This window comes from Chiloscyllium punctatum, chromosome 9 (genome assembly GCF_047496795.1).
Source record: "Chiloscyllium punctatum isolate Juve2018m chromosome 9, sChiPun1.3, whole genome shotgun sequence".
In the NCBI taxonomy this organism is placed as follows: Eukaryota; Metazoa; Chordata; class Chondrichthyes; order Orectolobiformes; family Hemiscylliidae; genus Chiloscyllium; species Chiloscyllium punctatum.
The window spans coordinates 108533845-108814939 of record NC_092747.1 but is presented as its reverse complement, the minus strand read 5'-3'; the positions used below and the strand labels follow the sequence as shown (position 1 = coordinate 108814939).

The 281095-nt window shown below is 40.5% G+C and overlaps 2 protein-coding genes across 8 annotated transcripts; both read right to left on the bottom strand.

Moving 5' to 3' along the window:
• Window positions 1–78243: 78243 nt before the first annotated feature.
• On the bottom strand, window positions 78244–90165 carry LOC140481580 (ras-related protein Rap-2a). Its single transcript, XM_072578012.1, has 2 exons — window positions 89488–90165; window positions 78244–87868 (listed from the first exon to the last, which is right to left on the bottom strand). The coding sequence occupies exons 1-2, from the start codon at window positions 89620–89622 to the stop codon at window positions 87452–87454; spliced, it is 552 nt and encodes a 183-aa protein (XP_072434113.1). The 5' UTR covers window positions 89623–90165; the 3' UTR covers window positions 78244–87451.
• A 14389-nt stretch (window positions 90166–104554) lies between these two features.
• Window positions 104555–233478, bottom strand: mbnl2 (muscleblind-like splicing regulator 2). Of its 7 annotated transcripts, XM_072578009.1 has the most exons (10): window positions 233168–233478; window positions 191467–192317; window positions 151387–151551; window positions 150848–151051; window positions 144006–144269; window positions 136599–136652; window positions 135799–135949; window positions 133182–133220; window positions 131994–132088; window positions 104555–106141 (listed from the first exon to the last, which is right to left on the bottom strand). In XM_072578009.1, exons 2-10 carry the CDS (start codon window positions 191638–191640, stop codon window positions 106127–106129), a joined length of 1161 nt encoding a protein of 386 aa, XP_072434110.1. In that variant the 5' UTR covers window positions 191641–192317; window positions 233168–233478; the 3' UTR covers window positions 104555–106126. The 7 variants fall into 7 exon arrangements, with proteins under 7 accessions (XP_072434110.1, XP_072434105.1, XP_072434112.1 ...); XM_072578004.1 differs by lacking the exon at window positions 131994–132088; XM_072578011.1 differs by lacking the exon at window positions 136599–136652.
• Window positions 233479–281095: the final 47617 nt, after the last annotated feature.

Here is a 281095-nt window from a genome sequence, read left to right as displayed (position 1 = left end):
TCATATACCCATCCAAATGCCTCTTAAATGTTGCAATTGTACCAGCCTCTGAAGATTTTCATTTAACATAGCACCTTTCATGACCAAATGTTCTCTCAAAGAGTTTTACAATCAATAGAATACTTCTGAGATATCGTCACCCTTACAAAGTAGGAAATGTAATAGTCATTTTGTACACTGGAATATCCCACAAGCAGAAATGCAAGACTGACTAATTGGTTTGTCTTTGTGATATTGATGTCGAGTTTGCATTGCATATAGACAGGGTGGTTAAAAAGGCATTTGGCATGTTTGTCTTCATTACTCAGTCGTTTGAGTATAGGAGTTGGAAAGTCATGTTGTGGTTGTAGAGGATATTGGTGAGGCCTCTTCTGGAATACTGTATCCAGCTTTGGTCACTCTGTTATGAAGGATATTATTACACTGGGGAGGTTCAGAAGAGATTTACCAGGATGTTGCCAGGTATGGAAGGTTTGAGTGGTAAAGAAAGGCTTGATAGGCTGGGACCTTTTTCACTGGAGTGTAGGAAGTTGAGAGGCGACTTGGTAAAAGTTTATAAAATAATGAGAGGTATTTGGATGGCACGGTGGCTCAGTGGTTAGCACTGCAGTCTCACAGTGCCAGGGACCTGGCTGCAATTCCTGCCTCAGGTAACTATCTGTGTGGAGTTTGCACATTCTCCCTTTGTATTCACGTTTTTTTCCCACAATCCAAAAGATGTGCAGGTCAGGTGAATTGGCTGTGCTAAATTGCCAAGTCAGGCATTAATGTAAGGTAGGGGAATGGGTCTGGGTGGGTTACTCTTCAGAGGGTTGATGTGGACATGTTGGGCAGAAGGGCCTGTTTCCATAGTGTGGTGAGTCTAATCTAGATAGAGTTAATGGCAGTTATCTTTTCCCTAGGATGGGGGATTTCAAGATCAGGAGGCACGTTTTTAAGGTGAGAGGAGAGAGATTTAAAAAAGACATGAGGGGCAAATGTTTTACACAGAGGGTGGTTCGAGTGTGGAATGAACTTCCTGACGAAGTGGTGGATGTGGGCACAATTACAATGTTTAAAAGGCATTTGGATAAGTACATGAATAGGAAAGGTTTGGAGGGATATGGGACAGGAGCAGGCCGGTGAGACTAGTTTCGTATGGGATTATGTTCAGCATGGACTGGTGAGGCCAAAGGGTCTGTTTCCGTGCTGTATGATTCTATGAATATTGACCATCGCACTGGGGAGAGCACACCCAGTCTTCTACAACAAGTGTTCATAGAATCTTTTACATTGTCTTGAAAAGGCAGACAGCTTCTTTGCCAAAACAGCACCTTTAACAGTGGAGCAGTCCTTGTGTCACTTGGAAAGTCTGCTTGACTTTAGTTCTGGATAGGCATTTCATCTTATGACTTCTGATTCAAAGATTTAAGCAATGGTACTTTTTATTCCTGATGAAGGGCTTTTGCCCGAAACGTCGATTTCGCTGCTCGTTGGATGCTGCCTGAACTGCTGTGCTCTTCCAGCACCACTAATCCAGTATTTGGTTTTCAGCATCTGCAGTCATTGTTTTTACCTAATCAGAGAGGATTGTTTCACTTTCACTCTGGAGCCGCACATGTTTTCTTTTCAAGTATTTTTCCAACCTGTTGAAGATGGGTTAAACTTTAAACTCAGTGATTGGATAGCATTCTGAGGTGAGGAGCAGTTAATGGCTGGCGTGTGTTACTTGATTGGCTGTTGTGTGTAAATCACCACAAGTTATCTGTAATTTGGCAACTTATTAAGAAATCTTACAGACAATCATGTACTGAAACAATAATTCAAGCTTTATTGCATGTGGCAACTAAATATAAGATTCTTCAAGTAAGCAAGTATAAGCCTGTGATCTAACCTAGCTATTACCCGATCAATGGTGAAATCTGGCCAGGACTTCAACCAGTGCTCGTCTGTCGCTGAGAGGTGGGGGTTTTGATCCTTGTGCTTTGTTGTTTTTCAAAGTTCTGCTGTTGAGTTGTTCTAGTGTTTGATTCTTATATAGATTTTCATCCTTCGGTCTCTGAAGTGATATACGGATGATATTTTAGAAAGGCTTTTCATCCAAATTACTGCAAGCCTGCAGCTTGCCTTCTTATCAAAAGTAATTTCGTTGTTTCTTGTTGCATTTGGCCTTACCGGCCTTTCCTGTGATTGACTCCTTAAATTCGTCTGTAAGGCAATCAGTTGTCCTTGTGCCATACGTATCTAGTCTATCAGGCAGGTGTTAAAGCAGTTTTGTTCACTCCCTCGTTTCCCAGATGTGGCTAATTGCTTTCAATTCCTGCATAAGTGTCCTTGTCTTTTTTAGTTTTTATATGTAACGGTTTATCTTTTTTTGATCCATTCAGTCCATGAACAGTTATTAAAGTTCTGAAATTTACAGTATCACATGATCAATTAATTGTAGGTTATCTGTCTCCGTAATGGTATTGATTGGATGGGATGTGGGATTATAGAGAAAAAAACAGAATCAAAGAAGATGAGAAAAAGGAAGAAAATCAAACTAAAATAGCACCATGCTGTGTGAATGTTGTTTGGATGGCAAATTCAGACCTCAACTGAATAGAAAATGACACGTGACATAATCACAGAGTCAGTGAAATAACCGAGATGAATTGTTAGTCATTACATTTCCTGACAAGAGTTTGATTTTGTACATTCAGCACCAGCTGAGCATTCAAATGAAATATTTTGATTTAATTTCAAAGGAAACAATACACATTAAAAAAAAGTCTGAGGCAGTAGGATAATGGTGTGAAATGTTCAAACTTGCAAAATTGTTTTGACTGATGTAATCTTAAATCCATCCAAACACACTACAGACTTTATCCTAATTCATACCAAGTCCTGTTCACCAATCACCTCTGTCCTGTACTGACCAAACTACCTTCTTTTCAAATCCCTCCATTGAATGTTGCTCCCTCTATCTGTAATCTCTTCCAGTCCCACACCCACTGAGATGTCAGTGCTCTTCTAAGCCTCTTGCACAATCACAATTGTCATTGCTCAACCATTGGTGACTGTGCCTTTAGTCATTAAGGCCCTAATCTTTGTCATTGCCTTTTTCGAGGGATGGACAATAAATGCTGCCTTGCACCTCCTAAAGAATGAATAAAAAAAGTTTTCCTTGAGCCTCTCAAAATCTCTGCCTTTGTTTGCTCCATTCAGTCACGACTCAAAACCTACCTTTTTGATTAACTATTCTAATATCTCCTTATGTGGCTCAGAGGCATTTTTTGATAGTGTTCCTAGAATGTCTTATTACATTAAAAGAAGCTATACAAATAAATGGAGATTTTGTGGTGTAGTGTGATTATCTCTGTCTCTGACCCAGAAGCTCTTGGTTCAAGTCCCACTCTAAGGCTTGAAGGTCAAGGGGAAGGTGTATTAATAAAGCAACCAAAAAGTTATTTCCACTTGCAAATCCTTCCAACACAGGCCAATGGCCAATGATAAGAGTGAGAAAGATTTCTGGTCAGCCATGCTCTGGATAGATGTTGGAGTATCTACTGTGATTAACAAAGGGTCCAGGCCCCTTACAATATGCGTAGAAAAGTGTTGCTATAATACTCCAGACTACTTGGGGGGGATAGAAGAAGGTAAATATATGTTGTTGCTTTTTCACGCAAAAAATGTACAACCGTTGGAACTGCTGGTGAAGTCCAACATGCAACAAGCTGCAATGTTTTCACAGCAGGTCAGAGGTTGGGAATCCTGCAGCAAGTAACTCCCCTCTTTGATTCCCCAAAACCTGTTTATCATTCACCAGGCATAAGTCAGGAATCTGATGGAATACTTGCCACTTGCCTGGGTGAGTGCAACTCCAAGAACACTCAAGAAGCTTGACACTATCCAGGACAAAGCAGCCCGCATGATTGATGCAACATGCACAAGAGTCCACTCCCTCCAATGCCCTTGTTCCATTGACGCAATGTCCCATTGACATCTGCAAGATGTACTGCAGAAATTCTCTAAGGTTTCTTAGACAGCACCTTCTAAACCCACACCCACTACCATATAGAAGGGCAAAGGAAACAGATATATGGAAATACCACCAGTTCCCCACCAAACCATTCATCATTCAGACTTGGAAACAATCTCTGTTCTTTCATTGTCACTGGGTCAAGATCCTCTAGGCAAAAAGGTCACCTTCTCAATGGCAACTAAATATGTGCAATTAGTGCTGGTCCAGCCAGTGATGCTTCATTCCATGAATGAACAAAATGATGATGGAGACACAGGGAATGCTAGTTTTAATTTTTTAAACAATTTGGTATGAGTATCTTTTCAAAACTCTTCAAAGTTGTTCACGCACCTGCAGATATCATTATATGCAAAAGAATTGGTGGAGTTACAGAAATTTTAAGATGCAGAAAGCAAGGTGTTTAGTTTTTATTTTTAACATCTTACATGAGACTCCACAAAAGCCAGACAGATCTGTCTTCTGCTGGAAGAGAAGGAAGAAGAGAAAATCTTAATGGTGTGAGATTTAAAATTCTGTACAATAGTAGGAGAAAGACTTTTGATTGATTCTAATACACAAAGGAATGAAAGCAACCCTTGTAAATGAATCCTCATTCATATGAGGTTTTGCAGGGTTGTTACACTGTGTCTAAGAATTTCACTGAGTGATTTTCATACTGCGTTCAGCAGTTCAGTCCAGGGACAGAGTGAGTTCCAGTGCATGTTTGATTTACAGTGTATCTCAACCTGGGATTAAAGTATTGAGGCTACACCCATATTTCAAAACTCTGCTTCATTTATGATCAGCAGCAGCTTTAAATGGGTGTCTGTTGGGACTATTCATTATCACTGAGTACATTTATTTTATCTTTGAGTGGGATTTGGGGGTCACTGACAAGTTAGTATTTGTTGCACATTCCTAATTCTCTTGAACTGCTTGACTGAATGAACCAGGCCATTTCAGAGAGTAGTTAAGAGTTAATTACATTTCTGTGGGTCTAGAGTCACCTATAGGTTACATCAGAGGCAGATTTCCTTCCCTCCCGGAACATTAGTAAACTGGATGCATTTTTACAATAATTAGCAAAGGTTGCTGATGGGCTAGCTGTTAATTCTAGAATTTTTGTTATTGAATTCAAATGTCATCATCTGTCACAGTGTGATTCAAACCCATGCCCCTCGAACATTCTCCCAAGCTGGGGCTTATCAATTGAATAACATTACCACTACTCAGAAAGAGCCAGATTTGTGGGATTCAGTGCAATAACATCTGTCAGATCTGGGTTGACCCATCCCTTGCCCTCTTCATCACCATACTACAAGATACTGGGATGTGGCGGCACAGCTGCCTCACAACGCCAGGGACTCAGGTTCGATTCCAACCTTGGGCGACCGTTTGTATGGAGTTTGCACATTCTCCCTGTGTCTGCGTGGGTTTCCTCTGGGTGCTTCAGTTCCCTCCCACAGTCGGAAGATGAGCAGATCAGTTGGATTGGCCATGGTGAATTATCCCATGGTATCCAGGCAAGTGTAGGCTGGGTGGATTAGTCATGATAAATGTGGAATTACGGGGATAGAGTGGGATGCCCTTCAGAGGGTTGGTGCAGACTTGATGAGCCAAATGGCCTCTTTCCTGTATGGATTCTATGATAATGATTTGGAGGGATGCCCGATAACGATTCAGGCATCATGGTGGCTCAGTGGTTAGTACTGCAGCCTCACAGCTCCAGGGTCCCAGGTTCGATTCCAGCCTCGAGCGATTGTCTGAGTGGAGTTTGCACGTTCTCCCTGTGCCTGAGTGGATTTCCTCTGGGTGCTCTGGTTTCCTCCTGCAGTCCAAAGATGTACAGGTCAGGTGGATTGGCCTGCTAGGTTGTCCCACAGTGTTAGCTGCATTAATCAGAGGGAAATGGGTCTGGGTGAGATAGTCTTCGGAGAGTGGGTGTACACTTGTTGGGCCAAATGACCTGTTTCCACACTGTAGGGAATCTAGTTTAACGTATCTAGCTTCCTTTCAAATGTATCTAAAATTCACCCTAACTATTCTTTAAAGTAATGACTTTCACAATCTCTCAATCAAGGGGCCAGTGTGTGTGCAGAAAACTGGCAGCAGTCTGCAGTAAGGGTGAAACAAAAACTGGTCAATGATCCTCCCTGTCCATTGAACCTGGTCATCAGTTGCAAGAAGCTCTATTTCTGTACATGGGACCAGTCTGGCCAATTCTTCCCTCTTGCGCTTTAGCGATTACCCATGGTATCGTTATTTAATCTGAAAGCTAATGATGGATTAGGTTCACAATGAGATGATGTACAGACTGCTGGATGAAGAGGAGAAAATAAAACTACTTAACGTTGCCTCATCTTGATGGCAATCTTTGTGTGCAGCTGGATCACTGTGTGAAGACACGCAGTATACGAAGACCGAGTGTCACGGCTGAGGGTCCACCTGTCCCTGGGTTTTGCGAAGGATTGTGCTGGTCAGATTGCTGCAAAAGGTTCCCATTAGTTGCACCATGCTGTCCCAGGCATCAGAATGTGAAATCTTGAGGGCCTGTGGGAAAGGAGACGGGAGATCTTGTCAGTGGGTTCCCCAAGCATAATGCTGAAATTATTTGGCCGAATGTATCATCACCAAAATTTACAAACAAGGATCAAGACATAGTTTGGCTGGCGAGGAGCATTTTTTTTCCTGTCAGATCCTTTCTACATGACCAGAGAATCCACCCCCCCCACCCCCATTCTCTGCTCTTGAGGTGGCTGTGGTGGGGAAGGGACTGTTGTCCTCCTCCTTGTGAAATGTACCTTTATAAAAAAGGACTGGACGGAGTTGCAGTGTCTTTTTTTTTGTGAATATACCCACCTCCCACCAATGCTCATGTTCCACCGCTCTCAGTATTGCCTGCAACATTTTCCCTAACTCACTCTCATCCACCTCAACACTCAACTCTATTAACAATACATGTCCTCTGTGCTGCCTAATTGTTTGCTTGGGAGATTTACCCACCCACAACAAGAGTAACAGCTCTGTCACCCACTCTCATCTCTTTTAATATCTACGTCTTTCTAATTACAGAAGGAAACAGCCCACTGTAGGGCAGAGAGACTCGATAGACTAGAATGCACAAAGAACTACTAGGCTCAGGTACAAGCTGAAGAAGTGGGTCTGGGTGACTACTAATATAACACCCAGTGCAGTTCAGCTTTTATCTCCTTTCTGACCTTATGTGAGAGAAGCTGTGAAATCATTCTTAGTGTGAATGGACACACCAAATTAGCAGTTGGTTTTAGGGGTGATGTTATGAGTCTAATGCAACTTTCCCAGATGGGGAATAGTTTTGAAAGATTCCTCTTGAACTTATTTGCGCTGTCTTGTATGTTCAACTTATCACATTGCAGATAGGTGCAAGTCAATGTAAGTTCCACAGCTCAATAAGGAAGATACCTGACTATAACTGACATAAATGACTTCAGCTATTACACTTTGCTTGCCAATGTTATATAAACTTGTGAGCTCACTGCTTGGTGTGTGAACTGCTGATCATTATGAAGACTGCTGCCTCCCTTCTCTTTAAGCATAGGCAACGACATGGCCCGCTTAATCTAGTGTGGCAGAGGAAACTTGTGGTCTCATGTGCAGAGTCTCTTGTAGGTGACATGATATGGTTTAGCAGAAAGCGAGGACTGCAGATGCTGGAGAGCAGAGTCGAGAATATGAGGTGTTCTTCCTCCAGGCATTGGGTGGTAACGATTTGGCAATGGAGGAGGCCCAGGACCTGCATGTCCTTGATGGACTGGGAGGGGGAGTTGAAGTGTTCAACCATGGGGCAGTGGTGTTGGTGGGTGCAGGTGTCCCAGAGATGTTCTCTGAAACCATCCGCAAGAAGGCATCCTGTCTCCCCGATTTAGAGGAGACCACACTGAGTGCAACAGACGCAGTAGATGACATTGGTACTTTATTCAATGTATGATTTATTCAATGTTACCAACTCATTATAGGTTGTACAGCTATGACAGACAGCATTACAGGAACTTTATGGAGGGCTAGATGTTAGGTCTCATGCCTGTAGGATCCTAAGCTGTTCAGCCACAAACCGTAGTGGGTTATGTTATGACCTTCTTCAGTATTAACTCTTTTGGATCCACATACATCTTACCTGCTCCCCCAGCACTTTTTCCTCATTCTTAACATTATGTATTTGTGCATATAATTATATCTTCCACTACCTCAACTCCCCTCTGACTACAAATTTAGGCTTAACGGAACATGTTCTCTTTGGATTTGGAAGACCAATAGTTTTCTGAAAGATTAATACAGTCTTAGGTCTGCAAGTCCCTTTAAACGGGAGGACCTTTAATTTCTCAGATTTGCTTCATGTCAGACGTCTTCGCTGCTGAAATGGGCAATTTAAATATCTGGAGAACTGTTAATGTCAGCTGGAAATATGAAACAAAAACAGAAATTGCTGGAAAATCTCAGCAGGTCTGGCAGCATCTGTGGAGAGAACACAGAGTTAATGTTTCGGGACCAGTGACATCTCTTCAGAATTGTTCATCTCGTGGATTTCCTTTGCAAAGGGCAGCCACCCTTTGGGCCACATCTTCTTTGGAGGATCCTGAACCATTGGACATTTGTCATCCTGTCTCAGTGATGGCTTCCATGCAGTTGGATGTACTGTATCCTCATTTTCTGTCAGCTGATTAATATCCTCGATCTTTCTGTAACTGAAGTATGTCAACACAGCATGGCAATGTTATAGTTCAACTTGTTGCTTCGTTTGGGCCCTCACTTTCACCCTCAGTGATTGCGGTATTGGTGAAACCAATATGTTCACATCCTCTCTGTTGAGGTATTTGAGGATTGCCATGGTCGTGACATAATCTCTGTCACAGTTATTAAGGATTCTTCCTGGGAAGTTAAGGAAGTCAAATAATCTGCTTGGACTTGTCCGTCCTGAGTCACATCAGCAACTAATGGCAGACTTGAAACTATCGTAGCTATTTCTCCATCAAGTTATATTACATTCTGAATTAACAAAACAGTGTCAACTGTCTGGTCCTGTCTTTTTATAAGGATGCCTCTTGGGATGTGGAGCTGAAAGACAGATGGCTGGCAAAACATAAGTTTCTATCAATTTATGTCATTTAAAAAAGTGAAGATGCTTCCTTCTGTGTCCAACACAAAAAAACCCAGAAAAGCTCTAGAGAAGCTCAGCAGTTTCTATGAAAAGAAAGTTTCTGAAGAAGGATTTGAATTGTTAACTTTGCTTTCTGTCCACAGATGCTGCCAGACCTACTGAGTTTCTCCAACAATTTCTGTTTTTGTTTCAGAGCTTCAGCATCTGCAATTCTTTGTTTTATTCCAATATAAAATGTTTTGTGTGGCCATTGATTATGAACATTCTTGCGGGAAAGAGATCTGCCATCCTTACCAGGGCTGACCTACATGTGACTGAGGACTTATATAACAATGTGGTTGACTCTTAATAACCACCGAGGTAATTAGGAATGGGCAAACATTCCTGGCCTAACTAGCATTGTCCACATCTTGTGAAAGAATACGAACACTATCAGCAGTTTAAAGTTACCCTTTTGAATTCCAAGTCCTCTTAGAAAATCACAGCTTTGGATTCATGAATGTTCCCCATGCATCAGAAACTGTTGTGGTCAGCCATGTGTGTTTTAAGTTTTTGATTCAGAGCTGAAAGCTGCTTTACTGCAGCAGACTGCTTGGAAATGGCCCCTCCTATGGTAGAAGGGGCATTGTGCATCACTGGCTGGACAGGTTCGGCAGTGATGTGGTGTTTTCCTGCCACCACGGAGAGATTGATCAATGGCAACATTTGTACCATCTGCCTTCCAGCTCAACGTTGTCACAGGCATCTCCCTAATTAATGGAAGAACACATATCAAAGGAATAAAATGTTGCTGTCAAGCCCTCGATCGAACCTTTCCCTGTTTATTAGAGCCTCCCTTTGAATCAAAGGCTTTAATGGCCTCTTCATGTTTAATGGTTTCATCACCAACCCCTTGTCTTAAAGTAAATATTATCAGGCACAGCTGCTGATTATATACAAGAACAAGGGCTAACCTGACCTCCCAGGTTTGAGAGAATTGGAGGTGGTCTGATATCAATGGATACAACAAAGTCTGTTTCTCTAGTGGCCGGTTTAGGTGAAACCTATAACAAAGGGATTGGATGGAGGGAAGATGTTCTTTATAGCTCTATGTACCTCTGCTTGGCTGTTGTGGGACTCTGATTATTTCTTCAGCGTATTCTGTAAGGCCACCAACTTTTCACCTTCCCACCTTTCTCAGCATTGGCTGGGATCCTCAGTAAAGCACAAGTAGATCACTGCCACCATGTATAAACATTACCAGATTCCGGATGCTTTTGACTCCTAAGAACTGGAAACCATACTAATGGCAGTCAATGAGTATTTTTTTTCTCCAACTGCACTATTAACAGTGATGTGTCTGAGCAGGATTTTACTAGATGCTTCTTCCCTCATGTCCCAGTTCGGAATGAAATGACATAATCTGATATTGCTGATAATACACGCTAGCTATTAGCAGAATGACTATTAACCCCCGGTGTTAGTGCAAAGAACTGTTGAGTTCAAGTGTTGCAGCCTTACACATTCCAAGGTCCAGGGCTACATGTGGAGCAATGTGCACAGCCACTACTGGGGCTCTCCTGCCCGAGCACACAAAGAGCCCTCAGGCATACACCATGGAACATATGCCATGACATCTGTATGTTTTATATATATATATATGACATCTCACCTCAGAGTGCCACATACTGTGCTGAAAGAAATTGAATCAGATTGGACTTTATGTAGTGTCAAATTTTTTTCAAAAGTCATGAATAAAGCATATATTTTGAAAAACATATGTGGAAAGAATGTAATGCCCTCCCTCAGATGGGTACAGAGGGACATTTAATACAAGGATAGTGGTATTTGGGGACTCCACCATCTTCCTGTTTCAGCCCTAATTATGTCTGCGTCAGAAAGACTTCTCTTCAGATAATGTAAGGACTCATCTCATTGCCATTAGTATTCACTGGTTTTAGGTAGTGATTCTGCTTCTATACCACCCAAATCTGACTTGCATACAGTGTAGGGAATCTATGGTTTCTTGATATCCTATTAAACTGCAGACATGACAGAGCAGTACAACGAGACTTCTGCTTAACACTGCCTTTAATCCAGCAAAACATCCTAAGGCACTTCACAGAAGCAGTAACAAAAAAAGAAGTTTTCAGACAAGTGATCAAAAGCTGCATCGAAGAGATAGAGTTTTAAAGGTGAAGAGAGAGACTAATGTAGAGCTGTAGGAACAAGTTTTTCATTTATTGACAATTGATTACACACATGCCATCCATGAAAATTGAAAAGCTCTCATTACCGAAGAGCACATGTAGGCATGGAATGGAAAAATAAAGGAAACAGCCCCATACCTTTTCAGTGATATCCATAGAATCCATCTTCTCACATAAAACCCAATTTCACAAGTGGTGCCAGATGCTGTTGGGGATGCTCGGACAGTGGTAATGTTACTGGGCTCATAACTCCGAGACTGGGATTAACATTCTGGACATGAGTTCAAATCCCTACACAGAAGCTAGTGGATTTTCAAGTAATTAATTAACAAATTTGGAATAAAATATTAATCTCATAATTAATAATGATAACAAAATGATTTGATTGTTGGTTAAAAAATATATCCATCTGGTTCACTGATACCTTCAGTGGAGGAAATATGATGTTCTTACTGGGTTTAACCAATAGCTGACCCCAATGTGGTTGAGTCTTAAGAGCCCTCTGAAATGGCCCAGCAAACCATTCTATTCAAGAACAGTTAGGGTTGGATATTTTAATGCTGGCCTTGTCAGAGACACTCACATCCCAAGAGTGAATAAACATAAAGCTACATAAACTTCCGAAAAGGTAGGAAAATCTCTCACATATCAAAGTGGACAGCAGGAATCCATACTATTTAACTCTGATATGTAGCATTTCACAAAAGACATTCTTACCTTCTCTGCAAGACAGGATTCATACTGTTTCAGAATTTTCAAACCAACAATGGTTCTTTAGCTTATAATTTTCAATACCTTTCATTATGAGACACTTATCCTTTTGCAAACATAAGTACTAACTAACTTTGATTGGAATCTATTCTATGTGACATAGTGTGTGAAAGAAAGCCTAATTTCCAGTATAATTTAAACTGGGTCAATTGTAGATGGATGCTTCCTGGTGTTTGGGGCAGATTCTATCTTTTCCAATGGTGCCACTAGCTGTTTAGACTACAGGAGATGTGAGTCACTAGACGAGGAAGTTGAAAATTGATTGTTAGTTCCCAGTGGAAAGAAATTATTTTTGTACATTGTTCCAAGAGGAGGCCTCAATGAAATACAGGCAGGAGGCTGGAAGAACACAGCAAGCCAGGCAGCATCAGGAGGTGGAGAAGTCAACGTTTCAGGTGTAACACTTCTTCAGGACTGGGGGTGGATATAGGGGGAGCTGCAGATAAAGGGGCTGTCGGGAGCAGTGTGGTGAAATGGAGATAGGTGAAGACAGGTAGAGGGTACAATCTGGTTGGTCAATGGGAAGAATGAAGCTGGTTGGTAGCAGGGAGGAGTGGAAGGGAGTGGCCATGGGCACCCAGATGGACCCTAGCTATGCCTGCCTCTTTGTTAGCTAGATCAAACAGTCCCTCTTCAGTACCACACAGGCACTGTGCCCCAACTCTTCTGCCATGACTTCGATGACTGCATCTGTGCAGCGTCCTGCACCCAGGCCGAACTGGAGCAGTTCATCGACTTCAGCCACAACTTCCATCCTGCCCTCAAATTCACTTGGTTCATCTCGGACACCTCCCACCCCTTTCTTGACCTCACCATTTCCATCTCTGGCGACAGTCTCCAGATGCACATTTACTACAAACCCACAGACTCCCATAACTAGCTGGATTACACTTTGTCCCACCCAGTATCCTCTAAGAATGCCATCCCATTCTCCCAATTCCTCCCCCTCTGCTGCATCTGTTCAGACAAGGAGACATTCCATTCGTGGACATTTCAGATGTCCACCTATCTCAAACAACATACTTTTCCTCCTTCCGTCATCCAGACATCCTTCCGCCACACCACCTCCATTCTCTGTTTCACTGCTCTAAACAACCCAACGCAATAAAGACAGAGTTCCTCCTTGTCCTCACCTACCATCATCCTTAACCACTTTCACCAACTCCAACTTGACCCCACCACCAAGAACATCTTCCCTCCCCACCCCTCTTTGCCTTCCACAAGGACTTTTCCCTTTGACAGTTCTTGGTTTGCGCCACTCTCCCTGCCAATCCCCCTGAACCCCCAGGTACCTTCCCATGCAACCGTAAAAGATGCAAAACCTGCCAGCACACCACCCCCGCTTAGCTCCATCCAGGGCCCCAAACAATCCTTCCCAGTGAGACAGAGGTTCACCTGCCTCTCTTCCAATCTAGTCTACTGCATATGGTGCTCCCAATGTGGTCTTCTCTACACTGGGGAGACGGAACGTAAAGTTAGGAAACGGTTCACCAAGCATCTCAGCCGGGCCCGCAGGGACTGACCAGACCTCCCAGTCACTGCCCATTTTAATTCCCCTTCCTGACGTGACCTTCCATGGCCTCCTCCATTCTCACGATGAACCAAACTGCAAATTGGAGGAACAACATCTCATCTTCTGTCTGCGCAGCCTACAGCCCGGAGGACCCAACATTAAGTTGTCCAATTTTAAATAAACTCCTTCCCTATCCCCGGTGCCCTTCCCAGCCCCTCCCCTTCCCTTCCACTGCTCCCCACCACCAACTAGAGTCATCCCTCCCATTGCCCAACCAGGCCGTACCCTCTACCTGTCTTCACCTCTTCGCCACTTCACCACCGTGCCCTTGCCTCCCCCTTTTTCTGCAACTCCCCTACACCCAGTCCTGAAGAAGGGTTACACCCAAAACATTGACTTCTGCACCTCCTGATGCTGCCTGGCTTGCTGTGTTCTTCCAGCCCCCTGTCTGTCTACTTTGGATTCCAGCATCTGCAGTTTTTTTGTCTCTAATGAAATACAGCACAGACTAATGTGTTGCCTGGGTTCATACACTTTCAAATTCCATCCCAAAATGTTTCCAGTTCTCTCTTTCTCCTTAAGGCATACCTTAAAAATCTCCAACGTTGACTAAGCTTTTAGAGACCTGTTCAAATATGTCTCTGGTTTGATGCTGTTCTTTTTTCCAGATGACTAGTGCTGCCACCTTGTGGTATTTGAAACCTCTATCGGTATGAGATACCAGATAAGGAATGTTGATGTTGTTCACTGTCATCAATCTTCCTTTGTCTATCCAGTGATTAGTGATGGAGGATACAACTCCATAAAATATCTACCAAAGCAGCACTGTTCTTACATAACAAGAAGATTTATTAAATATTATTAAAGATTTGGTCAGGAGCAGTTACTAGGACCTTAGGGAGTGGATTCAGATACTCTTCTCTGAAGGCTAGAGTAAAACTCTTTGTCTCAATCCATTCACTATGTGCGACAGCGAAACCTATTGAGCTTCCAGTTGAAGGAGTTGACCCCGTCTGAGTGTTGCAGACTGGCACATTCCAAGGTCCAGGACTACGTGTTGAGGGATGCGCTGAAACTTGGGGCAGCTACCGCCAAGGCGCGGTGGGGAAAGACCACCGTGTAACGTCTGCCTGCCTAAGCACAGGGGTCCGATGCAGTAAGGGGGCTCCGCTGACCCCCTTGCTAAATATGTGGATAGTAATCGTACAGACTTGTATATGTGAATGATTACTCTGTCTCTGTATGCCAAGAAATGGAATGTTTACGTATGTATGGCATGACCAATTGTATAGATCATCAAAATATTTTACGAATAAAGTATATTTTTGAAATATAAAAAAAAGGCTAGAGCCAATGTAACATGAACATTTTTCTCTCCTGAACCATTACCATAGACAACATCTCCCCCACCACCAAGCTTTATTCTCCATTGTCTAAACGTCATACAATCATCTACACAACTATTTTGCCAATACCCAATCTCCCCTCAAGACTCTGACTTCACACGCCTTTCTTAGAATGCACTCTCTTCAGGTCTGGAAGAATGGCAGATCTCATGTTTGAGAGCTTTGGCATTGGGTGCCGATTAGTATATCATTTTTCTGCTCAAGAATATTTTATCTCTTGTACATATTTCTCAGAGGACGTAGTTCTTGATAGGTATTGTTAGTGGCCCATTACCTTAACTGGAGGATCATTAATCTCCTGAATTTCCATGGCAGAAGAACTTTTCTCTGGTAGCTCAGACAATTGCCCATAACATCCCCTGGAAAACCTTTAATCTCATGAATGCCCATTATGGAAGCTCATTACTCTGTTGAAACAAGTAATGTCTGCTTTGTAGTATCCTGGATTTCTAGATCAACCAATTTCTTCCAAATAGAAAGAGAAGTCTATTTTGTTGGAAAATCCTGGATGCTTTATCCATGTCTGAAATCTATGCGTCTTATCTCTCTCATGTTGTTGATATGTCTGAATGTCTTTAATTGCCCTCTATAGTTGTTTGAATGGGACTCATTCACACACACAGTCCTATTACTGAAAATCATCTGCTCACTCAGCACTCTCTCCGTCACTGGCATTGACTGCTCTGTCTTATTAATTTGCTCAGCAGCTTATCATCTTGTCTAAACAACTTCAGTTAATAATTTTTAATAAGCCAAAGTGGGTAGCACTGCTCGTTCTTGTTCCCAGTATTTGTTTCTTCTGTCAAACCATGCTGCATTTTAATCTTCTGGTCTGTCAGGTACATATGGTTTTTCAAACCTACAATCACAGACTTCACAATGAGGTTTGGCATCTTCAATGTTTTCTGTAATCTCTGTCAACCCCACAACTGACTGTACCCTACAGTCAAGTGTAAATACAAGTTGTTGTCAGTGTTTTGAATGGTAGACCAGGTTTGTCTATACATCTTGGCATTTAAAAGAGTTTATGAGGAGATGTTGATGCAGCAGTAATATTGCTGCACTTGTAATCCAGACGATCAGGCTAATTGTATGACATCATCAGGGATAGCATAAAAGCCAAAGAGAAAGGATATAATGTGACCAAGGGTAGTGGGAAACCAGAGGATTGGGAAACTTGCAAAGATCAACAGAGGGCAACAAAAAAAGAAATAACGAGGGAGAAGATTAAATATGAGGGTAAGCTAGCTAGCAATGTAAAGGAAGACTGTAAGTGTTTCTTTAGACATATAAAGAGCAAAAGAGAGGCAAAAGTGGACATTGGGCTGCTGCAAAATGATGCTGAAGAGATAATAGTGGGGAATGAGGAAATGACTGAGGAATTGAATGATTACTTTGCGTCAGTCTTCAAGGAGGAATAATATCCCAAAACTTCAAGAGGGCAATATCCCAAAAATTCAAGAGAACAATGGAGCAGAGCTGACTATGGTCGCCATCACCAAGGAGAAGATGCTACAAAAACTGAATAGGGTACAGGTGGATAGATCACCTGGACCAGATGGACTACACCCCAGAGTTCTAAGGGAGATAGTTGAAGAGATAGTGGAGACGTTAGTGGTGATCTTTCAGGAATTACTAGAATCAGAGAGGGTCCCTGTGGACTGGAAAATTGCCAAGGTGACACCCATGTTTAAAAAGGGAGTAAAGCAAAAGATGGAAAATTACAGAGCGATTAGCCTAACCTTGGTTGTGGGCAAGATCCTGGAATCTATTGTGAAGGATGAGATTTCTAACACTTGGAAGTGTATGGTAAAATAGGGCAAGGTCAGCATGGTTTCAGCAAGGAAGGTCATGACTGACAAATCTTTTAGAATTGTTTGAGGAGCACAATCTGGGAAAGTGTGAGGTCATGCTTTTAGGTAGAAAGAATAGAGGCATGGACTATTTTCTACATTGGGAGATAATTCAGAAGTCTGAAGTGCAAAGAGACTTAGGAATTCTAGTCTAGGATTTTCTCAAGATAAACTTGCAGGTTGAGTCAGTAGTTAAGAAAGCAAGTGCAATGATGGCATTTATTTTGAAAGGACTTGAATATAAAATCAGGGATGTACTTCTGAGTCTCTATAAGTCTCTGGGTCAGACCACATTTGGAGAATTGCGTGCAGTCTTGGGCCCCATATCTCAGGAAGATGGGCTGACCCTGAACCGTGTTCAGAGAAGGTTTACGAGAATGGTCCCAGGAATGAAAAGCTTAACATAGGAGGAAAGTTTGAGGACTCTGGGTCCATACTCGATGGAGTTTAAAAGGATGAGGGGGGATCTAGTTGAAACATACAGAATACTGAATGGCCTGGACAGAGTAGTTGTCGGGAAGATGTTTTCACTGGTAGGAGAGACTAGGACCCAAGGGTGCAGCCTTTGAGTAAAGGGAAGACCTTTTAGAACAGAGAAAAGGAGAAACCTCTTTAGCTGGAGAGTGGTGAATCTATGGAATTCACTGTCACAGAAGGCTGTGGAGGCCAGGTCATTGAGTACATCAGACTTGACAGGCTAAATGGCCTAATTTCTGCTCCTTTGTCTTATAGTCTTATGATCTTAAGTTCAAATCCCTACACAGTAGCTAGTGGGATTTAAATTTAAATATAAACAATCATTGACAAAATCATTAACTTTTGTAAAAGTCCATCTGGTTCACTAACTTCCATTTAGGGAAGGTTACATTGCCTACAAGTGACTTTGGACTCACAGCAATGTGCTTGGCTCTTGACTGCCCTGTGAAATGGCTTAACAAGCCACTCAGGTCAAGGGCATTTAGGACAGGCAATAAATCCTGGCCTTACTAATGATGCCTTCAACCGACAAACAAAGAATGAGAAGTGATATTATTGAAATGTATAAGGTTCAGGGATGGCTGGACAGGAAAGGTAGTTGTAAATAAATCCCTTAGCGAAACAGTCAAAGTTGTGCAGAGGGCTTCGGTAATTTAACCACTTGTATTTTTGATGACTTGTGGCTTGAAATAGAGGAAAGCCTCACCAAGGAATTGGATATAGTACTCGGGACTAAAGGAATCAAAGAATATGGTGAGAGGTGGGGGAGGGGGGTATTGGGGGGAAGAATGCAGAACAGGCTAATGAGTTGGATGATCAGCCTTGATCATGATGAATGGCTGAACATGCTTGAAGGGCCAGATAGCCTACTCCTGCTCCCATGTTCTATATCTACATTTCTATAATTCCAAATGGCAATGTATAACTCATCAATCTTATGAACTGTAACATAAATAGTGTATGATTCTGATTTAGAAGGATTAATTTCTCCCTGACACTGATTTGGTTATTAACTTGCTGTTACAGTGCTATGTGTCTCTCCTAGTTTCTTATTGGGAACCTTACTCTAATATTCTCTCCGGTTTCACAAACCACTATTGAGTTAGTTTAAAGCCTCCCCAATAGCTAAAACAATACATACCTTAAGGACCTCGGTCCCAGCTCTGCCCATGTGCAACATGTCCAGCAGGTACGTATGCCATCTCCCTCAGTGCCAGTCGTAGTCCCCCATAAATTTGAAGTTCTTCTTCGTGCACCATCTATCTGTTTTATCTTCTGTTCACTGGTGTGGCACTGGGAGCAATCCAGAGATTACTACTTTGGAAGTTCTGTTTCCAAATTTTAAAACATTCTAGCTCCCTAAATTCTGACTGCAAGACCACACCCCTTTTCCTACCTATATTGCTGGTACTAACATAGACCACTGCCTCAGGCCAACCCCTCCACCTGAAGAAAAAGATCCTGCATCCTTCAAACTGCACTTTTCTAGCCTAATTTTACATTTGCACAATAAACTATGAACTGAAATTTAGAGATTAATTAATTTACAATTCTCTTGTGCTGTCAGAGGTGATCTTTGACCTCAACGCCACTGTCCTGCCCAACCCTCATGTTCCTGAATTCCCTTCATATCTGAGCCAAATTTTGTCTTTTCCTAGTGCAATGCCCTCAACATAGAATGTTAGAAACAGGCCCCTTGAGCCTACTCCAGCTTTCTATAAGGTGGCAGATCTTTGACTCTCGATCAATCTTTACTCTTGTGTTAACTCTATGTAATTGTTACTATTTCCCAATTAATACTTTTACACTTCTATCCATTATTTTCCTCAGTCCATTGTCAGTTACTGATTTAGCTTGAAATGAAGACAGCTATGACATGAGTTTGTCTTGGCAATAAAGCAACTTTTCTCATTTCCTATGGCCTCTGCCACAGTGAAGGACATTGCTGGCAAGAAGCCTGGGAAATTATGACTTTGGGGCCATTTGACAACAGTAGCCTATTCCTGAATAGAATTTAGGCAAGATCACTGTTGTGCAGAAACTTCTCTGAGTTAATTAAATGGAAATGTCTTTACCAGGGTATAGAATCATATAACACTGAAGGAGTGCATTTGGCCCATTTGCTGGCTCGTTGGAAGATCTATCCTATTTAGGCCACTGTCCCCACTATGTTGCTATATCCTTACTTTTTGTTTCCCTTTTAACTTTTTATCCAATTCAATTTTGAAAGTAACTAATTAATTTGTTTCTGCCATTCTTTCAGTCAGTGCATTCTAGATTACGTTGTAAATGCGTAAGAAAGGTTTCACTGCATTTTTTTTTTCAGGCTGTTTCATGTTATTCACTCCAGCCAAGCCCCTTGCGATTTTGGAACACTTCTATAAATCTCCCTTTAAACTTTCCAGTGAACAATCCCAATTTCTCTAGATAAAACAAATTGATGTGCAATGCATTTCCAAGACTTCAAGTGTCCCAAAATGCTTTTCAGTCAATTAAATATGTTTGAAGAATAGCTACAGTTGTCATGCAGAAAATACAGCAGGCACAATGCACAACAAGCTCTCACAAACTGTAATGTGATAATGGCTGGTTCATCTGTTGCTTGAAGCATTAATATTGATCAGAACCCAGGTCAGGACTCCCCCTGTACTTCTTCAAAATAGTTTGCATAGGATATTTTTAATGGATAGGGAGCAAATGTTGTTTTAATGTCTCATTTTGTCAGGCCTTTGGTATTGCAATAGGAGTGAAGACATTTAGAGATTACAAGGAAGGAGAAGTGGGTTAGGAAAGAGTTAAAATTCACACATAGGGCTGGATTTTATAGTGTGGAAGCACCCACAACTCTTCCTGCCCAAGTTAAGGGCTGGTGAAGACTCTGCCCATGATCATGATAACCGCCACGCAAACAATTTAATGCTGAGCGTAACATTAATTGCTTTAAAGCAAGAGTCCTGCCCCAATCTTGGGAGGAGGTCCCATCTTCTGGAAATGCCTGGCAGCTCTGTAGTCCTTGCTGGGTGTGGCTGTTCCAGCTAGAACCACAGGCAGTCCCATCACCCTGAGAAAGACAAGGTAAGTCCAGGGTCCTGGTCCTCAGCGAGGGCCCAGGAGCTCTACGTAGGAGGTTCCCCTCCTCCTTACCCGTCACTAGCCTGTGCAGCTAACAAGGTTAATCAGGTGGTGAATAATTAACTCTTAGGTATCTCAATAAACCTAAAGGCACACTATCTGCCCAAAACCTCCAATGGCTCTGTAATACCTCAGACAGCTTGAGGGCAATTAGACAGTGAGATAGCCAACCGCTAGACTTTATATGTCCCCTCCTCTGCCTTTGGTAACATTAGGTCAGTCCACATTCTTTGAAACAGTACTACCTATTCGGGAAGCTCTCTTAAGGGTGCTACCTCATAAATGAATGCAACTACTGGAGAGAAGTAAAATTTAAATGTGCCTGGTACATCAAGGGAGGCCACTGCCTCTAGCCATAAACCACATAATCTTGTCTGTGTACTGACTGCATCCCTTAATTATGCTCTCTAAAAGCAATCATTCCAGTGACAGGAAACAGTCAATTTCAGCATTCCAATCTTTGGGATCTGAGCAGTAAGCTTCAGGTCAACCTCAAGATCAAACAGATCAGCAAGTAAAAGTTCAATTGAAGTTCAGCAAGCAGTCTCACAATCCTACAGTTCGCAACTGTACACAGTCCTGATAGAGTTTGTTACCATTAATGACTATGTACAGGAAGTGATCCCAAAGCTTCTGTTTGTGAGCTGAAGCTGAATTTCCAGAGACTTCAATCTCAGAAAAAACAAGTTTTTCGTTTTGACTAAAAATTGGTGATGCGACTAAAACAAATAAATTAACTTAAAAAAAAAATGTTAATAGTAACTTGCAGCCTGGGCACAAGACTGATACATGAGTCAGGGGCATGGGCATCAACCTGGGCTATGTGTGGCACAGAGCCATTTGCACCATACTAGTAGGCCATTCAGCCCATTTGGTCCATGTTGTCTCCCTGCAGTTTCCCTCCCCTACACAAACCAACATAGTTTATTTCCTTCAAGTGTTCATCCAATTCCTTTTTGAAGTCAGAAACAAAAACAGGAATGGCTGGAGAAATTCAGCAGGTTAGGCAACATGTGTGGAGGGAAAGCAGAATTAACATTTCAAGTTTCTACTGAAGGAACTATTCTGAAGAAAGACATTTCCTCATGTATCTGATCTAAACCTGTCATATAATTTTGAAAACCACTATCACATCTTCCCTTTGATGCAAGACATGAGGAGCCAATATTTTACACATACGGTGTTTTGTGTTGTTATGATATGGGATAAACGCTCCTGCTAAATTTAAAACAGCAACACAGAAAAAATTTATTAGGTGTTGTAATCTGTGAAAATTCGAGACGCCAAGAACTATTTAAGGTAAAAATTAACAACTTTATTTCTTATGGTATAAGAGAATAATTAACTAACAACTACTTACAACTCCTTCCTCGAACCTATCTTTTACCTTCAAGTTTTCAAAAACCAGCCAGATGTCAAATCTTCTCTTCCTCGGTCTTCTTAGGGATTTCTGCTTCACAGGTTACTGATTGATAAAGGTACCTTTAGGAGAACTATTCTCTGGGCAGTCTGCATATGCCGATGGCGTGGCAGTTCTCCTCCCAACTGTTCAATTTTCCCCGGTCATATACCCCCAAAGCATTGGATTATGCCAGTGGTTTTTAAGATTGTCAATATACTAAATTAAAACTTGATTGGAAGTTGGTATTTTTTGGGGTATTATTTAACCTAATTGGCCTAATTCTGTTTTGTCTTTTCCAAGGAACCAGCTACCTTAGATACTTAACCAGATGTTACATTATATCTTGTTCAGAACACTTGGTGCTGTCAGGTAGTTCTGCTAACTTTTAACTCTCTTAAAGGTACAGTACATTCACATCTTCATAACAGTGTGTGGAATGAACCTCCAGAGGAAGCAACAGATGTGGGTGCAATTACAATGTTTAAAATATATTTCCATAAGTACATGAATAGGAAAGGTTTGGAGAGATGTGGGTCAGGAGCAGGCAGGTGGGACTAGTTTAGTTTGGAATTATGGTCTGGTTGGACCAAAGGGTCTGTTTCCCTGCCATATGACTATGATTTTATAACTAAGAACAAACACAGCCCTTCCATCCAACTTAATCTTGATGTATTACAGCTGTGATCCCTCTAGAACTTCCGATAATGGCAAAATTCCAGTTACTGGCCCTTGGCTGAATGTAATAGTGACAGGGTGAAGTGAAGATTTCGAAATTCATTTGATTGATTGTGCAAAGTCTGTATTCTACACATTCCCTGGTAGACACCTTGAGATGTCCATGAAAGCCCATTGGTTGAGGTACTGCACCACTACAGGATTACTGTATTGGAGACTCTGTGCATCACTTACACAGTCAGTGTCACATAACTGTATGGAATGTATGAGTAAGAACTGGGATTACAGTACTGGTGACACAGATCAAGAATATTAGCCAGAGGTGCAATCATGGAACTTTATGATTGACCATGCAATTAATTGCTCTAAACTACTTTAAGCCTTCATCTTCTTCTTAATTGCATGGTTTGAATATTAATCATTCCATATTAGATATACACATGACATAAATGCACTTACACCAATTATATAGGGAGGCCATTTTAGTTTGATACCATGGGACTGAATGACCTGTATCAACCTTTATCTTTCACAAAAGCTCACTGAGCCTGATGACAGAAATGAGAACTCACGTTTTCACACTTCTCTAAATCTGTCTCTGGATCTGTTGTGTTGAACGATGCAAATATTGGGAACCAGTTCATAGACGTCTTCCAGACATTTTTACGACTTTTATATAAAGCATGATGTTAATTGCTCCTTCAGTGAGACAGCACAGACATGGCAGGCCAAATTGTCTCCTGCTGTGGTCCTTGTAATCATTCTGTGATTCTAGGTTCTTGATGTCTGAGACTGATGAGGACTGGACATCATGCTACTGCAAACTGATGAAGATTCATTAACTATTGCCCCCTGTACAGAGTCATGATTCAGTGGGACCTCATTAGAACTTTCATCACTCAGGTCCTATGCCCATGAGATCTGACACTATTTGATATTACTGATGATTCATCTAGCTGTTAGTATATAGCTATTAAACCCAGACTCTAGGTTTTAGCTGTTTTTTTTTCCCTGGGTGAAAACTGTTAAGGAATTCACTGTTTTCATTCAGTTTATTCTGCAATAATCATTCACTACCATGTGATGGGTCTGTTTCCAGATCTGAAGGAGAGTTAAATTCAATGCAAAACATTCAATGTCCTAATGAATCAAACAAAGAACTGGATGCTGGAAATCTGAAACAAAAATGGAAAGTGCTGGAGAGACACAGCAAGCTGTATTCCTTGAGAAAGAAACCGAGTTAATGTTTCAAGTCAAGTTACTTTTTATCAGAACTGAAAGCAGCTGGGAAAGGGTGGCATTTATGTTGATGACAGGGTTTGAGATTCGGGAAGGAGTGAATGGGTACATGGAGACAGTGCTGAGACAGAGAGAGAAAAAAGGAGAGGCAAACAAAGAGGTTACTGATAAGAAGCCGAGAGGGCGATAAATGGTGATAAGGTTTTAAAGAGAAGTAGGAATGGTTGAAAATGGGTTGGCTTTGCTGGAAGCAGCCCACCCTAAACAGGGTAACAAAACATGTTCGCATTCTGAATTTGTTAAAATCAATGTTGAGTCCTGAAGGCTGTAAGGTACAGAGGCGAGAAACGAGGTGCTTATGTTGAGTTTTAATGGAGCACAGCAGCAGGTCTGAAACAGAAATGTTGGTATGGCAACATGGTGGTGTGTCGAACTGGCAGGCTACTGGGAGCTTGGAGTGGGTTTATGGGCTGGATATAGCTGATTCACAAAGCGGCCACTCAGTCTGCATTTCTTCTCCCAATGTCGAGCAGACCACATTGTCAACAGCGAATAGAGGAGACTAGATTGAGTGAAGTGCAGGCAAATCACTGCTTCACCTGGAAGGTTTGTTTGGGCCCTTGGTCACCGAGGGGTGAGAAAGTAAACGAGCAAGTGTTCCACCTTCTGTAATTGAATGAGAAGGTGCTGTGGGGTTTGGAGAGGTGCTGGGAGTAGAGGAGGAGTGGACCAGGATTTTCCAGAGGGTACAGTCCCTGTGAAATGCTGACAAGGGAAGGGATGGGAATATGTGACTCATTGGCATCCTGCTGGAGGAAATGGCGGATACAGAGGCTGGCGGGATGGTAAGTGAGGGCAAGTTGTAGGAAGGAATAGAAGGGGTGAGGGCAGAAGTGTGGGAAATGGGTTGGCACAGTTAAAGGGCCTGTCAACTGCTGTGACAAGGAATCCTGGGTTGTGGAAAACAGTGAACATTTCCAAAATGTGTTTTTCTCCCTCCACAGATTTACCAGACTTACTGAGTCTTTCCAGCATTTTCTGTTTTTTATTTCAGATTTCCAAAATTTTCAGCATTTTGTTTTTATCGTGTTTGATAAATCCATACAGTTAACAAACAGATGAGGTGTTTATCATCATGATTACAGTGATCAAGATGTTTAATAGTGTCAAAGCTCAGAAATGGACAGAGGTGAGAAACCAGTCTAAATACAACAAGGTCTTTGTCAATGAGATTCTGTAGCCCAATATTTTCTTGCATTTTCTAGGTTGTGTCACCATAGTTTTATAAGACCATAGAGCTGCTCTGCAAATACAGAGAGAGGATTGGTGCTGGTTTAGCCTGAGGGTCACTGTACCTCAGGTGAGGGGAGAGGTTGAGAAGAAGAGTCCTTCATGGTAACTTCAGCCAGTGAGGGAATTGGACCCACCCTGTTGGCATCACTCTGCATTGTAAACCAACTGTCTAGCCAACTGAACTAACTGACCTTTACCCACTGGATATTAAAGATTGCTCTGTAAAGACAAACGCACTTGGTGAAGAACTGCTACTCTTCTACAGTTACATGTATTGCACAATACACATGTTAGGATCCCACATTAGAAGATCAATTGACCAGTGACTGTTTCTTAAAACTGGATAAAGTACTTCCTAAGTGAATAAAGGCCCAAGATTCTGAGGTTTTGAACAGCAACAGTAAACTTTACGAGGCAAAATTAGAACAATAATTCAACAAGTTACAAAGTACAATTTATACTTTAAGCTCCAGAATTAAACCAATGTGAATATTGGTCACAGATAAACTGTTGTTAAATACCCTACACAGCAAATTCAGGAAAGGTAGATCTCACAATGATTTCTCAGCAACTCAGTAACATGTCAATAATGCTCCTTTTGCTGATCTCTAATCGGAGAAAGTGAGGACTGCAGATGCTGGAGATCAGAGTCGAGAGTGTGTTGCCGGAAAAGCACAGCTGGTCAGGCAGCATTCGAGGAGCAGGAGAGTCGACGTTTCGGGCAGAAGCCCTTCATCAGGAATGTCAGGAATGATCTCTTTTAGGGCTCATCTGCTCAGGCCTGTGGACTTTTTAATCGCCTCTCTCAGTTTTGTTGAAGTAAGAATTGCTTCTATCACAGCTTCCAGGACACTCCTGAGCTCAAACTTGAACAAATAGCTGCATTTCCTGGCGCCTATGACTTCCCTTAAGTCCTAACTACACAGAGCCATCCAACTGCTCTTAGTAATTCTCTCTGAGCTTCAACTGCAAAGAACCAATAGTTTTCTCGATGGAACAATTTGACAGCAGCATCTTCCAGTTCCCTCTCTTTCACTCACTGTCACTCTTTCGGGTTGGATGAGATTGATTGTTCATTTCCCCTTGTAATGGTCTGAATGACCTATTGAAAGCCTCACCCTCATTCCAAGGCAAAATTGAAAGCAACTAATATTGGGACACCAAGTTCCCCGAATGATTTAATTTTCACAGTTTGCTGGTTTTTCTAACAAAAAATGGATATAAACGAAAGGATTTCATCGGAAATTATGACCTTTTGTTCAACAAATACGTCAGGGGTTATTTCTAATTGAAGAGTAGTCTGAAGCGGTGTTAACACCAAACTAAAACTCAAGGAATGAGGGAAGTTAAGGTTGGAGAAGCTGAAAATATTCAGTAGGTCAGGCAGTACCTGTGGAGATGCCACCCCAGATACTACCACCAAGGTACCACCCTAGATTTGGATAAGAATTATATGATGGGCCAAGGGGAGTGGAAATACTTCAACAGTATATCTCCTGCCAACACACTGCAACTTAAAATTGGTGCCCTACACTTCGTTGTTTTGCACTAGTTGTTGCTTCCTGTATCCTGGCTACTCCAGTTACTGCTCCTCCCATTCCCTACACACACCCCATGAGTTGTTCCCCTCACTGTCTCTGTCACTGCCCTCCTTGCCAGATGATTCACCGTTCCCTTCACTCACTGCACACTTCTCCACTTGCATGCACATAGTCTCTTCCTCATTTACTGCTTCCCTCCCACTTCCCTTGCTACTGCTCATTGTTGCCCCCTACTGTCCCATTCGCCAGCCCCCTCAGTAAGTGGGGTGATGGGTATACCCCCTTCTGTTGTGATGGCAGCAAACACAGCCTTAAATGAAGAGGTCTTTCAAAGAATCAGCACAGTCATGATGGGCTGAAAGGTCTCCTCTTGTACTGTACGATTCTGAGAATCTATAACTGAGTAGTATTAAAGCCAATTGCTCTATGTAGTTTGCTGAAAACACACAGCAAGTTGGTTGATATCGGCAAAGAAAACCAGAGGTTCTGATGATTAGAATGATGTATTTACTTTGTTTAGAAGGATCATCTTTCGCTTGAAATGTCAGAAAGCTTTCTCTCTATAAATACTGGCCTTTTTTCATCATAAACCAGCAATTGTTTCTGTATTTTTTTTTAGATTAGATTAGTTTACTTACAGTGTGGAAACAGGCCCTTCGGCCCAACAAGTCCACACCGCCCCGCCGAAGCGCAACCCACCCATACCCCTACATCTACCCCTTACCTATACTACGGGCAATTTAGGATGGCCAATTCACCTGACCTGCACATCTTTGTGACTGTGGGAGGAAACCAGAGCACCCGGAGGAAACCCACGCAGACACGGGGAGAACGTGCAAACTCCACACAGTCAGTCGCCTGAGGCGGGAATTGAACCCGGGTCTCTATTCCAAGGGTTCCAGCTTTGCAGTTATTATTTCTTTTCTTTTAGTTTTTGTTAATTTAAACTGTTTGGAAATGTACTGCCAAACAGCTGGTTCTCTCTAGCTATCCAGACAGGAAAAAAATAAGAATTTTCGACATGTTATTCTGATCGCAGTCAGATTATGAAACCTAGCGAGCAATCTTATTTAAGCATCCAAGGCAAAGATAAGAACTGCAGTGTTTTGGTATCTGTGGTTAATGTGGCTTATTTCAAAATTACCTGACAACATTGCCTGTGTCTGATATAAAGCGATACAACTAGCCAAAAGAATCGCAAGAGCAGAATTGAAAAAACTCCTCAATCTTTGTGCTAAAGATCACATAATCTGCTTTTATCTTTCTAACAGATTTGATTGCTGCTATTCCAGTTGGATTCATCATTTGCACAAGGACCAGTAGGTCTGGTAACAATTATAGAATTTACTTCATGTAAGCAGAACTACCATTTCTCTCACTATATGTGACTGTGTGTATGGCTGGACCTCACGTAAGCAACTATTCCTGCCCAGTGACTTGTGCCAGATTCAAACTGAAGACATCAACTTTCTTGTCAGGGAAAGACATTTATTAATAGGTATGATGGAAACATTGAGGCAGTAATAACAAGCAGCTTTGGAATTCTACTGTTTAAACATCAACCCAAGGAATAAAGGGGAATCATTGACGAGCTTAGATTCCATGGTTTGATGGTTACACAAAGGATGCCATCATATTAGTGGCGATTAGAGCCAAGAGCAAATCAGATTGCCCTCCAAAAGACCCTGTGGTTAGGAAATAACAATGTGGCCTCTGGTGCTGCAGTTACTGTATTTTGTTGTACTGAGGTGAAAATAGGGTCAACACAGGACTCCTGCACGTTTCATCACGAGTACCCACACTCCCACCACTGGTCACCAACCATATCCATCAACATAACGCCCCAACTTCGTCTCCAATTGGACAGTGACCAACTTAACAGAGTGGATAGTTATGGAAAAGTTGTTGTTGTTGATCCTTCAATATAATGTCTGCGTGATTCAAATCTGAGTGCTTTTCAGGAAGCTTTGGTACACATTGACTAATGATTGTATATAGTGTTTATACAGTTGAACAGCAAAGCACGGTAAGGTACATGGCAATTTAAAACAGTTTCAACTATTCCAACGTCCTTCCTTATCCAATGACCGAAAAAGCAATTTATACAATCTGCTCTCTGCCCCAAGACCAAGATGTTCAGACTTCCAACCTGCATGGGTCACCACTGAGGTAAGGAGCTTCTGATGTCCATGAAAGCAGTCTACCTTTTGAAGGGCACATGTTCTAATCTTGTACTGTTTTGTTACCTTTGGCTGCACATACTCATAAACAGTCTCCTACAAAACTGAAAGTACTGCTGAGGTATTGAGGCATTTCCTAATCTCTTCATCCTCTGACTCTATCCCATAAACTCTGTTTACTGTACTGTGATGCATTGACCATTTTTTTTATCTATACAAGACTTTGCCAGACCTCATGAGTTCTGACTGCCACAACAGTGCTTCAGTTCTAGCAGTTACTATGGCATGTTGTTGTCTTAGTAACTGCGTACCTTATCTTGGTGCCTGATTCTCACAGCTCAGTTTGTTTTGTTCCCACAGAGAAGAAAGCTTTCTCTGGAACAAAATCATTCCCCTCCTCCCCCACTTGCTTTCAGATTCACTCTCTGGTTAAAGTGCTAGAGCAAAGCATGCAGGGATAATTGGACAATTTAACCATTTTCAAACATTAAAACACCCTGTTGCCTGATATTTTTAAAAGGCTCCATGACTTCTCGCCCAGGCTTTGCTGGCGGCAGGATAGAATTTACTTCATGTAAGCAGAACTGCCATTGCTCTCACTATATGTGACTGTGTGTATGGCTGGACCTCACATAAGCAAATGTCCCTGCCCAGTGACATGTGCCAGGTTCAAACTGAAGACATCAACTTTCTTGTCAAGGGAAAGACATTTATTAATAGGCATGGGGGAAACATTGAGGCAGTAATAACAAGCAGCTTTGGAAGCCTGGAGATTATTTCTCAATTTCTGCAGTTTTCAGGACAATCCTGGAAGGTTTACAGTTGTCAATCAAAATTGCCTTCCTGCCTGGCCAAAGAAGACCTATTTCTGTCTATTTAGGTTGAACACCTGATGAGTGTGTCATGTTGTGAGAGGGAATTTGATAGAATGGAGGCAGAAATAATAGCCTCAGCTCATGCTGAATGCATGATGAGCGTGCATGGGCAAGCAGCAGACTGAAGCCTTCAGCGCAGAGTTACATAAAACAGTAAAGACATTGTAGCTCGGAAAAGAAGTGAGTCGAGAGTGTGGTTCTGGAAAAACGCAGCAGGTCCGGCAGCATCCGAGGAGCAGGAGAATCGACGTTTCACGCAAATGCTCTTTATCAGGAAGCGTTTGTCCGAAACATCAATTCTCCTGCTCCTCGGATTCTGCCAGACCTGCTGTGCTTTTCCAGCACCACACTCTCAACTCTAATCTCCAGCAGCTGCCGTCCTCCCTTTCACCTAGGCAAATAAATGACCCACTCAATGTGCTTTTGAAGGTAAGAGATGCAGAGTAAAATTCAGTTTATACTCAGAAAACAAAGTGCAACATCAGGGACCAACATCCCTTATTATGTCTGTGTAACTATCATATCTTCCTTGCTGATTCCCTATTCAGTAAAGTTTGTTAATTATCCACAGATGATGTTTTGGACTCATGACTTGAGGATAAATTTAATTTGAATTTATCTGAGAGATTATTTTCTTGTGAGATAATATATGGAGAGTGTTCAAAGGCAAGGTTCCAGATGTGAAAAGTCAGTGTTTTAACCTGCTCTCGCACACAGCCCCTTGACTATTTCACAAGGCTCAAAGCTTTCCAGTCTTTGATATTTTCTTACTGATATTTATTATCCCAAGGCATTACCATGCAATGTGGCGTGGTATTTTGGTGTTGCGATATGGATTTTACTTCCAATAGTGAATAGGATTTTCACTGGCAATATCATCATACTAATTCACCTCCTAACTCCCCCAGAGCCTGTCCACAGGGTACAAGTCAGCAGTGTGATGGAACACTCCCCAGTAGCCAAATGAGTTGCATCTCCAACAGCACTCAAGAAACTTGACACCATCCAGGTCAAAGCAGCTCGCTTAATTGACACCACATCCACAACTAGTCACTTCCCCCATCACAAATGCACAGCAGCAGCAGTGTGTACCAGCCACAAGATGCACTGCAAAAATTCACCAAGGCTCCTTAGGCAACACCTTCCAAAACCAAGACATCGACCATCTATAAAGATCAGGCAGCAGATGAATGGTAATGCCACCATCTGCAAGTTCCCCTGCAAACCACTAACCATGTTGACTTGGAAATAAGTCGTCTTTCCTTCATTGTTGCTGGGTCAATATCTTGAAATTCTCTCCCGAACAGTGTGTATCTACAGAATGTAGATTGCAGTGGTTCAAGAAGGCAGCTCACCACCTACTTTTCAAGGGCATTTAGAGATGGGCAATAAATGCTGGCCCAGCCAGTGATACCCATATCACCTGAATTAGTAAAAAAAAAGAAGACTGTGTAAAAATGAAGACTGACAACATGAAACAAACAATACCCTGTTTCTACAATTACCAGTCATCATAATTTTAATTGTTTCCCACTGAAGTCAGCTAAAACACACAAACAGAAATAGGGCTTGGGAAGACCATTAGGTCTCCGGAACCTACTCCATCATCCAATAAGATCATGGTTGAACTTCAATCTCAACCCTACCCATTCCTACATCCCTGAATTCTCTTAGTACACCAAAATCTATCAATCTCAATTTTGAACGTATAGAACGACTGCATCCATTACTCTCTGGGGAAGAGCATTCCAAGGATTCACAACCCATTAAGTGAAGAATTTTTTTGTCATCTCAATCATAAATGACTGACTTCCTCATCCAGAAAACTATTTGACGTATCCAATGTGATGGAAACTGGAGGATTTTATGATCCATATCAAGCCCTTCCAGCTGTTTCTTTGTTTTCACACTGAGCTACGTTAGATCTTTGCTTGTCAATGTACTATCTTTTCCCTCCTGCATTCAACTTTCCACTTTTATTTCTCTGCTGTTCTTCAGTTAGTTCAACATTTGTCAGCCTCGTGGTTTGATGAACATTTATATACCCGGCCATGCTGGAAGATGGTGAGTGAGCTGCAGACAATTAGGATCGCAATGCAACAGCACAGATATAATTGAGACGGATATAGATGAGATATACAATTGAGACAAAACAAATGCTGAACTGAAAGATCATAGAAACTAAAGAACAGCTCCTCAAACATGTGGTCCTGAATGACATGCGACCTAACTCCACTTACCCATATTTGCCCCATATTCCTAAATACCTTTCATGATAAATAAAATCTTTCCGTTGCAGTTTGAAAATGTACAATTGATTTAGTAAAGATTGTTGTTTAAGGATGTGAGTTGGAAATCCGTACCCCTCTCTAAGTGAATGTGTGTTTATTAATTTTAGTCTTGAGGGATCTGATTTTAGATTCTGCCCTCTAGTACAAACAGTGGAAATAGTTTAACCCAATCCACTGAAAGAGAGGAACTTTCCCCTCTTTGTGTAAGTCATTGAGTCATATAACACAGAAACAGACCCTTCAGTCCAACTCGTCCATGCCAATATTCTCAGTTAATCTAGTTCCATTTGCCAGCATTTGGCCCATATCCCTCTTAACCCTTCCCATTCATATATCCATCCAAATGCCTTTTAAAAGTCACCTCCACCACCTCCTCTGGCAGGTCATTCCATTCGCACACCACCCTCTGCATGAAAAGGTTGCCCCTTATGTCCCTTTTAAATCTTTCTCCTCTCACCTTAAACTTATGCCCTCTAGTTTTGGAATCCCCTACCCTAGGAAAAACACCTTGCCTATTCACCCTATCTGTGACCCTCATGATTTTGTAAACCTCTTTAAGGTCCTCCCTCAGCCTCCAACACTCCAGGGAAAATAGCCCCAGCCTATTCAGTCTCCCCATGGCTCTAACCCTCCAATCTCTGCAATATTCTGATAAATCTTTTTTGAACCCATTCAAGTGTAACAATTTATTTCCTATAGCAGAGAGACCAGGACTGAATGCAGTATTCCAAAAGTGGCATAACCAATGTCCTGCACAGCTGCAACATGACCTCCCAACTCCTAACTCAATAAAGCAAGCATACTAAACACCATCTTCACTACCCTGTCTACCTGCGACAGCATTTTCAAGGAACTATAAACCTACACTTCAAGCTGTTTGGCAACCTTCCCTGGCACCCAACCATTAGGTGTGTATGTCCTGCCCTGATTTGCCTTACCAAACAGGAGAGCTGGGATATTCAGCAAAGAATGGAAAGAATCAGAATCTCAAAGTCAAGAAAAGATTTTGCGATTTTCTTTTTAAGTTTTTAACGGTGACATCAGAATCTCACTACTGAGCGGGAACTATCTTATTTCCTTGTCTACATATGTCAATATCTACATTATTCCAATTCTCCCCTCATTCCTTGAGGACGAGATGGTGCAAGTTCCCGACGTGAAAGTCAGAGCGAGTGTGTGACGGCTGTAGCTTGCCCAGCTGCTTAGCCCGACCATCATCCAAATGTGTGTGCAGTGGGGCAGGGATGTTGTACTGTCTCTTCACCCACACGAGTAAGCATCAGCCACGGAATACTGTCACACATCTCCTTCTGGAATGTGCCTTTGCAAAGGAAGCCTGGAGAAAGATGCAGAGGGTGCCGTTGAGGTTTGTCCCAAACAGCTCCGTGACGCAGGACTCCATGCTTTACGGTCTGTTCCCCAAGACGCACAACAAGAAAAACATCAACCACGCTTGGAGGACCAGCAACTCACTGAAAGACACTCTTTGGTCTGACCAAAACGTGTTGGTCTTCCAGGACAAGGAGTTTCTATATCATTGAGTACAGTTTTCATAGAATCCCTACAGTACGGAAATAGGCCCTTCAGCCCAACAAGTCCACACCAACCCTCCGAAGAGTAACCCACTCAGACCCATTCCCCTCCGCTGTTATCTTATATTTATACCCGACTGACATACCTAATCTACACATCCCTTACACTAAGGGCAATTTAGTATGGCCAATTCACTTAACCTGCACATCTTTGGACTGTGGGAGGAAACCCACAGACACAGGCAGAATGTGCAAACTCCACACAGACAACTGCCTGAGGCTGGAATTGAACTCAGGTTCCCAGTGCTGTGAGACAGTAGTGCTAACCACTGAGCCACCATGCTGCCCTAGTTTTGTTCTCCTTTTCTGAGGAAGAATCCTTCTACTCTTGAGGGAATGCCGTGAAGGTTTACCAGGCTGATTCTGGGGATGGCGGGACTGACGTAAGAGGAGAGATTGACTAGGTTAGGATTGTTTTTGCTGGACTTCAGTCAAATGAGGGGGGTTCTCATAGAGACTTATAAAATTCTAACAGGACTAGACATGGTAGATAAAGGGAGGATATCCCCAGTGATGGGTGCGTCCAGAACCAAGGGTCACAGTCTGAGGTTTTGGGATGGACCATTTAGGACGGAGATGAGGAGACGTTTCTTCACCCAAAGTGTGGTAAGCCTATGGAATTCATTACCACAGGAAGCAGCTGATGCCAAAATATTGAATATATTCAAGAGGCGGCTAGATGTAACACTCGGGGCTAATGGGATCAAAAGTTATTGGGAGAAAACAGGATTAGGCTATTGAGTTGGATGATCAGCCATGATCATGGTGAATGGCGGAGCAGGATCGAAGGGCCAAATGGCCTCCTCCTGCTCTGATCTTTATATTTCTATGTTTCTATTCTTGACCTTGACCGAGTGTTGCATACTAGCACATTCCAAGGCCCAGAAGTACATTTTTCTGCAGAAATTAAATGGGGATCCGTTCAGTTATCAGACTCTCCCAGTACCTCAATTATATATAAATCTAATCTTGCATAAGTAATAGATGTCTTTGGTTTGTTTGTTGAATAGAATCAAATTCCAAAGTTTGTTCGTTTTCTGCATATGCTACTGTTCAGAACCGAACTGCTTTAGTGTCTATGTGTGTATTTTTCTTATGAATAAAGTATACTTTTGAAATAAAAACAGCCACACTACATCATCATGCCTATTCTTGGACCAACTCTCACACTACTTCACCCCTTTCATACTTGACTTTGGAGCTCAGGGGCACCTAGGACTTGCATACATCTGCTGGGTCATTGTGCACAGGGACACACACCCATTTCATGAATCTGCACAGGCTGAATATTGTGCCTCTTAGCTTTCTTTCTTATCTCTGATTTATGTTGTGCTTACTTGTTGGTTGCCAGCCTCAGTGTCTCGCACTGCCGTTTAGCATAGACAGAGAGGCAGGCAGCTTGTTAAGCTGAGGAGCCCTGAGCAGTTAAGGGCTGGACATGTTCCTGTATAGCACTGTGTTACATCAACATCACATCAGCAACAAGTGCGAGCAGCTTATGTTAATATGTACTGCTCGCAACTCACTATGTCTAAATGTATAAGGGGACCGGTTCTCAGTGGGGTCAATGCCTACTACAGTCAGTCCAAGGGGACTAACACACTCCATCGATTTCAGTCAAGGAGTTTGGTTACAGACAGGAGCAACGTTCAACCAGAGCCCGAGGGTCATGTCTTTGCAATCTAATAATCGGGTCATGACCAGTCCTGCAGGTCAAGTGCAAGCAGTCAGGGGATTACAGGTAGGTCAGTCTGAGAGCCGTGGAGACATCAGTCTGGGATGGGCCAACATTTCCTGCAATGAGACAAAGGGTGAGATTGAGTTTGATGGAAATGGTTGGAGGAGTAGTTAATGGTAATGCAGGAGCAGGTGAGGTGGTGAGGTGGAAATACATGGACAGGAATGGTTCATTTTTGGCGGGAAAAGGGCAGGTGAGAGCTGGTGAGTGGACACGATCCATGCAATAGTAAGATTTGTAGTCCATGAGCCTTGGTGATAGGTGTGTGTGCAGTGGAAGAGTTTGAGTGGACATGGCACTGAGGGAAAATGTGCAGTAGCAGAGATAATGGCATTTGTGGAGCTCAGAAATTCACTGACCTTCTTCCTGGAAGGCTGTTCCTTTTAACCTGGTGCACTGACTCAAGCCATTCTCTGGGTGCAGGCTGGTTAGGGCAGTCAGCAGGATAAAGGATAGCCTTCCTCTCCACTGTCCCACCACCTGCACCTTCACAAAGCAGAATGCAAGCTTTCCTTTCTGAGCCTTGTCCTCTGTGATTGTGGCCAAGCACCATAGTCTGAGGGCATATCCTGGCTTGTGGCAACTGTAGTGGTGTGCAGCTGGGCTTTAAGTATGGCACCAGTGGCATGAATGCTGGAAAGCAGCGTGCACTTCATCTTCTCCAGCTGTACATGCGAGAGATGCAATAGAACCTGGATGCATGAAGTGAGAAGCAGCGGATTGCATGAGAAAAGTCACTGCCCCATTGCAGAACAAGTGGCATCAATCTCACTCAACAAAACACTTGAACGGAAAATGGAAAGGTTCAGTGCTATGTGTCGTTCTTAATACTGTACCTTAACCTTCCAAATTCTAGAGAATACAACATTAGTTTGTTTAACCTCTCTTCATACCATAATCCTTGGCGGTTCAGGTATCATCCTGACAAACCTACACAGCACTCCCCCAAGACAAAGGGATGGTGTTTAGATAGCTCGCTTTGATGGGGGCTTCTGGATCATACATTGACTGCAGCATTTTGGCATTTCAGTGAAAGCCTTATGTCATAATAAAAGTAATGGTAATGAAAGTGTTAACGGGAATGCTTCCTATTTTCACAATGCCCATCATGGAATTTTCTGCTTAGGGTCTGGACTGACCTTGCACAACACGACAATAGAAGGAAGTGAGGCAGCATATCCAGGCTCGTCAAATGTTGTTTTTGAATGAGAGACACAAAGGTAGTCAAATCTCAATCTGAAGACTCAAAAGCTTTCTTGGTTCAATTATCAACCAAAAATCTGCTTCCTGTTTTCCAATAAAACACTTGTTTGACAACAAAAAAAAGCATCCCTAGATTCAGGAAACTTTGACCACTGGATTTTCAAGGTCATCCTCTGACACATTCACAGAGAAATGCCTCCAAGTTGTATTAACCCTTAACCATGCAGAATAAGTAGAAACCTTCATCACCCAACTGGTTCTGGATAGAAACTCCAAACTATTGCCAATTCAGATAGCCTGAATAAGAAAAGAAAATACACTTAATAATGATGAATCTAATGTTACAGCTCAAAACTCTTTCACTGCCACAGTTTTGTGGAAAACCTCAAGACATGAATATGTGAACATATCAAACCCATATCTCGCCAGCACTATCTGTAGAAACAGAGCAGCCTCTAAACTGAAGATACTATAGGTGATAAAGAAGTGTGTTACATCATTGGTTAATGTATTATTATTAAATAATGATATGATGTGGAGATGCCAGTGTTGGACTGGGGTGTACAAAGTTAAAAATCACACAACACCAGGTTATAGTCTAACAGGTTTAATTGGAAGCACACTAGCTTTCGGAGCAACGCTTCCAATTAAACCTGTTGGACTATAACCTGGTTTTGTGTGATTTTTAACTAAATAATGATATTTCATCTTTCTGTGATGTTTGTCACCATACCCAGGGATAAAGTAGGAAATCTAGTTTTGAATTTGCTTGCAACCTGTTGTGGCTGACCCATCATGTACTTTCTCTCTCAAATTGCATGTTTCAGAAAAAAATGTATTTTTTTGAAGCCAAAATATTTTCTTATTTTCTTATCCTGCTTGTAAATATCACTAGCAGGACCAGCATTTGTGGTCCATCCCCCACTAGCTGGTATCATGTTGAAGCACTGCTGTCTGTGGGCTGTAGATGCACTCTCAGTAGCAGTTTGATATAACACTGAATGGCTTGAGAGTCATAAGTAGGTCAGATCACGTAGAAGTTTTAGATTTCCTCCTCTGAAAGGCATTAGAGACCTAGATGAGTTCTTACACCAATTTGATAATTTCAGAAACTTTGTTAATATCGTCCTCTTAATAAAAATAACTGGAAGCAAGCACTTAATTTGACAGAATTCTCTCCACAGCCTCATAGTAAGGTTGCCAACTGTCCAGGATTGGTTGGAGTCTCTAGGAATTAAGCACATACCTCCAGGACCTTGCTGTGAGCAACATTTGGGAGAGAAATCAAAAAGTGCATTAAACACATCTATTTATTGGTTATTTAGAGTTGGGTGAAAAGGCAGATGACAAGCAGTTAAGTGTCACCCAATTGGGTAATGAAGAGCTGCTTCATCTTATGATTGGCTGAGGAATGGCGGGATCCCATGACATGGACGTGATAGATGACCAATGGCAAGAGTATTGGGCGTGGGCCAATCAGTAGCAGACAGTGAAACTGCCAGGAATACATTTGAATGGAATTGGCAAAGTTAGCTTATTGGCTAATGTGCCTCAGGGAAAATTCCACCCCACCAGCAATGTGCAGCACAGCAATCAAATATTGCAGGTGCTGCATCCAATACACAAATAGACATAAGAAATTACCTGAGTGGATGTTTGTAAATCTAGAAATCTTCTCCTCCAAAAGCAACTCCAGAGAAATTAACTGTGAATGAATCTAGCCAATTGCCCAAAGAGGGAATTGAACAGATTAATTCATCTTAGTGTGTGTGTGTCTGTGCTTGTGTCTGTGTATAAAATACACACACATCATTTGGCAACCCAATACCAACGAATTTGATTTGCTGCATGTCCATTATCTTACACGGGTGGAAGAATGCTAAGACATGAGGCCATTCAGCCCATCAAGTTTGTTCTGTCATTTATTTTCCTTTTGGCCGATTGATATTGTACTGCCTTGGTTCTCAAACCCTTAAGCCATTGCTCAGCAAAAAATCTATCAACCTCAGTTTGGAAATTTTGAAAAATTGGCCACGAACCTCAACAGCCCTTTGGAGGATAATGTGCAAGATTTTCACTCCCGTTCATGTGAGGAACTGCTTCCTGACATCGACCCTGATCATTTTAAGATTCTGCTCTCTTGTTCTAGACTCACCACCAGAGGAAATAGGTTCTCTCCATCCACCTTATCAAATCATTTAAATCATCTTAAGTACCACAAATCACCCCATAATTTTCTGTACCGAAGGGAACATAAAGTTAATAGCCCACTCTTTGAGCTTGAGAAGCTGAATATATAGTCATGTTTTGTCATATTTTATTTAGTTTTTCATGTTTTACGTATTTATAAAATATTTTCGGGTGTTTTTCTTCATGTTGGACTAACGGCCACCACGAATTGACAGGTAGAGACCTTCTTGTGATTGTTGAAGAATAACAGGGCTGCTCACTCGCTCGCTCTGACTTTGATTTGATTGTCTGCTTTGATGATCACAGCATCCCTGTCTTGCCTTCCCTTCTGGTACTTTGACCCCTCAGCAGCACCTTTAAGACTCACGCCACTTCTGTTTAGCTGAGCTGCTTAACATTGACACAAAGCCAAGCAGCTCAGTATGGTTCTCAACAGTCATCAGTCAAAGAGATGGATATGTTGCTGTATGGCACTGTGCTATGTGAACCTCACATCTACAGGAAGTGCCATCAACCTAAATGGCGACACACTGCATCTGTTTCAATGGAATGACTATGTCTCAAAGTCAAAGGGGAGAATTGCTCAGTTAAGTCGAGAGAGGCTACAATTGGTCAGGGAGTTATTATTCTTAGAAAGGAGAAAATAAACTATGAAGGAAAACTAGCAAGTGCTATGATAACAAGTAGGAAGAGCTTCTTTATACATATACCTGGAAAGGAAGAAAGAAGCAGCAGTAAAGAGGACCTTAAAAGAATGAGGCTGGGGAAATAATAAATGCAGGCCAGGAAATGGCAGAGGAGTTGAACAAATACTTTGCATCATCTTCATGGTAGAGGATACTAAAAGCATTGCAAAAGTGCAATATGATCCAGGGACTATTGAGGATGAAAAATAAACACAATGCCAATCACTAAAAAAGTACAAGGGTAACGAATGGAGTTAAAGGCCAATAAGTCTCCTTGACTTGATGGGTTATATGATAGGATTTTAAAGGAGCTGAAAATGTGTTGCTGGAAAAGCGCAGCAGGTCAGGCAGCATCCAAGGAGCAGGAGAATCGATGCTTCGGGCATAAGCCCTTCTTCAGGAATGAGGAAAGTGTGTCCAGCAGGCTAAGATAAAAGGTAGGGAGGAGGGACTTGGGGGAGGGGCGTTGGAAATGCGATAGGTGGAAGGAGGTCAAGGTGAGGGTGATAGGCTGGAGTGGGGTGGGGGTGGAGAGGTCAGGAAGAAGATTGCAGGTTAGGAAGGCGGTGCTGAGTTCGAGGGATTTGACTGAGACAAGGTGGGGGGAGGGGAAATGAGGAAACTGCAGAAATCTGAGTTCATCCCTTGTGGGGGTTCCTAGGCGGAAGATGAGGCACTCTTCCTCCAACCGTCGTGTTGCTATGGTCTGGCGATGGAGGAGTCCAAGGACCTGCATGTCCTTGGTGGAGTGGGAGGGGGAGTTGAAGTGTTGAGCTACGGGGTTGTTGGGTTGGTTGGTCCGGGTGTCCCAGAGATGTTCTCTGAAACGTTCCACAAGTAGGCCGCCTACTTGCGGAACGTTTCAGAGAACTCCTCTATTTTGGGGAGACAGGCCGCCTACTTGCGGAACGTTTCAGAGAACACCTCTGGGACACCATCCCCCAACCAACCCAACCACCCCGTAGCTCAACACTTCAACTCCCCCTCCCACTCCACCAAGGACATGCAGGTCTTTGGACTCCTCCATCGCCAGACCATAGCAACATGACGGTTGGAGGAAGTGCGCCTCATCTTCCGCCTAGGAACCCTCCAACCACAAGGGATGAACTCAGATTTCTCCAGTTTCCTCATTTCCCCTCCCCCCACCTTGTCTCAGTCAAATCCCTCGAACTCAGCACCGCCTTCCTAACCTGCAATCTTCTTCCTGACCTCTCCACCCCCACCCCACTCCAGCCTATCACCCTCACCTTGACCTCCTTCCACCTATCGCATTTCCAACGCCCCTCCCCCAAGTCCCTCCTCCCTACCTTTTATCTTAGCCTGTTGGACACACTTTCCTCATTCCTGAAGAAGGGCTTATTGCCGAAACGTCGATTCTCCTGCTCCTTGGATGCTGCCTGACCTGCTGCGCTTTTCCAGCAACACATTTTCAGCTCTGATCTCCAGCATCTGCAATCCTCACTTTCTCCTCGAGGATTTTAAAGGAAGTAACTACAGAGATAGTGGATGCACAGGTAGTAATGTTCCAAGAATCTTTGGAAGATAGAATATAACATGAAAAATGTGAGGTTACACACTTTGGACCGAAGAATAGAAGAACTGGTTAGTTAAATGGAAAAATACCGCAGAAAGTTGCAACACAGAGGGATTTCAGGGTCCTAGTGCATGAATCACAAAAAGCTACCAATCAAGTTCAGTAGGTAATAGGGAAGGCAAATGGAATGTTGGCCTTTATTTCAAAGTGAATGGAATATAAAAAGAGGAGCTTCAAGGTGCAATTGCGTCAATCAGGCACTTGCAGAGGACAGACTTGTAATCATACCATTGTACACACGAAATGCTGCAGGTGCAACTGTGTCGGTTACAAATGCTGGTGACAAGCAACGTCAACCATATCATGCATCATTTGCAGATCGATCATAAACATCTCTGTGAAGCAGAAGTAATCACACCTTTAAAAGTGGGCGGCACGGTGGCACAGTGGCTAGCACTGCTGCCTCACAGCGCTGGAGACCCGGGTTCAATTCCCGACTCAGGCGACTGACTGTGTGGAGTTTGCACGTTCTCCCCGTGTCTGCGTGGGTTTCCTCCGGGTGCTCTGGTTTCCTCCCACAGTCCAAAGATGTGCAGGCCAGGTGAATTGGCCATGCTAAATTGCCCGTAGTGTTAGGAAAGGGGTAGATGTAGATGTAGGGGTATGGGTGGGTTACGCTTCGGCGGGGTGGTGTGGACTTGTTGGGCCGAAGGGCCTGTTTCCACACTGTAAGTAATCTAATCTAATCTAATCTAAACCTGCAAACCACAAGCCACCAGGTAAATGTATGCTCTCAAAGGCTGCACAGGGATGCAGAGCTAATTGTCTATCACTTTCAAGTTTAAATAATCTGTGACATCCTCTGAATGGCACCTTTTTTGGGTGATAGGGAACCTGTACCACAAGGTGTCAGTACTCATGCACTTATAATCACCAGCATGACTGGTGTTGTGTTCATTGGTATAAGGTCTAATGCTGAAGTAGCATACAGAAGTATCCCTCCTTGTCTGACTGCTCCATGTTCCACTGAATGAAGGAGTACACTAAACTACCATTTGTGTGTGATGCAAATGCCAATTGCTAACATTGTTAAAGATCTGTTCTGTTTCTTATTTACTCCACAGAGGGTCATTGCAAGTCTGACTGATGGATCCACTCACAGCAGAATCTATCATTGTTGTTGCTATGAATGTACAGAGAAAAGGAGGAAGGACAGATATGCCAACAAACCTAGAGCCAGCAGCAACCTCCAGACGATCCTGCACATCCTCCACACAGAAGCTGGAAGTCCCCTCTGGATGTTCAGGAGGTAGAGGTGGGATACAGTCTATTGTTTTTGATGCTGTTTCTTTCAGCCTTGTGAGGTGCATAATTGACTCAGTTTGAGGATGTCCTGGGACACTGTGACTGAACTATGCCAACTGTTGGAGTGTGACCTATGATGTGAAGGAATGGGTGACTATTCTGTCATGGTGGCTGTCAAAGTGACAGCTGCATTGAACTTCCAAACCATTTCCTTCCAAACAACCAGGCGCAACCTGTTGTGAGCTCTCTATTATCCACCTACAAACATATCAAGACTGTTACCGATGCCATTTTTGAATCATACCACTTTGTTTCACCTCTCCATGATAAAGTCAGTGCTGCAGCTTGGGCAATGGGTTTTGCCAACTTAGCTGGTATCCCCCAGGTGCAAGGGCAGGATAGACTATACACACACACATTGGATTGAGAGGCTTATATCACAACGCATCTGGGTTCATCAATTAGAAAAGGGTTCAATCCATCAATGTACAAGTCATCTGTGATCATCAGTACCATATCCCCCAAGTACCACATGTTGTAAATCTGCACCAATTCCCTGGTAGCTGCCATGATGCCCATATCCATCATCCTGTTGTGTTTGAGAGGTCAGATAGTTTGCAAGGACGGTTGCTGTGGAACAAGGTCTACTGTTTGCAACCATGGCTGATGGCTCTGTATACACAGCCCCCTGGCTGTGACAAAGTGTAGTCACAATGCAGCACATTCTTTGATCGAGGTCATTGGGGAACAGACAATAGGCTGCCATGAAAATGAGGTTCCGATGCTTGGATCAGTCTGATGGGACCATACGCCACACTCCATACACAGTGTGCTGCATAACCCCCAAGCATGCTGTGCTCTGCACAACTGGAGCCTGGAAAGAGGGGTTGTGATGGAGGCTGATGAGCTAATGGGGGGGGGGGCAGGAACAGAGGAGGAAGATGAGGACAGTGAGTACAAGGGATGTCACTTTCTGCATGATAGAATGCAGCACCATCAGGAACTACAAACCAGATAGGAGTTAATTGACATTCGGTTCCAGTAGATGAGCGCTGATTGCAGTGATTATTTGTTGACTGTAAAATTGCTAGTGTTCGAAACACAAGGAGTCCATCTTTGTTCCAAGAGGCAAATGCAGTTTCTGTTTGTTTTCATTCACTTTTGGTGTTGGTGAATAAGAGTGGATGCTTTGAAGATTTTCCTGTTTGTGATTGTCCCACAGTGAATAATGATAGAATGCTTGGCTACAGTGTGAACTGGGGAAATTTTGACAGGATTTAGCAGTGATTTAGGCAGAGTTGTAAGATGACATGTGGATAAAGACGATTGAGCTGTGTAGTTTGATGCTTAAACAGCACTAAGGATAGCCATGTTGCAGTTGTACGTGCAATGAAGACAGTGCCCTGAGAATTGGTTTGTGTTTGCTGTCCCACTGGGTTTAGGTGAAGGAGGGCCCTGCATGAACCTTGAACAATATTACACGTAGCTGAATTTTGGTAAGATTCAGCCTGAAGAACTTTGGATTCATATCATACTTTCCACAATCACCGGGCAATTTCAAATGCAATCACTGCTGGAAACATGTCAGCCAATTTGTGCACAGTAAGTTCCCACTAATATTGATGTTGATTGTGGAAATGGTATATGATTGACATGAATAATATTGAGATTACTGCCTTCTATTCTGCTCAGCAAAAACAGTTATTATGCAGCACCAGCCATAATAGTGTCCAATCACTTCAGCTTTTTGAAAATCCTTCAGTGCTACCTCTGTGTAATTAAGCATGCTCCTCCACCACTTTCCGAGCACATAACATATTCGTAAAGATCAACAAATTTCTTTCAACAAATCTAAGACTGAAAATTCACCTGGGGCTTCTGCCAATGTTCATAAACATCAGCTGATGCCAGCTGTGCCTCAGTTACTTGCACTTTTACTCCTAAATCTAGACATTGTCAGTTCAAGTTCCACTAGAGACTTGAAACCAAAATCTAGGCTGGCACTCCCAGTGCAATACAAGTGTTGGGGAGGGGGAGCAAGGAATCACAGCTGCATATTTTAAAGTGAAAGCCTACCCAACCTCTTGAATGGACTTATGAGATCCCACAGCGATGTTGTTTTAAGAAAACCCGAATTGTTCTCCCTGTCGTTCTGGCTAATATTTCTGCCTCAAACAATGCCACTAAAAAGCAGAGACAGGTAATTGTCAGATTGCTGTTTGTTGAACCTTGTATTGTGTCAATTAGTTATTCCATTATTACCTTATCAGAGATTGCAGTTCAGGAGCATATCATTAATGACAACATACTTTGGAACATCATTAAGTTGAGTCAGGGATTACTTCAATACAAGAACTCCTGCAATTTATTGGCGCACCAGGAATACAGAATTGCTTGCTATCTTATAACTAATTGTCATCATTTGTTACCCTAGCTGCAAAGTAGATCAGAAATAAACTAGCAGCTTGTATAGTTAGTAATCAACCTGGTGTGAATTAGTTCAGAATAACTGAAATCACAGTCTATATTCCTTAGGGTAATTTGGTAACATGATTTTTTTTGTTTTAAGAAGAGCTATATGTTGATTGTTACTGTTTTCTGTACCCTGGTGTCACCTCTGAAAAATGCTAAAAGGTTAATCTCACCTAAACTAAGCAGTGAACAGATTTCATTTTCCATTCTGCACTTCTGTTGCTGCATTTGGTGAATGGAAAGCCTGCTTACTGCCAAGAGAATATTATGTTCTTTTTCAGCATTTCAAATGCAGCTAAGTATGTTGCCAGAAAGCTAGAGCACACCTTCTAAATGATCAGGTTCCATCTTCTAGCATCAGCACTTCAGGAATGCCAACAATTTAGTAACGGACTTTATTGGCCACAAAGCCTGAGGGATGTCCTGAAGTGGTGGAAGATCATATAAAAACTCAAGTTCATACTTTTATTTTCAATAAGTACTTTCAGCTTTGTAAAAACACCTAAGTGTTTATGAGAATCTATTACAATGATTCTCAAATATTTTTGGCTGAAAGATGCCCTTTTTTAAATGAATTATTACTCATGGAACCTCCACACTTCAGAACCACACCATTTTTCATTTTTTGATTTAATGTGATTTATTACTGTCACGTGTACTGAGGTACAGTGAAAAGTGATGTTGTATATGCCTTACAGGCAGATGGTACTATACAAGTGCCTCAGGGTAACAAGAGCAGAGTGCAGGATACGGTGTTACAGCTGCTGAGAAGGAACAGAGAGTGAGAGACCAACGTTAACATTTAAGAGGTATGCTCAAAAGTCTGATAACAGCGGGGAAGAAGTTGTTCTTGAATCTGTTCGTACATGTATTCAAACTTTTATATCTTCTACCCGATGGAAGACGGTGGCTGAGAGTCCAACTGGAGTGGGAGGGGCCTTTGATTATGTTGATTGCTTTCCCGATGCAGTGGGAAGTATAGATGAAGTCAATGGATGGGAGGCTGGTTTGCATGATGGACTGGGCTGTGTTCATAACCCTCTGTAGATTTTTGCGGTCTTAGGAAGAGCAGTTGCCACACTATGCTGTGATGTATCCGGGTAGGATGCTTTCTATGGTGCATTTGTAAGAGTCTTTATGGACATGCCAAATTTTCTGAGCCTCCCTTCTTGAGTGTAGTGAGGCAATGGACTAGTGGTATAATTGCTAGACTAGTAATCAAGAAACTCAGCTAATGTCTGAGGGACCTAGGTTCGAATCCAATTGTGGAATTTGAATTCAACGGAGAATCTGAAATTAAGAGTCTAATTATGACTGTGAATCAATTGTTGGCAAAACTTATTTGCTTCACTCGTGTCTTTTAGGGAAGGAAACTGCCATTCTTACCTGGTCTGGCCTACATACGACTGCAGTCCCACAGCAATGTGGTTGACTCTTAACTGCCCTCTGGGCAATTAGGGATGGGCAATAAATGCTAACCTAGCCAGAGATGCCCACATCCAATGAAAAAGGATCAATGTGGGTGGATCGTTACCTCCAATAAATTGATGTTCTTGACCAACGCCACCTCAGCATCATTGACGCATGTAAGGGCAGCCTTCCACTCTGCTTCTTGAAGTCAATCTCCAGCTCCCTTGTTATGTTAATGGGGAGGTTGTTGTCTTTACACCATGCTGCTAAGCACTCTATCTCCTTCTGTACTCCTTCTTGTCCTCATTTGAGATCCGACCTAAATCAGTGATGTCATGGGTGGCATGGTGGCTCAGTGGTTAGCATTTCTGCCTCACAGCATGAGGGACCTGCGTTTGATTCCAGCCTCGGGTGACTGTTTGTGTGGAGTTTGCACATTCTCTGTGTGGGTTTTCTCCGGGTGCTCTGGTTTTGTCCCACAATCCAAAGAATTGGCCATGCTAAATTGTCCATAGTGTTAGGTGAATTAGTCAGGGGTAAATATAGGGTAGGGGAATGGGTCTGGGTGGGTTACTCTTCGGAGGGTCGGTGTGGGCGTGTTGGGCCAAATGGCCTGTTTCCACACTGTAGGGAATCTAATCTGAAAGCTTGTAAATGGAGTTGGTGTAGATTGTGGCCACACAGTTGTATGTATATGAGGGGTATAATAGGCGGCTGAGCATGCAGCCTTGCAAAGTACCAGTGTTGAAAATTATCATGGAGGAGGGGTTTTAGTCTATCCTTACTGTTTGCGATCTGCTGGTCAGGAAATCGAGAATCTAGTTACAGTTGGGGGAGCAGAGACCTAGGTCCAGGAGTTTGGCGATGAGTTTGTTTAAAATTATGGTGTGGAAGGAGGAATTGTAGTGAATTAGTGGGAGCCTGACCTAGGTATCTTTGCTGTCCAGATGTTCCAGGGGTGAGAGTAGGGCCAGGGAGATGGGTATCTTCCGTGGACCTGTTGCATCAGTAGGCAAATTTCAAGTGATCAAGGCAATCTGAACACATTCATCCAGAAAATTCAAAACGTCCAACTCTGCTCACTTGCTCTTTAAAGGAGTTCAGTGAATTCTCATCTGATGTTCAACACAAAGAAAGCAGATATCAGAAGCCAGCTGGTTATTTATATTATAAGTCTTTTTGTTATAGAGTCTGTGGAGTCTTACAGCACAGAACAGGCCCTTCGGTCCAACTTGTCCACGCCGAATAGACATTTGAATCTGACATAGACACATTTGCCAGCACTTGGCCCATATTCCTCTAAATCCTTCCTATTCATATACCCAACCAGATGCCTTTAAAATGTTGTAATTGTACCAGCTTCCACCACTTTCCTTGGCAGCTTGTCCCATGGATGCACCACCCTCCGTGCGAAGAAAGTTGCCCCTCAAGTCCCTTTTAAATCTTTCCCCTCTCACCTTAAACCTATGGTCTCTAGTTTTAGACTCTCCTACCTTGGGGAAAATGACCTTGATTATTCACCCTATCCGTGTCCCTCATGATTTTATAAACCTCTATAAGGTCACCCCTCAGTCTCTGATCCTACAGGGAAAATAGCCCCAGCCTATTCATCTTCTCCCTATAGTTCAGGCTTGCCAAGATCCTTATAAATCTTTTCTGCACCTATTCTTCTGCCATGCTCCTCCATTTACATTCCTCACCTCATGTTTGCCAGTCAAATCTGCTCCTGCTTTGCAGCGTCCTGCCTCTGGTTGTCCCTACTCGAATCCCAGACGCAAGAAGATCTCACGCAAACCTTTAGTCCAAAACCACCAGGTTACTATTTGTGTCCCAGCTTGATGAATTTTCACCTTCCATGTGACTGACTTGATGTGTGTGTGTGTGTGTGTGTGTGTGTGAGAGAGAGAGAGAGAGAGAGAGAGATGAAACCTCCAGCATGCCAATTGTGTCCTGACTGTACAAACTCCGTGTGGTCCTCTTACTAATCTGTCAAATTCCGTTTGTCACAGGTTAATTTCTTCGCCACATCTTCCATGAATACCAAAGTATTATTTGAAACTACTTACACCCAAGTCAGTCTTTTCCTTCCACAAAACTCTGGTTTTTCTAAATTATGCTTGAAACCCAAACCCCATCCCATGTACTGGTTTGACCTTGTTTCCACTTCTGTTTTTGTTTACCTTGATGGTGTCACATGTCCTGGACCTTAGGATACATTGAATTTACAGTTGTTACAACCAGGTGAAGAGGGGGAATTGCCTTCCCTCTTTTCTTCCCTCGTCTCTTGGTCAGTCACAAAAAAAAAATTCTTTCAGCCCACCTGCATTCTTGAGGAGAGTTATCTCACAAAGACTTTCACAGATGGCCTCAATTTAACCATTTGATCAAAAATGAGCTGTTTAAACTGTTTAAATTCCAGGTACATTTGGTGTTTCTTGAGGGTATGGAATCTGAGTCTGTTTGTCTCTGGCACAAACTGGAGTGCATGTAATATAGTCCCTTGTGCTGCCTCACAGTCAGAGGCACTCTCCTCAGGTAAAGGAGTTTTGTGATCTTTTCCTGTTAGCCTGCTTTGTAATGGTGGTGACCATTGTTCATTTGTCCATTTTAACTGCTGTACAAATTTTTCAGATGAGACAAAGAAAGCTTCATCAAAGCTAAGGACTAGGTGTGTAATCTTCAGCCCTTACGGTTGATTCAGATGTGGTTCCTTCACCAGAGCTGCATTCATTTTCAAGTTAAAGTTAAAGTTTCAAGTTAAATTCCCTTTCTTTTTTGTTTTCTCATTCCTGGAATTCTCTTCTTTCTCTCCATTCTAGTCTCTGTCACTTTTCCCATTTCCTGCCTCTCTCACTTCTTTCCATTCCTGTAATTCCAACTTTAGTCTTAACTGTTTCATTTTGCAATTTCTTTCTGTTTTTTTATATATTGGCTAGACCATGTCTATAAGATTCTAGCTACCCGTTTTAGTTCTTCTAAAGACCATGCTTACAATTTTTGGAATTATTGTACAAAAACATTTGTGTCAAACATGATCACATGTTTGCAGCATAGTGGCTCAGTGGTTAGCACTGATGCCTCACAGTGCTAGGGACCCAGGATCGATTCCAGCCTCAGGCCACTGTCTCTGTGGAGTTTGTATGTTCTCCTCGTGCCTGCATGGGTTTCCTCCCACAGTCCAAAGTTGTGCAGGTTAGGTGAATTGGCCATGCTAAATTGCCCATGGTGTTCAGTGATGTGTAGGTTAGGTGCATTAGTCAGGGGTAAGTATAGGATAGGGGAATGGGTCTGGGTGGGTTGCTCTTCAGAGGGTCGGTGTGGACTTGTTCAGTCTAAGGGCCTATTTCCAAACTGGAAGGATTCTAAGTTCATGATCAAATGAAATCATCTTAATGTTTTTAATTATAACAAACTCAATAAAATCTTTTTCTCTGTTTCAATTTTGCAGACACAATTTATTCCATCTTCACCACCCATCCTACTTCAGTTGTCCAGCTGTGGGCATATCACGACTGAACATCAAAATTTGCTATGACCGAGTGAGGAAGGGCAATTGCTTCCCTCTTTTTAATCCCTTCTCAATCAGTTCTAACAAATAACTTTATTCATTTTTTTTTGCAGGTATCACCCTTTCAATTAAATGTTGCACTCTGGAAAATGAAGTATCCAATTACCAACATTTTCTCAAGTGAAAGAGAAATTTTATAACTCACCTCAAGAAAAAAGTAACAGAAATGTCACCTCAAAACACACACACAAACACAGATTATAAATCTAAAAGCTACATAGAATCTAGGTCTTCTAAAATAGGTAGACTAAAGGTTGTGCAGTTTGAAATTCCTTGAGGTGTTAGATTCTCAAACTGACATCACAGTTGTTTAATTGTTGCTGGTATCCTCAGCAGTGGCAAGGTTTGTAGATAATTTTAAACTCACAGTGAATGGTTGTTTCCCAATTTGTTTTCTCATGTGGTGCTGTCTTCAAGATGCTAAGAGAAGCAGGGATGGCAAGAGAGAGAGAACCTTCCAGCTCATATTTGCAAATCTATTTTCTTTCTTTCTACTCTGCTGTTCAAAAACATCCATTGAAATATAATTCAGTCTGCATTCCTGGGCCTGACTCCATTGTCTTTCTAAGCTGGTTGACTGGCAGGTGAACCTTTCATCTCAAACATGAAATTATAATACATATCAACACACAAGATGCAAATTTCTTGATGCTGACATTTGTCTGGTTCCAATGTCTTTAGACAAAATGATAATTTCAGTGCAGATGTTTATTTTACATGAGTCTCCCCAAGCTTGCCCCAACCTGAGGTCAGGTGAGCTCTTCACCACCCATCCATGAAAAGTATAACAATTAGATGCCAAAATTTAAAAATCGATAGTTCATCTCTACCATTATCATCATGTTTAACAATCTTATTGAATATTTTCATGATCTTAAACACCTCTATTAGGTTGTGCTTCAGCCTAGTGTTTCCTATTCAGGTTTGATTCATTGAATATTTCTGGATTCTCTGATTGACTGTTTTCTTGGTATATGCAATTGTACATGTGTGACACTTGAAAGATAAATTGTTTTTAAAGCAGCCTTATTGCATTCATTTTGCACATTCCCTATCGAACAGCAGTTGGCAAATTATTCCCTTTCTGCACAGTCTGTCTGTCAGAATGCCAGCCTCCAGCTGTTTTTAAACAGATACAATGCATCACACAGAAAGTACGCACTGAATATTTGCTTTCACAATATAATATTGTATCCTGACTTACTCCAATTTCTGTTCAACCATCGCCCCCTGTGCTCACTGTCTTACATTGACTCCCAGGCCTGCACACAGTGACCTCTGACACATGTCTTCGATGACTAGTGATGCAAATGTTAAGCACAGGTCATTAATACTGTATCTGTAAATGAAAGGAATAACAGGAAACAAACAATTTTCATTTATATAGCTTCTGTAACACAATGAAAATGTCCTAATGTGCTTCACTGAAATTTGACACTGAGACATAAGGACCAAATTTTGATCAAAGAGTGTCTTAAATAAGGAGAGTCGAGTGGGGAAGAGGTTTACAGTGGAATTCCAGAGCTTGGGATATACACAGGTGTACACACAGCTGTCAATTGTGGACTATTTAAACAGAAGAGACCAGAATTGGAAGAATGAAGAGATCTCAGAGAGTTGTGGAACTGGAGAAGTAGATGGAGATAGGGAGAGGTAAATTCAACAATATTTATAACGAAGGATAATAATTTTAAAACCAAGGCATTGCAGAATTGGAAGGAAATGTCAGTCAGTAAACACAAAGGTGATAAATGAACAGAACTTGGTCCAAGTTAAGATTCCATCAGCAGAGGTTTGGATGAACTGAAGATTACTTTGTGTGCAGATTGAAAGGTCAGCCAGGAGAGGCATGATTAATTGTTTGAAATAATATAAAAAGTAATGAACTCAGGCAATCAAATTGTGGATAATGACTCAATGCCTGCAGTCAGTGCAGCCAGTAAAATTAATGACATACCTTTGGTTCATTAGTTTGCAGAAAATGATACATGTAACAACACAACACTTTAGGAAGAATGCCAAGGTCTTACAGAGGGTGCAGGGGAGATTTATCAGAGTCATACTAGAGATTAGAGACTTCAGTGGAGAGAAATGGGAAACTCAGCTTGTTCTCCCCACACTTCGAATTGAGAAGATTACGAGAAGATTTACGAGAGTTCAATATTATTAACAGTTTTCACTGAGCAAGCAAGGAGAAACTGTTTCCACTGGGAGATGGGGGTTAGTAAGTGTACAATACAGATTTAATGTAATGCACAAAATAGAAACATGGAAAGTTGAAGCAAGAGTAGGCCACTGAGCCCTTTCAGACTGCACCGCCAATCAATATGGCTGATCATCTAACTCAGGACCCTGTTCCCACTTTTCCCCCAAAGCCTTTGATCACTTTAGCCCTAAGAACTATATCTAACTTCTTCATGAAACAGTCAATGTTTTGACCGCAACAGCTTTTTGTGTGACGGAGACTTCCATAGGCTCACCATTCTCTGGGTGAAGAAATTTCTCCTTATCTCAGAGTTAGAGAGGAGATGAAAAAGCTGTTTAATTTAGTTCAGATTATAACTATTATGAAGCATTACATCATATGTACAAGACAAAAACAGGTCATTTTTCTCATCTGGTTCATGTCAGTGTTTATATCCCATACAAGTTTCCACCCACCCTATCAACATGGGGTAGCACTGTGGCTCAGTAGTTAGCACTGCTGCCTCACAGCGCCAGGGACTTGAGGTTTGATTCCAGCCTCGGGTGACTGTCTGTGTGGAGTTTGCACATTCTCCCCGTGTCTGCATGGGTTTCCTCTGGGTGCTCTGGTTACCTCCCACAATCCAAAGATGTACAGGTAAGGTGAATTGGCCATGCTAAATTGCCTGTAGTGTTAGGTGCATTAGTCTGAGTGAAATGGGTCTGGGTGGGTTACTCTTTGGAGGGTCAGTGTGGACTTGTTGGGCCAAAGAGCCTGTTTCCACACTGTAGGGAATCTAATCTAACATATCTCGTTTCCTTTTAAATGTATCTAAAATTCATCTTAACCATTCTTTAAAGTAATGGGTTCCACAATCTCACAATTTTCTAGGTAAAAAAACTCAATCATTTCTTTTCTCTTGAGAAGAGTCCCAACCAACTGAATCTATCCTTCCACATATAACCTTAGCATTCTAATACAATCCTTGTCAATCATCTTTGCACCTTCTCCAAGTGCCCTTTTTATATCCTTTTCACAATATAACCTAGAACTGCTAGCACTTCTCTAAAAGATTCAATTTTGTTTGTCAAGCAGTAATTGTGAATAAATGTAACACTGATGACATTTTTGACACAGATGACAAACTGAAAACACTTCAGAAACTTAGTGAGCTGTATTTAACGGCACAATAATAGCACAACACTTTAATGGTACAATGTAATTTATGTCAGTGCTATTGCAAGAAAATGGCAGTCTCCTGTTGCTACACTACTCTGGGCAGCTCAGGAACTTTTCCTTCTGTCAGTAATGAAGGGTAAAATAGATTGGGTACTTGCTACTCTGTGCCTTGCGCAGTGTGATTCACAAGTGCTTGTCAATTACAAAGGATGCAGGAAAAGAACTGGAAGGAAGGCCTCAATAATACACTGCTTGGTACATCTTAAAATCACAGAGGGAGGTCAATCAGTCCATTGAAAGTGTGCTGGCTCTTTTGAAAAACAATCCAGTTAGCCACTCATCCACTCTTTCCCCATATCTTGCAATTTTTCTCTTTATTTATCTTTAAAGACTACAACAGAATCTATCTCAATTAGGAAGTGCTTTCTCAATCCTAACCATTAATTACATATGTTTTTTTCTCATTTTCTCTCCCCAAAACAACTTAAATCCAAATCTTCGACCTTTTGCCCTTCAGGTATTAGAATGCTTTTATTTATTGATCCTGTCCAAACCCTCATGATTTTGAACATCTACTAATCCCATCTCAACCATCCCTGCTCAACTGGACACAATCACTCCAAATGAGACTGAATCAATACTTTCTACAGATCTGGTGTAGCCTATTATCAATAACTTGGACAACAGAGGCAAATGTATTGTTAGGAAATTTGTTAATTACACAAAAATGGATGGTAAGTTTTGAAGAGAATATAAGGAGTTTACAAATGATGTAGATAGGTTAAATAATTAGGCAAAAAATTGGCAGATGGAGTATAATCTTGGAAAATGTTCATATGTCCAGTCTGGCAGAAAAATTGAAATAAGCAGCCACTATTTAAATGGGGAGAGATTGGGCAACAGCAGTTCTGTGAACTCTGAATTACAGAGGGATCTAGGTATCATTTTACATGAATCACAGAATGTTACACGCAGCTACAGCACATGATTAGAAAGGTAAGTAGAACATTTATTCTAAGGAGGTTGGAATATAAAAGTTTGGATGTTTTGTTTCAGTTCTACAGGGTGTTGGTGAGCCCACATCTAGTGTACTGTGTAGTTTGGTCAACTTATTTTAAGAATGCACATAATTACATTAGAAGTTGTTCAGGAAATGTTCACACAACTGATTCTTAAGATGAGGGAGTTTTCTTTTGAGAAATGTTTGCACAGGTTGGCTCTGCATTCATTGGAGTTTAGAAGAATTACAAAAGAACATTGTGTGCAATTTTGGTCTCCCTGCTATAGGAAGGATGTTATGAAATTCAAAAGGATTCAGAAAAGATTTACAAGGATGTTGCCAGAGTTGGAGAATTTGAACTATAGGGAGAGGTTGAATAGGCTGAGGGGTGACCTTATAGAGAATTATAAAATCATGAGGGGCAGGGATATGGTAAATAGACAAAGTCTTTTCCCAGGGGTGGGGGAGTCCAGAACTAGAGGGCATAGGTTTAGGTTGAGAGGGGAAAGATGTAAAAAGGACCAAAGGGGCAATCTTTTCATGTAGAGGATGGTGTGTAAATGGAATGAGCTGCCAGAGGAAGTGGTGGAGGCTGGTACAATTACAACATTTTATAGGCATCTGGATGGGTTTATGAATAGGAAGGATTTAGAGGGATATGAGCCAAGTGCTGGCAAATGGGACTAGATTAATTTAGGATATCTGGTCGGCATGGACAAGTTGGACTGTAGGGTCTGTTTCCGTGCTGTACATCTCTATGATTCTCTGACTATGACTCTATAACAAAAGAGAAATACAGCACAGGAACAGGCCTTTTGGCCCTCCATGCCTGTGCTGTTCATCATTCCCTAACTAAATTAAAAAAACAAACCTTATGGCCTTATTTGGTCTGTATTCCTCTATTCCCTCTGTATTAATGTAACAATCCAGATGCCTCTTAAATGTCACCAATGTGCTTGCTTCCACCACCTCTTCTGGTAGTGCATTCCAGGCTCCTTACCACACTGTATCAAACACTTGCCTAGCACATCTCCCTTAAATATTCCCCCCTCACCTTGAACCTGTGCCCCCTTGTAATTGATATCCTAACCCTGGTGAGGTGTCCTTCTTGAAAAATATAAGAATCTATGGGGACTAAATAGGCTTTGTGCTGAAATAGTGTTTGTCCTTGTGGGAGACTCTAAAACCAGGGACATGGCTTAAAAACAAAGGTGTCCTATTTAAGATGGAGATGACAAATTTCTTCTCTCAGTGCATTCTCCCTTCCCATAGAGTGCTGGGGGCAGGGACATTGAGTTGAACCCACAATCAAATCAGCCACGATCTTATCAATGGCGTAACAGACTTAAGGAGCCAAATAGTCTACACCTGTTCCTAATTCATACAGTATATACCTTTATTTATAAGTTTAAGAATCCTATGGTTTATGGTAAACTTGCCTTATCACCTGGAAATTTTTGTGTACAAACACACCTCCTCCAACCTGGTTCTCTATTCTTGGAAGTTGTACCTTTCTTGTATTAGCTGTCATCTTATTCACCAACATATATTTCTAAACATCTTTCTGGATTGAACTCCATCTGTTGTGTGTCCATCCATTCCACAAGATTGTCTACGGCATAGCACATTACAACACGAAAGAGGCTCTTCAACTCATCGAGTCCATCATAAAGCTCAAAATCTTCCATATTAAGGTCAAACGTTTGTGCCATGTGGAACTTCTGAAATTCTGCCGTGTGCTTGTGAATCATTAATGTACACCAAATGTTTTGAAAGCTTATTCTTTTAATTGCAAGCTGATCCCTCACCAGTGGCGTGTCACCCCTCCAGAATTGCCTCCAGTCATTGAAGATTAATCTCATGGAAACTGATGACAGCAAACCCATGGAAGAAAATTCACTGGATCCTGAGAAAAATAAATACTTAACCATTTAGAAGGGGAAATAATGGATGGTTGACCAGTCAGGCAACTAGAGACAGCAGGTGAAAATTCTAGGAATAGGTCCATGCAGAGTTGACAACTCAGTTGTACAACTGCATATGGATTGTGACATTCGTAAAATCCCACAGAGTTTGAGGAACTACTGGTTGAAGCAGATCTTCTGCTTGAGATCAACAGTGAGGCTGAGACTGAAAAACCATAAACTTGCACCGTGAATCACGAATCCTTTCATTTATGTGTATATATTACACAATCACATGCAGTTTTTCAAACGTTTGTAACATATAATTTTCATTGATGTCTGTAATGTATATTTTCATGGAGTGAAAGTGAGGGCTGCAGATGCTGGAGATCAGAGCTGAAAATGTGTTGCTGGAAAAGCGCAGCAGGTCAGGCAGCATCCAAGGAGCAGGAGAATCGACGTTTCGGGCATCAGCCCTTCTTCAGGAAATGTATATTTTCATGTCAACATTAACCGTTAGTTACCTATGTTAAATGGACTCATTCTTGGAATTTAAAAAAATTCTGCACTAAGCTAACCATCATCCCAATTAATTCAGTAAAATATCAGAATTCACTAATTTTAAAGAGTTGTAGCTAAAAAAAGGCAAAGTTTTCAATGAATGTGAATGCTTTTCTAATTTCCTCATCTCTGACATCCTCCAATCCCACAGCTCTAGGAGATTTCCTGTACTCCATCAATTCCTGTGCATATCCAATTTTAATCACTTCACCAACAGCAGTCTTGCCTTTAACTACCTAAACCCAAGATCTGGTATACCCTCCTCAAAACATCCCCATTTCTAAGATATGCATTAAAATCTTCCACTGAGACTAAACCTTGGGTCGCCTGCCCTGATACCTCTTTACATGGCTGAGTGGCAATTTTTTTTCAGGTCATATGTTCAGAGGTTTTAAAACATTAAAGATCCTTTATAACTATAAGCTGTTCCTGTTTAAATCACTATTTATTGTTACATTGTTCTGGACATAATAACATGTCAGATTTAGTTGACTTTTACCACTTTCCAACTACAACACACCACTATTTCTTCAGAAATTTATTACCAGGATCTCCAATGTGGTCCAACTCATGTTCACAGTCCATACACAGTTACATACAATTTTGCAGGATAGAAAGGGGCTTTTTGTATTCACACTTATGTCCTCAATGAACCTACTTCCACCCCTCTTCATCTCACCCTATGTATGTCCCATATTTATCTAACTTCTTCTTAAATGCATCTATAGTAGTCACCTCAATAACTATTGCCTGCTGTCATGAGTTTCATGTCACCACATTCCAGGTGAAGACATTTCTCCTGAGTTGTCCGTATGAAGAGATATTTCCTGACACCCCAGAATGGCATTATTATCATACCAGCAACTTAGAGAATGGGGTTTTAATAACTTGATTTTCAGTTTTAATCATTGTTTGAAATTCAGTCTACATGATTTATAAATATTTTTTTAAAAATACCATGTATGAAAGTTATTCAAAACTATTTTGATTCATTTATCTGATGCTTAAAGTGAAACAGATATGGGAATGAGATAAAATCTCTTGATAGTCAAATAAAAACTTCATGTTGTGACATGAAGAAACAAATGCTAAAAGCAAGTTGGTAGTTTTGGCCAGGAATCTACCAAGCACATTTTCATTGCTACTGTTATGTTGATTGTACAGACTGAAGGGAACTATCTCTGCATACATTAAGCTGCTAACTCAAATTGAACGATTAAATTAAGAATCCACATGGCTTGTTACAATATGTGTTAAATTCTTAACTACCACAAATTAACAAAAGAATAATTAGTGCTTGTGATACATTTTCAGACCTTTTAATCAGCAATCAGAGTAAGATTTCATCCAAGGCAAAACCTCTTAAAGCAGGAACCAGTAATAAAAGTCTTTTTTATTGGGTAGGGCACTACTCAGTGACCCAAAGAAGCTGAAGGAGCAAGAAATCCACAAATAAACTGTAGCAGATCCCAATTTTGTTGCACATCAGTGCATATAAAATTGACTAAGTGAAAGCGAACAGAGAGTAGTGGCCTATGGATATTTTACAGGCTGGAGGAAGGATTGTAGCAGAGTTTTTCAGGGGTTAGTACTGGGACGCTTTTATTTTGTAATATACATTAATCATCCAGATTGTGGTGTGCAGGTGCCCAGTTTCAAAGTTTGTAGATGACGCAAAGCTTGGATGAGAAGAGAGTAGAATTTCAAAAATAGATAAACTCAGCTGGTCAGGCAGCATTTGTGGAGAGAAAACAGGCTTGACTCCAGTGAGCCCTTTTTTGTTCTAGATCTCCAGCATCCACAATTTTTGTTTTACTTTAGTCAATTGGTGGACTGGGTGGCAAATGGGCTCAATACAGAGAAATGTAAGGTGATGCATTCTGGTAGGAAGAACATTGAGAGACATTATAAAATAGGAAGTACTATTCTAAAGGAGTGCAGGAGCAAAGGGACCTATGTGAATTTGTGCACAGATCACAGAAGACGGCAGGATAGGCTGAGAGACAATTATCCTGAACTCTATTTATAGGGGCATAGAATACAAGAGCACAGAAGTGATGTTGAACTTGTATAAGATATGTGTTAAATCTCAGCTGGAATATTGTGTACAGATCTGGGTGTCGTTATAGGAAGGATGTGAATAAATTGGAGACAGTGCAGAAGTAATTTTCAAGAATAATTCCAGAGGTGAGAAATTTCAGATACAAGGATAGGGTTGGGACTCCTCTCCTTAGAAAGAAGAAGGCTAAGAGGAAAGCTGATAGAGGTTTTCAAATTCATGAGAGGACTGGATGGAGTAGATAGGAAGAAACTGTTCCTGCTCATAAAAGGATCAGGAACCAGAGAACATAGGATTAAAGAGATTTGCAAAGAAATGTGAGGTGAGAAAATTGTTTTTCATACAAGTAGTTAGAATATAGAATACACTGCCTGGAAATGTGGTGCAGGTAGGTTCAACTGTGATATTCAAGAGGTTATTGTATAATTATTTGGATAGAAATGATGTACAAGAGTATGGGGATAAAATGGAAGACTGGAGGCAAGTGATGATGCCCATTTGAAGAGCTGGTGCAGCCAAAATAGGCCAAATGACATTTTTCTACACCACAGCACTTCTGTGATTAATGTTTTTGTTTGTTCTTCATCTTTTGGATGACCCTGGTTATCCCTGCAGGTTCAATCACCTTACAAGCTGTGTTAGCTCAAGGAGGCTGCCTTGAGCAATGCTTAATGTGGAGTAGTACCCTCAAGCTACATAACCTCTGGTCTCTCCCTATGACCCTTCGTTGACTGTGACTAATTACATGTACCAACGTTTATTACTCAATTAATGTCACAAAAAGAAACAGATTATTTTGTTATCCTAACATGGTTGTTTGCTGAAACTTACTGTGCGTAAATTGGTTACTGCACTTGCCACAACAGCGATTACATTTCAAAAAGGTACTTCATTGGCTATGAAGTACTTCTAGAGCCTTCAGGTTGTAAAAGGGGCTGTAGAAATGCATACTCTTTCAATGTATTCCCAAATTCCAGCTCCAAGAGTAAGGCAAAAACATTACCCCAATTCTGCAGTCAAATTCAAATTGTAGAATGTGAGATCAGAACAAAGATGAGCACTGATATGGTGACTCAGCGCAGAAATATTTGCCAGCAGGCAAACTGAAATTACTTGCATAAGATTTGCTTTTAAGGGCATAAACTGAGAAATGGTATTTGAAGAATCTGTATACCCTGTAGATCCAGTGACTGCTTTAGTAAATACATGTGTTTCTCAGTATATTTCACTCCAGATATTTTTGAACTTTATTAAAAAATGCAATATTTTTTGATTTAATGGAACTACTCATAAGCCTCTATCAGAGCTATTGATGTTTGATTCATTAATGAAGAGTTCCATCTACCCTCCATCCGTTTTGGATTAATGCTGTTTTTAAAACCTAAAGTGCTAAATCCATTGACAGCATTAAAATGTCCTCATGTTGGGCTTGTATGCATTTTTAAATATCATTTTCAGAGACCAATTTTCAATTTCTTGTTAAAAAAGGCATTAGTTTTATATATATTTCTCTGCTTATTTTCTGACTGCTGTTTGGGACATGTTAAATTCTCTTTCAGTTGATCACAGACGTGTGCACACACTCTGCCTGATTGACTTGAGTGTGTGGATATCCAATTGCCAATAATTTACTAAGCTGTGTTTTTGTTAAAAAAAATGTCATGAAATCCAAGCTCTCTGCCCTATCCATAGACCCAGACAGAGGTACACTCCGAGACAGAGAGTTTTGTTTCTGGCCAATCATTTCAAATTTGCAGCATTGCTGGTCTGGGAGGCAATGAGATTCAACAAACATTTGAAGACAGGGCAGTACAGTTTTTGATGAGATGTGGGTTTATGATCGGTAGAAGGTAGTCATGAGGGCGCGGGAACAACTGAGACGGCAAATAGCAAAGACATGGATGGACATGGTTTATTCAAAGCTACTGCAGGAATGCATTTACTAATCTGACACCAAGCCACACAAGGAGATATTAAGGGACATGATGAAAGGTTTGATCCAAGATTTTAAGCAGTATTTGAAAGCAGGAAGCAAAAATAGTGAGGTGTAGAGTTATAGGGAGGGAATTCTAAATCTTAAGAGTTTAGGATGCTGAAAGCACAGATATCAATGGTAGAGACAAGAATAGACACAAGCTGTGTTATCTCAATGATTGAAAGTGTGCAAGGTGTAGTGATTGTAATGAGGACAGCCAGGTGGACCTCGTTGAATGTGAGTTTCTTGATTGGGGCTATTAATCAGTCCAATCAGGGAGCACTGGCTGACAGATAAAAAAAGGAAGTCTGGAGGTGTCAACCAATAGTGATGGAATGGAAATCAAATATCCTTGCCTTATGGCTGATATTTGGACAGTATCATTCTTGACGTATAATTTAACTGTTGGCCTGAATGTCCAATTCTCTGTCCTTTCAAGGTCAATGAGAATAGCTTATTATTTCAGTTACATCTTCAGTTCAGACTTGTGATAACCTACAGACTTTACTTCAAAAAGAAAAAAAAGGAAGTCACCTTGTGTCTCTCACTGTGTCCCACACCTGCACACACACAACATGGGTGCTGGGGAAAAAATAAAGTTAAAAATCACACAACACCAGGTTATAGTCCAACAGGTTTAATTGGAAGCACACTAGCTTTCGCGGCGACGCTCCTTCATCAGGTGATAGAAAATAAGCACTATCCAATTAGGTGGTAGTGTTGGGGTAAGGAAAAAAGAAAAAAAATAAACAGGAGATTTGGGTGCTGGGAAAAAAATAAACACTACTGCAACTAGGCGGTAGTGTGGGAAAAAAGAAAAGAGGAAAAAAAAGAAAAAAAGGAAGTCACTGTGTCTCACACCTGCACACACACAACATGGGTGCTGGGGAAAAAATAAGCACTACCGTAGTTAGGCGGTAGTGTGGGAAAAAGAAAAGAAAAAAAAGGAAGTGAATCTAATCTAATCTTTTAATAAAGAAGAAAATTCTGACACTGACAGCTGGCTCTGTAGGAGCTGGTTCATTGTCAAGGGCTCTCCATTTGTGTCAGGGAGGGGACTGTCTCTGAGCTGACTGCCCAAGTCCAGTACATACTGTTGCTATTGGTTTCTGTGTTTGTTTTGGGGGGGAACCTGATTCCTAAACTGGCTGAGCCATATAGCCAGTTTGTTAACTGGCATTCCTTCTCTTATTGAGGACTGATTTCTCAATTGCCTGATTTACACAGTCAATGTGTTTCACTGTAACTCAGTTCTCATTAGGGAACTGTTGTTTCACTGGCTGGTTACAACCTGTGTATTACTCTTTTCTCTTTCTCTTTGAGAAAAGGACAATGTTGATTTTGTGGCAGGGCTCAGCCCTTGCACTCTGGTTTTCTTTCTTTTGAATGTGTTTTCACTTTTTTGGTGTTTGGACTGAGCCCCTGTGAGAAAATGCACCTTTCTAGATGAGCTGTTCCCGTGGGTAGGCCTGGCCCTTTGTTGGTGGACTAGGCTTCAGTAAAGACTGAACACCTGTGTGTGCTGTGAGGTGAGCATTTGCTGCATCCTAGAGTGGAGTCTGCCTTTCGGAGTGGAGCAAAACCCCTGTGAGTTAACTGCAGCTCCACGATACACTGTGTTCCTGTGAGTAAGTCTGGTTATCTATGGATGAGTCAGGCCTCTGTCAAGACTGAACACCTGTGTGTGTGCTGTGGAGTGTGCATTTGCTGCCTTCAGATGTAGACTCTGCCTTCGGGCGTGGACTCTGCCTTGCTACTGGAAACGGTGTATTGTGAGGATTTTGTGAATTCTATTAATGTATGTGGATTTTGTAATTAATTGTGCTTGAGTGCAGGCCAGAGTGATCTAGTCAGAACATGGGGGCGGCCGGGAGCTGGAGAGTTGATGACTGGCCTGGGGGAAAGTGGGCTGGGGGGGGGGTTCTGTCAGTATGCAGGGTGGCTGGGGCTAGGCAGCCAAAGGCGTGCTTGTAGGAAGGGCAGCCAGTACACAAGCTGGCTGGAGTGTGGAGATGATGACCGGCCTGGAGGAAAGTGGGCAGGGAAAGGTCTGTCAGTGCATGGGGCCAGGCAACTGATAGCATCCTCACAGGAATACCAGTGTAAGTCAGGCTGGTCAGCACGTGGGGAGGCTGAGCCAAGCGGCTGACGACAGCCCATAGGAATGCCAACCGGAGGATGACCGGTGAGTAAGTGGAGCGACTGAGAGAGCGGTGGTCGATGGTCGCCCTGCGTACTGACTGACCCTCCCCAGGCCTGCTTTCCTCCAGGCTGGTCAGAGACCAGAAGGCTGATGAGTGTCCTGCAGGAAGGCTAGCCAAGAACAGTCTGATCAGTATGTGGTGTGGACTGGTGTCAGGTGTCTTTTTTTATAGCTATATTGGGTCTGTGTTCTATCCACTGTTTCCCATTTAACTGCACTGTCTTGTCTGTGTTTGTTACTGTTACCTTTGACTGAAAGCAGGATTTGAGGTTTGTCCTCATCTTCCTGAAACCTGGTTGAATGCTGGGGTTACGGGTTTGGCTTTGCTACCTTCCCTCTGCATACAATCATTTTCTTTTTATTGTGAACTGCTGCTTTGTTTATTGTTAACTGTATTTTGTACTGTTTAATAAAATAAAAGAGAAGTGTCAGATATTCTGACACCAACTGCTGGATCAGTGTCAAGAACTTTCCATCTGTATCAGGAACGGGACTAACTGAGCTGGCTGCCTACGTCCAGTTTATTAACTGGATTTTTTTTTATTAAGGACTGACTGGCTGATTTAAATAATCAGTGTTACAGGTGTAATTTAGACCTCTTTAGGGGACTGTTGTTTGTTACACTGTTCTCTTTGAGAAAACGACTATGTTGATTTTTGTGACATGGCTTAGCCCTTGCACTCTGGCTTTCTTTGTTTTTTGCGTATGTTTTCACTTTTCTGGTGTTTGGACTTGAGCCCCTGTGAGAAAACGCACCTTTCCAAATGAGCTGTTCCTGTGGGCAGGCCTGACCCTTTGTCGGTGGACTAGGTCTCAGTAAAGACTGAACACCTATGTGCACGCGCTGGGAGGTGAGCATTTGCTGCCTTTGGGTGTGGACTAAACTCTGTGAGTTAACTGCATTTTCACAATGTACTGTTCCTGTGAATGGGCTTGGTTCTCTGGATAAACCAGGCCTCTGTGGAGACTGAACACCTATGTGCGCGTGCTGTGGGGTGTGCATTTGCTGCCTTCAGGAGTGGACTCTATCTCTGACAATGCATACTGGAGCAGACTCTGTTCCTGAGAATGGACTCTGCATTTTGAACTGCTTTTGGTACCAGAAAGGACTCTGTCTTGTTGCTTTTATCGACTGCACTGTGAGCTGGAAGGTTCATAGGGTGACAGCTTTCACGATAACCTAAGAGCCAGACAGCAGGTAGATCATCCTGAGAACCAAAGGTGGGTAGGCAGCCCTGATGCCAGTCGCCCAAGAGCCAGTAGGGGGTTAGGCCAGTCTGAGCACTGTCATCCCGGAAAGGGGTGATTGGGACAGGCTGTCCTAGAGGTGGCCAGAAGGTGCGGAGCGGCCAAGAACCAGAAGGCTTATGGGCTGCCCTGTGCACTGTTGTCCCAGGGATGGGGACAGGCTGCCCTGGACATGGCTGGATGGTGTGTCAGGGCAGTCAACAGGCCGAAGAGTACATCGGTGTGGGCGAGAACCAGATGGTATGTAGGGGCAAACAGAGAGCTGGAAGATGGGTAGGCTGTCCTCAGCCCAGGCAGGTACTGCAGCAGGCTGTCGTCCAGGTGGGCAGGTGTGAAGGGGTAGTTAGGGATGCCAGAAGGTAGGTAGGCTGTCCTGATTGCTGTTATCCTCAGGGAGGGGGCGGGGGTTGCAGTGGGGGAGTGAGTGGTTGAGTGGTGTTTGGGGAAACAGGATAGGCTGATGGTGTGTCAGGGTGGACTGCAAGCCAGAAGGGGCATAGAGGTGGGCTGCCTTAGAATAGCTGGAAGGTGGGAGGCACGGACGGGTGTCTATGATATATATACTGTTTTATTATTCAGTTTCACAGACTGTCTGTTTGCGATTGCATTTACTATTTCCTTCTTGATTATGTAAGGTGGGATTAGAGGTTTGACCTCATTTCTTTGTGAACTGGTTGTATGGTGGGGTTTGAGGTCTGACTTTACTGTTCCTTTCCCCTATAAATTACTTTGTTTACAGCAATTAATGCTAACTGTTCATTTATAATTTGTACTGGTTAATAAAATAGAGTGTCAGACATTCTGATATTGACAGCTGGCTGGGAGGGAGCTGGATCAGTGTCAAGGACTTTCTACATGTAACTAAAGGGTGATGGGATACCAGCCTCTATAGTTATTTTAACAAACAAGAGAGAGACTTTGTGTTCTTGCAATAAACAATTTTAAGAGACAAATTTAAAAACTATGCTTCACCTTTCAAAATTATTATTGAAAGGCATTACTTGCAATTTATCATAAATGAACATGGAAAAAATTGACAAAGTATTGAGAGGGTGAATACATAGTAAGGAATGACTTTTGGGAGACCTCAGCAAAACTATCCTTTCAATTGTTTTTAATTAACTCATGATGTGTGGATATGGCCATCACTGACACAAGGTGCAATTATTGCCCATTCCTAATAATCCTAGGGAAGGAAAGGCTGTCAGAACTTGGATCCCAGCAACAGAAATAAAAGTTTCCAAATCAGGATGTATGATCAGGAACTTGCAAATACTGTTCTCATTTATCTGCCACCCCTGTCTTTTTGGGTGGTACAGGGTTTAGGTTTGGAAGATACTGTCAAAGGAGCCTTGTTGACTTGTAGCAGTACAACTTGCAGATAGTACATGAGTAATACTATGTGCAGGTGATGGGAAGGAAAATATCAAATTTCATGCAATAATGCTCAATTTTCAATAACTAAATAAAAATACATACTAATTTTATTAGTAACATTTCACAGTAATACAAATCAGGTTTCTGTTGACGTCAAATGCAACGTAGTTGGCAGATACAAGAGTTTCTAAAAATATCTTCAGCTTAAGTTAAATGTCGGCATTAAAAGAATTGAATGAAAAAAACTGACAAGTGCAAGTACAGAAATAGTTTTACACAAAAATTATCCTTTGGTGTTCCCACAGGGTTTGTCAAAATAGAAATTGAATTCCAGCCTCGGGCGACTGCCTGTGTGGAGTTTGCACATTCGCCCTGTGATTGCATGGGTTTCCTCTGGTTGTTCCAGTTTCCTCCCACAGTCCAAAGACGTGCAGGTTAGGTGAATTGGCCATGCTAAATTGCCCATAATGTTCAAGGGTGTGTAGGTTAGGTGCATTAGTCAAGGGAAACGTAGAGCAATAGGGTGGCAGAATGTGTTCCTCTTCAGAGGGTCGGTATGGGCTTGTTGGACCAACTGGCCTGTTTCCACATTGTCGAGACTCTAGGATTCATACCCATTCACTGGTCCATTCCACTTGTCCTGCAACGTGGAAACCCAGCATTATCCTGCATCAATTTCTGCTCCAGAAATTGCCAGACGTGGTACCTTGAATAATAGATTGAAATGACTGTATAATTTTTAAATTCAAGCACCTGTACGCGTTACTTGTTGCATTGTTAACCCATCACATTTATAAGTTATTATGCATTTTTATTTGCATGAGCAGGTAATTCATTTTGAAATGCCCAGAAGCCAATCATAACATCTCAGGATGTACTGCCTAAAACAGTATTCAGTCATTTATAAACAACAATTGATGGCCCTAAAAATCAAACTCTCAGGGACCCCATTCAGGTTATTCAAGAATTATTTTCCTTTGACAAATTAATACTTGGCTAATGTGAAAGCTGTCAAGAAAAGGGTTTCAAAAATCTGGGATAGCAAGAAAACAGCAAAACATTCCCTGTGCTTTTACCATTAAAGAGGCAGTTTCAATTCAGATTTAAATCTTAAATATTCGTGGAAAACAAAATGCAGAACATATTAAAATGCGTTCTCCAAATGAAACTTCCCAAATAAAAGTCAGAACTAGTGGCTACAGACCAGTAACTGTATAACTTTGGTAGAGACCAAAATTCTTTGAATTTGCAATATGAAGGGGGCCTATAAAGTCTTAACAATAATTGACAGAACTTACATCAAAATTAAAATGCACTGATTTTTTACTGCAGAGTGCTCACAAAAATAAATGATATTTTAATACAATACTCTCATCCTGCTAAAGCATGACCACTGACAATTTATTAAAAAACAGGCATTGTAGAATTTCAAACATACCAGGGGCTCAGGGCCTTCAATCAATTTGTTTTAAGGTCAAATGTTTGTGAATTTTAAAAAACAACCTAATGTTGTATAATAATGTAAAACAAAATCTGCCCTATTACATAGCCCACAAAACACTGAATTGAGATCCTGATTCAAACAAGTCAAAACAGTCACTTCAAAGGATTTTCTGAACCAGTATTTTAACAAGCCAAAACTTTAAATATCAAACACACTCAAGATGACACAATTCACATTGAAACTTCCTTTTTCTATCCATGTATTAGTACAACAATTTCAGCATTTCTCATTTTTTTTGCATCCTTTTGATGAAATTACACTTCTAAGAGGCGAAAACCCTTGCAGCGGACCACATCGTACTGCAGTCCAAGCCACTCCCTTTCCCTAGAAGGACTCGCAGAGTCGAGTCCACAGCCCAGAAACTGATTCTCACAACAAAAACCCAGATAAAGCTCCCCCAGCAATCAATGCACTTCACTGTTGGGATCAGAGTGGACCGGCTCCACTTTCTCTCCCTTTTCCTGGTGACACCACGTTGTCCTAGAAGTACTTCTAAGGGGAGGTGTGGGGGATAAAGGAGACAACTTTAAGTAGTACCAAATTTTGTTTAGATGTTTTTTTTGAAGTTCCTGATTTCTAAGTTCTCATTTTTTTATGCTCTGGAGCCTCAAACCTTGTGTTTGTAGTCTCCACACCCATTTCAGGGTCCTGACCTTCGCATAGGGCATTTCCCCTCTTAACAAGCGGTCTAAGGCAGTGTGATAGAGACAAGCACAGCAGTTTTTTTTTTACACTATGCTTCAGAGAGTCTCAAACTTCACCACAAGAGGACTCCAACTTCATTTTTCCAGGGGACTCTAACCCCTTTTTACCTTGGGGCTTGAACCTCTTTCTCACTTCTCACAGGGACGCAAACCCCAAATAAAACCCAGGTGCCTGGAACCCCATGTCCAAGGGACTCGAACCCGTTTGTCAGCACTTTTACGAAACTGTGTCTCTTGACTGACTAATTACTGCTCGAGGAATCCGTAGAATAGAAACTTGATTGAATTCCTGTTGATACTTGCTGTGTTTTGGAGGAGGAGTCTCTTTTTCTTTCCCCTCCCCTCCCAAAAGGGGAAGAAAGAGGAAAAAGAATATAAAAAAAGAAAATGATTAAACAAGGGGACAGTTTCTGATACGCAGAAATATTGAGAGGGACCAAGGTTTAAAATCTTACCTTGTGGGCCCATCCATCTCAAGATACTAGTGTTCCGGATGATCACCGATGCTGTCCGATCATAACTACTTGTTTGAATTCCTACCTAGCTCACCAATATTGTTGTCCCATTTCCAGATCAGTTGAAGCAAACACTCAGACACAGTATGGCTCTACCTTCATCTTATTCTGAGCCCTTAAGAGAGCGCGATCACCCATGTGCACAGGGACAGGAGTTCTGTCTTCTGTCAAACAGCAGTTTAAGGAATTATATAGTCACTTACAGGGAGCAGCATCCAAATAAGGCAACATCTTTATTGACTGGGTGACCGTTACTGTTGATGCTTGCTGATTGTAAAGATTAAGCCATCTGGCATTACACAATAGACGTTCTTCACCTTGTTAAACCACTATCCTTGCCTCCAGCACCTCATTGTTTACTGCAGGTTCTTATTTGGTTAAAGTCATGCTGAGCCTTTATCACACAACTCTAAACTTAGTCCTTTCCTTACCTGCTCATACTTTATATACGTTCTCAATTGGATATCAAACCTTCATTATCTGCTCCTTCAGACAATGTGCTCCAGTGCGAAATAACTTGCTACTCAAAAATTATTCTTTTTGGAGGTAATTGAACCAACGCCCATGGTTCACCAACACTTCTGCCAAAGGAGAGAGCTTTTTCTTATTTACACTTATTACACCCCTCAGAACAAGTGACTGAAGCAGAAATTGGTGGAAAAACCCAACAGGTTTGACAGCATCTTTAGAGAGAAATCAGAGTTACTGCTTCTGAGGAAGGGTCACTAGACCTGAAATGCTAATTCTGATTTCTCTCTACAGATGCTGCTGGACTTTTCCACCAAATTTCTGTCTTTGTTTCTGATTTCCAGCATCTGAAGTTCTTTGTTTTCCTCAGAGCAAGCGTATTATTTCCATATAATAAAAAAGACCATTTCTGTGGAGTTCACTCAAGTTTCTAATACCACTGATGCAACTTTTGGTTAAATTTTGAGTAACTGTAGATCACATTAAATGAATTTAAAAATGATTCCCTATCATCTTCATTTGCAAAATGAGGTCAATTTATATTTGTTAAAAGTGGCACTTCTCTTTGGTTGGATATAATATTCAAAAAAGGAATAAGATGCCTTTCCAAGCACATGAAAGGAAATAGAAAGTAGTTGAAGATGAATAAATGACAAAAAAACCCAACACTTCCCAACTTTCATCTTTTTGAATGCGTTGACAATTATCAAGTCAGGTACCTTAAACTCCAATGACTTGGCAGTAAACTCCCCAAACATTTGCGACCGTTCTAATCATGATCTTCCTCTGGGAGCAACACACATCTGGCCTACGTGCTTCATTTGTTAGCTCAATTGGATAGGGCAGACCGCCAGGCCAGGCTACTTTCTCAGGAGATTTAAAAGATCCCATGACATTACTTTAAACAGCAGGAGAATTCAGATTCCTTGCCAACATTTATTCAACCAACAATCATAAACAACCTGGCCAGTATCACACTATTTTGAAAACATGAGCATGATAAAAATCACCACCAGCTTTACTAACAGTAAAATGGTTTTAGCAAGCTTTGAAAACATTAGTTATGTGCATCTTTAAAAAAAATTGTTGGGCTGCATAGAGAAAACAATATTTTCCATGTCGAAGCTTTGAAAGCCCACTACAAAAGCAAAAACTTCAGAGATGATGGAAATCTGAAATAAAGTAGAAAATATTGAGAATAGTCAGGTCAGCCAATATCTGCGGATAGAAGCAGTTAACATTTCATGTTGAAGTCCTTTCATTGCAGCTCTGATTAAAAGATCACAGGCATGAAGTGCTAAACTGTACTGGTGTCTGTAGAAACGTTGGCAGTTCATAATGTAAAATATAAAAAGTCAGATTCCAACCTGGGGAAGGTAGTGTGTTATGGCATGGGGTAAACCAAACCTGCTAGTTTTAAACCAGCAAAAAAATGATTTACCCCTGCGATAATCCGGGAAAATTTGAGGGGGCAAGAACCACTTAAAGTAAACATTAACAACTTTATTTCTTAAAGTATAACAGAATATTAACTATTTACAACTCCTTCCTCTAACCTTTTATTTTCCTTCCTATAATACTAGTCTGATAAAAATCCCTGGGATGGGATTTACCAAAAATTCAAATTTCAAAACCAGGTTGTTGTCGAATCTTCTCGTGGTATCTTCCTCTGGAGATTTTCTTCTTTTCTTCATAGGAAGATCTATTTCACAGGTCACAGCTCAATAAAGGTACCTTTAAGAGAGCTATTTTTCAGGCAGTCTTTACATGCTGGTGGCTTGACAGTTCTCTCTCAACTGTTCAGGTTTTCCCAGTCTTATACCACCAAAGCACAAAATTATGGTAATTGACTTAAGGCTTTCAATATACTAAATTCAAACTTGATTGGGAGTGTGGTATTTTTTGGGGTACAGTTTAAATTGATTGGCCGAATTTGAATTTATTTTGTCGTCTCCAGGCAACCTAGCTAATCTAGCTGTTTGACCAAATGTTACATTGTTACCTTATTTCGAACACTTGGTGCTGCATCAGGTAGTTCTGCAAGCTTTTAGCTCTCAAAGGCACAGTAGCCCTTATACCTATACCCCTCGCCTGGTGGTATTATTGCTAATAATGAAGAAATTCAGCTAATATTCTGGGGACCCAGGTTTGAATCCTACCAGTTGAATTCAACTAAAAAATCTGGAATTAAGAATCTACTGATGACTGTGAAACCATTGCAGATTGTTGAGAAACCCCCTTGGTTGACTAATGTCTTTAAGAGAAGGAAACCAGCCGTTCTCAGCTGGTTGTGCTTACATGTGACTATAGATCCACAGCAAGGACACTCAGTTGCTGTCAAAAAAGGCCCAGCAGACACTCAATTATACCAATCGCTATAAAATCTCAAAGAAATGAAACCGGATTAATCAGCTGGCATTGGTCTAGGACCAGAAAAGACAATGGCAGAAACAGCCCTGTCAACCTCTCAAAGTCCTCCTTATAAACAAATGGGGGATTGTGCCAAAATTGGAAGAGCTGTCTCACAGCCTAGTCAAGCAACAGCCTGGCATAATCACACTCAATCCCCACAAAGGCTCTGGGTCCTGACAACATTCCAGCAATAGTACTTAAGACTTGTGCTCCTGAACTTGCCACTCCACGAGCCAAGCTCTCCCAGTACTGTTACAATACTGGCATCTACCAAACAATGTGGAAAATTGCCCAGGTATGTACTGTAGATAAAAAGGACAAATCCAACCTGGCCAATTGCCACCTGGTTATCAGTAAAATATGATGGAAGGGGTCATTAATAATGCTTTCAAACAGCACCTGCTCAACAATAACCTACTTAGGTGATGCCCAGTTTGGATTCTGCCAGGACCACTCAGCTCCAGATCTCATTACAGTCTTAGTTCAAACACGAAAAGAGTTGAATTCCAGAAGTAAAGCAGGAGAGATTGCCCTTGATATCAAAGCTACATTCAATGAGTTTGGCAAACAGCCCTAGCGAAACTGGAATCAATGGATATTGGGGTGGGGTGTGTGTGTGCGCGCGTATGTGTATATAGACTCTCCACAGATTGGAGTCATACCTGGCACACAGGAAGGTGTTTGTGGTTGTAGGTCAGTCATCTCAGCTCCAGGACACCTATGCAGGAATTCCTCAGGATAGCACCCTAGGCCCAAACATCTTCAGCTACTTTATCAATGAACTTATCATAAAAGGTCAGAATTGGGCATGTTCACTGATGATTGCACAATGTTCAGCTCAATTTGCGAATCCTCAAACACTGAAGCAATCTATATTCAAATACAACAGGATCTGGACAATATCGAGGCTTGGGCTGACATGTGGTAAGTAACATTTGCACCAAACAAAGACCATTACCAATAAGAGACAATCTAACCACCACCCCTTGATATTCAATGGTGTTACTATCATTGCATCTCCCAATATCATCATCCTGGGAGTTACCATTGACCAGAAATTCAACTGGACTTATCACTTAAACACAGTGGCTATCAGAGCAGGTCAGAGGTTAGGAATACTATGGTGAGTAATTCACCTCCTGACTCTGCAAGGCCTGTCTGTCTACCACCTACAAGACACAAGTCAGGAATGTGATAGGATACTGCCCACTTGCGTGGTGGGTGCAGCTCCAACACAAGAAATTTGACACCATCCAGGACGAGGGAGCCCATTTGATTAGCAACACATCCACAATCACTCACTCCCTCCACCACTGACCCTCTTTAGCAGGGTGTATTATCTACACGATGCACTGCAGAAATTCACCAAAGATCCTCAGCCAACACTTTCCAAACGCATGACCTCTGCCTTCTCAAAGGACAAGAACTTGGGAGCACCACCACCTGCAGGCTCCCCTTCAAGCCGTTCAACACCCTGACTTGGAAATATATTGCCATTCCTTCAGTCACTGGGTCACAATCCTGAAATTCCCTCTCTAATAGCATTGTGGGTTAACCAACAGCACATGAACTGTAGTGGTTCAAGGCGGCAGCTCACTGCCACCTTTTCAGGGCTACTAGGGATCAGCAATACATGTTAGCCAACTAATTTTGCCCACATCTGAATTTTAAAAAGGCTGAAGCAGTACAGGTTATCATTTTCATTTCTGTTAATCTCCAGGCAGTACAAATCAAAGTGATTCTAGCCGCTATTTCATATTATTGCTTGCACAATTGAGTTATTTAATGTCAATGAAGTGATCGTTTGACTCATATTGGTCTTTGTGCATACTTACTATGCAACTGTGACAGAAGGCAACAAAAGGGGCAATTGATTCATTGCCAGAGGACATCTACCTGCTCTACTCTCAAAAATATAGAAAATAGAAAAAACCTTGTATTTCAAAAGGATCCAAACCTCTGTATAGCCGCAAAAATACTTTTAAGTAGTCACTGTTGTAAGAGAAGGCAACCAGTTAACTTGTAGTGCACATGCATGAATGGCAATGAAAAAGCTAGTGTGAAGAAATATTAACATTCCTCGCTTCAAAATTTACTACAGTACAATGTCAATCAGAAATAAGCAGTAGATACACTTAAGCATCTCATCCAAAGGTTGGAACTGCTAACTGTGCAGCACTTCCTTAGTACTGTATGAGGAAGTACAGCCCAAGCTTAGTTCTCTGCAATGCAGCTTGAACCCACAATCTTGCAACTCAAAGATCAAGATGGAGAGGAGAACAAATTGAGTTTAGTTTGTTTCTAAGGTCTAACATAAAACTCTGTCTGACAAATATGGAGGTTAGACACAGGAATGTGCATAATATATGATGAAGATACTTTTGTTACTCTACAATCAAATATCACAATTACAATCTAAAGTGTTTGAACTGCACTGCCATCCATGTAGTTAGTCAAACTACAACATTGTCAGTAGTGTTATCTGTCACAATAAACCATCTTACCATGTGCACTTATTAAATTGACCTGATTATCAACATCATAGGAACCTTTATTCATAATTCAGTGTACATCCTTTTAAAACTAAGTAGTAAAATTATTCAAACTTCTTCATCCACAAACATAGCTGTTAAAGTGATGGAAAGGTTGTGGCAACCCCAAATAAATGCTTTCTTATTCCAATGATAGATATATTGAGACATTCTACTGTTTGAAAACATGGATGTGAATCTATTGTTTTAAAAAAAATATGTTAAGGTGCCCGCAATACAATATTTGCTAAAACTAGAATCAGGTGGTGAAAGACCAAAACTGGGATCCATAAATGCAAGATAGTTGCAAAAAAAAAGTCAACAAATTCATGAGAAATCTCCTTTACCAGGGGAACTGTACAACTTGCTACCACATGGAGTGGTCAAGGTGAATAGTGTAGATATATTTAAGGGGAAGGTGGATAAACACAAGTTGATAGGATGAGATAAAGTGGGGGCAGGCAACTCAGGCAGAGCATACACCAATACAGGCTATTCAGCCCAATTAGTTTGTGTATCATTAATTGTATTTAAAGAATGTAAACTAAACGTTCTTCAGAATACAGGGGAGCTTCTCCATTCCAAAAACACTGCTTTAGAAGAAAAACATGGAGTTAAAAAAACATGCATAACTACTATGATTTAAAAAGGTCTTGATGATTTAATGCATGAAATTCTTTATACTCTGTGCACACAGCGAGACTTTGGCTCATTTTCCAGACTCACGTTAATTCCAGGATTAATAAATAAAGTGCACATTTTTTTCTCTCAACACTGCACACCATAGCAGAGAATTTCTCATTTTGCATCTACCATTAACTATTTCACTAAAACAAGTGATTTGATTTGTTCATTGACAAAAGTCTACAGAAAAATAATTGAATGTTATAGAAAGTTCAAGAAATGACTGTATGCAATAGAAGTCCTTTAAAATGAAGCAGCCAAATAACAAATTTCAGAAAGTATTTACAATCTATTCAACCAATAAACTAATTTGAGCTTACTAAATTATAATTCAATCCAACCTAACATTCAATTAGGTGGCAAAAATTATACTTCAGCACATGAAAGCATTTTATTTAGGGCTTTCACTGTCATATTTGAAATATGTTTACCTGATATAGTTTAGCAGTGATTTTAAGTTAAAGTCATTCAAAGCTTCCCTTGACTCGGACCAAGTCCTGTTGACCTATCACCCCCTGTGCTCACAGTCCAGCAATGTTAAAAATTTGTATTCTGGTTTTCAAAATCCACCATGGCCTTTCCCCAACCTAATCTCTGCAATCTCCTCCACCCAACAATCTTACGATATCTGCGTTCCTACAATTCTGGACTTCTGAGCATCTCCTATTTAGTTGTTGCATCACTGATGAGCACCTTTCTCATGTCTTGGTCCAAGAATTCTCTCCTTGAAACTCCTGACACTCTACCTCATTTCTTTAAGTTGCTCCTCAAAACGTCTGACCAAACCTTTGGTTGTCTCTTTTTTACTGGCACAGTATCAGATTTTAATCTATGCCTTTGAGAAGCATCTTGGAATATTGTGTTAGAAGTAGAATATAAATATGAACTTATTCCATTTTCTCATTACTCACCTTCCTGCTAATAGAATAAATGGGGAGAAACTTTCTATCGGTCAAAGTCCCTCAATTATCTACATTAAATCACCATTTCATCTCTATTCCAATAGCACTACAGCTTCTCCAATCTCTCCACAGAACTGAATTCCATCATGCCTGGTAAACCTCCTCAGTATCGACTTCAAGGCCTGGACACCCCCCTTAAAGAATTGTTCAGAATTGGACATAACCCTTCACAAGGGCCTAACCAGTGTTTATTAAGAGGTGTACCAGAACCCTTTAGTTTGTAGACTTGAAACTGGGTGCGAAAAATTAAAGTGAAAGTTCTACATCACGGGCAAGGTGGGCTAAATGCTGTACAGTCCATTCCTATTCTTAACGTTCAAATTGTTTAGGTTAGAAAATACATGCCACAGATCGGCATTGTATCACTTTATACCAAAACTGTTCACAATTTAATTCTTTAAAATATTAATTGAAGCAAGCTGCAAATACTTTGTAAGTTAACTGCATATTTCCAATTCTGTAGCTGCACGTTTGAAATGTCAAAAGAACATCATGACGTAGATGTACATTACGCAAGAGTGGACAGTCTTAATAAACTTTTGTGGGGTGGGGGGGGGGGGGAAAGAGAAGAGAAGAGAGAGGGAGGGAGAGTGTCTGTGTGTGTTTAGGAGTGGATTCCACAAGTTGGAGTAAACATAGGAAATGGGAGTAGGTGCAGTCCAGTTGGCCCATCAAGTCTGCTCCACCATTCATTTTCATCATGGCTGATCATCCAATTCAATAACCTGTCCCTGCTTTGCCCCTCCCTCCACCACCTCTTCCCTCTTCCTCCTCTCCTCCACCCCCCCCCACCCACCCCACCCCCCGCCTTCCCATATCCTTTGACACCTTTAGCCCCAAGTACTATATCCACTCCTTGAAATCATACAATGTTTTGGCTTTGATTGCTTTGTGGTATCAAGTTCCACTCTTTGGGTGGAGAAATTTCTTAACTCAGTCCTAAATGGTTCACCCTGTGACTCGTAGTTCTGGATTTCCCTGCCATTTGGAACATCCTTCCTGCATTTACTGTCTACCCGTTAGTCAATGACACCCCCTCCACCACCAAGCCCCAGCTCATTTGTAAGGAAGGTTGGAGCATGCAAAAGGTAGGATAATTTTATGGGAGAATGGGAAACATTTACTGGAAGACAATTTGGAGTACCTGGTTTTTAAAAGATTATATAAAACAGCAGGGAAAACAAACCTCTCATCCATAGATGAAATGTTAAAGAAATTGTATGTTGAATTCTACTTGAAATTGCAATTTAAAAAAGGTATCCTAAATACTTTTCATAGAAGTATACCTGAATTTGTAATTTAACAAAGTTGATGCATATAATTTCTCTCAAGAAAATGACGAATGAGCTGTCAGATCAGATCGTAGAAATGTTAGAGACAACAATGTGAACTGGAGAAAGAAAAAGGATTCGCTCAAGCTTCTCCAACATCTAACATTTCAGGTTATTCAACATGAAACCAAGTTTGAACCAATTTCCAGAACACAAAGCAGATTTCTGCATTTAATGTCATTTATTACCCAAGGAAAAGAAAACGTTTAAGATGGAGATAGAGGAATTTTCTCTGAGGGTCATTAATGTTTGAAATTATCTTCTTCCAGAGAAGAGTGGAGGCTAGCTAATTGAATACATTCAAGGCAGAGTTAGGCAAGCTCTGATCTACAAAAGGGAAGGACTGGTTGAGCAGGCAGGCAAGTGGAGTAAAGGACACAACAGATCAGGCATGATTATCTTAATGGCTGACTTTGGACAGGAGGGATATAGACAACAGGTTCAGAAGTAGGTCATTCTGCCCTTCGAGCCAGCACCACCATTCATTATGATCATGGCTGATCATCCTCAATCAGTATCCTGTTCCTGCTTTATCCCCATAACCCTTGATTCCACTATCCAACTCTTTCTTGAAAGTATCCAGAGACTTGGCCTCCACAGCCTTACTCCTAATTTAAAAAGTCTTCTATCCCTGCAGGTTTTCTGGAGTGCATGCTGCAAGTTAATCTGACAGGATTACTTGGCTTCTTGCATTCTCTTCTTCATTTCTCTCCACGAGTTCACTCCTCCCACAAACCCCAAATTCTGAAATGCCTCTTTTTCACTGCAAAGTTCTCTATTTAAATAAAAAGCAAATTTAGTCTGTTTCTCAACTAAGATGGATTTTGAACATCAATATTTGGAAACAAGCATGTGCCATAGGTCAGTGATGGGAAAACAAATGCAGATTTCTACCCCAAATCTCCTTCATTCCTTTCCCAATTTTCAGTCTTACTTTAAATCAAATGCTCATAAATTACAGATTTGCATCTGATGCCTCAGAGCAAGTGTATGATTTGCAGAAAATCCTCAAAGCATTTCAGCGATAATTTGCAGATTGCACCTCAATTTCTAGATAAAACAGCTCACTTGCATTAGATGACCTGGGAATAATGAGTGATTAAATGCAAAATATCCACAGCTTTGCTCAAACTCCATTCAAAAGCATATTGCTGCAGAATTTCAGGCACTGTCAAAGCTTAACAGAATAAATGTCAAAAAGTATCCTAGCAAATATCTGCTTATATATAGCTAAGTATCTGCACTTTCACTCCTCCCAAAGCAGAATATTTCTAAACGGGTGGGAGATTGTATTTATGTCCAAAAGGATCTAGGTATCCTTGCTCATAAGGCATTGAAAGCTAGCATGTAGGAGTGGCAAACTATTCAGAAGGCAGAGGCAAGAGAATCAAAATACTGAAACAAAGAAGTCTTGTTTCAATTGCACAGAAATGGGGAGATTGAACCTGATGTACTGTATGCACTTCTCATCTCCTTATCCATAGCAAGGTACACTTACAAATGTCATTCCTTCACTGGAGCTGGGTCAAAATTCTGAAGCTCTGTCTATAGCACAGTGGATGAACCAATAACACAAACTGTGCAATTTTAAAGTGGCAGCTCACCGGTACATTCAAGAGCCATGAGGGACAGGAAATATATTTTGTCCTTGGTGCCAAGATCTAATGAACATTAAAAAAATGCTTTGCTGGTTTTCAACGCTTCTATGGCCTGCAATGCTCAAATTCCCAACCTGAAAGGATGAAATTCTTAAAGAACTGTTTATCATAAAGGCACAAAAACAAGTTAGATTTCATTAAATAAAATTTAATTTTGTTAAAATAATTTAAATCCAAATACAGTTGACATGTTTGCATCGAATTATATTTACACTTCTTGCTCAATTCAGAAACAGCAAGGCTACACCACAGTCAATACCTGGTAAAAATGGTGCCATTAAGTATTCAATTGCATTAGTGCTCGACAGCTAACTGCCAAAACATTATGTTTTAATTCACTTCTGGGAAGCGCTGAAAATATACCGATGTTAAAACAAAATTAACAAAAATAAAAATACAGAGAAACAGCTTCAGAAAACCATTAAAGCCAAATGTAATATAAAATAAGTTTTTAAAAATGTCCAAAGAATGGCTGTTTGACCAATAAATCCTTAGTTTTAACAGGAATGCAAACAATTTGATACATTACAGTTAAAACCAACAGAACTCAAAACTAATATGTTAAAGGCAACATTCTTTACCAGAGCAAAATATACAGGTTTAACTTTGAAGCTTTGGTAGTTGAGGCAGCTGGGAGATGCTAAGGGAACAGCTCAACCATTCTCAATAAGATCAAAAATGTTAAAATATTAAGGAGAAAAATGCATTTGGTGAGCCAGCATAGCATTAGTTGTCTTATGGAATCACTTGAAGCAACTCTTTCCATGTACCAGATAGGACATGGTCTAGTAAAGTTTCACATGAATAAATTCCCCCCTCAAATCCCAGAGACTGTTGGAATGAATCTACTGTCAAAAAGTTTCAAAAGTTCGTGTACCTTAACACTTTCACAACATAGTAATATTCCCTCATCCATGATACTTTGGTATGCTAAACATCACATTTGCAAACAGAACTTTTACATCACCACCCTGGTACACTACTACAAAGTTGACATGCACACTAGATCACCAATGGTTTTATATTTAGAAGTTAACATTTTCTCTCCTCCACTGACATCATATTAATGCCACATACTTCACACTACGTGTTATTGCAGTACATCTCTCCATCGCTTTCACAAGTTGCGTCACTCCAGACTACAGGCCTCATACTTGCATTACAACTTTACTGTGGATGTGGCTCCAAATCATTCTAAAGAGTCAGGATGTAATGTGAAGGTGACATGCTATTTTCGTAATGATAGTGATGGTTACCACTAAGTGTGTACACGTCAAAATAAGCAGGCTGGCTCCTGGGTGATCCTACTCCATTAACAAATAAAATGTGTTTTTGATGGGGGGGGGGGGAAGAGAAAGAGAAAGAGGGAAAGTTTGGAAAATGTTGGAAACCCCCACTCCCAAATCTCAAATGGATCTGACATCATAAAAAAAAACGAAGAGTCGCGGGTCTTTACTTGCTTTGCTATAGTAACAGTACAAATCTTTTAATATTGGGCTGCCCACTACTTCTATACTTATACAAAAGTTAAATAATCAGTCATTCTCAGTGGTTTTCAAACCTTTAACAAATGTTTTGCTAGTTCATAAAACAATCGAATTGCAAAATTGGAAATGGGTCAGAACTGCAAAGCAAATAAAATACACAGAGCTATGCCTACATACTGGCAATGATCACAAGAAAATATTGGACAGAATGCGAATGGGTTCCTACATTAGATAACCTAGATCAACGGAACTGAATACATCTCACTTGCATTAAAATATTTTTTCAAATTTCAGCCAGGTGACTCATATGATCATATATCTACTCCACATATGAACACAGTTAACATACAAGTTGTAAATTACCAACCCAAACCACAGGTGACAATTTTTTCCTCATTACAAAGTGGCCACAGATCAAATTCTAGTAATTTACATCAACAGCATTATTGTGTTGATTTGCAGCTAGTTCTAGTAATGGTTGCAAGGCTTTAAACTCAGAACTGGCAGAATTAACTCAAATTATTTCTACTGCATATATACATAACAAGGCTCATGTGAAATCAGGCAAGGAGAAATACATTACATGCTAAGAAAAGTTACACTGCAGAGTATCAATTCCTGTTTGCATCTGGGAACTTCCAGAAATGTATTTTAGGTGCTCCTCAGAAACTGCAACCCTCCTGTCAATTTTTCTTCTGAAATATTCAGTGTTATAACTGTTTATCCATTTCTAAAAATAAAACAATTGCAGGTCGTCAGATCAAGATCTTTCTATATTACCCTGAGCATACTTATTAAAATGGATGTGCAGACTTTATTTCATAGATTCCCCAGTGTGTGGAAGCAGGCCACTCAGCCTGAGTCCACACTGCTCCTCTGAAAAGCATTCCATCCAGACCGAATCCTACCCTATGCTATCCCTGTAACCCTGCATTCCCCATGATTAACCCACCTAACCTGCACATTGCTGGACACTATGGGGCAATTTAGCACGGCCAGTCGACCTAACCTGCGCATCTTTCGACTGTGGGAGGAAACCCACAGAGACACGGCATGATATGCAAACTCCACACAGACAGTGGCCAGAGAGTGGAATCCAGGTCCCCGGATTCAATTGTGAAACAGTTGTGATTCAGTTGTGAAACAGCAGTACTAACCACTGAGTATTAACCATTTATTGTTTATAAAGATGACAGGGATAGGAGTGGATTAACTAATAATTCGAAGCTGATGAAAAACACTCATGCTCACAATTATCCAGTATTACCAAAACCATCCTATTTCTTACAGAATTTATCCCCAAGCAGCCAAGCACAGTTCCAGGCGTAACAATCTCACTTTGGTAGATTATTGATTTAACCGCCATTTCTAAAGCAGAAAAACTTTGGCTAACACATCATCTTGAGGATATAGTCATACACCATATAAACAGACCCTTCAGTCCAAACAGTCCACGCTGAACATAATCCTAAACTAAACTAGCCCCACCTGCCTTGTCGGGTGCAAATGCGTGCACATTACTACACCCTCCGCCCCCACCCCATTTACCCAGAGGTGCATGTTTAAAAAAGGTCTCCTAGCACTAGTCTAACTGCAGGCATGTTTTTCATGCGTCCTAGCCAACATTAATCCCTCAAACATGTATTTGGTAATTTACAGGTTACAAGCTCCGGTTTCCTCCCACAGTCCAAAGATGTGCAGGTCAGGTGAATTGGCCATGCTAAATTGCCCGTAGTGTTAGGTAAGGGGTAGATGTAGGGGTATGGGTGGGTTGCGCTTCGGCGGGGCGGTGTGGACTTGTTGGGCCGAAGGGCCTGTTTCCACACTGTAAGTAATCTAATCTAATCTAATCGAAACTATTTGCAATAGTGGAAACAATGTAAACGTTCTTCATTTGAAGACATTTGTTGTGGTGCAGATAACATGAAAGGAGCTCTTATGCTTGGAACTTCTCAATCTGCAAGCAGAATATGAACTTGCACCTGAGGTTTCTAGTTCCTTCTTGCAAGTAGGAATTTGGCGAGTATATCAAGTACCCACAATGAGTCCTACTACACCTCTGGTGAACATAGCAACAAAATTACAATAAATTATAAATATCTTGTTGGATCACAGTCTTTCACTTCTACTTTCCCTGAAGACTTCCTCAGTTAGATATTTAATCACACTCCCACCAAAACTCCACGATAGCACCTTAATCTTATCCAAACTTTGCCTTTCCTCCACTAAAGGCCAATAACCAAACTGGTCCTCATTTAACCATGTACTTGGGGATCTTGGACACCCTAGAACTCAGGATAGAAGACTAATAAAATGGGGTATACTACCTTTTGCAGCTTTAAATTTAGATGGTTCCAATTCAATGACTTCATGCAAGGGGAAAACTGTAGCCAACAGAACTTTGCTACTCAAAAAAAAAACAAATGGAGCGGATACCCAAATTCAAGTTAACAGCCTGGCCTGAACAACAGGAACAAGTCAGTTCAGCAGCTTCTGGTAGTTTAACACAGGCGAGACAGTCACACTCATTCCAATATTTTCATATACAATCACTGCCAATATATAGGTACAGCTACACAAGTCCCTATTCAATTTCACTCTTACAAGATTTTAACAGATGTCAAGCTTTGCCCTTAATGTTTATTCACTAGCTGAAGCAGTGATTAAATACAACCTCACTTCATAAAACAAACAAAAAGAAAAAAAATTGGAATTAGATTTGCCTATGAAAAGCTCCCTTTATGCAATCATAAATGATACATTGTCAAAACAACATTTGAGCATACACATTGCATAACTATACTGGAAAACCAACTACACACAAGAAAGCTTCCAGATCTATGAAGTTTTTTATTTTATTATCCTCATTGCTCCAAAAGCAACACCTTCTTTAGAAGAATCAACTACTCCTATACATAGGAAATATACTAAACTTGGGCACAACAGGAGTATAATTACCTCCACACAGCTAACATGACATTAAAGCAGCATTAGGATTTGCATTCAATAAAAATGAATTCATAATTACTCTAACAGACATTTGAAGATAAAAGAACAGTGGTTCTACATTAAAGAATATGTGATGAAGCCAGCCAAGGATTTCATCAGGGTTTTTAGGAATGGGCAATTGGATTTTGGAAGCAGTCCTATAAAGACTTTGTTCTGTGTTCTATTTTATGAAAATAGAAATATTGTTCAAAATCATACAAATATGCTAGAGATCTTGGGGATTTAAACTCAAAAGTATGACTTCAAGAATTTTAACTGTATTAAACTAGACAAACAATGTGGCAACATAGAAGATTCAAATGCAGTATAGTAACTGCATAAAAAAATTTTTATTACAAGAAGTGCTTTGCGATATTGGTGATCCATGATTAGGTACTATATGAAAAGTCACATTTGTTCTTTCACTGGAACAACTGATTGGGAAACATTTAGCTCCCCAATCTGATTCTGAAACAAAAAGTGCCTATTACTGTGTGAAGATGCCTTTATTTCTGTAGTTGTTAAAACTTTTAAAAATTAAGCTGTTTAATACTGTTAAAGTAATGAGACAAGAGGGCTTTTGTGATATTAAGCATTTAGCATAAACAACACATTGCAAGTGTTTCCAAATTTGAAGAGCCTCCTTTGGCTTAAAAGACAGTTAGCCCAACTCACAGGCAGCATGTCAAACTTGAAAAAGATTTGCACGAGGTAATTTGCAATGTCAACCCTCCAGTCAATGAAACAGGTGTTATGCATGTAGTAAAAAGAAATTTATTAGCTCGCCATTAAAATTTGTGCAAACTGATTTAGCACTGGGTAGGAGGGGATCCTCAATAGGAAACATCTAAAACAAGATAGTGAAATCTTGTATTATCTGACTTCAATTGTCCAGAATGAACACAAATCGTCAGTTCCTTTCCTTATCCACTAAATGTATCAGCACAAAATTTAACATTTCCTGGAACCAGTTCCATGTGAAGATCAAAGAATAACTAGTCTCAAAGAAAATCTGTCTGCATTCACAACGGCAATAAAAAAGTTTGCTTTCTTTAAACACACGCACGTTCATGTGAACATGCACAGTATCTGCTTGCAAATCAAATGCTACAGCCCACAACTTCGTTTTACAGCTTAAAATGCAAAGAAAGCAGCATTGAAAAGTTTAGAAGATTCACCATACTAGATTAGTCTTTAATTTCCAGTTAGAAAGAATTGCAAAGAATGTTGCCCACACATACAAATCAGTTTTAAAGGGTCATTAAATATGAAACGAGGCATTGCTGTAAATATCTGAACATTCAGGTAAATAATAAAAACAATGCAAGACACTGTTTGGAAATGTAAACGTAAGCTGATATATAACAAGAGAATAAAATACACCTCCAACGCTTCAACAAAAAGTCTGTACATTATAAAATGAGGTTAAGTTCCCATCATCCTGTTAAAAAAAATCACGCAAACTGGACCTCATTTACTGCACCTTCGGTTTATTGTAATGTACTGGAAATGGAAAATAAACTATTGCAATTCACAAAAATGTCTTTTTAACCTTCTTGGCCTATATAAAAAAAGAGAAACCTGCACCCGTAACTTGCAGCTTTCAAGAAAATCTTTTTGCAACAGTTAAAAGTCACACAATCCACCACATACCACTGAAGATGCAGGATGTAATTTTCATTAAAGAATTGAACAGCTTAAAGTGAAAGAAAACCTTGATCTGGAGAATCAGGTTGTTTTGCTCATGTTGGGTGCGCCCAGTAACATGTTCAGGCTTTCACTTGCACACCATACTTAAAACCCGACATGTGATTTACTCCTTTGGGAATCTTGTCATTAGAAATCTGAATACAAGATGCATCAATTTTACACGTAAGGACTTGTTTCCTCCAAGTGTGTGACAACTTTTATGGATCTGACAAAGGTCCCTTAGTAGGGGTCAACTTTGGAGAAAATGGTCCTCATTTCCACAATTCCAACTGCTGGTTCTAAGCAGTGGCATTTTAAAATAATTAAAATACAAACAATTGCCAGGTATTTCAAAGCAAGCAAAATAAGACTGTAGTGCCCAAAACATTTTGCTACTGTGTTCATTTATTAAACCACTACAGATGCTCCAATGTAAGACTTTAGTAATTATCTGGTGTTCAGCCATGCATTCAGTATATTCTTAGTTCAAAAGATATAAAATGGAAAAAAAAACAAAGTATTTGAGCACCATTCATAAAATAAATTTTTGCCACTTCTGCATCAGGAAATAAGGAAATTGGAGGGATAATTTCTACTAATTTATAAGATTTGATCAATTCAAAGACTTTTCATTTTCACAGACTCAAGCTATAAATTCAATAAATTCTTCAGCGTGCAATATAAGAATCTGAATCTTATTTGTCTGGATTGACTGAAACATGTGATTTAAAAAAAAATTGAGTTCCATGATGTGGAATTTTCAAACCTTCCCAACGTGTTACAGGTGATCTTCAGGTATTCACATCCTCAATTTTCATATATTATCGCACCCATTGAAAAACACTCACTAGAAGACTGAGCCGCTTGTAGGAATGGGAAATAATATTCTTTTCCTCTTCCCACACAGTCTCCGAGGACTATTCCGCAGGAGTCTTTAAACTTGACTGAAGATTTATCTCAACCTCACAGAGGCAACTTTCCTCAATACTTCCTTGTCCTTACCTGCAAGAACAAAGACTGGACAAGGAACTCTCCTCACCTTCTCACTGAAGAAGCACTCAGCGACATGGGTCGTTTAAAATCACAATGGTGAAATGAGGACATTTTATATGGGATAGTCTCCCAACCCCCTACAGCTGGCTAGTGATAGCCGTTGTGCTGATACTTCAGAGTGTCACAGGGATCTACAGCACTGAAAAGGCCCTTTGGCCCATCGTTTCTGCACTGGTCAAAAATAAAAAACTGACTATTCTAATCCCATTCAGCCAGCATTCCATTTCCATGTATTATGGCAGCATAAAAACTACCACTCCCACATTTAGCATCATAAATTTTAATTTGTTCACCTTGCAGGAATAGAAACATATTTTCCTCTGTTCAGCAGGAAGCTGTTTCCTAATTGTTGTGTACCTCTTTCGAAATAAGCTTCAATTTTCTACAGTGAGTCCTGCATTCTTCTTGACCCTATGAGGTATTACGAAAACTCAAAACAGGATGCCATTTTCTCAAATAATCAATATAATAAAATAATCACCTTTCTCAACAGTGGAGAAAAAGAATTAGCCAAATCTGGTCAGTTCGTAAAGCTGCTCATTGTTTTTCAAAAAAAAAAATTGAATTATTGGTTGCTCATTAAATTTATTTTGACAGTTTAAATTTTCTCCACTACATGACAGAAAATAAAAGTCACTTCACTTTCTTCCTTCCCAACATAAAGCAACACAAGAGTACAGAGCAGGGTAACGTCCTATCCACAAAAGAAAAAAAAAGTGAATTAGTCAATTCTTTCCTGTACAATGATCGTCAGTCAGCCACAATACTTCATTGTACTTTGCCCTAGACACTAAGGGAGGAACTTAACACCTATCATTACTTCTGCAGTTTTCACAGAAGTATGCAGTGAATAAAGGTGATGAAATACTGAAGAACAATCCTTGACATTACTGCTCTTGGTTAGACTTTGCGATATAGGAGTTACAAAGGTCCACTGCTTTTTTCCTCTTTGACTCTGAAGAACAGCACAGACTCCTTTCTGTTATAATGTGTTGCATGTTTGCTTGCCCATGAATCCTATTAGGTACAAACAACTGAAGAATTTAGGCTGTTTCTGATTCACTACAGAAGACATGAACTGAGAACTCTCCTCTCCCATTTTAGTTACTGGCTCTCCACTATACAATAAGCATTTTTACTCCTCAGTAACACAATGTAGAAGACTGAAGTTAGATCAATCTGGTGCGGGCATCCTACTTGCATCATAACAACTGCTCCTTTAAAAAAAAATCTTTTTATATAAAATCAGTGCATTTACACAACAGAGAGCAGCCTTAATTCTCAACCTTAAATTTTAGTTTTAAAATTTTCACTACATAATTGGCTCTTTTTTTTGAAGCTGTGTCACACCTCACGTAACTCACTTGTTGCAACCAATCTAAGTCTTTTCTTGCGTTTAAGGGAACCATTATCTTTTTATGGTATGACACAAAGAGCAGCACTGATCATCAATTATAAAGCCCTCTTATCGATATCTTCCCCTTTCACAAACAGCAATATGAGACACTTTAGTTTCACCTGAGTTGGAAAAGGTGAAGACTTCCCAGATCACAACTAATTCAAAGTCCCGCTTTTACCCAAAGCATTAGCTTTGCCTTTAGGACACTGGTCCCCAATTGCATCTTAGTTATAAAGCTCTTGATTTCCTTCCTTCTTTCAAAAACAAAAAAAAAACACAGAACAATCTAATGGGTCTCCTGGGCTAGACGAGGCCAAGATCTCACAGGCAGGAACTAATACGAAGTCTCGTGCTAACCCAAAGTGTTTGTTTTTTCTCCTTATGTTGGACACAGGAAGGGGTCATCAGTTATAAAGCTTCTCATCAAGACACTGCTTTTTATAAAACAACAGTGTGAAATAATCTGGTGGGTCCCCTGACTTAGAAGAGGCAGCAATTTGCCAAATAGTAACTGACTGAATGTTTTGTCATAACCCAAAAGTGCTTTGTTTTGATGCTAGCATATAGGATGAGCACTGAGCAAGTCATAAACCTCTCTTGATATCTGCTGTTTTTATACCCAGCAATAAGAAATAATCTAGTTGCCTCCTAGATCAGAAGAGGTGGTCATCTCCACAGACAGGAACTGACAAAGTTTGTGTGTTTTTGCTGTTCTGAGTGTGTTTTACTGTAGGACACAGGAAGAGCAGCACTGATCCTCCTTGTCAGGTTGTGCAGCATAGTTCATCTGTCTGACGATCTCAGCAAAAAGCTCATCCACCATGGTCTTGCTCTTGGCAGAGGTCTCCATGAAGGGGCAGCCCCATTCCTCAGCTAGGGCCCGGCCCTCAGCACCAGACACCTCTCGCTCGCTCTCCAGGTCCACTTTGTTGCCCACCAGGATGACAGGCACTTTTTCGTAGCGTTTCACACGGATGATTTGGTCACGCATGGGCCTGATATCCTGAAAGGACTGCTGGTTGACTAGGCTGTAAACCAGGATGAAACCCTGGCCATTCTTAATGTACAAATCCCTCATGGAGGCGAACTGCTCAGTGCCTGCAGTGTCCAGAATCTCCAACACCGATGGTGATGAGTCCACCTGTAAAAGAATCACAAAATGCTTACAGCACAGGAGGTGGCTGTTCTCCTCATGCCTGTAAGAGCAATTCACCTTACCCTATTCCTGTAATTCGGACATTTTTCTTTTTAGATAACAAACCTATTCCCCCCTCAGAGACTTCATTGCATCAGAGACTATGCATACCAGTTGCAGCATGATAGCTTTTTTCTTCATATTACAGTTGCTTTTGCCATTCATCTTAAATTTATGGTCTCTGGTTTTTTAACCATTCTGAAAATTAGGACAATTTCTCTCTATCAAACTCCTCTTGGATCTTGGGGACTTCCACAAGGCTATGAAATTCTTCCCAATTTGTCCAATTAACTGATGTCTTTCACTCCTGGAAATCATTCTTATGATTTTTTTTTCTGAACTCAGTCCAATGCTTTCATATCTTTCCTGAAGTGTGGTATACAGAATTTCCTTGAAAATATTCAAAAGTTATTTATATATGTTGGTAAGAGTAAGCAGGAATTGCTTACTGACTTGGCTGATCAGCCATGATCATATTGAATAGTGAAGCAGGATCAAAGGGCTGAATAACTCCTATTAGCTTTATTTCTAAAGATTATTTGTTATTGTACATGAAGTCTCTAATTTTTAACTATATAAACTGACAGCCAGAGCTCAGGGGGTAGTACTCTCACCTCAGATGTTCCACTTGCATGACTCAAGCTCACTAAAAAGCTGACATTTCCACTGCAGTAACAGGGAGTTGGTGCACTATCAGAGGCTAGTTTTCAAATGAGATGTTAAACTAAAGCCCTTCTTTTCTCTCCGGTAGATTTAAATGTTCCCATGTGTACTAATTCGAACAGGTGCAGGGCTGCTCATTCTCATCAGCATTCTGTTCAATATTTATCCCTCAATCAACGTCTCACACAACAGAAAAACAAAAAGTTATTCAGCCATTACCCAAAATCAAACTGTTCAGGAAAGAGAATTCCAAACATAAACAACCCTCAAAGAAAAAAATTGCACATTTTGAATGTAAATGAAACTCTGCCTAGTCTAGACTCCCCTATTTCATCCCTTGTCAAGCCTCTCCAAGATCTTACACATTTCAGTAAACACATCCTTCATTCTTCTCAACTCCAGTAAGCATAGGCCCAATCTGCTCAACCTTTGCATCTGACACAACCTGCATTAGCAAGCCTCCAGGATGACCTGGAGGAACAAAATGTTAGTCTTCTGGGTCCCAGCAGTGAACAAAACCCCCAAAGGAAACGCCGTTAAAGCAAGTTGTGAGCCTTCTGCGCACAGAAGACGTTCCTCTATGATAAACTATGGGGAAAGGAAGTTGAGGGCAAGGTGTCATGTGCTAAAACCTCCAAGGAAAACATCTCAATCACGACTGGCAGCCCTAAAGAGCCCCTCAAAGAATAAATAAGAGTGGCTGCCAAGTGGGACCTGATGGTGCCACAGGAATGCACGTCTCGCTTTCGATGCTGGTTGCCGCTTCCTCAAACCTCTGCTGTCACTCCCAGCTCCTCACCGCCATCACCTCCTCCTACCTCAACAACAAAATGTTAGAAATGGAAGTGGGAAGGCAGGGGAAGAGAGAGAGAGAGAGAGAGACAGACACACACACACACTACCTCGATCTCTTTGCGGTAGAAGTCCTCGATGGTCGGGTCGTACTTCTCGATGAAGGTGCCGGTGACAAACTGCACTGTCAGGGCGGACTTGCCCACGCCGCCGCTGCCCAGCACTACCACCTTGTACTCCCTCATGGCCGCCTCTGCCACACACACACACACACTGCGCCTTTAAGGTGGGGGCGGCGGAGGAGGGGGGGGGGGGGTGTTGTGGGTTTTTTTTTAAAATCGGAGGGCAGGAAATGCGGAGTAAATTAACTTCCCCCTCCTTAAACCCCTTTCTTATTCCACCCCACACTTCTACCTTTTCCTCAGGAGGGGAGGAAAATGAAATAAAAATATAACCCACCCCCTCCTCCTCCCCCCCCCTCCCCGGGAGGGAGACAAAAGGCCGCTCCTCCGCCTCACAGGAAGGTAACGGCAGCGCTCCCTTCCCTCCCCATCTTCTTTCTCTTCATCGAATGTAACGCAGGTTCCTCCTCATTTCGTTTCTCCCCCGCAATCCCTCCCCTTCTCTTCCTTTCCGGCTTTACACCCCCGGAGCTCTCCCATTGCTCGACTCCGCAATCAGCGCCGCCATACTCTTTCGGGCGGGGACCTCTCTCTCTCTCTCTCTGCCGTTTGCAGACTGCTCTCCGTTCGTTCGCTCGGCCGCCCCGCGCAGCCTCCTCACGTGACACGGCCCGGCCGCCGTAGTCGATCGGCCCCGCCTTTCCCACGTCCGTCAGGCCTCCGTGCTCCAATCGCTGCGCCGAGGGTCGTTGGAGGTCCCGCCGTCTACCTCATCGCGCTGACGCACTGGTCCAACCGCCGTCCGTCACACAACCGGCTCGGCCAATCCCAGCCTTAGCCCCGCCCCTTCCCCCACCCCTGACGGCTCTTGAGTTCCCCTCCCTCCGGCCTCTCGACTCTCTCTCCGCCTCCTCCTCACGTCCCAGCACCATGATTTACGTAGATACGCCCACTCCCCGGTATGCCTGCGGCTGATTGCTCTCACCAACCGTCCATCAAGACAGGCGGCCAATTATAGCACAATAATTTATATAGTCCCGCCTATTCCTACCGGTTATCTCAGCCGATTGTCTCTTGATGTTATCCATCAAACAGAAGCTGACCAATCGCCAGCCCAGGACTCCGCAGCTCACGTTTCCATCCCGCCCCACAACACCCGTTCTCGGCTCCACCCGTCTCCGACAGCTGTTCATTAAACAGTGAGCTGCCCCAATCGCCGTGTCGGAAATTACAAGCCCCGCCCACCGGCGGCCGACGTGCATGTCGATTGCTCAAATCGTGGCGGCCGGCCGGAGCGGGGCGGGGCGATTGTTCTCGCTGAAGGTAAGGACGTGCGGAGAGATGAGAGGGGCTATGATTGGACAATCCGGTAGCCAATAGGCACGGTCCGCGGAGGGATGCTGTTTCCAGGTCTGCGGGTAGGGGAATGTAGCGGATGCGGTTACCATGGGAACAGCGCAGAGGCACCCCCCCACCAAAGTAACTCTGAGTGAAAACACATGCAATCTTACAACTTTATACATGAAAAGCTGGCGCCAAAACTGGAAAAACGAAACCAATGAATAATTCAGTCTGTGCTACCGCTTTATATGTGTGGATATGCAAGACCAATATGTATAAAAAGTGAGCATTTATATGCATAGTGCTAATTAAAGTAGAAATGATCTGCTGAGATGGTAATCCTGACGATGTAAAAAGTCTTGATCTGCTGTCACTACGTACTTCCTTTGGCAGCTAGCTTCATTTCGGCCCTTGAGGGAAAAAAATAAAAAAAATCACACCACGCCAGGTTATAGTCTAACAGGTTTATTTGGAAGCATTAGCTTTTAGAGCGGTGCTCCTTCATCAGGTGGTTGTGGAGTATTAGATCATAAGACTCCACAACCACCTGATGAAGGAGCAGTGCTCCGAAAGCTAGTGCTTCCAAATAAACCTGTTGGACTATAACCTGGTGTTGTGTGATTTTTAACTTTGTACACCCCAATCCAACACCGGCACCTCTGAATCACAAAAGATCTATGCAGCATAGAATAATAGGATCAGGACTGCACTCTACTTAGCATAGTAATTATTTTAATGCTTTTTATAAATATTATGACACAAGGGATGGTAAGAGAGGAACCCTAGGTAGTCTGCAGTTCTACATAATTTCATGTCACTATGATATTGCTCCTTACACGCAGGCTGTCACTTTTCTTAGAGTTACGAAAATAATTAGTACCTCAATTTATTTCTGCCCAAGTTTCTTTACATCATACCTTTTAACATCTAACCATGAACACAGTTCCTTACTCCCAGGTTTGGGCTGACAAGGTGCAAGTAATATTCGTGCCACACAAACGCCCGGCAGTGATTATCTCAATAAGGGAGAACCTAAGCATCTCCCCTTGATCATTGGTGACATTACCATAATTGAATTCCCCATTATCAATATCCTAGGGATTACCATTAGCCAAAAACTGAGTGAGACTAGCTATACAAGTACTGTAGGAGTAGGTCAGAGGCTAGGAATCCCGCAGCAAGTAGCACACCTCATGACTTCCACCATCTGCAAGGCAAAGCCAAGAGTATGGATGGAAAATCCCCACTTGCCTGGATAAGTGCAGCTTGATACCATCCAGGACAATGCAGCCCATTTGATTAGCTCCAGTGCCACAAGCATTCAACCCCTTCACCACTGAGGTACAGAGCCAACTACAAGTGTGTACCATATACAAGCTACATCTTAACACCTTCCAAATCCATACCACTTCCTCATTGAAGGACAAAGGCATCAGATGTAGTACATAGCCAAGATGTTTAAGGAATAAGATGAGTGTTTCTGCCTCCACCACCCTTTCACCATGATTTTGGTAAAATAAAAAACCCTCAACTCTCCTCTAGTCCTTCTTTCCATCACTTTGGAACTGTGTCCCTGGTTATTGACCTCTCTGCTAGAGGTAAACCTCAATTAAATCTCCTCTCACATTTAATCATTGGAAAGTATGAATTGAAAAGCTGAACCAGTTATTACGAGCAAGTGACCAATCAAAGGCATATAATGGATTCTCCCTATGTAAAATTCCACAGTAATAACAGGTTCAGCTGCTGAGAAATTGGCTACTCACTTCCTCTTTGCCAGTTAGCATTAGTGCTTCAAGTGCCTGCTGTCAGTATCAAATAAAAAAAAACTGTAAAATTTTCAATTCCGTTATCTTCGTCATTGCCTATTTTCTCCAGCATGAAGTGAACATTTGAATGCAGCTTTGCCAGGTGGTGCTTACTAGTGATCCATTCAGTCCTGGAGAAGTAGTTCAACAAGAGAGCAAGATTTGTAAATGTATGCTTGCCTTCAGCAAAGCTCCAATGCAGGGGCACAGCCTCCCAATATTGCCCTGGAGCCTGTCACTATTTGTGCAGTGCTGTGCTTATTTGGGATTTGCTGTTCCATGCAGAAATCATCCTTCTGGGTAAAATGATGTTTGAGTTGACCTGTGCTTGCAGAATCACTCTCAGATTCAGACTCCAAGGAAGTGGCATCAGTGATATTTACTCAAGGTAATTCTCATTACAGTTGATCCTATAGAAACATCACAGAAGTAGTTCATGATTTAAGCATTTATTAATAAGTTTTCCTGGAATCCCTACAGTGTGGAAGCAGATCATTCAGCCCATCAAGTCCACATCGATCCTCCGAAAAGCAGCCCATCCAGAACCATCCTGCTGCCCCACATTTCCCATGGCTAATCCAACTAACCTAAACATCCCTGGACACTAAGGGCAATTTAGCGTCACCAATCCACCAAACCTGCACATCTTTTGGACTGTGAGAGGAAACCCACACAGACACAGGGAGAATGTGAAAACTCCACACAGACAGTTGCCCAAGAGTGGAATTGAACCCAAGTCTCTGGTGCTCAGAGGCAGCAGTGCTAACCACTGAGCCACTGTGCCATTTTTTTGTGCTCTTTGATTTATAAATCACAAAACAAAGGCAGATACTGTATTTTATTCAGATGCTAAGGCAGTCAAACAAAAAAACCCATACAATTGCAGAGAATGACCCACGATCAAATGTGATTGATTTCATTCTTTATTCTTTCATGGGACATCATTGACAAGTCCAGTATTGCCCATCCCTAATTGCCATTGAATTGAGTGACTTGCTGGGCAATTTCAGGGGCAGTTAACTGTTAACCACATTGCTTTGGGTCGGAAGTCACATGTAGGCACATCAGATAAGGATGGTTGATTTTCTTCCCTGAAGGATTTTAACAAACCAGATGAGCATTGCAACAAATAGTCATTGTAGTCATAGCCACCCTTACAGATTTTATTAATTGAATGTAAAGTTCACCCAGTGCCGTGACAGGATCTGAACTCTGTCCCAGAGCATGAGTCTAAGCCTCTGCATTACTGTTTCAGTGACATTACCACCACACCACCTTCCTCAACCATCAGAGTAAGTATTGCATGAGCGATGTCACGCAATTGGATCACTGGGAATACATCAAACCAGTATTAGTTCTCCAGTAAATTCTGGGCTGAGACTTGAGTAACTGGATTATTACCATGTATTTACACCAGAGGGTGTAGTCGTAGCTCTTAAGATACTGAAGTCATGGTTCTTCAAAACCATTTCTATTTACTAATATTTCCACAGCTCTCATGTGTCATAGGGGATCTCTAGTTAAAATTTGTTATTTCCCTTCTCACTAATGAAGTATTTTTGATGTGTTTTCACTGTTATAATGTTGGAAACACAGCTGCCATCTTAAAAATGCAGGCTGATAATTATAGGATCTAGTCACACTTAGTGTTTCTATAGTGATGCTTTACTGCCATTCCACCCTCCTCCGCCTGTAATTTATTTAACCCTTTAGTGAATCAATTGTAGCAGATGTAAGCACCTTAGAAGAACCATAATTATACATGGTTTGGGACAGCACAGTGGCTCAGTGATTAGCACTGTTGCCTCACAGCACCAGGGACCCAAGTTCAATCCCACCCTTGGGCAACTACCTGTGTGGAAGTTTGCACGTTCTCTCTGTGTCTGGTGGGTTTCCACCTGTAGTCCAAAGATGTGCAGGTTAGGTGAATTGGCCATGTTAAATTACCTATCGTGTTCAGGGATGTAATGGCTAAATACATTAGAGTAAATGTAGAGTAATATGCAAAGGGAATGGGTTTGGATGGGATGCTCTTCAGAGGGTTGGTATGGACATGTTGGACTGAAGGTCCTGTTTCCACAATGTAGGGATTCTATAATAATAAAGGTATGAAAGAATAATTTAAACAGTTGTTTGGTAGTACAAAAGTTGAGAATCACTGAAAAAAATACATTTTGTCAAAGCTTTTCATCTTTCATAAAAGCCCTCATTGGGACAATTCATGAGAAATACCAATGTAAAGTGAAAACAACACAACTGAATGTGAGGAGAGTGCTGATTGAACCACACATGGACTGAATCGCATCCTGGGTTGAGGTGTTGTCACATAGAATGTATCAGTTAGATGATGTCCAATAGTTAATTGCCAAGCATTGTTTAAATTTTAAACCACATTCCTAATGATGAGTTAAAACAGGCACACTATGTGTAAGGGCTTATGTCTGAAACATTGATTCTCCTGCTCCTCTGATGCTGTATGACCGGCTGTGCTGTTCTAGCGCCACACGTTTCAAAACTGTGTAAGTGTTCTTTTTCAGGAAAATAACAGGGCTCTATATTAATAGATGTAGCGTCCAGTACACAAAGTTGTGCCACCCTGTGAGTCTAACTGGCAAGTTGGTTGTAACATAATTCTTTGCACATTCAGGATTAGTTATCAATCACTGTCTAACTGGTGCATTCTCCATGCCAATGTCTCTACTAATCACAGGAATTGTGACCGTTCCCTCTGTGACTACCTGGTCAGGTCCACGCCCCCCTACAATCCACCCTCCAATCCTGGCACTTTCCCCTGGCACCACAGGAACTGTAAAACCTGCGCCCACATCTCCTCCCTCACCTCTATCCAAGGCCCTAAAGGAGCCTTCCACATCCATCAAAATTTTACTTGCACATCCATCAATATCATTTATTGTATCCGTTGCTCCCGATGCGGTCTCCTCTACATTGGGGAGACTGGGCGCCTCCTAGCAGAGCGCTTTAGGGAACATCTCCGGCACACCCGCACCAATCAACCACACTGCCCCATGGCCCAACATTTCAACTCCCCCCCTCCCACTCTGCCGAGGACATGGAGGCCCTGGGCCTCCTTCACCGTCGCTCCCTCACCACCAGATGCCTGGAGGAAGAACGCCTCATCTTCCGCCTCGGAACACTTCAACCCCAGGGCATCAATGTGGACTTCAACAGTTTCCTCATTTCCCCTTCCTCCACCTCACCCTAGTTCTAAACTTCCAGTTCAGCACTGTCCCCATGACTTGTCCGGAGTTGTCCTACCTGCCTATCTCCTTTTCCACCTATCCACTTCACCCTCTCCTCCCTGACCTATCACCTTCATCCCCTCCCCCACTCACCCATTGTACTCTATGCTACTTTCTCCCCACCCCCACCTTCCTCTCGCTTATCTCTCCATACTTCAGGGTCACTGCCTTTATTCCTGATGAAGGGCTTTTGCCCGAAACGTCGATTTCGAAGCTACTTGGATGCTGCCTGAACTGCTATGCTCTTCCAGCACCACTAATCCAGAATCTACTAATCACAGTCCACTGGCCAATCAATCAGCACTCTCTAGAATACTTGCTATTTTGCCTTTATATTGGTTTTTGTTGCAAATTGTCCCAGAGTACAAAAGCAAAAGTTTCCACTAAATGTGTATTTTTGTCAGTAAGTAAATCTTTTATGCAGTGAAATTAATTGAATTATAGCTAACTTTAAAATAATAATTTTCCAGCAAAGGCCAGTTGCAATCCAAGCCAAGTCTTACAACATGGTCAGAGAACTGATGGGGAAAACCTAATCAGTTCCTAGGGGGTTGCCTGATGGAGTGTCCTGCAGTGGCCACTGTTGGGTCTTCCCGTGATTGAGGAGCCCAATAGCAGAAACCCTGCCTGCTGAGAGCTGATGGTTATTCAGAGACAGCAGTGGGATTGGTGAATTCTGGTGACAAGTTGCTGGAAATCTGAAACAAAAAAAAATTGCTGGAGAAGCTCAGCAGATCTGGCAGCATCTGTGTAGAGAAAGCAGAGTTAATGTTTCAAGTCCAATTACCCTTTTTCACTTTGAAGTTCTGAAGAAGGGTCGCTGGACTCGAAATGTTAACTCTGCTTTCTCTCCACAGATGCTGCCAAGCCTACTGAGTTTCTCCTAAAGCGCAGCAGGTCAGGCAGCATCCAAGGAGCAGGAGAATCGACGTTTCGGGCATGAGCCCTTCTTCAGCCTTCAGCCTGACCTGCTGTGCTTTTCCAGCAACACATTTTCAGCTCTGATCTCCAGCATCTGCAGTCCTCACTTTCTCCTACTGAGTTTCTCCAGCAATTTCTGCTTTTGTTTCCTATACTAACCAAACTGTTTTTCAAAAAAATAAATGACAGTGATGTTGTCAACAGCGATCCCACAACAAAAGTACTTAATAGGTTGCAAAGTACATTGAGATGTCTTGAGGTTATTGAAAATGTTGCGTAAATGCAAATCTTTCATTATGCTTATTGCGTCTAGCCTCCAAGGGTTTGGGACTGATTGCAGGCATAATCACCCACCCTTCTTGTGCATTTCACAATTTTTATTTTCTCATCTTCAGTGATTATCCGAGTACTGTCTTGACCCTAAACTGTGTAATTCCCTCCCAAAACTTTTATCCCTTCCTCTTCCTGCTTGATCAATCTTATGATAATTTAGTGTCCACTTTTGTTTGACAGTCCTCCTGGGAAGTGCCATGCACCTTTTACTGAACCTAAAGAGTTTTATAATTGGAACTAGTGCATTTGTAGACTGGGCAAACATGTTGGCCTTTCAACTGTACTCTCCTTCAGTATTCGCACTGGTGGCCAAAGGTTATAAGGTTAGACTGTCAATGCTAAAATTGTGTCAGTAAGGTGTCTTATTTTAGAATTAACAACAAAACTGCAACTTATATACAAGTATAAAAAAACTTATTTATTTCCAATTTTGATAGTTAAGCTGATGTTAAACAATATCAATTTACAGCATAGAACCAGACTAGTGGGACGAATTAATCTGTCATTCAAAGCAACCCTCCTCCCTCCCTATTTCATCTCACTGTCTCAACATATCTTTCAATTTCTTTCTCCCTGATTGACTTATTTGGTTTCTCCTCACAAGAATCCATGTTATTCACTGCTCCACATAACAACTAGCTCTGCACTCCCAGGTATTATATAACTATTGGCTGTAATCCCGGTCAAATAGTTGTCTTGGGATCTTTTACACCCTCCTGAGGAAGCAGATTAACATCTAACCAAAAAGGCAGCACCTTCTGACAATACTCATTCCCTAGAAATTATTCTGGAAATATCAGCTTGGATTTTGTGCTGAAATCTTTGGAGTGGGTCTCAAAACTTTAATTTTTCTTTCACTCCAAGCCAAGTGTATTACCCACCTTCATTCCTCTAAAGCATGATCGTTTGAGATGGCTGCATATAAAGTTCCTTGGTGTAGTCATTTAAATTGATATTGAGTGGCTTTGATGTGTGTCTAGTTGACAGCTGGATAATCAAGCCAGTTTACTTGTAGAATATTGCTGCACAGGTCCAGAAGTGATTATGTGTTTCATTTGAGTGTGTTGTGACCAACAATTTGTCTTCCTAACAACTCCCGATGTTTGTACTGTGATGTACAGATGAGAACGTATAATTCCATGCAGACTTGTGATATAGGTAATCTATTCAGAATCTTATAGCTACAAGTTTACTTATGCTGTGGTTTCCTTTAGATAGATTAGACACCCTCTTTGTGGGACACCTCACTTCAATCTTTTAGCATAATCCAGGAGTTTCTGGTTACCTGTTATTAAAATTCTCTGCTTTCCTTCCACAGTCTGCTCAGCCTCCTATTCTGCTCAATGGAAGCCCAACATAAGCTTTGGGAATAGTACCATATCTTTCAATGAGGCAGTTTATACTCCTTCCAAACTGAAGATTGAAATCATAACTCTACCCATGTTTTCCCATAGACAGCAGCTGTTTTTTGATTGTTTCCCATGTAGAGGAATTTTATAGAAATATCTCTTGGTTCTATATTTGCTCTGTTATCAGCTTATTCTATCTTGCATCATCCCTTTTGCGACCTGATCTTGCCTGCCCTCCACTCTATCACAAATGTTTCCTATTGCTCTGAAAACAACTGGAGGTCTGCAAATCACATGTGGTCAGGCAAGCCAACATTGAGTCTAGATGTCTCTTCAGAGCTGGTGAAGTGTGGAGGGACAGCATTTATGCTTATAGTTTGGTGAAGGGGTGGGGGCAAGAATAATGGGTGTAGGGTGCTGGTGGAGAGGAGGTTAGTAGTTTAGATATGATCGGAATGTGAGAATGGCAGAACAATGGTGGTGTGCTTCCTGCCACACTTGAAAAGACAGTAACTGGGATGGGGGAGCATGCTAACAAGCTAAAAAGGAAAGAAATGGTTCACATTTGAAGGTTTTGAACTCAATATAGAGTCCAGAAGGTTGTAAAGTGCTTAGTCTGAAAATGAGATGTTTTTCATCCAATTTGCACTGATATTCACTGGAACACTGCAGCATACGAGGACAGACCTGTGGGCATACGAGCAGGCTGGGTGTTAAAATGACCGGCTACGGGAAGGTCGGGGTCCTGCTTACGCACAGACTGGGGGTGTTCTGCAAAGCAGAGACACAAACTGTGTTTGGTTTCTCCAATCTAGACCACATTGGGTGCAGCGAATACAATACCGTTTAGGCCCTTGGATGGTGAGCAGGGAGAAGGTGAAGGGGCAGAGGTTGCACCTTCTGTGTTTACAAGGGAAAATGCTGAGGAGAGGTGGGTGGTGTTGGTGGTTGTGAAATGGACTAGGGTTTCCCAGAGGGGACAATCCCTGCAAAACGCAGAGTGGGGGAGTAAGGGAAAGAAAGGGGAAGATGCGTTTGGTGGCAGCGTTCTGGAATTGTCTGAACTGGAGAATGAGCTTTTGAATGCAGAGGCTGGTGGAATGAAAAGGGAGGACAAGGGGGAACATGATCACGCTGTTGTGAGTGATGGGAGGGGCAAGAGTGGAAGCACAGCTGATTGGTTGACTGGCCCTCAACTGCATCTGACCTGAGTAGGTGGGAAACCATAGTCACGGAAGAAGGATGCCACGTCATCCGAACGTAGGTGAAGGAACTGGGAGAATGGGATGGAGTCCTGCAAAGACTCTATTGTTCTTAGCCCACCCACCTCCCCCATCTTTTCTTGCCTCTGTACTTGTTTAAAATCTATTACATCTCTTAACTTTGAGCTCTGACAAAAAGTCACCGCACCTTTACAGTTTTCTCCCACAGATGCTCTGCTGAGTTTCACCAGCAATTTCTGTTTGTGTTTTGGATTTCCAGCACTCACTGTTCTTGATTATCATTTAGATTTTCCAGTTATGAAAAGTCATTGCCTCTGCTTCCTTTTCCACAGTTGCCACCTGACCTGGAGAACATTTCTAGCATTTAACTACTGCGTGAAACCTCTTTATTTTAAACCCAGCTCACTTTAGAACTTCAATTACAATGGGTATTACCTAGCAATAAAGAACCATTGAAATTCAAAAGTATCGCCAACAATCTTAATGTCTGAACAAATCCATTCAAAGGAAACAAACAGTAAAAGACTACTTGTACTACTATTTACAGCTACGCTGGAGCTATTTTTTACTTTATTTATCTCATTATCACACCTTGGTGCAAAGCAATTATCAATTTGGTCACTGAATCTCTCTTATCCTCCATCCCATCACAAATCGTATCCTAGCTTTGTCCTTAGTTAAAAACTGTTAATCTCCAAATCGCCATTGTTCTGGTAAAAGATCAATCCAAAACTTTTAAGGGCTCAATTTTAACTACTTAAATACGTTTTCAAAACAAAAAACTGAGTTAGATTCAGTCTCTTTCCACTCATCCTGTCTGATCACTGACAATTTTCAGAATTTTTCACTTTTAATCTTTTAAGAAAAAGCTTTGGCGAAGCATCTTTCAAAAAAAATTCTAAATTAGCGTTAACTTGGACAAATTGATAGAGTGGGGCAATGCATGGCAAATGAAGTATAATATGGATAAATGAGAGGTTACCCACTTTGGAAGCAAAAACAGGAAGGCAGACTATTTTATCTGAATGGTGAAAGATTGGGAAAATTGGATGTGCAAAAAGATCAGAGTTTCCTTACACACTAGTCACTGAAAGTAAGCATGCAGGTGCAGCGAAGGTGGCAAATATTACATTGGCCTTCCTAGAGAGGATCAGAATACAGGAGCAGCGATGTCTTGCTGCAATGAACAAGACCTTGGTGAGATGGCACCTGTAGTAGTAGCTGTAGTTTTGGTTTTGTTATCTGAAGAATGATTAGATTAGATTACTTACAGTGTGGAAACAGGCCCTTCGGCCCAATAAGTCCACACCGCCCCGCCGAAGCGCGACCCACACCATACCCCTACATTTACCCCTTACCTAACACTATGGGCAATTTAGCATGGCCAATTCACCTAACCTGCACATCTTTGGCCTGTGGGAGGAAACCAGAGCACTCAGAGGAAACCCACGCAGATATGAGGAGGATGTGCAAACTCCACACAGACAGTTGCCCAAGGCTGGAATTGAACCCGGGTGTCTGGCGCTGTGAGGCAGCAGTGCTAACCACTGTGCCACCGTGCCGCCCACAAATGATGTTCTGGCTACGGAGGGAGTGCAATGAGGTTTTACAAGACTGATTCCTGGCATGGCAGGACTGACGTATGAAGAGTAATTGGATTGGTTAGGTCTAAATTCAATGGAGTTTAGAAGAATGAGGGGGAGCAATCTCATGGAAACCTATAAAATTCTAACAGAACTAGACAGAGTAAATGCAGGATGCTCCTGATGACTGGGGAATCCAGAACCAGTCTAAAGCTTACAGGGTAGGCCATTTAGGACTGAGATGAGAGTGGAGCATCTGTGGAATTCTCTGCCACAGAAAGTGGTTGAGGCCAAAACACTGAATGCTTTCAAAAAGCAGTTCGATATTGTTTTGGGACTAAAGAGAACGAGGCGAAAGCAAGAACAGGGCACGGAGTTACATGATCAGCCAAGATTGTACTGAATGGTCAAAATTGAAAAAGTCACACAGCACCAGGATATAGTTCAAGAGGTACAAGCTTTTGGAGCGCTGCTCCTTCATCAGATAGCTAGTGGCCCCACTAACTAGCTGGAGGAAGAGTAAGTGCTCTGAAAGCTTGTACTTCCAAATAAACCTGCTGAACTATAACCTGGGTGCTGTGTGATTTCCAACTTTGTCCACCCCAGTCCAACAGCAGCTCCTCCACATCATGAATGGTAGAACAGGTCTGAAGGGCTACATGTTTCTACGTGGTTGGCATTATTCTAGAATATACGCAAAAAATCTGTTTGTGTACAGATGGATTAAGAATTCAGAAATAACACAATTTTTTTCCCAAATATTTCTTTATTTTCCCCTCAATGGTCATAAAACAAATAGATGTATTTTCAAAAAACATAACAGTGAATCTCATTCAATATATGACATAACTGAAGCATAAACACGACAATCTGGCAGTATTACAGTGAAAGTTCAGTCAGAATGGTACACCTGGGAAGTGGACAAATTGTATACAGACAAATAATTTCATTGCAAAGTGACAGATCACCAAAGCCGATGGCACGAGTATCACTAACCGTGCTCCATATATGCCAGTGTGCTCGTGGACTGCAACCTGTGAGTGGAGCTATTACATTCTTCAACCGTTAAGATTCACCAAGCATCACCATGGCTAGAGAAGTTATTTGGCTGGAGGTACTAGTATACAGTCCAAACTGGTTTTTTGAAATATTGATAAGAATGCTTTCCAGGCGTTCGCCAGAAGAGCTTGACTGATTATTTCCAACCTAACACACTATGGATCATTTTAATGATCAGTGAAATGAACATAGAAATCACATTGCATTGACTACAAACATCCATGACTCTTTAGTATGGCATTAGATAATTCTTGACATTACAATCCAGTAAATTGCAAATAAGATAGAGTTAAAAGGGGACACAAATTGCTTTTTGTTTGGCTAAGAATGTTCTGTTTTGGGGTGGGATGCTGTTTGACTGTCAAGCTTTTATGATATGGTTTGAATATTTTACCTTTGCTCAAAACTACAAGCATGAGAGATTAAATATTGTTAGTACACCCCCAAAAGAGGCTTGGAAGTTCATTTCTGAACAAAAATTGCAGCATACAATTTTTACATATAGCTTTTAAAAATACAGTTTAAGTGTTAACTGCGAAGTATTCCAATAGGAAATATATTATATTTCAGTAAACAGTTACAATTCACACACAACTGCCTCTCTCATGAGAACGCTTTGAACGGAGTATTTAGTTTTTATTTAAAAACCTCTGCTGCTCATTTTACAATATAAAGACAGCTTTATTACATATTTACTATGTACATAAGTGCAACAAGATATGTTATCCATATTTGTACATCACCAGGATCAAATATTTTAGCTGCATGCTAACTCTGAGACAGTCATAACACTTCAGAAACAACAAACCCTTTTGTTTTTGAGAACACTAAAGCAAAATGTTCCTTGGATGCACCTTTTTGAAAATATTCAAACGGTATCAATATTTTACCATCTGACAGTACACAGATGACACAAAGTCAATATCTGCAGGTCAAATGGTTTACGTTGTCAGTTGGAAAACTGATGTAAAAACATACAACTTCATCTATTCTTAAAACCAAAAAAACCATAATGTTACATATAATTCATGCTTTTATTGTGACATATAATTATTTCAAGTTAAGTTCAACTTATACAATGTAAAATTCTAATTAGGCAATAAAATTTGTTGAGGTGGAGTATGAAGCCTCACAAAAAAACTAAGTGCGCTGGGTAAGTGCTGTGGCCAAAAAGTGAGGCATTTTCACCATAGTGCAACAAGCTTTTAAGCCTGGTACACTATTTCATAGCAGAAATTATTGCTATTACATCATAACTTTGATGAAAAGTACTGCGTTGTTGCACAACAGATAAAAACATAATATCGTTGAATAATGAGTATGCTTGGAAAATAGAAACAGAGCTTTAAAAACAAACACAAATCCGAGAAATTTATTATGATGTATTAGCTATTGAACTAATCACAATGGGCATTTGCATTGGCATTTGAAAGTATCATTGTGATATGATTTCTGATATGGTGTATCTTATCACTGTATAACCATAATTTCAGAGCTGAAAATGTGTTGCTGGAAGCGCGCAGCAGGTCAGGCAGCATCTAAGGAGCAGGAGAATCGACGTTTCGGGCATAAGCCCTTCTTCATTAAGGGCTTATGCCCGAAACGTCGATTCTCCTGTTCCTTGGATGCTGCCTGACCTGCTGCGCTTTTCCAGCAACACATTTTCAGCTCTGATCTCCTGCATCTGCAGTTCTCACTTTCTCCTCCTAACCATAATTTCAGTTGACTTGTGTTAGTTGAACTCAATGTATGTCTAAGTAAGGATTAAAAATGACTACTAACCCTCAGTAAGAAAAAAGTTTAACAAACGAAGAAAAACAATACTACACATTATCTTTAAGACCAATTCTATTATAAAATCATAAACATACCTTATCAGAAAACCAATCTTATAAAAAGATAAACCTATTATGAAAATGGTAAATACTTTCAACACAATAAAGATTTTGTTCAAGCTACTAACTAATTTCTAATCATTATGCTGGATGGATCTAGCTAAAATGTTGATTAAGTCTTGAAACAATAATTCTTTAAATACAAGGTACAATTAAAAAATATAAAAAAGTTTTTATTTTTGTATCTGCTGCATGCTGACTTTATTGTGGTTACTGATTGCTATCCTGGCACTAAAATCAACACAATGACAGAATTCAAATGTTATACTACAGTCTTCATGTATTTTCTGTGTTTAAGTTTTAGACATTACAAACTAATTTTGTTGAACAATGCTCTATTGTATCTGATGCCTCTTCTAAACTTTATATTAGAGTCACTATTGGATTTTGTGACTTGTAAAATGAAGACAATAAATTTGGTAAGATTTACAGTCTTAGGATATAATTTGGCTTAAAAGAAAAAAATAAAATTACCAGCCCCCGCTTTTGCACGGTTGCCAGTAAAACGAGAATAGTGAAATTAGGGTGCAATTTTATTTGGGAAGAGCCTTTTTGTTAGAAAAAGAATATTTCTTTTTAAAAAAGCTAATTTTTCCTCTCAACCTATACTCCAACTAGATTTTCATCAAATTTTGCCAGCTAAATTGTCTGCTTTACCAATGTGAAAAAACACACAAAATACAGTTTTGGTACAACTTACACTTCGCACATACTTGTGAATAATTGTCCCACTTTCTTTAGGCACTGTTACATATATCATGTTCTAGATTATAAATGAATTTATAATATGGTGCACCTTTCAGAGTCAGAAGAATCTTTTCCAACACAGTGGATATCTTGAACAAGCACAACTATAGCTGCAATAAAACAGACAAGCTTTGTCTCTGCAAGTAATCCTGTCTGACTCTGTAGCTAGCCACATTCTCTGCAGTTCCACATTTCTAGTCTGCTTTCAAAAGGATCAGTGTCGAGCTCTTGATTTCAGAGTTTTTCATCATATTTGGAAATAAGTTGCCTCGACAAACTAAAGGATCCTCCATCTTTTGTTGCCAATGTAAGACCTAACGCCTCAAACTTAATGTATTGCATTGGGAAGAAGACATCCTTTCATGTTTTGCTTGTTAGGCAACAAAGGCATAAACAATCTAAAGACAATAAACCTTGATAAGTTAAATTACCTCTGTGCAATGTTTCAGATTACTATGAAGTTTATACCCAGTGTGTTCATTTAAAAATATTGTAGTTTTATTAAAAGTCGCTACTCACGTTTGTTCTGTTAAAAAAAACCGTTGATCACTCTTGATCAAATTTTTCTTCCAGTGATTGATTAGTTTACTACTGAAAAATTAAAAACCCATTTTGTACACTAATTTTCAAAATGGGTTTCCGTTTTCTATGGAGTATTATTTTCTGTAAATGTCTGTGAGGATTCTTCCAACCCTGTAGGTGCTATCTTTTTTGTATACAATGATCTCATAACAGATTAACAATATAACCATATCACACTCTTTATAGAATGTAATGGCAAAACATCTCCACAAAATGAGACATCAGAAAGTAAATATACTATTCTCTTTGATTGTAACATTTGTCATAGTGCTAGGGTTATTTACAGGATATATGAATATTAAATATGTGTCTGAACACATCTACATCCATAAATTTATGATGCATTTCCTGTCAAGATTTTGTAGTCTTGCTTAATCTAAATAGATTTTCTCTTAATTTGGTTAGCATGCTGGCTGTGGTAAGCCTAATATAGATGCAGGTGGGGAGGGAAGAGGATAGTATTTACAATAAGCCTGTTCATGAGTTTCCATAGAGATGTCTTGGGCATTCATTTGCTTCTGGTTCACTATTTCAGTATGACCTGAGAGATATTTAAAAGAAAAATAATTTAGCAAGGTTTAACATCATGTAACGGTGAAGTCATTGCAAATATTTGCAAACAGCCTTGAAACAAAATAAATAGTCTTGATCACTTCAAATAAACATGCAGGTTGCTATGGAAACCACACAGGAAAATATTTTTATGCAATGCTTGCCTATCACCAGAAATTTAGAAACTACCAAATATTAACTTTGTACAAAACTGCAATCTCATATTCCAACTAGAGAACTGGGAATGCACCGATTCAAATACTCAACTAGGACTAAACAATTTTGACAGGTCCACAAATGAAGACACGTTCTGTTAAATCATACCAGGGCAAACTTAATAATGCAGATTTAGCACAGCAAGTAAATGAGGAACGTTATATGCTTTCAGAGTGTTTCAGCTAATTCAAATGAACAGTATGCTGAATTCTGAAACCTAACTACACTAGGTTTTCATTAAGTCATCTTAGTTGACTTGCATGGACACCAATGAAGATGATTGAGTCTTCAATAAACTAATAAAGTCAAAAAAGCAGACAAGTCTGACAAGTATACGCTACTCTCCCCATATCAAAATTGAGTAAGTTTAGAAACACTACATCCTGTAGTGTTTCCCTCCTTCTCCTCTAACCAAAGTAAAGAGGCATGGGGAGAAAGTGGAAGAGAGATGTGCTACTGAAACATTTGTTGGTAGTGGAACCAGTAGTTCAGGACTAGAGCTAAGTGGGTTAGAATGGACAGCAGCCACAGAAGGCAGGACATTCTGAGGGGGGAACTGAAAAGTGATGTCACAAGAGGACTGTGATTTGATTGGCTAATAATGGGTCTGGTAAATTTGAAATTTATTTAGAGTGGCACAGTGGCTAGCACTGCTGCTCAAAGCGCCACAGACCCAGGTTCAATTCCAGTCTCGGGCAACTGTCTGTGTGGAGGTTGTACATTCTCCCGGTGTCTGTGTGGGTTTCTTCCAGGTGCTCCGGTTTCTTCCCACAATCCAAAGATGTGCAGATCAGGTGAATTGTCTACTCCAAAATGCCCATAATGTTCAGGAATGTGTAGGTTAGGTGCATTAGTCAGGGGTAAATATAAGGTAGGGGAATGGGTCTGGGTAGGCTACTCTTCAGAGGGTCAGTGTGGACCTGTTGCACCGAAGGGTCTGTTTCCACACTGTAGGGATTCTATTCTATAAAGTATCGCTGCAAATTGGGAGTGGGCAAGAGTCAAAGAACCTCAAGTTCATACACGTTGTAGGAATGTAACCATTGATTTTGTACAGTTTCGCAGTGCGATTTGGTTAACTACCTCCCATGTGTTCAACTAGAATCACTCCATCTGTGCAAGAGCTAGTCTGTACCATTATATAGATTTGACTGTTAATAATCTAAGAATTGTTATGACCGGTCTACCCCTTCAGGTTCTGTTCCTGAGTCAGACTGGCTATCAAGAATTAATAACAACTTATCTTTGTTTAAAATAAAACCTCATCCAGTCCAAACATTGAGCAACAGGTATGCTTACATCCTGAATGGATAGTCAACAAATACCTGACAAAGGTGCAGGCTTCTGTTTGATGGACACAAAGTATCCATGTAAAATTCACTTAGACTTGTATTCTGTCTAGTATAGAAGGTTAATAACCAACCTAATTTTGGGATTTAATATGATCAGTAGATCTTATCAGGTTGACAGAGAAAAATGATTTCTTCCAGTGGGGGAGTCCAAAACCAGGGAGCAGAACACTGACATTAGAGCCAAGGTATTCGGAGATTTTGTCAGGAAGCACTACTTCACAATAAAGTGGAAATTTGAAAATTTCTCCCCAAAAAAGCTGCTGAGGCTGGAAATCAATTGAAAATTGAAGGTGCAACTGATTAGATTTGGGTTGTTAATGAAGTAAATATGGAAGAAAAAAGCTAATGTTAGTAATGGAGATCACAAAAATATTGGACTGTCATAAAAACCCAACATTTCACTTTAAGGAAGGCTGACTGGTGTCTTTAGCCTTACTGCAAACCCAGGACAACGTTACTGACCCCTAATAGACTACAATGCATACCGCAACAGCTGAAGAAAGCATAATCTCCTCAAGGGCAATTAGGGAAATGCAATAAAATCCCACCTGCTCCACAGGTGTGTAACAACATCGGAGCAAGTTGCTTAAAAAACATAAGAAAAACTGGCTTTGTCAGTGATACCAGCATCCTAAGAATATATTTTTAAAAATATTTCAATTAACAGCCTGAAGGTGGTTCTGCAGGTTGCAAGAAAAAGAGTGTAATACTTGGAGCACCCATTGTCAATTCACTGCTCCCGATGACAAATGAAAATCCAACTCTTGAAGGGGGTTTGCTATTATATCAGTGATAGATAATATTACAAGAGTTCTTTCACAGAAAATAACGAAACTTGATTGTACTTCCAACTTTTCAAGAAAAATACAAAATTCCAAATCCAGCGTACAGATTCCAGGCAATTTCCTTTCCACAGGACTTGGTCAAACCCTCTCAAAGTTCTGACTTCTTCCTGAACTTTTATTTTAGAATGAGAGTTCAATAGCTAGGAAGGCACAATTTTAAAAGCCCTACAAAAATTGATGTAAGCTATGTGTTAACATACAACTTTGGACAACATAGCTGATTTCCTGGTCTGCACACTCCTCACAAGAGCACCCAGTCTGTTTCGCATTCCACTGCAGTTGAGGCATGTGGTACGACAGCTAAAGAATACCTTTAAAAGGCACTGGATTTTTAAAATTGATTTCACTCAGATTGTCCCTGTAAATAGCAATTATTATTATGCTCAGGAATACCATGTATACACCTACTCATAAGGTAATCCCTAGCGGAAATTCCAGAGATAGGTCAGTGATACTTCAAACAAATAAAGATTTACTCTTAAGCAGCTTTTGAAAACTTTGCATGATCATTATTCAAATCATAGCTTCCTCGATAAAAACTGGTTTATTATATCATTCCTTTCTGTTCATTTTGATTTGACGACAGAAGGGCTCCGTCTAACTTGTTGGGTTGGACAGAAACTCAGTATAATGGAAAGAATATGCATTCCAGTGCTGTTCATGTCCTGACGGGCCTTTTCATAGCCAATGAACCACCTTTTATGCAGCTCATGTTTTTAAGTAGGTACACATGGCAGGGAGTTTACATACAGCAAGATAGCGTGAACAAGATCAATAATCATTTCATTTGTCTCGCTCCGTGGCGTCGATAATTGATATATTTAAGTCAGGACATTACAGCTCTTGCAAGATTTTATGAATGCCCCTACAGACTTGTTGGAGAGGGGCAAGGCATAGTGTCAAGGCACAAAAACAAGCTGGTGGAGAAACTCAGCAGGTCTGGCAGCATCAGTGGAGAGAAAGCAGAGTTAATGTTGAATCCAATGACCTTCATAAATTTAAGGTGAAGATAGATAACTGAAGTTGAAACATTAACTCTACCTCACTCCATAGATGCTGCTAGACCTGCTGAGTTTTTCCAGCAATGTCTGCTTTTGTTTCAGATTTTCAGCGTCCACAGTCGTTTATTATAATGTCATGGCATTTGTCTGAAGGAACCCCTTCAATGATAACTGACAATGGGACTCTTCTGACCATAATGGATGAGATACAAAGATAAAACAGTTTTCAATCATTTGCAGATATTTCATAAGCCCGCATAGAAGAATGCATATGTCTATGTTTGCTTCTTTTTAATATCAACAGTTTCAGATCAGTGAAAATAGAAATCAGGTGTTCAGGAAGAGTGTCAGCAAGAAGTATGATTAGATTAGATTTCCTCCAGTGTGGAAATAGGCCCTTCAGCCCAACAAGTCCACACCGACCCTCTGAAAAGAAACCCAACCCCTATATTTACCCCTGACTAATACACCTAACACTACAGGCAATTTACTGTGGCCAATTCATCTAACCTGAATACCTTTGGGCTGTGGGAGGAAACCGGAGCACCCGGAGGAAACCCACGCAGACACAGAGAACGTGCAAACTCCACACAGACAGTTGCCGGAGGCAGGAATTGACCTGGGTGCCTGGCGGTGTGAGGCAGCAGTGCTAACCACTGAGCCACCGTGCCTCCCACGGTGTTTATGTTTATTTCATAATTCTGATTTAATGTTATTTCATTTTCCAAAGAATACAATTTCAGGCCAAATGTCAAAATCAGATGTGCTTTTAATTGCAAAATGTACTTTTTTAAAAATGTGGAGTAAAATAAAATATACTCTATGAGCAAAATTACCAAGATTTGTTCTTTCTTTTCATTTTATTTAAAAAAGGTATCCATTTTTGTGAGTATAGGCACTATACCTTGCAGCATGTTTGACTTAAGTGCTCATATAATTATTTACTAATTAATGCTGCAGCACAACATTCAGCTTTGTGCCAGCAACAGAAGCACCTCAGCATAAAATGTGTTTATTCTGAGGTGAAAAGCTGATAAAAAATGTTGCTGGGTAAAAAAATACAGTCACCCAATGGAGACACAGGATAGCAATGCATGTACAACTGTCTTGTGTAAGTGAGGAACTGCAAGCCATAAATATCACTAGATAAATCAATGGGACTTAAAAAGGTGATAAATACCCTGGACCAGATGATCCAAATCAGTGTGTTCATAGAGGTGGTTATAGAGATGCTAGATGCATGGGCGGTCATTGTTCCAACTGCTAGAGACACTCTGAAATGATTCTTGCAGTTTAGAAGTTAGCCATATAACCCCACAGTTTAAAAAAGAAAAAGGATAGAAAAAAAATGGGTTCCGTAGATGAGTTAGCTCAATATCAGTTGCAGAGGAGTGCAAGAATCCATAATAAAGGATGCAATGACAGGATGCTGAGAAAATAACTGCAGGATTAGGCAGAGACAAAATGGCTTTATGAAAGGGAAATTACATTTGACAAACTTGTTGGGAACTTTTTTTGAGGAAATAACAGAGTATAGAGAAGATCTGGCACAGTGCTGCACAAAAGGTTGATAAACAAAATTGGAACACATGGGATGAGGCATTGATTGGGAACTGGTTAATGGAATGAAAACAGTATAAATAAATGGGTCATTTTCAGCTTGGCAGCCTATGACTATCGGGTCAGTGCCTGGGCCCAGCTGTTCAAATTCTACATCAGTCATTGGATGTGGGGATTAAACACAAAATTTCCATGTTAACAGATGACATTTGTCGATTTCCATCATAAAAGGGACAGAGGAATTTATAATGGAAATATAAAAATAAGAATGGGAATTACGATGTGAAATGAGTTACACCTAAGCATCCTGGTCCCAATGCTCTCCTCTTTCTTATCCTGTTTCAATTGAAGACTACCTTCAAATCAGGACTCCCTGTTGCTCAGATGTTGACTAGACTTGTACAGCCTGATAGCCATCGAAAATCTCTGCTATTCTCTAATTATAGACTTGCATGCAGCCTCAATTTTAAATCGCTCATTACCGCCCATGCCTTCAGGTGATTTGGCCCTAAACTCCAGAATTTGCTTCTTAAATCTCATATTCTCCACCTATATTTGCACTTTAAAATCACGTTTTGATCGAGCTTCTGATCACATTTATAATACCCCTCTAAATCACCTAATATCATGAAATAATAATACCCTGGCAAGTGTCTTACACCATCAAACTGTGCAAATCAAATATATGTTGATATTATTAAAATACTTTAAAAAGAAAGACTGTCCCTTGTATAGGTTCACTCAAGAGATTTGTTTTATTAATTTTATCACCTAAGGATCTGCACCATTATATTCCAGAATCAAAAGGCAACTGGGTAAAATAAACAGCACAGAAACAGACCCTTCAGTCCAACTTGTCCATGCCAACCAAAAAGCCTAAATAAATCTAGTCCCATTTGCCAGCACTTGGCCCATTTCGGTGTAAACCCATCCAGATACCTTTTAAATGTTGCAATTGTACTAGCCTCCACCATTTCTTTTCGCAGTTCATTACCCTCTGCATGAAAAAAATTGCTCCTTAGGTCCCTTTTAAATCTTACCCCTCATGTTAAACCAATGCCCTCTAGTTTTGGGTGCCAGTTCTTGAGGAAAAGACCTTGTCTATTTATCCTATCAATGCTCTTCATGATTTTATTAATCGTTATAAGGTCACCCCATTGCCTCAGACGCTCCAGGGAAAACAGCCCAGTCTATCTCCCGACAGCTCAAACCCTTCAACCCTGGCAACATCCTTGTGAATCTTTTTTGAACTCTTGCAAGTTTCACAACATCCTTCCTAAAGCAGGGGGACCAGACTTGCACACAATATTCCAGTAGTGGCCTAACCAATGTCTTGAATAACCACAACATGACTTCCCAACTCCTATACTCAATGCACTGATCAATGAAGGGAAGCATACCAAATGCCGCCTTCACTATCCTGCTCATAGTTTTACGAGTAAATTCTTGTCTGTATACTCCTCATGATACACACACTCAGTTTTGGTCGCTGTATTCAAGAAAGGATGTACTGGCATTGACAGGGTAAATGTTGAGAATATGTTTCTACCAGTAGGAATCAGGGACATAGGTAATCGCACAGGTTCAGGCATGATGGCTGAATGACCTCCTTTGGCAATTTAACAATCCTGTGGTTCTAGTTACAGAAAAAAAAGGGACACTTATAACTCAGATGCAAATGTATTTCATCTCTCAGAGGACTGTAATTGGAATTCCCTATCCCACAGAGCTGTGAAGTCTAGATCACTAAAGAGTAAGGAGGTAAGGGTTTTGAAATACTCGGGAGTTGATGGGTATGATGACGCTAAATGTCTTCAAGGCAGAGATTGATAGATTCTTGTTGTCTCGGGGAATTAAGGGCTACGGGGAGAATGCAGGTAAGTGGAGTTGAAGTGCCCAGCAGCCATGATCGAATAGCGGAGTGGACTCGATGGGCCGAATGGCCTTACTTCCACTCCTATGTCTTATGGTTACTGCAATAGAACAAATCATCATGTTTAAAGTTAAATAGTTAATTCCAGGATTATTCTATGAATCTGCGACAGAATCGCAAAACCAATCAGAACAATATTGGTGACAAGGAAATACACCAATGTGTTCAATCAGACTCAGAGTCAAAGAGTGTGGTATTAAAAAAGCACAGCCGGCCAGGCAGCATCTGAGGAGGAGAGTCAATGTTTAGGGAATAAGCCCTTATGCGCAAAAAGTTGACTCTCTTGCTCCGTGGACTCTACCTGACCGGCTATGCTTTTCTAACACTGTACTCTTTGACTCTGATCTCCAGCATCTGCAGTCCTCATTTTCTCCTAGTTCAATCACACTCAGTCTCCTTTTAATTGCCAACTAAAATAAATCTGTTTCCCAACCCTTTCCCAGTACTTGTCCTGTAAACCATTCCAAGCAGAGCTGTAACCAAATTTTAAAATTGAAAACATCAGCAGAATAGATTAAACATCATAGTTAAATTAATATAGTAGTGCAGTATAACAAATGATAGCAAGTAAACATCCTAATTAGGAATGGTTGGGGAAGAAAAGAGGAATGGGATGGGGGTGGAGCTGGGGAAGACAATGATCTTCTGAAAAAGGTAGCCAAGTCACTGAATTACTCTGTGAATAGAATATATCAACTGGTGCTTAGATGTGGTGACAAGGATGACATAAGAAGCAGGCACCTCAGTGACTTCTTACCTAGTACAGTAACACACCAGAAAAGCCTATCTCCTGCAAAAACTGGCACCATGTGTTGTTTTGCCAAGATCAGAGCCCAGAACTCTAAACTCAGTCCTCCCTACAGCACTGAAGCTGAAGGATAATTACATTGTGTAGTATAATATTGGCACACTACTATATATGAGTGCTAGCCATATATTCTGCAGTTCAAAATGTCAATCAATTTAACTTCAGTGATGGGAACCAACTAGAAACAATAATTTGGGTTAAAATTAAGAGTCATATACACAAATGTCAGTAAATTAAAGAAAGATAGCATGGATTTCTTAAGGACGCATCATGTCAGAAAGCCCAAAGTTGATTAAGCTAGACAACAGAGGGTTCACTAGAGTAATGTCAATGTGGTGTGTATTGATTTCCATAAGATGTCTGATACGTTGCCACACAACAGAATGGTAAGCAAGGTTAAGGCTGTTTGAATAAAAAGGACCACTGCTTTTCGTCATTTATATAAATGATTTGGATGTGAACATAGGAAGCATAGTTAGTAAGTTTGCAGATGACATCACAATTGGAGATGTAGTGGACAGTGAAGGTTACCTCAGAGTACAAGGGGATCTTGATCAGATGGGCCAATGGGCTGAGGAGCAGCAGATGGATTTTAAATTAGATAAATGGGAGTTGCTACATTTTGGAAAGGCAAATCAGAGCAGGACTTTTAGACTTAATGATAAGGTCCTGGGGTGTTGTTGAACAAAGAGACCTTGGAGTACAGGTTCATAATTCCTTGAAAGTGGAGTCATAGGTAGATAGGATAGTGAAGGAGGAGTTTGGTATGCTTTCCTTTATTGGATAGAGTATGGAGTATAGGAGTTGGGAGGTCATATTGTGGCTGTGCAGGACATTGGTTAGGCCATTTTTGGAATATTGTGTGCAATTCTGGTCTCCCTGCTATAGGAAAGATGTTATGAAACTTGAAAGGGTTCATGAAAAGATTTACAAATGTTATCAGGATTGAAGCTATAGGGAGCAGCTGAATAGGCTGGGGCTGTTTTCCCTGGAACATCAGAGGCTGAGGGGTGACCTTGGAGTTTTATAACATCATGAGGGGCATGGAAAGGCCAAACAGACAAGGTCTTTTCCCTGGCATAGATTTAGAGTGAGAGGGGAGAAATTTAAAAGAGACCTAAGGGACAACTTCTTCACACAGAGGGTGGTGTATGTATGGAATGAGCTGCCAGAGGAAGTGATGGAGGATGGTACAATGACAACATTTAAACGGCATGGCATCTGGATGGGTAGAGGAATAGGAAGGGTTTAGAGGGATATGGGTTAAATGCTGGCAAATGGGACTAGATTAGGTTAGAATAATGTGGTCGGCATGAACGAGTTGGACCAAAGGGTCTGTTTCCACGCTGTACACCTCTAAGACTCTATGACAGTAGGAACAAGGATAGAATTAATTACTGACAGGAAACAGTGGTTAATGAATCATTTTTGGACTGGAGGATGATTTGTAGAGGAGTTTCCCAGGGAAATAACAATGATGAGACTTTCTTTACTTGATAAATATTAATGACTAACTTTAGTGTGCAGGGCACAATTTAAGCTTGCAGATGATATGAAAATTGGTAGCATGGTGAACTGAAAGAATGATGATTTAGACTTTCAAATGGATATAGGTTGGTGGAATGTAGCAGACAAAGTTCAATACAAATAAATGGAAAATTATTCATTTTGGTAGCAAGAATATAGAAAAGACAATATAAACTAAAGGGAACAATTCTAAAGAGATGCAGGAGCAGAGGGATCTGCGCATACATACAGAAGTTATTGAAAGTAGCAGGAAAGGTTGATAGCATGGTTAATATAGAATAGCCTTGGCTTTATTAGTATGGGCACAAAGTGCAAGAGCAAGGAGGTTATGCTGAACTTGTACAAGTTACCAGTTTGACATCAGCTATAGTACTACATCCAGTTCTGGGTAACATACTTTGGAAATGGTGAGAAGGAATTGAAAGGACTGCAGGGGAAAAAAAAAACACTCAAAAAATGAAATTCTTCATTCCTGAAACTAATAATAAAAAGGATGTGGAAGTGCCAGTGTTGGACTGGGTTGAACAAAGTCAAAAATCACATGACACTGGGTTCTAGTCCGACAGGTTTATTTGAAACTGCAAGCTTTTGCACCCCGGCTCCTTCCTCAGGCAGCTAAAGAGAGAGAATACATTGGATAAAGAATTCATAGTTAAAGATCAAATGATCATACAACTTATGGAAACATACTGAACAAACCTAGATGGCTTTTAAATCAGTTAGAATGAAAATGCAGGTTTCGAATGATTAATATGTAAATCCTTGCCCCAAGATAACTTCTCTAAAGCAAGAGTGTTTTTCCTTGGAGGAAAAGAAAAAGTAGACAGGGAGCTACTGTTGTAATCATGAGGCACAGATTTAAAGTGATCAGTCAATGAAGCAAAAGCAAGAGAGGAACATTTCTCTCAGTATCAAGTAGCTAGGATCTGGAGTGCACAGTTGAAGAGAGCGTTGAGACACAGGTTCAACTTTAGGAAACAGGAATTCGACTTACCTGAAAAGAGAGAATGTGCAGGTAAGTGGCACTATGTAGACTGTTAATGCAGACTATAGACACTTCTCTTTCATATTATAGTGGTTTGCTGAGAAAAGGTGTGCAAAGCACCTCTCTCATGTTAAATGCTGTCACACAGGATACAAAAGCATTTCAGGGCCCATTAGTGATTTATGTGCCCACTGAAATATTGAAGACCATTTGATGTTCGAAGAGTCAAAAGGGCATATCTCAGGATTTCTGTCAATCTCTTGCTCATTATGAGAAGCATCACTAAACAACATTTGATATCAAATGCTGATATGGTAAAAACTGTAAAAGACGACAATGATATTGCTCAGTCTCAGTAACGGCTGCTTTCTCTCTCAAAGGCAAATAGGGCCTGTAATGTATGGATACTTGAAAGTGGGATGATCCAGAGATATCTAGTGCACAAATAGATAATCATTTATTCAGCAACAGAGTAGGTCAAGTACTGAAAAAATAAACAGGTCCACAGGCCTTTTGCACGAAGCAGAGGTTTCTCGCCCCATGTGGATTTCAATTAGATTCTCTATGGCTTCTCACATATGATACTCTTATGGAATGTCCCTTCCAGTCAGAGTTCTGATTCTCATAAGGTGGCTATTGGTCCTTCATTTCCCCTCTGTCCATGACATTAACCCTTTAGCTGCGAAGGGCATAAGCACACCACATGATGCAGCAAATTTTTTTTGGGCCTGCAAGACACTACTGGAGGGGTTCAGATATCAAAACCTCATCTTAAGGAAGCTCTGCCGGTTCCACTGTGGCCCTAACAGATCACAAAGGTCTCATCAGCCATATTTCGAGGGGTAGCCATAGTCTACACACAACCATCCCTGTATGGCCTGAGAACCTTGGAAGACATTCTCAAATTTCTGTCATGGCAGGTCCCAGGACATCAGATACAGACTTCCAAATCTCTCACATAATTTGAACTTTGATGGAGTGGACAAATTCTGCAGGTTGATGACACGGCAGTCTCAAAAGAATGAAAGTGTGCAGTCTATAGCATCCTAAATGTAGGTTGCATCATTTTCCTCACCATCCATGAAGAATTTTCATCTGCTATTTCTTCCTTTGGAGGCTGTGCAGAAACTGCCGAAAGTTGCAATTCTTGCTGACAACATTCAAATGGCGTTCTCCGTCAACTTTGCATTTGAAGCAATACTACTTTAGCCACGTGATGTTGTCAGATGTGTAAGGAGACAATCCATGGAGAGCGTCAAAAAGAAAACACCCCTTCATTAATGGTACTTCTAGTCCTTCTGTCAAATCCTAGTAAGTGTCACGTTGTACCCTGACATTATATGCCATGGAGACTTCGCAAGAAGATCAATATCATACCATGATAAAGAGTTCTGAGGTATGTAGTACATTAATATGATAACACTGTCCACCCCCCCAAAAAAAAACAAACATTCTTGAACACAACAAACCATGCCCTTGCATGCACACTAAACTGTGGAAGCTGCAAAATGTCATCTTCCAGTGTCAGCTATATTTCAGAAATGTCATGTCTGGCTGATACTTACAAACGGACACCGGATTACATTTGTTTAGCTGACATATTAATGTGAAGCAATTAATGTGAACAATGTAATGGCCATGACTGCTTAAGGCTGCAATTTACAATATTCATTCTTGGACAATGAAGGACCTGTCAATGCCTGCGTAATGCAATTGCCTCTGGCAGGTCTTCAAATTCAAACAACTTCATTCTGCATGTGCTCCACTAACATCCACAAAGAGAAAAACAGCAACTCACTCTCCACTCCATGTGGTGGCAACTATTTTGCATCATTATTGCTCAGTTGGCTGTGGATCAGTGACAACAAGATTTTAACTCTTTGCGCTTTTGAGAGTGACTTGCAGGGTTTAGCCAGGATGTAGCACGAAACCCCAACCTCCCAAACACCTTCTCATTCCCTTTTATGTTGCTGTCTCTGTGGCCCCAATGACGTTCCTCTTTTCCATTCAGCCAATTTACAAGACCAAAAATTGTTCCCAGTTTATCCCCAGGACCCTTCGCTTTGCGTACTGTCAAGGCTTTGCTGGCCATGTACAAGATAGAATAATAGAGACTTGTGAACTCTTTCCCCCAATCCCCTTCAATAGCTCCCCATCCTCTCTGACGCTCTGAGATCTAACCCTTTTATTTTCAATTGTGTCCTTTCACTGTAATCATTCCCACAGCATCCCAGTCCAACAAACCCTATTCTCAGGTTGAGGTTTCCCACTTTCTGTAGACACCATGGAGGTCTCTGATAAATCCTTTGATCATTAATGCCCTCGCTCCCCCTCCTCCTCACCACCACCTCCCCCCCTCCTCAGGAGTAACCATAACCTTACAGATCTATACTTGTGAGGACAGGTCCAATTGAGAATGCAGAACTGGGAATGATGCCTGCACAGCTCCAGAATTGATTTTTCCCATGGTGCCCCAGCTGATGTACTTGTAATCGCTGGATAACCTGTAAGGTTGACCATGACCCTAACCTGGAATGCAAAGACACAGATCCAGGGCTTCTGTAGGATCAAACATCTGACTGACTGGATAAGTTTCTGATAGGCTCCTTTTCTGACTATGGTGACACCTCCTTACTGCCCATAGTTTCCCTTCACTTCACGAAGGAAAGTCCCCTTTGACATTCAGACATGGCTATTTGGTTGAAGCACATGCAGTCCGTTTGCTACAAAATGTATAGGCATAGCACTGATGTAGCAGGGCACATGCCATTCAGTGACATGTCCAGGCCTTCACTGCTCATCTTTCCAAACCATGACAAGCTGCTTATGCCTCTCTGCACTAAAAAACAATACAAGCCAGAAGATGAAAGCCTATAACTTAGCATTAAAGAGCTTCTGCACTGAAAAACAAAACCACACAGAGGATGGCAACCTCCACGTAAGCACAGAGCAACTGAGTGCTAAGTAATGAAGCTAAGAGCCACAAGGTGCATCTTGTGTAGATGTCTGTTGTCTGAGCTCCAAAGTGGAAGACTGAAGCGATGAGAGATTTGAGACAGAGCGGCGAGGGTGATAGTTTGCTGCTACCATGGATTAAAAGGGGTGGTGCGGGGGGGTGGTGGTGATTAATGGTGTCCATACAGCTGTGATAAAGACAGAGTTGAATGAAGGTCTGGAGAACAAACAGCTGCCACCAAGTAACTGCTCTGACCCCATGTTAGGAATTACTGCTATCTAGGGTTTTCAGTGAAGGACTGGATAATTGGAATTGCCATGTAAACAAGGTGAATTGATCTAATAATAAGATGCAAACAATAGAAACAAGATAGTCGCTGTTGATCACCAAGCTCTTAAGTTGACATTCAAACATTAAGGGGAAATTGAAAAATATTTCTTGATGTTCAGATTCCAATCTTCTTAATTTGTCAAATTTTCCAACTTCCCTGCTACTCCACATATTGCTCAAGGGGGTAGCATACCAAGAAGAGGAGCAGAGCTATGGTGATTATGAAACCAGTAATGCTGTAAAAATCCCATGTAGTTCATTACTGCCTGTTTGGGAAGGAAATTTGCTATCCTTACCTGATCTGGGCCTATACACATCCAGGCCCAAAGTGGCTGTAATCAGTCTCTGAACTGACTTGACAAGCCAATCAGTTCAAGGGCAGTTCAGGATAGAATCCCCATCATGTGGAAATAGGCCATTTAGCCCAAAAAGTCCACACCAACCGTCCAAAGATCATCCCACCCAGACTCATCCCCGCAACCCTGCATTTGCCATACTAACGCACCTGACCTACACATCCGTGAACACTATGGGTGATTTAACATAGCCAATCCACCTAACTTGCACATCTTTTGAACTGTGGGAGGAAACCAGAGCACCTGGTGGAAATCCACGCAGACATGGGGAGAATGTGCAAACTCCACACAGACAGTCCCTAGAGGCTGGAAATAAATGGGCAAGAACTGCCGATCTTCCCAGCAATGTTCATCTTCCATGAAAGAATAAATTAAAAAATATAATCAGAGGTGTACCAGGAGGTACACACCAGCATCCCAAAAGAAAAACAAAATTATCACAGCTACAGTTTGACTACTACTGAAGGTAAATTCAGAAAGAGTAGAAGTATTTTGCATAACAAAGTTAGAGAAAATAGCAAAAATGGATTGAAACAAAAAATCCTATGCCGACCAAAATTTTAGTAAAGCTTCACTAAGCTTATGGTAGGGATGGTAGGGCTGTTCTTTTAGAACAGAATGGTTTGACTGTATCCATTACAATATAGAAGGATGAGGCGGATCTGACTGAAATGTATAAAATTCTACCAAGGCTATATAGACTAGAAGTAGAATGTTGTTCACAGTCTCTGAGACAGAGATGATTAAAAATATCTTCAGTCAGAGGGTGGTGAACCTGTGGAATTCTCTACCACAGGAGGCTGTGGAGGCCATGTCATTGAAAATATTAAAGAGACAGATAAATTATTATATTTTAATTGCATTAGGGATAAGGAGACAGAATGAATATAAGACATGCAGACAGGGGACCAGATCCTATGAAGAGCAGGGTTTGGGGGTGGGCGGTGTTGGGTGGGTTTGGGGGCAGGTGGAGGTGGTGTTGGGGAAAGGGCAGGGGAGTGATGTTGGACAGGGTTGGGGTCAGGTGGAGCAGTGTTGAACAGCTTTTGGGGCAGACAAGGGCAAGGGGTAGGGGCTCACATGCGGTGTGCTACTGCCTCGTCTCCTTAACAGGGATCAGACTTAACAGAAAACTCCAAGCCCCAGAGGAATGACATTGAATTAATTAACCAAATAGTCAATTATCTGAATGAAATAGTGCCCGCCCATCTCGTTTGGATAATCAAGGTTCTCTGTACTTTCAATTCGGTATTCAATATCTGGAATTTCGGAATAAAATTACTCCAATATTGCCAATTTCTAGGACCTGCAGGGTTCCAAATTAATTCTTTTTAATTCCTAAAGGAATGCAATATTTCTCTTGTATTATAATCTATTACATTTTAGCACTGCTGCCTCACAGCGCCAGAGACCCGGGTTCAATTCCCACCTCAGGCGACTGACTGTGTGGAGTTTGCATATTCTCCCAGTGTCTGTGTGGGTTTACTCCGGGTGCTTTGGTTTCCTCCCACAGTCCAAACATGTGCAGGTCAGGTGAATTGACCATGCTAAATTGCCTGTGGTGTTAGGGGCGGGGGTGAACGTAGTGGAGTGAGTCTTGGTGAGTTGCACTTCGACAGGTCGGTGTGGACTTGTTGGGCTGAAGGGCCTGTTTCCACACTAAGTAATCTAATCTAATTTAATTTTTCCATTTTATTATCTGGGCGGCACGGTGGCTCAGTGGTTAGCACTGCTGCCTCACAACACCAGGGTCCCAGGTTCAATTCCCGCCTCAGGTGACTGTCAGTGTGGAGTTTGCACATTCTCCTAGTGTCTGCGTGGGTTTCCTCTGGGTGCTCCGGTTTCCTCCCACAGTCCAAAGATGTGCACAGCAGGTGAATTGGCCATGCTAAATTGCCCCATAGTGTTAGGTGCATTAGTCAGAGGGAAATGGGTCTGGGTGGTTTACTCTTCGGAGGGTTGAGGTGGACTTGTTGGGCCAAAGGGCCTGTTTCCACACTGCAGGGAATCTAATTTAAAAAACTTACAAACTCTTCAAATTTGTGTTTTATTAACTGCAAACCTTTCTAGAAAAACAACAACAAATTAGCAGTTAAACTGTGGTGGTCAATATGCATGCCAGACATTTCATTAATATGACGACTGTTGATATTTTCAGAGTTTATATTTCTCTAGTACTTTAAAATCACTCCAGTGCTATGTAAAACTCTTATTCAATAAACATTTTTAAAAAGAACATGAAATATTAGTGCTCATGATCAGATTGTAATTTTCATACAACAGCTGTCAAAAGCTTTAAGCTTATGCTGGCAGTTATGAGCGATGTGCTGACTTCAGTACATTGATCACTTCTGACTAGTTCAATACCACAGGCAGCTACACTCATTAACATAATTACAGAATAAAACATGAACTTAGCAAGCATAATAGCAGCAGTCCCCGCCCAAGTTTAAAAATGAAAGAAAAACAAATCTAGCCAAATCGCTATAGCATACCTTTCCCATGTTTCAGAAAGCAGCAGTTTAGGCAAGAACAGTGGCCCGAATTGAAGTCACGACAGTTGGGCAAAGCTTCCACTCACTTCGACAAAAGGTAGGGAATTAGCAGGTTGAGCACAAAGTTAGTTGAAAGACATAGCACAGGGGAAGAGGGTAGGTCAGTATAACAAGCTAACAAATAGTGCTCAGTTTGGTTTTGTATTGCAATGACAGAAACAGGCAGTCTTAAACACAACACAAAGGAGACACCAAAAATGCAGATTCAGACTTTGCAGCTTTCAGCTTAATTCTCTATTGACTTTACATGATTGTGATCAGTTGGTTTTGTTACGGTGTTCGAATCACCATTGGATTTAAGACTGAACATTTGCATAGACAGGTTTAAAATACGCACAGCTGTGAAAATGTTCTGTATTAGAAATCCAAACTAACAACTTGGGAACTTTCTGCAATCCATTGTCAATGATGTGCACTTGATAAATTTCAACACTAATTTCCATGTATTTTCTAAAATTAGCTGTAGTAAGTAGTAACCCAAGTAGCACAATGACAGGGATTGCAGTGGGGTGGGTATGTGTGGAAGACAACTGTATGTAACAGTGCACTTCCAAAAATAACTTATACAAAGCTTGACAGGAATCCTGGGCAAATTTAAAATGTTGTTGCCCTATGTAAATCAATAATAAGACATGCAAACTCGACATAGCTGCAAAAGCAATACAAAGCTTTGACAAAAGCAGTGGAAAATTATGGTCATATTGACTAAACATGACACGGGTTAAGTGTGGAACCGCTAAGCATCTACAAGCTTTTGAAACACAAGTTACTGTGGCAAATTCTTGAGACAACGGCCAAAACTAAAATAATTTTTGGAAAGTTTTCAGCTGCTTTACAAGTTTTAAAGGTATTAAATTGCATGCATTATTTTATTGGTTTGCATCCAAGTCGTGCAATTGAAACTTATAAAGTCAGTTCCAGGTAAAATATCCAGTATGATGTAAACTTGCAGCTCAGCTTGATAAAGTCAGGAACCACTCAAAGGATCAAAGTAGTCAGAAACACAAATATCACTTTCAATCGATCTGATATTTACCATTGGTCGATTTGAAATGTATTTTGTTTACCCCCCTGCCATTGGAACAAACATAAACCAATTGTATGATAATATTTTTAAGTTACAGGTTGTTTGCTATAGGTTGCATCACAGTGTCTCAGTGGTTAGCACTGCTGCCTCACAGTGCCAGGCACCCTGGCTCAATTCCTTTGAAATTTTGCTTTATTTCCATTAATACAAGAATAAGTTGTGTTGTAGTGCAGTTTTTAAAACAAAAACAAAATCCATCAGATAGGGATATGATCTTTTGGTCACCAACAAAAAGAAATGCTTTACTTAAAAAGAAATTACAAAGTTAGATCTCCCCACGTCACAACTGTTAAATATCTGCTTCATTGTTGTACATTACAGTTCTGCTTTCAGATGCAGTCATAAAATTGCACTGTTTTAGCAACATGCATTGAAACCCACAGTAAATTCCAAAAATATAAATTTAAGAAACCTTAAATAACCAATCACCTATGATAATAAACAATGATTCATGAAGAACAGTGAAGAAATGTTCTGGAACATTTTGTTGCTCAATGGGATCTATATTGTCATGTAAGTTGATTGCTTACTATGTTTTAAAGATGAAATAAAACTGTTTTCTCCCACCCAGTCAGAGTCCAAAAATATTATCAGAATGGGATAATGTTAAAAGTAACAAGCACATTTAACCTTGAGCATTGGCAACATATCGAATGATGGCTGTCGTGCCAGTAGTAGAGGGCAGTTTTGAAGTTATTTGTACAAATTCTGCAATACATTTTAATTTCTTTAAATTGCTCATTAGAATATTTAGGGAAGAAAGGTTCACCTTACATTATCCAAATATTTTCACGCAACGAAGAGAATTTTGTATTAGATGGTCATTCCTCCATATCTACAAAATTATGAATCATGAATTCACCTTTTTGTGTCAAAAATAAGTTACCAATAATTCAAAGCTATGGGCAAAACTCGCTGATTAGCAATTACTTACATGACGATCTCACTCTCCAACACGTCTAGTATGCAGCTCTTCCCTCGCAGCCCTCCATGAGCAGGGGCATAGGTGCTCAGGAGAGTGAACAGTTTGAGGGCATCTGTCAGGTGGAGGTAGAGGAGGCTGGCACATTTACAGGGGAGTTTGGTGGGAAGGTGGCACATCTGCACCATCTACCCTCTACTACACACTAACTGCCAATAAGTTTCCCTAACAACATGTAGCCCAATACACCGATTTTTCTCATCTTTATTGGTGAGTTACAATACACCACAATTGTTTTTAGTATTTTATTCTGTTAATATTAAATTTTATTTCAGAAGTCTTAGTATTTATTATTTTACTTTAATCAAAACAAAACTTACCATTTGGGAAGCTAACCCTATTTTTACAATAGTTAATAAGCTGCACTTTTGCAAATTCATGATTTGAGAGAGTTTTCAGGAATGGAAACCTTGCGGTTACAGAAGAATGACTATTGTAATTTCAAAATGTAAATACCAGAGGAACCTCAATTATCCCGCTTTCAACTATCTGAATTTTGGCTTATCCGGCAAAATTGCAAGGTCCCGATGCTTGGCTAAACTGTGTTATCTGGCATTCGATGAACTGGATGAAATACTCCCTGCCCATGTCCTCTGGATACTCCAGGTTCCTCTGTATCTTTCATAAATAATTTCACAAAAAAGTTGAGTTCTATTAATATTCAATAATGTCATAGATTTAAGTAATAATACCATCATGTTATTAATCGAATGTCTGGAAATAAATGTTATCTCTTACACTCAAATGATTTGGGCCTGTGAAGCTGAAGCATAATTTCAAAGTTTGTGGGGGCATTACATTGAAAATACAGAGCAAGGCAGTGAGAAAATCTGACAATATTAAACCTACAGGAAGCGCATTATTTGACAAGTGAATTTCAATCTAGCCAAGTGTGAGATGGCAAATTTTGACAGCAAGAATAAGGAAACCACAGAGGCTTGGAAAATAAACGTGTATCTGGAGTTGATGAGCAAGGAAGTCTTGGGATACAGATACACAAATCACTAAATGTGGCGATTCATTCCCAACAGCCAGAACTGAAAAGCAGAGAAATTATGTTCAGCATGTTCTCAACTTTGGTTTGATCACATTTTGAGTTGTGTACACAATCTGATTTCCATATTATGAAAAGGATGTAGAGGCACTAAAAGGTGATGCAAAGAAAAGGATGATTTCAGTATTGAAAAGTTAGAACCATAATGAAAGAATTAACAGAACAGTGCTCTTTTCCCTTGGAAAGAGAAAGCTGAAAGAATAACCTGACATATCTTTAGGGTAGATGCAGAGAAAATATTTCCACATAGGGAGAGATCAAAATGAGGGGCCATCGAGATAACATATAGTCACTAATAAACTCAATAACGAATTCAGGCAAAACCTCTCAACACAGAATGCAATGAAAATGCAGAACTTTTTACCACTAAGTATCAGAGGCAAGTAACAAGTTCATTTAGAGGGAAGGTAGATAAACACACAAAGCTGAAAGGAATGGTGTATCATACATTGATAGAGCTAGACAAAAGAGGGCGGTGGAAGCTTTTCTGGAACATAAACTTTGGTGTGGAAATTTGGGACTATTGTGTAAATTTCATCTAATGGGTAGGAACAAAAATGTGGTTCATAACCATGCATGACTGTAGTTAAATATTATAAAGGATATTTATATAGATGATAACCAGAAGAGTCCAAAAGACAAAGCATTATGAAGCTTCACATTTAATCATCAGGGTGATTTGTTAAGATTATTTTGACTGTAGATCACAATGGGAGAGAAACTAATTCCTATCACTATCACTAAAGTGAACCACATAGGAGCAAAATAACATTTGGCATCATCAGTCAACTTGGGACAAAAAAAATCATATGTGGTAAGTGTGTTAATAATGAAGAATTGCCACTAGACCTCCAGAAAACACACCAAAGAATACCAAGACTTCAAAAGTGCAAATCAGCAGTAGTGCTGGTATACTAAGTTCAAAAGACGTATGCAATGCTGTTGAGATGTAGTCTCAAAACAACATGTTAACTCTTCAGTTTTCTACATTTTGGGCATTAACTTTGCTGCTTTTAATGCTTAATGATAACTTACACTGAACTGAGATTTTTAATAAAACCTTTCTGGCAAAATTCCAAGTGAAAGATTACCACTGTGATGTGGATAAAAATTCAAATATTGGAAATTGGAACTGGAAAGCAGGTGAATGGGGCAGGAAGTAATGTCTGGATGACAAAGGTAAGTATCTGTAAGTGCCGAAGGAATCAATATGAAGACCTATACTTTTGGTAGTTTTGATTAATAATCCATCCTAGCATCTTTACTTGCTTTCATGCACTTTCTGAACTCAAACTGTCCTAAGACCAAGCTCCTGATCCCATTGTCATTAGATTAGATTAGATTAGATTAGATTACATTACAGTATGGAAACAGGCCCTTCGGCCCAACAAGTCCACACCAACCCGCCGAAGCACAACCCACCCATACCCCTACATTTATCCCTTACCTAACACTACGGGCAATTTAGCATGGCCAATTCACCTAACCTGCACATCTTTGGACTGTGGGAGGAAACCCACGCAGACACGGGGAGAATGTGCAAACTCCACACAGTCAGTCGCCCGAGGCGGGAATTGAACCCGGGTCTCTGGCTCTGTGAGGCAGCAGTGCTAACCACTGTGCCACCGTGCCACCCACCAACCACCCAACTTTCCTCATGACTTCCAACTGAGCTGAAATTGTTCATGGTTTTCCCTCATGTACTACCGCTCACTTCTTCTAACCTCATTGTTGCTGTACTCAAAAATCCCTTTTTACATATTTTTTGCAAATTACTGCTGCATTTATAACCTCATTTTTACCTTCTCTGCAAAATTCTTGAACAGTGCTGGTCCTTCCCAAATCCAAATGCCAACTCGATGACACCTCCTCCTAGCGCCACCTCGACCATGACCCCCACCTCCCCCCCATCACCAAACTGTCATCTCCCAGACCATACAGAACCTCATCACCTCAGGAGATCTCCCAACCACAGCTTCCAACCTCATAGTCCGGGAATTCCGCACTGCCCGATTCTACCTCCTTCCCAAAATCCACAAGCCTGATCATCCTGGCCGACCCACTATCTCAGCATACTCCTGCCCCACCGACCTCACCTTTACCTACCTCGACGCTGTCCCAACCCCCCTAGTCCAGGAACTCCCCACATATGTTCGAGACACCATCCATGCCCTCCACCTCCTCCAAGACTTCCATTTCCCCGGCCCCTAACGCCTCATCTTCACCATGGATATCCAATCCCTCTACACCTCCATCCGCCATGACCAGGGCCTCCAAGCCCTCAGTTTCTTCCTCTCCCGACATCCCAAACAGTACCCTTCCACCGACACACTCATTCGTTTGGCTGAACTGGTCATCACCCTTAATTTCTCCTTCGAATCCTCCCACTTCCTCCAGACCAAAGGGATAGCCGCAGGCACCCATATGAGCCCCAGCTGTGCCTGTCTCTTTGTTGGCTACGTAGAACAGTCCATCTTCTGTAGTTACACCAGCACCACACCCCACCTCTTCCTCCGCTACATTGATAACTGCATTGGCGCCATCTCGTGCTCCCACCAACACATTCCATCCCAACCTTAAATTCACCTGGACTATCTCTGGCACCTCCCTTCCCGTCCTGGATCTCTCCATCTCCATTAATGACAACCGACTTGACACTGACTTTTTTTTTTACAAATCCACTGACTCCCAAAGCTATCTGGATTACCCACCCTACCTCCTACAAAAATCTGCCATCCTGTATTCCCAATTCCTCTGCCTCCGCCGTATCTGCTCCGAGGAGGACCAGTTCCACCACAGAACACACCAGATGGCCTCCTTCTTTAGAGACTACAATTTCCCTTCCCATGTGGTTAAAGATGCCCTCCAACGCATCTCATCCACACCCTACCCCTCTGCCCTCAAACCCCACCCCTCAAGCTGTAACAAGGACAGAACACCCCTGGTCCTCACCTTCCACTCGACCAAACTTCGTATAAACCACATCATCTGACGACATTTACGCCACCTCCAAACGGACCCCACCACCAGGGATATATTTTCCTCCCCACCCATTTCCGCTTTCCGCAAAGACCGTTCTCTCTGTGACTACCTGGTCAGGTCCACGCCCCCCAACAACTCACTGTCCCTTCCTGGCACCCTTCCCTGCCACCGCAGGAATTGCAAAACCTGCGCCCACACCTCCTCCCTCATCTCCCTCCAAGGCCCCAAAGGAGTCTTCCACATCCAAAGTTTGACCTGCACATCCATCAATATCATTTTTTGTATCCATTGCTCCCAATGCAGTCTCCTCTATATTGGGGAGACTGAATGCCTCCGAGCAGAGCACTTTAGGGAACATCTCCGGGACACCCGCACCAAATCAACCCCACTGCCCTGTGGCTCAACATTTCAACTCCCCCCCCCCCTCCCACTCTGCCGAGGACATGCAGGTCCTGGGCCTCCTCCACCGCCGCTCTCTCACCACCCGACGCCTGGAGGAAGAACGCCTCAGAACACTTCAACCCCATGGTATCAATGTGGATTTCACCAGTTTCCTCATTTTCCCTTCCCCCATCTCACCCCAGCTCCGCACCATCCACATGACCTGTCCCTACCTGCTTATCTTCCTTTCCACCTATCCGCTCCACCCTCCTCTCTGACCTATCACCTCCATCCCACCCCCATTCACCTATTGTACTCTTTGCTACTTTCTCCCCACCCCCACTCCCCTCTCATTTATCTCTCCACTCCGCAGGTACCCTGCCTCTATTCTTGATGAAGGGCTTTTGCCCGAAACGTCGATTTTCCTGCTCCTCGGATGCTGCCTGACCTGCTACGCTTTTCCAGCACCACTCTAATCTAGAGTCTGGTTTCCAGCATCTGCAGTCCTTTTTTTTACCTCCCAAATCCAAGCCCATCTTTCCTGGAACTTTGTGCTTGAATCATGTCTTTTGTCCCTGACACCAGATTGAAATGGTTCCCAAAGTTACAAATATGTGACTGCGTCCATGAGAAACTATGCACCTCAGAACGGTTGAACACAATTTTCTTGCAATATCTCCACAGGATTGGTCAGTTGAGTGGAATTGCACACACATAATACAATTCTTATCTCTCTAGTTTGTCTAGTTACACTCTGAATTCACTGGCTTCTCATTATACTCCTGCATTGACTTCTCTATTGTTTTCTGCACTAATACCTGTGGGGTCACCTAGAGATCTAACATTAGGCCTTTATTTCTCATCTACGTTCTTCCCCACAGCAACAATATCTGTAAAAAAGCATTGATCTCATATGAATATTGACCACAGCCATCTTTATCTAATAACCATCTCTCTTGATCACTCTTGAATTATACAGCTGCTTGTTTGACACTATGAACAGAAATTCCTCCGACGAAATACTGAGAAGATCTTAATCATTTTTCCTATAACTAATTGTTTACTAGTTACCAAATATATAGCTTCCCTGGCAATTGTGAGCAATTTGAAACTGTGGTGTCATATTTGACAGAGCTGTGGCCCCAATGCTACACCATCGCTAACACTGTCAACTCCACTGAAATGACGCTGGCAAACTCTCCTACCTATCCCTATTGCTTTTTCTTTTGCTGAAGTCCTCATTCATGCTTTTGTTGTTTCAATGCTTGACAATAATGCACACCAGGCTGGCTACCCACACTCTACTCTCTGCAAATGTAATCTGAGCTCTATCTTGCACATAGCCCTGTTCAGCTATTAGCTCTGTGCTCACAGACATATACTAGCTTCTGCTTAAGCAATGTCTTTATTTTAAAATTCTGATCCTCATTTTCAAATCCCCGTGTGGCCTGGACCTCCTCTACCTAGAATCTTCTCACCCTTTCAACCTCTGAAATACCCACATTCTTCCAACTATGGTTTCTTGTGCACTGGGATTTAAATGCTCCACTACTGTTGTGCCTTCTGCCACCAAGGATCTCAGGTATCTTTCCACCTTTCAAAACTATCCCTTGGAGTATATGTTTGGCCATCTGCCCTTATGTGCCCTGCCAAAAAAATATTGTTTGCTACTGCTCCAGTACAGGATGTATATTAAAGAGGCTATAAAAACAGTTTTTTTTAGATTAGATTAGATTACAGTGTGGAAACAGGCCCTTCAGCCAAACAAGTCCACACCGACTCGCTGAAGTGCAACCCACCCAGACCCATTCCCCTACATTTACCCCTTCACCTAACACTACGGGCAACTTAGCATGGCCAATTCATCTAACCTGCACATTTTTGGACCGTGGGAGGAAACCGGAGCACCCGGAGGAAACCCACGCAGACACGGGGAGAATATGCAAACTCCACACAGTCAGGCAGGAATGAACCCGGGTCTCTGGCGCTGTGAGGCAACAGTGCTAACCACTGTGCCGCCCACAATTGCATTAGCAAACAGATGTTGAGGTTCAGAAACAAGATTAATACAGCTATCAAGAGATAGAAAATCTTGGAATAAATTGTGTTGCAGGCCCTGATAATGAGCCGGAGTTGCCTTCTCTTCATCAGCAGGAAAGGTTATGACGAACAGGTGGAATTCTTGCTGACTGCTGACAAAATTTTTACAAATGTCCAGCAGGATTGGTGACAGCAACTTGCTACCTTCCCCTTGAACGAGGGTCCACACAAAAATAAACTTGTTTTACGAATCAAACCCATCCATTGAAGGCAATGGACTTGAAGTACAAGTAACTTTGTGACTTACAAATTACCCTTCTGCTTCAACTGAATAATCAATTTCTTGTAAACAAAAGTTTAAAACACAAGAAGGTTTTTTACCCTATATACATCTGTCAATATAAGACAGTACTAACTCAACACGCCATTTGATTTAATTACAAAATCAAAAATTAAGATTACAGTATTTTAAAAATAAAATCACTGAAGTGGGTGGCATGTTCAGGAATAAAAGGAACTTACTAAGAAGTACTAAAGTATTTTCCAACTTCAATGTTCACATCAAAATATTTACTTAATAAATTATGTTTTGCTGCATGGCGCAACATTGCAACACTGTTTTAATGAACTTAACTAAAAAATGTGATTAGTACAGCGAGGTTGAAATTAATGAAAAATAATGCAGCACAGAACACACAAAAACATACTGTTGTCTGGGAAAAATAAACAACTCTAAACAAGCGCCTGCTGCAATTATTCAATTTGGCTTTGCAGCAATCAGGTAATATACAAATCTGGTGAGACTTTAGAAGGTTTTCTGGTGAGCGCTCATTTAGAGTTGCAAGGGGAGGGGCGGTGGGTTTATGAAAGAAAGCTGTAAAAGGAGCAAACCTGATTGGCTGTAGCTGCTGCGGCGAAGGGAACGCTTGTGGCAGGTGTTGTTGCTGCAGAGACAGTGGCGGGCGTAGCACTGTGCATCAAGGGTACTTTCAGGAAGGGAACCATGGAAGCAATGAACAGAAGGGTGCGGCACATGGCAACCATTGCATGTGTTGTATTTTTGGGCATGGCAGATATCACATAGCAGAAAGCCATCGTGGAGGGAGGAGGAGGTTACACCAGCAGGTGACATGCAATCATAATGCAAAGCAAGGAAGCATGGGAGAAAATTAAAAAAAAGAGAAAGGAAAAAAGCTTATTACAATCACAATTAAAAAGGACCAATGCCAACATAATCAGGGTTTCCCAGAGAACATACAAAAGGAAGCTAGGGGACATGGGAAAAATACTCTTCAACTTTTCTCCCATCTCATGGTATTACTTCAATGTTATGGACTTAAATCTTTTAACAAAAGATAGATCAAATAAAGTAAATAGTGCCCACGTTAGGTTATTTTTTAAAAGTTGTAATTTTGTAGTAAGAAATTTTTAAGAATGCACCTTCCTGAACTTCTCTGGGAGACTCCGATACATAATATATTAAGACTCGATTTTCTAACTTACTTAGGATAGATTCAATGTTATCAAGTAAAACAAAGATGCTTAAAGAGATATTTACATATAGAAGGTTATTATTAGGAAAAAAAAATTAGATTTCACACCAATATTAATAAGTATTCCATTTTCAACTACTGCCTCACAATCTACAGATTATGAATGCTGATTATAAGCATTGTTTGGGCTGTTACAACCAAAAGGTTCTCAGCCAATCTCTGTCCCAAAGGTCAATTGTAAAAAGTCAAATCAATCAAAACAATGCATGCTGTAGTTTGATACACCAATTTCTGCTGCACAAAATTATAATTTACCTTACCCCAACTCTTAATTGTTCTAACAAAAATGGACAAGATGATTAAAATTTTAGTTCAAAATTGAAGTGAAAAACAGATAAACAAGTTAAATTCTATGTTAAAATTAATTTCTTCAAATTCAGGTTAACCGAAGAAATGCTCTGAAGATTCAACTCTATATTTTGTAGCTTTCTCCCCCATGGTAAAAGTAAGTATCTAGGCTGAATTAAAAAATGCTCATCATATATTGATTACATTCAAGGTATTGAAACAAAAAGATGAAACCTACCAACAGTTGTAGCTGGTGGAGTCATGCAAAACACCGACCCTGCCATCATGCAGTGGAACATTTAGAAAGGTGAATTTGGGGGAAGAGGAAAACAAAGTATTAAGAATGCACGGTTAGTGCTAGATCATAAAGCCAAGATCTTGAAAACAGATACAAAAACCCTTCCATGTCAGTTAGTTTTAATACTGAGAGGTTCAGTTCAAATCTCAAAACGCTCATCATTCCACTTCTACTTTATTAAAGTATTAATTTCTAAGCATTTATTTTTATACCAAGTTGAAAGATCTTTTGTTTTTATAGAAGTCCTACTGATAATTCAAGGGACACAATTATCTCAAACAATGAAGTGCAGAACAAGTGACAAAACACAATGAATGCACACATTGAAGACGGAGTTTTAATGTCCTTTGTGACAGTCGCAATTAGGAAGAGTGAAGCTGGGTGGCAATTTCATTCCAAGCATATTTGGTTGCACATTATTCTGAACCAAGCTCAAAGGATTAGGTAGCAAAACAGTCATATTTGTGAAATATTAAAGAATAATAACAATGGTAATCAGCCTTAGTTCATAAAGTACCATAGGAGTCTCTCCATGGGAAAGAGAGAGAAAATTGGTTCTACAGCCTGAAAGGCATACTCCAAATCAAGCCGGGCAAAGCAAGGAGGCAAGCTTCCTGAGGGGGGGTAAAATGTAAAAGGAACCTAAGGGGCAACTTTTTCACACTGAGGGTGTGCGTGTATGGAATGAGCTGTCAGAGGAAGTGGTAGAGGCTGGTACAATTACAACATTTAAAAGGCATCTGGATGGGTTTAGAGGGATATGGGCCTGGTGCTGTCAAATGGGATTAGACGAGTTTAGGATATCTGATCGACATGGACAAGTTAGACTGGAGGGTCTGTTTTTGTGCTATACATCTCGATGACTATGATTGAACATGTGTGGTTGGCAAGCAATCAATCATTCAGTACCACATTCTAGACGGTTAACTGACTGAGCTAACTGACGCAAAAATATTAAAGACTTTATTTTAGACATTATACAACACTATTTTATTAAATGTAGTACAAAGAATAGATTTGTAATATACAATCTTGTTAAATGTGTTTGTTGTAAATATTTACAGAAGTAACAGATTAATTTTTATGCAGTTAAATTATCAGAGGTTACTTAAAAATTTTACAGAATAATTTGTTGTACAGATTTTAAAGTGCAAATACTTTATACCAAGCATTAACAATTGTACATGAATCATATTTAGTAAATTTGTATTGCAGTGGAATACTTCATTTATCTAATGTCATATCAATGAAGTACTGATAGCCATTTAATCAATGCTTCAATATTTTGCAAATAAACAAAGTTTGGACAAGCTTTTTTGAAAGTTTACATCTATTAAAATGAGTCAATTACTGCAGATAAAATTCACATTTCCATTGCAACTGGATATTCAAAAGATCATCATATTAATTTAAATCACTGGCAGGGAAGTCCCAGTATCAATTATTTAGAATGGAATTAGTCATTACACAGAAAAAGGTAGGTTGACTGGGAAGAGCCAGCATGGAAAGTGGAAATGCTTAAGTTACTTCGAGCTTTTTTTTAAAAAAAAACAGAGGTAACAGAAAGGGTTGATGTGGATAATGCTGTTCTGGTATAAATGGACTAACAAAAGGGGCTTGATACAGTGCCACACAACAGACTTGTGAGCTCATTCAATAAAGGGTACAGTAGCATCATGGGCACAAATGGGCAGAGTGGGCTGAATTAATGTCCTGTACGCAGCAGAATTCTAAAAGGCAATTAGGATGAGAATAGCCAAACATTAATCTGTTTTTCTATTTTTAATTAACAGCCAAAAATCAAATTTGGCTTTAATCAAATAATTGCATACATGTATTCAATACAGCCTGGACAGATTACAACATTTGATTATTTTAATTGACGGCAGGACCAATAGTTTGGGAGGTTTACTAGTGGTGGCAACCAGTTACTACCAACAAAAAGGAAACAGTAGCTTAAAATCTGTGCAAACTCAACACTACACAAGGAAGTAAACATCAAGAGAAACCATTGCTTTAAAGATGTCAAATCAGAGTTGATCTAATTATTTACTACTAAACAATCCTTTCATATTAATTGTTACTTGTTAATGTGTTCTTTTAAATCATATATAGAGAAATTTTGCATTTACTACATGCAGTCATTTCATTATTTGTTTTAAAACAGCTTTAGATAAGGCCATCACAAAAATCTACAAGTTTTTTTTAAGAAAATGAAAATTCCATTGAAGCTGCCCTAAAGGCTGCTTGCATTGAAATACAAGCTGTATCCAGGGCATTCAATACAGTTTGAAACATGCAAACAATTAACTTAACTAAAACTGGATTCAACTGAAACAAAAGAAGGTCAAAGGTTTTTTTTGGGTCTTAGCCTTTTAGAATAAATAAAACACAGCATTTTAAAGCCATTGTAATTAATGTAACATGCAGCTTCAAGTGTTAGCAACAAGAAAATATATATCTTTGAATATCAACTTGTGGTAATGGCTAGGTTATTTACCTGATCACATCAACAGTGCAATCTTATAATACTGTCAATAAGGGGGAAAGGACATACCTGTTGGAAAAAATGTTGGCTGCTGTATTTGTGCATTGGCTAAAGCCTGTTGGTAGTGCAAAACACTAGGATTAAAGATTGTGCTGGTGCCATTGCTTTTTTCAAGGGCTGGTCTCTTTGGTAAGTGGTGAAGGACACCAGGTGGAAAGGCCTGTGAATGAGGGATTGAATAAGACAAGTGTGACAAATGGAGAAGACAGCATGAAATTCTTGTCATTCACTGACAGCATTACATTTATCAAAGCAGCACAAGAACACTTCCGGTGGAAGACAGGTGTTCTATAAAAGGTACAAGCATAGTTCGTTTCAACAAAAAAAATTAATACTGTGATATTTGACATTACATTACAAGACAACAGCTGCATTATTTTAAAGCCAAAACTTGCCCTTAACCAAAAAAAAATTAATGAAAATGCTCTCACTATAACTGGTTTTGAAATGTTGTTAAGCAACTTAATTACAGCAGATAGGTATCAGATCCACATACTTAAATGCTATCAAATGCATCAAACGAATTATAATGAATTTAGACTATAACAGGTTCATTCAACATTGTGTAGTGAAAGCTATCTGGTGCTACACCTGAAATGCAAAATGCAAACCTCAGATATTCAAAAAAAAAGTTTAAAATTTATAGCATGGCTTTTTAAAAGGCCAGTACATTTAGTTAGTATGAACATAATATTCTTCCAAGAAACATCTAATTAAAAGCATTTCTCAAAATTAAAAATAAAATCAAGTTATACTAATTTACTATCACTACAGTGCATGCAAAGCAAGAAGGTGAAAGGTCAAAGTACCAGGTCAAAGGTTGCCTCGAGGGGTCGTTTCACAGATTTGGCAGCCGACTGAGTCTTAAATAGCAGGCAGCGAGCATATGATGGCAATGGACCAATGGGGTTCAAGCGTATTAACATACAGGTAAACAGCAAGCAGAAGTGCGTCATGGGAACAGCAGTACATTGCAGGTAGGTGAGGAGAAAAAAAAACAAAAAACCCTGAATGCAGTATACAACATACATCACAGAGCATGCATAAAATGAGTTGTCAAAAGATTGCAGTTACAAATACTGAATTAGTACTATACAGCAAAAAAAAAGCAATTTACTGTACCTTTGTTAAAAGCATAAAAGAGAGCAAAACATGATTTTTAACTAGTACTGATATCAACTTGTGCAAAATGTATGTGCAATTATATAAGCTTATAATTAAGTAATTGCATCTTTCACACTTTTAAGAAATATGAAATTACACAAAGATAGCTAGATTCTGCATTGCTCATTTGTAAGTACCTTTAGAAAGCAGTAAACCATCAAAACCTATATCTCTGCAAACTAGAAGTAAATCAAGGTGGCATTCCGTTCTTTCACTTCACTCTGAGCAGATTCTCAAAACCAGGACTGAAATACTCCTTTTTAGGGACAATTAGAGATGGGCACAAATACTGATTTACCCAACAAAAAAATGTCCTTGGGAAACAATGTCATAGAGTCACAGAAATGTACAGCATGGAAACAGACCCTTCGGTCCAACCCGTCCATGCCAACCAGATATCCCAACCCAATCTAGTCCCACCTGCCAGCATCCGGCCCATATCCCTCCAAACCCTTCCTATTCATATACCCATCCAAATGCCTCTTAAATGTTGCAATTGTACCAGCCTCCACCACATCCTCTGGCAGCTCATTCCATACACGTACCACTCTCTGCATGAAAAAGTTGCCCCTTAGGTCTCTTTTATATCTTTCCCCTCTCACCCTAGACCAATGCTTTCCCCGACCCCTGGGAAAAGACTTTGTCTACTTATCCTATCCATGCCCCTCAATTTTGTAGACCTGTATTAGGTCACCCCTCTGTCTCCAACACTCCAGGGAAAACAGCCCCAGCCTCTTCAGCCTCTCCCTGTAGCTCAGATCCTCCAACCTTGGCAACATCCTTGGAAATTTTTTCTGAACCCTTTCAAGTTTCACAACATCTTTCCAATAAGGAGACCAGAATTGCACGCAATATTCCAACAGTGGCCTAACCAATGTCCTGTACAGCCGCAACATGACCTCCCAACCCCTGCACTCAATACTCTGACCAATGAAAGAAAGCATATCAAACGCCTTCTTCACTATCCTATCTACCTGCGACTCCACTTTCAAGGAGCTATGAACCTGCACTCCAAGGTCTCTTTGTTTAGCAACACTCCCTAGGACCTTACCATTAAGTGTATAATCCTGCTAAGATTTGCTTTTCCAAAATGCAGCACCTCGCATTTATGAGAATTAAACTCCATCTGCCACTTCTCAGCCCATTGGCCCATCTGGTCCAGATCCTGTTGTAATCTAAGGTAACCCTCTTCGCTGTCCACTACACCTCCAATTTTGGTGTCATCTGCAAACTTACTAACTGTACCCCTTATGCTCGCATCCAAATCATTTATGTAAATGACAAAAAGTAGAGGGCCCAACACCGATGCTTGTGGCACTCCACTGGTCACAGGCCTCCAGTCTGAAAAACAACCCTCCACCACCACCCTCTGTCTTCTACCTATGAGCTAGTTCTGTATCCAAATGGCTAGTTCTCCCTGTATTCCATGAGATTAAACCTTGCTGATCAGTCTCCCATGGGAACCTTGTCAAACGCCTTACTGAAGTCCATATAGATCACATCTTCTGCTCTGCCCTCATCAATCTTCTTTGTTACTTCATCAAAAAACTCAATCAAGTTTGTGAGACATGATTTCTCACGCACAAAGCCATGTTGACTATCCCGAATCAGTCCTTGCCTTTCCAAATACATGTACAGTGATCCTAGATCCCATGCATTTTGGCAAAACTACACAAAGAATACAATGGGTCCCTGAGCACAGTGGCATGTAGATATTGTTGTCATTATTGGCTAACACAAATGACCAAGATCACCAACATGTTGGGAAACTGAAGGCACATGGGCATCGAGTGATCTCACAATGAAATCTGTAGTACCAGGACTAGAATCCTCAAGTCTGGGTAGGATCGAATGCTAAAGCATGGATCAGTTGGGCTGACAATGCAGTCTTACATTTATCCACTCTGATGATGGCAACAAATGTATTGCCTTCTCACTTACTGCCGGATCTCTATGCACAAGTATCAAATTACTTGCCATTGCAAGTGCACAGTAATTAATAAAAAGCTGCATATAAATTAAAACGTGTCAGTTTACTTGCAAATTAAATCAAAAGAATCCACTAATGTGAAAAGCAGATTTTACTCTTGAACGCTAGGGGTATTAATTTGAGGTTGAAATTAAAAGGTTGTTGGGGCAGGATAGTATTATCTGCAAGTGTTTGCACGAACATTGTATGGTAGCATTCACTTCCCACACAGATGCTGAGTGAAGAAATGTTCTGTCCCTAGCAAATACAAATCTCAATACTGATGCTCACAAATTGACCTATTTTCACATTCCTGCCAGACAGCATGCTACACTTCAAACATTGCTTTTGAAAAAAATAGCATTCAAACCGCATTTTATGTTGTAACAAAATGCGATGTTAATCAAATTAAACAAGTAAACTGCACTTTTTATTCTGGTACAGTGAAACTTAAGGTAGCATTTTAAGTGTGCATCTATCAGCTAAGTAGGTGGCTGACTTCTGGAAGAATGGCAACGAAGCTGTGAAAAATAAGTTATAATAGATTTCACATACCTTACAAATTACATTTTCTCCTTTTTGTAGGGAGAAAATAGCCACCTGGAGAAACTATTTCCTCACCCAAACCACTGTAGAATTTTACTGCATTAACATCTTGTTATTTTATCCTGCTAGGACATGTTATGACACACTTCTGGGGCAGATAGAGATTTGAACCCAAACCTTCTGACCCAGAAGTAGAGACACTATCACTGCACAAGACCATAAAATGCTTCTTCCTTTACTTAACTTAAGATATACATCAATCAACACAGCAATGTCAATAGATAAATAATCTAATATGAAGGTAATCATTGGTATCAGACATGCCAAAATTCTAATTATTTGGATGCTCAATGAAATACTATTTTATTTTACTATATCACGTAGCTGCTTTGAAAAGGAAGATTATTTACATATTAAGCTCAGCAATTTGATAGAAAAAGCAGAATGAGCACTAGCAAAATAAAATGTAAGACAAGGCAAAACAAAGCTATACCTTAATTAAACACTACTGAGCACCTGCTCCAGACAGATGAAGATCCGTAGTTTTATTTACACTTTTTCTGTGTAAAGAATACATCTCCTTTAGAAAAGCACCACGCACCACAAATATGGAAGATCACAGACAGCTCAGTCTGTGGGAAATTGTGGCTCATTAACTTGATTGAGTTTTTTGAAAAGGTACCAAAGAAAATTGATGAAGGCAGAGCAATAGATATGGCCTATATGGATTTCAGCAAAGTGCTTAGATCCACATGGTAGACCAGTTAGTAAGGTTACATCATGTGTGATCTGGGGGAGCTAGCCAATTGGATACAAAATTGGCTTGAAGGTAGGAGACAGAGGGTGGTGACAGAAGGGTGCTTTTCGAACTGGAGGCCTGTGACCATCCCACGTGCCACAAGAATTGGTGTTGGGTCCACTGTTTTTTGACATTTCTATAAATGGTTTAGATGTGAATATAGGAGGCATGTTTTGTAATTTTGTAGATGACACCAAAATAGGTGGCAAAGTCGAAGTAAAAATGATTATTTCAGAGTACAACGGGACCTAGATCAGATGGGACAATGGGCCAAGGAGTTGCAAATGGAGTTTAATTTCGATAAATGTGAGGTGACACATTTTGGTAAGGCAAACCTGGACAGGGCTTTGGGGAGTGTTGCCAAACAAAGAGACCTATAGGTGCATAGTTCCTTGAAAGTGGAATCATAGGTAGACAGGGTCATGAAAGTGACATTTGGCACGTTTGCCTTCATTGGTTAGAACATTAAGATCAGGAGTTAGGAAGTCAGGACACTGGTGAGGCCTCTTTTAGAATACTGCATAAAATTCTGGTCACCCTTCTATAGGAAGGTTGTTGATAAGCTTAAAAGGGTACAGGGAAGATTTACAAGGATACTGCCAGGACTGGAGGGTTTGAGTTATCGGAAAAGGCCAAATAGGCTGGGACATTTTCCCCTAGATTGAGGGGTGACTATACAGAAGCTTATAAAATCAGGAGGGTTATGGATAGGGCAAATAGCCAAAATCTTTTTCCTTGGATAGGGGATTCCAAAACTAGAGGTGAGAGGGGAAAGATTTAAAAAGGACCTGAGGAGTTACATTTTCACGCAGAAGGTGGTGTGGGTATGGAACAAGCTGCCAGAGGAAGTGGTGAAGGTGGACACAATTTAAAAAGCATCTGGGTGAGTACACGAATAGGAAGGGTTTAAAAGGCTATGGTCAAATGCTTGCAAATGAGATGAGGTCAGATTGGGATGTCTGGTTGATGTGAACAAGTTGGACCAAAGGGTTTGTTCCTATGCTATATGACTGTATGATTCTATTATTTTGAAATTCTCACATAAATCTAAATAGGGAACACTCTTGCTTTACAGATAAAGACAGGTAAGTGCCTTCAAAGAAAGATTATTATTGCCAAAAATTTCAAGGATAGACACGAAAGTTAGCTTAGATTCCATGCATAATAATTTCCCACGAGAAACAGAAGCTGGCCATGGAGCTTACATACATTCTCTGTCAAAGACAACGTAGGCAGGCTATTTCAACTGGCTTGAGAATCTAAGTTACACTAGCTCCAGATAAGGAATTGGCTGAATCACACTTAAAGATATAAAGAAAAGTTTGTTCACTCAGGAAGTTGTGAATCTTTGAAATTCTCTCCACCAGAAGACCACGGAATCTCATGGCTGAGAGTGTATATTTGTACACCAACAAAATCAATGGATGCGACGAAGGGACAAGAAAGATACAAGATCAGCCATTTTCCTACTGATTGGTGGGGGAAGGCTCCAGGTCTGCTACTATTTTTGTTAAGATGTGTAGATCCCTCAGGTCATTCAATTAGATCACATCTAAGTTGTACGTCGATAATTTATCCATCCCTGGGGAGCATGTTCGGTTGGATAGATCCGTAAAGTTTAGTAATCCCTCTGGACAATTTTAGACTAGTCTCCACTTTGGGCATGGGTGGGAGGTTTGAGGGATCTACTCCAGATCTGCAGTAAAGCACAAAGTGCCTGGCCTTTAACTTGATTTGAATGGGAACTGGATTGTCAACCACAGCACCTATTCATTCAAGCACCTATTTCAATCAAGGACAATGGAAATAGTATCAACTTTCTTGAACTGCAGGTGAACTCAAGAAGACTGCATAGCTCTCGGTGTGAGGCAGTCTTTGAACTGCAAGTTTCTTGGCAAAAATAGAAATCTAAAGAGCTGACACAAACAGCAGAAATGACTATTGGTGCTTTCTCCTTTGCTTGAAATCCTGATTATCCTTTCAGTTCCATTGGGAAAGGAGCTGGGCAATATCCTAGGTATTCTTAGTTTGCAGTCCTTCCTGTGGAAGCACCATTAGCTGGTTTCAGATGTACATAAGTTGCAATGTTGGTCTTCAATCGCAGATGGAAAGCTGGTGTTAACATGTACGTTTACATAAAGTACATTAGTTCATATATCTCACTTATTTCTCACCATCGGATAAGCAAGTTCACTCAGCCAACAGTATGGCTTCATACTGAGCACACACTGATCTTTGACACTTCTTAATTAGAATAGGTGTCTCTTCCTGACCTGGTTTATGGGAACTTTGACATTAAGGAAGGGTTGTGATGAAAGTGGGTCCAGTGAATAATGACTTTGAACTTCTTGGGTCCAATGCCTATTGGCCCTCAGCAACATTTGATTTTCAGCAATCATAGGGACATTATTATTATTAGAAAAAAAAGTGGAGGCAGTGAATAACCATGTACTGAGTCAATAAAATTATCCAATCAGGCCAGGGAGTCAGAGTATGCAAAGAACAGCAGCACTGGATCAAACAGTTCACCCAACTGATCTATTTTGGTATTTATGCTCCACATGAGTCTATCCCCATCCTATTCCATCTTATTCTGCCAGCATGTCTACTCATTTATATGTTGACATAGTTTCCCACTGTACTTCTTTCATTTTAAATTACTTCAACACTGTTAGCCACTCATGTGATCCAGAAACTACTAGACCTACAAGAGTTTAAACTATTATTGCTCAAGTCAAAGCTGAGGACTTCACCAATCAGCCAAATGTGTGTCACTTCCATAACTAAAAATTAATTATTTCCAATGAATTACATGGGTTCTAAAATGAATGACAGGAAAATCAGTTTTTTTTTTGCCTTTCCAGAAGCTCATTTTGTACCAATGCGTTAATATTAGTTATGTGCTTTTATCTTGGCCACATTACTGCTAGAAGCAGGTTCTAACTTAATCTATGTGCACTGCAAGCAGAAGATAACTGCTCAGAGAGCAAAAAAAAAGGATCTATTGCAACAAAACAATTTGTAAATCATAAATATAACTATAAACCTGAAGCAAAGAATATCTTCAGGGATTGCTGAAAAAAAAAGACGTTTTTCTTCATTACTCCAAACTATAGTACAGCTTTTCCAATGCTGTTTTGTGTTTTCTGTATCAACATCCATTTATAAAAAGAAAAAAAATCATATTTTCTGCCCTTTTCTACTCATTGTAACAAATCTACATCAGAATCTAGCTATACAATGTTGTAAAAAAAAATAGAAAAATACTAGCTTATTGAAATAGAAATTTAATTGAACAAGTTAACCTATTACTGCCTCAATTTAATGTGCCAAAAAATTTTGCTTAAAGCAACTGCACACAAACAGCTCTAATGGCTGCTAGCTTAACGACCAGAAAGATTTATTAACCAAGAGATTCCATATTCAACAATTAGTTGCCATTCCTATCAAGTAATATAATTTCTCAAATATAAAATCACCTTTTCTTCTACACTGCAAGTTTAGAAATTATTAAGGAATATGGTGCCAGTAGTTGTACTCAATAGGAAACACAGTTTCGGGTCTTCTGTTACAATCTCCACACACAAACAGATACAAGAGCAACTGCATCAAATGCAGCACATCAATGTGTAACTTCCATGTATCTCCTGGACCACAATAATCTAATTTAGCCATGTTGCGAATTGCATGATAAATTTGTTGTTGATTTGTATCATGTTATCTAGTTAAATAACTTACCATTGCTGTTGCTGCTGCAGCAGCTGCTTGAGCTACTGCCACAGCCTGGTTGGCCTGGTGCTGAGCAGCCTTAATTTTGGCTTGTAAATGCGCAGGAGGATGGAAGTATTTGCACTTCTCTCTTGAGCATCGACCTTTGATATAATCCATGCAGACAGTTACAGTGTTGTCATTGGTGTCCACCATTGTGCTGTCTGCAGGGTGAGCAAAGCGGCAGTCAGTCTCACCCCGTGTGCAATTCCCTCGCTGAAACTCTCGGCACACCTGCCAGAAGAGGAGACAGAACTCTACTTAGATTTAATGGAGTTGTTTCACTTATAAGCGTTCAAAAACTCAAGTGAAAGGCAAGGCCAAGGTTAGGCACAAGCCTAAAATTTAGTCCAGGACAGAAATCATTCATCAACAGGGAATTCAAGAGGAGACATTGGCCTAATAGCATAATCACTGGACTATTAATCCAGAGACTCAACTAATGTTCGGGTTTGAATCCTGCCATGGCAGATGGTGGAATTGTAATTCAATAAAGATCTGAAATTACGAATCCAATGACTCCCACGAATCCATTATAGATTCCTTTAGGGAAGGAAATTGCCATCCTTACCTGATCTGGCTCCAAATGTGACTCCAAACAGCAATTTGGTTGACTCTAAGATGCTCTTTGGGCAGTTAGGGATGAGCCATGAATGCTGGCCTGGCCTGTGATGCTTTCATCTCATGAATGAATAACCCACCGGTAGCTCACTTACATGGAGAACAATTCATATCTGGTACCATGCAGAATTTTGACTTTTTGGTAACATTACTCTCCCAGGTCATAGACAGCCAGAATGATAACCACTGGAAATCCTTGGGCACCTTCCATAACCATGAAAAAAAACTGGAATGTCTGTGACGATGTTAATTTAACAATCAATATCATATTTGAGGACAGCAGTTACAAGCAAGATGCAAATAGAATTAAGCATGATCAATATGTGATATATGTTGATCTCTTTATTCTGTTGACCTGATTATGCTCCAAAACCATTTTAAGTTGTAAATTACAAGACAATAATTGTGATTTTGGAGAAGGTTTGTCGCTTAGGTTGTGGATCAGGCTGTAAGTTTGCTTGCTGAGCTGGTACATTTGTTCTCAGACATTTCGTCACCATGCTAGGTAACATCAATGAGCCTCTGATGAAGTGCTGCTGTTCTCTCCCATTTGCTACTTGTGTCTTGGTCTGTTGTGGTGGGCGATATCACTTCCAGTTCTTTTTCTGAGAAGTCAGTAAATGGGATCTAAATCAATATGTTTGTTAATGGAGTTCCAGTTTGAATGCCAGGCCTCTAGGAATTCATGTGCGTCTTTGTTTAGCCTGGCCCAGGCTGGATGTATTGTTCCAGTCAAACTGGTGTCCCTTTTCATCTGTGTGTATGGATACTAGTGATAGTTGGTCATGCCTTTTGGTGGCTAGTTGATGCTCATGTATCCTGGTGGCTTGTTTTCTGCCTGTCTGTCCACTGTAACGTTTGTTACAGTCCTTCAATGTGACTGCCCTATTCACATCAATAATCACCACCTTAGGCAAAGAAACACTGATCTCATTGCTTGACGAACCAAGGACACAAACACCTGACAGCATCCTCAAACTAGTAGACCTGTGCCTCACGATCCACTTCACCTTCAACGAAAAGATCCACAAACAACTCAATGGGACCCCCCACGGGATCACCAAATATCAGAACTCTTAGCAGAAACAGTTACGCAGAGGTTAGAACAAACAGTCCTTCCCATGATCCAGCCCAAGCTTTGGGTCCGCAAAGTGGATGTGAAATGCAACAAATTAGAAGAAACCCACAAATACAAACAACATCCTTACCGGTATATAGTTCACCAAAGGGGAAGAGAACACCAACAGTCTCCCCTTCCTAGACGTCATGGTAGAATGCAAAGCCAATGGAAATCTACAGACCAGGGTCTACAGGAAAGCCAAACACACTGACCAGATACTCAACTTCTGAAGCAATCATTCCAACACCCAGAAACAGAGCTGAATCAGGACATTTAAATGAGCCACACATACTGCAGCACCCAGGAACTACCAGAAACAGAGAAAAAACACCTGTACAACGTACTCAGGAACAAAGGATACCCCCGTAAGCGCACTCCAGCCTCTAGGCACCATGGTAGCCCACAAACTTACCACCACACTGAAATAGCTCCTGATGAATTTAAAGGATCCCATACCAACAACCAGCAGAATGAACATCATCTCCAAGGTACCTGGCAATGACTGCAACAAACATTACATTGGACATACTGGCAGGAAATAGCCACCATGATGCAAGAGCACTAAATAGCCACCAAAAGACATGACCAGCTATCAGTAGCATCCGTACGCACAGATGAAGAGGGACGCCAGTTCAACTGTGACAATACATCCATCCTAGGACAGGCACACATGGAAATTTCTAGAGGCCTGGCATTCAAATTGGAACTCCATTAACAAACATATCGATTTGTCAACCTATCAGAAAAAGAACTGGAAGTGATATCACCCACCACAACAGACTAAGACACACAAATAGTATGTGAGACAGAAATCCAGCGCTTCATTGGAGGCTCACTGATGTTACCTGGCATGGTGACAAAATGTCAGAGAACAAATCTACCAGCTCAGAGAGCAAACTTACAAGACAATGAGGTTTGCTCAGAAACAAAATTGTAGAAAAAGATTTAAAAGCACAAGAATAAACACAAAGTACTGTACTACAATTTTATTGCCTCTACTGTATTGTTTGCCAAGTTAACTGCTTATTGATTTGTCAAAAGTATGTTTCTTTGTTTGCTTAAGATTCAGAAATATAAAATCAAATTTGATTTGTTTAAACACAATTCCCAAAAGGTTCAATAAATAAATGCACCATATAATTCATTATTGGGCTACACAAGGCAGGCAGATTTCAGATAGTTTCTTGACTCATGCCGAAGACTGCTAGGTCAACAATGAACCAGATACAAATCACTACAACACTCTTGGAATCAATAAGTTATAATAATCCACCAGGACTCTCATTATCAATTTCTATCAAGTAACCAATGTTGGGAAGCATGTGTTTGGATAAAACCAAACTGAGTTTGTCAACAACACACTCACCATCTTTATGGTCAAATTACTAGTAGAGATTTACTGTCCAACTTTACAGAAAGAATGGCCAGTATCACTGATACCCAAAACAGCGTTTGAGCTACCATTCAGCTAACTGTGCCTGCTCCAACACTCTGGAAAAGGTAACAACTTGGATCCAATCATTATCTGTCACTCATTAAAAGTGTTTTCAAATAGCTATCTAATTTGTTTTAAAAAAAAATCAATGAATTCAGCTTCCATCAATGTTGTAGAACTGTCCATATCCTATTGATCCTCAGTGCAGAAAAGAATATCTTTATTCTTTTATTTTGTGTCCCCGAGTTAGTCATTCAATAACTAATGGGAATTACCATATCTATCTCATTAAATCCAATTATAATTTTGAACAAAACTTCGAGGTCTTCTCTTAACCAGTGCTGCTTTTTTGAAAAGATACAGGGAATACATGGTTTCTGTAGTCTCTCGTCAATGGCATATTGGTATATCACCTTTATATTCTGATGACAATCTTGAGATCCTCAAAGGCAGCTGCCCACCATTATACACAATATCCTGACTCTGCCATGTTATAGACCAGATCAGACCTCCTCAAAAATGTTTTAAAAAGGTAGCCTAGTCCCTAACCTTTCCTTATTTTAAAGGCAATATATGAAATGCTGTGGTGCAAGTACAACGTAACTGGTCAAACTATTCCACATTAAGCAAAACTCGATTCATTTAAACACTATAGTTAAAATACAAACAAAGAGGAATTTAGAATAACTTAACTGTTGGAAAACTTAACCAAGTAACAGATTAAGTACCTATTACTAATTGACTGTCCCAATGTAGTAACATTCCATAAACACACCCCTTGACAAAAAGGTAAATTCAGACAGATTTTTACATACAGTTCTCCAATCCAGAAGGAAGAAACATCAGGAGAAAGTTCGAGAGAATTGCAACTAGGAATCATTCACTGAAGCTTCCAACTCGTTACCCCAAAGGTTTCTGATACTAATGAAAAAAACCAAAACCCAGAAATCTGTATCCATGATGGGTGGCCTCACCCATTCAGTCTGCTTCCACTCTTCCAACAAAAAAAAACCCGAAGGCCTCACAATTTGTTTACATAAGTCATCTTCAGTAGCCAGTTTGGCACCTCTGCCTTACAACCTCTTTAAAAAAAATCCAGGACAAAGTAACCTTTTATTGTGACAGCATCATCTGTCATAAAATTACCCCATAACTTTTGTCCTCTTGTGCTCCTGTTAACAAGACTAGTGATCCTGTCTTTCTTTTAAAATAATGAGTTTTAACAGCTTGTTCTCCTACTTAAAAAGATTTTTCTGAATTCCAAAGTCTATCAGCTTCTCCAATATTTTTCAACTTTTACTACTTGGCATATATTTAATATCACTTTCTCCCAAAATACCTGAAACTAATTTCTTGGCAATAACCTACATACGATAATCACATACTTATGAACTTGTAGTTGTCCTCTTGAACTTACTCACTGTCCTCTTCACAGTCAACCACTCCCTACTTCTTATGTGCTGTCTGCAAATGTTTGATACCATATCTAATCCAGATAATATATCTATAAATGAGAACAATAACAGCCAGAGACCCTATGGCTTATATCCTCCAATCCAAATGACATCAATTGATCACTTTTCTCATTTCTGTTCTTTAGTCAACTTTCAATCCAAATACTCTCCAAGGAAGACAAGATTGTACATGCATTTTCTTCAAATGTCAGTCACTATCACTTTATAATAATTATTGCTACATTAGTATTTTTATTTCGTTTGTCTATGTCCTGATCTTTTGAACCAAGTTGGGAAAACCAAATACAGATCAGGGCCATATTTCATCTCTCCAAAGCACACTCAGACAATTCAATTTTGTGAAATTTCCATTCCCACATGAATAGCGAAACATGAAATTCAACAAGTAGCATCTTGTGATTACACTTTTTAGGAATGTGCGCTCACTAAGTATCCCCAGATAACAATTAGAGATCAGTGAATTCAAGTAGTTTCCCATTTACACTATTAGTGTCTGCAAAAAAAACTTGAAAATTGCACTTTGTTAAAATGAGATGATAATAGGTTTTAATATCCAAATTCATAAAAAATGTTCATGAATCATAGAATCTCTACAGTATGGAAGCAGGTCATTCGGCCCATGGAGTCCACAGTGACCATCCACAGCACCTCAACCACACTCATCCCTATACCCTGCATTTCCCATGGCTAATCCACCTAGTCTGCATATCCTTGGACACTAAAGGCAATTTAGCACAGCTAATTCACCTAACTAGCACATCATTGGACCGTGGGAGGAAACCCATCCAAACACAGGGAAAATGTCTCTGCTGAGTTTGCACAGTTTAGATTAGAGTAGATTAGATTCCCTGCAGTGTGGAAACAGGCCCTTTGGCCCAAGTTCACAGTGACCCTCTGAAGAGTAACCCACACAGACCCATTTCCTTCTGACTAATGCACCTAACCCTATGGGCAATTTAGCATGACCAATTCACCTAACCTGCACATCTTTGGAGTGTGGGAGGAAACCGGAGCCCCTAGAGGAAACCTACACAGACGTGAGAGAATGTGCAAACCCCACACAGACAGTTGTCCAAGGCTGGAATCGAACCTGAGGCCCATGTGCTGTGAGGCAGCAGCGTTAACCACTGAGCCACCGTGCAGTTGCTAGAAGGTAGAATTGAACCTGGGTCCCTGGGACTATGAGGGAGCAGCGCTAACCACTGAGACACCATGCAGCCTCAGCTCTTTAGCCCTGAGAAAACTAAATTTCATATTTACGCAATGTTGAATTTGATTATGAAATAGTCCAAATATTTTAAAATGATTATGCTAATTTATGTTTCAACCTTAATCTCACATCTGGTTCAAAATCATTTATTTGCTTTCTATAAAATATATTTAACAGTGAGTTTTACCTCCTGGCTTACTATGAGAGAAGACTGAAAAATAGTGGGCTATTTACGTTGTTTGCTGATATCACTGCTGTTGGACATAGAGGTCCCTTTGACTTAGCACTGCCTCAAACTCACACCTAGAACGGGGAATTACTTAGGGGGATTCTGATGGTGAAATTTCTTCAAGACCAGTGGATGACTGACATTGCTCAACTGTTGACTGCAAAACCTAGCCTACTGAATACCACATCCTTTATCAGGATGCCCCTCACTTCTCTGATTCAAGCAGTGAATTCAACAATGTTAGGTTCTTCAACTTCTTCAATTCTCCGATAATTTTCATTTTGAAGTCATTTGAAGTCATAGAGTCATAGAGATGTACAGAATGGAAACAGACCCTTCTGTCCAACTTGTCCATGCCGACCAGAATTTTAATTTATTGCATATGCTCAAGATGATAGGTTTTAAAAATTTATTTTGAAAAATATATCTTCACACCCAATTAAATCCATCATTTGTTCTTTCATGAAAATATTTTAGCAAATCTAAACTCTTGGCCTTTTGTTTTCCCCAGAAATCGCACCAAACTGTAAAGGGATTCTTCTGCCTAATGTGCCAGTTCTGATGGCAAACTCAAGCAAACTGTTAACATATGTTCCAGATCTGACTGATTTTACAATTTCAAAATGTATTGAAAGTCCATACCATGGATTATGGCTACAAAAACAAAAAATAAGATGCACCAGAATCACGCTGCATTTATACTATTGGTGCTACATTTTTACCTCTAACCGGTCTGTCCTCATGTGCTTAGGCATATTTCCTGATCCAGCAACTGAAATAGGTGGGCTTCCAGGGACAAGAACAGGGGCACTGGAGAGAACTTCGGTTGGAACTAATCCGACACTGTGAGGCATGGGTGCCAGAAAAGGACTAAAACTAAAAGGATGATGATTTACTCCTGTGCCAGGATTCATTGGAAATGTGGCCTGTGGAGAAAAAGTATAAATATGCTTTAAGGAAATTTGAAAGGGCAAAGTAGCACAGAAATTCATTTCATTTCTCACAACCAAACTAAACAGTATCAGCACTTCTACAGGATTGCTTAGGCTTCAAGAACTTAAATTTTCAAAATGGAAAATAGATTTTGCTTCTTTTGTTTTGGAGTTTGCCAACTGAGAGAAGAAACTGAAGAACTCTACAAAAGGTATTGAACAAAGTATAAGTTGGTACCAGAACTCACGATATAAAACATTTTTAAAAAATTTGGAGGGGTTGGATGGAATTAAGAGAAAAATCTTTCATTTTAAACAATAATACTTACAACTGGTTGAATTTGAGCACCTGGCATCATAAACTGCATCTGTTGTGCCAGCATAGCTGCAGTTGTTTTCTGTTGTATGAGATTATTCCGGCCATTAATTTCTAACTGCGTTTTTAAATGCATTGGCGGATGAAGATACTTGCAGTTTTCTCTTGTGCAACGTCCCTATTATATGGAAAAATTACAGGAGATTTAGAAACAATGGAAGTACGATAACAAATGCACAAATTTCACATCATGCGACAGGTAGTGGAACTTGAATTCAGTAAAAATCTAGAATGAAGGGTCTAATGATGACCATGAAACCATGGTTGACTGGATCACTAATGTCCTTTAGGAAAATAAATCTGCTGACCTTCTCTAGTCTGGCTAACATATACCTCAAGATCCATAGCAACATGTATGTCAAGATCCATGACTCAATAGCCATCTGGGCAATTAAAGAGAAGCATAAATGCTGGCCTACCCAGTGACGCCTACATCCTGTGAATGAGTTTTGAAAGCAAAAACTCCCTAAAATTCAAACCAGGCTTCATTTACAAATATTCACCTAATAATTTAAAATTATACTGCCAATGATGAGGTGTGACCACCCACTAAACCAAAGCAACAACTTCATACATTTAAACATGTTGTGATCTTTTCTCAAATTTAGTTTTGAAGCTTGACAAAGACGTACAAAGATATGGCTCAGTAAGCAATTTTAGCTATGAGGGACTTTACCTCCATGCAGCTGTATAAAATAATTTAGAAGGCATAACATTCAAAAAATCATAATTATGGAGTTAGTAGCTCTGCTAAAATTTTTGCTGTGCAAAATAAACGGATGGTAGGATAAAGCACAAAAATCTACTCAAAATATTCCAGATTTTTGCACTTGTCACTGACACCATGAATGGCATCTGTCCACACTTCCTTTCATTTCTTATTTTCTCATGCAATAAATATCCTTGTCAGTGTAAGCACACTGGTGATTTTGCCAGTTGTTTTTGTCAGCTGTTATTTGGGCATTTCTCACCTGGATAGAGAGTCATCTGCCTTCCTGCAACTCCAATGTAATGACTTCTATATATTAACATTTTTGATTAGTAATGCCTGTCTATCACAATGGGATTGGTGCAGATTTGAACCATAAGGAAAAAGAAAATTGCATTAATATTTTACGATGCATTATTGAGCATCCAGCATTCTGTAAAATCACCTCCACAGTAAGTGGCAAACAATTCTGCAAATGGTGTATTAATGAAGTCAAATGACAGTTAAAACTTCAAAATTGGTGTGTTCAGAGCAAAACACATTTAGAAGTTATTGACACATCAGGTGTGTTTTTCCAATGGCTATGACAACACACTAGCAGCCCAGAAGCTTACCTGTCTTGCCGTTTAAAATCATGAAACAGAATTCAATAATTTGTGGGCTGGCACTGAAAGGAAGATCTAGATGTTTCTGAAACATAAGTAGGTAGTTCACCTTCATAGAATGGAACTTGCAACCATTATTTGCACCTAGAGTCCAACTACCTCAGGGCAACAGGGATGGACGAAAAGCATTGCCTTGCCATATGTATTTTTATTTCTCTATACTTCAGATTACCTTGTTATTTAACTTTGCTCTGCTAAAGCTACAGTGTCATAAATACATTCTCAATTGTTTAGTTCCAGCCATAAACTTGGTGCCTGAGTATCAGTTATTCACAAAGTCTGGTCCCCATTATTGAAAAATTTTGATTATAAACCACTGTGGTAATTTGTGGGTCATCAATTTACTGCCTTGTGATCACAAGGATAGGGACGCTAATTTGATGTGGATGTCTGTCTCCATGTCGGTAACAAATTGCTGACTGGTCAGTGGAATGGTGACTCATTGTCAATGCCGAAGTCCTTTTGCCTGTGATTGGCTTCTGGCCAGCTCAACAGCTTGTGATTAGTCAGAAGCTATCGGACCTCAAAAGGAAGAGCTGCCTTTGTTTCTCTGCAAAACACCTCAAGCCCGACTAAATATTCACTTATCAATTTCTGTACACGGTGGCACATTAAATCATAGACACAAGAAGTTGGAATTTGTCACCCTGTGCCTCCTGCAAGCAATTGCAAGTACTTGGGGAAGGAAGATAGAGGAGTCACAGATCCTGACTAGCTAAAAGGATTATATCAGCAAACCCTGTTGATAATGATGATTGAACTGTCTTTCTAATTTTTCTCCACTATCTATGACACTTTTGTGTGTGTGTGTGTGTGTGGGGGGAGGGGGGGGGGTTCAGAGGGTTAGTGTTTTAAAGTACTAGATTCACTATGAGATGATGGTTTATAATTGTTTATATGTCGCTAGAGTCTATTTATCATCTATGACAAATCATAATTATCATCAAGTGCTGAAACGTGGCCTCACTTTCTGGTAACCTGTGGAATTTTGAGCACTTTTATACAATCTTTAATTTTTCATATGGCTCTGGGAATGGTGAGGCTTGATTTCCATCTTGTACCCCCATTAGGGGCAACAGAAGAATAAATTAAGAAATCTTCCTGCAATTCATTCACACATTAACTCCTGTCCCCTACATAATTAAATTTAACAAGTTTTATACAGTTCCCTGCCAACTTCCAAGCAGGGAAGAGTCAAACGTCCCACTGAGATGGCATACAAAATCAAAGGGTCCATATAACTGTATACATAACAGAAAAAGGAGTAGGCTGTTCGATCCCTTGAGTCTATTATGCAATGCAATCGGATTATGGCCGGTTTTCTAACTAAACATGATTTCCCACACTATTCCCATATTGCTAGATTTGTCTTGTATCCAAAAATCTACCTGCCACTATGTTGAAGGTACTGAGTGACTGAGAAACCTTAACCTGGGACAGCAAATTCCACAGGTTCGCAGGTCTTCTAATAAATAAAAAGTTTGTCCATATCTCAGCCTTAAGTGACAAACCATCTGTTACGAGACTGACCAGAATGGACCCCTACCCCAATTCTGGACTTCCAAAGCAAGGGAAATACACATCCAGAGAAAATAAAACAAAGGAGGCATGGACAGTTTGGACCGAAGGGTCTGTTTCCTTGCTGTACATCTCGATGACTCTATAATTGCGGATGCTGGATCCAAAAAAACAAAAAGTCAGAAATTGTTGGAGAAGCGCAGGAGGTCTGGCAGCATCTGTGAAGAGAAAACCGAGCTATGGTTTTATAATAAGGAACCATCCAGCATTCAGTTTGAATGAGATCCCAGGAATGAGTTTGATGAACCTTCACTGCACTCCTTTAAGGCCTTAGTTAAAAGTCTATCCTTCCTTATTGTTCTTCTTTAGATAAAGACAGAAGTCTCACGACATCAGGTTATAGTCCAACAGGTTTATTTGAAATTCCAAGTTTCCATCAGGTGAAGCAGCGCTCAAAAAGCTTGGGATCTCAAGTAAACCTGTTGGACTATAACCTAGTGTTGTTTGACTTCTGACTTTGTCCACTTCAGTCCAACACTGGCAGCTCCACTTCTTTAGATAGAAAGACCAAAAGACTAATTCTCTACAATTGAGATGATACTTCTTTATTATTGCACTCTCATACCTTTGTAATAAAACTTAATATGGCATGTGTTTTCTGAATTTATTGCTATACCTGAATGTTACCTTTGTGAAACGAATTAGAGAATGGCATCTCAGATCCTGTTAAATCACAACAGTTCACATTTCCTAAATGGTGAGGCAATATGGTGCTTATGCTGTTTTTTTCAACTAGAGTGGCCATCAACATATTTTGCCACATATATCCCACCTACTACATTGTTGTTCACGCACCAAATACATTTAAATCCTTTGCAACATCTTTGTGGCCTCCTTATAGCTTACTTTCTTGCCTTCCATTCTACCAACACTTGTTCACTTAATTGGCAATATCAATGGAGAAAAGCAGGTAAAGCTTAGATGAGTTACTAAAGAAATAACCAGTGCAGCATGGTTTACTTTTTTTTTCCACATCATGAGGAATGTCTGAAGTCAATTTAAAATAGGGTGATATTTGCACAACTGTTACCCTCTTTGAACACTTCGTGATGTTGACTAGGGCAGCTCAATCAATATTAGATTAGATTTCCTACAGTGTGGAAACAAGCCCTTTGGCCCAACCAATCAACACTGACCCTCCAAAGAGTATCCACCCTGACCCATTTTCCTCTGACTGATGCACCTAACACTATGGGCAAGTTAGAATCGCCAATTCACATGACTTGCACATCTTTGGACTGCGGGAGGAAACCGGAGTACCTGGAGGAAACCCACACACACATGGGGAGAATGTGCAAGCTCCACACCAAAGAGGCTGGAATCGAACCTGGGTCCCTGGCACTGTGAAGCAGCAGTGCTAACCCTCATCAACTATGTACAGATTTCTTTCACATTTGCTGGTGCGTGTGTGCAAAGATCACGATATTCAATAAAGCTAGCAAAGTGCACCCCACTATTAATTTCTTCCCAATATATTTAGATACTGTGTAGCCAAAATATTTCCTTGATCAAGACAATGGGCCTAATTATGCAAGATACATGCGACACCAAGACCTACAAGAATGTCAAAAAAGGTCCAAGATTTCTAACAGTGGCACTATTACTTCTAATAAGTCAACTTTAATTTTTTGCAAATGGGAGGAGCAAAGAAAATGTTAACATTTGATGTTTTGCAGATAGAAAGGAAAATGAGTGTTTTCTTCCCAGCTCTCAATGTGCTACAACTGTAAGTGCATTGTTTATAAGGCTGATTAACACAGGATTAGAGGTGTTGGTGGGAAGTGCCAAGGATTCTAACATTTCCATCTTAAATAATTAATAAGTTACCACACAGTTGCAAAATAAACATATACTGGTCAGATCTCCTCAACATGACACTGGAACACTGCCACAAATTGTTGCGGATTTTAATCTCTGATCAGAGCTTGCAAGTTAAAAATTTTCAGTAAACCATTCATCTGAAAACCATCTCTGGATTCATTAGGGAATGATGTCAGAACATGCTGCAGTTATCAATTGTGAGCACTTGTATGACAGTTAGTGATTGGATAAGGAGAAAATAAAATTCAAAAGACACAAGCCAAAGAGTGCAGATCTGCACATCATTGAAGACTTGTCTGGGAACTGTCTAGATTGAAAATCAAAAGTAAAAACCAGACAACTTTGGCCTTAAGTCAGACCAAGAATACTAAACCTGTAGCAATAATTAAGTATTGTTACACACTGATTTTTAAAGCTTTGATATTTAATCTTCTACATCAGACTGTAATTTGGAGTAATGAAGCTGAATTACATGATTCAGATCTGAAAGTCACAGCTTATAATAAAGCATACATTTCTTACTGCACTAAGATGAAGATTACACTTGTTTTGCTACCATCCAATCCAATGGTGAATGGAGAAGACAATGTTAACATTTTGAACACAAGCACATTCACAACCACATTTGGTTTGATTTTCTGTGAAGGAACATTATTGAATTATTGCAGTTTTAAATGAATATGAACATAGAACGTAGAACATAGAACAATACAGCACAGAACAGGCCCTTCGGCCCACCATGTTGTGCCGAACTTCTATCCTAGATTAAGCACCCATCCATGTACCTATCCAAATGCCGCTTAAAGGTCGCCAATGAATCTGACTCTACCACTCCCTCGGGCAGCGCATTCCATGCCCCCACCACTCTCTGGGTAAAGAACCCACCCCTGACATCTCCCCTATACCTTCCACCCTTCACCTTAAATTTATGTCCCCTTGTAACACTCTGTTGTACCCGGGGAAAAAGTTTCTGACTGTCTACTCTATCTATTCCTCTGATCATCTTATAAACCTCTATCAAGTCACCCCTCATCCTTCGCCGTTCCAACGAGAAAAGGCCGAGAACTCTCAACCTATCCTCGTACGACCTACTCTCCATTCCAGGCAACATCCTGGTAAATCTTCTCTGCACCCTCTCCAAAGCTTCCACATCTTTCCTAAAGTGAGGCGACCAGAACTGCACACAGTACTCCAAATGTGGCCTAACCAAAGTCCTGTACAGCTGCAACATCACCTCACGACTCTTGAATTCAATCCCTCTGCTAATGAACGATAATACTCCATAGGCCTTCTTACAAACTCTATCCACCTGAGTGGCAACCTTCAAAGATCTATGTACATAGACCCCAAGATCCCTCTGTTCCTCCACCTGACCAAGAACCCTACCATTAACCCTGTATTCCGCATTCTTATTTGTTCTTCCAAAATGGACAACCTCACACTTGGCAGGGTTGAACTCCATCTGCCACTCCTCAGCCCAGCTCTGCATCATATCTAAGTCCCTCTGCAGCCGACAACAGCCCTCCTCACTGTCCACAACTCCACCTATCTTTGTATCATCTGCAAATTTACTGACCCACCCTTCGACTCCCTCCTCTAAGTCATTAATAAAAATTACAAATGAACTGATGAAACAAAAGCTTGTTTTACTTTGTGATCACACTGCAGTTATATAGTTGCAGCGTCCTCCTGGTGCCAAAATGATCGGATTCTTCACGATTTCATCACAAGCAGAGGCTGGCTATATTTAATTCCCGTAACAAGATAAGATCAAATTATCAACAGAGCAGTCTGCAACACTGCACTTGCCTTCCATGTTGATTTGTTAGAGGTGTCAAAGCATGCAATATTTGCTGCACCTACAGTACCAAACTAATCAGTAATTACAATAACACATGGCATCTAAATAATCACCTGTCCACATATGCTTGAAAAGCAACACACAGAATTTTGAAATGTCCCATTAAATTCTAACAGATTAGTAAACTCTGAATTAGGAATTCTTGTAATCATTAAGCTAAATAGATAAACTTTAAGTCAATAATATGAAGAGTTATTTCTATATGATTTTAGTAGCAGGGATAAAACTTCTCTTAAAAATATACTAGCTTATTTATTGCTGTTTCACACATAGGAGAATTGAGACAAATACAAAACATCCATAGCCTGCAAATCATCATACCTATTTCCTAAGGTAGGCATCACCAAAAAATGATATCATTGGGGGAAAAATAAATAATGCAGCTGTGTCATATCAGTAAAGTTAGAAATATCACAAAAGAACCACAAGCATGATCCCTGCAAGAGAGGCATGATTTAGTACCAATTATAGAGTGCATCCTTAGCAAGATTTTATTTGAAAGGTGAAGGAATAAGAGTAGCAAAGTACACCAACACAGCAACAGAATGAGGGGTAAAAGTGAGTTATTTATGATATTTTAGGGGGAAATGGTGATATAATGGTAATATTACTGGACCAGTAATCCAGAGGCCCAGGCTAAAGCACACAGGTGCAAGTTAAAATCTAAGCGCAGCACCTGGAAGAATTTAAATTCAATTTATAGATGTAGAATACAAAGTCAGTCTCAGTAATGATGACCGGGAAATTATTGATAGTGAATCAGACAGATTCACTAATGTGCTTTAGGCTGTTGTTGACTTTAACTGCCTTTGAAATGGTCCAGTAAACCACTCAATTCAAAGGCAATCAAGAATGCACAATAAATGTGGCTTTGCCAGTGATACCCACATCTGGTAAAAAAATAAAGTTAAGAATAAGTAAAGTGCAGAGGCTGAGGGTGCACGTCTGTGACGATTTGAAAGACCGTTGAGTGATAGCAGTAAGGCCAAGGCAGATTTAGTGATTAAATAATGGACAATGTTAACCTGCCAGTGGATTGTACAGAAAAAGCAGACTGAGAAAAGATTTATCCCACACCAAATCCTATTTGCTCACTCAATTCACCCACTTTGGCTTCCTGCCTTCCATTGTATGAAATCCAGACATCACCCACCCAATCTCTAACCTCCTCCTGATTGCTCTATTCCTTTGACACTGGCCTGCTGTGCAGTCCATCTTCACTCTACTTGTGGTACAGCTTTCACCAGCCTTATTCCATTCTTTGGAATTCCTGCCCTCAATCACTACCTATCTTTCCACCTTACATAATCAATCCTAGCTTCCATCTTTGTGACTTGGTGTTCAATTTTCTTGTTCCCCCATGTGAAACACTTGGGTATCATTCATGTGCAAGGCATTATAACAAATGAAAATGACCAATTTATCAAAATGTCCAGAATAAAGGAATGAATTTGAACTTTATATACTCTATAGATGATGACCTTGAGGAATTCTCTGACCAAGACATGAAAATGATGAAATAAATCAATAAATATTTGCCTCAAGTAGAAGAAAAAGTCAGGATTATTATCAGTGTGAAGAGCATGGAGACAGTGATTTAGAAATCATCTTTGCAAAGTCAGTTGAGATGGAATCATAGAATCCCCTCTGTGTGTGAACTGGCCATTCAGTCCATCAAGTTCACACACCCTCTGAAGAGGATCCCACCCAAACCCAACCCCATCCCTGTAACCCTGCACTTCTCATGGCAAATCCACCTCGCCTGCACATCCTTAGACACTGAGCAATTTAGGAGAAAGTGAGGACTGCAGATGCTGGAGATCAGAGCTGAAAAATGTGTTGCTGGAAAAGCGCAGGTCAGGCAGCATCCAAAGAACAGGAGAATCGATGTTTTGGGCATATGGCCTTCTTCAGTTTTTCAACTATGAGCAACTATGAGCAATTTAGCATGGCTAATCCACCAAAACTGCACATCTTTGGACTGTGGGAGGAAACCAGAGCACCTGGTGGGAACCCATGCAGACATGTGCAAACTCCACACAGACAGTCACCAAGGCCAGAATAAAACCCAGGTCCCTGGGACAGTGAGAGGCAGCAGTGCAGTACACTAACCATCTTGTAGCCCCAAATTGTTTCAACTGGTAACAAATTATTTGAGTGCAATATTAAAATGCCAAGGCATACATTAAATTGTTTCCTTCTAAAAAACAGATCTTTTGACAGCAGTGAATTCATTACTGTAGAATGGTTATTGCACAGAAAGGAGGTCACTGGCCGAATCAGACTGTGTAGGGTCTCTGCTAGAGCAATTTAGTTAATCTGACAATACAAATTTAAAAAATAATTATCAACTTTCTTTGAAAGCCTCAATTATTTCTGCCTCTACCATATCTTAAAGCATCTCATTCCAGATCCTAACCAAAATAAATTTTTGGGTAGCAAGTGAATGATTGAATATTCTTCTGGAGGGAAATGTAGATGCAGAAAATTTTACAGATTTGCCCTCCACAGAGAAATTGTATTCAATAGAAGAATGTTGGGAATGGTGGTTTTGGCCAAATTGACGACACAATCCCTCCAACACTTGGCAGTTGATTGTATTGTGATCATTCTGCGCTGAGGTTGAGCGGGGAGTGTAAAAGGTTAAAAACTTTCAGATTAGAGCTTTGAAACATTGAATCAAAGTTTCCTGAAGTTAATTGAGCAGAAACTCCCTTCGCAGTGGTAAATGGGCTAAAATACTGCAGCGAGAAATGTTACACTGTGCCCTCCCCCCCCCAATCTCTCATTGTTACAACAAAACACATGAATCATTGATAATATTCTGCAACTCATTACTGACAGTTATGAAAAGCAGCTGAAGCATCTTTTAGTGGAAGTGACTTTTTCTGCAGCTGTTGTCAACATAAGCTCTTTGTTTAGAATTCAGTACAGCTGCTTGCATACACAAAATTAAGCAGACATTTTCTCGTCAAATACTCCATTTATCAGCCTTTTTGCAATAACTGAGCAAAGCAAGCTGTAATAAATAATAAGGGATGAAACATAGTAATTGCCAAATAAATGTTCAAAGCACTTTTGTGTTTGGCAATCTTAGCAAAAAGGTAGATAGGAGTAAGAAATTGTGCAGCTAACAAAAGTCACCAAATGGCTGTACAATAAATCCAAAATGGCTACCCAATATTGCATAAAACTATGAGAAATTGATGTCAACTTGCCCTGTAACTTTTTCAAAGAAAAGATCAGCTACATATTGAACCCAGAGGATGATCGGCTCTATTCTGAGACTAATATCTGATGCGCAAAGAGCATAAGACAACCAAGCTGAGTCTACACTAAGTTTGCAGTTGCCGGGGAGGGGGGGCGGCGGGTTTGGAGTCTTTAAGTGGCAAATTAGCCTGTGACAGAAGGACGGTCAAGTAGAGGTAAGAAATTAAACAAATCGAGGCTAAGACCCTCAAATGAAACAAGTGAAAGAAACTGGAACTCAATATACAAGATGGCCACAGGATCTATGAACTATGATGTTGCTTTACACAAATTGAGAAGCAGCACTTTGTCAAATTAGTGAGCAGTTATACAAGGATATTATTAAGCTGGAGAGGGTTCCAGAGAGATTTACCAGGAGTTTGCTGGGTACTGAAAGTTCGAGTTATAAAGGAAGTCTGGATAGGGTGGGATTTTTTTCCACTGGAGTGTAGGAGGTTAAGAGGCGACTTGATAAAAGTTTATAAAATAACAAAGGGTATAGATAGAAATAAATGATAGTTGTTCCCTAGGTTGGGGAATTTGAAGATTGGGGGCACTTTTTGAGGAGAGAAATTTGAAAAAGATATGAAGGGCAAAGTTTTTGTACAGAGGTTGGTTTGCATGTGGAATGAACTTCCTGAAAAATGGTGGATGTGGGTACAATTACAATGTTTAAAAGACATTTGGATAAGCACATGAATAGGAAAAGTCTGGAGGGATATGGACCAGGAGTAGGCAGGTGGGACTAATTTAGTTTGGGATCATGGTCGGCATGAACTGGTTGGATCGAAGGATTTGTTTCTGTTTTGTATAACTATAAGTCATCAAAATAGGTTTGCTCTCAGATTGGAACATTGCACATGGGAAAAACAGAAGTTTACATTTCCAAGTGTAAACTATGCTAATTTGAGCTATTCCCTGATGAATATTCAAATTATTGTAGATTCCAGACAAGAGTAACTCTGGATCAAAACTGTTAACCATTTTACTGCTCTTCAGATGTTGCCTGAACTGCTGTGCTCTTCCAGCACCACTAATCTAGAATCTGGTTTCCAGCATCTGCAGTCATTGTTTTTACCTAGTTGATTTTAACCCTACTGCGAATCCTCTTGCAAGGATGCCTGCCTTGAAGAAGTTTTCCTCCTCTCTCTACAAGAATCTCAGGGAGGTCCTCTCCCACTGCAACTCCCAGGTCATTTCCTCTGCCCTGAAGCAAACTCGCTACCACAGCCACATTTGCTTCCTCAGTGCCCGCCTCCGTAACCAACTCATCCCACACGGACTCCAGACCACCTTTAAACCAGTAGAGTTCGGACCCGAACAGGACAAACAGTACAGACTACAGATTCAAAAGATTTACTGCTCTTCGGATGCTGCCTGAACTGCTGTCCTCTTCCAGCACCACTAATCCAGAATCTGGTTTCCAGCATCTGCAGTCATTGTTTTTGCCCTGTTAACCATAATGTCAGGAGAAAGCACACACTGTCAAATGTGTCTGTGCTCAGTGTTCCTCATAACATTTGCAGTCCTTTATCAAGGTCAATATAATGTTAACTTGCTAAAAGTGGATCAATTTGAGCAGTAATTCTTCCTGCAGAGGATTAAAGAAATGATCATTCTGTGCTTTATCAGCGAGCTTTCGATATTCATTGCTTAAAGTTTCCCCAAATGGTTGCCTTACACTCTAATTCAAATTATTAGAAAATTCATTTTTAAAAAAATCTGAAAGTATGAATTATTTACAGCAGGCCTTATTAATCAAAATATGGGAAGCCCTAGTAAGTGTTTTCAAGAATAACAGCCACTAGCAGATGTATCCTGGAGAGGAGGAGACCATATTCTGGAGAAACAGAAGACATTAAGTTTGCAGATGCCGCCAAAATTGGTAGCAAGGTTATCTAAGATTACAAAGGGATCTTGCTCAATTGGGCAGTAGTAAATGAAACTTTATTTGAATAAAAGCAAGGTATTGCATTTTGATAAAATGAATAAGGTCAAGACTTTTACAGTTAATGGTAGGACCCTGGGTTGTGTTGCCAAACAGGAGTTCAGGCACATGATTCTTTGGAAGTTGCATCACAGGTAGACACGGTGGTTAAGAAAGCATTTGACACACTTGCCTTCATTGCTCAGACCATTGATTATAGGAGTTGGGATGTCATGTTGAAGTTGTACAGGACATTGGTGAGACCACTTTGACTATTCTGTACAGTTCTGGTCGCCTTGCTATGGGAAGGATATTAAATTGGACAAGGTTCTAAAGGTTTACCTGGTGGGACTGGATGATTTGAATTATAAGGAAAGGGTGGGACTTTTCCCACTGGAGCATAGGAGGTGGAGGGGTTTATAGAGGTTTATAAAGTCATAGAAAAGGTGAAAAGCAAAAGGTCCTTTCCCCAGCTTAGAGGAGTTCAAAACTAGGGGCATATTTTTTTAAAAAATAGATATTTTTATTGAAAATTTAACATTTTTACAAGCTTACAAATAAAAAAAACAAGTACTAAAACTAATATACAATTAAATATTAAATAAATAATAACCAAAATCTGTCAAACAAAAAGAGATATAGAAAAAAAAGACAAAAAAACTCAACTAACTACTAATCTAACCTATAACTAACTAGAGCGTATAAAATATCTTACATTACTCAAGAAAAAAAGGATAACATAGTAATTAAATAGTGAAGTACATGCTGAGAATGAACTGACATCAAGTCGTAATAAAGCCCATATTCATGTGGGATTCCTCCCCCAAGGGACCCCAGACCAGCTAGAACCGCTACCACAACTAGAGAAAGCCCTTAACAAAATGGCCAAAATATCTGTATCTATGTAATTCAAGAAGGGCTGCCATATTTTATAGAATAATTCAGTTTTTTGGTGTACCATATTTGCAAGTCAGTCAAGGGGAATACATCCCATGATAAACCTGTGCCAATTCAGAAGTCCTGGAGGGCCCTCAGCGACCCAGTTTACTAAGATACTCTTCTTTGCACAAAAGGAGAGAATGGAAAATAATTTCCTCCCGTGCAAATCCAGGGAAGGCAAACTTGAAAAGCCCAAGATAAGAGATACTGGATCTATTCTAATTTCCGTTCCCAAGATTTCTGTCAAAGCATTTGCTACTCTGATCCAGTATTTGCGGATCTTATGGCATGTCCATAAGCAGTGTGTGAGTGTGCCCATCTCTATTTCACACTTGGGACACACTGGAGATGCTCCAGTCCTAAGTTTTGCTAATCATTCCGGTGCTATATGAGTCCTATGGAGTATCTTTAACTGAATGGCCTGGGTTCTATTACAGATGGAGATTTTTCTGGCATTTTCCCAGATGTCATCCCACATTTCTGTGGAAATTTCCAACCCCAATTCCTGATCCCATGTTCTAAGCAAACGTCCCATGTCTTCCTACACTTCATCTTTTAATAAATGATGGAGCACTGACCGAGGGTACACCCATTGGCCACAACACACTACGTTTGCTATCTAATAACGTAGTCTTCTTCTGTATGCAATCTCGAATTTGGAAGTATCGAAAAAGGTCTCCATTAGGTAGCCCAAATTTCTGATGCAGCTGTTCAAAAGACATCAGGACCCCCTCATCAAACAGATCCCCTAAACAGGAGATACCCCTGGACCTCCAGGATTTGAATGTGGCATCTGTGAGCCCCGGTTGAAAACCCCATGCCCCCACTATAGGAGTAGAGGGGAATGTTTTATGTAAGTTACCCTCATTATCTTCCAAACTTTAATTGCTTTTAAAACTATAGGGTTTTTACAATGGTCCATAATGATTTTCATCTTATCTAAAAATAAGAGGCTAATAACAGGGCACTTCACTTGAGAAGCCTCGACGTCCAGCCAGATTGACTGCGGGTCAGACGAGACCCAATTGGCAGTGTAGCTTAACAGGGAACTCAGCTGATACTTCCTAAAGTCTGAAAATCCAGCCCTCCCCTTGCCTGTGGAAGTTGTAGCTTCTTTAACTTAATGAGGGGCCGTCTATGATTCCAGATGAAAGAACCCAGCCAACCATACAATTTGTGCAGTGCCAGCCTCGGCAGCATCACTGGAAGCATTCTCATAGGGTATAAAAGACGGGGCAAGACATTCATTTTAATTAGAGTTATTCTACCTAGCCAGGAAATTGGAAGATCCCCCTCAATGTTGAAGGTCCTGCCTTAGCCTTTCCAGTAGATGCACAAAATTGACCTTGTACAGCTGGCCAAATACTGGGTGATAAAAGTACCTAAATAGAAGAAACCCTCCAGAGACCTTCTAAAGGGAAAGTGAGATCTGTTCAATAAGTGGGCCATACAAGTGAGACCACCCATCGGCCTGGCCTCCGATTTTGAGAAATTAATTTTGTAGCCTGACAATGCACTAAATATATGAATAACTTGGATCAAGCGAGGCACGGACATCAGAGGATTACTAAGAAAAAGATTATCAGCATATAGGATAATTTTAATGTTTACCTGTACCAACCCTCGGGGCCATTATATTAGAGTTAGCCTGTGTAGCTTCCGCTAGTGGCTCAATTATTAGCATGAATAGCAACAGTGAGAGAGAACATCCCTAACAGCAGATCCTACCCACACTGAAGCTATCCGAGCCTAATCCATTGGTGATCACAACTGCTTTGGGGTCAATATACAATGTTGAGACCCATTTAGCAAATACCTTTCCAATGTATAGAACAGGTATGACCATTCAACTCTGTCGAATGCCTTCGCCACATCCAATGAGACTACAATTCCTGGTATTGTTTCCTGACGACAGACTTAAATCACATTCAAAACCCTTCTAATATTATTAGATGATCTATGGCCTTTGATAAATCCCGTCTGGTCCCCTTTTATGATATACGGCAATACCCTCTCCAGCATCAATGCTAATGTTGTAGAAAGAATTTTTAAAACTACATTTAGCAAAGATATTGGTCTGTATGATGTGCAATTTTCTGGGTCCTTTTCTTTTTTGAGAATAAGGGAGATATTCGCCTCTTTCAACGAAGGTGGAAGGCAGCCCTGACTATATGAGCGGTTATACATGTCCAGAAGTGGACCAGCTAATACTCCTGTAAACTTTGTAGAATTCAACCTGAAAGCCATCTGGACCAGGTGCTTTACCACTCTGAAGCTGCCCGATTGCGTCAAGTGTTTCCTGGGTTGTTAGGGGAGGACTCAGGACCAATACCTGTTCTGGGGTTAAGTCCGGAAAGGTCAGGCTTTTATAAAAGGACTGCATCCTCCTGGCTCTATCTTTACAATCTTGCGATTTATACAAATCAGAATAAAACTTTCTGAAGATGGTGTTGATCCTTTTATGATCATGAGTCAGAGTACCAGCACTTTTCCTAACGGACGTGATAGGTTGAGGGGCCTTTTTTACCTTGCGAGAAATGCTAGGTATCTACCAGGTTTATCACTAAATTCATATAACTTTGCTTTGCAAATAATATTTCTCTCTTTGCCGTTTGGATAAGCATGGTATTCAGGACTGTCCTAAGGGCCTTAATCCTTTGTAATTTAGAAACAGAAGGTCCATCGACGTACGCTGTTTCAGCTGCCTTTAAGCGAGCCTCAAGTAGACGCTGTTGTTCTCTCTTTAGGTTTTTCAGGGTCACAGAGTATGAAATGATCAGACCCCGCGCATAAGCCTTAATGGTCTCCCACATCATGGATAGGTTACTAGCCGTGCCTGAATTAATTTCCAAAAAAGTTTTGAATTCTTGACAGAAATATTTTACAAATTTACTATCCTTCATTAAGAAATAATCCATACGCCAATGTCAGGTGGGGGAGGGGGGGGGAATATCTCCTTGATTTCCATATACACAGCAGCATGATCAGAAATTATTATATTACCTATTTTGCAGGATAATATGGAATTCAAAAAAGGTCAAGGGGGCAAAAAACATATCAATTCTAGTGTGACACTTATGTGGATTAGAGTAAAAACAGAAATCTCTGCTTTGCGGGTGGAGGCACCTCCACACATCTACTAATCCTAACTCTTCATTCAAATCCGCCAATTGCCTGGATCTGGGGGATATGCCCGCAGTACTCTTGGATGTCCTGTCTATCTCCGGGTCCACAATGCAATTTAAAGTCTCCCCCTATAATTGTAAGATGAGCACAGACAGCCATCAGTTTGGAGAGAGCTTCCATTATAAATTTGAAAGGATGCGCCGGGGGACAATACAGATTCAAAATCCCATATTCCTCTCCATTTATAAGGGCTTTAATCAGTATGCACCGTCCAGATTCATCTTTTATCTGACTTAGGATTTTGAAAGGGAGATTCTTCCGAATGAGAATGACTACTCCCCTACTTTTTGAGCCGAAAGATGAAAAGAAGGCCTGATCAAATCCACCCTGTTGTAATTTTAAGTGTTCTTTATCCAGTAAATGCGTCTCCTGTAAGAGAGCTATACCAACCCTTTCTTGAGGTTTGATAGTATTTTCTTCCTTTTGATTGGCAAATTACTCCCCTTGACATTCCAGGTGCACCATTTAATCGAATGGCTAACCATAATCGTCCAGGCAAATCAGAGACCCCCCCAGGAGGAAGAACCCCATCCAAAACACCCCGGGCATAGACCATAGAAAATTCACAAAAATAGAAATTTTTTAATACAGTCACACCAATATAATAAAAAAGCTATTTCTAAATTTTAAAAAAAGATATATTTAAAAGGAGATTTTCCCCCTTGCTTCCAGGGGGCATCACTTCCTTTCCGAAAACCCATCATACCCTCGCCCCACCCTCGACCCAGGCACCCCATAATAAAATAAAGAAAATTCAAATGTACTATAAAGCTAAAGTTAACAGTGAGTACCCTACCAACAGACACCCCCTCCCCACAACACCAACACCTAGATACATTTGGTAATGTTAATACCACGTATAAACATATAAAACTATAAATTTGCAGTCTCAGCAGACAGTAATTAAGTATAGTAACAAAATACTATACTTGCTGGGGGGGGGGGGGGGGGGGGGGAAAAGAAGAGAACAACTATAGAACAGCATCATTCACATGGATTAACTCTTAGTCTATTTAAGAGAGTCCAAAAATTCCTTGGCCTTCGCCGGCGACCCGAAGTTATAGACGGACCCTTTGTGGCTAAAACGTAGCGTTGCTGGGTAGCGCAGGGAGTATTGAATGTTTAAATCCCTTAGATGCTTCTTCGTTTCATCAAAACGTCCTCCTCTTGCAAACCAAAGCTGGGGGAAAAAATCCTGAAACAGCATAATCTTAGATTCTTTGTAAGTCATGGCCTGGGGATCTTTCCCAAGATTTTGAGGCTTCCAGGAGCACTTCTCTCTCTAAGCAAGTGCCTGCATATTGAAACCTGATGGGCCCATTCTACCCTTACCTGGCCTAATCCAGCCTCCAGCTTCAACATCTGAGGGAGCCACTGCTCCAAAAACACTGCAAGCTGGCCTTCCTCTTACCTTTCAGGAAGGCCCAGCAAACAAATACTTATTCGACGACCCCGATTCTAGAGGTCGATGTGATCTTCTAAAGCCCGGACTCGCTGTTAGAGTCCAGACCCTACTCATGGCCGATTCTGCAGCAGCCTCGGAGGTCACGGTCTTTAGCTCCGCCCCCTGACTCTGTTTGATTTTTTCTATGTCTCAGTCGTGCTTTTGCAGCAAGACCGAAAGCGATTCCCACCTGCTCCTGGACTCTATGAAGACATTGATCTTCTCTTCCAGCTTGGTAATCACTGCCACAAGGCTCACCACCGTAGGTAAGTCTCCCAGGGCGGCTGCAGACGTTTCTGCTGCAGCTGGGGAGGGGTTCCTGCCTGCTGCGAACTGCGGGCATTCTTTCCTTTAGTCATTTTAACAAAGCACCAAACTACTCAAAGTTTGGTGCAAAACGACTAACTATGTTAAAAGTTATTTTAAAGGATTTGGTAGGTGTGGTGGAGGTGGGCAGCCCACTTTGCCAGAGTCTTGGGCAGAGCACTACAGAAACAGACATGCTGGGTCACCGCCATCTTGGATCTCCCCAGGGGCAAATACTTAAGGTGAAAGGCAAAAGATTTAAAAAGGACCAGAGGGGCGACATTTTCATACAGAGAGTGGTTTGTATGCAGAAAGTGGTCGATACAGGTAAAATTACAACAATTAAAAGATATTTGGACAGGTACATGAGTAAGAAAGGTTTAGGGGGATATGGGCCAAACATAGGTAAATGAGAGTAGTTCAGTTTTGGAAACTTGGTCAGCAAAGACAAGTTGGACCAAAGGGTCTGTTTCAGTGCTGCCTAACATTGAGAGCACACAATCCACCAACAACTAAAAAAGAGTCAGCTCCTGGGCATGATCAATGAGTGAATCTTAAGGCGTAAATTCATTGGAGACTGAACTATGCCACTGTTCAAAGACCTTTAGGGAGAAGCATTTGCAAAATACAACCAGGGATCATGAAGTGATCACTGCCCTCAACATATAACAAAGAACTTCTTTGCTTTCTCCCAGAAGCATCTCAGATATTTAGGCACTTGATCTCCTGGGCTACTAGAGTCATAGACATGTACAGCATGGAAACAGACCCTTCAGTCCAACCTGTCCATGCCAATCAGATATCCCAACCCAATCTAGTCCCACCTGCCAGCACCCGGCCCATATCCCTCCAGACCCTTCCTATTCATACACCCATCCAAATGCCTCTTAAAATGTTGCAATTGTACCAGCTTCCACCACATCCTCTGGCAGATCATTCCATACACTTACCACCCTTTGCGTGAAAAAGTTGCCCCTTAGGTTTCTTTTATATCTTTCCCCTCTCACCCTAAACCTATGCTCTCTAGTTCTGGACTCCCCAACCCCAGGGAAAAGACTTTGTCTATTTACCCTATCCATGCCCCTCAATTTTGTAAACCTCTATAAAAGGTCACCCCCTCAGCCTCAGACACTCCAGGGAAAACAGCTCCAGCCTGTTCAGTCATACAGCACGGAAACAGACCCTTTGGTCCAACTCGTTAATGCTGACCAGGTTTCCCAAACTATACAAGCCCCATTTGCCTGTATTTGGCCCAGATTCCTCAAAGCCTTTCCTATTTATACATGTCTAAATGTCTTAAATGTTCTAACCATACCTATATCTACCACTTCTTCTGGCAGTCAGTTTACTGCGGCTATGCCTAATTGTGAGCATCCCTGAATAAGTCTAGTACTCAGACATCACTGTGAAGTGACCTGTATCTGAACCAACTGTAAAGGACGAATAGTGATGGATGCAGGTTCAATACTATCAAAGACAATACCTGCAATAGTTTTTACAAAACTGCCTGATAGGTACAGAAATATTGCTCCAGTTAAGTGAAAACTGAGCTGGTTTACTTATACTAGGTCATTACTGAAGGACAGTTCAGAATATGCACTAACTCAGAAGAACAGAACAGCATGATTTATGAGCTTTCAGAATTTCTCACATGGGTGGCCACAATCATTCTCTAGTCAAACTCTAATTAGTTTATTAAACATAACTGAATAGACAAAGTCATTTATTGCATGCAAATTTTTTAAACTGCCAGTTAATCTAGTTTTCTTTTAAATCTTACTGCAGCAATGAAAGAGGCAGTGCACACAAATACAGTAAAAGTTTTCCTAAAAGGTCCTTAAATCATTGGTTAAGCCCTAGCTGTTGTACTGCGTTCAGCTCGGAGGATTAAATGTTAAGAACGGTGTTTCATAGGTGCTTAGACAAATGCAAGTTTTTATTCAGTTATGACTGGGAATTCTGAGAGTTTGGATAGTATATACTGTATAATTCACTTATTACCTTCTGAGGAGTGAGACAAACAATGATTTGCCTTTGTATAAAAATGTCCCAGAGTTCACAGAAATGGCTTCCTGAAGAATATTATCTCCCACCATAGATTAAACACAATTTGTATAACTTTTTCAGTTACAATATGTTAATGCCTACATCCTTGCAAATAGTTTTGTTTTTCATGTTTTTACCAACAAAATTGTAATAATTTATTTTATAGTTACTTTCATATTAAGCTTTAACTTTGCAGTTTTTAAGTAGAATCATAGATGATGTCACTGAGTCCACCAAGTCTGTGACTGCTCTTAGAAATCACTATTCACTTGTTCCCACCATACACCTTCCACTGCTCATCTTCCCTGCAAATGTTTCCTTTTTAATACTTTTCATCCTCATTTGAAAGTTATTATTTTGGAGGTTATTATTGCTTTCACTGTGTTTTAAGGTAGTGAATTTTAGATCTTAATTGTGGAATAAAACATGTGCCTTTCCTCTGGATCTTTTGACAAGTGTCTTTAATGTGTGCCCATCTGCAACTTGCCTGACAGTGGAAATGATTTGACCTTGCTCCAGCCCCTAATTTTGAATCAATCCATTAAATCTCCCATGAGGCTTTGCTCAGAGGAAACAATTCCAGCTTTCTCGTTTGTCCAGAGTAGTTAAGGTCATCATTCCTGTTTTGATTCCAGTAAATCTTCTCCAAAACCTCAGCACATCGTTTACATTTGTTACCCTGAATTAAACAATACTGCAACTGAAGCTTACCAATGATTTATAAAGGTTTCGCAAAACTCCTATTTGTACTTTCAATGCCAAGCTCTTGAAAGCTTTTTTTTAAAAAAGCTTTTTTTAAAAAGCTTAAGAGTTGGTCCTGCAATCTTATAAGATTTGTGTATGCTCCTATGAGCCAGTCTCTTGCCCTGCTTCCTTTTTGAAACTGTGTCAAACAATGCTTCTTCCTAAACATATTGTTTCACACTTGTAGCTTAAATTTATTTTGCCATGTAATAATGTTGCGCTGCAGTCAGGTCTTCCAAGTAATTGAGACAACATTCACTATGTCACCATTGCATTATCACCCAAGCATCTGCCCTGTACTTTTGTAGGCCATAGTCTCCCAATCAAAATATGCTACATCACTTAAGAGTTAAAAATTCACAACACCACGTTATAGTCCAACAGGTTTAATTGGAAGCACTAGCTTTTGGAGCGCTGCTCCTTCATCAGGTGGTTGTGGTTTCAACATGGTGACAGAAGGAATGTATATGTCCCCACTTTTCACTAACGAAGAAATATCAGGGCTAACAACAATTCAAAACTGTTTATTACTGTTCCTTCAATTTATCTAAGAAATAAATCCTACGGTGGTCACTTGAGCTACTGTGATAAGACAAATTTCTCGATTACACTGTTGTAAAAGGACCAGAATCTTTAACAATAAATACCTTTTAATTTTGGACTATTAATTCAGCTCTCACATTGTTGGCTATGAAACTTACACAGTACTTGGTTTAGTCATGTCAGTCAAAACAAAAAAAACAAGAGCATGTGTTTTCAGTGAGAATTATTTCAAACAAACAAGTGAATCAGTTTTTGCGCATATGATAATCATAAGTAATTGGTTCTTTTTAGATGAAGAGAAGCATGCTGCATCCAGATGAAACAATTTAATAATTAGGGGACTAAACCGGAGCACTGAGACTAGATCATTACTGCTGAACTTCATGATAGGACAGTACCACAATTTGCAAGGCCAGTCGAGTTATTAAGGGTGGCAGTGTTCTACATTCTCATTTCTTTGTTCTTTGGGAATAAAAATCAATAGGAGCAAAATTCAAGGCAGCAGATTGGAAAAATATCATTTGCCTGCTATCTGAAAACAGTTCTATTCCTGAATAACCTCAAAGCTCAAAATACACCTTAAACAATTCTGCTATGGGTATTGGTGTATGAAAGACTGCTCTAGCTATTTGCAGTGTTCACATCAGGCAAGCTGTTGAGCTTAGAGGGTGACCAACACCGATGGACACTTGCAAACAATGAGCCGATGATAAAGTTTATTTACTTGTAAAAGGGGCTGCGAAATTCGGTAGTTCAAGACCATCATATACAAGCTGGACAAAGCTAAACATACTACTCTCAGAAATCAATGATGGAAAAGGCAGTTGCAACTCAGCTTTCATCTTTTCATACATATTTCTGTGAGCAACCAAAAAACATACCATTCTGTCTCCCCTCATTTTGGTCCTGCTGTTATTCACCTGTGATTTCCTACCCTGCTCCTCCTACTACTATATTTTTCTTGCAGAATTCAAACTTGATCACTGTCGTCCATTTGTCAACAGAAAATATGCCTCACCAATTCTCCTTCAGCTGGAACCAATAGGTATTTGTCACAATAGCCAGATGCCACCCTGCCTAACTTTCCGATCCACCTAAAGGGCAAGCAAGGTGGTAGTGATATTGGGAAGAGCAGGATGAACAGAAAGGGGTGCACACATGCACACACAAGAGTGTAGGCGCAATAATTGAGTTAAGAAAAACAAAAAAAAGCAAACAGATGAAAAATTGAGAGATTTAAATAAGAAATGCTGTGAAAATACAAGCAGCACAAGAGAAGAACAATAAAGATCTAAGAGAAAATATATTTCCAGACTTCGCTCGAGTACAAGAGACAAAAAAAAATCACTTAAAATGTGCTCTAAGAATAAAATTACCCACAACATTCTCAATGAATTCTCTAATCTAATCCAGCAGGGGGAGATATAACTCTCTCACCATACTTCTAAAAAACTTAATCCTTTCACCAACTTTTGATCACTTGTTCTTATATTTGTTGCGGCTCAGAATCAAATTTTGTCTACTAACAGCTCTGTAAAGCACGTCAGGATGTTTTACTCAAGGTGCATCATAAATTCAACTTAAATCTAATAGACATTGTCACCATTTACTGAATTGCTCCTCACTTCAGTATAAACCATGACTCTGAACTTCTTTTATCTGTTGTCATTTAAAGTATCTGTAGCAATCTACATATATGTGCAAAAAGACAAAGCAGCTAAAATAAGCTAAATGGCCCATTTTGTACTACCTTCTTCTGTAAAGCTTCAGCACAATGTAAGCTTTCAAAGCAAACTTGAATGCTACCACAATTTGAGAATTTCTAAGCATCACAACTGTTCTTTGTGTTGCACTACAATTGCTTTTGGTATGCTGAAACAGGATCATATTTTCATCATCTGCCATTTTTAACCCAGAAACAAGAAAAATCAAGCTTTAACCTTTGCTTTGTAATGTTTTATAACACGCTATTATTAGTATAATGATTACCAAACCAAAAGGGACTTCCAACAAAGGCTTGAATTCTTATCATGATAGTTAAAATTTGAAGCATTTCACTTCTACAATGGCTTTGTTTCCTTGTATATGTCACATACATAGTAATACATTGTTATAATATAACCATGACAGCTTCATTTGTACATAGAAATCACAGAATCCCTACAGTTTGGAAGCAGGTTATTTGGCCTATCAAGTCCCCACTGACCCTTTCAAAAGAATCCTACCCAGACCCACACCTTTATCCTATCCCTGTAACCCTACATGACCCATGGCTAATTCACCTAGCAGGCACATCCCTGGAAAAATATGGGCAGGTTAAGCCACCTAACCTTTGCTTCCACAGTCCAAAGATGCAAACAGGAGCACTCGGTGGAAGTCCATGCAGACATGGGGAGAACTTGCAAACTCCACACAGGCAATTGCCCGAGGGAGGAAGTGAACTATGATCTGTTGTAAGGCAGCAATGCTAACCACTGAGCCACCATGCTGCCTGTACAGTAAGAAAACTAGTTCTAAAATTTCAAAATTGATCCAATTGTTATGTATTAATACAGGCAACAATAATACTTTCTTCAAATTCCTCAGCCTGAAATACAATCCATATATTCCAATACTTTGCAAGTTGAAGATGTAGCTATCATTTGATTAAGGGATAATTCTATTGCGACATGGGAATGGTGGTATTGGAGTAGTGGTGTACTGTAAACATTCCTTGCTTTTCCACAGAAAAGACCTTGAACATTTGTTGTTTTCTCCTTCCTCCTTCTATATCACATTTGCAAGTTGCTGCATCCAGATAGTGCAGTTAGATCGGTTTCAAATCCTTCCTTCCTGGCAAATTTTCCAGATGGCAGTGGACTTTGTCTGGGTTAAATTTCCTTCTGAATCTGGCCAGATCAGTTTTAAAACTAGGATTTGCTCTGGGAAGTTTTTAATAAATCTACATTTCAGGAAGATTACTGCAAATAAAAAATTATGACAAGATTTTTTTCAAACCCAAACAATTTAATCTTCCATAATAGCTTTGATGCACTTTCAATAATACAATACAATACAGAATCAAAATATTTACTGTTCTCATTATAGAGAGAGGCAATGAAGATGCAGCATACACAATGCTAGCAGTTTCAGCTAGGTCAGCATTCAAAGAACAGATGCATTTTGCGGTTTTAGCATTGAACGCCATCAATTTCTATGTAATAGCAGAAAAAGGAAGAATGGATTCCATCAAATTTTGTAAACACACCATTCTCACAAAACTATATCTTCCTTTTATTTGCAGTTTGAAATAAACAACTATTCAATACCTTTAACAAAAACAAAATTATTCTGCAACGTGTGCCAAGTCTGGGTAATAAATTCAGCATCTACTGCAACATCATTTAGAACTGAAGAAATATTTTGCAGATAAACTTTTCAAATCACAGACTTAAAAATCTGAGTCTTTAAAAAAGATGGTGTTGCTGACAAGGTGACTATTCATTCTGAATCCAGATACTTCTCAAAATGATATTAGAACAAGGAGGAGCAGGAGTAAGCTATGTGGCCCTATGAGGCTGCTCCACCATTCACTATGATCATCTGTTTCCAGTTCCCAATTTCTTCCCATACCCTTTGATCCCTTTAGCCCCAAGAGCTATATCTAACATTTTCTTGAAAACTGTGCTTTGGCTTCAACCACTTTCTATGGCAGAGAACTTCACAGCAACAGGAGTTGGCCATTCAGCCCCTTGAGTCTGCTCTGCCATTCAATGAGATCATGGCTGATCTGTGGCCTAATACCGTGTATGGATTTTTGGCCGATATCCCTTAAAATGTTTGTTGAGCAAAAGTTTTATTTATCTCAGATTTAAAATTAACAACTGATCTAACATTCACTGCCATGATTTTTTAAGGGAATCCCACCTCCCGCCCCCGCCATTCTTCGAAACTCCAGTGAATGGAGTCCTAAACAATCTAGTCTCTCTTCATAAGTCAGTCCTGCCATCAGAGGAAGAGGAAATCGGTCTGGTCATCCTTTATTGCACTTGCTCTATAGTCAGAACATCAACTATGCAAACCAAGAACATGCACATGACTCCACACGTGGACTCACCAATGTCCTGTACAATTGCAGTAAGACATCCTGGATAGCGGACATTTAGAAGGCTGTTTATGCTGAAACATAGCAGCAGTTCTACACAACTGAGTGTTCAGCCACTTTGGACAATTAGCAAGTAATTTGTTGGCACAGTATTGGAGCCATAAAAGGAGGCTAGCTAGGTTGGCTAAGGATAGTGAAGGCAGCGTTTGGTATGCTTTCCTTTGTTGGTCAGAGTATTGAGTACAGGAGGAGTTAGGAGGTCATGTTGCGGCTGTACAGGACATTGGTTAGGCCACTGTTGGAATATTATGTGCAATTCTGGTCTCCTTCCTATTGGAAAGATGTTGTGAAACTTGAAAGGATTCAGAAAAGATTTACAAGGATGTTGCCAGGGTTGGAGGATTTGAGATATAGGGAGAGTTTGAATAGGCTCAGGCTGTTTTTCCTGGAGCGTCTTAGGCTGAGGGGTGATCTTATAGAGGTTTATAAAATCATGAGGGGCAAGGCTAGGATAAATAGACAAAGTCTTTTCCCAGGGATGGGGGGAGTCCAGAATGAGAGGGCATAGGTTTAGGGTGAGAGGGGAAAGATATAAGAGAGACCTAAAAGGCAACTTTTCAACTCAGAACGTGGTATGTGTATGGAATGAGCTGCCAGAGGAAGTGGTAGAGGCTAGTACAATTGCAACATTTAAAAGGCACCAGGATGGGTATATGAATAGCAAGGGTTTGGAGGGATATGGGTCAGGTGCTGGCAGGTGGGCCTAGATTGGATTGGGATATCTGTTTGGCATGGACAGGTTGGACCGAAGGGTCTGTTTCCGTGCTGTACATCTATGACTCTATGGCTGGACAGCTAGTTTGTGATGCACAGTGATGCCAACAGTGAGAGTTCAATTCCCATACCAGCTGAAAATCACAACACCAGGTTATAGTCCAACAGGTTTAATTGGAAGTAAACTAGCTTTTGTAGCACTGCTCCTTCATCAGGTGGTTGTGGAGGGCACAATTGTAAGACAGAATCTATAGCAAATTTACTGCTGTCTCTTACAACTGTGCCCTCCACAACCACGTGATGAAGGAGCGGTGCTCCGAAAGCTAGTTTGCTTCCAATTAAAAACCTGTTGGGCTATAACCTGGTGCTGTGTGACTTTTAACTTTGTACACCCCAGTCCAACACCGACATCGCCAAATGATATCAGCTGAGGTTACCATGAAGGTTCTTAATCTCTCCCTTCAACAGAGTTGTGGCAACCCACAAGTTAAATCATCATCAGTTGTCTCTGTGTCTCGAGAGCGCAGCCCTATCGTCCTCTGAGACTATGGTGACTTTGTTCTAAAACGCTCCACACACTACATTAACTGATACAAAACTGGCATTTTGTTTTACAAAGCATAACACATGAAGAGTAAAGTGTTCTAAATGGATTGCCAGCTATTGTGCCGATTTTAGTCTCAATGTTAATTTATTCAGCAGAAGCAACAGGAACTGTCATTTTGACAAGTGGTCACCCATTAATGATCTATTTTAGACACATGCACAATTGGATGGGTTTTGTTCATTTCTCTACTCATCACAGACTCAAGCATTTATTTTTAAATATTGGATTAATGCAAACCACTATGGAGACATGATTCTAGTTCTTGCAGTTCTGCTCATTGCTATTATGTGACTAATATAGCAATTCAGTTGCATTTGAAAGCCACCAGGGAGTGCTAAAATTATTTTGAATTGTGCTCTGGCATGGAAATAATCCTGCAACTGATTAGACCCCAGATAGAAAGACTATTGTCTCTCCCACAGATGGCAGGCCATGAAATCCAGAGGTGCATACAGATGCTAGGCAAGCCTACATTTTCTGAAAACATGCCTCAGCTATGCAACAAGTAGAAGGTAACCTTTTGTACTGGAAGCTGGAATGTGAGGGCTATGTGCCCTGACAGGAACAACGACCCACATTCCAAAGCAAGCAAAGACAAGACAGCCTTGATAGAGTGGGAGCTACGCAAACTTGGTGTGAAAAGATTGCCTTTTTTTTACAAGAAATCAGATTAGCTGAGACAGGCTTTATCATGAGGTTAATTACACCTTCTATTGCCACAGAATGAGTTCTTAGGTCTACCATGTGCGTGGAGTATACTTTGCAGTGAGCAACTGTCTGAAACAATCAAGTACATTGCCAGCAGCAACTCCGCAGGGCCTCACTTCCCTACCTAGTTTCTGATGGAAGTGCAGTCAATATAGTGCCTTCTGAGGCAGTCCCTCAAGACAGGATGACTTACTTTCACACTGGAGTTGTAGGCCCTTAAACAACTAAACAATCCAAATTGCATATCTTGTTGAGGGGAGGGTGTGCAGGTGGTGTTCAAAGAGGGTCGGTGGCACACTTGGGTTTTTGCATGCTGGTTTTACTCCATGGCCATCCCTATCACAGCCCAGATACAACAATGATCATTCCCTTTTCAGCAACAGTGAAGATGAACCTTTGAAAGCTTTACAGTTCCAAACATGACGACATGCTATGCATCAAAATCCCTTACACAAATAATGATGCCAACATTTCCAACTGTTATTACTGTTATACATCAAAGGATTACCAGAATTATCAATGCCTGTATTAACAGAACTTGGAAGTCATCAAGTTCTGGACACTGGATCAAGTGACATCAAGAAGTCCAAGTTGCCTATGGCAAAATCACAGTTTAGGTACAAAGGGATCAATAAGGCACTTGGTGCTATCATCCAGATGGCCCCACAAAGTCAAATTCATATCCTATAGGCCTGAACATATCTCTGAACTGTACTCAAGAGACAGACATCCCCCTGATCCCTCTTGATGATCTCCCATACCACCCAGTCAAGGATGCATTAAGCAAATTAAGCTTCATCACTTGGGCTTCAGAAGGTCACATATTGCTTAACAAACAGAGGCACCCAATGAAGATAATTCTAGCTGAACTGCTGGAGGGTCTCCTTCTCTGGTTAAAAAGTAAGCTGTTCCACAGGAGATGTGTTGTGTAAGTCATCACATTAAACAAAAACAAAGGAAACTACAACAATCTAAGGCCGTCTCACTGCTGTGGTAGGATAATACTTTACTCCATTAATTGATGTACCAACTGAACCTGGATATGCTTGGCTGTTTTCTTGGCTCTGCTGTGAACCTAATCTTCAAGTGTCAATTACGAGAGAATGGTGTATTACTTTTTAATGTACCTTCACAAACCTCATTAAAGCAGCTAACATCCAAGATGTATCTTACAAGATTATGGGGAAAACTGACTGTCCAAAGTTCCTCAACTCTCTCTCAGGTCTATGATTGGTTCTTCCTAATGATAACCATCACGAAAACTACAGTCATGGAACAAGGTGTTAAAGCTCCACCCAGTCACACTATATCACACTGTGCTGGAAGTGGTTATAAATTCTGTTGTTATCTGGGGTCCACAGTGGCAAGTCAATCAACCAAGTAACAAAGCTCTACTTCAAAAAAGTTGCATGTCCAATCTAAAGGACCTAAATATTGAATAGGGGCAATCACAAGCTGACAGAGAAAAATGGCGGCAGCTCTTGGAGGATGGTATATACCTCCACAATGACCAATGGTTACATTGACTTGAAAACAGACATCAATGCAAACAATACTATTCGACAGATTCATGTGTGGCAGAACCTGCCTGAGGACTGGCTTCTTCAGCTAATGGATGTGTTTTCTGTGTGCGTATTCTCTCTTCTAGATGGAAGGATGTATCAATGGCAACCACTGTACTAACTTGGGTGGCTTATCTATGAGTACACTTTGCAAGTTCCAGTCTGACACTTTGGACAATCCACTATGCTGTATTTGAATCAGAAAGCGAATTATCATCATGTGCTATTTTCTGCTTTTACCATCAATGTCATTCTGCACTGATTAGCATGAATCACATTTGGGAGATGGAACAGGCTCATCTGTATTTATTTTAGAATACAAAATGCTGCATAAACTTCTGCAAAAACAATTGACAAGCAAACTGAAGGATGGAATGAAGAAATGGGACTGACTGGATTACTCTTTAAAAAAAGAGGGCCAGCAATGGTTGAGCTAAGCTTGGGCTCTCCTCCAGCAGAAAAGACAAAGAGGTGGTCTAAAAAGTTTTTTAAAAACTATGAAGGGATGTGATACAGTTGGTATGAAGAATATGGTTCCAATTGTGTAGAAGACCATAATCAGGGATCATAAATACTTGTTCATAAATCAAATTATAAATTCAGGAGAAGCCTTCTTCCCCAGAATGGTGAGATTGTGGAACTCATGTTCACATGCAGTGGTTGAGGAAAATAGCAGAAAGGATCTTAAGAGGAAGCTAGATGAAAGGGTGAGAGAGGGGAATGGAGAAATGTGCTGATAAGATGCGCTAAAAGATAAAGAGGATTGAGAGGTGGAGCATAAACTTTGGAATGACCCCAATTCTGTGCTGAAGAATAATACAAATAGGTTGCTTCAAAACAAAAATAAGTCAGTGTTAATTTCATTTATAAAAACATCTACACTATTCTTTTGTGTTTATAAAAGATTTGGTGTTTATCATTATTAGAAACAATTCCTAATAATTATGTGGCAGCTTTACATCTTGTAAGACATGGGTTGATCACTATGCTGCAAACCTTGCGTTAAGTAATGCTTGATGGAACTCAGGAGTCCCATTCTGGCAAGATTGTCTCCCCTGCATTTGCTACAGAAGATAAGAACAGGATGGGTCATCTACACATTTACTTTTTTTCTTGTTGATGCAGGAGTCTCCAGCTTTAGAACAATTCAGATAAAATGTCAATTAATAATATATAACAAAATAAAGAAAATACTACTTTTTTTTAAAAAAGTGTGAAACACAATTCTTATGAAAATGTGGATCTCTTCCTATATATTTCAACCCATCAAATAAATGTTCATTGTTCATAAGAGAGGATTTGAAAGACAATTTGAAAGACTGGTCCAAAGATAGGGGAAAAAAAAAGTAGCTGCAGGCAAACATTCCCAACATTCTTTGACAATACTTGAAAGACGTGAAGATAATTTTATGTATATCATTTTGTCTGACTTGAACATTAACCTTTACTCTAAGTTATCCGTTACAAACTATTTTTTCCAGGGTCTACTGTTGTGAAAAACTTGAGTTCGTTGAGCTTCTAGAATAGTGAGAATGACAATATTAACCAATCCATTTTGAGAGTGCGCTCATGCAATTTAATCACTTGTGTGAACAACTAGTACTGAGACACCTGAATTTTTAAATGGGCTACATGCATGACCTATAGCACTAGGAGAAACTAAGACAGGGTCTGAAATTATTGGATTTCTGTTTTACTTTTAATTAAAATAGACAAAGATATCGTTAGATCCATCCTGCTGTTGACATGAAACTGACTTTATTTCAAGCTTCTAACAACTTGCATTTATATAGAAACTTTGTTGTAGTAAAATTGTACAAATGCTTTGACTTTGTTGGCTTCCCTCAATTCAAGATAGCATTTAATCAGGATTGTGCCTTTGTTATGGGTTTTCATGTTTCTGAAACAATTGATGCTTGATCTGCAGATCTTCGGGTATGAGGCAAGGAGATATCATAGGTTAATGGCTTCCAAAGTACAGGATTTGCCTCTTAAGTCTCTACCACTGCTCAGTCTTAATGTTAAGACGTTTAATCTTAAAATAACATGTAGCTTGATAGACACGAATTTGCCATTTTTAACAATTGGTAACAATCTTGTCCCAGGTGATTATTGCTAATGTTGCTAGATGAGACAGCTGAAGGCAGAGTTTCCAATGGTGTGGTTAAGTAAAATTGAGATATGCAAAAACCTTGAATTGGAGGAGCATAGACACCTTGGAGATTTGTCAAGCTATGAAAATTATCGAGATACGGAAGGATAGGTCCATAGAAAAACTCGAACAATAATGAGAATTTTAGAATTGACACACTGCAAAATTGACAGCCAACATTGATTAGCAAGCACTAGGATGATGATGAAAGGAATGTGGTACAAGTTAGGATACAGACACAAGGTGACTTTGGCATTGGATAATTTAATTGATTGTGCATGGGTAGGATCCATGTCAGCTAATTCCTAGTAGGGTGAGGCTGAACAGGGTGGGGCAGTTTTCCCTGGAGCATCGGAGGCTGAGGGGTGACCTTATAGAGGTTAACAAAATTATGAGGGGCATGGATAGGATAAATAGACAAAGTCTTTTCCCTGGGGTCGAGGAGTCCAGAACTAGAGGGCATAGGTTTAGGGTGAGAGGGGAAAGATATAAAAGAGAACGAAGGGGCAACTTTTTCACACAGAGGGTGGCACGTGTATGGAATGAACTGCCAGAGGAAGTGGTGGAGGCTGGTACAATTACAACATTTAAAGAGGCATTTGGATGGGTATATGAATAGGAAAGGTTTGGAGGGATATGGGCCAGGTGCTGGCACATGGGACTAGATTGGGTTGGAATCTCTGGTCGGCATGGACAGGTTGGACGGAAGGGTCTGTTTCCATGCTGTACATCTCTATGACTCTGTGTCCAAGCTATTTGGAAAGATTGGATAATGTTTTGTCTTCTCAACAAGGCATATGAGAAGAACTGTTTTTGAATTGGAAATGTTAATACAAGATTATGAAAAACATTAATTTGGGTTATTAAAATTAACAGAAGGCAATTTAACTGAAACTAAGTTTGCTTTCTCCACAAACGCTACTTGACCTGCTGATATTTCCAGCTTCTTCAAATGTTCAATTCAGAATATTCTTTTCAAATGAAAACATAAGAGTATGGGGGGGGGGGGGGGGGGGGGTACAGTGAAGTCAAAAGGTAAATTTAATATTTTCTCATTGGCACAATGTCTCCTCCTTGTGTCATGACAAATTTCCAATTTAAGGATAGACATTTATAAAGACTAATGCAGTATCTAATCCTGGAATCTTCCCAGAAACATTTGCAGGTTGAAAAGATGGTAGGAGTGATGGGAAGGAGGGAGAAAAAGAGAAGAAAAAAATCCCTTTGGATAGTTTAAGGTTGCGCCAAATTGACTTCCTCATTCTCCCCCATGATCCGCCTCACTATCACTCTTGGTCTCTTTCAGATATTCCTTGAAGCCTACTTCAGACAAAACCTTTAGTCAGTTGTCCTGAAATTTTATGTGGCTCACTACCCAGTTTGACAAGGCTCCTCTGAAATGCCAGGAAAAGCCTCACTATCTTAAAAGGCATGTAAATGAAAGTTTCTGTTGGTATTTATTAAAATATTGAAAATTAGTAAGATACTGAGAATAAAAAAATTAGATTTATTTCTAGTTTCTACATTAGAATATCTTACACTTGCCTTTTCCCAAGAAGATAGAAAATCGATGGGGGCAAAACTTTCACATTCAATTTTTAACCTCTCCCAATGAAACACCAGTCTCAGATTCACAAGGAAAAAAACTTAACAGGTGTGTTAAGAACAGTTTTTGGTTTGTGAATAATATATGCAAAATGCCCAAAGTTATGAAATAAGTTCACTATCTAGTATGCAGGGGTTAACTCTTCCTACCTTCTTATTTTAGGAGGTGGAATATCAGTCACAGAACCTTGATTAAACTGGTTCATAAAATGGTTTCATCTTGGTGAAAGCATGCCAACAAGTGCTGGATCATATTTCAGTAAACAGAAGTTAAAATCAACTCCATGACAAATCTTTGTACAACAGCCCACTTAAAGCAGTGAGCCAACTTAAACAGAAATAGAAAATGCCTAAAAGCATTTTACACAAAAGCTGCTCCAATTTCAAACATGACCTCAATGGAAGTGAGCTGCGGCAGCTATTTCATCCCTGGGAGTTGAGCTTGAATTGAGGGAAAAGAATGAACAAGCTTACATTTCTATGGAACCTTTCACAAGCTCAGAGTATCTTGAAGAGATTTTAAACTAATGTTGCACTATCGACAATGCAATCCTTGTTGCAGGAAATGTAGCAGCCAACATGCATGATGCAAGATGCTATAGAAGTAGCAAGGAACTAAGCCTTCTCCTTGCTGATCAGAGGGTGTAAGAGTCCGAAGGAAGTGAATTACCTCAGTTGGAATCTAACGCCTACCCTACTGAACAAACAGTCCTCATTAAACATAATTAAAATAAAACTGCTCACACAATTAAGTATTGTAAAAAAGTCACAGTTGCACATAGTTGAGACAATAGTCAAGATTCATTCCACAATGGGTCCTGGTTTGTGTTGTTCTGAGTGCAAGAGTGGGAAAGTATCCTCTACCTTCTTCATTCCTAACATTTCTCATCTGAGACTATGCTCATCAAATCACACCTTAGTGAAGCAATGGGCACTGAGTCACAAGGCAACCATTCAAGCCCTGGGGACTATGTATAAGCATCTTAGGAGTCAGATCATTGTATCAAAGGAAAAAAAGAGCTTTATAAGGAAAATAAGGAATGTATTAATAAAGTACTTCAGTGTATCACTTAGAAAGTTTCTAAAAGCATTTCACATACAATTCAAAACTTCCAATTGAATAACCTGTATTTACTGCATATAGTTCTTATGCTGCTGTAACATGTCCCAAGGTGGTTCCCAGAAATCTTATCACAGAAAAAGTATTGACATCAAGCCACATTTGGAGATATTAGGTCAACTGATTAAAGCTGGGTCAAGCAGATCACTGATGAGGAAAAGGAGGTTTAAAAAAAAAGGAAAGTAATAGAGACACTTCATAAGAAAATTTAGGACCCGAGGGCCTTATAAGCCCTGTTGCTAATGGTGGGTGATTTAAATCAAGCGTAAGAGGCCAGCATTGTATGACTTCAGGGGTCCTGGGACGTTTGGGTTGCGGGAATAACCAAATGAAGGATCTGAAAGCAAGAATAATTTTAACATCAAGGTACAGTGTAACTAGGAGCCTATGCAATATTGAGCTCATGGGTGAACAGGTCTTGGTGTGAGATAGTACAGAGGGATTTGGGGGATTTCGAAGTAACAGAGGGCAGAAAACTGAATTTCAGACAGTGTTGGAATAGAGATAACAAAATCACTGATGAGGGTTGCAGCAGCATATGAGGTAAGGCAGAGCTGGATGTTGTTAATAAAGGTAGAAACAGGCAGTTTTAGTTTGGATGCAAATGTGGTAGAAAGCTCATTTAACATGGTCAGTCTCAGGTAGCTGTGATGGAAGGGGTGAAGTCAACGGCTATGGAAAGGAGTTGCGGTGGAGAATGCAGACAATAGCTTCAGTTTTCCCAATAATGAGATAGATGATAAGTTTTTTCACACAACATTTGATCATGGACACAGATTTAATGAGGGGATAGTGCAAAGTTTGTGCACATGGAAACCTATATTGTTTTTGTTATGCAGACAAATCTGGCAGTGACTTTGTACACAAAGTCCTGCAAACAGATTAACTTAATTTATCAGTTTTACTGGTACCTGCTGTGGGAGGAATTGTGACCATTATGATTAAAGGGAAAATCCAAACTTTTCAACTTTGAAAAGAGGTAACCGGTGTATAAACATTAAATGGTTAAAAGTAGACCAATACTACTTCAAAATCAAACAGTAAAGTCTCCACAATTCCTTAGTACCTACGGTTTCTCTCTCCTTCGAGAGACTGAACTGGTTGGGAGTTTAACCGGAGGCTCACGATGCCTCAGACAAGGGGCACGACTGAGAAGACAGGACCTTCATGGTATCCTTAGATAGTGCAGGAATTAAACCTATGTTGTTGGCATCATAAACCAGGTTATTCAGCTAACAAAACTAACTGAGCTCCCAAAAAAAACAAACAATGGCAGTAAAAGCACAGGCCCAAACTAATTAACCGCAAAACTCAATAATATCAAAATTTTTTTACATGAATAGTTAATGGATTTAGAGGTAATGTAAAAGAAGAAATCTTCCTAGAATTAAGTGAAACACCTTTGGATAGTTTGAAGATGACGAGAGAGTGTAGTTTCTTTCTGAAAGGACAAGTTGTCTGAATGGTGATTTTCTCATCTTGCAATTAGCATTTTGAAAAGGGTTGAGGTTTCTAAATATGCTGTCCTCTCAATTTAGACATAAATGGGCAATGAAATGACTTCTAATTACTTCAGCAAACAAATTACTTATAAGAAGCCAATTTATGAAAGATCTTTTAGTTGGAAAGTCAATTCCCCACTGGGCAAGAACCAAGTTCTTTTATTTTAAAAAAAACAAACCTATCGCCCAATTAATCAACTAAACAAATAAATTATAAAATGGGGCAGTACAATACCACCACTAATTGAGGCAAGCTAGGAAAATAGAGGGGTTATAGCAAAATAGAGTTGGAGGGAGAAGTAATGCACTCCAAATGCTGCGGTGCCCAACTGCCTCTGAAGATTTTGAAGGTGCTTTAAATACCATAATTTGGAGATGCCAGTGTTGGACTGGGGTGTACAAAAGTTAAAAATCACACAATACCAGGTTATAGTCCAAAAGGTTTATTTGGAAGCGCTCCGAAAGCTATAACCTGGTGCTATATGATTTTTAAACTTTAAATACCACGTGACGAACCCAGCTTTATTTTTAATCAACCTTTTCAGAGGTGTTATTACACATGTCTGGGGCAGCTAGGACCTAAATAAAGGTCTTCTGGCTTAAAAAGGTAAGGACATTACCACTGTACAACATCAGCCTTGAGAATCATCACATCTTTTTTGGAAAATAAAGGTTCTGATGTGTTATAAAACACCTCTGGGTCAGGGGATGGACACTGGTTTACTGGCCCAGAAGTAGTGTCTCTGCCAATGTGCCATGAGAGCTCTAAGAACCCATCTCATATTTTCTCGTCAACCTGCTCAAAGATGTTATTAAACATCTCTGGAGAAGGCGGGACATGAACCTGGGCTTTCTGGGGCAGAGGTAAGGACATTACCATTGTGCCACAAGAGCCTTACTCTTCAATGAAGATAGTGCAGTACTGGTTACACAACTGCATTTTGGATAAATTGGGAGTTTATATAATTAAAGGAAAAGGTTGCAGGGAGAACATCGGAACAAACTAAATGCATAATTGTCATAACCACTGACAGGACGTTTGGCATTGGAACAGAAAGTATGAAAAGAGACAAACAATGTTACTCGGGTATAAACAAACAGCAATCAGTGACAGATATAACGCAGAATTCCAAGCCAAGTTCATGATTGAGCAGAATGATTTGTTAAATCAAAGAGAGAGGTCAAAGCAAAAGATAGAGTCAGCATGAGCTTGCAATGAGCATCAAACGGATGGGCTTGATTTTCCTGTCTTCAAAAGAAATAAGGCTTCCATATTTGATGCCAGATGGGCAGTCTGATGGCAGAGAAATGATGACAGGATCAAGATAACTGGTACAAGGATGCAATGTGATATCATTAGCACGTATATGGAAGCTGACTTCATGTGGCCAAGGGTCAGTAAAATATTCTAGAGAAGGAAGACATGGGTAATGATTTTAAGAAGAATCCCACAACATAATACAGTGAAGAATAAGAGAAACCATTGCTAAAGATGTGCTCATTCTGTCCACATATGCAGAAGTCGAACCACAAAAGGGAACTATAGGAATCTGCTACAGGAAAATGTGATGTCATAAGTAACTAGCGTTGATCGCTGCAAAAGATATTAAGGCAGAAGAGGAAAAACAGGACACCATGAACAAAACACAATGGCTATCATGGAATTATGACATAACAATCATTGTAACTTTATAGAAAAATTATGAGCAATGGATAGGTCAAAGGCAAGTTATTTAAGCAAAATGGATTTAATAGCAGCAGCCCTGAAAAGAAAAGATAGTGCTTCAAAGTAAGGGAGTAGTATTAGCTACTACGGGGCCAGGAATGGTAGCACATTGAAGAAGAAACTTGGGAGCAGGAGATGAATTCGCCAGAAGAATTGGTTTGACAAGAACATCATATTAGGACAAAAGGGTAACTATGGAGAAAATAGAGCCCCTCAAACATCAGCAAGACAGCCTTTGCATGGAGCCACAGAAAATGGGGGAAAGACACTAAATGAATATTGTGCATCAGTATTTACTGTGGAAAAGGATATGGAAGATATAGACTGGAGGGAAATAGATGGTGACATCTTGCAAAATGTCCAGATTACAGAGGAGGAAGTGCTGGATGTCTTGAAACGCATAAAGGTGGATACATCCCCAGGACCTGATCAGGTGTACCTGAGAACTCTGTGGGAAGCTAGAGAAGCGATTGCTGGGTTCCTTGCTGAGATATTTGTATCATCGATAGTCACAGGTGAGATGCCGGAAGACTGGAGGTTGGCAAACGTGGTGCCACTGTTTAAGAAGGGCGGTAAAGACAAGCCAGGAAATTATAGACCGGTGAGCCTGACCTCAGTGGTGGGCAAGTTGTTGGATGGAATCCTGAGGGACAGGATGTACATGTATTTGGAAAGGTAAGAATTGATTAGGGATAGTCAACATGGCTTTGTGCATGGAAAATAGTGTCTCACAAACTTGATTGAGTTTTTTGATGAATTAACAAAAAGGATTGATGAGGGCAGAGCAGTAGATGTGACCTCTATGGACTTCAGTAAGGCATTCGACAAGGTTCCCCATGGGAGACTGACTAGCAAGGTTAGATCTCATGGAATACAGGGAGAATGAGCCATTTGGATACAGAACTGGCTCAAAAGGTAAAAGACAGAGGGTGGTGGTGGAGGGTTGTTTTTCAGACTGGAGGCCTGTGACCAGTGGAGTGCCACAACGATCGGTGCTGGGTCCTCTACTTTTTGTCATTTAATAAAATGACTTGGATGCGAGCATAAGGAGGTACAGTTAGTAAGTTTGCAGATGACACTAAAATTGGAGGTGTAGTGGACAGTGAAGAGGGTTACCTCAGATTATAACAGGATCTGGACCAGATAGGCCAATGGGCTGAGAAGTGGCAGATCAAGTTTAATTCAGATAAATGCGAGGTGCTGCATTTTGGGAAAGCAAATCTTAGCAGGACTTATACACTTAAAGATAAGGTCCTCGGGAGTGTTGCTAAACAAAGAGACATTGGAGTGCAGGTTCATAGCTCCTTGAAAGTGGAGTCGCAGGTAGATAGGATAGTGAAGGCGTCATCTGGTATGCTTTCCATTATTGGTCAGAGCATTGAGTACAGGAGTTGGGAGGTCATGTTGTGTTGGTACAGGACATTGGTTAGGCCACTGTTAGAATATTGCGTGCAATTCTGGTCTCCTTCCTATCGGAAAGATGTTGTGAAACTTGAAAGGATTCAGAAAAGATTTACAAGGACGTTGCCAGGGTTGGAGGATTTGAGCTATAGGAAGAGCCTGAACAGGCTGGGGCTGTTTTCCCTGGATCGCCTGAGGCTGAGGGGTGACCTTATAGAGGTTTACAAAATTATGAGGGGCATGGATAGGATAAATAGACAAAGTCTTTTCCCTGGGGTCGGGGAGTCCAGAACTAGAAGGCATTGGTCTAGGATGAGAGGGGAAAGATATAAAAGAGACCTAAGGGGCAACTTTTTCATGCAGAGGATGGTACATGTATGGAATGTGTTGGCAGAGGATGTGGTGGAGGCTGGTACAATTGCAACATTTAAAGAGGCATTTGGATAGGTATATGAATAGGAAGGGTTTGGAGGGATATGGGCCAGGTGCTGGCAGGTGGGACTAGATTGGGTTGGGAGATCTGGTCATCATGGACAGGTTGGACCAAAGGGTCTATTTCCATGCTGTACATCTCTATGACTCTACACAAGTTTAGTAACAAGGGATTGGAAAATAGGAGACTTGGTTGAGTGGGAGAGGAAGCTGATTGGAAGCAAAGCTGCAGACAGCAGAAGAGGTTTGAGGAAGCAATTAGCTATGGAGAAACATATCCTGCCATCTAGGTGAGCTTTGAATAATGATTTAGGCAGTAGAGAGACTGTTGCGTCGCTCAATAGAGCTTTACATTTATGACATTTAGTTATTCATCATCAGAAACACAAATTTGTGCTGCCCTGTTTTGAATAGTAAAGAGGGTGTATATTTGCATATGCACATGCTCAAACAACATGAATAAAAGAATAGCTGTTTTGATGGAAAAAATGATTTGAAAGTTACATAACTGGTTTAATAAGCCAACAACAACTGAAGGATCATGGTGGGAAGAAGAGTTGGGAAGGAAAATATTGAAGGAACAAGGAAAGGAGGTTTTCCCATACAAAACATGGAGGAAGACAGTGGGATTGAGGTGGTTAAAATCTAGCTGGCAAGACCAACTAAGCATTGGTCAGAGACAGCCTTACATTTGACTGAGATCAAGTGCAGAGGGGCTGTGAGCAATAACATAGTTGACGGACTCAAGTCAATTTTATGAGAAGACCAAGACTGAGCAAACAGAGAAATCAGGTTTGGGAGAGGGGGGAAGCAGGCAGAGAGATTTGGCATAGGCGGACAGTAAACAGCAAAGACTGAAATGAAGAAAGGAAGGAGGATATGCAGCTGAGCAAAACAGAATGGGACTTTGAGGGGAAGACATTCCATTGCTTTCAAAACATGTTTTCATATTGAGGAACGTAAGGTTGTCTGGATTCACAAAGATATAACTTTTTATATTATAACAGGATAATACAGAAAGGTTTATAAATCACAGTAGTACAAGTGATAGGTGACAGTGACATCATCAATTTTTACAAAGGCTACAAGTTAAAATGTAAATATCACCTAAACATTTATTTGGTCACCAAAAAGATACCATTATAATGTTCCTACTAGCAGGTGCTTATTTTAACAAAGAATCTGATTCACAATACACAGTTAAAAATGGTCAATTTCTTATGTGAATGCTTATTTCTAAGAAGCAGTTACAATCGCCAAAGTTTCTGGAACAGATCAATGAGCTCTGTGCCACAAAATTAGAAACTGCATGATTGAAAAGCTGGATGTTAAAATTCCTTACCTTAAGGGAATCAAAGCATGCAATAACTCGCCCATTTTCAACCTGACAGCTTTTTGGTGGGTGTGCAAACTTGCATTCCTGGTCTGAACGTGAACATGTCCCTCTCTGAAACTGTCTGCACACTTCTAATGTCAGCCATTTTGTATCACGTACTGGAGTAACGTTTACAGCCATAATAAATCGTTGGAAGTGAAATGTGGTTCAGAACAGCTCAATATCAGGATTCTTGGGTAAGGAAGGCAGCAGTTAATAGAAATAAAATCAAAAATATAGCTCTCTTTTCTTAAAATATACAAATGATTTTTAATGATCATAAAAGTAGAAGATAACTTCATAAAATGCTGCCGGAGAGTTGCTTTTCTGGCTGCGAGACAACATTAAAACAGACAATTAGTCAGCAAATGATCGGTCACCGACTGGGACTTGCGGCCTTCCGTCACGTGTTTTTCACCCCTTCTTGTTGGTGACACGTCTGGCTGTTTTATATTGTACGTTTGCTAATGCAGCACTTTGTTGCTTTCAATAAAAAGTTATTTTGATGCAATCACACCCGTTGATTAATCATCATTCTCGAGTCTCTACCAGTTAGTGATTTTACTGCCGTCAGTGCACTCCGCTCTTTGTACGTTGGTTTAGTTCCTCATGTATCAGTTCGCTTCAGTTTTGCTGTTATGGACAGTTGAAAATGAGACAAGCAGCTAAAAGATGCAGCAGAGGCGTCTTCTGTTTTCAGTTGCACGATAGGCCAGACATTTGTTTAATTGGCAGCAAACAAATCTCGAAAGAGCAGACTGACCTAAAAGCAGCTCCAAGTAACACAGACTCCAGAAAAGGCACTTTTTATCACGGACCTGTTGATAAAATTAAAATAAAAACAAAAATTATGTTTTAGTACAGTAACTTTCACTCCACTTGAAGCAGCACTACTTTATTGCATGAAGCGGTTGAGCACTTTCAATGTACTCAAGATGAGAACGGAAGCAGAATTAACAAGGCAGCTTACTGCAGTCAGCCATGCTATTGCAGATTAAAAAAGGAGTTGGCTTTCCTCGTGAAACTATGCTTGATGGAGGGAACAGCCAATCGCAACAAGTATTGCGGCAATATTCTGGGCAGCAATCCAATAGTCTGATGTATCTCATAAATGGCTGAGTGTGCCAGATGACACTATGCTCTCTATATTGAAAATGCCTCAACCCAATGCGACCAGCCCTACTGCTATATAGAGGTACTGTACTCCTGGCTTCAAACTGATTGGAAACTCATCTCTACAGACTGCAATTCCATTAGCTCAATGTGTACTTCTATTAACACTAACACACCTATTCATTCAGGACTACAATTCTTTCCCTCTAAAATAAATAAGAGGCAGTCACAATCTTCAGTTTCCTTATCTGCAAGGAAAATGGACATACAGTAATTCAGTCAATGTTTCACTAACATCTGTGAACACTTACATCTACAGACGCCAAGCAGTGAAAGGGAACCACAGAAGGTAATGACGGAATGGGGGTGGGGAAAGTAAACAGCGCTGATTCTGTCAAACAGGCAGCAGCTATATTCTACTTCCTTTATGATTTAACCCTGTGAATGCTAACTAATAATGAGCATGGCTAAATGTTAGTTATTGAGCAACACAGGGCAATTGCAGAATGCTGAATTACTCCTAACCTACAATCTCTGGAAGATAAAGTCACAAAAGGACCACAGTCATGCCTTACCATTAGACAGCAACAATGTTTTATAAATAACATGGGGGACACCACTCACCAATTGGTGGACAAGGCATGCCTTTATGAATCAAGGCTATGCAGAAGAATCACAGACTCTGCTGCTTCTGTTTACAGGCCCCTTTAACCCTCCGACTCCTCAATTGTTACAGTGGAATAGGCAATTTGGTCCATCATGTCTGTACTGACTCTCTCATTGAGCATCTCACTTTACACTATTCTTACATCCTCTCCCCATAACCCTGCACATCGTTCCTTTTCAAGCTACCAACTAACTTTCTTTTCAATGCCTTGATTATACTTGGCCAAATATTACACGACAGAATTCCTCAGCAGCAATGAGGGAAAGATCCAGCCTGCTACTGGAACAGTAGCTCTTCAAAGATTTCATTTATTCAACTTGAAGCTCTCACATGATTTGAATTTTCCCAAGCATTCTGAAGGTGAATTTTCCCTGTTCCCACACATTTTGAGCACTGATAGACGGCCAATTTAATATATAGCTCCTTTTTAAACACGGACCCCAGTGTTTGGCATCATTTGCAGCACCCTCACGTGCCATGTCACAAACAATCACAACAGGTAGAGGGACTGAACTGGATTCAGGGTCAATCTTGCCAATCAAGCTTAACAGCATCCCCCTACAAACAGATGTCCTTTATACAACTGTTGTGATAGCAAGAGGACAGTTCAGCATGTCAATGAAGCACAACAGAATTAACCTAGGACTATATACCAACATACTACTCAAAAATTTAGAAAGTACATAGTACATACCAATAATCCAATTTCTTGGCAGGACATTGTTATGATTAAGCAAATAAAACAGTCGGTAACATATTTCAGAGGCATGTGCTCCAGTAACGTCCGTCCATAATTTTATGGCTTGTTTAAACTATCCATTTGTCAGTCTTGGGTACCAAATCAAAACTTTAACAATAAGTACAGGAGGAAGAGGAAGAAATGTGTTCCACTCAATAGCTTTTGACAAGAAGAATTTTTTTTTAAAACAGTGTATTTTTAGTATCCATCGACTAAGTTGGATAATTTTGCCTCATACAGTTGATTTCTAAATAATCTGCTGCATGGAGTGGCTGTTCACCCCCAACCCACATTTGCCATCAGGGAGCACCCTTAGTTCCCAAGAAAGCTAAGGGAGGCAGGGGTGGGGGGGGTTGAGAAAGAGTCGGTTGGTGGTGGGGAGGGGGGCAAGGGAATGGTCCAAGCTAATCTTGTGTCATCTTAATGTGATTCGAAGGGTTATTCTTAAGCTAAGGTACTTCTAAAGCTGGGACTAGTGTAAGGTGTTTGCATTGCATAGGTTCATTTTAAGTTTAGCCTTGGTCAACATGGCTGAGCAACACCACAGGCATCAAATCAAAGGTGGCAAAATGATTGATCATAAACTGACGGGAAAGTGAAAGAATTACTGGATTTAAATCAAACTTGTTAATGTTATTCTGATCAAAGCCAACATATTAACTCATGGCTTAAAATACCACAGGGAAAATAAAATCAAGCACACAGGTCTTAGAAACCAAAAGTGAAGAAACTTGCAACAATCTGAATGTAAAGGAAACACTATTTACAAGTGAATGCAAATAAGTTGAAGCAACAGTCCATTTGATGAAGTATTATATTGAAGCATATCCAGTAATAGTTATTGCTTGAATGCGATGGTTAAATATTCATAACTGCACTACATTTCACAAAAAACTCAATGACAGACATCAGTTCTACTTACATTTTATATTAAAATGCAAATAATCAAATTATTATAATTACCAAGCAGAGATGCATTCTTAGGGCAATACATGCCACAAATTTAACATATTAAACAACAGAAAATGCTGGAGAAACTCAGGAGATCTGGCAACAAATGGCAGGAGAGAGAGAGTGAGTTAATGTTTTGAATTCAGTATGACTCACCCTCAGAGTTCTGAAAAATGACCCATACCAGACTCAAATTGATAACTCCATTACTCTCTCCAAAGATGCTGCCAGAACTGCTGAGTTTCTCCAGCACATTGGTTTCAGATTTCCAGCATCTACTGTATTTTGCTTTAATTCAAATGTAATGCAGCTGAAAGCTGGCAAAGTATAGGTTATGGAAAAAAGTTAAGGAGAATGCAGAGAATGAAGATGCTATTATGGTATTCTGAACTCTGGAGCTATTAATTCTTGGATAGGTCAGCATTTATTTCTTTATTCCCTTATGCCCTGGAGACAGGGGTGAACAGCTCCCTTCTGGAACCACAGGCAATCCTTGGAGTACAGGTGGTGCTATTGGGAAGTTAAGTCCCAGGACTTTGACTCAGACAATGGAGGAACAATGATATAGGTTCAAGGCAGGATGGTTATGGTTTGAAGGGGACCTGCAAGCGGTGATGCTCCCACATATCTGCAGCACTTGTCCTGTGATGTGGTAGAGGCCACAGCTTTGGAAGTTCTGTTGAAGGGCCATGATGAGGTCCTGCATTGCATTCCCCTGTAAATGGTACCCACTGCTGCAACTGCATTGATAGTAAAGGGAATGAATGCTGAAGGTGGTAGATGCCATTTAAAGGATGCCAGTTAATGAATTACTTTCTTGAATGGTGTCAAGCTTTTAATGTTGTTTGAGTTGCAGTCAAAGTCATAGAGATGTACAGCACGGAAACAGACCCTTCGGTCCAACTTGCCCATGCTGATCAGATATCCCAACCCAATATAGTTCCGTTTGCCAGCACCCAGCCCATATCCCTCCAAACCCTTCCTATGCGTATACCCATTCAGATGCCTTTTAAATGTTGCAATTGTACTAGCTTCCACCACTTCTTCTGGCAGCTCATTCCAGACACACACCACCCTCTGTGAAAAAGATGACCCTTAGGTCTCTTTTATATCTTTCCTCTCTCACCCTAAACCTATGCCCTCGAGTTCTTGACTGTCCCACCCCGGGGAAAAGATTTTGTCTATTTATCCTATCCATGCCCCTCAGGATTTTATAAACCTCTACAAGGTCACCTCTCAGCCTCCGACACTCCAGGGAAAACAGCCTCAGCCTATTCAACCTTTCCCTATAGCTCAAATCCTCCAACCCTGGCAACATCCTTACAAATCTTTTCTGAACCCTTTCAAATTTCATAACACCTTTCAGATAGGAAGGAGATCAGGACTGCACACAGTATTCAAACAATGGCCTAACCAATGTTCTGTACAGCTACAACATGACCTCCCGACTCCTGTACTCAATACTCTGACCAATAAAAGGAAAGCATACCAAGCCATCTTCACTACCCTATCTCCCTGCAAATGCAACTATCAATGCAGCTGCAGCAGTGGGTACTTTCAAGGAGCTATGAACCTGCACTCCAAGGTCTCTTTGTTCAGCAAAACTCCCTAGGACCTTACCATTAAATGTACAAGTCCTGCTAACATTGGCTTTCCCAAAATGCAGTACCTCACATTTATCTAAATTAAACTCCATCTGCCCACTGGCCCATCTGATCAAGATCCCGTTGTAATTGGAGGTAACCTTCTTTGCTGGCACTGCACATCCAATTTTGGCATCATCTGCAAACTTACTAACTATACCTCTTCTGCTCACATACAAATCATTTACATAAATAATGAAAAATAGTGGACCCAGCAGCAATCCTTGTGGCACTCCACTAGTCACAGGCCTCCCAGGCTGAAAAACAACCCTCCACCACCACCCTTTGTCTTCTACCTTGGAGCCAGTTCAAAGCTACAGAACTGTATTCCCTGTATTCCATGAGATCTAACCTTGCTAACCAGTCTCCCATGGGGAACCTTGTCAAACACCTTACTGAAGTCCGTATAAATCATGTTCCACTCTGCCCTCATCAATCCTCTTTGTTACTTTTTCAAAAAACTCAATCAAGTTCGTGAGACATGATTTTCCATGCACAAAGCCATGTTGACTATCCCTAATCAGTCCTTACTTTTCCAAATACATGTACATCCTGTCCCTCAGGATTCCCTCCAACAACTTGCCCACCACCGACATCAGGCTCACTGGTCTATAGTTCACTGGCTTGTCCTTACCACCCTTCTTAAACAGTGGCACCATGTTAGCCAACCGCCAGTCTTCCGGCACCTCACCTGTGACTATTAATGATACAAATATCTCAGCAAGAGGCCCAGCAATCACTTCCCTAGCTTCCCAGAGTTCTAAGGTACACTGATCAAGTCCTGGGGATGTACACACTTTTATACATTTCAAGACATCCAGCACTTCCTCCTTTGTAATATGGACATTTTTCAAGCTGTCACCACCTACTTCCTTACAGTCTGTATCTTCCATGTCCTTTTCCACAGTAAATACAGATGCAAAATACTCATTTAGTATCTACCTCATCTCCACACTAAAGGCTGCCTTGATGATCTTTGAGGGGCCATATTTTCTCCAGAGTTTCCCTTTTGTCCTCAATACATTTGTAAAAGCCCTTTGAATTCTCCTTAATTCTATTTGCCAAAGCTATCTCATGTCCCATTTTTGCCCTCCTGATTTCCCTCTTAAGTATACTCCTACTGCCTTTATACCCTAAGGATTCACTTGATCTATCCTGTCTATACTGGACATACGCTTCCTTCTTTTTCTTAACCAAACCCTCAATTTCTTTAGTCATCCAGTATTCCCTATACGTACTAACCTTTCCGTTCACCCTAACAGGAATATACTTTCTCTAGATTTTTGTTATCTCATTTCTGAAGGCTTCCCATTTTCCAGCTGTCCCTTTACCTGCAAACATCTGTGCCCAATCAGCTTTCGAAAGTTCTTGCCTATTACTATCAAAATTGGCTTTACTCCAATTTAGAACTTCAACTGTTCGATCTGGTCTATGCTTTTCCAACACTATTTTAAAACTAATAGAATTATGGTCACTGGCCCCAAAGTGCTCCCCCACTGACACCTCAGTCACCTGCCTCACCTTATTTCCCAAGAGTAGGTTAAGTTTTGCACCTTCTCTAGTAGGTACATCCACATACTGAATCAGAAAATTTTCTTTACATACTTAAATTCCTCTTCATCTAAACTCTTAACACTACGGTAGTCTCAGTCTACGTTTGGAAAGTTAAAATCCCCTACCATAGCCATCCTATTATTCTTATAGATAATGGAGATCTCTTTACAAAATTATTTCTCAATTTCCGTCCGATTATTTGGGGGTCTATAATACAATCCCAATAAGGTGATCATCCTTTTCTTATTTCTCAGTTCCACCCAAATAACTTCCCTGGATGTATTTCTGGGAATATCTTCCCTCAGTACAGCTGTAATGCTATCCCTTATCAAAAACACCACTCCCCCTCCTCTTTTGCCTCCCTTTCTGTCCTTCTTGTATCATTTGTATCCTGGAACATTAAGCTATCCTGTCCATCCCTTAGCCATGTTGCTATAATTGTTATGATATCCCAGTCCCATGTTTCTAACCATGCCCTGAGTTCATCTGCCTTCCCTGGTAGACCTCTTGTATTGAAACAAATGCAATTTAATTGATCAGTCCTACCTTGTTCTCTGCTTTGTCCCTGCCTGCCCTGACTGTTTGACTCGTTTGTTCTCAACTGTATCAGTCTCAGATTGATCTCTTTCCTCACGATCTCCCTGGGTCCCATCCCACCCTCACCTCACTAGTTTAAATCCTCCCAAGCACCTCTTGCAAATTTCTGTGCCAGTACATTAATACCCTTTCAATTTAGGTGCAATCCATCCTTTTTGTACAGGTCACTTCTACCCCAAAAGAGCTTCCAAATGATCCAAAAACGTGAATCCTTCTCCCATATATTTATCTGCTCTACCCTCCTATTCCTGTCCTCATTAGTTTGTAGTACCGGGAGTAATCCAGATATTACTACTCTTGAGGACCTCCTTTTTAAATTCCTGCCTAACTCTAATCTTCCTTGAGAATTTCAACCTTTTCCCTTCCTATGGCGTTGCTTCCAATGTGCACAATGACCTCCTGCTAGTCCATCTCCCCCTTGAGAACATTCTGCACCCTCAGACATCTGGCACCAGGGAAGGAACACACCATTCTGATTTTTGCTGCTGGCCACAGAAACGTCTGTATGTACCTCTGACTAGAGAGTATCCTAACACAATCGATCTCTTGGAACCCGACGTACCCCTCATTGCGTCACAGCCAATCTCGATACCAGAAACTTGGCTGTTCGTGCTACGTTCCCCAGAGAATCCATAGTCCCCTACATTTTCCACAACATACTTGTTTGAAATGGGAATAGCCACAGAAGACTCCTGCACTTCCTGCCTAGCTCTCTTACCTTTCCTGGAGTTAACGCATCTACATGACAGTATCTGCGACTTTTTCCCCCTTCCTGTTACTGCCATCCATCCCATTCCTTTGCTCTTGTAAATTCCTCACCACCTCTGTCTCTCCAACTGATCCATTCAATCTGATAGGATTTGCTACCAATGACATTTATTGCAGATATAATCCTCAGTAACCTGTAAACTCTCCCTAAACTCCCACATCCGACTGAAGGCCATTTTTGCTTCTTTCAATCTGCAGACCCAGAAAATAGCACTGTCTTATTATTACTTGACAAAACACTGCTCCAGGTTAAATTAATACTTATGGCTTATATTTTAAGTTTAAGGGACATATCTCAATAAAACATATAATCAAGAAATAACCCACTCTACTCATTACTGCAGACTTACTGTAAGGCCTAAAACTATCAAAACTTAAAACTATTCACTTCTGTTTCTGTGCTGTGACCGCTCCCAAACAGGTTCCTCAAAAGATGAGCTGTAAACTTGTTTGTTAATTTTCCCAGACGCACTCAGATGTTCAGAGATACGTTAATTCAAAAGGCAAAGGCAGTAACTGTGCAGGTTCACTGCTGTGTCAGTTAGCAGTGTAGGTTTCCTTCTCTCTCTCTCTCTCTCTCTCCCACACTGACCTCACCATGTGCTCCCTTTGTCTGCTCCTCTCCCTTTTTAAAAAAAAGTGTCGTTTTGACTTTTTTTTTCCTCCAAAGTTCGAAAACAATGCAACAACATATAAAACAGTAATTTCTGCTCCTGGGATTCAAGGAAATCACTTCCAACATCTAAAATACCTCAAAAGCAGCTGTTACAACCAGAAATTTTTCCCATCCTCCATCTCGGATTACCATCCACACAAGTATACCATGGGCAGATGTTGGGGACTCAGTTATTAATGGAGATATTAACTGTCTGGTGCTCGCCCTGTACATGTTACTTGCCATTTATCAGGCCAAGCCTGGATGCTGTTTAGGTCTTGCTATCAACGTGGACTACTTCAATATCTGAAGAGTGGTAAATAGAGTAATATAGCATAGAAGCAGGCCCGTCAGCCCATGTTTTTGCTGACTAACACCAAACTGTAGTAACCCCATTTATCTGATCTTGGACCATTGCCTCTGTCCTGTGCTCGTCCCAATGCTTCATAAATATTGAGAGTATTTGCCTTCATCACCCTCTCAGGCAGCACATTCCATATATGGTAGATATTGTGCAATCATCACTAAGCATTCTCATTTTTGACCTTCTGGATTAGATTAGATTTCCTACAGTGTAGAAACAGGCCATTTGGCCCAACAAGTCCACACTGACCCTCCCAAGAATAAACCACATAGACTCATTCCACTACATTACATTTACCCCTGACTAATGCACCTAAAACTATGGACAATTTAGCATGACTAATTCACCTGACTTCACACTTTTGGATTGTGGGAGGAAACCAGAGCACCTGGAGGAAGCCCACGCAGACACAGGGAGAATGTGCAAATTCCACACAGACAGTTGCCCAAGGCAGCAATTGAAACTGGGCCCCTGGCATGGGAGGCAGCAGTACTAACCACTGAGCCACCATGCCAACTAAATTAGAACATAGAAAAGTACAGCACAGGTCATTTGGCCCATGATGTTGTGCCGAGGTTTAATCCTAACATAAAATAAAATAACCTAACCTACGCACCTCTCAATTCACTGCTGTCCATGTGCATGTCCAGCAGTTGCTGGAATGTCTGTAATGACTCCGCTTCCACCACCGCTGCTGGCAACGCATTCCATGCATTCACAACTCTCTGCATAAAGAACCTACCTCTGACATCCCCTCTATAGCTTCCTCCTAATATCTTAAAACTATGACCTCTCGTGTCTGTCAATCCTGCCCTAGGGAAAAGTCTCTGGGTATTGATTTTATCCATGCCTCTCATTATCTTGTATATGTCAATCTCTCTTTCTCTTCCTCTCCAGAGAGAAAAGTCCGAGCTCTCTTCAAAAGGCAAATCCTCCAGTCCAGGCAGCATCCTGGTAAACCTTCCTTGCACCCTCTCCAAAGTCTTTGTATTTTTCCTATAGTAGGGCGATCAGAACTGGACACAATATTCCAAGTGTGGTCTCACCAGGGACTTGTAGAGCTACAGCAAAACCTTGCAGCTCTTAAAAGGGATCCCCCGTTAATGAAAGCCAGAACACCATATGCTTTAACAACCTTATCCACTTGGGTGGCAACTTTGGAGGATCTTTATATTTGAACACCCAGATCCCTGTTCTGCCACACTGCCAAGTATCCTGTCTATAATCCTGTATTCAGCATTCGAGTTCGACCTTCCAAAATGCACCACTTCACATTTATCCAAGTTGAACTCCATCTGCCATTTCTCAGCCCAGCTGTGCATCCTGTCTATGTCGCACTACAGCCTGCAACAACCCTCGATACGGCCAACTGCAACTCCAACCTTTGTGTCATCTGCAAACTTATTAAACCACCCCTCAACCTCCTCATCCAATTCACTTATTAAAAACTACAAAAGACCAGAGGTCCAAGAACAGAGCCCTGCGGGACACCACTCAACACTGACCTCCAGGCAGAATACTTTCCATCTACAACCATACACTGCCTTCTGTCAGCCAACCAATTCGGAATCCAGATAACCAAATCTCCCCGCATCCCGTACCTCCTGACTTTATGAATGAGACTACCATGGGGAACCTTACGAAATGCCTTGCTGAAGTCCACATACACCACATCCAATGCTCGAACTTCATCAATCTGTCTTGACACCTCCTCAAAGAACTCAATAAGATTTGTGAGGCATGACTTGCCCCCTACAAAGCCACACTATGCTTTTCCAAATAGTCATAAATCCTATCCCTCAAGAATTCTTTCCAAAACCTTGCTGACCACAGACGAAAGACCGACTGGTCTGTAATTGCCAGGGATTTCCCTATTACCCTTCTTGAAAAGAACAGAATTTGCCTCCTTCCAATCCTCTAGCAAACTCCTGTGGAGAGTGAGGAAGCAAAGACTCTTGCCAGCAGCTTAGCAACCTCCTTTCTCGCTTCCCAGAGCAACCTAGGATAAATCTGGTTTGGTCCTGGGGACTTGTCAATCTTAATGTTTGCCAAAATCTCCAGCACATCAACTTCATCAATCTTGGTCTGTTCAAGTCTATATCCCAGCACCTCAAAGTTCTCATTCACAACACAGTCACTTTCTTTAGTGAAAACTGAAGCAAAAAAAAACTCATCTAGGGCTTCCCCTATCTGCTCAGACTCCATGCACAAGTTCCTTACGCTATCCCTGATCAGCCCTACCTTCTCACTGATCATTCTCTTATTCCTCACGTATGAGTAAAATGCCTTTGGGTTCTCCCTAATCGTTCTTGCCAAACCTTTTTCGTGCTCCTCCTGGCTCTCTTCATTCCATTTCTGAGCCCCTTTCTAGCAAGTCTGTAAGCCTTTAAAGTTGTGCTCAATCCTTGCTTCCTCCACCTTACATCAGCTACCTTCTTCCTTTTGACGAGAAGCTCCTCTGTTCTAGTCATCCAAGGCTCCTTAATCTTATCCCTTTTTACCTATCTCGGAGGAACAAATTTGTGCATCACTCGCAACTACTCCTCCTTAAACAGTGTCCACATGTCTGCTGTGCCCTTTCTGTGGAACAACTGCTCCCAGTCTGTACTTCCCAACTCCCCTCTGATAGGGTCATAATTTCCGTTTCCCAAAAAAGAAAATCTTCCCTTGGTACCTGCTCCTTTCCTTCTCCAAGGCTATGGTAAACGTGAGGCAGTTGTGGTCACTGTCAAAGTGCTCTCCCACCATGAGATTTGACACCTGTCCTGGCTCATTGCTGAGCACGAAATCCAAAATGGCCTCTCCCCTCGTCAGTCTGTCTACATACTGAGTAAGGAAACCCTCCTGAACTCACCTGACAAAAATGGCTCCATCCAAACCATCTGCACTAAGGAGGTTCCAGTTAAATCTTGGGAAAGTTGAAATCACCCACAACACGCCTGCTACATCTGCATTTTTCCAAAATCTGCCAGCTTGAGTTCTTCAACCTCTCTACTGCTTTTAGGTGGTCTGTAGAAAACCCCCGTTCCCTTGCTGTTTCTAACTTCCACCCATACTGACTCAGTAGGCAAACCTTCCTCAACAATCTTCATTACTGTAGCTGTGATGCACTCTCTGATTAGCAATGCTACACCAACTCCTCTTTTTCCACTCTCCATGTTATTTTTAAAAGTTCTAATCGTGGAACATCTCGCAACCAATCCTGCCCTGTGAAACCCATGTCTCCGTTATGGCCACAACATAGTTGCCCCAAATACTGATCCATGCTCATAAGTTCATCATTCTTATTTCCGACACTCCTTGTGTAAAGGAAACACACTTTAACTGATCCCTTTGTTTCATCACACAAGAAACTTTCCCGATAGATTCACTACATCCTGTCACTGCCCCATCTACAATTGCCCCTCTCTCAGATATGTAGCTCTGATTCCTACCCCCTTGCTAAATTAGTTTAAACCCTCCCGAACCACACAAGCAAATCTCCCACCCAGGACATTTGTGTTCCTCCAGTTCAGGTGCAACCCATCCTTCATGTACAAGTCCCACCTTCCCCAGAAGGTATCCCAATGGTCTAGGTATCTGAACCCCTCCCTCCTGGAACAGCCTCATAGCTACGTGTTAAACTGCATTCACTGGCTGTTCCTCACCTCACTATCTCGTGGCACCAGTAGCAAACCAGAGATCACCACTCTTCGCGTCCTGCTCTTCAGCTTCCAACCTAGCTCTCAGCAGTCACTTTTCAGATCCTCAATCCCTTTCCGAGCTACATCATTGGTGCCAATATGTACCACGATTTCTGGCTGCTCACCCTCTTTCCCTTCAGAATCCCGGATCTTGGCAGCAGGGAGGCAACATACCCTCCAGGGTTCCTCGTCCTGACCACAAAATCTCCTGTCAATCCGGCTAACTATTGAGTCCCCTACCACTAGCGCTTTCCTATTCACCTCCCTTCCCTTCTGAGCCAGAGCACCAGGGTCAGTGCTACAGACCAGACGACTATGGCTTTCCCCAGTAGGACATCACCACCAGCAGTATCCAAAATGGTATACTTATTGCTGAGGGGAATGGCCGCAGGGGATTCCTGCCCTATCTGTTGGCTCCCTTTCCTATCCCTGACTGTAACCCATCTGTTCTTATCCTGTGTCTGAGGAGTGACCACCTCTCTGTACATCCTCTCAATTTCTCTTTCAGCCTCCCGGATGATCTGTAGTTCATCCAGCTCCAGTTCGCTAACTCTGTTTACGAGGAGCTGGAGTTGGGTGCACTTCCTGCAGATGTGGTCAGCAGAGACATGTGTAGTGTCTCTCACCTGCCACATTCTGCAGGAGGAACATGCAACTGCCCTATCAGCCATACCCTGTTAGTCTGGTCAGGTAGCTGCCTGTGTTGCAGCTGCACTGGACCAGCTTAGCTAGACAGACATCAAGTTCTGAAGCACAAGGCTCAAGAGTACAAATAGTATTGCTGGAATGTTCTATGGGCCCACAGGAGAGAAGAAAAGGTAATTGATGATGGAACTGAAAATAGTTGAGTTGGGATACTATCCTGTAACACCTGCAGTGATGTCTCTGAGCTGTGACTACTGACTCCAACAACCAGTTTCCTTTGCTAGAAGTAGGATTCCAACTCGCATTGAGCTTTCCACCCCCAAATCCATTGTTTTGCGGGCTCATTGATATTTTCCTTGGTCAAAAGCTATCTTCCTATCAAAGGCATTCAGTACTGCCTCACCTCTGGAGTTCAGCTCTATTGCTCATATTTGGACCAAGCCTGAAATGAGGTCAGGAATGAAGTGGCCTTGGTGAAGTGTAAACTCAATGTCAGTTAGATAGATAATTCCTTTGCAAGTACTGCTTGATAACACTGTTGACGACTCGCTCCCTCATTGTGATGACTGAGAATAGGCAGAAAAAGTGGGAATTAGCAATCTGGATTTGTGAAGCTTTTTGGGCACATGATAAACCTGGACAATCTTCCACATTCAAACCATAGAATCCCTACAATATGGAAGCATGCCATTCAGCCCAACAAATCCACAAAGACCCTTCAAACAGCATTTGACCCAAACTCACCCGCCTACCTCAGCTCTGTAACCCTGCATTTCCCATGGTTAATCCACCTAGTCTGCATATTCCTGGATACTGGGCAATTTAGCATAGCCAATCCAGTTAGCCTGCACATCTTTGGACTGTGGGAGGAAACCAGAGCACCCGAAGGGAACACATGCATACACAAGGAACATGTGTAAGCTCTATACAGTCACCTGAAGGTAGAATCGAACCTGGGTCCCTGGCACAGTGAGGTAGCAGTGCTAAATACTGAGCAACCATGCTAGACAGACATCAAGTTCTGAAGCACAAGATTCAATAGTACAAATACTATTGCCGGAACGTGCAAAGGGGCCATAACAGGTAAAGTCACCATAGTCCTACTGCACCATAGGGTTGCTTTCACATTAGAGAGAAGTGGTTGTTTAACCTGAGGGTCATCATGTCTCAGGAGAGGAGAGGTTGAGGAAAAAGTGTGTCCTTCATAGTAATAGTATCCAGGGTAGTTGAGAATCCAGTGCCTTAAGCCACTAGCAAGGGACACACTATGCGACAATACCAGAGTGAGAGTCAAGACAGAACTAGTACTTGGGGAATTTGATTCATGGTGGGAAGTTGACACATTGGGGAAAGAGGTGCCTTAAGTAAGGTTTACTATAAAAAGTTAAGATTGCGAGTGGGGAGCTCAACGTATGTGGTGGTGGTGGTGAGGGAGAGAAATAGATGGAGATGCTCCTTTATGAGCAGCTGCTGTTAGGGACCGCCGGAGTCCAGAAATTTTCATTGAATGAAAGAATCTCTACAGTGCAGAAGCAGGTCATTTGGCCTATCAATTCCACACCAACCCTCCAGACAGCATTCCAGCCAGACCCATCCTTGACCCTACCCCTGTAACCCTGCGTTTCCCATGGTTAATCCACCTAGCCTGCACATCCCTGGATACTATGAGCAACTTAGCATGGCTAAGCCACCTAACCGATGGGTTGAAAAACAGATTTTTAAAATACTTTTGCACAAGAAAACAAGTTCATAGCAAACAGTACAGGACAGCTTGGCTAAGAGGAACAATCAGCCTGTGGCATGTGGGGAAATCAGAAACACTCATGCAGGAAGTGTTACTGCCTGCACAATGTGGTGTTATGGTTTTGGAGCTTGAGTGGTGGTTGACGTCACAATGGTGCATCCACAAGTCAGAGAACTACATGGATAGTATATAGAAAGGTAGTCACTCAGCAGGGTAGGGGTATACAGGCAAATAAGGAACAGGTAACAAGGTAGTCAGGGATAGCCAGCCAAGTAACGCAGAATCACATATCCAATCCATTAATCAGCTTCTCCTTACTGGCTGGAGGGTTTGATTTATAGGGAGAGGCTGGGATGTTTTCGCACCCTGGAGCATAGAAGGCTGAGGGGTGACCTTTTAGAGATTTAAAGTCAGGAGAAGCTTGAATAATGTTTTTAGCTAAGGTAGTTTTTCCAGGGTAGGGGAGTCCGAAGCTAAAGGGCATTCGTTTAAGTTGAGGGGAAAGATTTAAAAAGGACCTGAGTGGCAACTTTTTCACAGAGGGCAGTGTGTATACAGAACAAACTGTCAAAAGGAAGTGGTAGAGGGGAGTACAATTACAGCATTTAAAGGACAGACTCATACAGCATGGAAACCAACCCTTCAGTCCAACCAGCCCCTGCTGACCGTAATTCCAAACTAAACTAGACCCACCTAGCTGTGCTTGGCCCTTATCCCTCCAAATGTTTCTTATTCGTGTACTTACCTAAATGTCTTTTAAATGTTGTAACTGTACCTGCATCCTCCACTTCCTCTGGAAGTTCCTTCCACATGCAAAACACTTGTTTTTAAAAAAAAAAGTCCTTCATATCTTTTTTAAATCTCCCTCCTTTGTCCTTCAAAATATGCCCTTGTCTTGAAATCCCGCACCAGAGGGAAAAAGTCACCTACCAATCATCTTCTCTATACCTCTCATGATTTTATCATTTATAAGGTTGCCTCTCAACCTTCCGTGCTCCAGTGAAAGAAATCCTAGCCTTTCTACATAACTCAAACCCTCCATTCCCAGCAACATCTTGGTAAATCACTTCTGAACTCTATCCAGCATAATCATATCTTTCCGATAACAAGGCAACCAGACCTGGACACAGTACCCTGGAAGAGACCTTACCAACACCCTGTACAACCTTAACATAATATTTGGACAGGTACAAGAATAGGAAAGGTTTAGAGGGATAGAGCCAAATGCAGGCAAGCGAGACAAGTTTAATTGGGAAACTTGTTCAGCATGGACAAATTGGGCCAAAAGGGTCTGTTTCTGTGCTGCATGACTCTATGAGTCTCAAAACAATTTGGTTAGAACAAAGGAAATAAAAAGTGTGTGATGGCATTTCTAGTTGAATTCCTTAGACTACCAAAGTGAAGAACGTAGAGGTAAAAAACTATATCAAAGACATATCAGATGACTTCCAGACTACTCAAACCCCGTGGCATCATGGTAGCCCACAAACCTACCAACACACAAACAACGACTAATGAATCTAAAGGATCTATTAGATACTGCTAACAAAACTAACGTCATCTACAAGATGCCATGCAAGTACTGTAAAAAAACACTACGTCGGACAAACTAGCAGGAAACGTGTCACCAGGATACATGAACACCAACTGGCCACTAAAAGATAGACCCACTATCACTAGTTTCATACATTAAGACAAAGAAGGACACCACTCTGACTGGGACAACACACACATCCTCGGACAGGCGAAACAAAGACAAACTCGAGAATTCTTAGAGGCATAGCACTCTAACCAGAACTCCATTAATAAGCACATCTATTTAGACCCTAGCTACCTCCCCTTGAAAAAAGAACGGAAATGACATCACCTACCTTAAGAAATAAAGGCTTATAAAACAGAGAGGTGGGACATACCACCAGCATTTCACCGGAGACTCTCTGATGATGTTACTAATATGGCGACAAAATGCATGAAAACAAACTTTCAAGCTCAGCAAGCTAACTTAACAACCACCTGAGCTACTAATCTTCTCAAAAATCACTGATATTAGTGAGAGCTGTAAGCATTATACAGTGGTTACCAATGAGCGACTTCAATTACCCAAGTATAATCTACTGGTAATGTCAAGAGCAGTGAGAGACATGTACGCCTATTTGGGTTCAGGAGAATTTCTACAACAAAAGTGTGGTCCCGTAAAAAAGGACGCATTGTTAGATCTGGTTCTTGGGAACAAGGTGGGTCAAGTACATTAAATGTCAGTTTCTGTGACCACTGGTGTCATTAGGTCATAGAGATGTACAGCATGGAAACAGACCCTTCGGTCCAACTTGGCAAAGCCGACCAGATATCCCAACCCAATCTCGTCCCACCTGCCAGCACCCAGCCCATGTCCCTCCAAACCCTTCCTATTCGTATACCCATCCAAATGCCTCTTAAATGTTGCAATTGTACCTGTCTCAGGTAAGGGTGGAAAAGAACAAAAACAGGACAACTGAGTGAGAATAATTAACTAGGGCAGAACTGGTTTCAATAGGGCAACAAAGCTGGGCCAGATAGTTTGAAACTGAAGGCTGATGAGGAAATACCAGAGACTTAACACAAAAGAGTTGATAATTGTAATGCCTTGATGTTGTGTATGTAGATTTCCAAAAGGAATTTGATTCAGATTTTTTAGATTTTTAGATTCCCTACAGTGTGGAAACAGGCTCTTCGGCCCAACCAGTCCATACCAAACCTCTGAAGAGTGACCCACCCAGACCCAATTCCCTCTGACTAATGCACCTAACACTATGGGCAATTTAGCATAGCCAATTCACCTAACCTGCACATCTTTGGACTGTGGTAGGAAACCGGAGCACCCGGAGGAAACCCACGCAGACACAGGGAGAACGTGCAAACTCCACACAGTCACCCAAGGCTGGAATCGAACCTGAGATCTGGTGCCGTGAGGCAGCAGTGCTAACCACTGAGCCACCGTGCCACCCCAGATCACACAGCAGATTTGAGACAAAAAATTATAGATCCCAAAACAAACAGGACAGTAGCAATGTAGAGATAAACTGAGGAACAGGAAACAGTGAGTTTAAAAAAAAAATCAAAAGAATTGCAGGATGCTGTAAACCAGAAACAAAAATAGAGATTGCTGGAAAAGCTCAGCAGGTCTGGCAGCATCTGTGGAGAGAAATCAGAATTAACATAACAGGCCGACTGACCCTTCTTCAGAACTGAGGAAAGAGTGACTGATGGTTAATGGATATTTTGTGGGCTGCAGGAAGGAGTGTAGTGGAGTTACCCTGTGGTTGGTTCTGGAAATATACATTCCTTGATATATATTAATGAGCTAGATCACTGGACAATTTCCAAGTTTGCAGACTATACAATACTTGGAAGAAATGTTACCAGTGAGGAGTACAGTACAGAATTACACAAAGACATTGACAAGTTTCATGACAAAAATTGCTCCCACCCATACAACGATTTAGAATGAGAAGACGCAGGCACACAATAATTTGCAAACGATGCAAGGTAATGCTACTAGACTAATAATCCAGGATCAAGAGAGTGGTGCTGGAAAAACCACAGGTGAGGCAGCATCCGAGGAGCAGGAGTTTCGATAGTTTGGGTAAAAGCCAGTCATCAGGAATCCTGATGAAGGGCTTTTGCCTGAAACATCGATTCTCCTGTTCCTCGGATACTGCCTGACCTACTGTGCTTTTCCAGCACCACACTCCCGACTCTAATCTCCAGCATCTGCAGTCCTCACTTTAGTCGAGTTATCCAGGGTCTCAATTAACGATAGGCAATAATGTCCACATCTCAGAAAAGACTATTTTAAAAATGTATAATTGGGAACCAATGGGCAATGGGATTGATAATAGATAGTAAATGACATGTTCTACTCATCCATAGGTTGTGGGCGTTGCTGTACTGCCCATCCTTAGGGATCTTCAACTTCCTTGCTACAGTGGATAGCTTCTCAGAAATTTCGGAGGACAGTTAAAAGTCAGAAATATTGATTACAGGATTGATGTTTTAGGCGGCTGTTACTAATATCTTCAGTGAAAAAGCATCCAAAACAGCTACATGATTTAAATGAAGTTATATTTTAGTATGCTGTATCACTAACTGGTTAAATATTAATAATAGCTTTATCTGGAGCTGACTTTGGCAGACTCAAATGCAAATAGGCCTCAAAGAGCATAAAAGAGCATATTTATTTATACATCTACATGTAAAGAAATTTTCTCTCCTAGCCAGTTGGGTAAAGTGTTTTGACATTTACATGTCAAAATGAAAAATAATTTTGGCAAAGTATTAAAAGCTAAATTTTAAAAGAACAGTCACAATATAACATTTGGAACAAGGTCAAAACTCTTATTTAGAAAATTCTTTTTAAATCTTGTAATTGTTTTATAGCACTCAATGTTTGATTAAACTGTAGCCAGGAGTGGGAAAAAAAACTTTTACATTGCTGATCCAAGACCATTAAAACACAGATTCGTGGCCAGTTAGACTTTGCATCTAGGGAGATCAAAAGGAGTGAAAATGAGGGAAAAGTTGCATAATAGGAACAATGATGACAGGCTGACTTAATAAATTCTCTACTGCATCCCTTTCTTTCAATTAAATACCCTCAACCAGATAATTCCCGCACTTGAGAGCAAGGAGCAGTCATACCAGCACACTCCCTGTTACCATGCGCAGCAATGGGCAATTCTGCAGGAAGTGGTCTAGACAATTCCACCAAAACTGGCAAGCAGATAAAGTTCAGTTCCAATAGCTCCAACTGGGAGTCTAATGCTCCAATGTCGCAACTCCTGGCTTAAAACTCAGACTAGCTTAAAAGATCATTGTCATACCAATCACTTTCTTACACAATCAACAAGAAGATCGAGGCCAAAAGAAATGCGCATATTTAGGACTAAAAATTTGAAGATAATTAGTTTTGATTTTATCTTCATTAAACAATGTTACTTTTGTGCACTGATATGGAGTATATTATAGACCCCCCCCACCACCACTAGAATCAACCTTCTGATACCACTCCACAACCCTGAGACTCCATACCACTCCTGCTTCTTGGCGAACCCCACCCCACGAACCTGATATCCCCATTTTACCCAATCATCTGTTGGAAGAGATCCACTCCCTGAAGGTTAACCTTCCCCTCAAGCTGACTTGGGATATTGTCTGGAAGCTATCCCTCCCCCTCAAGCCGACTCCATTCCCCATCCCAGACCCAATCTTCCCAGCACCTCTGGTCCTGGAAGCAACAGCCACCTTCCACCCCAGCCTACTCCAAATACTCCACACTTACCAAGTACCCTTCTCACCTGGACTCCAGCATGTTACTGCTTACCGGTCATCGTACTCTGCTCATCCCACAATTACTTTATGTATTTGCTGTTTCACCAGACCTGCCAGTGTCCTTTAAAATCACAATACAGCAACTACTGGTGTGAAAATGTACAGCATGATTTACTTTCCATGACCTGCCAGGTTTAAAGCACACATCACACTTTAAATGATCAAAATCTTGTGTCAGAAATGTGGAGTTCTGCCTCAACATTAAAAAGGAGCAGATTGAAAATCTGCATGTGATTGCCACTACTCAAAATCTGGCCCATGGCTTAATTTGGCTTTATTAGCCAGTTTGCATAGTGACCCAAAACAATACACAGTTAGTGATGCACACGTTTAAGAAACATTATTCTGATAGCACACCCTCCTCCAGATTACTGTGGAGAGAGACCTTTTATTTATTATCAAGTAACACCATTTTTTATTAATACTGTAATCAAATTCTGTAATTAGAAACTGATATGGCAGTGACCAATGTTAGCTGCTCCAGCTAAACTTGCTTGCCATAGATATTTACTCCCGTGATGTGAAAGTTTTATCAAAAAAAGACTTAACACAGAAAAAGCATGACAAATTTTTAAGTCAACAGCTAAAAGATTGCCAGTTCATTTAACTTGGTTGCAAAAACATGAACTTTAAAGTTGCAGTATAATGGAGTACCCCTCACCCAAGTGGATTCCACAGGGATACAGTGATATTTGCCCAAAAAGCCAGCCCAACCATTTGGGTTTGGAACCAAGTCCAAAACTGCAATGGTGGCAAAATAAGGTTTGATGAGAGCTACCTGCACTCTTTTTTTCAATAATCTGAGGGGAACTAAAATGCTTACATTGCATAGAGCATTTCCACCTTTCCTCTAAAATACTTCCGTCTTTCCATGAAAAGAAAAGATATACAGTAAAGGTAGCTAACAGTAGTCCTGAATTTCATGTCTAGATGTACATTGCTGAAACAACACATTTAACAGGTGCTTATGAAACGCACTGTGCCCAGCTCTCACTGTGTACGCGCGTGCGCCGTCACAATCATCTATCCTTTAAGAAAAAAAACCTTCTCCGCTCCAATTAAAACTTTTAAAAAGTGCATAATTTTCAATATGCTCCCTTCACACCTCAATCAGCTTTCAAATTAGGAGATCTGCACATGATTTATATACAAGTCAACTTCAACAAATAGTACATAAAAGCTCCATCTATTTCATAATACGATATAAACCCAAAACTTGTTTGCAAAAACATGTAATGTACACTGCCTTTATTAAAACTCTAGGAACAAGTTACTGCAGATGCTGAAATCTGTACTAAAAACAACAAATGCTGGAGATCACAGCAGGTCAGATAGCATCCATGGAGAGTCAGCAAGCTAACATTTCAAGTCTAGATAATGCTTCAGACTTGAAGTGAAGTGAAGTGTGGAGGGGACAGCATTTATGCTATAATTTGGGAGGGGTAGGGGTGGGAATAGTTGGTGTAGAATGCTAAAAAGATGTTGATAGTTCAGATGAAGTGATCGGAATATGAGAATTGCAGACTCATTAAAACTCTGGTGGGCAAACAGTGCCATACAATCAAATGGTTATGAGCAGAATTGAGACACCACACCCTCACTGACTGATGCTGAATCCACAGCGGGATGACTTGGGATATTGTCAGATTTTCCTTCCACCCCTTCCAGTGGAATGCTTGCCATTAGAAAGCAGTCCACCCACACAGCTGGCCAAGAACTATGGAGCTCTTCCAAAGTCAGGCCACAATAACAAGCACCTCAGGAACTCAATATTTCACCACCAGAGTAGAAACCTTGCAATGTGGCACCCAAGTGTCTCACTTGCTCTCTGCCAAAGTAAAACTTATTTCAATAATGTAATCATGGTGTAGGTTGATTTAAAAAAAACATTGCACAGGTAATACACGCAAAGTGCAAATTAGATTTGCTTTAAAATGAATCAGCTTCCTTTTATTCTGCATTAGAACTGGTGTAACCACATGGTGCAACATCATTCTCACACAAGTAAAGAACTCTGAAGAATAAACCAACTAAATTTCTGCAGTGGCTTACTGGAAGAAACAGGCCTTGCAGCAGAATTGTGTGTATCCCTGAATTACAAGGCTTTCAGGCTTATAAATTGTGTAATATGATTTTACACATAGCTTTTCTTTTGCTGACTACTTCGAACTATAGCACTCAAGATTAGATCATAGCCTTGACATGCTCTCCATTACAAGGGAACACAAACTGGACAAGTTCAAAATAATTTCCAAGGATTAGCTCATTGTAAGATTAACAATTTCAGGAATCATATCCGAAAAGTAGAGAATGGCTCCTTTCTAACAATAATTGAAAGCTTTAGCAAAAGGAACACACAAAATTTCATTAATGCTTTCTTTGATGATACACAATGGTGTCTGTTCAAGTGGAGACAACTTCCAAACAGGATGGCTTTGCTAGAACAGCTCCTGAAATGATTAAATCACTGCCAAGGGTGGGGCATCCTGTCTTTTTTTGTCTGCTCATGTCAATGTTATTGGGCAACAATCAGGCCCAAACACAGAAATTCAGAGCTGGCACTGAACACTGAACGCAAAAGATGTTAGTAAGCTCTAAAGATTTAAATTCTGATGGTTTATACACTCATTTGAAGGACATTATTAAATGGGAAAGAAAGGTTGTGGGGGGGGGGGGGGGGGGGAAGGAAAGAGACATAATTGGCACCACCTAATTGCAAAGTAGGGTTGCTCCATAAACAATAAGTTGAGTTAAATTTAATGCTTCTTTAAATTGGTATGTGGCAAACATGAGAATGCCTAATCTTGAGGAAATAAATGCAGCTAGCCAGGCAAATCATGTTCACTCCTTTTGGATGATTTGCAGAATCAGCATACCTCCAATTTTGAATCCTATTACATCAAATTAAATTCCATTTCAAACCTGTTTTCTCCTGCAGTAACATCACAGCAATGATCATTTAGAGAAAGAGATCCAAAGTAACAAGTATCATCACCGCAGGACATATAACATTCTTTTTAAAAAAAAGAGACAATAAAGTCTTTAAAGTTTTCCCATGCATTGGGGGTGGGGGACAACGGGTTTTTACTTGGAGAATATACACTCCCAAGATTTCATTTTTCTTTTATCGGCAAATTTATTCCACATTACTACATTAAGTCTTCTCTGCTAGTGGTACTGTTGATGAATATTCTTTTGTCATCTTGACGGAGTTAAACTCACCATTAAAACAAATGGCATGCTTTTCATTAAATGGTAAGAAGCAGTAAGAATGAGCACACTAATTTAATCTGATGTAGTAAGCAGCTTTGTGTTGAAAAGTCAGAAAATAACTTGCAATGATTAATATAACCTGAGATGTTGACTCAAATGAGAATTTATACTTTTCATCATATCTGATAAAAAATGCTGCTGTTAGACTTTGTTAGAACCAAGGTTGCGCAGGAGTCACTTTATGATTGGTTTTGCACAAATCAAATCAATATTATGCTAAATAAAAGAAAACAAACAGCTGAAATAGTAAAGAAAAACTATATTGTTCTGCTTATAGTGTAACATTACAAATTGCCTGCTGCAATCATTAATCTTGAAAGAGGAAGTATATTTTACAAAACGGAAAAAGCACAACAAACCATACTACAAAATCATCTTGGCATTACCTGCATATCTTACCTAAAATTATGATTTTTTGTAATAGTTGCTTTTAAAATGGGGCAGATGATAGGAAGGAAGCAAACTGTATCAACAATGCAGTTCAGTGCTCAAAACATCTAAATCAGCTCAGACGAAAAGGTGCCTTTAGGTTACATAATGCCATGTTAGCATTGTTGGCTCCACACATACGGATATCACATAGCCAGAAGTCCTAAAAGGTTTTGGAAAGCTAACAGCAATAAAGAACCATTTTTAGATTCTAGGTATCAAAAGCTGTCAACATTCTCACATAAAACCAAACAGAACTAAAAACAGTTATCGCCATTATTATTCTGAAAGGCTGTCTTGTTCACCAGCAACATAACTGTGACAACTGGGGAAGGCACTACACAAAAGATGCATTCATACTGCAAGAAATTTGCGCTGCAGTTGAACTTCCAGTTGCATAGGTCAAGCACGAGCCAATGACAACCCTAAACCGAACTCTTGAGATCCATACATGCTACCCCTCCCAACCCAAACATTCAAGGCTAACAGCAGATTCAGTTTGACACTGCTTGGCCTACTGAGCATTAGAAACTGGGAAAATCAGACTGGCACTGGTATGCAGGATGAGGAGTTGACAGAATGCTTTTGAGATAGAATCTTAAAGCAGCATACATTGGAACCAACAAAACAGGTTAAATTAGACTTGGTATTGCGCAATGAGTCTATATTCAGTAGCATTAAAATAGTACCTAATGAGATTGTTGGCATTATGTTTCCAAAATTTGATAGACTCCTTAACAGTTCCATCAGATTAGAAAGGAGCATATAAAACTCCTCAGCACAAAGAGGGAAGGAGGAAACCTGAAGTTACAGGCTAGATGGTTTTATATCGGTCATGGAAAAGGTGTTAGAATCAACTATTGAGGAAGTTATGTCTGGACACAGAAAAGCCCAAAGTAATTGGGAAGAGTCAGCATGATTTTGTGAAAGGGAAATTGTTTTTAAGCAAATTTGCTGGAGTTCTTTGAAGGTGTTACATGCACTGTGATTAAAGGGACACTCACTGATGTTGGATTTTCAGAAGGCTTTTGACAAGGTACCGCATAAAAGATTAATGGACAAATTAGAAGCACATGGTGTAAGGGTAACATACTAGCATCAGTAGAAGATTGAGCCACCCGGAGTACGCATAAATTAGTCTTTTTATCAAGTCAAGTCAAGGAGCCGTACAGCATAGAAACAGACCCTTCAACCCAAATTGTCCATGCCAACTAGAATTCCTAAATTAATTTAGTCCCACTTGCCAACATTTGGCCCATACCCCTCTAAACCATTCCTATTTATATACCCAGCCAGATGACTTGTAAATGTTGCAATTGTACCAGCATCCACCATTTCCTCTGGCAGCTCATTCTACTACCCTCGGCATGAAAAAAGATGCTCTTTAGGTTCCTTAAAATCTTTCCCCTCTCACCTTAAACCCACGCCATCTAGTTTTGGATTCCCCTACCCTGAGGAAAAGATTTTGGCTATTCATCCCCTCCATGATTGGAGGGCTGTGAGAAGTGGAGTACTGCAGGGATCTGTGAGGCTTCATTGTCTTACAATTTATGTCAAATGACTTAGATGAGGGGAGCGAAGGCATTGTGGCTAAAAATGCAGATCACATCAAATTATGTGGGAAAATGGTGTAAAGAGGACACAGACTGACATAGAAAAGGTTAAGAAAGTTGGAAAAAATCTGGCAGATGGAATATAATGTGAGAAATGCAAAGTTGTTCTCTGTAGCAGCAAGAATAAATAAAGCAGTGTATTACTTAAATGAAGAGTGACTGCATAACTGTGGTACAGACGGATCTAGGTGTTCTACTGCATGAGTCACAAAAGACTAGTATGCAAACACAGCAAGTAATTAAGGCTAATGAAATGCTAACCTTTTATTATTAGGAGAGGTTTTGAATATAAAAGGAAGAATGTTATATTTTAGTTATACAATGCATTAGGAAGACCACATGTCGGGAGCATTTCAGAGGTGGCTTACTGACTGACACCTGTAGCAAGTGGGTTGTCTTCTGATAAAAGGCTAGAAAGGCCTGGCTTGTTTCCATTGGAGTTTTGGAGAGTGATGGGTGGCTTGATGAAATGTACAAGACCGCGAATGGTCTTGACAAGGTTAACATGAAAAGGGGGCATCCTCTTGTGGGTCAGTCCAGAACTAGACATAACTGTTTTTAAAAATCACATCCCTCATGCAAAGAAGGTCGGTCTTTTTTTCCTCTCTCAGCTCATTGTGTTACTTCAGAAGGCAATGAGGGGTGGTGTCATTAAATATTGTAAAGTGGATGTTCGGTAGGAAAGTGGAATTCAAAGCACAAACAGATCGGCCATAATCTTATTGATGTGGAGGTACCACTCTCGGACTGAGGTAGACAAAGTTAAAAATCACATCACCAGGTTATAGTCAAACAGGTTTATTGGAAGTACAAGCTTTCGGAGTACTGCTCCTTTGTCAGGTAGCTCTTGGGCAGGTCATAGGGCACAATTTATTGTGAAAGATCAAAATATCATACAATTGATGCAATGCATTAAACATAGGTAGATTGCCTTTAAGTCTTTAATCACTTAGAATGGGGATGAAAGTTTGAATGATCAATATCTAAATTCCAGAACTTCTTTCAAATCAACAGTTCCAGGATAACTTCAGGTTTTATCAGTATTAAAAAAAGGCAACATTTCAACTCAGCCAATATGTTAAAGGTACAAGGTTGGAGTCTGTCAGTATCCCAACTTTGAGTCAGACTGGTTCTATTTCCAAAGTAGGAATTTATAAAATGTCACAGACTGACTATCTATAGATAATGTGCTTTTTGAACAAAAATGTCAATACATAGCATCAGTTGTCTCTTTTACTATAAATTGTATGTCCAATGATCCTGCCCACGAGGTACATGATAAAGGAGCAGTGCTCCGAAAGCTTGTACTTTCAAATAAACCCATTGGATTATAACAAGATTTCATTGAATGAAGGGGCTAAATGATCTGCTTCTGTGCCTTCTCCTAATTTATATGCTCACTTGTCTGTTTGTATTTCCAGCATTTCCTCTTTATACTTCAGGTTTCTAGCATCAAAAGTATATTACTTCTTGTCAAAGTTTACTTCAGGGATGTTGTTAGCTGGCCAGTGAATTCAACAGCATTAATATAGGTAGTACTCAATAGAAGAACAGCTAAGTATACCTCCTCCTGTCTTTTCAGAATGATTTTAACCTGTTCACTTCAACTTTTTTTTACATCAAAAGATAAAACAGAACAATGAGTTAAGAAGAAAGAGAAATTTACTAAACTGACCGACAAACAAACAAACCTCCAAGTTTACTACATAAAGTCTGCTCTCATTAGCAGATTGCTGTTATTATGCTACTGAGGTTTCCTGTGCAACCAATCCCATCAGAATCAAAACAGCAGTTATCAATGTTAGTACCTATGATAGTTGAAAAGAGTACATTTCTAAAATTTTCCAACATATTTAGGTAAAACAATACAGAACTTTAATAAAGAGTTGCTCAGTACCAAAACTTTCAACAAGATACTAAATTGTTTTTTGATGTTTCTTCAAATTAATTTTCTACAAGTTATATTCAAAGTCTTGTATATAGCAAATCTTCCTAAAGACTAACAATGATTCAGTTCCTTCTAATAGCCATTTTGAAAATCCTTCTGTAAGCAAGCTGGGATGCAGACCTCTAAACATTGAAAGGCATACAAGCTTACTCAAAGTAATAATCTATATAGTTTACCAACTTCATCACAACTTGTAATGTAAGCATTTCCAATAGAAATGTTAAAATTTCAACACTTCCAAATGCATCATTCGGGGTGGTCGAATGGAAACTTTAAACATTAATATTCCTACCAGTTTGTAAGAGCTCCGAGTTACAGCACCATCTGGTGATGTATAACTTGATCAGTCTCTGAAGCCATTCATTTGACAACACTATTTTGTAGAATCGATAAATAATAAATCTTATTCTAGAGTGTAGAGAAACCTCCTCAGAAAAAGCAAGTTTAAGAGAAGATCCAATAAAACTTCAATTATGAAGTAACAAATTAGGAAAAAGCTATTTGTACATGTAAATAAAATTACAGTACAATTAAGATCATTAAAGGTTGAAAAGAAAAAGAAGATTTTGTTCACATAGAGGTTTATAGTACATATGGCTTTCAGAAAGAGCAATGGAAACATAATTCATAACTGAAAGAAATGTCACCATCTCTGAAAGGAAAAACTTTAGAAGAAATTGAGGAAAAAACCCCCCAAATTTTCTATAGCCTCTCCAGCATATGCAAAATACCCCATAGTCATTTGGGGGGGGGTGTTGTGCTGATGCCCAGGCCATATTTATTTCTTAATCAACAATTCATAAGCAGATCTGTTCATTATCATATTCCCGTTCATTGGAACTCGCTGCCTCAATTTTTTGTGTGCGTCAACATGCGTGTGTTTGTGGAAAACAAGTGAGTGAGAAGGGGAGTGAATTTCATTCCATTTCCATTCTTTGTGCCTTACATCTTATACCTTGTCAACTTGGGGTTGAGGGTTGAAAACACATGCACAACCCGTTGGTCTGGAACCCAGGTGAGTGCCTTCTTTTCAATCAGCACCCACCATAAAATGCAATGAGTCCTTAACAAAACGTTTATCAATATTCTTCAATATCCCTTGCTCTCCATCAAAACTGAACAGAATGCGTAAGAGAAGAAAAGGAAGGAAAGGTTGCAGATAAAAACCAAGTTATAAACCAGAATCAAAAAGGGGAAACTAAAGAGATAGAAAAGGAATGGACCAAAGCAAAAAAGACTAGAGTGTGAGAAAAGAAGTGCAAGTACAGTGACAAAATAATACATGTAGTGAACATTCTGGGAATCAATTGATTTATCTGGGGCATTGTCAAAGATGTTAAAAATCACACAACACCAGCTTGTAGTCCAAAACATTTATTTGGAGTCACTAGCTTTCGGAACGTTGCTCCTTCATCAGGTGGTTGTGGAGTATAAGATTGTGAGACACAGAATTTATAGCAAAAGTTTACAGTGTAATGTAACTGAAATTGTACATTGAAAAATACCTTGATTTTTGTTAAGTCTCTCATCCTTTAGAACGACCATGTTAGTTTCACTTCTTTCATATGTCAGAGTCATAAAGATGTACAGCATGGAAACAGACCCTTCAGTCCTACGTGTCCATGCTGACCAGATATCCCAACCCAATCTAGTCCCATCTGCCAGCACCTGGCTCAAATCGTAAAACATTTTTTAAAAGTTACATTCTTAGGTAAACTACAACTGTGTTCTCCACAACCATCTGATGAAGGAGGAGCCCTCCAAAGCTAGTGCTACCAATTAAACCTGTTGGACTATAACCTAGTGTTGTGTGATTTTTAACTTTGTCCACCCCAGTCCAATACCGGCATCACCAAATAACGCCAAAGAAGGTCTATTATCAATTGAACAGTTTCATATATCTCCAGTTCTCTGGTTGCATTCTAAATGCAGCATGACAGCGAATACAAGGAGTACCATTTTACTCACCAATGTCTTTGTTGTTTCAGTTTAGATTTTCCATTGATAACTTGTGTTCATATAGTGCCTTTGGCATAATAAGACCATAAGACATAGGAGTGGAAGTAAGGCCATTCGGCCCATCGAGTCCACTCCGCCATTCAATCATAGCTGATGGACGCTTCAACTCCACTTACCCGCATTCTCCCCGTAGCCCTTAATTCCTCGAGACAACAAGAATCTATCAATCTCTGCCCTGAAGACATTTAGCGTCCCAGCCTCCACTGCACTCTGCTGCAATGAATTCCACAGGCCCACCACTCTCTGGCTGAAGAAATGTCTCTGCATTTCTGTTCTGAATTTACCCCCTCTAATTCTAAGGCTGTGTCCACGGGTCCTAGTCTCCTCGCCTAACGGAAACAATGTCCTAGGGTCCACCCTTTCCAAGTCATGTATTATCTTGGACGTCTCTATTAAGTCTCCCCTTAATCTTCTAAACTCCAATGAATACAATCCCAGAATCCTCAGCCGTTCCTCATATGTTAGACCTACCATTCCAGGGATCATCTGTGTGAATCTCCGCTGGACACGCTCCAGTGCCAGTATGTCCTTCCTGAGGTGTGGGGACCAAAACTGGACACAGTACTCCAAATGGGGCCTAACCAGAGCTTTATAAAGTCTCAGTAGCACAACGGTGCTTTTATATTCTAACCCTCTTGACATAAAGGACAACATTGCATTCGCTTTCTTAATCACGAACTCAACCTGCATGTTGACCTTTAGAGAATCAATATAATAGCAATGAATATAATAGCAATATTGTAAAACAAAAGTGATAGGAAATTACACAAGGAGACAATTGAGCAGATGACAAAAATCTTGTTTTAAAGAGGTATATTTAATGAGTAACTTAGAGGACAGAAATGGAGACATTTAAGGGGGAATTCCAGGGCTCAGGCAATTGGAATTGTAACAACCTATAAAAAAAATTCAGGATGCCAAGATTTCAGAATTAAATGAACATAGTGCTTATATAAGAAAGCACTTGAGTATCTAAGGGCAATAAAGTAGAGCTTAAAGAACAAGAATGTATGTCCAAGTTCACAATCTTGTTTGTTAGCACTTTAAAGTCATTAAATGTAGGGGCATCTGAAATTCCCCTCCCAACATTGTCAGTTAGCAATAAGTCTGTAATTTTCTAGCTCGCTGAAGTTCTCTACGTATCAAGAGATTATTTTAATTGAAACCAAAGTCTTTCACTAAAATATCCATGCCTGGTGAGGAAGTCTTCAAATCTTTCAAACCACCCAGCTGGTGAATATCAAAAGCTCAGCCTCATGCTACTAACAGCTATACGCAACGATTACATACATTTAGGTAGAACCTTTCATGCAAAAGGGCTGGCTACACAAAGCAAGACTAGATAAGCGAAACATTTGCCAAGGGGTTGAGCTTTTACAAGCATCTTAAAGAAGGAGAGAGACTGAGAGGTAGAGGGCTCTAAACAAGGAATTCTAGAACAGAGGTCACAGCAGCTAAAAGCATGGCCATGAATGGTAGCACAATTAAAATCAGGGTTGTGTAAAAGGTTGAATTGGATGAGTGCTGTTATCCTTGAAGGTTGTGGGGTTGGAGATGTTACTGAGATGGAAGGGACAAGGCCAAAGGTGGATGTGAAAACAAGGAATAGAACTTTAAAATCAAGACGGGGAGTCAATGTAGGTCAGTGAGCATAGGGACGACGATTAAACAGGACATGGTGCATCGAAGGGCTTAAGCAGAGTCTTGGATGACCTCAGATTTACAAAAGCAGGAAGCAAGTGAATAGGAAAGTGCTGGAATAGTTCAATCAGTACTTACCAAAACATCAACAGAAAAAGCTAAAATTCAAACTCAAGATCAAAGGGCTGTTGGGCAATTTGATGCCATGACAAGTTATCAGACCAGAACTTCATTCCAGAGTCTGATCTCACATACTAACTCAATGAACAATAATGGTACACTGCAAGTATATCAAAACCTTGATATTTTTAGTTAGAGAGAAAAGTACAATCGCATTAGCCACAGTACAAGTATCTGCAAATTCCTGGTAAATTATAAGTACTTCAATCCTTAATAAAGTTTTGAAAAATAATTTTAAAAGTGTTAATTGAATTTTTGCTTTTATCTCAAGAGAGTTGGAATACACATGGGATAGATGTTCTGCGAGTTAAGTAAAGCTCAGATTAGGGACCATGTCGCAGAAAGTTTACCCGTGTCACATGCTGCTGGGAAAGTACCAGTTTTAAAATAGAACATTGCACTTAAGTTCAGAATGGTGAAACATGAAAACATCCAGGTAAACCCATAAAAAACACTGGAAATAGGAAATCAGAGGATAAAAAAAAATCGACTTTCCCTTCCACATCCTGGTAGCTGCACCATACAATGATTATGGAGTTATTGACTGATCATGCAATCAATCATTACCAATTAGTCTGCAACAGACCTGAGACAACAGACAAAGAAATGTCCCAGCAGCGACATGCTTTAGCAGTCACTACGTTCCAAGTAATTTGCTCTTTCCAAGTCATATTTAACTGGTCATCTGTCACACCTCAAGTTACTCATAAAATAATATGTTAGATATAGTGTATGAAATAAACTTAACATCCAACTAAATGAATCAAGCATATATCCCTTTGAAGTAAGCTCCACGATTTATAATTTGCTCACTGAAACAGTTTTCCAAAGGTTTGTTTTGAATTTACTGTCACAGTTCCTCCAACTTCAAAACACAGGTTGAGCTTTTTAAAAAGTTTTAACTTGTAGTATGCAATTTAAAAAGAAATAAAGAGTTAAGTAAAACTAGATACTACTGTGAATATAAACTTCAGTAAGAAAATCTATTGAGACATTCTGGTAAAATATTAAGTAGAATTCAGGGAACAGAGAAAGGATTAATTCAGTTGAAGGACAAGGTTATGAATGTTATCTTCAATTCTATGGTTTAGCAGAACCATGGCTCATTACAGCTATTCTTCTGACAGTTGTGTGTGTGCAGTTACACCACACAGACCACAGCAGTTCAAGAAGGTGGAATATGAACATCTCTTGTGCAATCAGGACAAGCGCCAAAATTCTGGCCTAGCCAGCACCTACACCTGATGAAAGAATCAGTAAAAATGATAGTTCTGATAATGTACAGAGATAACATCTCGTTTTCAGTGCTGGTTTGTTTTGTTACCACTTTCATGAATCACTACCTAAACCCAACTAGCAGCATACAAGTTTCAATTAGCAACATAGAGATAGAAGAGACTGAAGAAGAATCCTAACAGTTTTGAAGTGATGACTCTTGTTCTCCCTCCACAGTTGCTACCAGACCTGCTGAGTACCTCTAGCATTGTTTGTGCTTCAGATTTCCAGCATCTGCAGTATTTTGGTTTCATCAATAATGACATACTTACTAGGTTATTAACCAAGTTGGCTCTGTTGCTAATCAAAGTATAAACACAGTCTGTTGATTAGGATATATATTCTCAAAACAAAATCTGATTGAAACAGAGTCATAGAAACTTATCTCACAATTATTCTTCAAAAGTTAAGGTATATTTGTTCAGCATTAAGTCAGGATATTCTGCTAGTCAATGTTTAATGGGAGGGTAACTTTCAGAGTTTGTGTAAATATTCACCATGACTGCATACCATTGTATTTACACAATGTGATTCATTGCAAACTGGTCAGTGATTAACAAAAGCTACTTCAGTTGAATCTAAAAACCAACTGTGAGGTACTTTCAGTGAATCATCTCTCCAAATTGTTATTCCACTTGGTACAACAACAGGCTCTGAAGAATGCGACTTAACTGTTATGATTCCCATGAGACCAATAAGATGAAAGAACCAACATCCCAAACAATCCCATTGGAAGAAAATAATTAACAAGATGTAAATTTTCAAAACTTTTGTGCAAACCAAAAACGAGCAAATGACACAGAAATTAACAGTCAAATTGTATTCAGTAGAAATTACAAACTCACATTTTAAGAAGCTGATACATCAATGAACATCTCAGAATTCCTGGATAGTCCTGCAGTTATGGCATCTATGTTAGTGCCAATGTCTTTCACAATGTTCTTCCTCACAAAAACGTTTAGCTCATTTTCCACTATTTAGCCTGCTTGCTGGCTAGGGGCAGCACACAACTATAGTTCCTGGGCAACAATCTCACCAAAAAGGCACATGTCTGCAGAATCTCCTCATATCAGTTCCTGATGATCATGATGCCTTGGTTCCAATGTTAGCTAAGAAATAGAAACAGCTGCTGCAGCAACCGTACATTTGGCTCTTCCACCTCCTGGTTCCAGCTTCCGGCTGTTCTAGCTTGCCTGTTCTGCAACAGTGGGTCAACAAAGACGAGAGTGCTCCATGTCTTTTATATTGTTTCCAACAAGATGCAGTTTACACAGAAAACAAAGTTTGTGTTTTGGTTTTCTGAGGGTTGAAGATTCAGTTTTATTTCAAGGTTGGGCTGACCCAAAAACATTTTGAAATAATGGTTTACATCACATAATCCATTATTCAAATAAATGGAAAATGTTGATTTCAGAGTCAGTACACCAAAATAGCTACACATCACAGTTTTAGCCTTCCAAAGGAAATTTTGTGCTGATCTGGGACTGAGTAGAAATAAATCCGGTTGTATGGCTGTGCTGCTTAGTTGATACGTGGCTGATTTTATTCAATTGCTGTTTAATACTGAAGTGGTAGTTTTATTAAGTTTTAGGCATCGCTACGTAACACTGGGAGGACATGTTCCCATGGAATAAGTCACTTCCCAATGTTAGAGTCAGCAAAGCAATAAACTTTAATGAGATTTGTTAAATCAGCTTACTTATGTCCCACCTTCCTTCATTGTAAACCATTCTTTCTACTAAGGCAGCAGATAAAAGACTTGGCTCTAATCTGTCGCAAAACTTTTTTCAGACCATGTTTCTGGATAAATGGTGTAATTTTAAATTTACACTCTGCATTTCTGAAATTTCAAGAAAAGGAGCACATCATCTTAAACCAGCAAAATATCTGAGATAATTAAAAGCTGCACTTCAACCATACTGCACATCCTATAAATATCACATACAATTTAAAAACCTGTTTTTAAAAGGGTGATTATGTGGAAACCAAGCAACAAGCTACATTTCAGTAATAAGCAAGATCTTCAAAGGGATCATTAAACACACCCTGTATACCCCATTTACCAAACTAATACAACTTCCAAAACAGGTTAAGAACTCCATCAGCTTTTTGAAAATGCCAACAGGAAAATGGACAATGATAGCCTTGCAGCCATTTCTAACCTGATATTTCAAAAAAGCTTTTGTTCAAGTATTTTGCAAGAGGCTTCTTGACAAGATAGAATCCTGTGGAATCAGAGATAATCTGCTGCAATATTTTGAGAATTTGCTGCTGTCTAGACAAAGTTGTACTCACTGTTTGGAGACAGATTAGCAATAGTGCTCTGCAAGGACAGGTGCATGGATCTTTGTTATTAACAAATCTCTACTGATTTAGGAGAACGATCTACAAATTTAATTAATCCAAGATTTGACAAAGGGTATTAAAACAGCATCGGGTGCTGAGCTTCGACAAAATGTATTGGAAGAATGGACAGATATTTGACAAGTGATGTTTAACTTAAAAAACACATTGTTCACAAGAAGTTCAATTGAGGACTATAAATATCTACATAGAACATAAAATCAGCAGTGATAAAGAGATCTGGGTATTAGCGATTTTTGAGAAGATTTGTAGTGCAGATTGACTTCAAGTATATAATATCCCAGCACATCACTGTTGAAAGGTCATGGCCAACACCATAAAGATATGGTTTAAAAACAAACAGAATTTTAAGTTGTATGATAATTCACTATAAAACAAAGCCTCAGTTAGAATACAATGTAAAGTATTAGTCTCCTTGCATGGTGGGGTTATTGAGGCACTGGTAAGGATGCAGAGGAGGGCCACATTTTAAAGTCCTATTATAAAGCACTATTGTTGCTCAAACAGCCTGACAGCTGGGTTTGTACTGCTTTACAAAGGCACAAGTTCAGGGGGTAATTTGAGTGATGCTTATAAAACAATTAATAAACTAGACTGTTTTTGTGGTCCAATTATTTTAACTCAATAGAATGGAGGGGGAAAACCAGCAGTTAAATATATGATTTATGTAACAAGAGATACGTTGGTGTAGATGCTTTACCTTTGCCCAGAGACTATTGCACTTGTGGAGCAGGTTGCCAGCTTGTGCAGTCAGTGCTGATTCAGTTACTTTAAGATTGCTTTTGACTGGTATATTGAGATCACCTTGTTCAGAAAATAGATAACCTGCAACATCTCCTGTGCTTTCTCTTGGACTAGTTTCTAACGTCTACAGAGATCTGAGGAAGTTTTTCCACATTTCCTTTCTCCAGTTGGTTTGGGTATTTTTTAAAACTGGCCTTTTTCTCACATTTCCAGGAGATTACATAGTTCCAGGCAGGTAGGGAGAATTTATCATAATACACTAGGTATTGAGGCACTTATCATACAAATTCTGCTCCAATGGGCAAGACATGTCATTCATACACCTGAAATCTGAAGCCATTGTTCTACTCAGAACTTAGGTGCAGCATGAGGCTCCCAATAGGAGGGTAGAAAGACTTCAGGGATGTCTTTAAAGCATCCTTGTAGAGATCAAACATCTCCAGCAACTCATGGAAATCCCTGGCACATGATCAAACATAAAGGAGAAAGATAATTTGAGAAGTCACTAATCACATCAAGAAACTTTGCCAGGTGCAACCAGAGGCAAAGTACAGATGTTGAAGAATGCAGACAAACCTCCAAACACCTCATCTACACATGTGAAAGAGATTGCAGTTTGTGCACTGGGTTCTTCAGTCATCTTAGAACCCATGAAACCAGAGTGAAAGCAAGGAGACTGGAGGCAAAAAAAAGGCATAACTTTGTGCAACAAATTCAGTACGCCATTGGCAGGTTTTCATGTCTGCCATTGACATGAAGCATCATCAAGACAAAAACTGAGAAACAACTGTACTAAGGATTACAGCATATTAAAAAATATGGCAAGTTTATGATAGTGTGCACACGATTCTTGTGAAACAAACAAATCCAGGACAGCTGCGGCTTAGCTCCATTGATAATTAACTGCAGAAATAGCTCATCTTAAAATAAAAACACAGGAGCTCTTTTGGGACAGTGATAGGGTCCCTACCTTTGGGCCAAGGGGCATGGTTTCAAGTTGCACCTGCTCCAGAGCTATGTAATAACAAGTCTGAACAGGTTGATTGGAAAATATTTAAAATGAAAATACAGGGGCTCGTGTAGCACAGTGATAGCGTCCCTACTTTTGGGCTAGGAGGCCTGGGTTCAAGTCCCACCTGCTCCAGAGATGTAATATCTCTCAACAGGTCGATTAGAAATTATGAAAATAAAAGCACAAGGGATTTTGTAGTACATTTTCCCTAGCTCTGGTTCAATTCATAGGAATGAGTTATGGCCTTACAGGTTGATTAGAAATAATCAAAAATGAAAACATAGACAATTCATTTTTTAAATATTTAAAGCATCCCACATTTTTTTGAAAATGTGATTATGTGACAGGTAATTTTAGTAGTTTCATCTTCTGCAATGATCTGTAATAACTATGACAAAGGAATGAACATAAATTGTATCACTAAGTAATTCACGTTTGTTGAAATGTTTTGGCAGCAGAGAGAAAGTTACGGGTTAGGACAAAACAGTATAAATCAGTTACCGACTCACTTGACATTCCATTCATAAAATTATTCATCTGGAGGGTCTTGGAGTAGTATTCTGACTGGTAGGTTCAATTGCTCGCCCCACAAACATATATTTTACTTACCGGCACCTTATAACTTGGGAGTAAGAGATGAGATGAGATGAGAGCTGTACTGCACGTTAAGACATACCCACTTTTTGTACTGTATACCAATGACATTTCAAAATGGTGACCACAATGCTAATGCCTGGAGCAAGATGAAGAATAATCAGTTCACTTGCTTTGACAGCATGGCCAAGGGACAAACATTGGCCATGTCACGAGGAGGATGCTCTATTCTTTATTTTTAGAAAGAAAATGCGATGGGATCTTTTGCATCCAACTGAAGGCAAGCTTTGGATTATTGGCTATGAAGCATTCCTTGGATCATGATATCTATACACAGTCCATAGTAATAAATTTTTCTTATCAAGTATTTTAAAAACATTTGTCCCTCAAGGTCTTTACAAAGAATTAGAGAAGTATGCTGTGGTATCTTACTCTGCATGTCTAGGTCTCAGTAAATTCATTGTTAAGATTATTACAAACTGGTGAATTTTTAAAAATTTTGTAAAACAGCATTAATAATGGGCCATGTATTAACATGACATTGCTCTATCAATTTAGATTAGTCAATGATGTAAATCCTCATTTTAAACAGACCACAGATACTCAAATTTCAACTAGGTGCCACCTCAATACATGCACAGCAGAATTAAATTTACTGAGTGGATTTTAAAACCTCACCAGTGACTGGTCCATATGACTATGTATTTTCCTTCAATATTGTGAACTGAATTAAAGCTAATTTTTCTATATTATTTCAACATTCCAAATAGTAACATATCTAAAAAAAAATCAGATTTTAATATTCCAAGATTGGATAACAAAAAATTTTAAGATTAATTCCAAGCAGCATTTTAAAAATAAATTGTCATAGTTCTATCATAGTTACTGCATTGTGGATTGAAGATTAAAGTGCCCCTGAACAAGGATAGGCTTAAAAAAAGTTTGCTGTGAGCCTTGAAACTAAAATTTGATCACTATCATGCCTCTAAGATTTATAGTAATGCTATTGCACAATTTCAGATAAAAAGTGACCTCCGCTAGAAAATCAAAATAAATCAATTTGCGCCACACAAAAATAATAATCAAAGAATAGCCTATAAAGATCCTTATAGCAACTAAGAAGACATTATTTAAATTAGAAATTGGAAAAATGTCGACATATATATGGTTTCCTGCTCTTCCACAAATTTCTTGCAACCCCTAGAGAACACGTCAACATCTTAAGCTTGTAATCCTGTAATGGGGGGACAGCAGATGACATCACATATGCATCGCTCTGCCTAAGCACTCGATGATCTCTATGTCCTTATTTGCTAATGATCTGCCCGTGATACTTGCAAAACAAAACTTTTAGAGTCATGGAGATGTACAGCACGGAAACAGACCCTTTGGTCCAACTCATCTATGTCGACCAGATATCCCAACCTAGTCCCACTTGCCAACACCCATCCCATATCCCTCCAAACCCTTCCTATTTATGTACCCATCCAGATGTCTTTTAAATGTTGCAATTGTATTAGCCTCCACCACATCTTTTGGCAGCTCATTCCATACATGTACCACCCTCTGTGTGAAAACGTTGCACCTTAGGTCTCTTTTATACTTTTTCCCTCTTACCCTAAACCTATGCCCTCTAGTTCTGGACTCCTCCACCCCAGGGAAAAGACTTTGTCTATTTATCCTATCCATGCACCTCATGACTTTATAAACTTCTATGAGGTCACCCCTCAGCCTTCGAAGCTCCAGGGAAAACAGCCCCAATCTACTCAATCTCTCCCTATAGCTCAAACCCTCCAACCCTGGCAATATCCTTGTAAATCTTTTCTGAACCAGTTCAAGTTTCACAACATCCTTCCAATAGGAAGGAGAACAGAATTGCACGCAATATTCCAAAAGTGCCCTAACCAATGTTCTGAACAGTCACAACATGACCTCTCAACTCCTGTCCTCAATACTCTGACCAATAAAGGAATGCATACCAAACGCCTTCTTCACTATCCTATCTACCTGCCACTCTACTTTCAAGGAGCTATGAACCTGCACTCCAATGTCTCTTTGTTCAGCAACACTCCCTAGGACCTTACCATTAAGTGTGTAGGTCCTGCTAAGATTTGCTTTCCTAAAATGCAGCACCTCACATTTATTAAACTCGATCTGCCACTCCTCAGTCCATTGGCCCATCTGAACAAGATCCCTGTTGTAATCCAAGGTAACCTTCTTCACTGTCCATGACACCTCCAAATTTGGTGTCATCTGCAAACATATTAACTATACCTCTTATGCTCACATCCAAATCATTTATATAAATGACTATTTTTCACTGTACTTAAGTACATATGACTACAATAAATCAAAATCAACTCAGAGTCAGGCTTGCAAATGACTGGCACACGTTCCTGTGTCTGAAAAGTCTAATTCTCAACCCACAGATCTGAGGACATATGTCTCATCGGGCAGTGGGAGTCTAAGTATAGGATTTAATTTCTTTTCTTACCTATCCTAACATTCTGATATGAGCACTAAAATGCATGATGCAGCTTGGTGGAGTAGTTACCACCATTTTGAACAATCCCAGTCACTAACATCAAAGCTGCCATGCTTCAAGGAGAAAGTCAGACCCTTTCAAACTTTTTCCTGACTACCCCTTCAACATTGCGGTTTGAAAATTGCTAAAACAAGACCTGGCAAGGGAAACTACTTTCTTGCCTTCCTGACACAGAATCTGTCCACAGAACTTCGTATTACAGGATTTTTGCTGAATGCTTGTGGACCTCACTTTCTGACATAGACATACATGATCTACAGTTTGCAGATGACAACAGAGTTGTTGCACACACTGCACCAGATCTGAAGCCAATAAGCTACATTCAATAAACTCAGTCTGTCCTTGAATGTTCACAAAACAACATTTATATTAACCTACATCAGCCAAATGCCCCCTTACCCATAAGTATTGGGAATATGTCAAACACTTCCTGTAGCTTGGCAGCCACTTCTCTCAAAAGGACACATTGATAAAGAGATCCAATATCAGATCAGCTGCACCACTTCAATCATTTTAAACTGCAGCATCAAGTGTTTGACAAAAAAAAATCACAAATTAAAAAAAATATTCTAGCTGTTATCACAACACTCTTGTGAGACTAGACTTTCAGCAACACAAAAGACCACCAGTGAAATCCCATCAGCATGCCTCTACTGCACCCTCTGGATTTTATGGAAGAACTGAACAACTTTAAACTACAGCTAAATTAACTATACCATCCCCTTTATCTAAAAGTGAAGCATTTTCCAAAAGGAGCTTAAAACATGCTGCCTTTCATTATCTTTAATAGGAGCATTTGAATCATGATCAATTTCATGCAAGATTAAGCACTGGTCATTTAAAAACAGAACAAAACAATGTCCTAACTTCATCCTGTTCTGATCAATCTCCTCCTCTCCTTGGTAATTTTGCATGTTGGATCTTGCAAAATACTTTTTAACTTCATGCTCCAAATACATTGAAGCTTTCTGACCCTAATTTGCAGTTTCCCTTTATATTTAAATTTCATTTCAGGGTTGGATAATCCGGTTGGGTTAGTCGTCTGATGATAGGTCATCAACTTAAAACTATTTCTCTCTACAGTTCTACCTGCAAAGTGACCATCAGTTTTCCCGAGTTTGTATGGAGTAATAGACCAAGCCCCTTAAGTTATTTGACAACCACACTGCAATAAACTGGTGAGGAGACTACGAACAGTTGGCAAACTTGCTTAAGTTACCATAAATGATTCATTAATGAAGAAACTTCAAAATTAAACAGGCAGTTTACTGAACTTCACCACAGGTTTGGAAAATTGAACTCCTCTTATCCTTTTAACTGTTTAATCTATGGAAATCTAAATTAGTTTTCGCTCTGAAGTGGAATTGCCCTGGAGGAGATTAAGGCCTAGCTATTAGACTTCATAACAGTACTGGAAAACGCAAAACGAGACCTTATATATTTATTTCTAATTTATGGTTCACGTTTTATAAAGACACGAAGTAAAAGTAAATTACAGTCAATGTCAAGGTGGAGGCGGGGACATCAAGAGCTCAACTTACCACAACATCGCTCCCACAGATAAATTCTCCAGTGGATAAATGGATATTTAGTACTTTTTAAAGAAAAAGAGAAAACGTCTTCCCAATCCTAGAAACTCAAGGAAAAAAAACTATAATCTATGCTCTAAACTGAGACAAAAGACAAATTCGCTAACATTTTTTAATATATGTATTTTAGTTAAAGTAGCATAGGGAAAGGGTTTTTTTTTAAAGAAATACACTGTTTTAGACGGTAAACATTTAAAGCAACAACATGAACTCATAAAAAAGATGCGGAGGCGCCGCCGTCAGACGCCCAACTGCAGCTGAACGGCTCCCGCCGGGAGTGATTGACAGCTCTTCGGATCAGACCAACTCTCGGCTTTGCGGGAAGGGGTATCCCAACACTTTGTGAGAGGGAGAGAACGGGCTGTAACACAAATCCGCTCCAATATTCCCACATTTTAACTTATAGTAACACTATTTTCTACACTTGATGCTTACTACCTGCTTCGGTTTGGCGTTAGTCCCTTTGTTTTGAAAGCTGATGTATTTTGTTCCTCCCCTTTCTGCGCCGGGGAGGAGTTGATTTGCCCCGAAGGTCGGAGGGGAAAAGGGCGGGGCTTCTGTCGGAGCCGTCACCATGGTAACAAGGCCTAGGCTATGGTGCAATCTTAACCAAAGCCTGTAAGTTACCATTTCTTCCTGAAATTCTAATAAAAGTTTGAATTTTGTTTCTTTACCAGTAGATGAAATTGTTGATTTTGTACGTGCACACTCTAAATCTGCAATTTCTCGTAGAAAATTGCTCTTTTTCGCTGTCCCGCTCTAAAAATGCTCCTTCCTTTGTGAGTTTTACTATTTTTTTCCTGATTGCTGGAGGAGTTGTGTACTGTAAATAAGTAAATGTTCACCTACTTCAAAGTAGATGTTTATCCATTCTGATTTAAAACAAAATACAATCTGTTAATCGTATTTCTCTGTCGATTCACGGAAGCCTTGTAGTTTGCTTAGTATCTCCAGTCGCATCTTTTTTTTAGAGTTCCAGCATTTGGAGTATTTTTGCATTTTCGCTGGTCCTCTCTCGTTATTCTTCTGCTGCAAATAATTAAGTGTCCTCGAGTAGGATAGCAGTTGCATTTTTAACTTGCTACTCCTAAAATTGGGTGTAATTTTAATTATTTAAAATCAAAAATTTGAGCAGGATGACAGTTCCCTAGAGAGAGGAATTTTTAAAAAAAAATCTAATGATAGAACGCCACCATTCCTCGCATTTTCAGTTTGCATCAGCCATAAGCTGCAATTTTAAAATATTTCAATTGCATTCTAAGGTCATGAGAAAATCTCTACTGAGGATGAATGTAGATTGCAACTGAGGATTCCCCAATCACAAAGATGGAAATTTCTTGCATTTTCTGCAGATGGTACATTTTTTTCAAGAGAAATACATATTTTGAAATTTTCTCAACATTGCCTCTTGGTTTCTAAAACATGGTATCTATCATCCATCATTAATTGCCCAAAACAAGTTATGATTCAGTCACATTCTTGTCGGTCTGGACTCACAGGGAGGCAGAACAGGTATAGATGGCAGACTTTCTTCCCTAAAGACGTTAGAAAACCAGATGGGTTTTTCCAGATGGACTCTAGACGAGCTGACCAAGGCCCTCAAGTCCTTCGAAAAGAATAAAACTCCCGGAAGCGACGGCTTACCGGTCGAGCTCTATTCTGCTCTGTGGGACTTGATTGGCCAGGACCTGCTGGAGGTGTATGTCAGTATGCTTCGGGCAGGTACCATGAGTGAATCCATGAGGAAAGGCACCATCATCCTCATCTACAAGCGGAAGGGGGAGAGGGAGGAACTCAAAAATTGGAGACCAATCTCACTGTTGAATGCAGATTACAAAATTCTGTCAAAGGTTATCGCCAACCGTGTCAGGTCTGCTCTGGGGTTGGTGATTCACCCTGACCAAACCTGTGCTGTACTGGGCAGGAAGATCGCTGAGAGTCTGGTACTCCTCAGGGATATGATCGCCTACATGCAGGACAGAGGGTTGGACACCTGCCTGATCAGCCTGGACCAGGAGAAAGCCTTTGACAGGATATCACACAGGTACATGAGAGATGTTCTTTCCAAAATGGATTTTGGGGAGGAAATCTGCAATTGGATCAGACTGCTCTACACCAACATTGTCAGTGCAGTCTCAATCAATGGGTGGGAATCAGATAGCTTACCAATCATATCTGGAGTCAGGCAGGGCTGCCCTCTCTCTCCTGCCTTGTTTGTGTGCTGCATAGAGCCATTTGCCGAATCCATCAGGAAGGATGCGAGCCTGAGAGGGGTGACTATTCCTGGCAGCGGGGGCCTGCAGGTTAAGGCCTCCCTGTACATGGATGACATCGCCGTTTTCTGCTCAGATCCGCTGTCCGTGCGCAGACCCATGTGCATATGTGACCAGTTTGAACGGGGCTCGGGGGGCAAGGTAAACCGAGGCAAAAGCGAGGCCATGCTTTTTGGGAACTGGGCCGACCAATCCTCGATCCCCTTCACCGTCAGGGCCGACGACCTGAAGGTGCTGGGTATTTGGTTCGGGAGGGCTAGGGTGTGCACCAAGTCTTGGGGGGAGTGTATCAGCAAAGTGAGACAGAAACTGGGTAGATAGAAGCTACGGTCGCTCTCCATCGCAGGAAAAAACTTGGCCATCAGGTATGAGGCACTGTCATTGCTGTTATACGTGGCATGGGTCTGGTCTGTTCCCAGAACCTGTGCCACTGCAGTCACCCAGGCCATCTTCCCATTTATATGGAGGTCAAAGATGGACCGGATCCGAAGGGACTTGCTGTACAAAGATCTGGGCAACCGGGGAAAAAATACACCCAATGCCACCCTAACCCTGATGGCCACCTTTGTGTGTGGCTGCATCAAGATGTGCGTGGATCCCTGGTACACAAACACCAAGTGTCACTACGTACTGAGGTTCTACCTGTCCCCGGCATTGCGAAGGATGGGCCTGGCCTCGCTGTCGCGGAACGCTCCCAGTAGTTGGACCGTTCTGTATCACCTGTCCTTTGTGGAGAGGTTTATGAAGAAAAACACCTTTGACCACAAGTCCATCAGGAAGCGGTCAGCACGTAGTGTCCTTGAGACCCTTCGGGAAAAGGAATGGGCGGATCCTATCGAGCGGTTCCCTGAGCAGACTGTCAAAGCCATTTGGCAGAATGCCTCATTGCCAGAACTTTCCAACAAGCACCAAGATATGGCTTGGCTGGTGGTGAGAAGGGCTCTGCCTGTGAGATCCTTTATGCATGCCCGGACCCTCAGCCGCACTTCATGCTGCCCCTGAAGCGGCTGCGGGGGGGAACGAGACTGTCACTCACCTCCTTCTGGAATGTGCCTACACAGAAGAGGTCTGGAGAGGAATGCAGTGGTGTTTATAGAGGTTCGTCCCGAGCAGCGCCGTGTAGGGGGACTCCGTGCTCTTCGGCCAGTTACCCGGGACGCACACCGAGTCGAACATCAACTGTGCCTGGATGATCATCAACTTGAAGGACACTCTCTGACCAGTCTGAAACCTGTTGATCTTCCAACTGAAGGAGTTGACCCCGACTGAGTGTTGCAGACTGGCACATTCCAAGGTCCAGGACTACTTGTTGAGGGACGCGCTGAAGCTTGGGGCAGCTGCCGCCAAGGTGCGATGGGGAAAGACCACCGTGTAACATCTGCCTGTCTAAAGAAGAACAGGGGGCCCATGCAGTCATTTGGGCTCTGCTGACGCCTCAGCTAAAAATACGATCGTACAGACCTGTAAATAGGAATGATTACTCTGTTTCGGTATGCAAAAAAATGGAATGTTTTCATATGTGTGGCATGTCCAATTGTACAGATCATCAAAGTACTTATGAATAAAGTATATTTTTGAAATTATAAAAAAGTCTTCATGAGACTGTTAATTCCAGATATTTATTGAATTCATATTCCACTATCTGCCTGGTGGGATTCAAACTCTAGTCTAGTGATCATAGCCCAAGACCATCATCCTACGTACTTCTCGTGTAGGTAACTTCTACTGCCTTCCAAAGGTACACAAAGCCAACACACCGGGACGTCCCATCGTGTCGGGCAATGGGACCCTATGTGAGAATCTCTCCGGCTATGTGGAAGGCATCTTGAAACTTATTGTACCGGGGATCTCCAGCTTCTGTCGCGACACTACGGATTTCTTACAGAAACTCAGCACCCACGGACCAGTCGAACCGGGAACATTCTTCGTCACAATGGACATGTCCGCACTCTACACCAGAACCCCCCACAAGGATGGCATCACGGCAACAGCCTCAGTACTCAACACCAACAACTGCCAGTCTCCAAACACCATCCTACAACTCATCCGCTTTATCCTCGATCATAACATCTTCACCTTTGACAAACAATTCTTCATCCAGACGCACGGAACAGCCATGGGGACCAAATTTGCACCCCAATGTGCCAACATTTTTATGCAGAGGTTCGCACAAGATTTCTTCTCTATGCAGGATCTCCAACCAACATTGTACACATTGATGACATTTTCTTCCTCTGGACCCATGGCGAGGAGTCACTGATAAAACTACACAGTGACATCAACAAGTTTCATCCCACCGTCAAACTCACCATGGACTACTCTCGACTGTCTGTCTCATTCTTGGACATATGCGTCTCCATCAAGGACGGACACCTCAGCACCACAGTCTACCGCAAACCCACAGACAACCTCACAATGCTACACTTCTCCAGCTTCCACCCAAAACATATTAAAACAGCCATTCCCTATGGACAAGCCCTACGCATACACCGGATCTGCTCAGATGAGGAGGAACGTGACGGACACCTGGAAGTACTCAAGGATGCCCTCACAAGAACGGGGTACGATGCTCAACTCATCGACCGCCAGTTCCGACGTGCCACAGCAAGGAACCGTAATGACCTCCTCAGGAGACAGACACGGGCTGCAACTGACAGGGTACCCTTCGTTGTTCAGTACTTGCCAGGGGCTGAAAAATTACGCCATGTTCTTCGTGACCTGCAACACATTATCAATGAGGATGAGCACCTCACCAAGACCTTCCCCACACCTCCACTACTTGCCTTTAAACAACTGCCAAACCTCAAACAGATCATGGTTCGGAGCAAACTTCCCGGTTCTCAGGACAATTCCATACAACCCTGTCACGGTGGACACTGCAAGACGTGTCAGATTGTGGACTTAGATACCACTATTACGCGTGGGAACACCTCCCACCTTTACATGGCAGGTACTCACGTAACTCAGCCAACGTTGTCTATCTGAAAAGTTGCAGGCAAGGATGCCCGGAGGCATGGTACATTGGGGAAACCGAGCAAAGGCTACGACAACGGATAAATGGGCACCGCACAACAATCAACAGGCAGGAGGGTTCCCTCCCAGTTGGGAAACACTTCAGTGGTCCAGGACATTCACCCTCGGACCTTCGGGTGACCATCCTCCAAGGTAGACTTCGGGACAGGCAGCAGAGGAAAGTGGCCGAGCAGAGGCTGATAGCTAAGTGTGGTACCCATAGGGAGGGCCTCAACCGGGACCTTGGGTTCATGTCACATTACAGGTGATCACCATTGCACTACGCACACATACAGATATTCCTACACACACACACACACTCTCACATACACACGGACACAGGTATACACAGATACCCACACACACCCTTATAGACACACACACTCCCACACTCACACATGCACTCCCTCACAGACTTAAGACACTCTGCACTCTGCACTCACTACACACACACACACACACACACACATACACACACTTTCTCACACTCACAACCCCCACCCCAGACACACAGACAAAGACCCACATGCACACATATATTTTGTGGAGTGAATTTGTACTTGCAGAGTTACATTGCACTTTGTTTAAAAACTGCATACATTCATGTCGAACTCTGAGCTCAAAAACTGCATGAATTTATGTAAAACTCTGTTATCTCACATTTTAGATTAGAATCAATCTAAACATCAGGTCATAGACAGAGAACACAGGGGGCTAACACCTTCAACATATTGTCTAGCTATCACCATTGTTAACAGCTAACCCGAGAATGCAACTTTAAAAAAAAGGTTTTGTGATTTACACATGAAAGAAGTGAAACTATCACTGTATTCTGACAGATGAAAGGCTTAACAGACAATCAATTTTTCAATGTATAATTTCAGTTACATCACACTGCAAATTTTTGCTATAAATTCTGTGTTACGATCGAGCCCTCCACTATAACCTGATGAAGGAGCGTCGCTCCGAAAGCTCGTGTGCTTCCAATTAAACCTGTTGGACTATAACCTGGTGTTGAGTGATTTTTAACTTTGTACCTCTCCGCAAGATGGTGTACTATTGTAGTTTTCTGCGGGCTTTCTCCATTTAAATTATAGTCAATTTCTTTATTCTTCCTGCCAAAGTGCATAACTTCACACTTTCTCACATTTTATTTCATCTGCCATGCTTTTGCCTACTTACTTAAATGATCTATATCCCTCTGTAGACTCTTTGTGCCATTCTCTTCACTTATGTTTCTACCTGTGTTTGTGTCATGGACAGATTTAGCTATAGTACAATCATTTTCCTTATCCAAGTCATGGGTATACATTGTAAATACTTGTAGCTCCAGCACTGATCCTGGTGACACTCCACTAATTATGAGTTGCCATCCTGTCCCACTGTCCCAACTACCTGGCTTCTATTAGTTAGCCAATCACCCGTCCATGCCAATAAATTATGTCCAACACCATAGGCTCTTTTCTTATTGATTAGCCTAACAAAAGGCAGAAAGTTAAAAGTCACACAACCCCAGGTTATAGTCCAACAAGTTTATTTGGAAGCACTAGCTTTTGAAGCGCTGTTTCTTCACCACCTAATGAAAGCTAGTGCTTCCAAATAAACCTGAAGGACTATAACCTGGTGTTGTGTGATTTTTAACTTTGTTCTGGATTAGTGGTGCTGGAAGAGCACAGCAGTTCAGGCAGCATCCAAGTAGCTTCGAAAGGGCTTTTGCCCGAAACGTCGATTTCGAAGCTACTTGGATGCTGCCTGAACTGCTGTGCTCTTCCAGCACCACTAATCCAGAATCTGGTTTCCAGCATCTGCAGTCATTGTTTTTACCTTGTTGATTTTTAACTTTGTCCACCCCAGTCCAAGACCGATTCCTCCAAATCACAACAAAAGGAGGATAGCTTGCTGGAAGTCCTGAAGAAATTAATGATGGATCAGGAACAGGAACTGAATAAAATTAATCGAAGTAAAACATTAATAATGAATAAATTAAAGGGTGACAAATCCCCAGGACCTGAGGGTTTCCATTCAAGAGTGTTAAAGGAAGTACAGGAGCACATTGTAGATGCCCTATCCATATTTTCGTAGAGTTCCCTAGATACAGAAGTTGACTGCCTGGATTGGAAAATTACATGTCACTCCACTTTTTAAGAAGGAAGAAAGAGGGAATTACAGACCAGTTAGCCTAACATTTGTGGTGGGGAGATTGTTGGAGTCTCTAATCCAGTTAAAAATGCTGTAGTAATCAAATTGGTATGGATTGAGGATTGGCTGTCTGACAGAAGGCAGAGAGTTGGGATAAAAGGTTCCTTTTCGGAATGGCAGCTGGTGACAAGCGGTGTCCCGCAGAGTTCAGTGTTGGGGCCGCAGCTGTTTATGTTATATATTAATGATCTGGATGAAGGGACTGGGGGCATTCTAGTGAAGTTTGCCGATGATACGAAGTTAGGTGGACAGGCAGGTAGTACTGAAGAAGTGGGGAGGCTGCAGAAGGATCTAGACAGTTTGGGAGAGTGGTCCAGGAAATGGCTGATAGAATTCAATGTGAGTAAATGCGAGGTCTTGACTTTGGAAAAAAGAATACAAGCATGGACTACTTTCTAAACGGTGAGAAAATTCATAAAGCCAAAGTACAAAAGGATCTGGGAGTGCTAGTCGAGGATTCTCTAAAGGTAAACATGCAGGTTGAGTCCGTGATTAAGAAAGCAAATGCAATGTTGTTATTTATCTCAAGAGGGTTGGAATATAAAAGCATCGTTGTGCTATTGAGACTCTGGTTAGGCTCCATTTGGAGTCCTGTGTCCAGTTTTGGTCCCCACACCTCAGGAAGGACATACTGGCACTGGAGCGTGTTCAGCGGAGATTCACATGGATGATCCCTGGAATGGTAGGTCTAACATACGAGGAACGGCTGAGGATCCTGGGATTGTATTCATTGGAGTTTAGGAGATTAAGGGGAGATCTCATAGAAACTTACAAGATAATACATGGCTTGGAAAGGGTGGACGCTAGGAAATTGTTTCTGTTAGGCGAGGAGACTAGGACCCGTGGACATAGCCTTAGAATTAGACGGGGTAAATTCAGAACAGAAATGCGGAGACATTTCTTCAGCCAGAGAGTGGTGGGCCTGTGGAATTCAATGCCGCAGAGTGCAGTGGAGGCTGGGACGCTAAATGTCTTCAAGGCTGAGATTGATAAATTCTTGATGTCACAAGGAATTAAGGGCTACGGGGAGAATGCGGGTAAGTGGAGTTGAAGTGCCCATCAGCCATGATTGAATGGCGGAGTGGACTCGATGGGCCGAATGGCCTTACTTCCACTCCTATGTCTTATGGTCTTATAGTCTAATATTTTGAACATTTTCACTTAATTCAGGAGCGCCAATATCAATTCATGAAACACAGGTCATTGCCCAACAAACTTCATTGAATTTTTAGAACAAGTGTCTAAGGTGGTAGTGGAATGTTTGTGTATGTTTATCTGGACTTCCAGAAGGCTTTTAATAAAGTTCCACATAAGGTAGAAGCTCATGGAATTGAGAGCACGTTACTGTCACGGCTGGAAAATTGGTTGAGTGATAGGTTATAGAAAGTAGAGATAATAGGTGGGTCTCAAATTGGCAGGATGTGACCAGTAATCTGTGTTGAGGCTTCAATTATTCTCATTATATTAATGACTTGGAATAATGGCATAGAAAGTCATCTATTCAAATTTGCTGACAAAGTTAGTCAACTTGGCAGACAGTGTAAGTGATAGCATAAAATTACAAAGGGGTAACAATAGACGAAGTGAATAGGCAAACCTGTGGCAGATGGAATGCAATGTAAGCAAGGGTGAAGTTATCCATCTTGGCACAGAAAAGGATAGATTAAGGTACTTTCTAGACGGTATGAAGTTAAATACAGAGGATGTCCAAAGAAACGTAGGGTTCAGATGCAAAAATCTTTAAAATGCTAAAATCTTTAAAAGGTGCAGAAAATAATCAAGAAAGCTAATAGAATGCTGGCCTTTTAATCTAGAGATCTTGAGTACAAGGATGCAGAAGCAATCCTGCAGTTATACAAAAGCCTGGTTAGACCCCACTTAAAATCATAGAAGCACTGAAACAGATCCTTCGGTCTACCTCCTCCATGCCAATCACGTATCTTAACCTAATCTAGTCTCATTTGCCAGCACTTGGCCCATATCCCTCTAAACCCTTCCTATTCATATACCCATCCAGATTGCCTTTTAAATATTGTAACTGTACCAGTCTCCACCACCTCCTTTGGCAGCTCATTCCATAGACACACCACCCTCTGCAAGAAAAAGTTGCCACTTAGGTCCCCTTTATGTCTTTGCACTCTCACCCTAAACCTATGCCTTCTAGTTCTGGACTATTCACCATATCCATGCCTCTCATGATTTTATAAATCTCTGTAACGTCACCCCTCAGCCTCCAATGCTCCAGGGAAAACAACAGCAGCCTCTCCCCATAGCTCAAATCCTCCAATCCTGGCAACATATTTGTAAATGTTTTCTGGACCCTTTCAAATTTCACAACATCCTTCCAATAGGAGGGAGACCAGAATTGCATACAATATTCCAAAAGTGGCCTAATCAATGTCCTGTACAGCCACAACATGACCTACTAACTCCTGTACTCAATACTCTCACCAATAAAGGAAAGCATCCCAAATGCTTTCTTCTCTCTCCTATCTACCTGCATAAGATCCCTTTTTTTCAGCATCACTCCCCAGGACATTACTATTAATTGTATAAATCATGTCCTGATTTGCCTTTCCAAAGTGTAGCACCTCACATTTATCTAAATTAAACTCCATCTCAGCAACAACCCCACACAATCAGACAAAAAGTAGACTGTTCAGGAGGGATGTTACGAAGTTGTTTTATAGCTGTTTAAGAAGGGTGCTAGATATCAAGAACTCTCTTCCACAGAAGGCAGTGGATCAGGGCCATTTGTTAATTTTAAATCTGAGATAGATAATATTTTGTTAAACGCGGATATTAAGCGATATCGGTTCAAAGGCAGATATATGGAGTTTAACCACAGGCCAGCCGTGATTTCATTGAATGATGGAACAGGATCGAGGGGCTGGATGACCCACTCCTGTTTCTATGTCCCTATGTGTAATATCATCTCCAATGCTTTCTGAAAATCCAAATACATTAAATCCACAGTTTCCCTGTTATGTATTCTGCTTGTTACTTCTTCAAAGAATGTTAATAAATTTATCAGGTAGGATTTTCTCTCCATCAAGCTATACTGACCCTTTGATAATACTGTGTATTTCTAAATGATTTGATTTAATTTATTATTGTTGCATTTACCAGAGTACAGTGAAAAGTTTTATTTCGTGTGCAACACAGGCAGATTGTAACATACAAATAGGGTGCTTGAACAGAGTGAGGAATACAAAGCTACGGCAGCAAAGATGGGACACAAAAAGCACGATCAACATTAGGTTTGAAATTTGAGACCAGAATTCTAATAACAGTGGGGAAGAAACTGTTCTTGAATCTTTTTAAGTTTTTGTATCTTCTCTCTGATGGAAGAGGTTGGAAGAGATAATAACCAAGGTGGGAGTGATCTTTGATGACATTGGCTGTCTTTCCGCAGCAAAGAGAAATGTAGATGCAGTCAATGGATAGAAGGTTGACTTGCATGATGCTCTGGGCTGTGTTCACAATTTTCTGTAGTTCTTATGGTCCTGGGCAGAGCAGAGAAATTCTCTGCTATTATAACCTTTACATTTTCCCAATAACAGAAGTCGATTAAATTTTTTTTGCCTCTTTCCTTTGATAAATAAAAGTACTAGATTGGCAATTTTCCTCTCCCCTGAACTTTTCCAGAATCTAAGGATTCTTTGAAGATTATTACCAATGCATCCACTATCTCTGTAGCTACTTCTTTTATTATCCTCGGATGTGTCCCATCAGGTCTAGATGACTTATCTTTAGCTCCATTCATTTCCCTGGCACTTTTTCTGTGGTGATATTTATTGTATTTATTTCAACTCCACCTTTTGCCTTTGAATATTTAGTAATTTTGACATGACATTTGTGTCTTTTGTGAAGACCGTTGCAAATATTTATCCAACTGGTCTGCAATTTCCTGGTTTCTCGTTGTAGTCACACTCAGAAAACCTGGACTTGTCTTGTTTGTACTGCAACTTATCATTTAAAATTTATTATTCTTGAAACTACAAAGAGAGTTTCTGTGGCTATGAAATAGTTTTACTGGAAATTATGGCTCAGCTGCTATTTGCAACTATACAAGTTGAGGAGAAAACTGCAGGAGTTGTTCGAGCATAAGGATAAATTACAAATGGGGGCCAATCCAAGCATTTGATGCACCACAGCAGGTACATGAATATGGTGTAGGATTGCCAACTGTCATTGACTGAATTCCTGACATTTAATTGCATAACCTCCAACTGCCATACCTGGTCGCTATAATTTTTCCTAACCTCCCTTCTTAATACAACTAATTAATGTAAGCATTCAATAACAATCCAAAAGCTGACAATTTATTTTAACCTCTATTATCTTTCTGAGTCTCTTCCCTGCAGTGTTCAACAGATTAGTCTTTTATTTCCTTGGACGTTTGCTGTTCAATATGGCAAAGAAGCGGGATGTGAAAAGACTTATGCCATGACAGATGCTATGACTGCAGTGCTTATCCATGAAAGCTAACAAGGTTGATCCACCATCTGCAATCTACTATTTATGAGTTAAAATCCACCATGCTCATAATGCCATGAAATGTTTTCATCACCAAATCATGTGTTAAGTTGCCTCTCCATCTTTTGAGACATCGGTCTCTTTACCACTGTATAATAAAACCCCAGGTTGAGAAATACATTTCAAAATCTTCCATTTTCTGAAGGACATTTTTTTTACCTTCTTTGGTGTCAAACCATGAGTGAATTTGTATTAAGGTCACATAACCATTATGAAGGATTCTCCCTTCCCAATCTTGTACCATGAAGAGTTCAAAATATGGCTGGAGGGATATTCTTTCTGGTCAAATTCAAACCTATGTTTAAAAAAAGTAAAGAATATATTCTAAATCATTTAGCTCTTTTTTTGATTAGTTCATGCTTTTGAGCGTCATTGTCTCAGCTAGCATTTATTGCCCATACCTAATTACCCAGAAGGTGTGGTTGTGATCTGCCTTCTTTACTGCTGCAGTCCTTATGGTGTAGGAATACCCACATTGCTATTAGGAAGGGAGCACAAAGATTTTTAGCCAGTGACAATGAAGGCTCGGTGATATAGTTTCAAGTCAGGATAGTGTGTGACTTGGAGGCATCATGTGTGTTCCCAAGCATCCCCTGTCCTTGTCCTTCTAGGTGGTAGCAGTTGCTTGTTTGTTAGAGGATCCTCTGGTGAGTTCCAGGAGTGCGTCTTGTAGGTGATATGTACTGTTACCACTGTGGTTTGGTGGTGGAAAGAGTGAATATTAAAGATGGTAGTTGGGGTGCTTAGACCTGGACAATGTATGTTTTTGGAACTGCACTCATCCAGGCAAGTGAGAGTATTCCATCACACTCCTGACCTATGACTTATCTATGTTGGACACTTGAGGCAGGATACACTCACTGCAGAATTTCTAGCCTCTGACCTTTTCTTGTAGCTCCAGTATGTACATGGCTGGATTACAGTTTGACTATCTATCTGTAGTCCTTGGCCCGACCAGACTAATCAGGGTGAATAGCACAAATTAATTAAATACAAGCTAAATAAACATGAAAGAAATAGATAAAGGGTTATGGTGTGAAATGAGATAAAGGGGTGAGTGGGGAGAACACCGATGTGGACACTGGCGTGGATCAGATGGTCCAGATGTCCTGTTCTATGCTGTAATCACACAGCTATCCTGCATGCTCCTCATCCCAAGACTAATAACATTGTGTATGAGAAACTTTACTGGATCTTGGCTATGATGTAGCAGATTCTGAAGTTAGTTTTTGCTTATTTTTGGGAAGTATAAACCAAATATTTTAATGTGCAGTTCTGCATCATGCTGGTTTTTCTCTTGTACTTTTTTCCAGAGAAATGCTCATTCCTAACTTGTCTGCTGTATTGCATGTTGAAGCAGCAACCCTAACAGTGAACAGATCCTAGAACAGAGTGATCAAACAGAACGGAAGTAAATGATCAGTTAACGTGTTTTTGATAGTGCTATTTAAGGGATTATTCTTGTATAGGATGCTAGAGACTGATTCCCTGTTCTTTGCAAATAGTATCATGAGATGCACCAAAACAGACAAATGTGTCTAATGTATCTGCTGTTGTGGACTGTTTCTGTGCATCACAATAAGGAATAGATCGGTGACAGCACCACAACTCTGCATCTGAACTGAAAAATTGCAGGTGTTGAAAAATTGCAGCCGTAAGAACCTGATGAACAACAGGACACCCAGGATCAATGGTATACCACAGAGCTAGTGAAATGGAGCAGGAATATCATCAGGAGAGAGTTCACATCCCTGTTCGGCAAGATCAGAACCATGGAGGATGTCTGGATGACTGGAGGTGAGGAGTAATTGTCAAGCTGCCAAAGATATAGAAACTCAGTGACTGCAGTGGCAGGAGGGGCCTCGTATGCCTGAACAACACACGTTAAGAGGATGATCTAACGTTGGAGTAGTGCTGCATTGGCTCTAATGCAACAGATGTAGGTTGTATCATAGGTTTAGGCTAAGGGGTGATGGATTTAAATCAGAGATGAGGACAAATTGTTTCCCTCAAAGGATTGTGAATCTGTAGAATACGTTACCCCAAAATATGGTGGATGCTGAGACATTGAATAAATTTAAGGAGAAGATAGACAGATTTTTAATTTGTAATGGTTGGAGGGTTATAGAAAGTGGGCAAGAAAGTGGAGTTGAGGCTGAGATGAGATCAGTAATGGTCATATTAAATGACACAGTTTGCCTGAATTACCTACTCCTGTTCCTAGTTCGTATGTTCTGTGCATCATGATATGCAGTAAGAATATTCTGTCTACAATTCACCAAGAAGATAGACAGACTGATAGACTCTCAGTGAGTAGATTTAAATGCGTGCCTGGGCAAAGACAACACTGATGGTGGCTACTCTCTTAGAGCAGAGTTCCATTGCTACAGTAATGTTATACTCTGGGGGAATTCAAGCCCTGCTACTGGCCTTGGTGTTGTGAAAGAGGTGATCAACGTAATGAGAAAATGAAGTTGTTAATTAATTTAATAGGAGTTAATGGAAATAAAATGCACTATATGCAGCATTTGAATCAGTGCCAAGAAACTAGTCATAAAACATATTAGAAAAGATCAGGACTTTCAGAGACCTTGGAGTCATGACTATTGGAAAATAGCCAAATTTATGTAGGATAAATTAATTGAGTCATAAATGTTCATCAGAGACAGTTTTAAACAAGTATTAAGACTTTGTTTTTGTGCACATACATTGGGCAATGAAAACCAGTTACACAGAGACAGAGCATAAGTCTTCAAAGGAAACATACATGTACATACAGTCAGAGAGACATAAATCAACCATCTTAGGGCACAAAAGGGTTGAGTTTACCATTAACTGTCCGAGACAACCACCTGATGAAGAAGCAGCACTCTGAAAGCTAGTGCTTCCAAATAAACCTGTTGGACTATAACCTGGTGTTGTGTGATTTTTAACTAGGTTAAGATAAAGACTTTCTAAATAAATTATTCTGGATTGTGAGAATAGTGAGAGCAGATAGGGCATATTCCTAGGTTTTGTGCCTTAGTCTTGAGAGAATTCAATCTGATAATGCTACACGCTGAGCTACTACCGCTATGTTGGGATTTTGCTAGTTTTAATTTTTTCATCATAATGCATCAAATATTTGGTACTGTTTTATTTTCATGTTAAATTACACTGCCTCCTTGTAGATTCCCTAATGTAAAACTGTAGGATTTCAGAACACACCAAAGCATTTTTTTTGTTCAAAAGCTTTGCTCATGACAGCCTGCAGCTGCTGAAGTAAAAATGGATGTATTATTAAAGCTACCTGGGCTTATGTGTAATGGCATGCTGAATACCATCAGTGTTGAGGCCAACACCCTTCAAAAAAACTCAGTCAATTAATCCTACAGGGAATACACATTTGCTTTTCTTTGCAACTGCATATAGTGATCCCACTATTCCTGGCCAGAAGGAGATGATTAGTCACCCATAATCACATCTGGGGATGGCACTATTTTAAGAGATTGCAATTGATTTTGTGCACTTAATTTATATTATGTAATGTTCATGCACCCACTTCAATTAGGTGGAGAGGTCTTAAATTTGTATTAAGTAGCTATCCTCAACTCAGTAAATTTTGCAGTTTTGTCCAACTCTGATTCAGTCACAAGAGTCTGCTGGAGTTGAGTTCATCAGACCTTTAGATCATAGAGACTCCATTATGTTGACTCTGCAGACTATTTGCTATACAGGTCTATTAAATAAAACAATGTACTGAGAAAATAAACTTTGACATAGTTGTAACTTTGTTCTTTTTGATGGCTAGTCCTAATGGATTTTGATACAACGTAAATTATCTCCTCAATAGATCAAGACCTCGTTGTACTCACACACCTAATTTTTTAAAGTGTGTTCATGGCATTCAGTATTTACATGGCCGATCCAGTTCAGGTTTTGGTTAATGGAATTCTACCATGCATTAAAAAAAAATTCAATTGACTGAAAAGTAAGTTGTGATGGAGATGGAGGACGGGAAAAAAAATTGTGGCTGTAACAGCTGCTCCTTTTTTGAGGTATTTTAGGTGTTGGAGGTGATTTTCTCGACTTCCAGGAGCAGCAATTACTGTTTTACAAGCTGTTGCATTGTTTTGGAACTTTAGGAAAAAATTATCAAAACAACAGTACTTTTAAAAGGAGGAAGACGGACAAAAGGTAATGACTACATGGTCAGTGAGGGAGAGAGAGAGAAAGAAACCAACAGTGTTAACTGACACAGCAGTGAATCTGCGCAGTTATTGCCTTTGCTATTTGAATTCATGCATCTCTGGACATTGGAATGCGCCTAGGAAAAATTAACTAACAGCGAAACTCACAGCTGACCTTGGAGGAACTTGTGTGGGCGAGCTCACAGCACAGGAATAGATAAGTGTATAATTTTTAATGTGTAACCTTGCTATAAGTCTACAGTAGTGAGTAGAGTGGGTTCTTTCTTGATTATATGTTTAATTGAGATCTGTCTCTTGATTAAATTTTAAAAATATAAACCATAAGTACTAAGTTAGCCTGGAACACTGTTTTTTAGAGCAAAAAGGTGGTCTGTATATGGTGAAGGAGCAAAGATGACCTTTAGTAGAGTGATATGCTCTTCCTGTTGGATGTAGGAATTTAAGAAAGTTTCACGTTACTGCTGATTATGTCTGCAGGAAGTGTCTTTGGTTGTGAATGTTATCAGATTGCATGGATCGGCAATTAGAGGCAGTGAGGAATTTACAAGAGCTAGGGGATGTAATGGATGATAGTTATCGGAAGGGAGAAAAGCTGCAGATACAATCAGGTAGATGGGTTGGTAGAAAGGTAGAAAGAGTAGATAGGTAGTGCAGGAGTGTCCTGTGGCTTTCCCCATTTCAAACAAGTATGCTGTTTTGCAAAATGAAGGGGGTGATGGACTCTCAGGGGTAGGTAGCATGAACACCAAATTTCTGCTACTGAGACTGGCTCAAATGTAATGCGGGGTGCATTGGGTTCCAAGCGATTGATTGTGATAGGAAACTCCCTAGTCAGAGGCACAGACAGACGTTTCAGTGGCCAGCAGCGAAAAATCAGAGAGGGTGCAGAACGTTCTCAAAGGGGAGAGGGACCAGCAGGAGGTCATTGTTCACATTGGAACTAACGACATAGGAAGGGAAAGGGATGAGATTCTGAAGGGAGAATATAGAAAGTTAGGTTGGAATTTAAAAAGGAGGTCCTCAAGGGTAGTAATATCTGAATTACTCCCAATGCTACGAGCTAGTGGGGGTAGGAATAGGAGGATAGAGCAGATGAATGCATGGCTGAGCAGCTGGTGCAGGGAGAAAGGTTCACATTTTTTGGTGGGATGGACTCAGCGAAATAGTAAGGAAAGAGATCAATCTGAGACTGGTACAGTTGGGAAAAGGCACAAGTCAAACAGTCAGGGCAGGCAGGAACAAAGCAGAGAACAAGGTAGGACTGACACATTAAACTACTTTTACTTCAATACAAGAGGCCTAACAGGGAAGGCAGATGAACTCAGGGCATGGTTAGGAACATGGGACTGGGATATCATAGTAATTACAGAAATGTGGCTCAAGGATGGACAGGACTGGCAGCTTATTGGTCCAGAATACAAATGCTATAGGAAGGATAGAAAGCGGGTGAAGAGAGGATAGGGAGTGGCATTTTTGTTAAGAGATAACATTACTGCTGTACTTAGAGAGGATATTCCTGAGAATATATCCAGGGAAGTTATTTGAGTGGAACTGAGAAATAAGAAAGGGATGATCACCTTATTGGGATTGTATTATAGACCCCCTAATAGTCAGAGGGAAATTGAGAACCTCAACTTTTCAAACATAGACTGGGACTGCCATAGTGTTAAGGGTTTAGATGGAGAGGAATTTGTTATGCGTGTACAAGAAAATTTTCTGATTCAGTATATGGATATACCTATGGAGAAGGTGCAAAATTTGACCTACTCTTGGGAAATAAGGCAGGGCAGGTCACTGAGGTGTCAGTTGGGGAGCACTTTGGGGCCAGCGACCATAATTCTATTGGTTTTAACATAATGATGGAAAAGGATAGACCAGATCTAACAGTTGAAGTTCTAAATTGGAGGAAGGCCAATTATAACGTTATTAGGCAAGAACTTTCAAAAGCTGATTGGGGACGGATGTTCACAGGTAAAGGGACAGCTGGACAAAGGGAAGCCTTCAGAAATGAGATAATAAGAGTCCAAAGACAGTATATTCCTCTTAGGGTGAAAGGAAAGGCTGATAGGTGTGGGGAATGCTGGAAGACTAGAGAAATGGGTTTTGGTTATGAAAAAGAAGGAAGCATATGTCAGGTATAGACAGGAGAGAAAAAGTGAATCCTTAGATGAGTATAACGTCAGTAGGAGTATACTTCACAGGGGAATCAGGAAGGCAAAAAGGGGACATTAGATCACTTTGGCAAATAGAGTTCAGGAGAATCCAAAGGGATTTTATAAATACATTAAGGACAAATGGATAACTTGGCAGAGAATAGGGCCCCTAAAAGATCAGCAAGGCAGCCTATGTGTGGAGCCACAGGAGATGGTAGAGATACCAAAAGAGTATTTTGCATCAGTATTTACTGTGGACAAGGATATGGAAGATATAGAATGTTGGGAAATAGATGGTAACATCTTGAAAAATGTTCATCTTATAGAGGAGAAGGTGCTGGATATCTTGAAAAACATAACAGTGTATAAATCCCCAGGACCTGATCAGGTGTATCCTAGAACTCTGTGGGAAGCTAGGGAAGTGGGCCTCTCACTGAGATATTTGTATCATCAATAGTCACAGGTGAGGTGCCGGATGATTGGAGGTTGGCTAATGTGGTGTCACTATTTAAGAAAGGTGGTAAGGAAAAGCCAGATAAGTATAGATCGGTGAGCCTGACATTGGTGGTGGGCAGGTTGTTAGTGGGTATCCTGAGGGACAGGATTTACATGTATTTGGAAAGGCAAGGACTGATTAGGGATAGTAAGCATGGCTTTGTGTGTGGGAATTCATTTCTCACAAACTTGATAACGTTTTTTGAAGAAGTAACAAAGAGGATCGATGAGGGCAGAGTGGTAGATATGATCTATATGGACTTCAGTAAGGCGTTCGACAAGGTTCCTCATGGAAACTGGTTAGCAAGGTTAGATCTCACGGAATACAGGGAGAACTAGCCACTTGGATACAGATTTGACTCGAAGGTAGAAGACAGAGAATGGTGATGGAGGTTTGCTTTACAAACTGGAGGCCTATGACCAGTGGTGTGCCACAAGGATCATTGCTGGGTCCACTGCTTTGCGTCATTTATATAAATGATTTAGATGTGAACATAGGAGGTATAGTTAGTAAGTTTGCAGGTGACACCAAAGTTGGAGCTGTAGTGGTCCATGAAGGAGGTTACCTCAGAGTACAACAGGATCTTGACCAGATGGGTCAATGGGCTGAGGAGTGGCAAATGGAGTTTAATTTAGATAAATGCAAGGTGCTGCAAGAGACCTTGGAATGCTGGTTCATTGTTCCTCGAAAGTAGAGTTGCAGATAGATAGGATAGTGAAGAAGGCATTTGGTATGCAATCTTTTATTGGTCAGAATATTGATTATAGGAGTTAGGAGGTCATGTTGCAGCTGTACAGGACATTCGTTAGGCCACTTTTGGATTATTGCATGTAATTCTGGTCTCCTTCTGATCAGAAGGATGTTGTGAAACTTGAAAGGGTTCAGAAAAGATTTACCAGGATGTTGCCAGGGTTAGATTTGAGCGAAAGGGAGAGGCTGAATAGACTGGGGCTGGTTTCCCTGGAATGTCGTAGGCTGAGGGGTGACCTTATAGAGATTTATAAAGTCATGGGGGCATGGATAGGATTAATAAATAAGGTCTTTTCCCTGGGGTGTGGGAGTCCAGAACTAGAGGGCATAAGTTTAGGGGAAAGATATACAAGGGACCTAAGCAGCAACTTTTTCATGCAAAGGGTGATGCGTGTATGGAATGAGCTGCCAGAGGAAGTGGTGGAGGCTGGTACAATTACAGCATTTCAAAGGCATTTGGATGGGTATATGAACAGGAAGAGTTTAGAGGGATATGGGATGAGTGCTGACAAATGCGACTAGTTTAGGTTAAGATATCTGGTCGGCACGGACGAGTTGGACCGAAAGATCTGTTTCTGTGCTGTACATCTCTATGACTCTATAACTCTATGAAGCTGAGAGGTACATTATTCTTCTTTCTTCCATGAATATCAAGAATTCTACTGTCCTTACAATAGCACAGTGAATTATTTCACAGGAGACAAATCATTTACATTAATCTGATATTAAATCACTACTTCTGTTGAGTAAAAATTAAAAACATACAATAAGTTATCCAAACGTTTCCAGATAAAAATTCTAGCCCATTTCCTCATTATTCTCTGTGACTTTAACTGTACAGCCTCTTTACTCAAGCTGCTGCATTTAAAGACCAAATTGCTCCAAATCTTTTTCTTCTTTGTCTGAGGGACCTCCAAACTGCCCAGCTTAGCCATCTTCCTCTCATTGGGGACCAGCAGGAATTCCTGATGGTACTGAGTTTTCCAAAATGCATTTCCATTTCTGGGATATAGTGCTCAAATTGCTTCCAGTGAGATATACTTAACAATACAGCCAAATTGCCGAATAAAACATTCACTTCAGTGACGTTTTATATTCTAAAAACTGGATATTTTTCATTTGGGATAACTACTAATTTTATGTTCTGGGCTCTCTGGAGAATTTCTTCATGTTGATGGTTGAAATAAGAACATCTCTTAATTCCTATGACTTTAATTTGAGCCTAAGGATGAACTTCAGTGAGAAAATACCATCTGATCCCAGCGGGACCAGAATGCGGTCTCTTCCTTTGCATCTCTTAGAACTTCCATTGACTGCTGATTTTTTGTGTTCCATACTGTGTCTCTCTAACTAAGAGCTTGAACCATCTGCTGCCCAGCCAGACTGTAATGCTGGTCTGAAACCTGGCAATGGATCTTAAAAATGTCTTTGCTTTCGAGATGTCCAATGTTTTAAACACATCCAATAGTAACCTCACCTTAAAAGCTCAGGGTTTGCCATTTATCTGGATAGAGCCTTAAGCAGGTAATAATCTGAGGAATGGTTGGAAACCAGGTGATGTTGGTGCAGTTGGAAGTAGCTGGTTTTGGCATCGATATGTGATCTGACAGTTTGATTGGTGTAGTGGAGTAGTACTATTCCTTTGTGTCTCCTTGCAGCATTGTTCTATTTTAAATACACTTAGATAATCTGTGGTGATGTAATTCCACAGCAAAACAGTTTGTAAACATGTTGCTGTATCATCCTGAATACCTCATTACTGTTGTGCAGAGTTCCTTGTATGAGTTGTGCTGGAACAGGTCCCATTTAAATGGCTCAACAGCTGATTGACTAAAAGGAAAATGCTTCTGGATTGGTTAGGAATTGGATTATTTCCCCTATTTTTCAGCTTTCATTATTGTTATATCATGTTGCTGGAAGTGCAAGTTGCTAACTGGTTGGTGCAGCATTAGTTTATATTGCATGGACATTGGATTACAAAAGAAATGAAGTCTTGCTGCAACTATATAGGGCTTTGATGAAATCCCACCTTGAACCTACCTTAATGAAGGATGTACCTGCATTTAGAAGGTGTGTATAAATGTTCAGCAGCGATAATCACATAGTTTTTATGAGATCATATTGAGCTGGTTGGATCAACATGCTTTAGAATTTTGAAGAATGAACAAATGATCTAATTGAAATGCTTAAATTTCTGTAAGGTTTAACATGAGACAGACAGAGAGGCTGTTTCTTAATGCTAGAGAGTCTAGAATAGGGACCATAGCTTCAATATGGGAAACTGACCATTTAGGACTGAGATTATAAGAAATCATCGAAATTTCCTACCGTAAAAGGGTGTGAATGTTTAGTTGATAGATATATTCAAATCTGAGATGGTTTTTTTGGGGGGACGAAGGCACATGGCGATTATTGGGGAATGTTGAGGAATTAAGTTGAAAATCAATTTCGAAATGTCAGTTGGGCTCTTAGGATGGCTCGCTTACGTGTACTGGAGGTAACATACATTACTATGCAAGGCTGTGTTTTTTGCAAACAATATTGCACCTATTTCAATTCAACAAACTAGGTGTCAGCCATTCAGTAGTTCATTTAGCAGGGCAATACCCTGACCAATCAGAGTCAACCTGGTTGGGTTAAAATGTAATAATACCTGGCTATTCACTATCTGGGTGCTTTAAAAAAAAGTGCTCTAGTCCACTACATTCTCAAAATTGTTCAATTACATATTGCTCCATTTCCAAATCAACCTGCTACTACCTCTTGTGACATCATCTACCATTCATCTTACCTTAGCCCTTCAGCTGCTGAAATCCTCATTCATGCCTGTTTTAACTTGACTATTTCCATACTGTCCTGGCCAACCTCCCATCTTCCGTTTGAGTTCTTCCAAAATACCGCAGCTTATATTTGTACTCAAGTCAACCCCTGTGCTCACTGCTTTGACAAAGGGTCAGTTATACTCAAAACGTCAGCTCTTTTCTCTCCTTACAGATGTTGCCAGACCTGCTGAGATTTTCCAACATTTTCTATTTTGGTCCCTGTGCTCACTGACCTGTGATAACTCCCAATCTAGTAATGTCTGTTTTTTAAAGTTCTTGTCCTTGTTTTAATTCTATACATAGTGGATTTCTCTCTGTCTTTGTAATTTTCTTCTGCCTTACAATCCTTGAAAACTCCGTCTTCCTCTAATTCTGGCTGCTAATGCACCCCTGATTTTCATTCCACCATCACTGATCATGTTCCTCTGCCCTGACCTCTAGAATTCCCTCTCTAAACTCTTCACCTTGCTCAGCATTTCTGTTTTGGTCTCCTTGTTAAAACCAAGTTTATGGTCAATAGTCCTACTTTCGACTGATGCGTGTGGTGTCAAATTTTGAATTTATATTGCTCTTGTGAATTATTTTGGGATCTCTTACTACTTTAAAGGTGTTTTGTAAATGAATTTTTTTTTGTAGTTTGAAAAATCTAGTGGTTCTCCAGTATAGACTTCAATTCTGTGGTTCTGCCAATACAGAACAACATATATTTATTAACGCCTTTAAATGGCAAAGCAACAGAAAGTCCCCGAGGCATAATCAAACCATAGTGAATGAAATAGATTTCATAAAGCCTGGACAGGCAGCCTAATTGGGCAATCATTAACAAGGCCCTGAAGTCAATAACTTTTGTGGTCTATTTGAACAGCGACTCTCAGGAAAGACTGGCTGTAGTTTATCTGAATCTTTGACAGTGATAGTAATCTGTTTGTAAGATCTGTTTTGATTATGATTCACTGTACTATGCAGATAGATACATAACACGTTGGATCATCTGGCAATTATTAGCATGGAAATCTACTAAAAGTTTTTTAAATTTGGAACTATATGTTGTTCCTTTCTGTGTAACTATACCATATGGACTACAGTAGTTAATGAAGACCACTGAACACCACCTTTTCAAGGGCAAACAGGGGTGGACCATAAATGCTGCCCTATTCAGTGATGCCCACAGCCTACAAGTGAATAACAAACCTGACAATTTAAAATTCCTTGAGTGCTATACTATAAAGTGAGAGCAATAATTACTCTGAAAGTTCAGGAAGGTAGTATATGCCCATTATTCTTCTAAAAAAGAGGTATATAAAATCCAGTACTCTGCCTGTTATCTCGGAGTTCTGTAATCTCTCAGCATTTAGTTTGGAGAGGCAATGGCCTAGTGGTATTATCACTAGACTATTAACTCAGAAATTCAGTTAATGTTCTGGGGACTCAGATTCAAATCCCGCCAGGGTAGATGGTAGAATTTGAATTCAGTAAAGAATCTGGAATTAAGAGTGTACTGGTGATCATGAAACCATTGTTGATTGTTAGAAAAACTCATTTGGTTCATTATTGTCCTTTAGGGAAGGAAATTTGTCATCCTTACCAGCCCTGAAGAAGGGTTACACCTGAAAAATTGACTTCACTTCCTGATGCTGCCTTTCTTGCTGTGTTCTTTCAGCCTCTGGCTTGTCTACTTTGGATTCCAGCATCTGCAGTTTTTTTGTCTCTATCCTTATCTAGTCTGGCCTACATGTGACTCCAGACCCACAGCAACATGGTTGACACTTAACTTTCCTAAACTTGGGTCATCCCTCTCTATTGTGCTCATACAATCAAGAACTAACAGAGCTAATCTTTCACCTTTTCCTAGTTTTCTATCATTCCTAAATGTACTGCATCTTTCAAGATTGCCAGCCATGTCTCTGTATTTATGGTTATGTTGCATTTATTCAGAACTAGTTACTTTATCATTTTTTCTGTTTTGTTTCTAATAGTGGGGGCATCAGTGTACAGTGTGTTCAGTTTTATCACTTTACTCTTCTTACAAGTTCGAGTTTGTTCTGTTGGTTAACTCTTGGATTCATACTCTGTAATCCTTCCTGATTTGATTATTGTTCCCTGTATTCATATCTTTCTCTTTGAGCTTGATTTATTTTTTGATTTACCCAAATTTGATCCCCTAACCCCACTATTTACCTTAAGATACTCTCTACTTTTCTTGTTTTTCATTTGGCAAGATCTCTGGCTGCAGAACAGATTACACATTCCCCAGTACTGGTGTCAGTGCTTAATGAACCTGAACCCATTTATCCCTCAACGATCTTTAAGCCAGGCATTAATTTACCTCATCTAGTTTGTCTTATGTCTACTTGCATATGGCTTATGTGTTGTGATCTCATGTGACATCATTACTGAACAAGTCAGATGCCAGAATGAAAACTGAGTTGATAGATTATTTTTTGTTTTGTTTTTATTTTACAGGCTGGTCTTTCACTGAAACACAAGCACACAATGCTGCAGATTTGGTATTAATAATAAAACAGAAATTTATTATGCAAAAAAGATGTTAAAGCAGGATAAACTCAGCTATTTATATATAACGTAATTTGAAAGATTTTGAAACACAAAGAAAAAGTACAATCCCTCATTGCCAACACCATCAGTTTAACAGTTATTCAAACATCAGAGAGAGTTCATTTCTCTGTCATATCTATAGGTTTAACTTAATTGTTTCTTTTGACTCCCCAGTCTTAAGAATCTGATGTCCTTTTCCTTGATTAGTCACACAACTAATCTGAGACTTCATCAGCCTCAAAATTATGCATTCTGAGTTCTAACCCAAATACGTCTGGTCGAGAACTTCCACACTAAAACCTATTTCCTAACAGTTCTAAACCACCTCTTTCCTGTCAGACAAGTTGCTTCATACAATTAACTTCAATTAGAAGTTCAATGAACTGGAAACTAAAGCTTTCCAAGTTAGGTGTTTTTCTGATAAAGAAAAATAATTTCTGATCCTTCTAAATGGAATGGAGGCTAATACTTGGAGTAAGTGAATACTGCAGATGCTGGAGAGTCAGAATTGATAAAGCGTGGTGCGGGAAAAAGCACAGCAGGTCAGGTAGCATCTGAGGAGCAAGAGAATTGACATTTTGGGCATAACCCTTCTTCAGGACTCTTAATACTCCTCAATGTTTAATATCTGTATCCATAAAATTTTCCCAATGCAAAAGAATCCAGGGATTCCCTTTCCTCTATTAGCTTTAAAAGAATCATGGCTCCAGAAATACTTGCAATTTAATCATTAACAACCCCCACACACAAACCAAATCCCACATGCTATGATTGCAAAATCCATGGGTGTATCCATTTTCTTCTCCTATAGCAGAGTAAGCATCATTTTCTGAAACTGAAAAAGTCTAGAAAAAGCAAAAGAAATAAACTCATCTTTTATCTTCTGCTCTTCATTCTCTTAATCACTTAATGCTGGCATTCTATTGTAAGTTGCACTGAAGTACTAAGTCACAGTTTATAACTGAGTGCCAAATCAGGAATAAAAGAGGTAGGTATTGATTGGAGGGAAAGGGCAGGGAACACAGAAGGGAATGGTTAAATGTCAAAAGGAATAATAATGCTAAGAAAAGCTGTTGTAATTAAAGTAGAAATTAAAGAAGCTGTGGGATTAAAGAGATCCAAGGGTATTGACCATAATCATGATCATATTGAATGGTGGAGCAGGCTCAAAGGGCTGAATGGCTGTCCCCTTTGCACCAGCGGAATCTAGGCCAGAATTGGATAAGAACAGAGATCTCAAAAAGCAATTTACAGAACTGGGAGCGATAGGCAAGTCCATGTAGGATTTACAAATAAAAATGAAGATTTTAAAGTGCAGGCATAGCTGAAAAGGGGACTAATACATGTAAGTGAACAGAGGACTGACTGTTGAACAGAACATAGCACAAATGGGATACAGGCAGCAGAGTTTTGAATTAACTACAGTGTGTGTGGAGGAGGGGGAAAGTATGTTAGCCGAGACAGCAGTAAAATAGTTAAGTCTTGACTTAACAAAGGTTTGGATAAGATAAGACAACCTTGTTAACCCGTCATTGATCTCATTGTGTTTGTGAACCTTGCTGTACACAATTTGTCTACACTGATTACCTATTTTGAAACGATAAATATCTCTTTAAATGAATTTGTTGCTTTTGGGAGAGGGGAGAGTGGATTTGATGCCCATAATCAAGAGGAATCTGAAGGAGCTTTGGGAAATCCCTATATATTTATAAAGCTGTTAATCTTATTTATATCAGACCGGTTTGAGGACCACTGATATCTTTTCATGCACAGTTCTGTTGGACTGTTTGTGAACTCCACCTGCTATAAATAAACAATAGACAACAACGTCAGTTAAGGATAATTATATAGGTCACAATCAAAGGAAATGTGATTGCATTTAATACTAGATTACTGGGAGGATTGGGGTGGTTTAAATTAATCAGCTGATTGCCAATGGGGGTGGAGAATAGGAAGCTGAAATTGTCTGCATGTATTTTTAAAAAATATTTCTGTTATTTTGTAGATTGCAATAATGAGTCATACAACTCTCCAATATTACATCTTGTCCATCAAATTTATTGAGTCAAAATATATTGAAGGATCACTTCACTTGTTACATACTTCCAATCTCCATATTACGAAAGCTGATGTAGAGTCATTGGACAAGTTGCAAATTAATTTACAAGGGCGACATAAAACTGAGACATACCAATCAAAAAAAGATGAATAAGATAGGCCTCCTCTTTCTTGAAAAGAAAAGGCTGAGGGATGAACTGATAGAATTATTAAGGGATTCAGTAGGGTAGCTGTAGAGATGTGTCAATTTATCAGAGATATTTTACAATTTATTTATTATAATTTGTAAAATATCCATAAACGAATCCAAAGAGAATTCAGAAGGAACCTTGATCCACAATGTGGTGAGAATATGGAACTTGCAATTACGTAAAATCATTCAGACAAAAAGTATAGCTGCATTTGGAAGCTAGATAAACACATAAGGTTGAAAGAAGTGGAAGATTTTGCTGATAGGGTGAGATGAAGTTTAAGGTCGGAAGAGGCTCGTGTGGAGCATAAACACTATCATAGACCAGTTGCAATGAATGGCTGTGCTGTAAAATTCCCTGTAATTCTGTGTAATTACAAAGTAATCAGAAACAGGTAATTCAAGTGCACACATCCTAGAAACTCTATACCATAATTAGCGCTACATAGTGCAATTTATCTCAAACATCTGCCTTATTGTGATCAATGTCACTTTGAACAATGGCTGTTGTGTATGATTTGAAGAGCAGTGAGTCAAAGAAACAATGCACAGAAACAACACCTACAGGGCTCTGGCAGTCCTAATGACCTAAGACGTAATTAAGATTGTGATGCCTTTTATTTACTGCTGTAAAGGTTGTAGGGAGGTTATCAACATCATTTGCAGGTCAGCCTGGCTGGATTGGATGGAGACTACTCAGTCTTCTGAAGGTAAAAGGACCACAGTGTCAGTAGAGCTGAAACATTACATGTACTTTGCACTTCATTGTAAGCTGCAATTCCACAACCATGATGGGGTTTTGCTGGTATTTTGGATGGTGTTGATCAAAAGATTAAAGAAGCTGAGGCTGGATGCTGTTTTTGTTACAGAAGATGAGGTTCAGAAGCATGGGTTGTAATGAAGAATGGGCTTCAGGGGGTTGACAGGGAAGACAGTTGGGGGGGGGGGGTGGAGTTGCTCATAAAAGAACATACCCATCTCACTGTCTACAGATGAGGCTGAAACCTCCTTAACCTGTCAGAAAAAGCAGTGCTTTGGGAGCTCAGATTGTCAATGCAGATGCCATGGACCTTTGCAGCTTTCTGGAAGAAGACCTGCTGCTTACTAGATTTGATGGTCATGCTCTGCCAGTGACAGTAAAGTGCTGCCCTTAAACTTGCCATCTCTGGGTTCTTCCTAGCTGCTATGCTCTTGAAGTGTTATGGCCAACAATCTACAGATACATTAGGCAAGGCAGGTATGCTACATTTGTTAGGGAAAAACATACTTGACCTCATCCTTACCAATCTGCCAGCTGCAGATGTTCATGACAGTAATGGTAAGATTAGCCACCACACAGTCCTTGTGATAATGAAGTCTCGCCTTCACATTGAGAATACCCTCCATTGCATTGCTTGGCATTATCACTGTGCTAAATGGGACAGATTTCGAACAGATCTAGCAACTCAAGTCTGGGCATCAATGAGATGCTGTGAGCCATCAACAGGAGCAGAATTGTACTACAGTACAATTTGCAGTCTCACAGACTGGCATATCCCTAACTCAAACATTTCAAGCTAGGGATCAACCCTGGTTTAGTGGAGAGTGCAGGAGGAGCAGCACTGGGCATACCTAAAAATAAGGTGTTAAACTACCAAACTTGCTTGTGAAATAGCATAAACAGCAATGGATAGAGGTAAGCGAACCAACAGATCAAATCTAAGTTCTGCAGTTTTGCCACATCCAGTTATAAATTATGGTGAACAATTAAAACAACTCACTAGAAGAGAAAGCTCCACAAATATCCCCATTCTCAATGATGGAAGAGATCATTACATCAGTGCAGAAGCATTTGCAACAATTTTCGGCCAGAAGTGCCAAGTGGATGATCCATCTTGGCCTCCTCCAGTGGTCCCTAGCATTAATATGCTAGACTTCAGCCAATTTGATTCACTCCATGTGATATCAAGAAATGGTTGGAGACCCTGGATACTGCAAAGGATATGGACTCTGACAATATTCTGCCTAAGTACTGAAGACTTTTGTGCTCCAGAACTTGCTTCTCCTCTAGCCAAGCTCTTCCAGTAAAGTTACAGCTCTGGCATCTACCCACCAAGGTGGAAGATTGCCCAGGCATTTCCTATGTACCAAAAAAACAGGACAAATCCAATCCAAACAGTTACCACCCCATTAGTCTATTCTTGATCACGATGGAAGGTGTCATCAACAATCCTATTAAACAGTACCTGCTCAGTGACACCCAGTTTGTGTTCCACAAGGGCCATCCAGCTCCCGATCTCACTACAGCCTCAATTCAAACATAGACAAAAGACCTGAATTCCAGAGGTGCGGTGAGAGTGACGGCCCTTGATATCAAGGCTGCATTTACTGTGTGTGGTATCAAGGAACCCCAGAAAAACTGGAATCAACAGATATCAGGGTCAAATTCTCCACTGGTGGTATCACACATGGCACATAGGAACATGGTTGTAGCTGTATGAGGTCAGTCACCTACTGCTCCAGGATGTCTCTGCAGGAATTCCTCAGGGCAGTGTCCAAACCTAACCATCTTCAGTTGCTTCATCGATGACCTTCTCTCCATCACAAGGTCAGAAGTGGGATGTTTGTCAATGATTGCATGATGTTCAGCACCACTTGCAGAAAACTCCCCACTTGCCTGAATCGGTCCAGCTCCAACAACACTCCAGAAACCTAACACCATCCAGGACAAAGCAGCCCATTTGATTACCACCATATCCATAAACATCCACTCCCTCCACCACCTACACTCAGTAGCAGCAGCATGTACTAACGACAAGCTGCACTGTAAATATTCACCAAAGATCCGTATACAGTACTTTCCAAACCCATGATCATCCATCTAAAAGGGCAAGAGCCGCAGACACATGAGAACACCGTCACCTGCAAGTTTCACTCCAAGCCACTCGCCACACTGATTTGGAAATATATTGCTGTTCCTTCACTGTGACTGGATCAAAATCCTGGAATTCCCTCCCTAAAGGCATTGTGGGTGAATCTATAGCATGTGGACTACAGTGGTTCAAGAAGGCAGCTAACCACCATCTTCTCAAAGGCAATTCAGGTCAGGCAATAAATGTCAGCCAGCCAGCAACACCCACATCCCACAAGTGAATCAAAACTAAATGTAGCTTATTTGTGATTGATGACAGCAATAGGTTTAGGATTAGGGTTAGACCAAAAGAGCAATGTTTTGATTCTTTGGCTGGTTTTCAGCAAGTTAATGGAGGGGCTTCCACTGTTTCAGTGTACTAGTGTAAACAACCTTAAGAAGAGCTTTACATGAATACATGTCTGCTACCTAGAGAGCTATCTCAATGCTTTCTTTTAAGACAATCCAATATGACCAGTTTCTACTTAGCACCAACCTCAATGGATGGCTTCTTAGGGACACAGGTAACCCCTTTTATCATGGCTGATGGCATTTCCTCAACATCTCAACACTTCAAAAAACAAATGGTCCAACAGCAAGACAAGATGCAGAGCAGTTCATAAGAACACAAGAAATAAGAACAGAAGGAAGCCATAAGCTCATTGAGCCTGTTCCACCATTCAATAACATCTCGGTGAACTTGGGCTTCAACTCCACTTTCCTGTCTGTTTCCCATCTCCCTTGATTCCATGAGACACAAAAAAGCTGACCATCCTAACTTTAAATGTAGTAACACAGAATTCTCTGTGATAGAGAATTCCAAAGATTCACAACCTCTTGAATAATTTCTATGTATTCTCAGTCCTAAATGATTGGCTCTTTATCCCCCGAGGCTGTGTCACCATTTATTAGATTCCTCACCAGAAATAATCTCTTAACATCTATCTAATAAACCTCTTCAGAATTTGCATGTTACAATGAGAATACCTGTCATTCTTATAAATTCCACATGGTATAGGGCTAATTTACACCGCCTCTCATTCCAGGAACCAACTTACTGAGCCTTTAATATAACTATATCTTTCCTTAAATGCGGAGACCAAAACTCACAGTATTCCAGATGTGATGTGAGCAAAAGCACTATAAATTTTTAGCAAGTCTTCCTTATTTCTGTATTTTAATTTCCCTCCAATAAAAGCCAAAGTGTCATTTGGCTTCCTAATTTTTTGCTACACCTGCAAGCTGACTTACCAAGATGAGTAGAAACAGTCCATCATGATGCTCAAATTGAGGTTCTTCTCCGATATTCATTAGCCAGACTCTCTGGAGTAATTATGACATACTATGTCCTGCATAACATCATTCAATTGAGAGGAGTGGAGATGTGGGATGTGGGTGGAACATAGATCCAATGAAGATGCTGGTGAAGACAGCAATGGAGGATATGATGAATTGCACTAGGAAGATCTTGCAGACTGAAATTGAAGATTATTGTTTCACAAGGTCATTTCACCCCTCTCCCTGTCTTTTGTGACAAGACTTCCTTGCATTAAAATTCCTGCAACTTGCACAGCATTATTTTTGAATCTTCCAACCCGTTACCATGAACTCATTTCAACAATTTCACAATGCATATCATGATGGAGTCAAAACCTGCCTTGCAGTACAGTTCACAGATTACAGTGACCAAGTTAAAAAGGATGTAATGCCATGGAAATAAATAGTTGCAAACTGAGTAATGAAATAGCCAAGTGTAAAACCTAAACTTTATTTATTTTAACCAAGGCCTTCCTTGATTCAGAAGTGTAAAATTTGGGAATGGAGAAGATGGAATTTGAAAATCATGAGAAATTTGAAGGGAAAGCAGTTCGGACTTTGCCATACTATAATGTGGGAAATGTAATCAGAAAAGCAGATAAATGAATTTGCATTTGCAATTTTCTTATGCCATAACTAGTTGAGAATAGAGAAGTATTGAACAATGCCAGTGTTTCACAAGCTTACTTGTTTCTGCTAAATTGACATGGTGCACAAATAGAGCACACAAAGTGCCAATGGTAAGAGTTCATTGTGTTCAATAGGAATAGGCACAATTAACATGACCTCTGCTGATCCAGAACTAATATGAGAAACACTTTCAGGAAAATATATTCAGCAAGTAACAAGTTATTGATTAGACAATATGTGATGAGGCAGACCAACAATCTGTTAACACTTAGCAGGAGAGTACTGGGTTTTGGATTGATTAATTTGCTAAAATTTGTTTTATTTTCTCCATTAACCACTCTAGTACCAACAGAAAGTTCAACAACATTCCATTTTCTTCAAAATGCAGCTATTCTATCCAATTACTATTTTAATCTGTCTTAAATAGTATGCTTTAACTATTCTTTATCATGCAACATATATTTTAATGTTTTAAGTTTCATTCAGTTATTTGCAAACACAGGCATTTTCTGCCATAGTGATTTTTTAGTTTGAAAAGTTGGGCTTGAAAATTACAGTCTTCACTTTACAGTAACAAAAACAGGGAAAATAAAGACTAGTAATTGAAACCATTATATGATGTGTTGACCAGAAGCATGATTCCAGAAGCATGAGATGACTATGAAGTTCCTCTTTCCCTCTGGAATTCATCACTCCATCTACTGGTTTGCTTGAGAAACAGCTAAGATGTACCAGGACTTATTAATGTTAGCAAAACTAAGACATTTTCTCTTTCCCTGTCCATCAAAGCAAAACAGGCAATTAAAAAAAAACTGCAATACAACTGACTGGAAGACAGGCGTGAAAACCAGCAACTATTTGGAATTATTCAAGATTAACACAGACCTTAACTTAAAAGTCGTGCGTTTTTTAAAAAAAATGGGTGTGTTTCGGAAATGTGCGTAGTGAGGGGATAACGTGGAGATACTAATGTTGGACTGGGGAGGACAAAGTTTAAAAATTACACATCACCAGGTTATAGTCCAACAGGTTTATTTAAAAGTAAACCTTTCAGAGTGCTGTTCCTTTGTTAGGTAGCTAGCAAGACAGGACCATAGGACACAGAATTTATAGTGCTTAAGAGGTATAGTTAGTAAGTTTGCAAATGACACCAAAATTGGAGGTGTAGTGGATAGTGAAGAAGGTTACCTCGGATTACAACGCAATCTTGATCATATGAGTCAATGGACTGAGGAGTGGCAGATGGAGTTTAATTTAGATAAATGCGAGGTGTTGCATTTTGGGAAAGCAAATCAGAGCAGACTTATACACATAATGGTAAGGTCCTAGGGAGTGTTGCTAAACAAAGAGACCTTGGAGTGCAGGTTCATAGCTCCTTGAAAGTGGAGTCACAGGTAGATAGGATAGTGAAGAAGGCGTTTGGTATGCTTTCCTTTATTGGTCAGAGTATTGAGTACAGGAGTTGGGAGGTCATGTTGTGGCTGTGCAGGACATTGGTTAGGCCACTGTTGGAATATTGTGCGCAATTCTGGTCTCCTTCCTATCGGAAAGATGTTGTGAAACTTTAAAGGGTCCAGAAAAGATTTACAAGGATGTCGACAGGGTTAGAGGATTTGAGCTACAGGGAGGGGCTGAACAGGCTGGGGCTGTTTTCCCTGGATCGTCAGAGGCTGAGGGGTGACCTTATAGAGGTTTACAAAATTATGAGGGGCATGGATAGGATAAATAGACAAAGTCTTTTCCCTGGGGTCAGGAAGTCCAGAACTAGAGGGCATAGGTTTAGGGTGAGAGGGGAAAGATATAAAAGAGACCTAAGGGGCAACTTTTTCACACACAGGGTGGTACATGTATGGAATGAGCTGCGAGAGGATGTGATGGAGGCTGGTACAATTGCAACATTTAAAAGGCATCTGGATGAGTATATGAACAGAAGGGATTTGGGCTGGCAGGTGGGTCTAGATTGGGTTGGGACTGTAACCTGGTGATGTGTGACTTTTAAACTTTGTCCTCGCTAGTCCAACCCTGGTATCTCCACATCATCCTCTCACTACACACATTTCTGAAACACACCCCTTTTTTTAAAAAAAGCACATGGACCAGTTGGACCAAAGGGTCTGTTTCTGTGCTGTACATCTCTATGACTCCATAACTGATGGGATGTATTGAACAAACCTAGATTGCTGAGTTCACTTTGTGTAGTGATCGGGCAGAACCATAACTTCTATACCTTTAATGTACTGCGTGTTTACTTTATGAGTAACTATTGCTGTGACAAGAAACCTTTCTGTCAGTGTTCTGATTAAGGTCATGTTTCCAGACAGATTCATGCTGCAGGTTACCTGAGTGTAGAATCATAAAATACAGACAGAAACCATTTGGCCCGTATTGCTTCTGCTAGCTGTTTGAAAGAACCATTCAAATTGTTCAACTCCCCAAATGTTTTATCTCTATGGCCTAGCTACTTTACAATTTTTAATTGTAGTTGGAATATTAAACAGTTAGTCCATTGTGTAGTAATTTGTCTATCGAAAATGGTATTAAAAGAAGGGTTTAAATGTGTTTTTCTTAAATTTCCCATTATTTTTACGAAATGGTTGATTCAATTTGAAGTGTGTAGTGTCATTTGAATACAATTGTTCAAAGCACGTTAAACTCATATACCTCAGATAACTGACATTGCACCAGTTAGTGTGATCTGGTTGCAGGAAATGTGTAGGCCTGAGGCATTTCTGATATTGGACCTTGGGCCTCACTTGCATCAAACCGGTGAGCGACTTACTGGGCAACTTGTGAGGAATTTTTGTGCATGGTACTCTGGCCGGTGGCAACAAAGTCAGGCCTGAGATATCAGGAAGGAGGAGAGCAACTAATAGAGGTGCAGTAAGAAGGATAGCTGGGACACTGACAACAATCTTCAGCAATTTGGTGTAATTCCTCCTGGCTGCACATATCAAAGAATCACAGAATTATGGAATTGTTACAGCACAAAAGGAAGCTATTCAGCCCATCATGTCTGAACCACCTCCCAGAATTACCAAGAACATTTATTTATAAAGCATATCTGTTTCATGGATACTTCTATGGTCTTTTTAAGAAACAGTGGCAAGGTCAAATGAAGATTATGCTTCTCCAAGATTCCTAGGGCATAGTTTTAGGGTGAGAGGGGAAAGATATAAAAGAGACCTAAGGGGCAATGTTCTCACACAGAGGGTGGTATGTGTATGGAATGAGCTGCCAGAGGAAGTGGTGAAGGTTGGTACAATTGCAACATTTAAGAGGCATTTGGATGGGTACATGAATAGGAAGGGTTTGGAGGGATATGGACCGGGTGCTGGCAGTTGGGACTAGATTGGGTTGGGATATCTGCTCGGCATGGACAGGTTGGACCGAAGGGTCTATTTCCATGCTGTACATCTCTATGACTATCTGGCTCTATGTCCATTGATTACCCACCTTCTGTTTCTGAAGATGCATTCTGAACATCTCCAATAGGCCCCTTCCTTTCTACATTTGAGAGCATCTATCTACTCTATTGAGGCAATGCTATTAACTGGCATTTATTCTGCAATAATGGTGCATTGGTGCTAAATTTGGGCTCCTCAGCTCCTGACCTTATTATCACATTGGACCAAACTTGGACAAAAGAGCTGAAATCAAGAGTTGAGTTGAGGTTGAGATCAAGGCAGCATTTGGCCAAGTATGGCATTAAGGAATCCAGGAAAACATTGAAGTCAATGAGAGTCAGGGTGAAAACTCTTCATTGGTTGGAAACGTACCGAGCACGGAAGAAGATGGCTGTGGTTGTTGGAGGTCAATATCGCAGTCTCAGGGAATCACTGCAGGCATTTCTCAGGATAGTGTCCGAGGCCAAATCACATTCAGTTGCTTCATTCACAATCTTCTCTCCATCCATCATACAGTCAGAAATAGGGATGATCACTGATGAGTGCATAATATTCACTGTTTGCAACTTCTTAGATACTGAAGCAGTGCATGTTCAAACATCCAGGCTTGGGTTAATAATGGAACAATAACACTTGTGTTACAGAAGGTTCAAGTAATGACCATCTTGAACAGGAGTTAATCTAACTGCCTATTCTTGACATTCCATGGTTCGAACATCAAAGACATCTCACTATCAACATTCTTGGGATTAACATTGCATAGAAACTGAACTGGATCAGCTATGTAAACTGCTATGATCTCAACTGATTATAATACAGTTTAAGTCAGATCCCAGAGTGAAACCTAGCTTGATAACCATAAATTTTAGTTTTGCAATTTGTTTACAATAGTGGTCATTCACTGAATTTACTCATAAGAGACTGCCAATGTGTTTTACAAATGAACATACAGATAGGAGTTTATTAAATTACACAAGAACTGCACAGAATAAGTGGATAAATTTTCCATTTCTTCAGCTTTTAATAGTTTTCTGTTGCTGGAAGTTTCTCCTCTGAAGCCAATAAGGCTATAAAATAAGATTAGATAGATTAAGATTAGATTACCTACAGTGTGGAAACAGGCCCTTCGGCCCAACCAGTCCACACAGACCCTCCGAAGAATAACCCACCCAGACCCATTTGCCTCTGACTAATTGACCGAATGCTATCGGGCAATTTAGCATGGCCAATTAACCTAACCTGCACATCTTTGGATTGTGGGAGGAAACCCACGCAGATACAGGGAGAATGTGCAAACTCCACACAGACAGTTAGAGAGAGTCATAGAGAGATGTATAGCATGGAAACAGACCCTTCGGTCCAACACGTCCATGCTGACCAGATATCCCAACGCAATCTAGTCCCACCTGCCAGCACCCGGCCCATATCCCTCCAAACCCTTCCTATTCATATACCCATCCAAATGCCTCTTAAATGTTGCAATTGTACCAGCCTCCACCACAACCTATGGCAGCTCATTCCATACACGTACCACCCTCTGTGTGAAAACGTTGCCCCTTAGGTCTCTTTTCTATCTTTCCCCTATCACCCTAAACCTATGACCTCTAGTTCTGGACTCCCTGACCCCTGGGAAAAGACTTTGTCTATTTATCCTATCTATGCCCCTCATAATTTTGTAAACCTCTATAAGGTCACCCCTCAGCCTCCGACGCTCAGGGAGAACAGCCCCAGCCTGTTCAGCCTCTCCCTGTAGCTCAGATCCTCCAACCCTGGCAACATCCTTGTAAATCTTTTCTGAACCCTTTCAAGTTTTACAACATCTTTCTGATAGGAAGGAGACTACAATTGCATGCAATATTCCAATAGTGGCCTAACCAATGTCCTGTACAGCTGCAACATGACCTCCCAACTCCTGTACTCAATACTCTGACCAATAAAGGAAAGCATACCAAACGCCTTCTTCACTATCCTATCTACCTGCGACTCCACTTTCAAGGAACTATGAACCTGCACTCCAAGGTCTCTTTGTTCAGCATCACTCCCTAGGACCTTACCATTAAGTCTATAAGTCCTGCTAAGATTTGCTTTCCCAAAATGCAACACCTCGCATTTATCTGAATTAAACTCCATCTGCCACTTCTCAGCCCATTGGCCCATCTGGTCCAGATCCTGTTGTAATCTGAGGTAATCCTCTTTGCTGTCCACTACACCTCCAATTTTGGTGTCATATGCAAACTTACTAACTGTACCTCTTATGCTCACATCGAAATCATTTATATAAATGACAAAAAGTAGAGGGCCCAGCACCAATCCTTGTGGCAGTCCACTGGTCACAGGCCTCCAGTCTGAAAAACAACCCTCCACCACCACCCTCTGTCTTCTACCTTTGAGCCAGTTCTGTATCTAAATGGCTAGTTCTCCCTGTATTCCATGAGATCTAACCTTGCTAATCAGTCTCCCATGGGGAACCTTGTTGAACGCCTTACTGAGGTCCATATAGATCACATCTACTGCTCTGCCCTCATCAATCTTCTTTGTTACTTCTTCAAAAAACTCAGTCAAGTTTGTGAGACATGATTTTCCACGCACAAAGCCATGTTGACTATCCCGAATCAGTCCTTGCCTTTACAAATACATGTACATCCTGTCCCTCAGGATTCCTTCCAACAACTTGCCCAACACCGAGGTCAGGCTCACTGGTCTATAGTTCCTTGTCCTTACCACCTTTCTTAAACAGTGGCACCATGTTAGCCAACCTCCAGTTTTCTGGCACCTCACCTGTGACTATCAAAGATACAAGAGGCCCAGCAATCACTTCTCTAGCTTCCCACAGAGTTCTCGGGTACACCTGATCAGGTCCTGGGGATCTATCCACCTTTATGCATTTCAAGACATCCAGCACTTCCTCCTCTGTAATCTGGACATTTTGCAAGATGTCACCATCTATTTCCCTCCAGTCTATATCTTCCATATCCTTATCCACGGTAAATACTGATGCAAAAGATTCATTTAGTATCTCCCCCATTTTATGTGGCTCAACACAAAGGCCATCTTGCTGATCTTTGAGAGGCTCTAATCTCTCCCTTTTGTCCTTAATACATTTGTGAAACCCTTTGGATTCTCCTTAATTCTATTTGCCAACGCACTCTCATGTCCCCGTTTTGCCCTCCTGATTTCCCCCTTAAGTATACTCCTACTTTCTTTATACTCTTCTAAGGATTCACTCGATCTGTCCTGTCTATACCTGACATATGCTTCCTTCTTTTTCTTAACCAAACCCTCAATTTCTTTAGTCATCCAGCATTCCCTATACCTAGCAGCCTTCCCGTTCACCCTGACAGGAATATACTTTCTCTGGATTCTTGTTATCTCATTTCTGAAGGCTTCCCATTTTCCAGCCGTCCCTTTACCTGCAAACATCTGCCTCCAATGAGCTTGCGAAAGTTCTTGCCTAATACCGTCAAAATTGGCCTTTCTCCAATTTAGAAATTCAACTTTTAGATCTGGTCTATCCTTTTCTATCACTATTTTAAAACTAATAGAATTATGGTCGCTGGCCCCAAAGTGCTTCCCCACTGACACCTCAGTCACCTGCCCTGCTATATTTCCCAAGAATAGGTCAAGTTTTGCACCTTCTCTAATAGGTACATCCACATACTGAATCAGAAAATTGTCTTGTACACACTTAAGAAATTCCCCTCCATCTAAACCTTTAACACTATGGCAGTCCCAATCGGTGTTTGGAAAGCTAAAATCCCCTACCATAACTACCCTATTATTCTTACAGATAGCTGAGATCTCCTTACAAGTTTGTTTCTCAATTTCCCTCTGACTATTGGGGGGGTCTATAATACAATCCCAATAAGGTGATCATCCCTTTCTTATTTCTCAGTTCCACCCAAATAACCTCCCTGGATGTATTTCCAGAAATATCCTCCCTCAGCACAGCTGTAATGCTATCCCTTATCAAAAATGCCACTCCCCCTCCTCTCTTGCCTCCCTTTCTTTCCTTCCTGTAGCATTTGTATCTTGGAACATTAAGCTGCCAGTCCTGCCCATCCCTGAGCCATGTTTCTGTAATTGCTATGATATCCCAGTCCCATGTTCCTAACCATGCCCTGAGTTCATCTGCCTTCCCTGTTAGGCCCCTTGCATTGAAATAAATGCAATTCAATTTATTAGTCCTACCTTGTCCCTGCCTGCCCTGACTGGTTGACTCACTTCTGTTCTCAGCTGTACCCATCTCAGATCAATCTCTTTCCTCACTATCTCCCTGGGTCCCACCCCCCCACCTTACTAGTTTAAATCCTCCCAAGTAGTTCTCGCAAATTTCCCTGCCAGTATATTTGTCCCCTTCCAATTTAGGTGCAATCTGTCCTTCTTGTACAGGTCACTTCTACCCCAAAAGAGATTCCAGTAATCCAAAAATGTGAATCCGAGGCTGGAATCGAACCTGGTGCTGTGAGGCAGCAGTGCTAACCACTGAGTCACTGTGTCGCCCTAAAGTAGATAATGCATCAATAAAGGCTGCTCTGTTATTCACTGAGATCCTGGCTGATCTGATACATCTCAACTTCACTTTCCTGCATTTTTCCCCATGACCCTTGATTCCCTTAAGTAAAAAATTCCATTAACTTACTTTGAGCTGAGAGAAGAAATTCTGCTTCATCTCTGTCTTAAATAGGCGACCACATATTATGTCCTCTGGTCCTAAACTCTCCCATAAGGGGAACAACTTTTCCACATGTACTCTATCAAGTTCTCTAAGAATCTTGTAAGTTTTGATAAAGTCACCTCTCATTCTTCTAAATAAGCACAGGCCCAACCTCCTCAACCTCTCCTTATAAGACTGTCCTTCTATATCCTGAGTTAGCTTTGTGAACCTTCTCTGGACCATGTCCAATGCCAGTATATCTTTCCCTTGATAGATGGATCAAAATTGTTCACAGTATTCTGGCAACCTGAATTTTTTTGGAAACTATTGAATGATTAGCATCTTTTGCTCTGAATCTACTTACATTGCCGATCCTTCTGTATATATTTGTTTCTTTTTATGATGCTGGACTCCTGATGCAATTAAACAGATGTTTATCTTCTCTTTTATCTTTTTTGCTCATGCACTGAGCTCTTTACCTTATACTCAACTCCATAGCAGTGACCCTCATTAAATTTTAATACAGCAAACTTCTGACATTCTGGCATCACCTTCAGAACAAATCTAAAATGAAACTCAAACTATGCTCCCTCCCCCACTTTCTTCACATACAGTATATAAATACAAATCAAACTTAAATCTATACATGGTTCTTTCCACTTTAGAACCCAAATTTCCAAATAATAACACGAACCTTTGTCACAAAATACAAGTGCAGGTCAGAAGCTAAGAAGTCTGTAACTTTTCATCTAACTCTCCAAAGCCTGTCCAAAATGTACAAGGCAGAAAATAGGCCATACTAATATATAGATTAGAAGCAGGTATAGGCCATGCTGCTCCTCAAATCTGCTCTGCTATTCAATAAGATTACAACTGATCCGACTGTAACCTCAAATTCCCATTCCTGTCTACAGCTGATATTCTTTCACCCTGCTTGCTCAACAATAATCAAATCTTTCCTCCAATCACTTATCTATCTCTGCCTTAAAAAATATTCAAAGAACCTGCTTCCACCATCTTTTCAATAAGAGAGTTAGAAAGAATTATGAACTTCAGAAAATAAATTGTTTTAAAGGGCTGACATCTAATTTTCAAATTGTAACCTCTGGGTCTTGATTCTCCCATAAAAGGAAACATTCCTCTCAATATCTAAACTGTCAACACCTCACAATCTTTAATGTTTCAATCAAGCCATCTCTTACTGTTCTAACACCTAACCTATCCAACCTTTCCTCATAACACAATCACCTCATTCCACATAATAGTTCAGTAAACCTTCTCTGAACTTCCACCAATGTATTTACATCTTTCTTTAAACAAGGTCACTAATACTGTGAATAGGACTCCAGATGCAGTCACAGCATTTCTATGTCCTTATGTAACAACTTATTTTCGTTCTTCGCAAATTTGGCAACCTTACCTTTGGTCCCTTTATCCAATTCATGTATATAAATTTTAAAGAACTGAGATCTCCAATTCCTATGGCACATCATTCATTACATCTTTGCAACTTGAAAAAGACCTATTTCTGTCTACTCTGGGCTATCTGTTAGCTGGTCAATCTTCTATCCATGCAATGTGCTACCTTTGTACATGAACTTTCACTTTCCACAAAAACATTTGATCTGGCACTTCATCAAATGCCCTCTGGAAATCTAAGTACAGTACATCCACTGGCTCCTTTCTAACTACAGCATGTGTTACCTAGACAAGGAACTTTAATAGACCGGTTTCCTAAAACTATGTTGACATTCCCAGATTATCTTGAACGTACCAAAGTGCCCTGCTGTGTCCCCCTAATAATTTTCTCAGGCATATGTCAGCTTGTAGTTCTAACAAGTTACTCACTACCACTTTTCTTTTGATTCTGATTTTGCTAAGTTCCTCCTTCCTTTCCATTTCTTGACTTATTATTGCTTGTTGAATATTTTACGAGTGTTCTGGAATATCTTACACTTTTCTGGATGAGTGCTGCTCCAACAAAATCAAACAGTTTGTAGGATCAAGGACATAGCAGTCTCTTGATTGGCACCTATCCTTCAAAGTAGACATTCACATCATCTATCAAGACAGCACTGTGTATCATCTACAAGGTACTCTGCAGGAACACACCACTTCTTTCAACAGCACCTTCTAACTCCTTGGCTCTACCATCTGGAAGGACAAAAGCAACAAACGCATGGGAACTTCACAACCTTTAAGTTACTCTTCAAGCCATACACTATGTTGACTTGGAAATAGATCAGGCTCCTTCAATGTCGCTCATTGAAAACTGCAGAACTCCCTTCCTAAAAGCACTGTGGTCTACCTACACTTAATGATTTGTAGCAGTTCGACTACAGCTCATCACAACTTTCTCAAAGGAGGGAAGGGTTGTACAATAATGCTGATGTAGCCAGTGACACTCACATATCACAAATGACTGAAGAAAAAAACCTGTCTTCCAATGCCTCTTAGTTGCTTGTTTTCCTTCTTCAATCAAGGAATAATAGATGTTTATTTTGCTATCCTCCCTGTGGATGAAATCATATAACCTTAGACCTTTTCAGCCAGAAAATGTCTCATGCCACTTCTGTGGCTGAAATTCTCAAGTATTCCCATTGTCTCAGAAATCACACCTTTTTTTTCTTTCCTATTACTTTTGTTTTAAATTCTAAGCCTTCAAGTTTGAATGTACTCATTTAGGAGTAATTATCTAAAATTACTATGAATTTGTTTTACCCACATAAAATCATTTCAACAATTTTTATTTAATTGGTTATTTGCATGATTGTTGAAGCAAATTGAAATAATTTACACGAAAATAGCTCTGAAAACACATTAATTAGTCCTTGTGTCTTGTTTTGGCATGACTAATTCAGCACCTAAAGAAGTTAACGATGTTTTGATGCAAACCATTATATGTAAATTTGCTCTCTAAAATGATACTAAAAATTTTCTCATGATTCCAGATCTTCTACTTCGAAATAGAGAATGATAACTATGCATTGTGAGTTTAACTTGGGCTGTTGCAATTCTACTCAGCAGGAACCAGGCAATGTAAACAGGGTTCTGCTTGACTGGCACCTGCACGAGAGTGAAAAAAAAATCCAGTCACAATTTATTATGTCAGGCATCATATGCAACATGTACTTCTAACCAATGGATAATTGAGCTGATTAATTTGATTTGATAGCTATGAATAAGTTCAGAATACAGAGAGGAAGATAACCAGTAATAAGGTAATATCTTGTTTTCTACATCATGTTCTTGAAGCAACAGATCACAGTGTTAAAGCTACAAGTCCAATTTTGTTCTGAATCACACAACACCAGATTATAGTCCAACAGGTTTAATTGGAAGCACTAGCTTTCGGGCACTGGTCCTTCATCGGGTGGTTGTGGAGTAGCACTCTGAAAGCTAGTGCTTCCAAATAAACCTGTTGGACTATAACTAAGTGTTGTGTGAGTTTTAACTTGGTACACCCCAGTCCAACACTGACATCTCCAAATCAATTTTGTTCTGACTAGAGTAGTTCTGAAGCTGGAAATTACTCATAGATAATATGTATAATTAAGACCTCAAGTCTTCTTTGAGGTAAGCATTGTGTATCACAGTCTCCCATAATGGATTTTATTAACTGTGTCTCTTGAGTGAGTGATCTTAAAGAGTTACTTAAAATTATGAAAAGTTTTGACAAAATAGACACAGAATGAGTGTGGGAAAGATCAAAACTAGAGTTTGTCAAAGAAAATAGTTACTAAGAGGTGAAATAGGCAATTCGGAAGAAACATCTTTACCCAAACAATGGCATGAATGTGGAACTTGCTAGCACGAGCAGTAGTTGAGGTAAACAGAATCATAGAATAGTGCAGCAGAGGGGAAGGCCATTTGGATCATTACAGCTGCACCAGTTCATTCAAAGAGGAATCCAATTGGTCTCACTCTGCCACTCTTCCCCTAAATCTCCTCATTATTTTCTCATCTCGTATTTATCCAATTCCCACAAATTAATGTTATTGAATCCATTGAATAAGGCAGTGCATTCTAAATCCTAACAAGACAGTACAGTACAGTAAAGAGGTTTTCCTTGTGTCACCTTTGATCTTTTTACCAATCACCTTAAATCTGTGTCCATTGGAAATTGACCAATCAGCTGTTAGGAATAGTTTTTCTTTATTTACTATCCTTAAGTCGTGGATGATTTTCAATACCTTTGTCAAAGCACTTTGGCACCTTCTCTGCATTATATAGATACAGTCAAGGGGAAGCTAGATAAGCATTTGAGGGCAAATGGAATATAAAATTGCAATAATTGAGTTAGGGAAGGGAGGATGGGAAGCATGTAGGAATTGTAAATACTAGCATGGACTCATTAGACAAATAGCCAGTTTCTGCATTGTATATTCGAAGTGATCTAAGTACTTACAAAGATTTATATGTGGTTCTATATAATTTAATCCTTGGAACTCTATTCCTGAAAAGTGGTGGAAACAAAGTCTTTGAATTTTTTTTTAAAGACAGAGGTAGATGAATTCTTGTTCGCAAGGGAGTGAAAACTTATCAGAGGTAGGTAAGAATATGGATATGAGATCACAATCAGATCAACCATGATCTTATTGAATGGAGACTGAATGTCCTACTCCTGCTCCTCATTTGTATTTTTGTATCATTTCCATAGAAATAGATTTGCATTCCTTTAAAATATATTTGTGATTAGCTTCAACTGATACATAACAGCATGTACAAAGCGCTGCCTGAAACATCAGCAACTATTACACAGCAAAGGACAGAAATTTGTTATTATTTGCAATGTATACATATATCATGGAAAAAGAATAAAAACTGCAAAGAATGAGTTGAGAATGACATCAATTTGGATTTCTCGTAACCTTGAAATTCAAAACAGTATGTGCAGAATAAGTCTGTAAGTGTAATATCGATATAAGAAAAAGGCTTTGCATGTGAAAACAGTGAATCATAGGAATATTTACCAAGACAGCTATCTGAAAGATTGATTTATTACCATATGTATAACTTCTTAAAAATTCAGAAATTACCAAAGCAATTACCAAGGTGATGCAAAAAAGCTACTTGCCTTCCTCCTTGTGATAGAAGTCACAAAGCTTTTGCAATGCTGCTGAACCACTGCATACAAGTAGCTTGGCACATGACCAACTGTGAAATCCCCATGATACTTGTTATATTTGCATTCAGAATAAGACAAAATCACTATTCAAGTCACATATTCTTTTTTCCTTCGATCTTGTTCTTCAGGAAGCACTACCTAATCTTTAACATCCTTAGATACCTTTATGTAAAGGCCTAGAAAAAAAAATTGCATGCATGACCTGAAAATGCAAAGATGCAGAAACTGATCAGAATTGATGGGGAAAGCAGACTGCTGCTTTGAGAAAGTTGCAGCAGGCTATTAAGATCCACAGCTTGAAAACTGAAGATTCACCCATATGGAATGTGGACAGATCCTACTAATTCACTTCAATTCCAGAGCGTATCTGTAAACATTTCTAAGCATTTGGCCAATGTGGTATCTAAGTTAACAAATACATTGTGCTGTTAAATACTGTGAGGTTTCAATGTTGTTTATGATTTGTATTTATCCTACACAGTAAAATGCTAACTATTATTTAATTATAAGGAGAACACATGATCTACTCCTCTTGACCACCACCCCGAACATCCTACCCTATTTTCCCCACTGAAGGGGCAATTTATTTTATTCAATTGGTGTTGGCAAATGTTCCTTTTAATCCTATTAATGTTGTGGGGATTGCATACACACATGGCCTCAAGGCCCAACCCACTGAAGTATGCAGTGGCACATTGTTTTTGACTAAAATAAATTGCAACTTATTCACCCACAGGATGTGATTTCATAGTAGACGAGCATTTATTCTCCTATTCCTTGTTGCCTTTGAGGAGGCTAGTGATCAACATTGCCTTTAACTACTGCAATCTGTATGAAGCCAGTCCCAAAGTACTGAAGGTCGGGAGTTCCAAGATTTTGACTCAGAAAGGATCAAGGAATAATAATGTGTCTGAGACAGGAAACATTTGGAGCTGATGCACCAACTATTCTTTTCTTTTAAGTCGTGTAACTCCTTTGGTCAAAGGAGTGGGTGGCACGGTGGCACAGTGGTTAGCACTGCTGCCTCACAGCGCCAGAGACCCGGGTTCAATTCCCGCCTCAGGCGACTGACTGTGTGGAGTTTGCACATTCTCCCCGTGTCTGCGTGGGTTTCCTCCAGGTGCTCTGGTTTCCTCCCACAGTCCAAAAATGTGCAGGTCAGGTGAATTGGCCATGCTAAATTGCCCGTATTGTTAGGTGCAGGGGTAAATATAGGGCAATGGGTCTGGGTGGGTTGCGGGTCGGTGTGGACTTGTTGGGCCATAGGGCCTGTTTCCACACTGTAAGTAATCTAATCTAATCTAAATGCTGCCTTGACGTCAAGGATAGTGACTCTCATTTCACCTCATCTCTGGAGTTTAGCTCTTTTGCCCATGTTTGGACTATGTCTGTAATATGAAAGGACATGAGTGGCCCTGGTGGAACTAAGATTGAGCATCAACATACAGGTTATCGACGAGCAACTGCAGCTTATTAACAGTGCTGACATTCCCTTCTATCACTTTGCTGATGACTGGAATGATGATTTGGACTGCCATAGCTGTCAATTAACTGTCCAAATAAATGTATGGAGTTTAAAAAAAAACATTGTGCTAGGTGTTTGGGAGTTCTTCTTTACATAGCCATTATAGGATTTGTGCAACATGATTGATTTTCCCAAACTATGATTTTCACAATCAGATCCCTATCAGACTGTCTGGCGTTTCTGTTATTGTTTCAGTATGAATACAACTCTAATAATAATGACACCATCCAGGATAACACACCCTACTTGTTTGGCATAATATCCACAAACATTCGGCCTCTCCTCCAACATACAGAAGCAGCAGTGTATACCATGCACAAGATGAACTTCAGAAATTCACCAAGGCTACTTAGACAGCATGATCCAAACACAAACATTACCATCTAGAAAGGCAAGCACAGCAGAAACATGGGGAAACTGCAATACCCCTCCAAGCGAATCACTATCCTGCCTTGGAAGTATGTCATTATTCCTCCAATGTTGCTGGGTCAAAAATCCTGGAACTCTGTCCCTAAACTAATACATGAGTCTACCTACTCCAATAGATTGTAATATTTCAAGAAGTCAGTTCACCACCATTTTCTCAATTACAGCTTGGATGGGCAGTAAATGCTGGCTCAGCCAGTGATACCCACAGACTATGAGGACTTAAGAAGGCTACCTTTTAATGATAACTTTCCACAGTGTTCTGTTGTACTTTGTTAGCTATTTCCAATTGAGCCTGTCACATTTATGCTGACCAAAATGTAAAGGACTGATTTTGATAACATCTTTCACCTCAATGCTAACAATTTGTTGATTCAGTGGAATATTTGTATCATTGTTCAAATCTGGTAATCTGTTCAGCTTTTCCGAGGTAACTATTTGTCATAGATGTCGAAATGTTATTCCTGTTTCCTAATCAGAAAACTTTGTAATCTAGGTGGTGCATTTGTCAGTAGTTTGCAGCAAATCGTTTGTCATAGTTTTTGGTTAGTTTCCACAGTGAGTTGGTTGTCGAACAGAGATATGTGTGGAATATTGTGTTACCAAATACTAGAGCAAGTGTCTCCTGCTCTGTATTGGAATAATCAGATTGAATTTGCAATAGACTT

What these genes read in the sequence shown, in the direction of transcription:
- LOC140481580 (XM_072578012.1), bottom strand. Translation starts at nt 89,622, where the DNA reads ATGAGGGAGTACAAGGTGGTAGTGCTGGGCAGCGGCGGCGTGGGCAAG. An exon ending in TCTACCGCAAAGAGATCGAG is followed by an intron (nt 87,869 to 89,487) that starts GTAGTGTGTGTG and finishes ATTCTTTTACAG; the next exon opens with GTGGACTCATCACCATCGGT.
- mbnl2 (XM_072578004.1), bottom strand. Translation starts at nt 191,640, where the DNA reads ATGGCTGTAAACGTTACTCCAGTACGTGATACAAAATGGCTGACATTA. An exon ending in TGAGGACAGACCGGTTAGAG is followed by an intron (nt 144,270 to 150,847) that starts GTAAAAATGTAG and finishes CTCTTCTGGCAG; the next exon opens with GTGTGCCGAGAGTTTCAGCG. An exon ending in GCCAACATTTTTTCCAACAG is followed by an intron (nt 133,221 to 135,798) that starts GTATGTCCTTTC and finishes GCATGATGGCAG; the next exon opens with GGTCGGTGTTTTGCATGACT.